Here is a 217,108-nt window from a genome sequence, read left to right as displayed (position 1 = left end):
ATAGATAGATAGATAGAGGGATATATAGATAGATGGATAGAGGGATAGATAGACATAGAGATATTCCAGCCTCTTTATACTTGGCCCCAGTAACAGATCAGCTTCTAGTGCTCTTCTGGGTTCTGACAAGTCTCAGGTGAGAGATTTCTCAGTTAGGTATCTTTATTATTTCGGAATCTTCTTATCTCCGTGTCTGGCTTCTGGAGTATCTGGCTCCGCTGACACATACAGCAATTATGTAGATGTGTGGTAATAATTCAGCTTTTACAATAGTTCCTTAGAAAGACAAATATTTGCTGATATAATTCATCCGTGAGATGATTGATGACAGGTTATGTACACTCTCCTTCTTGTGAAAGTGGTTTTGTGGATCTAATGCGCAGCACAATCTAAATGGTACATGGTGCAGTAGCATATTATATACACTGCTCAAAAACAAGGGAACACGTGACCAGCACAATGTATATATCAATCCCGCTTCTGTGAAATCCTCCTGTCCAGTTATGAAGCCGCACTGATTGTGAATCAATGTTACCTGCTATTCTGCAGGTAGAGAGAACAGGTGGAAATGATCGGCCATTAGCAAGACACCCCCTAATATTGTGCTCGGTGTGAGCCTACTCTCATCTGTGAGGAGCACAGGGCACCAATGTTGAATCTTCCAAGCCGGGTGTTCTCTGGCAAATGCCAATCGCCACAGTATTGGGCTGTAAGCACCACCCCCACTTGTGGACGTCGGGCCTTCTTACCACCTTCATGGAGTCTGTTTCTGAAAGTTTGAGCAGACACATGCACATTTGTGGCTGCTGGAGGTCATTTTGCAGGGCTCTGGCAGTGCTCCTCCTGCTCCTCCTTGCACAAAGGCAGAGGTAGCGGTTCTGCTGCTGGTTGTTGCCCTCCTACGGCCCCCTCCACTTCTCCTGGTGTCCTGGCCTGTCTCCTGGAAGCGCCTCCATCCTCTGGACACTACGCTGACACACAGCAAACCTTACCACAGCTCACATTGAAGTGCCATCCTGGATGCCTTGTCTACCTGAACACTTTCTGTGGGTTGTAGAGTCCATCTCATGCTATATCTAGGGTGAGAGCAATGACAAAATGCAAAAGGGACCAAAACAACAGCGAAAAAGAATGAGAACAGAGAAATGGTCTGTGGACACCACCTGCAGAACCGCTCTGTGACAGACGTGACAGAGTCTGGAGACACCGTGGAGAGCGATCTGCTGCCTGCAACATCCTCCGGTTTGGCAGTGGGACAGTAATGGTATAGGGTGGCATTTCTTTGGCAGGCCACACAGCCCTCCATGTGGTAGCCTGACTGCTATTAGGTACCGGGATGAGATCCCCAGACCCGTTGTGAGAGCACATGCTGGTGCAGTTGGCCCTGGGTTCCTTTTGATGCATAGCAATGCTAAGCCTCAAGTTGCTCAAGTGTGTCAGTAGTTTCTGCATGATGAAGGCATTGAAGCTATGGACTGGCCCGCCCATTCCCCAGACCTGAATCCAGTCGAGCACATCTAGGACATCATGTTTCATTCCATACAGCAATGCCACATTGTACCACACACTGTCCAGGAGTTGGCGGATGCTTTAGTCCAGGTCTGGGAGAAGATCCCTCAGGAGACCATCCACAGCCTCATCAGGAGCATGCCCAGGCATTGTAGGGAGGTCAGACAGGCACGTGGAGGCCACATGCAATACTGAGCCTCATCAGGAGCATGCCCAGGCGTTGTAGGGAAGTCATACAGGCACATGGAGGCCACACACAATACTGAGCCTCATCAGGAGCATGCCCAGGCGTTGTATGGAGGTCATACAGGCACGTGGAGGCCACATGCAATACTGAGCCTCATCAGGAGCAGCCCAGGCGTTGTAGGGAAGTCATACAGGCACATGGAGGCCACACACAATACTGAGCCTCATCAGGAGCATGCCCAGGCGTTGTATGGAGGTCATACAGGCACGTGGAGGCCACACACAATACTGAGCCTCATCAGGAGCATGCCCAGGCATTGTAGGGAGGTCAGACAGGCACATGGAGGCCACACACAATACTGAGCCTCATCAGGAGCATGCCCAGGCATTGTATGGAGGTCATACAGGCACGTGGAGGCCACACACAATACTGAGCCTCATCAGGAGCATGCCCAGGAGTCGTAGGGAAGTCATACAGGCACGTGGAGGCCACATACAATACTGAGCTTCATCAGGAGCATGCCCAGGCGTTGTATGGAGGTCATACAGGCACGTGGAGGCCACACACAATACTGAGCCTCATCAGGAGCATGCCCAGGCATTGTAGGGAGGTCAGACAGGCACGTGGAGGCCACATGCAATACTGAGCCTCATCAGGAGCAGCCCAGGCGTTGTAGGGAAGTCATACAGGCACATGGAGGCCACACACAATACTGAGCCTCATCAGGAGCATGCCCAGGCGTTGTATGGAGGTCATACAGGCATGTGGAGGCCACACACAATACTGAGCCTCATCAGGAGCATGCCCAGGCGTTGTATGGAGGTCATACAGGCACATGGAGGCCACACACAATACTGAGCCTCATCAGGAGCATGCCCAGGCGTTGTATGGAGGTCATACAGGCACATGGAGGCCACACACAATACTGAGCCTCATCAGGAGCATGCCCAGGCATTGTATGGAGGTCATACAGGCACGTGGAGGCCACACACAATACTGAGCTTCATCAGGAGCATGCCCAGGCGTTGTATGGAGGTCATACAGGCACGTGGAGGCCACACACAATACTGAGCCTCATCAGGAGCATGCCCAGGCATTGTAGGGAGGTCAGACAGGCACGTGGAGGCCACATGCAATACTGAGCCTCATCAGGAGCAGCCCAGGCGTTGTAGGGAAGTCATACAGGCACATGGAGGCCACACACAATACTGAGCCTCATCAGGAGCATGCCCAGGTGTTGTATGGAGGTCATACAGGCATGTGGAGGCCACACACAATACTGAGCCTCATCAGGAGCATGCCCAGGCGTTGTATGGAGGTCATACAGGCACATGGAGGCCACACACAATACTGAGCCTCATCAGGAGCATGCCCAGGCGTTGTATGGAGGTCATACAGGCACATGGAGGCCACACACAATACTGAGCCTCATCAGGAGCATGCCCAGGCATTGTATGGAGGTCATACAGGCACATGGAGGCCACACACAATACTGAGCCTCATCAGGAGCATGCCCAGGCGTTGTATGGAGGTCATACAGGCACGTGGAGGCCACACACAATACTGAGCCTCATCAGGAGCATGCCCAGGTATTGTAGGGAGGTCATACAGGCACATGGAGGCCACACACAACACTGAGCCTCATCAGGAGCATGCCCAGGCGTTGTATGGAGGTCATACAGGCACGTGGAGGCCACACACAATAGTGGATGTTAAACTTGCTGGCCAATGGACCTCCCCATTACCTCCAGGCTCAGCATTAACCCTTTGGAAGGGCAATGCTGTTGTGGCGACCAGGTCCTGGGGCGCCACACACACACAATACTGAGCCTCATCAGGAGCATGCCCAGGCGTGGTATGGAGGTCATACAGGCACATGGAGGCGACACACAACACTGAGCCTCACTTTGACTTGTTTCCACTTTCATTTTGTGTGTGTCTTCAAATCCAGGCCTCCATTGGTTAAAACAGCTGAATTCACAATTATGCACTTAAGGGAGAATTTATAACTTCTGCCGAAAATTACACATTCTGTTTTACATATGTCTTCTAATTTGCAGTTACTAAAATTCCTGAGAGTCCTCATGAGAGATCTGATTAACTCTGGTCGAATGAGAGTTGTGTTGAAGAGTCTGACGAGTGGCAGCATCATTGTGGATTACGACATTATCACAAACGTCGCTGACAACATCACAGTGGAAAATGTGACGGCAGATTTCACTGATGCCCTTGAACAAAGCTCTGCCCTGAAAATAGATAATACATCTTACACGTATAACGGTAAGTAGAGATATTGTGCCGAGTGTGACGTTACAGGCTCAACTCCGCAGACTGCACCCTATGTACAAAACTATAACTGCTATAATACTGCTCCTATGTACAAGAATATAACTACTATAATACTGCCTCTATATACAAGAATATAACTACTATAATACTGCTCCTATGTACAAGACTATAACTACTATAATACTGCTCCTATATACAAGAATATAACTACTATAATACTGCCCCCTATGTACAAGACTATAACTACTATAATACTGCCCCTATGTACAAGAATATAACTACTATAATACTGCACCCTATGTACAAGAATATAACTACTATAATACTGCACCCTATGTACAAGAATATAACTACTATAATACTGCTCCTATGTACAAGAATATAACTACTATAATACTGCACCCTATGTACAAGAATATAACTACTATAATACTGCTCCTATGTACAAGAATATAACTACTATAATACTGCACCCTATGTACAAGAATATAACTACTATAATACTGCTCCTATGTACAAGAATATAACTACTATAATACTGCACCCTATGTACAAGAATATAACTACTATAATACTGCACCCTATGTACAAGAATATAACTACTATAATACTGCTCCTATGTACAAGAATATAACTACTATAATACTGCTCCTATGTACAAGAATATAACTACTATAATACTGCACCCTATGTACAAGAATATAACTACTATAATACTGTCCGCTGTAGCTAAGAAGATGTATCTCTGACTAATCAATATTATTCTACATTTCTTGTTGGTTTATTTATGGCTTTGTATATTTTATCTGCAGCTCTAAACAGCTGTGTATCGGGGCTGAATGGCTGCTCTGAGAATGCGACCTGCACTCCAAATTTCGGCTCATACACTTGTAAATGCTTCTCCGGATATGTTGACACCAGTCCCAATGTCCCGGGGGTCACATGTGAACCAGGTACGGCAGATCCTCGGCATCGGTGATGTATTCTAGTATTAGACTCACTGATACATTGAGTTTACTCCTTATTTGATATCCTGTTTGTGCAGATATAGACGAGTGTGCGACGCCAAGCCTTAACAATTGCTCCCAGCTGGCGAATTGCACCAACACTGTCGGCAGTTATCAATGTCAGTGCATACCAGGAACCGAAGATCGCAACCCCTCCAGCCCAGGACGGGACTGTGCAGGTGAGTAAAGACATGACAGTATACAATGTACACAGTATGACACCTACCCATGAATAAGCGACCATAATTCATTGCGAAACGTACGTCGGGTCCTCCACGTGGAGCTCCTTCTCCACTGGCAAGCTGCTGTTACTGGTGCCTTAGGTATATCCTGCCATGCTAACCCTTTCCCCGATGCTGTGATACTGTTAATCTGCTTATCCAGGGACTATTGTGATATGGGTGAATATCCAGTTACGTATGCTTGCCCACCCACCGTACTTCCACAATTGTATACTTAACTCTTTATATATCTATTCAAGTCGTGTCATGTGCCAATGCTATTTATATGTGATTTTTTAATAATTTGTCATAATAAAACTGTATTTTAATCTTTATACCTCAAAACTCCGTGGTTTCTCCTTGTTTATATGGTTATTGGAGTTGGTATGGGGTCAACACTGTTTCACATCTTTGTGTTTGGCCCTACGCTTTGAATTTAAAATGTGCCGCAGGTCTTTTTGTCTAGTATTAATGTACACAATATGTACGGGAATAGAAGCTGATTGGGTGGAGTTTTTTTTTTTTTTTTTAAAGGGGTCATCTGCGTTTCAAATAGAGATATATAAAATAAAAAGCAAAAAAAAATAAAAAAGACAAAACAATACCTTAGTTTTATTTTCCCCGCCTCTCTTGTGTTGGCTCTTGGAGTTCTTGATGGTCTTTGTTTACATTCCTGCATGATGATGTCACATCATAACATGTGACCACTGCAGCCAATCAGTGACCTCAGTGATAATTCTGGTATGTACAGCATGAGACCATTGATTGGTTGCTCTGGTCACATCACTGGCGGACACAGATAGTAAAGGGCCCCTTTGCAGGAAAAGTACAAGGGCCCTTTTCAATCCAATAATTTACCAAAATGCACAATTCCACCTGGTATGGAGGTGGAAATGGGCCCCCTGACCTCTTGGGCCCCTGTGCTACTACATAGGTTGCACCAATAATATGTCCTATCTCTCTCTGCATGTATATATATATATATATATATATATATATATATGTGTATATATATATATATATATATATATATATATATATCTATATATATATATATATATATATATATATATATATATATCTAGGCCAAATCTGGTAAGAACACCCAAGCATCAGCGCAGTTAGAGGCAGGGAGATTTAAAAGATATTGGTTTATTTTTTTTAATTAACTGATTTTTTTTATTTATTTTATTTTTTTATTTAATTTATTAATTTATTTATTGTTTTAAAAAAGTCTTAAAGAATAACTAAACTTTCAGTTCTATTTTTTATGTAATTTTCAAATAACTTTATTAAAGGATTTGTCTTCTTCATTCCTTTTTACCTGTCATAGCTGCATTGATACCAGAATGTACTCATGAGGAGTACAGTTGATGGCAGTGATGGGTCAGCATCAGCATGTCTCTTCTCCTCTGAGTATTCTGCTTATCAGATCAGTCTCCTGCAGCTTCTTATCACCAGAGTTAGAAGGAGCTAATCTCACCCTGTCACTGCATTCATCTTTACTCCAGTTCTTATATCAATGCAGATGAAGACAGGTTAATAGACTGGGGGGAAAGCAGGCATTTGGAAACCATATACAGTACAGACCAAAAGTTTGGACACACCTTCTCATTCAAAGAGTTTTCTTTATTTTCATGACTCTAAAAATTGTAGATTCACATTGAAGGCATCAAAACTATGAATTGACACATGTGGAATAAATACTTAACAAAAAAGTGTGAAGCAACTGAAAATATGTCTTATATTCTAGGTTCTTCAAAGTAGCCACCTTTTGCTTTGATTACTGCTTTGCACACTCTTGGCATTCTCTTGATGAGCTACAAGAGGTAGTCACCGGAAATGGTTTTCCAACAGTCTTGAAGGAGTTCCCAGAGATACTTAGCACTTGTTGGCCCTTTTGCCTCCACTCTGCGGTCCAGCTCTCCCCAAACCATCTCGATTGGGTTCAGGTCTGGTGACTGTGGAGGCCAGGTCATCTGGCGTAGCACCCCATCACTCTCCTTCTCAGTCAAATAGCCCTTACACAGCCTGGAGGTGTGTTTGGGGTTATTGTCCTGTTGAAAAATAAATGATGGTCCAACTAAATGCAAACCGGATGGAATAGCATGCCACTGCAAGATGCTGGGGTAGCCATGCTGGTTCAGTATGCCTTCAATTTTGAATAAATCCCCAACAGTGTCACCAGCAAAGCACCCCCACACCATCACACCTCCTCCATGCTTCACGGTGGGAACCAGGCATGTAGAGTCCACCCCTTCCCTTTTTCTGCGTTGCACAAAGACACGGTGGTTGGATCCAAAGATCTCAAATTTGGACTCATCAGACCAAAGCACAGATTTCCACTGGTCTAATGTCCATTCCTTGTGTTCTTTAGCCCAAACAAGTCTCTTCTGCTTGTTGCCGGTCCTTAGCAGTGGTTTCCTAGCAGCTATTTTACCATGAAGGCCTGCTGCACAAAGTCTCCTCTTAACAGTTTTTCTAGAGATGTGTCTGCTGCTAGAACTCTGTGTGGCATTGACCTGGTCTCTAATCTGAGCTGCCGTTAACCTACGATTTCTGAGGCTGGTGACTCGGATAAACTTATCCTCCGTAGCAGAGGTGACTCTTGGTCTTCCTTTCCTGGGGAAGTCCTCATATGAGCCAGTTTCTTTGTAGCGTTTGATGGTTTTTGACACTGCACTTGGGGACACTTTCAAAGTTTTCCCAATTTTTCGGACTGACTGACCTTCATTTCTTAAAGTAATGATGGCCACTCGTTTTTCTTTACTTAGCTGCTTTTTTGTTGCCATAATACAAATTCTAACAGTCTATTTAGTAGGACTATCAGCTGTGTATCCACCAGACTTCTGCACAACACAACTGATGGTCCCAACCCCATTTATAAGGCAAGAAATCCCACTTATTAAACCTGACGGGGCACACCTGTGAAGTGAAGACCATTTCCGGTGACTACCTCTTGAAGCTCATCAAGAGAATGCCAAGAGTGTGCAAAGCAGTAATCAAAGCAAAAGGCGGCTACTTTGAAGAACCTAGAATATAAGACATATTTTCAGTTGTTTCACACTTTTCTGTTAAAGGGGTTATCCGGCTTCTTTGACATTTTTTTTTTTATTTCCCTATTGGGCTACATTGGGGCAGGTAAGTAGTTAGAGACCACTTACCTGCCCTGCTGTCAGCCCCTCTCCCCCGGCTCAGAGCGGTCATGTGACCGCTCCTGCCGCGATTTTGCTGCTTCCGGTCATTTCATGTCTACATGGGCAGGGCCATGTTGACATGCAAATGTGGAACAGCATGTCGCCTCCCTGCTGGGTGTCTACAGTGTGATAAGCCCCGCCCCCTTCCCTGCACCCTCCCACACATTCCCCCGCACCTCTTACTCTCCAGTAACCTCCCCCTGCACTGCTGTGGGGTCGGTGATCTGGGGGCGGGGCCTGGCGACAGCTGCCATGGTGTCAGCGCCAGCACCGGGCCCCCTGCCCAGGATCGCACATTCAAATGTACCGGCATCACAGATCACCGATGCCGGTACATTTGAAAGTGCTGATGAGAAGCAGCGCAGCTTCTCATCACTGTCCCTCCCGCTGTCTGTGCTCTCTTCAGCACAGCGGTGACGTCACTACTGTGCTGAAGAGAGCACAGACAGCGCACGAACGTGCAGGAGCGGCGGGGACCGAGGACAGGTGAGTATGTACTCCACATGTGTTCCCGATGGGGATGGGGGGGTTGCAGAGCCATATGTGTGCGTGTGCAGAGCCATATGTGTGCGTGTGAGGTGCAGAGCCATATGTGTGCGTGTGCAGAGCCATGTGTGTGCGTGTACGGTGCAGAGCCATGTGTGTGCGTGTGCAGAGCCATATGTGTGCGTGTGCGGTGCAGAGCCATATGTGTGCGGTGCAGAGCCATATGTGTGCGTGTGAGGTGCAGAGCCATATGTGTGCGTGTGCAGAGCCATGTGTGTGCGTGTGCGGTGCAGAGCCATATGTGTGCGGTGCAGAGCCATATGTGTGCGTGTGCGGTACAGAGCCATATGTGTGCGGTGCAGAGCCATATGTGTGCGTGTGCAGAGCCATATGTGTGCGTGTGCGGTGCAGAGCCATATGTGTGCGTGTGCGGTGCAGAGCCATATGTGTGCATGTGCGGTGCAGAGCCATATGTGTGCGGTACAGAGCCATATGTGTGCGTGTGCAGAGCCATATGTGTGCGGTGCAGAGCCATATGTGTGCGTGTGCAGAGCCATATGTGTGCGTGTGCAGAGCCATATGTGTGCGGTGCAGAGCCATATGTGTGCATGTGCAGAGCCATATGTGTGCGGTGCAGAGCCATATGTGTGCGTGTGCGGTGCAGAGCCATATGTGTGCGTGTGCGGTGCAGAGCCCGATGTGGGGCTGTTATTTGCAATGCTGTAGTGATACCAGGTTAGGTGCTGGGGAAGAATACTGACAGGGAATGTGTGTGCAGGGGGCGGGCAGGGGGCGGGCAGGGGGCGAGGCTTGACACTGGGGTGGGTGGTGACAGCTGTGACTGAGGTTCAGCACAGGAAGTGGTCATGTTTGCTGGATCTGAATGTAAACAAGAAGCTGCCGAGAATAAAGGGATAATTCAAGAGGAACAAAAGTTAGAAAACAAAAAATAACAATGTAGGTGTGATTTATATGACAATACAGCACAGATAAACTCAAAAATTTTTGTTAAGCTAATGTCGGACAACTCCTTTAAGTATTTCATTCCACATGTGATAATTCATAGTTTTGATGCCTTCAATGTGAATCTACAATTTTCAGTCATGAAAATAAAGAAAACTCTTTGAATGAGAAGGTGTGTCCAAACTTTTGGTCTGTACTGTACATTCTTCTTTTAAAAAAAAAAATTAAAAAAAATGTAAGAAAGTAATTTGCAACGTTTCAGAACTTTTTATAATAGAAAAATTATGCAAATAAAAAATAAACGTTTAAAAGGGAAACTCCAGTTTTTGAGCTTCCATATTTATATATGGGCAAAATTATGACAACATCTAAGTTTTTATTTTGATTTATATTTTGTCTTCATGTGCAGATATTGATGAGTGTGCGACGGCAAGCCTTAACAATTGCTCCCAGCTGGCGACCTGCACCAACACTGTCGGCAGTTATCAATGTCAGTGCATACCAGGAACCGAAGATCGCAACCCCTCCAGCCCAGGACGGGACTGTGCAGGTGAGTACGGACACAAGAATACAAAATATACACAGTATTTGCTTTTTCATATCCTCCTGTGATGGTAGGAGGATAGGAGAATAGAAGCTGCTTAGGAGAAGTTACCCTTTCATGGGTTATATGGGTATTAAAAAGAAGAAACTGTATTAAAAAAGCTGATAACAATATTCAACTTATATCTCCTCTGCCTCTCCAGAGTTAGTGAGAAACAGGTGCTAAGCTGACCCTGTCACTGCCATCATCAGTACTCCAGTTCTGATATCAATGAAGATAGACTGGGGATATCAGGGATTTGGAGGCCATAGCATGGACAGAATTATGACAATATATCATGTTTATTTTAGTATGGCTGTTTTTTTAATTTCACATTGGTTTTTATGTTTTCTCCATGTGCAGATATAGACGAGTGTGCCTCGGCAAGCCTGAACAATTGCTCCCAGCTGGCGACCTGCACCAACAATAATGGCAGCTATCAATGTCAGTGCATACCAGGAACCGAAGATCGCAACCCCTCCAGCCCAGGACGGGACTGTGTAGGTGAGTACAGACATGATAGTGTAAAATATATCCATTTTTCAAATGCTTCGCTATAATGGTAGGAGACCGGGAATAATAGGTGATGCCGCTTACATTTTTTATAATTTTATAGAATATGGAAAGTTATGATAGCTTAAAAACGACACTTTATTTGGGGATTTAACATCATTCGCTTTTGTCTGACTTTGGCTACATTGAAGTAAGAATATACTGATTTGGAGTACTGCTGCTGGCAGTGATGGGTCAGCGCCTGTCTCTTCCTCTGATTGTTCCCTGTGGGACATCATCCTGCTTATCACAACAATCTCCAGCAGTATCTTATCCCCAGAGTTAGTGAAACACCGGTGCTGATCTCACCCTGTCACTGCCATCATCTGTACTCCAGTTCTGATATCAATGCAGAAGACAGGTGAATAGATAGAGGGGAAAAAAGGAGGGATTTGGAAGCCAATTATATGCAATTATTGTTATAAGAATGTAGAAAAAATTCTAATAAATTGTTTTGCAAAGTTTTGTTACTTTCTATGCTGGTCAAAAAATATTAAAAAATAAATGAATAAATAAATAAATAATTAAATAAACGTTTATTTACTCCTTAAAGGGAAACTTCATGTTTGTAGCTTCCATATTGGGATATGGGCTGGGTTATAACAATATCTAATCTTTATTTTAGTATGTCTGTTTCTTCTTATTTCCCATTGGTTTATATATTTTTTCTCCATGTGCAGATATAAATGAGTGTGCCTCGCCAAGCCTTAACAATTGCTCCCAGCTGGCGACCTGCATCAACAATAATGGCAGCTATCAATGTCAGTGCATACCAGGATACGAAGATCGCAACCCCTCCAGCCCAGGACGGGACGACTGTGTAGGTGAGTACAGACACAAGAATACAAAATATACACAGTATTTTACAAAGCCTCAGCTGTGATGGCAGGAGACCGGGAATAGAGGGTGATTGGGTAAAGTTACCCTTTAAAAGGGTTATCTGAGTTTGTAAAAGAAGAAAATGTGTTATAAAACCAAAAAAATAGACAAAAACAATACTCAACTTTTTTTTCCTTACACCTCTTTAGAGTTAGTGAGATACAGGAGCTAATCTGACTCTGTCACTGCTATCATCTGTACTCCATTTCTGATATCAATGCAGATGAAGGCAGACAAATAGACTGGGGAAAAGCAGGGATTTGGATTTTTTTTTACAAAAATGAATATTTCCTAATAAAGTAATCTTCCAAGTTTTAGAACTTTCAATTTTTTAAACAAAATTATATAAAAAAATATATAAATGTTTAGTTACTCTTTAAAGGGAAACTTCAGCCTTCGCTTTTTTCTATGGGCAGGGTTACAACAATATCTAATTTTTATTTTAGTATGGCTATTTTATTTTTTCATTTCACATTGGTTTATATATTTTATCTTCATGTGCAGATATAGACGAGTGTGCCTCGGCAAGCCTTAACAATTGCTCCCAGCTGGCGACCTGCACCAACAATAATGGCAGCTATCAATGTCAGTGCATACCAGGAACCGAAGATCGCAACCCCTCCAGCCCAGGACGGGACTGTGTAGGTGAGTACGGACATGACAGTATACAACGTACACAGTATTTGCTTTTGGAAATCTTCCGCTGTGATGATTGGAGACCGGGATTGGAAGCTGATTGAGTGGAGTTACCCTTTAAAGGGATTATCTGCATATTAAAAAGAAAACAATTTTTATAAAACAAAAAAAAGCAAAAACAATACTTAACTTTTATCTCCCCTGCTTCTGCAGAGTTAGTCAGGCACAGGAGCTAATTTGACTCTGTCACTGCTATCATCGGTACTCCAGTTCTGATATCAAAGCAGGCAATTAGACTGGGGAAAAGCAGGGATTTGCAGGTCATGATATGGGCAGGGTTATGACAATATCTTATTTCTATTCTATTATTCCTTGTTTTTGTAATTGCTTTATATTTTATCTTCATGTGCAGATATAGACGAGTGTGCCACTGCAAGCCTTAACAATTGCTCCCAGCTGGCGACCTGCATCAACATTGTCGGCAGTTATCAATGTCAGTGCATACCAGGAACCAAAGATGGCAACTCTTCCAGCCCCGGGCGGTACTGTGTAGGTGAGTACAGACACAACCGTACATAATATACACAGTATTTGCTTTTTCAGATCCTCTGCTATGATGCTAGGAGACTAAGAATAATAACAGATGTCGCTTAAATTATTTTTTTATCATTTAAAATTATGATACCTTCAACATAACATTTTATTTTTGAGTTCCACTTAATTCCTCTTTGCTTGCATTTAGCTACATTGATATCAAAATATACTCATTTGGAGTACTAATGCTGGCAGTGATGGGTCAGCGCCTGTCTCCTCCTCTGATTGGTGTCTGTAGAAGATTATCCTACTTATCAGAACAATCTTCTGCAGCAGCTTGTCCACAGAGTTAGTGAGACACAGCTGCTGATCTCACCCTGTCACTGCCATCATCTGTACTCCAATTCAAATATCAATGCAAATGAAGACAGGCAGACTGGAAAAAGCATGGATTTCGAGGCCACTTAAATGCATTTTTTACAGGAATGAAGACATAATAGGAATGAAGACCTAAGAAAATGATTTGTAAAATAACAAAGAAAACTGGAGAAAATTCTAAAAATAAATAAATAAAACGTTTAGTTACTCTTTAGGCTGTGTTCACATGTTGCGTTTTTGCTCATTTTTTTTCTGCAGCCAAAACCTGCTTTCTTGGCAGTAAAAAAGCTGTTTCCAAAAAGCAGTTTTTGCTGCATTTTTGCTACTTTTTTGTTGCATTTTTGCTGCGTTTTTTTTATTGCATTTTTCATGTGTCATTTGTCTACAGTCCATTTGTAATAAAATTAGTTTTATTCACCCCAAAAAAAGCAAATTAAACACAGTGTTTGCATTTTTTGCACTTTTCTATTGCTTGGTGAATGGTGCAAAAATGCTGAAATAATTGATACGCTGATTTTTTCAAAAACGCAGCAGTTTTCCATTCCAATCAGAAAAAAAAAAGCAATCGTGTGAGTTGGATTTATGGAATCTCCTAGCTTTTGCTGTTATGTAAAAAGTAGCATTTAATGTGCTTTAAAAATGCTATAAAAAACTGCAGCAAAATCGCAACGTGTGAACATAGCCTTAAGGGTAAACTCCATTCCTGGATCTTCGATATTGTGATATCAGCAGGGTTATGACAATATCTCATTTTTATTTTAGTGTAGCTATTTTTTTTTTATTTCACATTGGTTTATATTTTCATAGAAAGATAACCTAATATCAAATATGTTTCCTTTATGTTGATGGGCAGATATAAACGAGTGTTCATCAGGGCAAAATAACACGTGCTCACCTCTGGCAGCCTGCACCAACACTATTGGAAGCTATCAATGTCAGTGCTATCCAGGAATTCAGGAGCTCACCCCGTCCAATCCCGGACGGGACTGTTTTGGTGAGTGCAACTTGGCATTTCTGTATTTTCAATGCTTCGGGCCTTAAATCGAGGAGCCAGTGTAACCTGCTCTGCAGAACTAACCAGTACAGATCAGAAAACGTTCATTTCTGCATAAACCCTCCATTTACTAAATCCGGTCCTCAAACCATGTAATTAGTCTGAATGTCTCGAATGTGGGCTGTGCCCCTTCCCCTATAGATATTTCTTAGAACAGAGCCAAGGTCATCCAGCTTTCCACGACCCCTGAATGACAAATCATTCTCCTGTGCAGATTTGACATTTGCCATTAGCTACATTGAAATAAGAATATACTTGATTGGAGTACTAATGCTGGCAGTGATGGGTCAGCGCGTGTCTCCTCCTCTGATTGTTCTTTGTAGAAGATCATCCTGCTTAGGCCGGAGTCCCACTTGCTCGTATCTCATGCGAGTCTCGCAATGCATCACCTGATGCGGCTGCATACTGCCCTACTGTCCTGACATTAGCGGGTGGGCTGCATGTATTTCTATGCAGCTGAGACACTCCTGTCCGGGCGTTGGCACACCGTGCCGGGTGATGCGATGCAAGACTCGCGCGAATCTCTCACAAGGGTGACTCCGTCCTTATCAGAACAATCTTTTTCAGCATCTTGTCCCCAGAGTTCATAAGAGACAGCTGCTGATCTCACTCTATCACTGCCATCATCTGTACTCCATTTCTGATATCAATGCAAATGAAAGCATGCAAAAAGATTGGAAAAAGCAGTGATTTGGAGGCCACTTAAATGCTTTAGAAAAGAATGTAGAAAGTCGGGCACTGCAGCACAAAGCTGTGTAGTGGAGCCGTACTCACAGATTTCAGCAATCAGCTGTACAAGGACTTCTATGCCGCCTCAGGTTTTGGACTTGCTATAGAAAAGAGCCGAGGTCACCCAGCTTTCCATGACCCCTGAATGACAAATCATCTTCTCATGCAGATTTGACATATAGGAGTCTGGTAAAGTTGCGTAGACATCCCCTGTGGCTGTGTTAATGGTGGCTATATTGGTTGTCAGCCAATTTCTTATATAAATGGTGTAAAGTTACCAAAAATAAGCCACTGTATTATACCGCCGGATAAAGGTGTGCCATGCAGGACTACAAAATGGCCATAGATGGGAGAAAATATAGCTAATTATATAGCAAAATATAGTATTATTTCGCTATTTTAGGCTGATTTTGACCAGTTTTGCAATTATAGAAAAATATGCCCCCAAAAATGATTGTTAAAAACAAACAAAAAAAAAATGTCAGTGCAGGAGGCCGTTGTGGCTGCATTTTTTAAGTGGATTTCAGTGTAGAAAATTCGCTATTACTGTGTCGGCCAAATTAATAGGATATTTCTAAATAGTACAGTTACTTTAACCTATCGCACAAACACCCTCCACGACATGTTTCGCCATTATTCTGGCTTCATCTGAGCAAAGGGTGAAATGTGTGGAAAATCCTCGTCATTGCCACAGCAAATTCAATGTGAAAATTCCACTGTAAAAAGGTTGCGTGGGAACATAGCCTAAAGATTTAACAAATCAATTAGCGGAGCCCGGATACTGCTCAGGATGTGTGTAATAATGATTGGTAATTATGGCTCTGCCTCGCTCTTTGACCTCTCTGGGAATCCATAGACTATTTTAAGCCATACAATTATTAGCGGATTATCTGATTTACTGCAGTAAATGAACAGACAACAATGGAAAGGTGCGGCACGTAGCATTTAGTAAATTTTTGTTTTCTGTATTATTTGGGGTTATGAAAATGGAGGCTTCTGTCATCAAGAATTACACTAGGCCTCAGGAGGTAGAGCTGTTTCCCATAGCAACCAATCAAATCACTGCTTTTATTTTCTAATTTGCTCTGGGGAAATGAAAGGTGGAATCTGATTGGTCCTTAAGTCCCAGAGTGAAGGCCTTACTGCTGAATATACGTTTTCTGTCACTATGAATCTCACAAAAGAGGTTCATAATATGAAAGCGTCACGGAAACTGAGATTTCAACATGAGCGTTTTCTGCCCAGAAAAGTGGAAAATTTGTTTGTTAAAAAAAATGCATTAGTCACAAAATCAATAAATTTAGACAGAAAAATGACATTAAAAAGCAAAAATGGTAAATCAGCCCCAGAGCTCGTGACATAATTGGAGCATGAGGAGCGCAGATGTTGGGGAATCAGTGTTAACACAGGCAAGCTGAGTTTCATACACAGGTGACTGCCTGCAGCGGTGTCAGGTGTTAGCTGTTGGCAGGGCCCGGTGACCCTCCTACCCACGGCCTTCATCTGAACTTATGCACTTATCCTTATAATAAAAGGTTTTCATCCCGTGAAGCTGAGTCAATATTTCTCTTGTGTGAGAGTCTATTAACGCTGAGACGATGACAAACATTCCCACAGCACATCCCGGGCGAACCCCCAAATACAACCACACGGACAATGGTGTCACTAATACTGGGATTAAAGGGGAATCTACATATCATTAAACAGAGCACCCATCTCACCCCATAGACTGTGGTTATGTCGCGGGCGGGGAGGAGGGTGTCGGCACACTGCGCTCACCCCTTCTGCTCGGGTCCGGCAGCTGCTCAGTGGTGGCTCGAGCTGTGGGCCGGATCCCGGGGTTCCTCGAGCGACACTCCTCGCCCGTGAGTGAAAGGGGATTGTTGTTGGGTGTGGGGGATTGTTATAGTTCGTGACGCCACCCACGGTTGTGGTGATTGCACCACCGCTGCTCTGAGTGGGGATCCCGGGGATGGTGATGGGGAGCAGCCAGGTGTTGTGTTGCCCCTCCATGGGTAGGGGTTGGTGATCCCGGGGCCCGGTGATGGTTTGTGAGGTGCGGGGCCTGGTGGGCGCAGGGACGCAGGGGCAGCGCTGTGCCTTGCGGCACTGTGGTACTCACTCAGCCTGAGACTTGGACACAGTTTGTACGGTAAACCAAACGGCTGGTAGGACGGTCCCACAGACGGCTGCACCTGCACTCCCGGTAGTTGACGGTGATGTCCCTCTTCCTTGCACCTATGTTTGACTGATGGTAGTGGTGGATTCCCTCCGGTTACCCGCTCCCCGACTGCAATCTGGGCCGGAGGAGCTCTACATTTTGCCCGCAGGCGCTGGCCCTGAGAAACTGGTGCCTTGGCGGTGGCGGTGTCTCTCTGCTTCAGGTTGGGCTGTTGCCGTCAATCGGGACTTGGTTGCTGGGGGATCTACGTCCCCTTCACTGACGGATTCGGCAAATTGGGCGACTCCTAGCCTTGCCGGGGTCCGAGAGGCCCCTGCCCTGGTGCTGACTGTCCTTCGGAACACTGCTCCAGACCACCGGGCACACAGCCAACGGGGTCCTTCCAGGAACTTCCAAACGGTCCCCCTCCAGACAGTCACCGCCGTCGCTGACCTTGCTGTTCTGGCCCTCACAAAGCTGGACCCTTCAGGCTTTGCACACTCTCTGCTCTGTCACCACTTCTTGCTTTCCTCCTTTACTACTCTTCTTTCCTCCACTTTCACTTCTCTGTTGTTTACTTTAGCCCTCCTGGGCTACTCCTCCACTCCTTCCACTTCCTCCTCCCTGACTGTTCTCTTGCCCTGCCCGGGCTACTCTCTGTTTACTCAAGCTCGTCCCTGAGCTGACTGCCTGGTCCTTCCCGCCTCCAGAACTGTGATCTCCTTGGTGGGCGGAGCCAACCGCCTGGCCCACCCCCTGGTGTGAATCATCAGCCTCTGGAGGAAGGCAACAAGGATTTTTGGTTAGCTTAGGTGTGCCTACCTGGGATGTGGGGCGTGGTGGTGTGTGACCTGTGTCCCCTGGCTTGCCCAGGGCGACACATTCCCCCTTAGCAAAATGCAGACCGTCCGCGGGCTGCCGTCCTACACCGGTTTTATTTTTCTGAAAAAGGGGTAACAGGGTTAAACAAACAAAAATAACATTTTTAATAACTTCTTCCCAAGACGGGAGGCACATTTCTTTTAACGTTGCAACGGTTTACGGTTACGGTTTCCGCTCTCTCCCACCCAAGTAACCTGGCCCTGATGCTGCCCCTACAACCCAGGCAGCACCCCTTGACCCACAGTCCAGCACACGGTACCCGAGCGGGATCTGTCCTTCCCTCCAGAGGGTAGCCACCGGTTCCTTTGGTGGCTGGGCCCCAGCCTGCTCTGCTGAGGGCCCTCCCTCCAACCTGCCTCTCCGGAGGCGGCACTGCGGAAACGGTAACGGTAACCAACATATTTACAAGCCACTAACGTCTGTGGTTGCCCTGCAAGTTCACGGGCCTGTCCATGGATAGTTCCCATGCAATTTTAAACGGTCCCCACGGGGACAACGGTGCCGGCTCCGGCCGGTTCAATCACTACAGATAATCAGGTGAAAACTCGGTAATCATCACTTTTTCATTTGCAGAACTTTCAAACAAACAGTGGTGGTCCCAACGGGGACGGTGCAACGGGCATCCGCTGCCCTTTTGCAGCTCAGCAGTCCATTCTCACTCGTGGGGCTCTAGTGCCACCTTCACATGGTGCACCGCTCTGGACCCCAATGGTAGTTCGCTGCAGGCGATCTTCTTCCATATTCATGCGGGCATGCACATCCGCTCTACACCCCTCTCGGGCATCGATCTCTCTGCGCAGCTGCTGTTGCCGCTGCTCCCAGCCGGGAGTACTTTCTGTTTGCTCCGGTTCAGCGTGTGCGGGGGACGGACCCAGCCAGAGTCCCTCCGTGTCGGCTACGACCGGCACCTTCAGTAATGAGGGACCCCGCTGTGACATGGCCTCCTCTGCCTCCTGGCAGCTGCATCCCCGCCGTGCCTCCGGTGCATCTTTGCTGACGGGCTCAGCCTTTGGCTTCTTCCATAGAAGCGGTTCAGGGTGGTCATGAGCTTCTGCTGCAGGTCGGTCCGCCGGGGCGGATTGGCAGGGTACCGCTACCGGTGGTGGTGGTAGCGGGCCTAGTGGCGGGGCAGCAGCAGCTAATGCGGGTAGCGGGAGAGGCCGCAGGGTGAACGGGTGTAGGCCGGGCCCCTCAGCCGCAGCGGCCGATCCCTCGGGAATACAGGGACGTGGGTCTCTTACCCGTTCCTCCAAATCTTCCTCCACCTCGCATCTCCACATAGCAGCCACCTCTTCCACCATGTCGGCCTCCCACTCCTCCAGGAGGAGCTGCATGCGGACCTGCAGACGGCTGCTTAGCTGGGCGGTCCGGACTTCCACCCACACCGCCATGCCGGGCGCGGGGACCACGGTGTTGTTGGTCGGACTCAGCATCTTTAGCAGCGGCCTCTTCCAGGAACCAATAAATGGCCGCAGGGTCCTGGCGTCCCTGCTTCCACAGCCGCGCTCACATGCGGCCAGCCGCCATTTCGTCCCCCTTAGCTCTTTCCGGCCCCTCCTCTCTCGGGGCGGGGTTTCGGCCTTCGCGCCTCTACTGCTCGAGAAGACGCTCGAGCGGGAACTTTTCGCGCCAAAGATGGCGGCTTCTGAAATTTTTCTGCCGGATACCTCCGGCGGTAACAAGGCGCACCTCTACCAGACAGCAGAGAGGTAAGATCCTGTTCGTGATGCCAAGTTGTCGCGGGCGGGGAGGAGGGTGTCAGCACACCGCGCTCACCCCTTCTGCTCGGGTCCGGCTGCTCAGTGGTGGCTCGAGCCGTAGGCCGGATCCTGGGGGTTTCTCGAGCGGCACTCCTCGCCCGTGAGTGAAAGGGGGGTTGTTTGGGGTGTTGGGATAATGTCCGTGACGCCACCCACGGTTGTGGTGAGGTGTAGCACCACCGCTGCTCGATGCGGGGATCCCGGGGATGGTGAAGGGGAGCAGCCAGGTGTTGTGTTGCCCCTCCGTGGGTAGGGGGGTTGGTGATCCCGGGGCCCGGTGATGGCTTATGAGGTGCGGGGCCTGGTGGGCGCAGGGACGCGGGGGCAGCGCTGTGCCTTGCGGCACTGTGGTACTCACTCAGCCTGAGACTTGGACACAGTTTGTACGGTAAACCAAACGGCTGGTAGGACGATCCCACAGACGGCTGCACCTGCACTCCCGGTAGTTGACGGTGATGTCCCTCTTCCTTGCACCTATGTTTGACTGATGGTAGCGGTGGATTCCCTCCGGTTACCCGCTCCCCGACTGCAATCTGGGCCGGAGGAGCTCTACACTTTGCCCGCAGGCGCTGGCCATGAGAAACTGGTGCCTTGGCGGTGGCGGTGTCTCTCTGCTTCAGGTTGGGCTGTTGCCGTCAATCGGGACTTGGTTGCTGGGGGATCTACGTCCCCTTCACTGACGGATTCGGCAAATTGGGCGACTCCTAGCCTTGCCGGGGTCCGAGAGGCCCCTGCCCTGGTGCTGACTGTCCTTCGGAACACTGCTCCAGACCACCGGGCACACAGCCAACGGGGTCCTTCCAGGAACTTCCAAACGGTCCCACTCCAGACGGTCACCGCCGTTGCTGACCTTGCTGTTCTGGCCCTCACAAAGCTGGACCCTTCAGGCTTTGCACACTCTCTGCTCTGTCACCACTTCTTGCTTTCCTCCTTTACTACTCTTCTTTCCTCCACTTTCACTTCTCTGTTGTTTACTTTAGCCCTCCTGGGCTACTCCTCCACTCCTTCCACTTCCTCCTCCCTGACTGTTCTCTTGCCCTGCCCGGGCTACTCTCTGTTTACTCACCTCGTCCCTGAGCTGACTGCCTGGTCCTTCCCGCCTCCAGAACTGTGATCTCCTTGGTGGGCGGAGCCAACCGCCTGGCCCACCCCCTGGTGTGAATCATCAGCCTCTGGAGGAAGGCAACAAGGATTTTTGGTTAGCTTAGGTGTGCCTACCTGGGATGTGGGGTGTGGTGGTGTGTGACCTGTGTCCCCTGGCTTGCCCAGGGCGACACAGTTACATACACTATATATATGCTTATTCTATGCCTTTCTATTACATATATGTACAATGTATTTCAGCATGTAATGGGCATGTGTGCATAATGTACTGTATATATGCATGTGGTATGTACATTGTATATGCATGTGCATGTTTCATGTGTGTGTCCTTTGTTTGTAATGTGAATATGTGTGCAGCATTTTTATATTCTTGTCAATTTGTGTGTATATATATATATATATAAAAAAATTATATATATATATATATATATATATATATATGGTATGTGTACATATATATAACATACTATACATACATATATATTATACATGATATATACATATTTTATATATATATATATATATATATATATATATATATATATATATATATATATGTATGTATAAAAATATGTATATATCATGTGTAATTATATGTGTAAGGTGTATACATGCGTATTTTATATATGCGTGTTGTGTGTGTACTCTGTATATTGGTGTGTAATGTGTATGTATTTTATATATCCTTGTGTATTATATGTTTGCTTATGTATATTGTGTATGTATTTTATATATGCTTGTGTGTACTCTGTATATTGGTGTGTAATGTGTATGTATTCTATATATGCTTGTGTATTATATGTATGCTGATGTGTTCTATGTATGTATTTTATATATGCTTATGTATTATATGTATGCTGATGTGTAATTTGTATGTATTTTATATATGCTTGTGTACTCTATATTGGTCTGTAATGTGTGTATTTTATATATGCTTATGTACTATGTATGTTGGTGTGTAATGTGTATGTGTGTATTTTATATATGCTTGAGTATTATATGTATGCTGATGTGTAATTTTATATATGCTTGTGTGTGTATTATATGTATGCTGATGTGTAATGTGTATGTATTTTATATATGCTTGTGTACTCTATATTGGTGTGTAATGTGTGTATTTTATATATGCTTGTGTATTATATGTATGTTGGTGTGTAATGTGTATGTACAGTATTTTATATATGCTTGTGTATTATATGTATATTGGTGTGTAATGTGTATGTACAGTATTTTATACATGCTTGTGTATTATATGTATGTTTGTGTGTAATGTGTATGTGTGTGTATTTTATATATGCTTGTGTATATGTATGCTGATGTGTAATGTGTATATACAGTACAGTATTTTATATATGCTTGTGTATTATATGTATGCTGATGTGTAATGTGTATGTATTTTATACATGCTTGTGTATTATATGTATGTTGGTGTGTAATGTGTATATGTGTGTATAATGTGACTATGTATGTATATGAATGTGTTTGTGTGTTTGGGTGGTTCCTGACAGAATTGGTGGTCAGGCCACATCCTGGCCCTTTGTTATCAGGGGCCATTACTTCAGTTACCCAGCTTTCCCAGAATCCAAAATGCAGAGATGCATCTATAATAATATTAAAATAAATCAGCTTATTTTTTTTTTTTTCATAGTCCTGCGCCAGCCATATTGATTTTTATCCAGTTTTCTCAAAACTCGATCATTTGCTATTCAGAAATCTATTGTTTCCACCCAGCTTTCCTTGGATCTGACAAATGAACATGCAGAATAAAAATTCTCTACATTTTTTTCCTAAAATTGGCGCCAGTCCGCCTGCGTTATACCCCAGCCATTATGTGTGATGTATTATACTCAGCCCCGGGCGGACACGACAGACTTGTTCTTCCAGCCTATACAAATGTTGCTGAGGAAAATAGTGACAGATGCGATTGTACAGATTGTATAGATGTCAGATGTCAATCATGCCGTTTATCTTCCAGAACCTGTGAACTGTTATAACATTTCGACCCTCTGCTCTTCTACATCTTCCTGCAATATTGACTCCCGACCCAATATATGTGCTAGTGAGTATCGGGTACACCTTTATTTTTATTATTTGCCTTTCTCATTTAACAAAAGTCAATGTTATATCAGGATGTTTTATATGTGTAACCAGGTAAACCGACTTTACTACCTGTATTTACTAACCGCAAAGGAAATAGTTCCGCGACATATTCAGCTCTGCTACATCTGCATTCATCACCATGTTAGTTAGGTTTCTAATTCTTCCCAGATGCCACAAATGTCTCTACATTCTGACCTTCTGATACACTGATGTAGCAGAGATGGGTTTGTCTGGTATTTGTGTAAGGGGTCAAGGATTTGGGGCCACTTTTGCCCCCCCAGGTTGGCAAGCACTGCACTGTAGCACCTAGGCTTTCCCTAATCCAGGGCACAATTTCTGTTTGCAGTCCTCACCATGTGTTTAAATACTGTGGCCAAGGGAGGATGTGCCTCAATAATGTCCTCCTAGGCACCCGGCACTGGAGGCACGTGCCCGACAGACCCCTCTGGCTTTGCCCTGCCCATTTCACAGTAAGGGGGTGGACTGTGACTTGCTCGGACGGGCGGCAGGACTTCTTCCTCCGCTTCTTCCACCTCCGAGTTCCAGCACACCAACTCGGTGGGCAATTCAGGGGGGTCCCCGGTCACTCCGCTCTTATTGGCCTCTTCGACAGGTAGCACCTCTTCTTCTGGCCCCTCCACTCTTAGACGTGTCCAGCGCTGGATCCAGACCTCACTGCAGGCAAGGCCCAGCGCTAGGTGTGGCACCATACACTAGCTTACATACACAGGCACCATGCTGTCAGCGCCCTCCGCCCCAGGAGCGCAACGGCAGTCACCTGCATCTCCAGGGGTCATCGGTCGGATTATGTCCTCCAGCTTTGCTTCACTTCCCGCATACGCCATCTCCGGTACTCCACTTCCCAGCTAATAGCGATGGGCAGCATGCTCCTGCTTCTCCTCCAACCAATTCCAAAATGGTGCAGGCCCATCATGTAGTACTATATTCCGGCGTGCTCGGCCCCAACTCTTACGGTGCCAGGGCTCCATTGCGTCACCTAACCATCTCAAAGGCGAAGACCACAACCACACCTCTCTCACACACCGGGCTGCCCTCACCAGGCCATGTCTCACTGGAGACTGTGCCTTCCTCTCACAGGTGCTGCCTCTGCTGGGCTGGACCCTTATTTTACACCGGACTGTCCCTCAGGGCGTCTTTCATTCACCAGTCCATATCTCACTTTGGGCCAGCTTTTCATTAACCCTCTCAGCCCTGTCCTATACATGAGACCTAAGCTTACCCTTCTAGCTAGGGAACCAAGAACCGGTGACACCTAATAGTGGGTGGTAGCTCGAAAATGATAGAAGATCTGGGGGTTACAAGTCACAGTCCACCCCCTTACATCACCATTGCATCTTCTCCTTCAACTTTGAATATGATATTTTGTTGATGACCGAAACTACAGGGAACCTGTTCTGTGTAATTAGAAGGTACCAGGGTCTTGCAGGCAACTGGAACCACCATCACCATCACTCTTCATGATGCTTGCACCATAAATTCCCATGGACCAACACCACTGACGTTACTTCCCATCACTTCTCCATTCTCAAGCTTATCTATAAGAGTTAAGTTTCTCAATTCAGAGTGAATTGGATCGGCCAAAAACCTCTTATACTCACCTGTTCTTGGGTCTATCCTCCATTTAGCTCTTTTGTCTTCTAGCTTCGTTACAGCCGTCCGGTCACTTCTTCCTCATTCACTGAGCAGCGCATCGTCACATGATGGTGATGGGCCCAGTGTGTAGAAGACCCGGCCGGAAGTAATATCTTGCTTTGGGCAATCCCTACACGTTAGAAGGTTTTACTGACACCTAGCAGTAAGTGTTCAGTTTCCCCACAGCACTTCCGCAGGAGAAATGAGGTATTACACCGGATCCTCCAGAGTGAAAGACCTAAATCCATTAACTAGGGTGTTTGAAATGTTTTTTTTAAACTGGACAACCCCTTTAAGTGTCCCACGTCATCATCACTCATGATCTTTCTCTACTTACAGGTAAACAGGCATTCCCATCCAAAATCCTGTTGAAGAACTATAATTTTTCCACAGACCTCTATAATCCATCCAGTGATGCCTATAAAAATCTCGCCATACTGTTCACCCGCAACGTAAGTAATAATGACAGCCAGCACGGCCCAAGGGTGTAAATGTAGTGTTGTACTTGGTCCTTGGAGCCTAGGGGGGTCCCAAAAGGTTTATTTACCCAACATGAGAAGACCAGTTCTACATAGCTGGGGGCCCTGTTGGAGATTTTCCATTGAGGCCTATATATTTCATAACCTCTTCCATATGGCCTAAGGTTAATATTTGGAGAATGTGGTGTAGACAATGGTTTACATTACGTGGATTGATGTTTTATATTCTCTTTGCAGCTAACAATTTTTATAAAGGAGAAACTGAATGTGAGCAGCTTTGAGATTGTGATTGTGGGCTTCCGGGAGGGCAGCGTCATTGCCCACTTTATGTGCATCCTAAACTCGTCTACCCCAATTAGCGCCAATGTATTGCAAGACGCTCTGAGCAGTGGTGCCAAAAGAATCCTGTCTAATGACAGCTCAGTCACTGTGTTGTCTCGTAAGTAATGCTTATACTTCATTTATATCATATAGTAGAATTATAGTTGCAGGTGGCCACCACTAGGGGGAGCACACTACATATGGCTTTATACAGGTGGTAAAAAAAATTGTACCTGCAGGAGCTCGCCGCATATGGATTTATACAGGTAGTAAAGAACTGTATATATCTGCATTAAACCACCACTAGAGAAGCTTATTGCATATGGGTATGCACAGTTAGAAAAGAAACATATATATATATATATATATATATATATATATAATATATATAACATCAGTATTCAACCACCACTTGGGGGTGCTTACATTCTATAAGTTTATACAGGTAGTAAGACATTGTATATGCCTGCATGCAGTCACCACTAGGGGGAGCTCATTGCATGCGGTTTATACAGGTAGTAAAGAACTGTATTTATCTGCATGCAGCCACCACTAGAGGGAGCTCAATGCATATGGATATACACAGTTAATAAAGAATTGTAAATATAAGTGTGCAGCTACCACTAGGAGGAGCTCACTATATATATCTTTATACAGCTAGTAAGGAATTGTATATACCTGCATTCAACCACCACTAGGAGAAGCTCACTTCATACTGTTTATACAGGTAGTAAAGAACCGCATATAGATATAGGTTCTTTACTACCTGTATAAACAGCATGCAGTGAGCTTTCCTCATTGCATATGCATATACATAGATAGTGAAGAACTGTATTTATCAGCGTGCAACCACCACTAGGGGGAGCTCACTATATACAGATAGTAAGGAATTGAAGATACCTGTATGCAGCCATCACAAAGAGAAGCTCACTGATTATGGTTATTTATAGGTACGGTAGTAAAGAACTGTATATATCTGCATGCAGCCACCACTAGGGGGAGCTCATTTCACATGCATATATACAGGTAGTAAATAACTGTATATATCAGTGTGCAACCACCACTAGGGGAAGCTCACTGCATACTATTTATACAGGTAGTAAAGAACCGCATATATCTGCATGCAGCCACCACTAGGGGGAGCTCATTGCATATGCATATATACAGGTAGTGAAGAACTGTATATATCAGTGTGCAACCACCACTTGGGGAGCTCACTGCATAGGGTTATATATGGGTAGTAAATAACTATTTATCTGCATGTGCCACCACTAGGGGGAGCTCGCTGCATACGGTTATGTACAGGTAGTAAACAACTGTATTTATCTGCATGTGCCATCACTAGGGGGCGCTCACTGCATACGGTTATATACAGGTAGTAAACAACTGTATTTATCTGCATGTGCCATCACTAGGGGGAGCTCACTGCATATGGTTATATACAGGTAGTAAACAACTGTATTTATCTGCATGTGCCATCACTAGGGGGAGCTCACTGCATACAGTTATATACAGGTAGTAAAGAACTGTATTTATCTGCATGTACCACCACTAGTGGGAGCTCACTGCATATGGTTATATACAGGTAGTATAGAACTGTATTTATCTGCATGTACCACCACTAGGGGGAGCTCACTGCATAAGGTTATACATAAGTAGTAAAGAACTATATATATATATATATATATATATATATATATATATATATATATATATATATATATATATCTGCATGTAGCCACCACTAGGGGGAGCTCACTACATGAGGATCTAAACAGTTTTTTTTTTCTGTCTATTTGCCTCCCCCTAGTGGTAACTACTAAGTATTGCATCAAGCAGAAAACATTTATATTACATAAATCACATATTTATGTATTTAAATATTATTATTTATTATCTTGCCTATACAGTTTCAGAAAGAAAACATTTATTATTAATCGGTGATCATTTATCACCATTTATTTGGCCATATAATTAATATTCCTGCCATAGAGATGAGCGGGTACCAGACTAAGTTTACACCCCTTAGTAAAACAATAGGAATACATAATTAAATCCAATTAACCCCATATAAGTTTACCCATGAAAACCAACAGATACTTATCTATACTTATAAGATACTTATCTTATCTACAGATAATATTCTGCAATGTACAAACTAATTATTTATAATTATTTATTATATATTAATTTCTGATAATATAATGTGAAAACAGCGCCACCTGGTGTTGATAGATGTAAAAACAATGATATTCGATATATTAATAATAATAATAATAATTATTATTATTATTTATTATATATTATTAAGTATTATTTCTGATAATATAATGTGATAACAGCGCCACCTGGTGTTGATAGATGTAAAAACAGGGATATTTGATTTTTTTTTTTTTATTATTATTATTATTATTATTATTATTTATTATAGCGCCATCAATTCCATGGCGCTTTACATGTCAAGTAATATCCTTTATGGCTTCTTTTTTTTCTTAATGAGATAATGTCAAACTCCATACAGATGTATTATTATAATAATTCATTAATTCTGCATATTTCTGTTCAAAAGTGATGATATTAATGCATCTTTATCTCCTATTACAGCAATAACCACGACCCCGACCACAGCCACGAGTGACGACAGCAGCTGGAGGACGGCCACCATCGTCGTCGCGGTCCTGCTGGGATTCTTCTTATTAATAGTGGTAGTGTTGTCCGCTATATGGATATACACCAAGAACAGAGCCGGGGCATACTCGCCCTACACGGGGAACGTCATCGCTTCCTCCTACAAGAACTTTTAGGGAAAACGGAACTTTATGTCTCCAAACATATCTGGATTTACTCCGTGATGATATATAGTAATATTTCTTTTCAGAATTCGGAAGCCGGATTAAAGGGATTTGCTATATATAAGGACTGTGTAGGCCGTTGGCTATAATATTACATGAAATTCTGCTTTTTTTCCAATATATTGGATAAGGGGTATACACTGCCTCAGTCATATTCAATATATTATTCCATTAAGTTTCAGAAAACTCAATTATTAATTATAGTGATATATTTACTATATTTTTGCACTATTTTTCTACTTTTGTCCTTATTCGCGTCTATCGGGCCGTAATAATGTGCCAAAGAGGGATCAATGAAAATCCTTCGTACTGTCGTCAAGAACAAATGTCGCTCTCCTCTGTTTACATGATAAAAGTATAAGATATACTGTATTTTTTATTATATTAATATGCATTGATTGCATTTATATTACAAGGAAAGGAGCTATATGTTCTATATGTTACCCTGGTGGTGGCAAAAATGACAACCCATAACTCCCATTCGTTTCCATGGCCGATCAATTTTCTATAATAGGCCGGGATCGCTTGGGTGGTAATGGGATATATCAATTAGGAGATTTTTGGGGACAACCCCTTGAGGACATATATGGTATATGTATATGTATGTGATGCTATAAAGTCATGTTTATACTGTGTATTGCATACTGAATTAATATGTATAATTTTTTTTTATTTATTATGATGCTATTTAAGCTGAAGACAATAAACAGATTATTTTTTATTAACGAGTGGTTTATGCTGACTTCTTCACTGGTATTCAGAGTGTATTGATGATGGCCACCACTAGGGGGAGCTCACTGATGACCGATTTCACATTAATGGTGACTGTATAAATCTGTATGTAGTGAGCACCCCCTTGTGATGGCTGTATAAATATGTAAGTAGTGAGCTCCCCCTAGTGGTTGCTGTATAAATTTGTATGTTGTGAGCTCCTCCTAGTGGCGCCTGTATAAATCTGTATAGTTATTTAGTGATGACCTCTCCCTAGTGGTGGCTGAATAGATCTGTATGTAGTGAGCTCCCTCTAGTGGTGGCTGTATAAATCTGTATGTAGTGAGCTCCCTCTAGTGGTGGCTGTATAAATCTGTATGTAGTGAGCTCCTCCTAGTGGTGGCTGTATATATCTGTATGTAGTGAGCTCCCTCTATTGGTGGCTGTATATATCTGTATGTAGTGAGCTCCCTCTAGTGGTGGCTGTATATATCTGTATGTAGTGAGCTCCCTCTAGTGGTGGCTGTATAAATCTGTATGTAGTGAGCTCCCTCTAGTGGTGGCTGTATAAATCTGTATGTAGTGAGCTCCCTCTAGTGGTGGCTGTATAAATCTGTATGTAGTGATCTCCCCCTAGTGGTGGCTGTATAAATCTGTATGTAGTGAGCTCCCCCTAGTGGTGGCTGTATAAATCTGTATGTAGTGAGCTCCCTCTAGTGGTGGCTGTATAAATCTGTATGTAGTGAGCTCCCCCTAGTGGTGGCTGTATAAATCTGTATGTAGTGAGCTCCCCCTAGTGGTGGCTGTATAAATCTGTATGTAGTGAGCTCCCTCTAGTGGTGGCTGTATAAATCTGTATGTAGTGAGCTCCCTCTAGTGGTGGCTGTATAAATCTGTATGTAGTGAGCTCCCTCTAGTGGTGGCTGTATAAATCTGTATGTAGTGAGCTCCCTCTAGTGGTGGCTGTATAAATCTGCATGCAGTGAGCTCCCCTTGGAACTACTGATTATGACTTGGCCGGAGCCAGACAAGACAGTTGCCATGAAAGAGGACTAATGGGAAGTGGCAGTTCTCAAGAGTATTTTATAATATGAGAAGCTGGAGAAATACCAGGGCCTGAAAGAAGAACTGGAGAAGATGTGGAAGGTGAAGGCAACCGTGATTCCAGTGGTGATAGGAGCACTTGGAGCAGTGACGCCTAAGGCTATGTTCACACTGTGCAGTTTTGATCCTGTTTTTTCCTGACCAAACCTGATCTTGTGCCGAAGTCTCTTGGTGCTTTTCTGCATTTTTGGTATGGTTTTTGGTGAGGCTTTTGTTGCGGTTTTTCTGATGTTTTTACATTTTTTTATTGAGTTTTTCCTGCACTTCCATGATGGCCGGACCAAATCCAGACCCACGGGGGTTCAAAAGTACCCGAGGGCCAGGCCAGGGCCAGGATTGATATGGATCCAGCACTCAGATCAAGCGCGCTATACTTACCAGTCTCCAGTGCAGCTGTACCTGCTCTTGTAGCCCCTCCTTTTACTTCCGGGGCCGCTCATTAGCCCCATGCATATTCACTGCTTTCCCCGCCCACCAGCATCTGGGATTTGTTGCAGCCGGCCAGGATTACCGCGTCCAATAGATGTGACCATTCCAGCACTTTACCCAGCTTTTCCCGATTGCCCTGGTGTGTTGACAATTGGGGTAATATAAGAGTTTAATGACAGCCCACAGCTGCCACTAAGACCTAGTTTAATAATGACAGGCATCTATGAGACACCCCCCATTACTAATCTGTAAGTGAAAAGAAATAAACACAAACATCGAAAAAATCCTTTATTTGGAATAAAATACAAAAAAATCCACCGTCTTTCACCACTTTATTAACCCCCAGAACACCCCTGCAGGTCTGACATAATCCACATGAGGTCCCACGACGATTCCAGCTCTATAGAACATGACTGCCCTTTGTGAGGTTCAGGCAGGGACTGAGTGAGCCACACAATGAGCAGTGACATCACTAAGGCTATTTGCGGTCGCAGATGGAAGACCGTGATAACATCCAGCTGTGACTGCAAATCACCTGAATGATGTATCCGCTCATCGCGGCTCATTCTCTGCCTGCAGTTAGAATGCGCCGACATGTTTCAAGATCACGCGCTGTCATTTCGGATGTACCAGAGTTGAATCATCGTAGGACTTTGTGTGGATTATGTTGGACCAGCAGGAGTGTTTTGGGAGTTAATATAGTGGTGAGGGTGTTTTTGGATTTTATTTCAAATAAAGGATTTTTTTGCTGTTTCTATTCATTACTTTTCACTTACAGATTAGTAATGGTGGGTGTCTTATAGATGCCTGCTATTACTAATCTAGGGCTTAGTGGTAATTGTCAGCTGACATTAACCTCTTATATTACCCCGATTACCACTGCACCAGGGCAATCGGTAAGAGCCGAGTAAAGTGTCGGGTTTGTCAAATGTAACAGATGTGTCAATCCTGGGCTGCTGCAGACTGCTATTTTTAGGCTAGGGTGCTCAATAAGCATGGGTCTCCTCATAGGCTGGATGTGAGTTCTGTGTCTCTCTCCTAGTAATATAGGCTGGATGTGAGCTCTGTGTGTCTCTCCCAGTAATATAGGCTGGATGTGACCTCTGTGTCTCTCCCAGTAATATAGACTGGATATGAGCTCTGTGTGTCTCTCCCAGTAATATAGGCTGGATGTGAGGTCTGTGTGTCTCTCCCAGTAATATAGGCTGGATGTGAGCTCTGTGTGTCTCTCTCCTAGTAATATAGGCTGGATGTGAGCTCTGTGTGTCTCTCCCAGTAATATAGGCTGGATGTGAGCTCTGTGTGTCTCTCTCAGTAATATAGACTGGATATGAGCTCTGTGTGTCTCTCCCAGTAATATAGGCTGGATGTGAGGTCTGTGTGTCTCTCCCAGTAATATAGGCTGGATGTGAGGTCTGTGTCTCTCTCCCAGTAATATAGGCTGGATGTGAGCTCTGTGTGTCTCCCAGTAATATAGGCTGGATGTGAGCTCTGTATGTCTCTCCAGTAATATAGGCTGGATATGAGCTCTGTGTGTCTCTCCCAGTAATACAGCCTGGATGTGAGCTCTGTGTATCTCTCCCAGTAATATAGGCTGGATGTGAGGTCTGTGTCTCTCCCAGTAATATAGGCTGGATGTGAGCTCTGTATGTCTCTCCAGTAATATAGGCTGGATATGAGCTCTGTGTGTCTTTTCAGTAATATAGGCTGGATGTGAGCTCTGTGTGTCTCTCCCAGTAATATAGACTGGATGTGAGCTGTGTGTCTCTCCCAGTAATATAGGCTGGATGTGAGCTCTGTGTGTCTCTCCCAGTAATATAGGCTGGATGTGAGCTCCGTGTGTCTCTCCCAGTAATATAGGCTGGATGTGAGCTCCGTGTGTCTCTCCCAGTAATATAGGCTGGATGTGAGCTCCGTGTGTCTCTCCCAGTAATATAGACTGGATGTGAGCTGTGTGTCTCTCCCAGTAATATAGGCTGGATGTGAGGTCTGTGTGTCTCTCCCAGTAATATAGGCTGGATGTGAGCTCTGTGTCTCTCCCAGTAATATAGGCTGGATGTGAGCTCCATGTGTCTCTCCCAGTAATATAGGCTGGATGTGAGCTCTGTGTGTCTCTCCCAGTAATATAGACTGGATGTGAGCTGTGTGTCTCTCCCAGTAATATAGGCTGGATGTGAGCTCTGTGTGTCTCTCCCAGTAATATAGGCTGGATGTGAGCTCTGTGTGTCTTTCCAGTAATATAGGCTGGATGTGAGCTCTCTGTGTCTTTCCCTGTAATATAGAATGGATGTGAGGTCTCTGTGTTTCTCCCAGTAATATAGGCTGGATGTGAGCTCTGTGTTTCTCCCAGTAATATAGGTTGGATGTGAGGCCTGTGTGTCTCTCCCAGTAATATAGGCTGGATGCGAGCTCTGTATGTCTCTCCAGTAATATAGGCTGGATATGAGCTCTGTGTGTCTCTCCCAGTAATATAGGCTGGATATGAGCTCTGTGTGTCTTTCCAGTAATATAGGCTGGATGTGAGGCCTCTCCCAGTAATATAGGCTGGATGTGAGCTCTCTGTGTCTCTCCCTGTAATATAGGCTGGATGTGAGGTCTGTGTGTCTCTCCCAGTAATATAGGCTGGATGTGAGCTCTGTGTATCTCTCCCAGTAATATAGACTGGATGTGAGGTCTCTGTGTTTCTCCAAGTAATATAGGCTGGATGTGAGGCCTGTGTGTCTCCCAGTAATATAGGCTGGATGTGAGATCTGTGTATCTCTCCCAGTAATATAGGCTGGATGTGAGGTCTGTGTGTCTCTCCCAGTAATATAGGCTGGATGTGAGCTCTATGTGTCTCTCCTAGTAATATAGGCTGGATGTGAGGTCTGTGTGTCTCTCCCAGTAAAATAGGTTGGATGTGAGCTCTGTGTGTCTCTCCCAGTAATATAGGCTGGATGTGAGGTCTGTGTGTCTCTCCCAGTAATATAGGCTGGATGTGAGCTCTGTGTCTCTCCCAGTAATATAGGTTGGATGTGAGCTCTGTGTTTTTCCCAGGAATATAAACTGGATGTGAGCTCTGTGTGTCTCTCCCAGTAATATAGGCTGGATGTGAGCTCTGTGTGTCTCTCCCAGTAATATAGACTGGATGTGAGCTCTGTGTCTCTCCCAGTAATATAGGCTGGATGTGAGGTCTGTGTGTCTCCCCCAGTAATATAGGCTGGATGTGATCTCTGTGTGTCTCTCTCAGTAATATAGGCTGGATGTGAGGTCTGTGTGTCTCCCAGTAACATAGGCTGGATGTGAGCTCTGTGTCTCTCCCAGTAATATAGGCTGGATGCGAGCGCTGTGTTTTTCCCAGTAATATAGGCTGGATGTGAGGTCTGTGTGTCTCTCCCAGTAATATAACCTGAATGTGAGGTCTGTGTGTCTCTCCCAGTAATATAGGTTGGATGTGAGCTCTGTGTGTCTCTCCCAGTAATATAGGCTGGATGTGAGGTCTGTGTGTCTCTCCCAGTAATATAGGCTGGATGTGAGCTTTGTGTGTCTCTCCCAGTAATATAGGCTGGATGTGAGTTCTGTGTGTCTCTCCCAGTAATATAGGCTGGATGTGAGCTTTGTGTGTCTCTCCCAGTAATATATGCTGGATGTGAGTTCTGTGTGTCTCTCCCAGTAATATAAGCTGGATGTGAGCTCTGTGTGTCTCTCCCAGTAATATAACCTGAATGTGAGGTCTGTGTGTCTCTCCCAGTAATATAGGCTGGATGTGAGCTCTGTGTGTCTCTCCAGTAATATAGGCTGGATGTGAGGTCTGTGTGTCTCTCCCAGTAATATAGGCTGGATGTGAGCTCTGTGTGTCTCTCCCAGTAATATAACCTGAATGTGAGGTCTGTGTGTCTCTCCAGTAATATAGGCTGGATGTGAGCTCTGTGTGTCTCTCCAGTAATATAGGCTGGATGTGAGCTCTGTGTGTCTCTCCAGTAATATAGGCTGGATGTGAGCTCTGTGTGTCTCTCCAGTAATATAGGCTGGATGTGAGGTCTGTGTGTCTCTCCCAGTAACATAGGCTGGATGTGAGCTCTGTGTGTCTCTCCAGTAATATAGGCTGGATGTGAGCTCTGTGTCTCTCCCAGTAATATAGGCTGGATGTGAGGTCTGTGTCTCTCCCAGTAATATAGGCTGGATGTGAGCTCTCTGTGTCTCTCCAGTTATATAGGCTGGATGTGAGGTCTGTGTGTCTCTCCCAGTAACATAGGCTGGATGTGAGCTCTGTGTCTCTCCCAGTAATATAGGCTGGATGTGAGGTCTGTGTCTCTCCCAGTAATATAGGCTGGATGTGAGCTCTGTGTGTCTCTCCAGTAATATAGGCTGGATGTGAGCTCTGTGTGTCTCCCAGTAATATAGGCTGGATGTGAGCTCTGTGTGTCTCTCCCAGTAATATAGGCTGGATGTGAGCTCTGTGTTTCTCCCAGTAATATAGGTTGGATGTGAGGCCTGTGTGTCTCTCCCAGTAATATAGGCTGGATGTGAGCTCTGTGTTTCTCCCAGTAATATAGGCTGGATGTGAGGTCTGTGTGTCTCTCCAGTAATATAGGCTGGATATGAGCTCTGTGTGTCTCTCCCAGTAATATAGGCTGGATGTGAGCTCTGTATGTCTCTCCACTAATATAGGCTGGATATGAGCTCTGTGTGTCTTTCCAGTAATATAGGCTGGATGTGAGGCCTCTCCCAGTAATATAGGCTGGATGTGAGCTCTCTGTGTCTCTCCCTGTAAGATAGGCTGGATGTGAGGTCTGTGTGTCTCTCCCAGTAATATAGGCTGGATGTGAGCTCTGTGTATCTCTCCCAGTAATATAGACTGGATGTGAGGTCTCTGTGTTTCTCCAAGTAATATAGGCTGGATGTGAGGCCTGTGTGTCTCCCAGTAATATAGGCTGGATGTGAGATCTGTGTGTCTCTCCCAGTAATATAGGCTGGATGTGAGCTCTGTGTGTCTCTCTTAGTAATATAGGCTGGATGTGAGGTCTGTGTGTCTCTCCCAGTAATATAGGTTGGATGTGAGCTCTGTGTGTCTCTCCCAGTAATATAGGCTGGATGTGAGGTTTGTGTGTCTCTCCCAGTAATATAGGCTGGATGTGAGCTCTGTGTCTCTCCCAGTAATATACGTTGGATGTGAGCTATGTGTGTCTCTCCCAGTAATATAGGCTGGATGTGAGGTCTGTGTTTTTCCCAGGAATATAAACTGGATGTGAGCTCTGTGTGTCTCTCCCAGTAATATAGGCTGGATGTGAGCTCTGTGTGTCTCTCCCAGTAATATAGACTGGATGTGATCTCTGTGTGTCTCTCAGTAATAAAGGCTGGATGTGAGGTCTGTGTCTCTCCCAGTAATATAGGCTGGATGTGAGCTCTGTGTCTCTCCCAGTAATATAGGCTGGATGTGAGCTCTGTGTTTTTCCCAGTAATATAGGCTGGATGTGAGGTCTGTGTGTCTCTCCCAGTAATATAACCTGAATGTGAGGTCTGTGTGTCTCTCCCAGTAATATAGGTTGGATGTGAGCTCTGTGTGTCTCTCCCAGTAATACAACCTGAATGTGAGGTCTGTGTGTCTCTCCCAGTAATATAGGCTGGATGTGAGCTCTGTGTGTCTCTCCCAGTAATATAACCTGAATGTGAGGTCTGTGTGTCTCTCCCAGTAATATAGGCTGGATGTGAGCTCTGTGTGTCTCTCCAGTAATATAGGCTGGATGTGAGGTTTGTGTGTCTCTCCCAGTAATATAGGCTGGATGTGAGCTCTGTGTGTCTCTCCCAGTAATATAAACTGAATGTGAGGTCTGTGTGTCTCTCCAGTAATATAGGCTGGATGTGAGGTCTGTGTGTCTCTCCCAGTAATATAGGCTGGATGTGAGCTCTGTGTGTCTCTCCAGTAATATAGGCTGGATGTGAGCTCTGTGTCTCTCCCAGTAATATAGGCTGGATGTGAGGTCTGTGTCTCTCCCAGTAATATAGGCTGGATGTGAGCTCTGTGTGTCTCTCCAGTAATATAGGCTGGATGTGAGCTCTGTGTGTCTCCCAGTAATATAGGCTGGATGTGAGCTCTGTGTGTCTCTCCCAGTAATATAGGCTGGATGTGAGCTCTGTGTCTCTCCCAGTAATATAGGCTGGATGTGAGCTCTGTGTGTCTCTCCCAGTAATATAGGCTGGATGTGAGGTCTGTGTCTCTCCCAGTATTATAGGCTGGATGTGAGCTCTGTGTGTCTCTCCCAGTAATATAGGCTGGATGTGAGCTCTGTGTGTCTCTCCAGTAATATAGGCTGGTTGTGAGCTCTGTGTGTCTTCCAGTAATATAGGCTGGATGTGAGGTCTGTGTGTCTCTCCCAGTAATATAGGTTGGATGTGAGCTCTGTGTGTCTCTCCCAGTAATATGACCTGAATGTGAGGTCTGTGTGTCTCTCCCAGTAATATAGGCTGGATGTGAGCTCTGTGTGTCTCTCCCAGTAATATAGGCTGGATGTGAGTTCTGTGTGTCTCTCCCAGTAATATAGGCTGGATGTGAGCTCTGTGTGTCTCTCCCAGTAATATAACCTGAATGTGAGGTCTGTGTGTCTCTCCCAGTAATATAGGCTGGATGTGAGGTCTGTGTGTCTCTCCCAGTAATATAGGCTGGATGTGAGCTCTGTGTCTCTCCCAGTAATATAGGTTGGATGTGAGCTATGTGTGTCTCTCCCAGTAATATAGGCTGGATGTGAGGTCTGTGTTTTTCCCAGGAATATAAACTGGATGTGAGGTCTGTGTGTCTCTCCCAGTAATATAGGCTGGATGTGAGCTCTGTGTGTCTCTCCCAGTAATATAGACTGGATGTGATCTCTGTGTGTCTCTCCCAGTAATATAGGCTGGATGTGAGGTCTGTGTCTCTCCCAGTAATATAGGCTGGATGTGAGCTCTGTGTCTCTCCCAGTAATATAGGCTGGATGTGAGCTCTGTGTTTTTCCCAGTAATATAGGCTGGATGTGAGGTCTGTGTGTCTCTCCCAGTAATATAACCTGAATGTGAGGTCTGTGTCTCTCCCAGTAATATAGGTTGGATGTGAGCTCTGTGTGTCTCTCCCAGTAATATAGGCTGGATGTGAGGTTTGTGTGTCTCTCCCAGTAATATAGGCTGGATGTGAGCTCTGTGTCTCTCCCAGTAATATAGGTTGGATGTGAGCTATGTGTGTCTCTCCCAGTAATATAGGCTGGATGTGAGGTCTGTGTTTTTCCCAGGAATATAAACTGGATGTGAGCTCTGTGTGTCTCTCCCAGTAATATAGGCTGGATGTGAGCTCTGTGTGTCTCTCCCAGTAATATAGACTGGATGTGATCTCTGTGTGTCTCTCAGTAATAAAGGCTGGATGTGAGGTCTGTGTCTCTCCCAGTAATATAGGCTGGATGTGAGCTCTGTGTCTCTCCCAGTAATATAGGCTGGATGTGAGCTCTGTGTTTTTCCCAGTAATATAGGCTGGATGTGAGGTCTGTGTGTCTCTCCCAGTAATATAACCTGAATGTGAGGTCTGTGTGTCTCTCCCAGTAATATAGGTTGGATGTGAGCTCTGTGTGTCTCTCCCAGTAATACAACCTGAATGTGAGCTCTGTGTGTCTCTCCAAGTAATATAGGCTGGATGTGAGCTCTGTGTGTCTCTCCCAGTAATATAACCTGAATGTGAGGTCTGTGTGTCTCTCCCAGTAATATAGGCTGGATGTGAGCTCTGTGTGTCTCTCCAGTAATATAGGCTGGATGTGAGGTTTGTGTGTCTCTCCCAGTAATATAGGCTGGATGTGAGCTCTGTGTGTCTCTCCCAGTAATATAAACTGAATGTGAGGTCTGTGTGTCTCTCCAGTAATATAGGCTGGATGTGAGCTCTGTGTGTCTCTCCAGTAATATAGGCTGGATGTGAGCTCTGTGTGTCTCTCCAGTAATATAGGCTGGATGTGAGCTCTGTGTGTCTCTCCAGTAATATAGGCTGGATGTGAGCTCTGTGTGTCTCTCCAGTTATATAGGCTGGATGTGAGGTCTGTGTGTCTCTCCCAGTAATATAGGCTGGATGTGAGCTCTGTGTGTCTCTCCAGTAATATAGGCTGGATGTGAGCTCTGTGTCTCTCCCAGTAATATAGGCTGGATGTGAGGTCTGTGTCTCTCCCAGTAATATAGGCTGGATGTGAGCTCTGTGTGTCTCTCCAGTAATATAGGCTGGATGTGAGCTCTGTGTGTCTCCCAGTAATATAGGCTGGATGTGAGCTCTGTGTGTCTCTCCCAGTAATATAGGCTGGATGTGAGCTCTGTGTCTCTCCCAGTAATATAGGCTGGATGTGAGCTCTGTGTGTCTCTCCCAGTAATATAGGCTGGATGTGAGGTCTGTGTCTCTCCCAGTATTATAGGCTGGATGTGAGCTCTGTGTGTCTCTCCCAGTAATATAGGCTGGATGTGAGCTCTGTGTGTCTCTCCAGTAATATAGGCTGGTTGTGAGCTCTGTGTGTCTTCCAGTAATATAGGCTGGATGTGAGGTCTGTGTGTCTCTCCCAGTAATATAGGTTGGATGTGAGCTCTGTGTGTCTCTCCCAGTAATATGACCTGAATGTGAGGTCTGTGTGTCTCTCCCAGTAATATAGGCTGGATGTGAGCTCTGTGTGTCTCTCCCAGTAATATAGGCTGGATGTGAGTTCTGTGTGTCTCTCCCAGTAATATAGGCTGGATGTGAGCTCTGTGTGTCTCTCCCAGTAATATAACCTGAATGTGAGGTCTGTGTGTCTCTCCCAGTAATATAGGCTGGATGTGAGGTCTGTGTGTCTCTCCCAGTAATATAGGCTGGATGTGAGCTCTGTGTCTCTCCCAGTAATATAGGTTGGATGTGAGCTATGTGTGTCTCTCCCAGTAATATAGGCTGGATGTGAGGTCTGTGTTTTTCCCAGGAATATAAACTGGATGTGAGCTCTGTGTGTCTCTCCCAGTAATATAGGCTGGATGTGAGCTCTGTGTGTCTCTCCCAGTAATATAGACTGGATGTGATCTCTGTGTGTCTCTCCCAGTAATATAGGCTGGATGTGAGGTCTGTGTCTCTCCCAGTAATATAGGCTGGATGTGAGCTCTGTGTCTCTCCCAGTAATATAGGCTGGATGTGAGCTCTGTGTTTTTCCCAGTAATATAGGCTGGATGTGAGGTCTGTGTGTCTCTCCCAGTAATATAACCTGAATGTGAGGTCTGTGTCTCTCCCAGTAATATAGGTTGGATGTGAGCTCTGTGTGTCTCTCCCAGTAATATAACCTGAATGTGAGGTCTGTGTGTCTCTCCCAGTAATATAGGCTGGATGTGAGCTCTGTGTGTCTCTCCCAGTAATATAACCTGAATGTGAGGTCTGTGTGTCTCTCCCAGTAATATAGGCTGGATGTGAGCTCTGTGTGTCTCTCCAGTAATATAGGCTGGATGTGAGGTCTGTGTGTCTCTCCCAGTAATATAGGCTGGATGTGAGCTCTGTGTGTCTCTCCCAGTAATATAACCTGAATGTGAGGTCTGTGTGTCTCTCCAGTAATATAGGCTGGATGTGAGCTCTGTGTGTCTCTCCAGTAATATAGGCTGGATGTGAGCTCTGTGTGTCTCTCCAGTAATATAGGCTGGATGTGAGCTCTGTGTGTCTCTCCAGTAATATAGGCTGGATGTGAGCTCTGTGTGTCTCTCCAGTTATATAGGCTGGATGTGAGGTCTGTGTGTCTCTCCCAGTAATATAGGCTGGATGTGAGCTCTGTGTGTCTCTCCAGTAATATAGGCTGGATGTGAGCTCTGTGTCTCTCCCAGTAATATAGGCTGGATGTGAGGTCTGTGTCTCTCCCAGTAATATAGGCTGGATGTGAGCTCTGTGTGTCTCTCCAGTAATATAGGCTGGATGTGAGCTCTGTGTGTCTCCCAGTATTATAGGCTGGATGTGAGCTCTGTGTGTCTCTCCCAGTAATATAGGCTGGATGTGAGCTCTGTGTCTCTCCCAGTAATATAGGCTGGATGTGAGCTCTGTGTGTCTCTCCCAGTAATATAGGCTGGATGTGAGGTCTGTGTCTCTCCCAGTATTATAGGCTGGATGTGAGCTCTGTGTGTCTCTCCCAGTAATATAGGCTGGATGTGAGCTCTGTGTGTCTCTCCAGTAATATAGGCTGGATGTGAGCTCTGTGTGTCTTCCAGTAATATAGGCTGGATGTGAGGTCTGTGTGTCTCTCCCAGTAATATAGGTTGGATGTGAGCTCTGTGTGTCTCTCCCAGTAATATGACCTGAATGTGAGGTCTGTGTGTCTCTCCCAGTAATATAGGCTGGATGTGAGCTCTGTGTGTCTCTCCCAGTAATATAGGCTGGATGTGAGTTCTGTGTGTCTCTCCCAGTAATATAGGCTGGATGTGAGCTCTGTGTGTCTCTCCCAGTAATATAACCTGAATGTGAGGTCTGTGTGTCTCTCCCAGTAATATAGGTTGGATGTGAGCTCTGTGTGTCTCTCCCAGTAATATAACCTGAATGTGAGGTCTGTGTGTCTCTCCCAGTAATATAGGCTAGATGTGAGCTCTGTGTGTCTCTCCCAGTAATATAGGCTGGATGTGAGTTCTGTGTGTCTCTCCCAGTAATATAGGCTGGATGTGAGCTCTGTGTGTCTCTCCCAGTAATATAACCTGAATGTGAGCTCTGTGTGTCTCTCCCAGTAATATAGGCTGGATGTGAGCTCTGTGTGTCTCTCCAGTAATATAGGCTGGATGTGAGGTCTGTGTGTCTCTCCCAGTAATATAGGCTGGATATGAGCTCTGTGTGTCTCTCCCAGTAATATAACCTGAATGTGAGGTCTGTGTGTCTCTCCAGTAATATAGGCTGGATGTGAGCTCTGTGTGTCTCTCCAGTAATATAGGCTGGATGTGAGCTCTGTGTGTCTCCCAGTAATATAGGCTGGATGTGAGCTCTGTGTGTCTCTCCCAGTAACATAGGCTGGATGTGAGCTCTGTGTCTCCCAGTAATATAGGCTGGATGTGAGGTCTGTGTGTCTCTCCCAGTAATATAGGCTGGATGTGAGCTCTGTGTGTCTCCCAGTAATATAGGCTGGATGTGAGGTCTGTGTGTCTCTCCCAGTAATATAGGCTGGATGTGAGCTCTGTGTGTCTCTCCCAGTATTATAGGCTGGATGTGAGCTCTGTGTGTCTCTCCAGTAATATAGGCTGGATGTGAGCTCTGTGTGTCTTCCAGTAATATAGGCTGGATGTGAGGTCTGTGTGTCTCTCCCAGTAATATATGGGGAGATAAGGTATGCACACCAGTGACTATGGAAGGGGAATACATGGAATAGCAGAAACTGCTGTGTGAATACTGACATGAAAAATTCAATAGCTATTTGTAAGAATGAAATGTGAAAAATGGAACCTGCATTACTGCCATGAATATATGAATAAAGAGAAATTTAGCTACTGAATTGATCAATGCAGAAGAGCCCCAACACTACGCCAAAGTATTTCTCTACGTTGGGGTCCCTAGCTAGTGTGTGTCCTCTCATGCAGTTAAAAAACTTACCGTGTATGGGACGCTGAGACCCAGGCTATATATGCGTATAATGTGGATTGGCAATAGGTGTGTATGGGGAGGGTTCACAAACGAAAAACTACTAACATTAAGGAATAACGTTTGGAACTCCATTCTATGTCTGAACTGGGTGCAAAAAACCTTTTTTTAGGTTTTTTGCACCCAGTTCAGACATAGAATGGAGTTCCCAACGTAGAGAAATACTTTGGCGTAGTGTTGGGGCTCTTCTGCATTGATCAATTCAGTAGCTAAATTTCTCTTTATTCATATATTCATGGCAGTAATGCAGGTTCCATTTTTCACATTTCATTCTTACATATAGCTATTGGATTTTTCATGTCAGTATTCACACAGCAGTTTCTGCTATTCCATGTATTCCCCTTCCATAGTCACTGGTGTGCATACCTTATCTCCCCATAGTGATGTTTTTTAGGTTTTTTGCACCCAGTTCAGACATAGAATGGAGTTCCAAACGTTATTCCTTAATGTCTCCCAGTAATATAGGCTGGATGTGAGCTCTGTGTGTCTCTCCAGTAATATAGGCTGGATGTGAGCTCTGTGTGTCTCTCCCAGAAATATAGGCTGGATGTGAGCTCTGTGTGTCTCTCCCAGTAATATAGGCTTAATGTGAGCTCTGTGTGTCTCTCCCCGTAATATAGGCTGGATGTGAGGTCTGTGTGTCTCTCCCAGTAATATAGGCTGGATGTAAGGTCTGTGTGTCTCTCCCAGTAATATAGGCTGGATGTGAGGTCTGTGTGTCTCTCCCAGTAATATAGGCTGGATGTGAGCTCTGTGTGTCTCTCCAGTAATATAGGCTGGATGTGAGCTCTATGTGTCTCCCAGTAATATAGGCTGGATGTGAGCTCTGTGTGTCTCCCAGTAATATAGGTTGGATGTGAGCTCTGTGTGTCTCCCAGTAATATAGGCTGGATGTGAGCTCTGTGTGTCTCCCAGTAATATAGGCTGTATGTGAGCTCTGTGTGTCTCCCAGTAATATAGGCTGGATGTGAGCTCTGTGTGTCTCCCAGTAATATAGGCTGGATGTGAGCTCTGTGTGTCTCTCCAGTAATATAGGCTGGATCTGAGCTCTGTGTGTCTCTCCAGTAATGTAGGCTGGATGTGAGCTCTGTGTGTCTCTCCAGTAATATAGGCTGGATGTGAGCTCTCTGTGTCTCTCCAGTAATATAGGCTGGATGTGAGCTCTGTGTGTCTCTCCCAGTAATATAGGCTGGATGTGAGCTCTGTGTGTCTCTCCCAGTAATATAGGCTGGATGTGAGCTCTGTGTGTCTCTCCCCGTAATATAGGCTGGATGTGAGGTCTGTGTGTCTCTCCCAGTAATATAGCCTGGATGTGAGCTCTGTGTGTCTCCCAGTAATATAGGCTGGATGTGAGGTCTGTGTGTCTCTCCCAGTAATATAGGCTGGATGTGAGGTCTGTGTGTCTCTCCCAGTAATATAGGCTGGATGTGAGCTCTGTGTGTCTCTCCAGTAATATAGGCTGGATGTGAGCTCTGTGTGTCTCCCAGTAATATAGGTTGGATGTGAGCTCTGTGTGTTTCCCAGTAATATAGGCTGGATGTGAGCTCTGTGTGTCTCCCAGTAATATAGGCTGGATGTGAGCTCTGTGTGTCTCTCCAGTAATATAGGCTGGATGTGAGCTCTGTGTGTCTCCCAGTAATATAGGCTGGATGTGAGCTCTGTGTGTCTCCCAGTAATATAGGCTGGATGTGAGCTCTGTGTGTCTCTCTAGTAATATAGGCTGGATGTGAGCTCTGTGTGTCTCTCCAGTAATATAGGCTGGATGTGAGCTCTGTGTGTCTTTCCAGTAATATAGGCTGGATCTGAGCTCTGTGTGTCTCTCCAGTAATATAGGCTGGATGTGAGCTTTGTGTGTCTCCCAGTAATATAGGCTGGATGTGAGGTCTGTGTGTCTCTCCCAGTAATATAGGCTGGATGTGAGCTCTGTGTGTCTCTCCCAGTAATATAGGCTGGATATGAGATCTGTGTGTCTCCCAGTAATATAGGCTGGATGTGAGTTCTGTGGGTGAATATAAAAAGCTTTGGAGTTGAAGTATTTTCTATATTAATATGCTTTAGTAATGTTGAGAATGTCATCTGTAATAACTGGATATATCTTTGGGTAGCTGTATGGGACCGGGGCCCCCAGGGAGTAGGCACACACTCATCATTTGATTATGGAAGTGCTGTTCCACTTTTGGCTATTTCCACAATAACTATAGCTTGAGATTTTCTGGAGAACGTCCGTAATTTATCAGACAAATATAGTCAAATGCAATTCATAGAAATTACTTGGCAGTATGTAACATGACCACTAGAGGTCACTGCTACACTCCTTATATTACTTGCAGAGATGAAGGGCTCAGTCACACTTGTCTGCATTATTTTTATTTATTTTTTTTTACTATGCCAATACAGTATATATGAATTGCCTTTTTTACATAAAAAAAGATATGAATAAAAAATGAACAACCTAGGACAAAATAAAAACGAAAAATGGAACAAATAGTAAAAAGATTCCATTATGTGTATAAAATCTGTAATTCTTTACAGACAATGTTTTTTTAACATGCCTCATGAACGTTTTTTTGCTGCAAAAGCGGATCCTGTTTTTGCAAAGAGAAACGCAAGTGTTATTTTACAGGATCCTGCCACTTGAAGTTTATGGGTGGGCATTGGAGTCATGTGATCGGGAGTGAGGGGAGCTGAACATGACAGACTGGAAATTCAGACACAGCTGGGGGCAAAAGAGAGAGGAGAGAGGGGAGAAGAGAGGGGAGAGAGAGAGAAGAGAGGGGAGAAGAGTGGAGAGAGAGGCGAGAGAGAGGAGAAGAGAGGGGAGAGAGAAGAGAGGGGAGGAGAGAGAAGAGAGAGGCGAGAGAGAGAGAGGAGAGGAGAGAGAGGCGAGAGAGAGGAGAGAAAATACAGGCAAGAGTGGAGAAGAGAGGAGAGGAAAAGAGAGGAGAGGAGAGAGAAGAGAGGAGAGAAAAGAGAGCAAAGAGGAGAGAGAAGAGAGGAGATTAAATAGAAAAGAGGAGAAAGATGAGAGATGGGAGAGGAGGAGAGAGAAGAGAGGAGAGAAAGAAGAGAGGAGAGGGGAGGGAGAGAGAAGAGAGGAGAGAGAGAAGAGAGGAGAGAAAGAAGAGAGGGGACGGGAGGGAGAGAGAGAAGAGGAGAGAGTAAAGAGGAGGGAGAGAAGAGAGGAGAGAGAGAGAAGAGAGGAGAGAGAGAAGAGAGGAGAGAGAGAAGAGAGAAGAGAGGAGAAAGAGAAAAGAGAAGAGAGGAGAGAGAAGAGAGGAGAGAGAGAAGAGAGAGAAGAGAGAGAGTCCATTGTAAATGCATTGAAATGAAAACACATTTGCACTGGATCCGTTTTTGTGTCAAAAAAACGTTCAGGACGCATGTTAAAAAACGTAGTGTGAAAGCAGCCTAAGACTACAGCTGACACTTAAAGGGGATGTCTAATTTAGAGCTAACCCTTTACTAAGAAGTCTATTGGGGAATTTTTACATACATTTTTAGGCTATAGAGGGCAAGTTCTCAGGACCCCATGTCTTAGAGACCTCACTTACCAACTAGACCACCAGGAGCAATGTGAACTTACAACTGACCCCAAGAAACAGTGTTACATTGAAATGCCTGGAATACCCCTTTAAATCTCCAATAATCCTGCCAGTATTATGTTTGTCATGACATTGCCGTTCCTGGGTTTGCATGTGTGGTAATGCGAGACAGATTTGCAGCTACATAGCAAAACTATTACAGCTCGTAATAGGATTAGAAAATTCCAAGAAGAAGAGCAGATCCGAGGCCGACCTGCTGAGACGGGGACACGAGCTCCAGGATGAGACAAGGCCAAGACAACATATCAGTCTACGTGTTTTATTATCGCATAATTTAAAAGTAACTCTTCTATATAACATGTGCCATATAGTAACACCTGTATCTTCCTATGTAGCAGAGAGGGCCCAAATGTAACTGCTACCTCTGTATCCCCTATAGTCACTGGAATACTTTACCGCTATATTCAGCCACCACTAGGGGGAGCTCTCTGCATACACATTATTTTACATTTGCTTTTTAATTAAAATAAATTGGCTGTATAAGAAATATCCGGACAATAAGCCCTAGCATAATTTTTCAGGATTTTTCAAGTATGCTTGGAATATAAGCCCTACTCCAAAACTCAGCCCTAGTTACAGGCAGTTGGAATTAGGGAGAGTGAAACTGGGCAAACTCTCAGGGTCCCACTCTCTTTGGAGCCCCCAGAGTTCCTATTCCAAAGTTAACATTGTTTAAGGACCTTTATGTGACCATCATGTCACCAAAGGTCTCCTGACTACGGGAGTCTAGAGCTGAAGAAGGGACAGGGCGATATGTATATGCACTGTGTGTGTTTATATATATACAGTGCCTTGCGAAAGTATTCGACCCCCTTGAATTTTTCAACCTTTCCCCACATTTCAGGCTTCAAACATAAAGATAAAAATGTTAATTTTATGGTGAAGAATCAAAACAAGTGGACACAATTGTGAAGGTGAACGAAATTTATTGCTTATTTTATACTTTTTTAAAAAATAAATAACTGAAAATTGGGGCGTGCAATATTATTCATCCCCTGTAAGTGAATACTTTGTAGCACCCCCTTTTGCTGCGATTACAGCTGCAGTCGCTTGGGGATGTGTTACACCTCGTGGCTCTCCTGTGGCAAGGAATGAGACAGTCTCCTTGCCTGCCACGAGCGCTCCTGCTCCGCAGCGCCGAAGGTCTGCCAGACTGCGCAGTGTGCAGGAGAAACCTCCTCAGAGAGGCAGCACAAGGGTGACACCTAGTGGTACTCCTGTTGCAAGAAATGAGGCGGTCTCCCATTCCTTGCCTGCCACAGCTCCTCCTGCTCAGCAGCCTCGAAGGTCTGTGAGGTTGCGCAATGTGCAGAGATTTGCTGCTCAGGGAAGCAGTGAGACTCCCGTTATCTCTACACATTGTGAGACCGAGGATCCCGCCTCTATTTCCCAGAGGCAGGAGGGTGAGCATGTGCTATGCTTGGTGGATCCTGATTCGCCCACTGACGTCACACGGCTTGATGACAAGGCTGGTGACGTGGTGAATCCTGACTGGCCAGGCTGGGATGTCGTGGATCCTGATTGGGTCAAGTCCGTCATCTCCGCCTCGTGCCCGCCCTTGGCTGGAGCTACACCTCCTTAAAAGCTCCTCCTGCCATCATGGCGGTGCGCGACCGTCCTTCTATGTTTGGATGTCTGGCAGCGTGCTGCCACGCCACTGCTCAGGCATTATCTTCTTCTGTGGGCTTGGCCCTTGCTGCTTAGGCAGCACCTGGTTTGCAGGCCGTGTCCCTGCCTTGCTGCTCCGGCAGTAGCTCCTTCTACAGGCCGTGTTCCTGTCCCAGGTGAGCTCCTCGAGTCTCCACTGGACTCACCTGGTTATTGAAAGCACACGTGCGTGGGCACCTCTGTGCTACCCTCGTGCCATATTCTCGTGACTTCCACTGGCACACGTGCGTGGGCACCTCTGTGCTTCCCCGTGCAACAGGTACACCGAGCCGTGAGATCTGTGCCATACAACCCTCAGGGGTTAGGGCAGACCGGTGTACATAGATCGTCTGTGACATTCCAGACGATCGCTAGCAGCAACCCGCTCACTCTTCACCCACCATAGCAGCGGTCCCTTACACCGCACAGTGGACCTTGACCGGCGGAAGCTGTCCATTCCCCATCTTGGCACGCTTCCCCGGGTCCCCCTCGTAACATTACGGTCGCGCCAAAGGTCTGGCTATGGCTGAAGAGCAGCAGCAGTTGCTGCGTTATGTGCAGCAGTTGGAATCACGTTTGGCAGCAGTGGAGCAGTCTTCCTCCGACAAGACTGCTCTGACGACAGTCGCCACCCAGGCGGCTACCCAGGCTGTGCTATTGGGCGGAAGGTCTCCTCGCCTTGCGCTTCCAGAGCACTTTAGCGGGGACAGCTCCGAGTGCCGTGGGTTTATAAACCAAGTTACCACCTACTTAGAGCTGTCCGCGACTCTTTACGCTACCGAGAAGGCGAAGGTAGCCTTCGTCCAGTCCCTGCTCACAGGGAGAGCGCTGAAGTGGTCCACGCCGTTGTGGGAGCGCGGAGATCGGGTGGTGAATACCTTAGCATCTTATCTTGGGGCCATGAGAATGGTGTTCCTCGGGCCTCAAGTCACCCACGACTCCGCGCTGCGCCTCCTACGACTTCGGCAAGGGTCTGCTTCAGTCGGAGACTTTGCCGTACACTTTAGGACACTTGCCGCAGAGCTGGACTGGCCCGATAAGGTCCTTGTCCCTGTGTTCTGGGAGGGCCTGGCAGGGTTCGTCAAAGACGCACTGGCCACGCGTGAGGTGCCTGCTACTTTAGAGTCCTTGATTGTGGTTGCCTCTCGCATAGACATCCGCCAGGCGGAGCGGAGGCTCGAGGTCTCTTCAGCACCCACGTCCTCACGGCCTAAAAAGCGTCTGGCTACCGTATTCCACCAGACAGGTCTCCCAGCCAGCTCTGTAGGCGACTCCGTGGAGTCAATGGAGGTGTCCAAAGTGGTCTCCTCTACCCCAGGTTCTCGGTCTGGTGTCATCTGCTTTTCCTGTGGGCAGAGGGGACACATAGCTACCCGATGTCCCAAACCATCGGGAAAAGACAGCGTCTAGTTTCCATCAGAGGGGGGTTACTAGACGCTGCTTCTCCCTCTAGGTTGACTATCAGCACCCAGTTGCAGTTTGGCACTACTCTCTTCTCTGCTCTGGCCTGCCTGGACTCAGGCGCTGATGGCAATTTCATTTCGACCTCCCTGGCAACCCGATACTCAGTTCCCCTGGTTCTCTTACCCAAGCCACTCAGGGTTCGGGTAGTCAACGGGTCCCTACTAGTCGATCCCATCACCCAGATCACCATCCCTCTCAGGATGGAAGTACCACCGGGACACCATGAGCAGGTGTCCTTCCTGGTGCTTCCAGGGGGGACGGATGAGATCCTACTGGGCCTCCCCTGGTTGAGACAGCATGCTCCTATACTCAACTGGGCAACAGGGGAGATCTCATCATGGGCAGGATCCTGTAGGGAGCACCTCGTGACTACCGAACCACCCGCTACCATTAGGTCGGTTGGGTCCTCAGGGAATACAGGGGAGCCAGGTTTACCGACACCTTATGAGGCCTACAGGGACGTCTTCTCCAAGAGGGCCGCAGATACCCTTCCTCCCCACCGGCCATACGATTGCCGAATAGACCTGAAGCCAGGCTCCGAGCCCCCTAGGGGCAGAGTGTATCCCCTCTCTGCTCCAGAGACGGAGGCTATGTCCAAATATATTCAGGACAGCCTGGCAAAAGGGTTCATTCGCAAGTCTATTTCACCGGCCGGTGCGGGGTTCTTCTTCGTGCAAAAGAAGGAAGGGGATCTACGCCCCTGTATCGATTACAGGGGATTAAATGCAATCACGATCAAAAACAAATACCCTTTGCCCCTCATTACGGAGTTATTTGATCGATTCCGCGGGGCAAAGATCTTCACGAAGCTGGATCTACGCGGGGCGTATAATCTAGTGCGAGTCCGAGAGGGCGATGAGTGGAAGACCGCCTTCAACACCAGGGACGGTCACTATGAGTATCTCGTAATGCCCTTCGGACTCTGCAATGCCCCCGCCGTATTTCAAGACTTTGTGAATGATGTTTTCCGGGATTTGTATCTTTCCGTGGTTGCATACCTGGATGATATCCTTATCTTCTCCCCCGATCTTGCCACCCATCGGAGGGATGTCATCCGAGTACTTAAGAGGCTCCGCACTCATTCGTTATATGCTAAGCTAGAAAAGTGCGTTTTTGAACGTGAATCCTTGCCGTTCCTGGGGTATATCGTGTCCAGTCAGGGGTTAGCAATGGATCCGGGGAAGTTGGAGACAGTGATGAAATGGCCTGAGCCCCGCTCGCTGAAAGCGATCCAGCGATTCTTGGGGTTTATCAATTATTATCGCCAGTTCATTCCCAACTTCTCGACGGTGGCAGCACCCATCATTGCCCTTACCCGCAAGGGCGCTAATCCCAAAGCATGGACACGGGAAACGGTAGAGGCATTTCACACTCTCAAAACTTACTTCTCCAGAGCTCCCATCCTTCATCGTCCAGACATCTCCAAACCCTTTCTACTAGAGGTAGACGCCTCTTCGGTCGGTGCTGGTGCAGTCCTGTACCAGAAAGACGAACGAGGAAGGAAGCATCCATGTTTCTTTTTCTCCAAAACCTTTTCTCCGGCCGAGAGGAACTACTCCATAGGGGATAGGGAGTTACTGGCGATGAAACTAGCATTCCAGGAATGGCGGCATCTCCTGGAGGGTGCGAAGCATCCATTTGAAGTATTTTCCGACCATAAAAATCTCACATACCTCCAGACAGCACAACGCCTGAACCCAAGGCAGGCCCGTTGGTCCTTGTTCTTCTCCCAGTTCCGCTTTATTATCCGCCAGGTACACCGAGCCGTGTGATCCCTGCCATACAACCCACACGGGTTAGGGCAGACCGGTGTACATAGATCGTCTGTGACATTCCAGACGATCGCTAGCAGCAACCCGCTCACTCTTCACCCACCATAGCAGCGGTCCCTTACACCGCACAGTGGACCTTGACCGGCGGAAGCTGTCCATTCCCCATCTTGGCACGCTTCCCCGGGTCCCCCTCGTAACAGGGATGTGTCTATCAGTTTTGCACATGGAGAGACTGAAATTCTCGCCCATTCTTCCTTTGTAAACAGCTGGAGCTGAGTGAGGTTGGATGGAGGCGTTTGTGAACAGCAGTTTTCAGCTCTTTCCACAGATTCTCGATTGGGTTCAGGTCTGGACTGTGACTTGGCCATTCTAACACCTGGATACGGTTATTTGTGAATCATTCCATTGTAGATTTTGCTTTATGTTTGGGATCATTGTCTTGTTGGAAGACAAATCTCCGTCCCAGTCTCAGGCCTTTTGCAGACTCCAACAGGTTTTCTTCAAGAATGGTCCTGTATTTGGCTCCATCCATCTTCCCATCAATTTTAACCATCTTCCCTGTCCCTGCTGAAGAAAAGCAGGCCCAAACCATGATGCTGCCACCACCATGTTTGACAGTGGGGATGGTGTGTTCAGGGTGATGAGCTGTTGCTTTTACGCCAAACATATCGTTTGGCATTGTGCAAAAAAGTTTGATTTTGGTTTCATCTGACCAGAGCACCTTCTTCCACATGTTTGGTGTCTCCAGGTGGCTTGTGACAAACTTTAAATGACACTTTTTATGGATATCTTTGAGAAATGGCTTTCTTCTTGCCACTCTTCCATAAAGGCCAGATATGTGTCCTGTATATGACTGATTGTTGTCCTATGGACAGACTCTCCCACCTCAGCTGTAGATCTCTGCAGTTCATCCAGAGGGATCATGGGCCTCTTGGCTGGATCTCTGATCAGTCTTCTCCTTGTTTGAGATGATAGTTTGGATGGACGGCCGGGTCTTGGTAGATTTGCAGTGGTATGATGCTCCTTCCATTTCAATATGATCGCTTGCACAGTGCTTCTTGGGATATTTAAAGTTTTGGAAATCTTTTTGTAACCAAATCCAGCTTTAGATTTCTCCACAACAGTATCCTGGACCTGCCTGTTGTGTTCCTTGGTCTTCATGATGCTCTCTGCGCTTTACACAGAACCCTGAGACTATCACAGAGCAGGTGCATTTATACGGAGACTTGATTACACACAGGGGCTTATATTTATCATCAGCAGTCATTTAGGACAACATTGGATCATTCAGAGATCCTCAATGACCTTCTGGAGTGAGTTTGCTACATTGAAAGTAAAGGGGATGAATAATATTGCACGCCCCAATTTTCAGTTTATTATTTTTTTAAAAAGTTTAAAATAAGCAATAAATATCAGTCAACTTCACAATTGTGTCCACTTGTTGATTTTTCACCAGAACATTAACATTTTTATCTTTATGTTTAAAGCCTGAAATGTGGGAAAAGGTTGAAAAATTCAAGAGGGCCGAATACTTTCGCAAGGCACTGTATATATATATATATATATATAGGTATATATACGGTGTATATATATACACTGTGTATATATATATATATATATATATATATACACACTGTATATATATATATATATATATAATTTGGAGAGTTATGTTGATGTTGATGTTCCACTATGCGATATGATGATATGATGATATTTGAATAAATGTGGATTGCTGTTTATGTAAAAAAAAGACTTCCCCTGAAAATAAGCCCTAGCTCATGTTTCCAAGCAAAACGTAATATAAGAGCCAGTCTTATTTTTGGAGAGACACGTGTATACTTACATACACTTAGCACCCCCTAGTGGCGCTTGTACACAGCCATAATTGAATCATTTAAGAAGCCAAAAATATACACATCTTCTATGCCTCTGACTTTACTAGAGGAAGACTATATTTGTAGGTTGTTGGTTTTCCTTCTCTGACAAAGGAAAACTCTAAACAATACCTAAAAATACAACTTTACGTATCCAGATTAGCATAAACCTTTCCCACTTGCGCGCCTGTGCTGTAATATTGTTATGTCTTGTAAATCGCACCTGACTTGGGCGTCGGAGAATATTCCTAGGCTCTAGTTCTGCTAATTGTACTTAATGTAAATGATTTTCCGCCGTGTATAAAGGGGAGATGACACATTTCTAAGTGTTTGCCATCGACGGGTGATCAGCCGTACAAAAATAGAAGTTATAGCAAAAAGCAATTGCTCATTTGGTGGAGGATGCGGGCAGAGCATGTAGGATTCAGCATAAGAAAGAGGGTAGTAATGTCAAGAAAGTTTATTTAAAAAGCCTCTTATTCCAAGACAAGGGCATAATTTACAAAACAATTCAATTAGAGGGAAAATAACTCAGTAACTAGTGATGGGCGGACCTTGACTTTAAAAGTCCGAATCCGCGCAGTATCAAAAGTATCCGGGTCCGGGCCCAGAGCTGTCAGGGAACCGTGGGAACCTCCATCTGTGACCGCAAATAACCTGAGTCACGTCAATGCTCATCGCACTGCTCAACCTCACAGCGGACAGTCACATTCTGTGGCCGCGCGCTGTGCCTTCAGATGTAGCAGAGCTGGATTTGTCGTGGGATCTCGTGTGAATTATATCGGACCTGGGTATTTTGGAGTTAATAAAGGGGTGAAAGAGGTTTTTTTTTTGTATTTTACTTCAAATAAAGGATTTTTTTCATGTTTGTTTCTTTTCGCTTACAGATTAGTAATGAGGGGAGTCTCATAGACGCTTCCCATTAATAATCTAGGGCTATGAGCTGCCATTAACCCCTTACTATCCAATTGCCACTGTACCAGGGCAATCGGGAAGCGCTGGGTAAAGTTCTGGGATTGTCACATCTAATGGATGTGGCAATCCTGGGTGGCTGTAGGCTGCTATTTTTAGGCTGGGGGGGGCAAATAACCATGGGTATACATAGCCTGAGAATACCAGCCCTCAGCTGTTGGGCATTTTTATGGCTGGGCATCAAAATTGATGGGGAGTCCCTACACATCGTTTTTTAAATTATTTAAATAATAATAATAATATAAAAATCCGCATGTAGTCCCTCTTATTTTGATACACAGCCAAGATAAAAGCACGGTTGGGGTCTGCAGCTTGTAGCCGTATGCTTTATCTGTGCTGGGTATCATAATATGGGGGGGACCCTATGCTAATTTATTTATTTATTTTTATACCACGATATAGACCTGCAGACAGGGTCTGTGATCGCAAGAAGTCAGACACGCAGTCAGACACGCACTGGGGGCGAGTCTGACTGCAACCAATCACAGACTCCAGGACTGTCAGTGGGTGGGGGAAGCAGTTAATATGCATGAAGGTAATGAGCGATCCCGGAAGAAGAGTGAGCGGCCTGGAAACAGTACCTAAAACCACCATTTGCAAGCGCTGTATTCTGGTCCCCAGAGACTTATATGGGGACTGGCTTATGGACAGATATCTGGGATCAATTCTGGACTGGAACTGTTTTTGGCTTTTTTAATCCGGTTAGTCCCGCCAATCCCGGATATCTGCTAGTCTGCCCATCACTATCAGTAACACATTTAGAAGGACACAATACTGTGAAGCATTTTTCCTATCTATGGCTAAAGAAGATCATCTGGAGTGAATTAACTCTTAAAAAATTCCTATAAGTCCCTTGACCATAGGTGTTCCCTCTGTCCAAACATCATGTGCAGCTTTCTGCTTCAAAGGACTGTTCACATCCTTAAAGGAATTGGATGACAATGTTTTGGGTTTTTTTTAACGTCATGGATGTTTTTAAAATAAGAAGTGAAGACGTACGCACCGTTCATCACCTCCATGGATGTAGACCTCTGGAGGTCTACGCCACTTCCTGAAGAGGTATGTGGATGTCAATAGGACTGCTGAAGTCTGTGATTGGTGGCAGCGGTCAGGTCACTAAAAAGTCTGTATCATTGAATGTTAAAATAAAATATACATGCTGCCTTAAAGAAGGATTTGTCATCAGGTCAAAAGCATCCAGTGTTTGCTTTTATTTTATACCCAGTTGACTTAGGTCTTCTCTTCATTCCTTGCTTCTCATATCAGCTGCACCTCAAAAACGTCTCCAGAATCCGACATTTTCTCACCTTAGACTCTGCAAAAACTTTTACAGTTTCCTATTCCGTCTCCCTATTACTAAACTCTCCCCTCTCCAATCCGTCCTGAATGCAGCAGCCAGGATCATATTCCTTTCCAACCTCTACACTGATGCCTCCACCTTGTGCCAGTCATTGCACTGGTTGCACATCTGCTATAAAGTTCAGTGTAAATTTATGTGTCTCACCCACTGTTCTACATCTCTTCCCTTATTTCTCTCTACCTGTGACCTCTGTTTCATCTACCATGTTTTTGAAAAAATAAGCCCTAGCAGAAATTTTCAGCATTTACGGCTAAAGGCTTAAATACAAGCTTTACCCCGAAAATAAGCCCTAGCATATTTTTCGGGGCAAAAAAATATAAGACAGTGACTTATTTTCGGAGAAAGAGGGTAAGACAAACTTTCTCAATAATCCGATCCTTCCTCTCCAAGACTTCTCATGAGCTGCACCAAATTCTCTGGAATGCGCTACCCAAGACAATTTGGTTAGTTCCCAATACCCACAGTTTTATGCGTGGCCTAAAAGGCATTTCTTTAGACTGCTCTATCGCCTCACTTCATTTATATAACTATTCCTGTTTTGCCCATCCAAAATTTTCCTCTGAATCTAGTCTTATATTATATGTTTACACCCTGAATGCACTTATTAGCGCTCTGTACCTGCAGTTGTACACATATTTGATGGTTACTGGCTCATGCAGCGTTACAGTTGAAACCAGAAGTTTCCATCAACTCTCTAAAAAGACACATCTGCAGGTTTTTCCCTCCGCCCTCTATAAAGACACATCTGCAGGTTATTCCCTCCGCTCTCTATAAAGACACATCTGCAGGTTTTTCCCTCCACGCTTTATAAAGACACATCTGCAGATGTGTCTTTATAGAGAGCGGAGGAAAAACCTGCAGATGTGTGTCATGATGTATTTTACCTTCTCACTGTATTTGCTGTAATACTATGTCTTGGGATGTAAGTAACCATACCTTCCCCCCCATCTCCTGTGTCTCTGGGCCCATAATGCAATTATCTCTTGTCCACACAGCCAGGGGAACTTCTCATTGTTTCGTAAGCAGTGGATAACGCCAACTACACAAACCTGTAGACATCTCGGAGCCAACCATTGCATAGACCCCTACCCTTGAGGGGCAGGCCCACGAGCTCAGACAATTCACTCCTGTTTCTAAATGCAGTTGGGAGCTGAGTTTTGAAGAGGAAGGGAGCGAGATCTGATTCTGCGGACAGATCTCACCATCCAGTGGATTGTGTGGGATTTCTGGGACTCTGAAGAGGACTATTTCGTCGTGAGCTGGCACTTTGGATTATCGGGAGGTGCCCCCGAATCTGTTTTATTTGGACTTGTCGTGTGCTGTTCCTGTATTCCTGTTAGTAAACCTGTTGGATCATCCTCGGCCTGTTGTCTCTCTTTGCTCTGATGTACACCCCGTCACAAACTGGTGGCAGCGGCGGGATCAGAGCAGAAGAAATGGAGGACAACGGCCAATCAACGTCTGAAACCAGAACCTCAGGATACAGGAACTGGACTGTGGTGAGCCTACAAACAAAGGCCCGTGAATTAGGTGTCGGCTACAAAGGACTCTCTAAGGAGCAACTAATTGAGGCATTGGAAAACGCTTGCCTGCAAGATGGCACCGAGGAACAATTTCCACAGCAAGGGGAGCAAAGACGGGAGCCGGAGGTAAATACCCAAAAAAGTCAATGGGTTGTGTGGTACGAGGAGGAGATGGCCTTGCTGGGAGAGGAGACCACCATAGAATATAAGATGGAGGTCATGCGTGGAGCTAAAGAGAAGGAGCGCAGGATGGAGGAGATGGCACTGCTGGATAAGCAGCTCGCTGTGGAAGCCGCGAGAGGTTCCAGACAGACTGTAACCCCAGCACCCATCATGAGGGAACTTCCCAGGGTGTCCCGCAAAGACTTCAAGCAGTTTAATGAGGCTGCTGGTGACATTGAGGGCTTCTTCCAGGACTTTGAGCATCAGTGTCGATTAATGGAAGTCCCAGAAATGGAGCGCGTCCGGCATCTGGTTGGGCTCTTAGAGGGTGGAGCTGCTGCAGCCTATAGAACTATGGACCCTCGGTGGAACTGTGAGTATGCGGATATTAAACAGACTATTCTAGAACATTATGCTGTAACGCCAGACACTTACAGGACTCAGTTCCGTACTTTAGCATGTGATGAGGAAGTGTCCTTCAAGATGTATGCCCACAAACTCAAACATCTGTGGCATCGTTGGCTGGAGGCAGAGGAGGCCTTAACCTTGGAGACCGTCCTCCAGGTCCTCCTAAAAGAGCAGTTTTACTTCAAGTGCCCCGCTGAGATCCGGGAATGGGTGCGTGAAAGGAGACCAGCCACTGTGGAGGAAGCTGCAGCTCTAGCTGATGAGGCTCTCACCATCAAGCCTCAGTGGAAAAAACTACTACCCAGTGAGAAAAAAACCACCAACCCCCCAACGCTGGCGGCCCCTGGTCCTTCTGGCCCCAATGTTCACCATCACCCTAGACCGTCAACTCATGGGGACCTTCGTGTGACTGCCTCGCATTACTCATGCTCCACCTTTGGGAATACGACGTGGAGGAAGAATCCCAGAGCGCAGATGTTATGGGTGTGGGCAGCCTGGGCACATGCAATTCCAATGTCCAGGTGTTCGGAGACAGAACAGCTACAGACCGCCTTTGCCTGTTCATTTTCTACAGACACCTTCACCAGGAGAAGAGCTGGATTCTGTGCCTGATGACTTGCCAAGTGACTCAGATATCCTGGCTCCCCTACCCGGAGTCTATGGGGTGCGAGCTCCAGCCACCTGTTCTTCTGATCTTCAGGACAAACATCTACAGGAGGTCGTGCTGGATGGCCAAAAAGTTGTTGGCTTCTGTGACACTGGGGCTTTCCTCACCATAGCCGATCCCCGAGTAATTCAACCACAAGCAATTCAAAAGGGACCAGGAATTGCCATTGAACTGGCAGGAGGTACCCAGAGATATATTCCAAGAGCGAGTGTGACCCTGGATTATGGCTTTGGGGCAAAACAATGTGTGGTCGGTGTGATGAGCGGCCTCCCTGCAGACGTTCTTCTAGGAAATGATGTGGGGAATCTTCATTGCCACTTTGTCGGTGCGGTAACCAGAAGTCAAGCCAAGAGAGCAGCCCATGTGGACGTGTACAACCCATTCATGGAAATGAGGCCACCAGAACTGCCATTACAGCCGGTGAGTGATTCTTCTTGTGGGGATAATATGAATGTTACTTGGGATAAAGTTCAGTTTAGACAAGAAGTAGAGACTGACCCCACCCTTGCTAGTTTTAGAGCCCGAGCTGAAATAGGGCAGCTAGGGGAGAACGGAGAAAGAATTATCAGAGAAAATGGACTTCTGTATCGGGTTGCCAATGCCGACTCCCTAGATAAGCCCTGGACTTATAGCAAACAGCTGATTGTTCCTCAGAAGTACAGAATTCCCCTATTACACCTGGCTCATGACATTCCTACAGCTGGCCATCAAGGCAAAACCCGCACCGAGAGACGATTGACTCAAACTTTTTATTGGCCGGGGATTTCCCAAGCAGTGGCGCATTTCTGCCGAACTTGTGACATATGTCAGCGTAGAGGGCGACCCGGAGATCACCCAAAGGCACCCCTGCAACCGCTCCCTATAATAGAAGAACCCTTTCAAAGAGTAGCTGTTGATATCATTGGACCTCTGCCTAAACCAAGTAAATCTGGAAAGCAGTACATTCTCACTGTTGTGGACTATGCCACCCGATATCCAGAAGCCGTGGCCTTGTCAAGTATCTCTGCAGCGAAGGTGGCCGAGGCCTTGGTTATTATTTTTACCAGAGTAGGATTCCCCAGTGAGATCTTGTCGGACCAAGGCTCCCAGTTTATGTCAGAGTTGGTCCAATGTCTGTGGCGCACCTGTGGAGTACGAGCGATCCGAACGACCCCGTATCATCCCCAAACAAATGGACTTTGTGAACGATTCAACGGCACTCTGAAGAATATGCTGAGGGCCTTCACGGACCGAGATTCAGACTGGGAGAAGTACCTACCCCATCTCTTGTTTGCCTATCGGGAAGTTCCCCAGGAGTCCACTGGGTTCTCCCCCTTTGAACTACTCTATGGAAGAAAGGTCCGAGGACCCTTAACCCTGCTCAAGGAATACTGGGAGGGGCAAGTTGAAGATACAGGAAACCCTGTTGTCCCTTATGTCCTAAAGCTGCGAGAAACCCTGGCCCAACTTGCTAGTTTTGCCCAGAGTCATTTGCGTATGGCTCAAACCAGACAGAAGACATGGTATGACCGTAAAGCACGCTATCGGGAGTTTGTAAGTCTTAATGATTGTTCCCCATCGGCAGAATAAACTGCAGACCACATGGGAGGGTCCCTTCCGGGTTCTCAGAAAACTGAATGATACCAATTACCTTCTTGCTTTAGATGATCAGGGGCTAAGGCAAAAGACTGTCCATGTGAATATGATTAAGGAGTACCATGACCGGAACATTCCAATGATAGCAAGCTGTCGGTTGGCTTCAGAAGATGGTCAAGAGGATGAGGACTCTCTACCTGATCTCGTGGAAGCAGCGAGAGCCCCATCCACTGTGGAACAGGTTCCCCTGGGAGATTACCTGGACTCCTTACAGAAAATCCAGAGGCTGGAAGTGCTTCAACAGAGACGGGCTGCTTTCTCATCCCAACCAGGTCGAACCACCGTCACCCAACATCATGTGGACACTCAGGGCATCCGTCCCATACAACTGGCTCCTTACCGGGTACCTGAATCAGTTCGAAACACCATGCAGCACGAACTGGAGGAGATGTTACAGCTTGGGGTAATCCAGGCCTCCCATAGCCCTTGGGCCTCCCCTGTGGTGTTAGCACCCAAGAAGGATGGGAGTACTCGATTTTGTGTGGACTATCGGCGACTAAACGACCATACCGTCAGCGATCCTTACCCAATGCCTCGTATTGACGAACTTCTAGACCGACTGGCTGGGTCCCGATATGTCACTACCTTGGATCTCAGTAAGGGATACTGGCAGATCCCTCTAACGGATGAAGGGAGAGAACGGTCCGCTTTTATAACCCCCTTTGGTCTGTATGAATTTCTAAGCATGCCTTTTGGAATGAAAAATGCCCCGCCACCTTCCAGAGAATGGTGGATCAGATCCTCCAGGGATGTGGTGACTTTGCTTGTGCCTACTGGGATGATATCACCGTCTTCAGCCAAACATGGGAGGAACATCTGAATCAAGTAGCCATTATTTTGGACCTGATTCTTGCAGCCGGCCTAACTATTCGACCCGATAAATGCCAATTGGGGATGGGGGAAGTCCAGTACCTAGGGCATAGAGTGGGAGGAGGGAAGCTCCGTCCTGAGCCTGCCAAAATCCAGGCTATTAGAGACTGGCCTGTACCCCAAACTAAGAAACAAGTTATGGCTTTTCTGGGCACTGCCAGTTATTACCGAAAATTTGTTTCTCATTTCAGTACTGTGGCCAAGCCTCTTACCGACCTGACCAAGAAAACAATGCCCCGGCTGGTGATCTGGACTCCAGCCTGTGATGAGGCTTTTAACCGGCTGAAGGACGCTCTGGTCTGCGATCCTTTCCTGGCTGCTCCAGACTACAAGCGGAGATTTATTGTGCAAACGGACGCCTCTGCTTATGGACTGGGAGCTGTCCTCAGCCAGGTGAATGCAGCTGGGGACGAACACCCCATTGCCTACCTCAGCAGGAAACTGCTGGACCGAGAAGTGGCCTATGCAACTGTTGAAAAAGAATGTCTGGCTGCAGTGTGGGCCCTTAAGAAACTACGGCCGTATCTGTATGGACGGGAATTCACTGTGGTTACTGATCACAATCCCCTCACCTGGCTGAACAGAGTCTCTGGGGACAATGGACGCTTACTGCGATGGAGCCTGGCTCTGCAGCCCTATAACTTTACCATACAATATAGAAGGGGCAGCCAACACCAAAATGCAGATGGACTGTCCAGGCAAGAGGAGCCTTGAGTCCTGTCAGCCATGCCTGCGTGTACTTAACCAGCGACCTGTAGAGGTCCCTAGTACGTACACAAGTTGGGAGGGGAAGGAATTGTCATGATGTATTTTACCTTCTCACTGTATTTGCTGTAATACTATGTCTTGGGATGTAAGTAACCATACCTTCCCCCCCATCTCCTGTGTCTCTGGGCCCATAATGCAATTATCTCTTGTCCACACAGCCAGGGGAACTTCTCATTGTTTCGTAAGCAGTGGATAACGCCAACTACACAAACCTGTAGACATCTCGGAGCCAACCTTCTAGAATCTTCTAGTGGGCCCAACCATTGCATAGACCCCTACCCTTGAGGGGCGGACCCACGAGCTCAGACAATTCACTCCTGTTTCTAAATGCAGTTGGGAGCTGAGTTTTGAAGAGGAAGGGAGCGAGATCTGATTCTGCGGACAGATCTCGCCGTCCAGTGGATTGTGTGGGATTTCTGGGACTCTGAAGAGGACTATTTCGTCGTGAGCTGGCACTTTGGATTATCGGGAGGTGCCCCCGAATCTGTTTTATTTGGACTTGTCGTGTGCTGTTCCTGTATTCCTGTTAGTAAACCTGTTGGATCATCCTCGGCCTGTTGTCTCTCTTTGCTCTGATGTACACCCCGTCACAATGTGTCTTTATAAAGGGCGGAGGGAAAAACCTGCAAATGTGTCTTTATAGAGAATGGAGGGAAAAACCTGCAGATGTGTCTTTATAGAGAGCGGAGGGAAAAACCTGCAGATGTGTCTTTATAGAGAGCGGAAGGAAAAACCTGCAGATGTGTCTTTATAGAGAGCGGAGGGAAAAACCTGCAGATGTGTCTTTATAGAGAGCAGAAGGAAAAACCTGTAGATGTGTCTTTATAGAGAGCGGAGGGGAAAACGTGCAGATGTGGCTTTATAGAGAGTGGAGGGAAAAACCTGCAGATGTGTCTTTATAGAGAGCGGAGGGAAAAACCTGCAGATGTGTCTTTATAAAGAGCGGAGGGAAAAACCTGCAGGTAAAGACACATCTGAAGGTTTTTCTCACTATCTTACATGAAATCAGAATAAAACTTTCCCGTTTTTAGTCAATTAGGAACCAAAATTATTTATATTTGCCAAATGCCAGAATAATGAGAGAGATAATGTTTTAAGATATTTTAATAACTTGCTGCAAAGTCAAAAGTTTCCATACACAGAGTACTGTGCCTTTACACAATATGGGACAGCCCATGTGATGATGTCATGTCTTTGGAAGCATCTGATAGGTTTATTGGTAACATCTGAGTTAATTAGAGACACACCTGTGGATGTATTTTAATGCACACCTGAAACACACGGCTTCTTTGTGTAGCATCATGGGAAAGTCAAAATAAATCAGCCAAGATCTCAGGACGAGAATTGTGGACTTGCCCAAGTCTGGTTCATCCTTGGGTGCAATTATCAGATTGCTGAATGTGCCTCATTCATCTGTACAAACAATTATACACAAGCACAAACAAGATGGGTATGCCATCATACCGCTTAGGAAGGAGACGGGTTCTTTGTACCAGAGATGAACGTGCTTTGGTCAGACATGTGCATATCAACCCAAGAACAAAAGAAACAGACCTTGTGAAGATGCTGGCGGAAGCTGGTAAGATTGTGTCATTATCCACAGTGAAATGATTACTGTATCAACATGGGCTGAAAGGCCACTCTGCCAGGAAGAAGCCATTTGTAATACTATTGTATGAACTGAGGATTTCGATTGCGTTAGGGCAATGACAACCAGAGACGGGTTCTTGGTGCAAAGACGTTTTATAATATGCAACCAACAATATGTATGTGACGCCCTGGCAAAACCAGGTAGTCACAGATGACTGTACCCCCCACCAAGGGTACAGGAATCGCTTCCTCCTTGGGATTACACACATACACACCCTCACATGGTGCATATGAGCAGCCGCCCCTCCCCCACAGTTAGTAGCTGAAAAGAGAAGCAGGGGAGGAGTTCAGTCAGTCGAGGAGAGCAGCAGAGCAGTCAGGAGTGTGTCTCCTGGGATGCAGAGAAAGTTGCAGAGCGGTCAGGGGTTGGAGCCCCTGGACTGAGGGAACAGGTCAGGCACTAGGAGGAGACCCAAAATGGACCGGGGCAGGGTAGTAGCCCGCCGGCATCGGGAACCCGGAATAGTGCAGGGAAGTGGACTTCCCCGTTCCAACCAGAGGAGCTAAGCAGACTACCAGATGCAGTGCAACAAAAGAGGGCTCCTGCTCATTGCACCGTGTGGGACCAGCACACCTCTCCAAAAGGCTCCCGGTCACCGGCAAGTTGGTTTACAAAGGACTCTGTGTTTTCTGACCACACACATCAAGTCTAGCTTCATCCAACACCAAGACATCCGAACTGTGAGTTTCCTGCTCCCTGCAATCCCTGCCACCACCCCAACTCCCAATTGGACCCCGGGACTATATCTCCCCTACCCGTGGAGGGGATCCCACCTTGCTGCCCCACACCATCAGTTCTGGGCATGGTCCCCAGAGGCAGCGGCGGTGCCACCATCTCATCATCGCAACCCACGGGTGGCGCCACGGACAATCTCCCTTACCTAATCCCCTTTTTGCTGTGTAGCCTGGGATCACAGACCGGGTCACGCCACCGTGATACCTCTAGAAGCGACCCCATTGGCCCGGCTCTGAGTACCCCCTATCCCTGGGCGACACAAATTGGCGTCACGAACAGGATACTTACCCATCCACTTACCTTGTGGAAGTGCGTCATGTGTTGAAGTCAGTGGAGACCCGTTGAAAATTTTCAGAATCCACCATTTTGTCGCCATCTTTTGGCGCGAAGATTCCCGCCAGAGTCTTCTTCCCCGTGAAAAGAGCTCGAAAGTTGAAGCCCCGCCCCCTGGGAACACGGCCGGCAAGCAAAGCCGGAAGTGGCAAAACGAAACTTACCGGCCTGAGAGAGGAGTGCCGAGAAAAGACCAAGGGGGGGCGGGTGAAAATTCTGCGACATTTAACGAGAGCTGTAAAGGCAGGGACATCAGGACTTTGCCTAATTCCGTTCCTGGACAAGCAAGCCGCAACCCTGATGACATCATCCCCGACCCTGGCAGTCCGCCCGGCTACAACAGTGATGACGTCGGCTCCGGCAGTACGCCTGACCGCAACGGCGATGACGTCGGCTCCGGCAGGGCACCTGGCCGCAACGGTGATGACGTCGGCCCTGGCAGTCCGCCCGGCCGCAGCAGAGGCGACACCCGACCGGAAGTGTGCCCCAAATGCGGCGCCAGCCGCTCCCAGGTATCCCGTCCCGGCTGTGGAGAGGAGGAGCAGGCCACTGAGCGATGGGGCCCTCGGCAGTTAGCGAGGCTAGTTGTAGCCGGCGCCGAGGGCATCCGAGTGGGCCTGGCTCCTGAGCAGGAGACAGAGCATGGAACCCGTGCCCCGTACTGGGAGTGGCGGCAGCAGCAGCAGCGGTAGCGGAACATGGACGGCTACCCGCAAGTTGACAGTTTAAAAGTTTTAAGTTAAAAGTGACTGCCTACTACCTGTGTTGAACCTCCCCACGTTCCCCGGGAGAGGCCATCGGGGGTCAGAGCCCCAGGTGGAAGGTGGTAGAGGCCCGTCGTTCTTGTTGATCCCCTCTGGTGGGAACCAGATGGGGCCATCAGGGTCGTTAATGGTGTGTGACATGTCAGTGTCACTGGGACCCTAGGTGGAGGATGATGGGCAGTTAATTGTTTTGGTAGCGAAACCCGGCTACCCCTTTTGCCCTGTTATGCCCCACCAGGACTGTAGCACAACATGGAGTGGACTGTCCAAGGAGAGGCCTGTGATGAAGGTGGCCGAGGTCCAGTCACCATGATGACCGGTGACCTGTTTGTTGCTGTGGACTGGTGGGAGGTGGGCTATGGGCGCCATAACGTTTAAGACTTTAAAAGTTTGAGCAAACGTACCTCCCGATGTGGGAAGATGTATGGTTGTAATGTGTTAACTTTTTCTTTCTCCCGTTAAAATAAACGTCAGTGGCCAGACAGCTCGCGGACGGGCTGTGTTTAACCAAGGGGGAATGTGATGCCCTGGCAAAACCGGGTAGTCACAGATGACTGTAGCCCCCACCAAGGGTACAGGAATCGCTTCCTCCTTGGGATTACACACACTCCCCCCCACATGGTGAATATGAGCAGCCACCCCTCCCCCACAATTAGTAGCTGAAAAGAGCAGCAGGGGAGGAGTTCAGTCAGTCGGAGGAGAGCAGCAGAGCAGTCAGGAGTGTGTCTCCTGGGATGCAGAGAAAGTTGCAGAGCGGTCAGGGGTTGGAGCCCCTGGACTGAGGGAACAGGTCAGGCACTAGGAGGGGACCCAAAGTGGACCGGGGCAGGGTAGTGGCCCGCCGGCATTGGGAGCCTGGAATAGTGCAGGGAAGTGGATTTCCCGCGTTCCAACCAGAGGAGCTAAGCAGATTACAAGATGCAGTGCAACAAAAGAGGGCTCCTGCTCATTGTACTGTGTGTGGGACCAGCAAACCCCTCCAAAAGGCTCCCGGTCACCGGCAAGTTGGTTTACAAAGGACTCTGTGTTTTCTGACCACACACATCAGCCTAGCTTCATCCAACACCAAGACAACCGAACTGTGAGTTTCCTGCTCCCTGCCACCACCACAACTCCCAATTGGGCCCCGGGACTATACCTCCCCTACCCGTGGAGGGGATCCCACCTTGCTGCCCCACACCATCAGTCCTGGGCATGGTCCCCAGAGGCAGCGGCGGTGCCACCATCTCATTATCGCAACCCATGGGTGGCGCCACGGACAATCTCCCTTACCTAATCCCCTTTTTGCTGTGGAGACTGGGATCACAGACCAGTTCACGCCACCGTGATACCTCTAGAAGCGACCCCATTGGCCCGGCTCTGAGTACCCCCTATCCCTGGGCGACACATGTACACAGAACAGAACATAAACACAGTAAATACCTGCCAGGTTCGGAGCAAAAGGGGAATTCCCGGGACTGTGCACCGGACTCCCCCAGGGAGGCCACCAGGAGCGAACCCCTATACAGGGGCTGTCTGGCGATCACCCCAGAAGGCCTAAATGCGCAGCAGCCAGGACACGAAAGGGCAACAGGTTATAGCCCAAAAATGTCCGTGCAGGATGTGGATATGGACCGGAAGAGACCGGGCACAAGCGCCGACCAGAGACGGCAGACAGAGTCCGGGACCAGCGAGGGCACAGCTCGATGAAACCAGGTGGAGTCCAGGACCGGTGTCTGGTGATTCACCAGGATCCAAAATAACAACCAGGAAATGAGAGCAGCGGAGCAGGAGTAGACAGGAAGCAGTATACTCAAGCAACTAGACTAAGCTCAGGGGCGGGCTTTTAAACAGATGAACAGGAAGTAGGGCAACGGAACAGAAAACTCCATGTTAGCAAAGGGCAAGATCCTTCAGAAGCAAGCTGGAAATCCCGGAACACTGACACCATTACTCCAAAACAAAATCCATAGGCAGATTAATGTTTGCAGATGCGCACAGGAACAAAGACCTTAATTTTTGGAGCTGTCCTGCGGTGTGAGGAAACTAAAATGTAACTGTTTGGCCATTATGATTATCGTTACGTTTGGAGGAAAAAGGGAGAAGCTTTGAAGCCTAAGAACACCATCCCAACTGTGACACACGGGGGTGGCAGCATCAGGACGTGGGGTGGTTTTGCTGCAGGAGGGACTGGTGACTTCACAAAATAGATGGAATCATGAGGAAAGAAGATTATGTGGGAATACTGAACATCTGAAGACATCAGCCAGGAACAAAGCTTGAGCGGAAATGGGTCTTCCAGATGGACAATGACCTGAAGCTACTGCTAAACTGGATACACAGCGGCTTAAGGATAAAGTCAATGTTTTGGAGTGGCCATCACAAAACCCTGATCTCAATCCTATTGAAGATCTATGGGCAAAGCCAAAAAGGCCGGTGCGAGCGGCGACCTCCAAACATGGCTCAGCCACACCAGATCTGTCAGGAGGAATTGGCCCAAATTCCACCAACTATTGTGAGAAGCTTCCGGAAGGAGATCGAAAACGTTTCACCCAAATCACACAATGTAAGGGCAATGCCACCAAACACTAATGACATGGAGGGAAACTTCACTGTGCAGAAAGGAATAAAATGCTGGAAAACATTCTCTCTGTCTCTCTCTCTCTCTCTCTCTTGCTCTCATTATTCTGGCATTTGGCAAATATAAACAATTTTGGTTCTCAATTGAGCGGAAACGGGAAAGATTTATTTTGATTTCATGTCCGATAGTGAGAAAAACCTGCAGATGTGTCTTTATTGAGAGCGGAGGGAAAAATCTGCAGATGTGTCTGTATAGAGAAGGGAGGGAAAAACCTGCAGATGTGTCTGTATAGAGAGCGGAGGGAAAAATCTACAGATGTGTCTTTATAGAGAGCGGAGGGAAAAACCTGCAGATGTGTCTTTATAGAGAGCGGAGGAAAAAAACCTGCAGATGTGTCTTTATAGAGAGAGGAGGGAAAAACCTGCAGATGTGTCTTTATAGAGAGCAGAGGAAAAAACCTGCAGATGTGTCTTTATAGAGGGCAGAGGGAAAAACCTGCAGATGTGTCTTTACAGAGAACGGAGGGAAAAACCTGCAGATGTGTCTTTATAGAGAGTGGAGAGAAAAACCTGCAGATGTGTCTTAATAGAGAGCAGAGGGAAACTAAGGGTTTCAACTGTATGTGAATCCCCTATTTCTTATCTGATGGCCAGACCAGACAATAAAATATCACAGCAGTGCTCAACGGAGTCTAGAATATATTCTACCAGGTTATTAATATCTCAGCAGGCGTAGAAAGTAAATAAAACTGAACCTTTAATGTATAAATATTAAAAAGACCATATTAAAAATAAAAAAACAGGGTTACGCCATTTGAAAATACGCAGCAGTCACCTATAAAGACACAGGAGCTATAAGAGCTTGAGGAGGCCGAAGCAGGACCTGACGATGATAAACCAGTGTCACAATATAGAGCTACGAGAGGTTACCTCATTGTATGATGATATAACCAATATTGACACAAGTGCAGGGAAAGCTCTAAAAAGCCTACAATAGACATCAAACAGGAACAATCTCACTAATATCCAGGCAACGTTTCAAGAATGCTACTGCATTGGACTGATCCTCACCATGGAGGGGAGGGGGGCATTCAGTCAACCAGCCACATAATGCCCCAAATTTCAACAACCCAAAAGACAGGACATTACTACAGGATGGGACATATTGCTACAGGATGGGGACAATAATGGGACACATTACTACAAGTGGACCAGGATGGGCACATTACTACAAGATGGTGACCAGGATGGGGACACTACTACAAGATGGAGACCAGGATGGGGACACTACTACAAGATGGGGACCAGGATGGGACACATTACTACAGGATTTGGCACATTACTAAATGAAGGGGACAAGGATGGGGAGATTACAACAAGAAGGGGCCCAGGATGGGGACATTACTACAAGAAGGGGCCCAGGATGGGAACATTGTGTCACGCTCCCCGGGTCCCCTGCCACGCTCTCCGGCTCCCCTGCCTCGCTCCCCGGCTCCCCTGCCACGCTCCCCGGCTCCCCTGCCTCGCTCCCCGGCTCCCCTGCCTCGCTCCCCGGCTCCTCTGCCAGGCGTCCCCCGCTCCACAGCCTCCAGGCCCCATCACCTGCGGTCCCCAGGTGGCCCGGTCCCCGCTCCCGGCGCCCGTCGGCAGCTCTGCTCCAGCCCGGCCCTCCTGCCTCCTGTTCACCGCTCCCTGCTCTGGCTTCTGGCACCCGGGCCTCGCGCATGCGCATTAGGGCGCGCGCGCGGTCATTGACCCTCTCTTAAAGGGCCAGTGTCCTCCAACAGGATATTGAAGAATCAGGTACAGGGTATATAGGGGGATCCTTTCCAAGTGGGCGGGGCCTGTTCTTCGTGTTTTGCTAAGCTAGGAGTCAGGTCTCCTTGTGTTTTGTGGTATACTTACCTATCTCTCTCCTAGAGCCGCTCCTGCCTCGCCAACTGGTTCTGACGATACCCGAACCCCGAACGGTGACGGTCTGCCATCCCGTCAAGTTCATACCATCTCCGATCCCTGTGGTGACCCGTCTTTTCGCTCCGTCAGTTCCGGACTCTGCCTGACGTCATCTCGGCCTCCGAACCTGAGCTCCGTCACCCGGACTACCTTCAGTGACTCCGTGGTCCCAGGAACTTCTACACTCCTCTGAACGGACTGTCCTGCTACCTGTACTGCTCCGGCTACCGGGCACCTTGCCCTCGGTGAGGTGTTCAGCCCAGTGGATCCACCTCCTGGGTCTGCCCGTCCACCTGGCCCTAACACATTAATACAAGAAGAAGACCAGGATGGGCAAATTACTACAGGATGGAGACCAGGATGGGGCACATTACTACAAGAAAGGAACCAGGATGGGACACATTACTACAAAGAATGGGACTAGGATGGGCACATTACTGCAGGATGGGGCACATTACTAAACAAAGATGGGGACCAGGATGGGGACACTACTACAAGAAGGGGCCTAGGATGTGGACACTACTACAAGAAGGGGCCCAGGATGGGGACATTACTACAATATGGGGACCAGGATGGGCACATTACTACAAGAAGGATACTAGGATGAGCACATAACTAGAATTTGGGGAACAGGATGGGTTATTACCACAACAAGGGGACCAGGATGGGGAATTACTAAAAGATGGGGACCAGGATGAGGAATTACTACAAGATGGGGACCAGAATGTGGGACATTACTACAAGAGGACTAAGATTGGCCATTATTACAAGATGGGGATAAGGATGGAGCAATACTAAAAGAAGGGAACAAGGATGGGGCACATTACTACAAGAAGGGAACCAGGATGGGGCATTACTACAAGAAGTGGACAGGGATGGGCACATTACTATAAGAGGTGGGCAAGAATGTGTACATTACTACAAGATGAGGACCATGATGGGGGTCATGACTACAAGATGAGGACAAGGATGGGGACATTACTTCATGATGAGGACGAGGACTGGGACATTGCTACAAGAAGGGGACCAGGATGGGGAATTACTACAAGACGGGGACCAGGATGTGGGACATTACAACAAGTTGGGGACCAGGATGGGGACATTAATAATCGTAAGACAATATCACTGTATGTGGCCAATTGAAGGGGGGGAGGGAATTAGTAAAACTAAATTCAAAATAAAGCATGAAAAAAATATTTTGCCACTAAAAATGCTGTGTCATATATAAACATAAGCAAACAAGAATAAGTTCCACATCTGTAACGACCCAAGCTATAAAACTGTACCATAACCTGTACGATAAATGCCATCTAAAAAAATGCATAAAAATGTACTTTTGTCTTGTAAACAATGCGGCCCCCCAATTTCTATTTTTTTCTATACCCAACCGAGTTTGAAACCCCTGGGATAGACTATAACCCAAAATGTTGCTTATGATTCGAACGTATGGCTTACAAACATAACAATGTATTATGATATTAATGATGGATCTTAAAATAGTGTGGTGGTGATATATATACTGTATATATGATGTATATGATATATATGATATACTAGCTGTTGTACCTGGGCGTTGCCCGGAATAATAACTGTGTCTCTTTCCCCATCTCTATCTTTTTCGCCGTCTCTGTCTCTTTCCCCGTCTGCCTGTCTGTCTCTCTATTTCCCTGTCTGTCTCTTTGTCTGTCTCTTTCCCTGTCTGCCTGTGTATTTCCCTGTCTGCCTCTGTCTGTCTCTTTGACTGTCTGTCTGTCTCTTTCTCTGTCTCTTTCCCTGTCTGTCTCTCTCTTTCCCTGTCTGCCTCTCTCTTTCCCTGTCTGTCTCTCTCTTTCCCTGTCTGTCTCTCTCTTTCCCTGTCTGCCTCTCTCTTTCCCTGTCTGTCTCCCTCTTTCCCTGTCTGTCTCCCTCTTTCCCTGTCTGTCTCTCTGTCTCCCTCTTTCCCTGTCTGCCTGTGTCTTTCCCTGTCTATGTGTCTGTCTGCCTCTGTCTGTCTCTTTGACTGTCTGTCTCTATCTGTCTCTTTGCCTGTCTGTCTTTCTTTTTCTCTCTCTCCCTACTGACATCTTATTACCTCACACATGAGCTTCTTATACTAACAATTTATTTTGTTCCTACCATTCACAACTCCTATTAATAACCTAATAGCTCGCAGCTCCATTGACTTTAATGGAGGCAGGTTTTTTGGAGAGTAACTGTAAAGCGCGGGGTTACATTTTCCCGTCAAAACATAGTGTATGACGTTCCCTGAGTCACATGGGGTGTCTGTGCAAAATTTTGTGATTGTAAATGCGACAGTGCAGATTCCTTTAGCAAACATACACACATACACACACACACATACATACACATATACACACATACACACACACACATACATACACATATACACACATACACACACATACAAAGCAAGTTAATAACCGAATATATCAATATACGCATGACATCAAGACAATGTAGAAATGTCACGTTGGATAACTCCTGCCTGTTATTTACAAACATGAGCGGAATAAATAACTTTCCCGTTCCGGCTGAATCACTTGTTACGTCACAGTATAATAAACGAGATCATTCCTGTGCTGAGCAGTCATCGTGCAAAAATGTTGTCAGCGACATTGCAAAAATATCTGGGCATGTTATCACAAGGGAAAACCTCCGTCTGACACGCACCGATCTGCGCCTCCGATTCATTGTCCGTGTGCCAGAAACATCTCGGAACAAGAGCAGACATGAAAAGAAGTCAGAAATAATGACTAATTGCCTATTGCAGACTGAAAAATGTCTAATGAAAAATCATAGAAAGTCAAAGTAAAGGGGGATTTTTTTTTTTTACACTGGCCTGTTAGCCGGTGCGTGACTAATAGTGAAGATCAATGATAAATGCTAAAACTATAGTTTAACATTGACCTTTATTGATTGTGCTGCTGTCAAAAGTCTCATTACCGGAGGCAAAGCTGCAGAGTGCAGGCGGCTCATGGGGGGGGGGGGCGGTGGCAAGGAGGCAAAGCTACAGAGTGCGCGCGGCTCATGGGGGGACGGTAGCAAGGAGGCAAAGCTGCAAAGTGCATGCGGCTCATGGGGGGGACGGAGGCAAGAAGGCAAAGCTGCAGAGTGCAGGCGGCTCATGGGGGGACAGTGGCAAGGAGGCAAAGCTGCAGAGTGCGCTCGGCTCATGGGGGGACAGTGGCAAGGAGGCAAAGCTGCAGAGTGCGCGCGGCTCATGGGGGGACAGTGGCAAGGAGGCAAAGCTGCAGAGTGCAGGCGGCTCATGGGGGGACAGTGGCAAGGAGGCAAAGCTGCAGAGTGCAGGCGGCTCATGGGGGGACGGTGGCAAGGAGGCAAAGCTGCAAAGTGCAGGCGGCTCATGGGGGGACGGAGGCAAGAAGGCAAAGCTGCAGAGTGCACGCGACTCATTTGGGGGACGGAGGCAAAGCTGCAGAGTGCGCGCGGCTCATTTGGGGGACGGAGGCAAGGAGGCAAAGCTGCAGAGTGCAGGAGGCTCATGGGGGGACGGTGGCAAGGAGGCAAAGCTGCAGAGTGCAGGCGGCTCATGGGGGGACGGTGGCAAGGAGGCAAAGCTGCAAAGTGCAGGCGGCTCATGGGAGGACGGAGACAAGAAGGCAAAGCTGCAGAGTGCGCGCGGCTCATGGGGGGACGAAGGCAAGAAGGCAAAGCTGCAGAGTGCAGGCGGCTCATGGGGGGACGGTGGCAAGGAGGCAAAGCTGCAGAGTGCGCGCGGCTCATGGGGGGACGGTGGCAAGGAGGCAAAGCTGCAGAGTGCAGGCGGCTCATGGGGGGACGGTGGCAAGGAGGCAAAGCTGCAGAGTGCGTGCGTCTCATGGGGGGACGGTGGCAAGTCGGCAATGGCAGCTCCGGTCGTGAGGAGCACCTCAAACTTCTTCTGAGAGTAAAAGCAAGAATGAAGCCAAGAATAACGAGGAAAATAGGGATGGGACAATTATGTCACATTAAAGGGAACCTGTCAGGTGCAATCTGCACCCAGAGCCACGGGCCGTTCTGTGCATATTGCTAATCTCTGCCTAAATGTCCCTGTATACACTAGCATAGATAAAGAAATCTATAGAAAAAGTATTTCTAAAGATCCTTTATGATATGCTAATGAGCGCAGGGACTAGTCGCAAGGGCGTTACTTCCCCCGACTAGTCCACCCTCTTAGCATGTTACTACGCCCACAGGAGCGTGATAATGTGACGCCCCTGACTATCTCAGGGTGTCACAGGGGACTGCATCCTCTCTTTCTTTGATGCAGGACCTACCCCCCCCCCCCATGGTTCCGCGTTCCTGAAAACCGGTATCACTCCCATCAGCACCACAAATCCCAACCACACCTTACATCATGACCTGTCAGACACACCAGTGGGTTGGTCTAGCTGGAAAAAGGCCACCCACCTAGGGGTCAGGCAGACTGGTGGGAGGGAAGGAAGTTAGTTACAGTTTAGTGTTAGCCCTCAGAGAGTGAGGAGCTGGGCAGTTGTAGCTCCCTGTGTGACCTTGGTTGGGTCGCAGACGAGTCGGAGACCTGGTCGCAGAGTATTGGGAGAGGGTGCCCAGACTTAGTCTTGGAGGACGGTCGACACCGGAAAGTCCAGTAACCGGACCGGTACCGAACACGGTGGGGTACAGGGCCCTAGATCAGGGAGTAGCTTCACGCAACCTGATAATTAACCTGTGGAGGATAGTCTCTTTATGAACTTTCCCCAAGAGCTCAGAGATCGAAGGCATCAACACAACGAGGGGGATAGGGCTTTCCAGCTTATGCGGCCCACTGAGATCCCAAGTGTCAGCCATCGAGAGCACAGCTCAACTAACTATAGGGAGCGAGACCCTGACAGCTTCAGGCCGAAGGGTCACAAGTACACTTAAATTTGTGCATGGAGGCAGGCTCCGGACCACTAAAGTGATACCGTTGGGAGTAGACACCCGGACAGGGTCCCCAGAGTGGCAGCGGTACCCAGAGACTTGGTTTACTCCTGTGTGTGTCTGCTTTATTGGCTGCATCAGTACCATCACAATCTGAGTGAGTACGCTGTCCCCCCTACACCTGGTCTGCCCACATCACCATATCATACACCAACCCTTCTGAGCCCCGGGGCCTTCCCTACCCGTGGAGGGGATCCCCATCTGGCTACCCCACTCCATCCGCCCCGGGTACTCCCATCGGCAGCGGGGGTACTCCCCTTACCGCGAACCACGGGTGACGTCACGGACTATCCTTTGCAAATATTCCCCCCCTTTCCATTGAGTGGCCGCTGAGCCCCGGGTCCGGGGACACTCGAGCCACAGCTAACCCTGGATCTGAGCAGTCCGCCTGCTCCAGGGCCGGCACAATAACATGCTATTCAATGCCCATTGCCCAGCATCATCAGTGGTGACATGTGTACCTGTGTACGTTGTGACCTCCTCAGACACCGGGTTTAGGCTCAGTGCTCATGATCAGAAGTTCCGGCACTTCCGGTCATGCGCACTAGGTGTACGCGTCCCAGCTTCAGAGACGTCTAATGCGCATGACCGGAAGTGCCTGGCATTCTGATCATGCGCATTGACCCTAAACCCGGCATCTGAGGTAGTGACAACGGACACAGCTATGATTGTAACCTCCGATGACGCTGGGCAATGGGCATGTTAGCATGTCCCTGTGGGCGTACTTACATGCTAAGAGGGCGGACTAGTCGGGGGATATAATGCCCTTACGACTAGTCCCTGCGCTCATTAACATATCATAAAGGATCTTTAGAAATACTTTTTCTAAAGATCTCTTTATCTATGCTAGTGTATACAGGGACGGTTAGGCAGGGATTAGCAATATACACCCAGAGCTGCTCATAGTCCTGCACATGACAGGTTCCCTTTAATTAGTGAATCGCTTCGAAGAAATTCAAATTCGTCTTGATTTTCACAAAATACTTGAATTTGCCAATTTTTTTGGCAGCTAACCGCTACTTGACTGGATTAAAAAGGAAATGGTGAAAAAAAAAAATAATGAATGCATAGTGTCTTCTTTGGTCCAGTCATCGGTGCATTTATTACTGAGCCATCTTCGGGATCTTCTTTTGGAGATCAGCATCTTTGGTGTTTCTCACTCTGATTGGGCCGTGATGTCATGATATCGATTCACATTGATGTCATCATGTGTGACGGACAAGATCGTAATAATGTGGCTTGGCCAGCGCCGGAGGCTTCAAAGATCAGAGGCAGACATATCATTATAGAGCCGCACAGGGGTCCAAGAGGTCAGGAGGCCCATTTCTACCTCTAAAGCTAGCTGTCGCAGTAGTGACAGGGAAGTATGACTCATGACGCGACACACAACAAAACAAGGGGTACACAATAACAATGGTGGGCCCTAGTGCTAGTGAAGGATGAAAATAGGACACCTCCTTCACTCATGGCCAGTCCCAATAAAGGTTCCGCACCTTAGACCATGGCAGACCCTGTAATAGTCCTGGCTAGAGAGCTGGCAGGTGAGGGACGCTAACACCACCGCTACACTAATAAAACACTAGGGAAAGGAAAGACAGACAAGGAAAATAAACAACAAACAGCTGCTGTCAGCACCAGGACTGCAGCCTACACAGAAACTTCCAAAGAGGATTTTACCAGCTCCTTCCACCTCCAGGCCAAGCATCCAAATGAAATCAGAATTACCAGCATCATTTACTTGGAGCAGAGGGTAGATATAGGGACTTGGAGTGGTCCAACTGGAAATGTGCCACCCCCGTGCCAGCAGCCACCGCTGCTTGGATCCGGACCTTCTGTTGGTGGCTCGAGGGTCTCCGGACCTGCCGAATAAAAAAGGGGGTAGATGTACGGGCTAGACCGTGTTAAGTTCGTGACACCACCCATGGTGTGTGGTGAGGTGGGACACCACCGCTGCTGTTGTGGGGCACCCGGGGAAAATGTAATGGCAGCTGGATGTTAAACCCTCCGTGGGCAGGGTGCCCCGGGGCCCACTGTCTCCGTGCAGGGTATAGCAATGGCAAGGGACAGCGCGCCCAGACATGCAGGGGGATGTTTGGTTACTCATAGTAAATGAATCACACGAGTCTTTTGGTAAACCAATGTGCTGGTGGCCGGCCGCCGCGTCCGGTTGCATTCAGGTCTGCCACCCGGGCTCGTGGTCGCTGTCTTTTCCATCTACACTTGCTTTGTGTATGGTGGACTGCCTGGTCTAGAACTCAGGAGTCCGCTCCCAGCTGGATGTGGCCTAAGGAGCCGTACCTGCAGACGCTGGACCGTGGGATCTATGGGACCTGGCGGTGTCCTTATCCCTATCGGTGGGCTGTTGTCTCCTTTTAGGGACTTTGGGTGGGACCGGACATATAATCCTGCCCTCAATCGGTTAATTAGCTAGGCCGCTGGTTTCGGTCCTGGCTTCAGGGTCCAAGTATCCGCTCTGTGCTACAGTTTCCGGGTCAGTTCTCCGTGTCGGTACCGGCGGGCTACCACCCTGTCCCGGTCCACCTCGGATCTGCCGAGCTGTCTTCCCTTCTCCTTCCTGGAGACCACCGTCTGCCTCCTAGCCAAGGTACCAGGGCTCCAACCCTGGCACTGTTCAACTTGAGCTTCTCCTCCTGCTGGGACTACACCTAGACCCAGCTCCACTCCTCTCAACTTGAACTCTAGATTAGACTGTTTTCTTAACTACTGTTTTCCCGCCCCGGGCTGTCTAGACCCCTAGGTGGGCGTGTCCAACCCCCTGGTCCCGCCCACTGGTGTGTCTATCTTTCCCTAAGGGGGGGGTGACTAGGGTTTCAGGTTGGCTGTGTGTTACCTAAGTGAGGGAAGGTGTTATGCGGGGGCCTATCTGTGACTACCTGGTTTTGCCAGGGTGTCACAGAAACACCTAAGAATTCTGCTGCAAGGGAAAACTGACATTAAACCTTACCTCGCCAAAGAAAGGAAATACATTTCATGTAGAGAGTCTTGCATGGCAATGAAGGACTCAAACCTGAAATCTGTCAACAGTCTCATACTGCAGAAAGACGGCCGTGTCACTAGTGGAATTGTGCATTTTGATGAGCTCTTGCCTTGCAAAAAGCCCATAGATTATTCTTGCAATGGGGCCCTTTTTATCTGTGTGCACAAGTGTCAAAGATACCAGGGTTCCAGAAAATGCAAACAATATTTAGCCTGAGAAGACACCAAAAATGGTCCATTGAAGATCTCAGCAGTAACCAGACCAAAGAAGACCAAAGTGGGGCTGCCTGGTGAGAGAGGTGTGGGCCAGGTGAGCATAATATTTTGTTTTTACTTTTCTGTGCCTTGTTATCTGGAGATACAGTATATCACAAAAGTGAGTGCACCCCTCACATTTTTTATAAATATGTTATTATATGTTTTTATGGGACAACACTGTAGATATGACACCTTGATACAATGTACAGTGTGAGTGTGCAGCTTTTATAACAGGTTAAATTTGGTGTCCTCTAAATAACTCAACACACTAAATTAATGTCTAAACCGCTGAGTACACCCCTAAATGAAAATGGCCAAATTGTGCGAAAAGTGTCACTATTTTGTGTGGCCACCATTATATTCCAGCACGGCCTTAACTCTCTTGTGCATGGAGGTCACTAGAGCTTCACAGGAGCCGCTGGATCCTCGTCCATCCTCCATGACAACATCACAGAGCTGGTGGAGGTTAGAAACCTTGCACAGCAGCCAGTGGTGATGACTCCTTCATGATTTAGGACCTACCGTTACATCCTCCGTTATGAAGGGGTTAAACGAGATTATGAATGCAGTGTAATTGTTTTGAGTGGGGTTTAACTGAACCCCATGGCTGTTCCTTAAGTTTCAGAAAAAATGACTGTATTTCTAAAATTATTAAGATTGATGTGTTGTAATGGTGATCATTGTAATTATTATTAGTGATGCAGTATCTTAAATGTAAACTGAATTTTCCATATAAAATTAAATGTCGAAGCTGAATGAGAATAAAAGAAAATCTGCAGGACAAGAGAGGATTTGCTCCTTTGGGTGCATAGTTATTGGTCTAATTAAATGGTATTCAGTATTTTCATCTTTGAGTTATTGTTTGAGGACGGTTAGCAACACATAAAACATAATAAAGGCTATAAATTTTAATCACAGGACAATAAAACTATTGTATACATATTACAGAGCTGCAATGGGGGTAAAATAACTGTTAAAATTCAAATACAAACATTAAGGAATTATATTGGATCTGAGTTTGACAGCATTGCTGTTCTCAAACTTATTAGCAACACATGAAGCAAAATAAAGACTGTAAATTTTAATCATAGGACTATAAACTATTGTAGACATATTACGAAGCTATAATGAGGGTAAAATAGCTTTTACTAATGATATACAATTATGGAGGAATCTTAGACTAAATTGGACCGGCGTTTGACCCCATCGCTGTTCCCGAACTTCTGAATTCCAATAAAGTTTATATTTCGAGTATTTTCAATATGAATAAATAATAGCACAAAGGGGTTGAATATCTATCTATCTATCTATCCCTCTATCTATCCCTCTATCTATCTATCTATCCCTCTATCTATCTATCTATCCCCCTATCTATCCCTCTATCTATCTATCTATCCCTCTATCTATCCCTCTATCTATCTATCTATCCCTCTATCTATCTATCTATCTATCCCTCTATCTATCCCTCTATCTATCCCTCTATCTATCTATCCCTCTATCTATCTATCTATCTATCTATCCCCCTATCTATCCCTCTATCTATCTATCTATCCCTCTATCTATCCCTCTATCTATCCCTCTATCTATCTATCTATCCCTCTATCTATCCCTCTATCTATCCCTCTATCTATCTATCTATCCCTCTATCTATCTATCGCATATGGATCTAATGAATCTCTATAGGAGTCATATTGGTTGTTATCCCTATTTTCAATATATAACTATATATATATTTTCAGATATAACTATGGAAAACTCAAAATTGTTTATCAGCTGGACCAAAGAGTGACAATTAGCCAAGGACTTTATCCACACGTGTCAATGTGGAGCTTTTCCGGTGCTTGGTTGTGACACTGTGACGGATAATTAGCACTCATTATAAGTGCTGAGTGTTCACTACTGATAATCAAGCCCATCAGGTTCTTCTGAGTGAATCTTACATTCCGGATGTAATAGACACGAGGCTGGAGCTGAGCACAATGACGAGGCTCCTTCAAGCTCAATCATGGCTAAACCCTAAATGATTTCATGTTTTCAATATTTTTCAATGGTTGGGGAACTTCAGCTCAGTTTAGTGTTATGTCAATAACATTTATTCATTTATAATGAGGAATTCCCAAATTGGACAGTAGGAAAACCAGAACATTATACCTACATGGCACACTCAAAAAACATAGAGAAAACAGGAGGACAAGGCAAGAGTATGGTGCAAAATATATATAATTTTAATACAGCTCATAGCGTCCCACGGCTTCCAGTATCATCTCTACGCCGATGACGCACAGATCTACCTCTCTGGACCTGACATCACCTCTCTACTAACCAGAATCCCACAATGTCTCTGCTATTTCATCCTTCTTCTCTGCGCGATTCCTAAAACTTAACATGGACAAAACAGAGTTCACTGTCTTTCCTCCTCCTCACTCATCTCCTCCAACAAGCCTCTCCATCAAACTCGATGGTTGCTCACTCTCCCCAGTCTCACAAGCTCGTTGCCTTAAAGTAACCCTCGACTCTGCTCTATCCTTCAAGCCACACATCCAAGCCCTCTTCACCGCATGCCGACTACAACTCAAAAATATCTCCCGGATCCGTGCTTTCCTTAACCAAGAATCAGCAAAAACATTAGTGCATGCCCTCATCATCTCCCGCCTCGACTACTGCAACCTCCTGCTCTCTGGCCTCCCTTCCAACACTCTTGCACCCCTCCAATCTATCCTAAACTCTGCGGCCCGCCTAATCCACCTCTCCCCTCGCTACTCCCCAGCCTCGCCACTCTGCCCATCCCTTCACTGGCTTCCCATCACCCAACGACTCCAGTTCAAAACACTAACCATGACATACAAAGCCATGCACAACCTGTCTCCTCCCTACATCTGTGACCTAGTCTCCCGGTACCTACCTGCACGCAACCTCAGATCCTCACAAGATCTCCTTCTCTGCTCCTCTCTTATCTCCTCTTCCCACAATCGTGTACAAGATTTCTCCCGTGCATCCCCCATACTCTGGAACGCTCTACCTCAGCATATCAGACTCTCCCCTACCGTGGAATGCTTCAAGAAGAACCTCAAGACCCACCTCTTCCAACAAGCCTACAACCTACAATAGCCCTCAGTCCAGTAGACCACTGCGCAACCAGCTCTGTCCTCACCTATTGTACCATCACCCATCCCCTGTAGACTGTGAGCCCTCGTGGGCAGGGTCCTCTCTCCTCCTATACCAGTCTGTCTTGTACTGTTAATGATTGTTGTACGTATACCCTCTTTCACTTGTAAAGCGCCATGGAATAAATGGCGCTATAATAATAAATAATAATAATAATACAAAAAGACTGGCATAATATAGAGTCGGCAACACAAATCACTAGGCATGTGTATAACAGCAATTATAAGATTGTAAAGCATGAGGTTAAAATTGCGATATACACAGTAATAGATGGAGGTCTCAGCGCAGTCAGAGCATAAAAGTACTACAAACAAGTAAACTGTAAAAGTTAAATAAATAGTACAGTGTCATAAATTCAAAGGAGTAGTACAGATACCAAAGTAACCAGTAAATAGTATTGGTATTGTAGACCCAGAATGCACGTAAGCCTAGTAGCAAGAGAAGTCAAAGACTGTGGGCAGCGTAAACCATAGCATTTGAGAAAGCATACCCATAATCATAACACAGCCAGGTGATGAGCAGCAGAGCGGTCCCCCTGGAATGAGGACCCCGACGTACGTTTCACGATCTTAAGAAATTTGGATCATTTCATCAGGGAAAAGAAGGTTGAACTCCATGTGGAAGCACCATGCTTTTGAAACGTGGCAGTCGACCGCCCTCGCAACTCCCCCACCAGTGTCAGCGCGGAGGCACCAATCGTGACCAGGTCTCCGGAGCATGAAGATTTGACGTAATCCATTGTGTAGTGGTCACAAAACGTCCCCCGAAACCGTACTCCAACTTATGAAGCCTCCTACAGAGAACAAGGTTCCATAGATAATTCCTGGTCAGCGCCAGACGTCAGTAACCCAATGACATCACCGCGAGTGAGAAATTCCTGGTCTGGCACTGACCGCTAGTGACCTCTGTAGCCTTAGTCTCTCAATCAGGCTCCAAAGGTTGGAGCACTAATTCAGGGAAGTCGTGAGACCACCTTCATGTTTTTGTTTTTTAATAATACCCTATATATAATAGCTTAGTAACCATGGGCCTTCCCAGCCTGATAATACCAGCCCCCAGCTGTCTGCTTTACTTTGGCTGTTTATTAAAAATAGGGGGGACTCAACATGAAAGGCATTAAAAATATGAAAGCACTAAAGGGTGCACGTGTAAAACCCTGCCTATATGCCTGCTTTACTGTAAGCTCTAGCTCCTACATCAACTCTTCCTAAACTGCAGTGTGCCGAGTATCGCTCCCCCAGATCTCACATAAGACCCGATGACACTATGCAGCTGGCTATTTTTTCCCGTATGTGTGTGTGTTTTTAACTTTACACTTCCTGGGTTAGTAATGGGGGTGTCTGATAGATGCCTCTCCATTACTAACCCCAGGGCTTCATGCCAGCTGTCAATTCCCAGCTGACATCAACCCCAAAAGTATTACCCTGATTGCCACTGCCCAAGGACAAGAAGAAAGAAAAGGGCAAAGAGCCAGAATTGGAGCATCAAATGCATGCACCAGTTCTGAGGTGGCTGTGAGCTGCTGCTTTTAGGCTGGGAAGGGCCCAATAACCATGGACCTTCCCAGTCAGATTATACCAGCCCTCAGCTGTCTGCTTTACCTTGGCTGGTTATCAAAAATAGGGTGAACCAGACATCATTTATTTTTTTAGTTACTTAGTTTGTTACCAGCAGCGTACAGGCATCGTCCACATATAAAAAAAACTTGTTAATTGGATGCGCTGCAGCCTTTCAACAAGCTTTATTCAGCATCAAAACAGCATCCGAACTCCGAACTTGGACTCGGACTTGACCATTCGGGTTTGCTCATTCCTATTCACTACTCAGCTTGCATTGTATACATGAATCAGGAGGATCTGGATGCACAGTCCTGCTGTATGACTAGCTTTTATGCCTTTGACAATAAAACAAATGCCAGGATCAGCATCGTGCACCTCTTGCCACGTCCTTCCGAGTGGCTCCAATTTTGTGTGCTTTCTAGGACTTGTAGATTTCGTGGACTTTCACTTGTATTTTGGGACCTGTAGTTCTTCGGATGTAGAATCGCTGCATATATTCTGGATCTTGTACTTTTTCAGCCAGAGATTCACTGGTAGCATTCTGAGACTTGTAGTTCTTCAGTTATAGTTACTGGTTTTATTCTAAGACTTCAGACATAATCAATGGTTGTATGCTGAGACTTGGAGTTCTTCATTCATAGAATCACTGGCTTTATTCTGGGGCTTGTAGTCACCGTGCACATGATATAATCACTTCTATTCTGGGACTTGTAGTTCCCCTTTATACATAGTTTGTTAGCTGCCTCCTGGGACTTATTCTACAGACACACAATCACTGATTGTATTATGGGACTTTTAGTTCCCCTGCACATATAGTAGTAATTGTCTCATGGGACTTTTAGTTTTCCTGTATTGTTTCTGGGACTTGTAGTCCTTCTGCAGACACAGAATCACTGTTTTGTGGGATTTTTAGTTCCCCGCACATATAGTAGTAATTGTCTCCTGGGACTTTTAGTTCCCCTGCACACATAGTATTGGTAATGGTCTTATGGGACTTTTAGTTTTCCTGCATTGCTCCTGGGACTTGTAGTCTTCCTGCACACACAGTATCATTATCTATTTCCTGGGACTTGTAGTCCTCCTGCATACATAGTATGCTTAGCTGTCTCCTGGGACTTGTAGTCCTCCTGCATATGCAGTATGGTTAGCTGTCTCCTGGAACTTGTAGTCCTCCTGCATACATAGTATGGTTAGCTGTCTCCTGGGACTTGTAGTCCTCCTGCATACACAGTATGGTTAGCTGTCTCCTGGGACTTGTAGTCCTCCTGCATACACAGTATGGTTAGCTGTCTCCTGGGACTTGTAGTCCTCCTGCACACACAGTATGGTTAGCTGTCTCCTGGGACTTGTAGTCCTCCTGCATACATAGTATGGTTAGCTGTCTCCTGGGACTTGTAGTCCTCCTGCATACATAGTATGGTTAGCTGTCTCCTGGGACTTGTAGTCCTACTGCATACATAGTATGGTTAGCTGCCTCCTGGGACTTGTAGTCCTCCTGCATACACAGTATGGTTAGCTGTCTCCTGGGACTTGTAGTCCTCCTGCATACATAGTATGGTTATCTGTCTCCTGGGACTTGTAGTCCTCCTGCACACACAGTATGGTTAGCTGTCTCCTGGGACTTGTAGTCCTCCTGCATACATAGTATGGTTAGCTGTCTCCTGAGACTTGTAGTCCTCCTGCATACACAGTATGGTTAGCTGTCTCCTGGGACTTGTAGTCCTCCTGCATACATAGTATGGTTAGCTGTCTCCTGGGACTTGTAGTCCTCCTGCATACATAGTATGGTTAGCTGTCTCCTGGGACTTGTAGTCCTCCTGCATACATAGTATGGTTAGCTGTCTCCTGGAACTTGTAGTCCTCCTGCATACATAGTATGGTTAGCTGTCTCCTGGGACTTGTAGTCCTCCTGCACACATAGTATGGTTAGCTGTCTCCTGGGACTTCTAGTCCTCCTGCATACACAGTATGGTTAGATGTCTCCTGGGACTTGTAGTCCTCCTGCATACACAGTATGGTTAGCTGTCTCCTGGGACTTGTAGTCCTCCTGCATACATAGTATGGTTAGATGTCTCCTGGGACTTGTAGTCCTCCTGCACACATAGTATGGTTAGCTGTCTCCTGGGACTTCTAGTCCTCCTGCAGACAGTATGGTTAGATGTCTCCTGGGACTTGTAGTCCTCCTGCATACACAGTATGGTTAGCTGTCTCCTGGGACTTGTAGTCCTCCTGCACACACAGTATGGTTAGCTGTCTCCTGGGACTTGTAGTCCTCCTGCACACATAGTATGGTTAGCTGTCTCCTGGGACTTGTAGTCCTCCTGCACACACAGTATGGTTAGCTGTCTCCTGGGACTTGTAGTCCTCCTGCATACATAGTATGGTTAGCTGTCTCCTGGGACTTGTAGTCCTCCTGCATACATAGTATGGTTAGCTGTCTCCTGGTACTTGTAGTCCTCCTGCATACATACTATGGTTAGCTGTCTCCTGGGACTTGTAGTCCTCCTGCATACATAGTATGGTTAGCTGTCTCCTGGGACTTGTAGTCCTCCTGCATACATAGTATAGTTAGCTGTCTCCTGGGACTTGTAGTCCTCCTGCATACATAGTATGGTTAGCTGTCTCCTGGGACTTGTAGTCCTCCTGCAGACAGTATGGTTAGCTGTCTCCTGGGACTTGTAGTCCTCCTGCATACATAGTATGGTTAGCTGTCTCCTGGGACTTGTAGTCCTCCTGCATACATAGTATGGTTAACTGTCTCCTGGGACTTGTAGTCCTCCTGCACACACAGTATGGTTAGCTGTCTCCTGGGACTTGTAGTCCTCCTGCACACATAGTATGGTTATCTGTCTCCTGGGAGTTGTAGTTCTCCTGCATACATAGTATGGTTAGCTGTCTCCTGGGACTTGTAGTCCTACTGCATACATAGTATGGTTAGCTGCCTCCTGGGACTTGTAGTCCTCCTGCATACACAGTATGGTTAGCTGTCTCCTGGGACTTGTAGTCCTCCTGCATACATAGTATGGTTATCTGTCTCCTGGGACTTGTAGTCCTCCTGCACACACAGTATGGTTAGCTGTCTCCTGGGACTTGTAGTCCTCCTGCACACATAGTATGGTTAGCTGTCTCCTGGGACTTCTAGTCCTCCTGCATACACAGTATGGTTAGATGTCTCCTGGGACTTGTAGTCCTCCTGCATACACAGTATGGTTAGCTGTCTCCTGGGACTTGTAGTCCTCCTGCATACATAGTATGGTTAGCTGTCTCCTGGGACTTGTAGTCCTCCTGCACACATAGTATGGTTAGCTGTCTCCTGGGACTTCTAGTCCTCCTGCAGACAGTATGGTTAGATGTCTCCTGGGACTTGTAGTCCTCCTGCATACACAGTATGGTTAGCTGTCTCCTGGGACTTGTAGTCCTCCTGCATACATAGTATGGTTAGCTGTCTCCTGGGACTTGTAGTCCTCCTGCACACATAGTATGGTTAGCTGTCTCCTGGGACTTGTAGTCCTCCTGCACACACAGTATGGTTAGCTGTCTCCTGGGACTTGTAGTCCTCCTGCATACATAGTATGGTTAGCTGTCTCCTGGGACTTGTAGTCCTCCTGCATACATAGTATGGTTAGCTGTCTCCTGGTACTTGTAGTCCTCCTGCATACATACTATGGTTAGCTGTCTCCTGGGACTTGTAGTCCTCCTGCATACATAGTATGGTTAGCTGTCTCCTGGGACTTGTAGTCCTCCTGCATACATAGTATAGTTAGCTGTCTCCTGGGACTTGTAGTCCTCCTGCATACATAGTATGGTTAGCTGTCTCCTGGGACTTGTAGTCCTCCTGCAGACAGTATGGTTAGCTGTCTCCTGGGACTTGTAGTCCTCCTGCATACATAGTATGGTTAGCTGTCTCCTGGGACTTGTAGTCCTCCTGCACACATAGTATGGTTATCTGTCTCCTGGGAGTTGTAGTTCTCCTGCATACATAGTATGGTTAGCTGTCTCCTGGGACTTGTAGTCCTACTGCATACATAGTATGGTTAGCTGCCTCCTGGGACTTGTAGTCCTCCTGCATACACAGTATGGTTAGCTGTCTCCTGGGACTTGTAGTCCTCCTGCATACATAGTATGGTTATCTGTCTCCTGGGACTTGTAGTCCTCCTGCACACACAGTATGGTTAGCTGTCTCCTGGGACTTGTAGTCCTCCTGCATACATAGTATGGTTAGCTGTCTCCTGAGACTTGTAGTCCTCCTGCATACACAGTATGGTTAGCTGTCTCCTGGGACTTGTAGTCCTCCTGCATACATAGTATGGTTAGCTGTCTCCTGGGACTTGTAGTCCTCCTGCATACACAGTATGGTTAGCTGTCTCCTGGGACTTGTAGTTCTCCTGCATACATAGTATGGTTAGCTGTCTCCTGAGACTTGTAGTCCTCCTGCATACACAGTATGGTTAGCTGTCTCCTGGAACTTGTAGTCCTCCTGCATACATAGTATGGTTAGCTGTCTCCTGGGACTTGTAGTCCTCCTGCACACATAGTATGGTTAGCTGTCTCCTGGGACTTCTAGTCCTCCTGCATACACAGTATGGTTAGATGTCTCCTGGGACTTGTAGTCCTCCTGCATACACAGTATGGTTAGCTGTCTCCTGGGACTTGTAGTCCTCCTGCATACATAGTATGGTTAGCTGTCTCCTGGGACTTGTAGTCCTCCTGCACACATAGTATGGTTAGCTGTCTCCTGGGACTTCTAGTCCTCCTGCAGACAGTATGGTTAGATGTCTCCTGGGACTTGTAGTCCTCCTGCATACACAGTATGGTTAGCTGTCTCCTGGGACTTGTAGTCCTCCTGCATACATAGTATGGTTAGCTGTCTCCTGGGACTTGTAGTCCTCCTGCACACATAGTATGGTTAGCTGTCTCCTGGGACTTCTAGTCCTCCTGCAGACAGTATGGTTAGATGTCTCCTGGGACTTGTAGTCCTCCTGCATACACAGTATGGTTAGCTGTCTCCTGGGACTTGTAGTCCTCCTGCATACATAGTATGGTTAGCTGTCTCCTGGGACTTGTAGTCCTCCTGCACACATAGTATGGTTAGCTGTCTCCTGGGACTTCTAGTCCTCCTGCAGACAGTATGGTTAGCTGTCTCCTGGGACTTGTAGTCCTCCTGCATACATAGTATGGTTAGCTGTCTCCTGGGACTTGTAGTCCTCCTGCACACATAGTATGGTTAGCTGTCTCCTGGGACTTGTAGTCCTCCTGCACACATAGTATGGTTAGCTGTCTCCTGGGACTTGTAGTCCTCCTGCACACACAGTATGGTTAGCTGTCTCCTGGGACTTGAAGTCCTCCTGCATACATAGTATGGTTAGCTGTCTCCTGGGATTTGTAGTCCTCCTGCACACATAGTATGGTTAGCTGTCTCCTGGGACTTGTAGTCCTCCTGCACACATAGTATGGTTAGCTGTCTCCTGGGACTTGAAGTCCTCCTGCATACATAGTATGGTTAGCTGTCTCCTGGGACTTGTAGTCCTCCTGCATACATAGTATGGTTAGCTGTCTCCTGGGATTTGTAGTCCTCCTGCATACATAGTATGGTTAGCTGTCTCCTGGGACTTGTAGTCCTCCTGCACACATAGTATGGTTAGCTGTCTCCTGGGACTTGTAGTCCTCCTGCATACATAGTATGGTTAGCTGTCTCCTGGGATTTGTAGTCCTCCTGCATACATAGTATGGTTAGCTGTCTCCTGGGACTTGTAGTCCTCCTGCATACATAGTATGGTTAGCTGTCTCCTGGGACTTGAAGTCCTCCTGCATACATAGTATGGTTAGCTGTCTCCTGGCACTTGTAGTCCTCCTGCATACATAGTATGGTTAGCTGCCTCCTGGGACTTGTAGTCCTCCTGCATACACAGTATGGTTAGCTGTCTCCTGGGACTTGTAGTCCTCCTGCATACACAGTATGGTTAGCTGTCTCCTGGGACTTGTAGTCCTCCTGCATACATAGTATGGTTATCTGTCTCCTGGGACTTGTAGTCCTCCTGCATACACAGTATGGTTAGCTGTCTCCTGGGACTTGTAGTCCTCCTGCATACATAGTATGGTTAGCTGTCTCCTGGGACTTGTAGTCCTCCTGCATACACAGTATGGTTAGCTGTCTCCTGGGACTTGTAGTCCTCCTGCATACACAGTATGGTTAGCTGTCTCCTGGGACTTGTAGTCCTCCTGCATACACAGTATGGTTAGCTGTCTCCTGGGACTTGTAGTCCTCCTGCATACATAGTATGGTTAGCTGTCTCCTGGGACTTGTAGTCCTCCTGCATACACAGTATGGTTAGCTGTCTCCTGGGACTTGTAGTCCTCCTGCATACACAGTATGGTTAGCTGTCTCCTGGGACTTGTAGTCCTCCTGCACACATAGTATGGTTAGCTGTCTCCTGGGACTTCTAGTCCTCCTGCATACACAGTATGGTTAGATGTCTCCTGGGACTTGTAGTCCTCCTGCATACACAGTATGGTTAGCTGTCTCCTGGGACTTGTAGTCCTCCTGCATACATAGTATGGTTAGCTGTCTCCTGGGACTTGTAGTCCTCCTGCAGACAGTATGGTTAGCTGTCTCCTGGGACTTGTAGTCCTCCTGCATACACAGTATGGTTAGCTGTCTCCTGGGACTTGTAGTCCTCCTGCATACATAGTATGGTTAGCTGTCTCCTGGGACTTGTAGTCCTCCTGCATACATAGTATGGTTAGCTGTCTCCTGGGATTTGTAGTCCTCCTGCACACATAGTATGGTTAGCTGTCTCCTGGGACTTGTAGTCCTCCTGCACACATAGTATGGTTAGCTGTCTCCTGGGACTTGTAGTCCTCCTGCATACATAGTATGGTTAGCTGTCTCCTGGGATTTGTAGTCCTCCTGCATACATAGTATGGTTAGCTGTCTCCTGGCACTTGTAGTCCTCCTGCATACATAGTATGGTTAGCTGCCTCCTGGGACTTGTAGTCCTCCTGCATACACAGTATGGTTAGCTGTCTCCTGGGACTTGTAGTCCTCCTGCATACACAGTATGGTTAGCTGTCTCCTGGGACTTGTAGTCCTCCTGCATACATAGTATGGTTATCTGTCTCCTGGGACTTGTAGTCCTCCTGCATACACAGTATGGTTAGCTGTCTCCTGGGACTTGTAGTCCTCCTGCATACATAGTATGGTTAGCTGTCTCCTGGGACTTGTAGTCCTCCTGCATACACAGTATGGTTAGCTGTCTCCTGGGACTTGTAGTCCTCCTGCACACATAGTATGGTTAGCTGTCTCCTGGGACTTGTAGTCCTCCTGCATACATAGTATGGTTAGCTGTCTCCTGGGACTTGTAGTCCTCCTGCAGACAGTATGGTTAGCTGTCTCCTGGGACTTGTAGTCCTCCTGCATACACAGTATGGTTAGCTGTCTCCTGGGACTTGTAGTCCTCCTGCATACATAGTATGGTTAGCTGTCTCCTGGGACTTGTAGTCCTCCTGCATACATAGTATGGTTAGCTGTCTCCTGGGATTTGTAGTCCTCCTGCACACATAGTATGGTTAGCTGTCTCCTGGGACTTGTAGTCCTCCTGCACACATAGTATGGTTAGCTGTCTCCTGGGACTTGTAGTCCTCCTGCATACATAGTATGGTTAGCTGTCTCCTGGGATTTGTAGTCCTCCTGCATACATAGTATGGTTAGCTGTCTCCTGGCACTTGTAGTCCTCCTGCATACATAGTATGGTTAGCTGCCTCCTGGGACTTGTAGTCCTCCTGCATACACAGTATGGTTAGCTGTCTCCTGGGACTTGTAGTCCTCCTGCATACACAGTATGGTTAGCTGTCTCCTGGGACTTGTAGTCCTCCTGCATACATAGTATGGTTATCTGTCTCCTGGGACTTGTAGTCCTCCTGCATACACAGTATGGTTAGCTGTCTCCTGGGACTTGTAGTCCTCCTGCATACATAGTATGGTTAGCTGTCTCCTGGGACTTGTAGTCCTCCTGCATACACAGTATGGTTAGCTGTCTCCTGGGACTTGTAGTCCTCCTGCACACATAGTATGGTTAGCTGTCTCCTGAGACTTGTAGTTCTCCTGCACACATAGTATGGTTAGCTGTCTCCTGAGACTTGTAGTCCTCCTGCACATATAGTATGGTTAGCTGTCTCCTGGGACTTGTAGTCCTCCTGCACACATAGTATGGTTAGCTGTCTCCTGGGACTTGTAGTCCTCCTGCATACACAGTATGGTTAGCTGTCTCCTGGGACTTGTAGTCCTCCTGCATACACAGTATGGTTAGCTGTCTCCTGGGACTTGTAGTCCTCCTGCATACATAGTATGGTTAGCTGTTTCCTGGGACTTGTAGTCCTCCTGCACACACAGTATGGTTAGCTGTCTCCTGGGACTTGTAGTCCTCCTGCACACATAGTATGGTTAGCTGTCTCCTGGGACTTGTAGTCCTCCTGCATACATAGTATGGCTAGCTGTCTCCTGGGACTTGTAGTCCTCCTGCATACATAGTATGGTTAGCTGTCTCCTGGGACTTGTAGTCCTCCTGCATACATAGTATGGTTAGCTGTCTTCTGGGACTTGTAGTCCTCCTGCACACATAGTATGGTTAGCTCTCTCCTGGGACTTGTAGTCCTCCTGCATACATAGTATGGTTAGCTGCCTCCTGGGACTTGTAGTCCTCCTGCACACATAGTATGGTTATCTGTCTCCTGGGACGTGTAGTCCTCCTGCATACATAGTATGGTTAGCTGTCTCCTGGGACTTGTAGTCCTCCTACAAACATAGTATGGTTAGCTGTCTCCTGGGACTTGTAGTTCTCCTGCATACATAGTATGGTTAGCTGTCTCCTGGGACTTGTAGTCCTCCTGCATACACAGTATGGTTAGCTGTCTCCTGGGACTTGTAGTCCTCTTGCATACATAGTATGGTTAGCTGTCTCCTGGGACTTGTAGTCCTCCTGCACACATAGTATGGTTAGCTGTCTCCTGGGACTTGTAGTCCTCCTGCACACATAGTATGGTTAGCTGTCTCCTGGGACTTGTAGTCCTCTTGCATACATAGTATGGTTAGCTGTCTCCTGGGACTTGTAGTCCTCCTGCACACACGGTATAGTTAGCTGTCTCCTGGGACTTGTAGTCCTCCTGCATACATAGTATGGTTAGCTGTCTCCTGGGACTTGTAGTCCTCTTGCATACATAGTATGGTTAGCTGTCTCCTGGGACTTGTAGTCCTCTTGCATACATAGTATGGTTAGCTGTCTCCTGGGACTTGTAGTCCTCCTGCACACACGGTATAGTTAGCTGTCTCCTGGGACTTGAAGTCCTCCTGCATACATAGTATGGTTAGCTGTCTCCTGGCACTTGTAGTCCTCCTGCATACATAGTATGGTTAGCTGCCTCCTGGGACTTGTAGTCCTCCTGCATACACAGTATGGTTAGCTGTCTCCTGGGACTTGTAGTCCTCCTGCATACACAGTATGGTTAGCTGTCTCCTGGGACTTGTAGTCCTCCTGCATACATAGTATGGTTATCTGTCTCCTGGGACTTGTAGTCCTCCTGCATACACAGTATGGTTAGCTGTCTCCTGGGACTTGTAGTCCTCCTGCATACATAGTATGGTTAGCTGTCTCCTGGGACTTGTAGTCCTCCTGCATACACAGTATGGTTAGCTGTCTCCTGGGACTTGTAGTCCTCCTGCACACATAGTATGGTTAGCTGTCTCCTGAGACTTGTAGTTCTCCTGCACACATAGTATGGTTAGCTGTCTCCTGAGACTTGTAGTCCTCCTGCACATATAGTATGGTTAGCTGTCTCCTGGGACTTGTAGTCCTCCTGCACACATAGTATGGTTAGCTGTCTCCTGGGACTTGTAGTCCTCCTGCATACACAGTATGGTTAGCTGTCTCCTGGGACTTGTAGTCCTCCTGCATACACAGTATGGTTAGCTGTCTCCTGGGACTTGTAGTCCTCCTGCATACATAGTATGGTTAGCTGTTTCCTGGGACTTGTAGTCCTCCTGCACACACAGTATGGTTAGCTGTCTCCTGGGACTTGTAGTCCTCCTGCACACATAGTATGGTTAGCTGTCTCCTGGGACTTGTAGTCCTCCTGCATACATAGTATGGCTAGCTGTCTCCTGGGACTTGTAGTCCTCCTGCATACATAGTATGGTTAGCTGTCTCCTGGGACTTGTAGTCCTCCTGCATACATAGTATGGTTAGCTGTCTTCTGGGACTTGTAGTCCTCCTGCACACATAGTATGGTTAGCTCTCTCCTGGGACTTGTAGTCCTCCTGCATACATAGTATGGTTAGCTGCCTCCTGGGACTTGTAGTCCTCCTGCACACATAGTATGGTTATCTGTCTCCTGGGACGTGTAGTCCTCCTGCATACATAGTATGGTTAGCTGTCTCCTGGGACTTGTAGTCCTCCTACAAACATAGTATGGTTAGCTGTCTCCTGGGACTTGTAGTTCTCCTGCATACATAGTATGGTTAGCTGTCTCCTGGGACTTGTAGTCCTCCTGCATACACAGTATGGTTAGCTGTCTCCTGGGACTTGTAGTCCTCCTGCACACACAGTATAGTTAGCTGTCTCCTGGGACTTGTAGTCCTCTTGCATACATAGTATGGTTAGCTGTCTCCTGGGACTTGTAGTCCTCCTGCACACATAGTATGGTTAGCTGTCTCCTGGGACTTGTAGTCCTCCTGCACACATAGTATGGTTAGCTGTCTCCTGGGACTTGTAGTCCTCTTGCATACATAGTATGGTTAGCTGTCTCCTGGGACTTGTAGTCCTCCTGCACACACGGTATAGTTAGCTGTCTCCTGGGACTTGTAGTCCTCCTGCATACATAGTATGGTTAGCTGTCTCCTGGGACTTGTAGTCCTCCTGCATACATAGTATGGTTAGCTGTCTCCTGGGACTTGTAGTCCTCCTGCACACACGGTATAGTTAGCTGTCTCCTGGGACTTGTAGTCCTCTTGCATACATAGTATGGTTAGCTGTCTCCTGGGACTTGTAGTCCTCCTGCACACACGGTATAGTTAGCTGTCTCCTGGGACTTGTAGTCATCTTGCATACATAGTATGGTTAGCTGTCTCCTGGGACTTGTAGTCCTCCTGCACACACAGTATGGTTAGCTGTCTCCTGGGACTTGTAGTCCTCCTGCATACATAGTATGGTTAGCTGTTTCCTGGGACTTGTAGTCCTCCTGCATACATAGTATGGTTAGCTGTCTCCTGGGACTTGTAGTCCTCCTGCACACACAGTATGGTTAGCTGTCTCCTGGGACTTGTAGTCCTCCTGCATACACCGTATGGTTAGCTGTCTCCTGGGACTTGTAGTCCTCCTGCACACACAGTATGGTTAGCTGTCTCCTGGGACTTGTAGTCCTCCTGCATACATAGTATGGTTAGCTGTCTCCTGGGACTTGTAGTCCTCCTGCACACACAGTATGGTTAGCTGTCTCCTGGGACTTGTAGTCCTCCTGCATACATAGTATGGTTAGCTGTCTCCTGGGACTTGTAGTCCTCCTGCACACACAGTATGGTTAGCTGTTTCCTGGGACTTGTAGTCCTCCTGCATACATAGTATGGTTAGCTGTCTCCTGGGACTTGTAGTCCTCCTGCACACACAGTATGGTTAGCTGTCTCCTGGGACTTGTAGTCCTCCTGCATACATAGTATGGTTAGCTGTTTCCTGGGACTTGTAGTCCTCCTGCATACATAGTATGGTTAGCTGTCTCCTGGGACTTGTAGTCCTCCTGCACACACAGTATGGTTAGCTGTCTCCTGGGACTTGTAGTCCTCCTGCACACACAGTATGGTTAGCTGTCTCCTGGGACTTGTAGTCCTCCTGCACACACAGTATGGTTAGCTGTCTCCTTGGACTTGTAGTCCTCCTGCACACATAGTATGGTTAGCTGTCTCCTGGGACTTGTAGTCCTCCTGCACACATAGTATGGTTAGCTGTCTCCTGGGACTTGTAGTCCTCCTGCATACATAGTATGGTTAGCTGTCTCCTGGGATTTGTAGTCCTCCTGCATACATAGTATGGTTAGCTGCCTCCTGGGACTTGTAGTCCTCCTGCATACACAGTATGGTTAGCTGTCTCCTGGGACTTGTAGTCCTCCTGCATACACAGTATGGTTAGCTGTCTCCTGGGACTTGTAGTCCTCCTGCATACATAGTATGGTTAGCTGCCTCCTGGGACTTGTAGTCCTCCTGCATACACAGTATGGTTAGCTGTCTCCTGGGACTTGTAGTCCTCCTGCATACACAGTATGGTTAGCTGTCTCCTGGGACTTGTAGTCCTCCTGCATACATAGTATGGTTATCTGTCTCCTGGGACTTGTAGTCCTCCTGCATACACAGTATGGTTAGCTGTCTCCTGGGACTTGTAGTCCTCCTGCATACATAGTATGGTTAGCTGTCTCCTGGGACTTGTAGTCCTCCTGCATACACAGTATGGTTAGCTGTCTCCTGGGACTTGTAGTCCTCCTGCACACATAGTATGGTTAGCTGTCTCCTGGGACTTGTAGTCCTCCTGCATACATAGTATGGTTAGCTGTCTCCTGGGACTTGTAGTCCTCCTGCAGACAGTATGGTTAGCTGTCTCCTGGGACTTGTAGTCCTCCTGCATACACAGTATGGTTAGCTGTCTCCTGGGACTTGTAGTCCTCCTGCATACATAGTATGGTTAGCTGTCTCCTGGGACTTGTAGTCCTCCTGCATACATAGTATGGTTAGCTGTCTCCTGGGATTTGTAGTCCTCCTGCACACATAGTATGGTTAGCTGTCTCCTGGGACTTGTAGTCCTCCTGCACACATAGTATGGTTAGCTGTCTCCTGGGACTTGTAGTCCTCCTGCATACATAGTATGGTTAGCTGTCTCCTGGGATTTGTAGTCCTCCTGCATACATAGTATGGTTAGCTGTCTCCTGGCACTTGTAGTCCTCCTGCATACATAGTATGGTTAGCTGCCTCCTGGGACTTGTAGTCCTCCTGCATACACAGTATGGTTAGCTGTCTCCTGGGACTTGTAGTCCTCCTGCATACACAGTATGGTTAGCTGTCTCCTGGGACTTGTAGTCCTCCTGCATACATAGTATGGTTATCTGTCTCCTGGGACTTGTAGTCCTCCTGCATACACAGTATGGTTAGCTGTCTCCTGGGACTTGTAGTCCTCCTGCATACATAGTATGGTTAGCTGTCTCCTGGGACTTGTAGTCCTCCTGCATACACAGTATGGTTAGCTGTCTCCTGGGACTTGTAGTCCTCCTGCACACATAGTATGGTTAGCTGTCTCCTGAGACTTGTAGTTCTCCTGCACACATAGTATGGTTAGCTGTCTCCTGAGACTTGTAGTCCTCCTGCACATATAGTATGGTTAGCTGTCTCCTGGGACTTGTAGTCCTCCTGCACACATAGTATGGTTAGCTGTCTCCTGGGACTTGTAGTCCTCCTGCATACACAGTATGGTTAGCTGTCTCCTGGGACTTGTAGTCCTCCTGCATACACAGTATGGTTAGCTGTCTCCTGGGACTTGTAGTCCTCCTGCATACATAGTATGGTTAGCTGTCTCCTGGGACTTGTAGTCCTCCTGCATACACAGTATGGTTAGCTGTCTCCTGGGACTTGTAGTCCTCCTGCATACATAGTATGGTTAGCTGTCTCCTGGGACTTGTAGTCCTCCTGCACACATAGTATGGTTAGCTGTCTCCTGGGACTTGTAGTCCTCCTGCATACATAGTATGGCTAGCTGTCTCCTGGGACTTGTAGTCCTCCTGCATACATAGTATGGTTAGCTGTCTCCTGGGACTTGTAGTCCTCCTGCATACATAGTATGGTTAGCTGTCTTCTGGGACTTGTAGTCCTCCTGCACACATAGTATGGTTAGCTCTCTCCTGGGACTTGTAGTCCTCCTGCATACATAGTATGGTTAGCTGCCTCCTGGGACTTGTAGTCCTCCTGCACACATAGTATGGTTATCTGTCTCCTGGGACGTGTAGTCCTCCTGCATACATAGTATGGTTAGCTGTCTCCTGGGACTTGTAGTCCTCCTACAAACATAGTATGGTTAGCTGTCTCCTGGGACTTGTAGTTCTCCTGCATACATAGTATGGTTAGCTGTCTCCTGGGACTTGTAGTCCTCCTGCATACACAGTATGGTTAGCTGTCTCCTGGGACTTGTAGTCCTCCTGCACACACAGTATAGTTAGCTGTCTCCTGGGACTTGTAGTCCTCTTGCATACATAGTATGGTTAGCTGTCTCCTGGGACTTGTAGTCCTCCTGCACACATAGTATGGTTAGCTGTCTCCTGGGACTTGTAGTCCTCCTGCACACATAGTATGGTTAGCTGTCTCCTGGGACTTGTAGTCCTCTTGCATACATAGTATGGTTAGCTGTCTCCTGGGACTTGTAGTCCTCCTGCACACACGGTATAGTTAGCTGTCTCCTGGGACTTGTAGTCCTCCTGCATACATAGTATGGTTAGCTGTCTCCTGGGACTTGTAGTCCTCTTGCATACATAGTATGGTTAGCTGTCTCCTGGGACTTGTAGTCCTCTTGCATACATAGTATGGTTAGCTGTCTCCTGGGACTTGTAGTCCTCCTGCACACACGGTATAGTTAGCTGTCTCCTGGGACTTGAAGTCCTCCTGCATACATAGTATGGTTAGCTGTCTCCTGGCACTTGTAGTCCTCCTGCATACATAGTATGGTTAGCTGCCTCCTGGGACTTGTAGTCCTCCTGCATACACAGTATGGTTAGCTGTCTCCTGGGACTTGTAGTCCTCCTGCATACACAGTATGGTTAGCTGTCTCCTGGGACTTGTAGTCCTCCTGCATACATAGTATGGTTATCTGTCTCCTGGGACTTGTAGTCCTCCTGCATACACAGTATGGTTAGCTGTCTCCTGGGACTTGTAGTCCTCCTGCATACATAGTATGGTTAGCTGTCTCCTGGGACTTGTAGTCCTCCTGCATACACAGTATGGTTAGCTGTCTCCTGGGACTTGTAGTCCTCCTGCACACATAGTATGGTTAGCTGTCTCCTGAGACTTGTAGTTCTCCTGCACACATAGTATGGTTAGCTGTCTCCTGAGACTTGTAGTCCTCCTGCACATATAGTATGGTTAGCTGTCTCCTGGGACTTGTAGTCCTCCTGCACACATAGTATGGTTAGCTGTCTCCTGGGACTTGTAGTCCTCCTGCATACACAGTATGGTTAGCTGTCTCCTGGGACTTGTAGTCCTCCTGCATACACAGTATGGTTAGCTGTCTCCTGGGACTTGTAGTCCTCCTGCATACATAGTATGGTTAGCTGTTTCCTGGGACTTGTAGTCCTCCTGCACACACAGTATGGTTAGCTGTCTCCTGGGACTTGTAGTCCTCCTGCACACATAGTATGGTTAGCTGTCTCCTGGGACTTGTAGTCCTCCTGCATACATAGTATGGCTAGCTGTCTCCTGGGACTTGTAGTCCTCCTGCATACATAGTATGGTTAGCTGTCTCCTGGGACTTGTAGTCCTCCTGCATACATAGTATGGTTAGCTGTCTTCTGGGACTTGTAGTCCTCCTGCACACATAGTATGGTTAGCTCTCTCCTGGGACTTGTAGTCCTCCTGCATACATAGTATGGTTAGCTGCCTCCTGGGACTTGTAGTCCTCCTGCACACATAGTATGGTTATCTGTCTCCTGGGACGTGTAGTCCTCCTGCATACATAGTATGGTTAGCTGTCTCCTGGGACTTGTAGTCCTCCTACAAACATAGTATGGTTAGCTGTCTCCTGGGACTTGTAGTTCTCCTGCATACATAGTATGGTTAGCTGTCTCCTGGGACTTGTAGTCCTCCTGCATACACAGTATGGTTAGCTGTCTCCTGGGACTTGTAGTCCTCCTGCACACACAGTATAGTTAGCTGTCTCCTGGGACTTGTAGTCCTCTTGCATACATAGTATGGTTAGCTGTCTCCTGGGACTTGTAGTCCTCCTGCACACATAGTATGGTTAGCTGTCTCCTGGGACTTGTAGTCCTCCTGCACACATAGTATGGTTAGCTGTCTCCTGGGACTTGTAGTCCTCTTGCATACATAGTATGGTTAGCTGTCTCCTGGGACTTGTAGTCCTCCTGCACACACGGTATAGTTAGCTGTCTCCTGGGACTTGTAGTCCTCCTGCATACATAGTATGGTTAGCTGTCTCCTGGGACTTGTAGTCCTCCTGCATACATAGTATGGTTAGCTGTCTCCTGGGACTTGTAGTCCTCCTGCACACACGGTATAGTTAGCTGTCTCCTGGGACTTGTAGTCCTCTTGCATACATAGTATGGTTAGCTGTCTCCTGGGACTTGTAGTCCTCCTGCACACACGGTATAGTTAGCTGTCTCCTGGGACTTGTAGTCATCTTGCATACATAGTATGGTTAGCTGTCTCCTGGGACTTGTAGTCCTCCTGCACACACAGTATGGTTAGCTGTCTCCTGGGACTTGTAGTCCTCCTGCATACATAGTATGGTTAGCTGTTTCCTGGGACTTGTAGTCCTCCTGCATACATAGTATGGTTAGCTGTCTCCTGGGACTTGTAGTCCTCCTGCACACACAGTATGGTTAGCTGTCTCCTGGGACTTGTAGTCCTCCTGCATACACCGTATGGTTAGCTGTCTCCTGGGACTTGTAGTCCTCCTGCACACACAGTATGGTTAGCTGTCTCCTGGGACTTGTAGTCCTCCTGCATACATAGTATGGTTAGCTGTCTCCTGGGACTTGTAGTCCTCCTGCACACACAGTATGGTTAGCTGTCTCCTGGGACTTGTAGTCCTCCTGCATACATAGTATGGTTAGCTGTCTCCTGGGACTTGTAGTCCTCCTGCACACACAGTATGGTTAGCTGTTTCCTGGGACTTGTAGTCCTCCTGCATACATAGTATGGTTAGCTGTCTCCTGGGACTTGTAGTCCTCCTGCACACACAGTATGGTTAGCTGTCTCCTGGGACTTGTAGTCCTCCTGCATACACCGTATGGTTAGCTGTCTCCTGGGACTTGTAGTCCTCCTGCACACACAGTATGGTTAGCTGTCTCCTGGGACTTGTAGTCCTCCTGCATACATAGTATGGTTAGCTGTCTCCTGGGACTTGTAGTCCTCCTGCACACACAGTATGGTTAGCTGTCTCCTGGGACTTGTAGTCCTCCTGCATACATAGTATGGTTAGCTGTTTCCTGGGACTTGTAGTCCTCCTGCATACATAGTATGGTTAGCTGTCTCCTGGGACTTGTAGTCCTCCTGCACACACAGTATGGTTAGCTGTCTCCTGGGACTTGTAGTCCTCCTGCACACACAGTATGGTTAGCTGTCTCCTGGGACTTGTAGTCCTCCTGCACACACAGTATGGTTAGCTGTCTCCTTGGACTTGTAGTCCTCCTGCACACACAGTATGGTTAGCTGTCTCCTGGGACTTGTAGTCCTCCTGCATACATAGTATGGTTAGCTGTCTCCTGGGACTTGTAGTCCTCCTGCACACACAGTATGGTTAGCTGTCTCCTGGGACTTGTAGTCCTCCTGCATACATAGTATGGTTAGCTGTCTCCTGGGACTTGTAGTCCTCCTGCACACACAGTATGGTTAGCTGTCTCCTTGGACTTGTAGTCCTCCTGCACACACAGTATGGTTAGCTGTCTCCTGGGACTTGTAGTCCTCCTGCATACATAGTATGGTTAGCTGTCTCCTGAGACTTGTAGTCCTCCTGCATACATAGTATGGATAGCTGTTTCCTGGGACTTGTAGTCCTCCTGCATACACAGTATGGTTAGCTGTCTCCTGGGACTTGTAGTCCTCCTGCATACATAGTATGGATAGCTGTTTCCTGGGACTTGTAGTCCTCCTGCATACATAGTATGGTTAGCTGTCTCCTGGGACTTGTAGTCCTCCTGCATACATAGTATGGTTAGCTGTCTCCTGGGACTTGTAGTCCTCCTGCACACACGGTATAGTTAGCTGTCTCCTGGGACTTGTAGTCATCTTGCATACATAGTATGGTTAGCTGTCTCCTGGGACTTGTAGTCCTCCTGCACACACAGTATGGTTAGCTGTCTCCTGGGACTTGTAGTCCTCCTGCATACATAGTATGGTTAGCTGTTTCCTGGGACTTGTAGTCCTCCTGCATACATAGTATGGTTAGCTGTCTCCTGGGACTTGTAGTCCTCCTGCACACACAGTATGGTTAGCTGTCTCCTGGGACTTGTAGTCCTCCTGCATACACCGTATGGTTAGCTGTCTCCTGGGACTTGTAGTCCTCCTGCACACACAGTATGGTTAGCTGTCTCCTGGGACTTGTAGTCCTCCTGCATACATAGTATGGTTAGCTGTCTCCTGGGACTTGTAGTCCTCCTGCACACACAGTATGGTTAGCTGTCTCCTGGGACTTGTAGTCCTCCTGCATACATAGTATGGTTAGCTGTCTCCTGGGACTTGTAGTCCTCCTGCACACACAGTATGGTTAGCTGTTTCCTGGGACTTGTAGTCCTCCTGCATACATAGTATGGTTAGCTGTCTCCTGGGACTTGTAGTCCTCCTGCACACACAGTATGGTTAGCTGTCTCCTGGGACTTGTAGTCCTCCTGCATACACCGTATGGTTAGCTGTCTCCTGGGACTTGTAGTCCTCCTGCACACACAGTATGGTTAGCTGTCTCCTGGGACTTGTAGTCCTCCTGCATACATAGTATGGTTAGCTGTCTCCTGGGACTTGTAGTCCTCCTGCACACACAGTATGGTTAGCTGTCTCCTGGGACTTGTAGTCCTCCTGCATACATAGTATGGTTAGCTGTTTCCTGGGACTTGTAGTCCTCCTGCATACATAGTATGGTTAGCTGTCTCCTGGGACTTGTAGTCCTCCTGCACACACAGTATGGTTAGCTGTCTCCTGGGACTTGTAGTCCTCCTGCACACACAGTATGGTTAGCTGTCTCCTGGGACTTGTAGTCCTCCTGCACACACAGTATGGTTAGCTGTCTCCTTGGACTTGTAGTCCTCCTGCACACACAGTATGGTTAGCTGTCTCCTGGGACTTGTAGTCCTCCTGCATACATAGTATGGTTAGCTGTCTCCTGGGACTTGTAGTCCTCCTGCACACACAGTATGGTTAGCTGTCTCCTGGGACTTGTAGTCCTCCTGCATACATAGTATGGTTAGCTGTCTCCTGGGACTTGTAGTCCTCCTGCACACACAGTATGGTTAGCTGTCTCCTTGGACTTGTAGTCCTCCTGCACACACAGTATGGTTAGCTGTCTCCTGGGACTTGTAGTCCTCCTGCATACATAGTATGGTTAGCTGTCTCCTGAGACTTGTAGTCCTCCTGCATACATAGTATGGATAGCTGTTTCCTGGGACTTGTAGTCCTCCTGCATACACAGTATGGTTAGCTGTCTCCTGGGACTTGTAGTCCTCCTGCATACATAGTATGGATAGCTGTTTCCTGGGACTTGTAGTCCTCCTGCATACATAGTATGGTTAGCTGTCTCCTGGGACTTGTAGTCCTCCTGCATACATAGTATGGTTAGCTGTCTCCTGGGACTTGTAGTCCTCCTGCATACATAGTATGGTTAGCTGTCTCCTTGGACTTGTAGTCCTCCTGCACACACAGTATGGTTAGCTGTCTCCTGGGACTTGTAGTCCTCCTGCATACATAGTATGGTTAGCTGTCTCCTGGGACTTGTAGTCCTCCTGCACACACAGTATGGTTAGCTGTCTCCTGGGACTTGTAGTCCTCCTGCATACATAGTATGGTTAGCTGTCTCCTGGGACTTGTAGTCCTCCTGCACACACAGTATGGTTAGCTGTCTCCTTGGACTTGTAGTCCTCCTGCACACACAGTATGGTTAGCTGTCTCCTGGGACTTGTAGTCCTCCTGCATACATAGTATGGTTAGCTGTCTCCTGAGACTTGTAGTCCTCCTGCATACATAGTATGGATAGCTGTTTCCTGGGACTTGTAGTCCTCCTGCATACACAGTATGGTTAGCTGTCTCCTGGGACTTGTAGTCCTCCTGCATACACAGTATGGTTAGCTGTCTCCTGGGACTTGTAGTCCTCCTGCATACATAGTATGGTTAGCTGTCTCCTGGGACTTGTAGTCCTCCTGTTGTTCCCCATCCTCTGCAGCACCCGGGACCTGACAGCTCATTGAGAAAACAATGTGGAGATAATGACACATGAAGGAGACTGGGAAGAAAACAAGAGCACGTTTAGCTGCACCCCGGAGCCCCGCCCATCCGCCGGCGCCTGCCAATGAGCGGAGAGCAGGGGCAGAGAGGCAGCGGCTGCAGCGGAGCGCATAGTTCAGCACCAGCAGCCGCAGACAGCGCACACAGCCCGGCGGGGCAGGGGATGGCCTGCCTGACTGCTGCCTTCAGCGTGCCCTCCACCATGGTGAGTGCCCCGCATGCTGCACCCTCCGCTCTGCTGCACCCTCCGCTCTGCTGCACCCTCCGCTCTGCTGCACCCTCCGCTCTGCTGCACCCTCCGCTCTGCTGCACCCTCCGCTCTGCTGCACCCTCCGCTCTGCTGCACCCTCCGCTCTGCTGCATCTCTATATTTATACACTTGTGTCCTCGCTGTGTGTTGTGGTTTAGATCTTGGTCGGATGTAGCGGAGCTTTGTTTGTACAAATAAGAGAAGAGACTGAAAAGCAAACTGAGCTCTGCTGCATCCTGCCCTGCACCCCCAGAATGTGATCCCCCCTCCCCCACCATGGCTCTGCCTGCGATCACATCTATAAATCATCCCAGCCAGATAAAATGCCTGGAGCGCCTAATACTCAAGGTCACAGCTGCCCTGGAACAGGGGAACCTGCGACTTGTAGTTCTCCAGAAGGATCCATAGACACCCTGCTTGCCTGCTGGGACTGGTAGTGCTCCTATTCCAGGGAGAGGATCGCTGCTTGTTGCCGTCATCTGACATTTCTGCCCAATGTTCTGTTTTTCTTCAGCAATTAACGGGTTTTCTAACTCTACCGCATGCATTCAATCACTGGTATCTGCTGGGACTTGTAGTCCCTCCATAGCTGGTAGAGGATCACTGCTTGTCTGCTGAGACTTGTAGTCCTTCCATAGCTGGTAGAGGATCACTGCTTTCATCTGACACTTATTTCCAAACTGTGGTACCCTCCAGTAATTGACAGGTTTTCTTCTGGGACCTATAGTGCTACCGCATGCATAAAATCACTGCTTGTCTGCTGGGACTTGTAGTCCTTCCATAGCTGGTACAGGATCACTGGTTGTCTGCTGGGACTTGTAGTCCTTCCATAGCTGGTACAGGATCACTTGTTGTCTGCTGGGACTTGTAGTCCTTCCATAGCTGGTACAGGATCACTGGTTGTCTGCTGGGACTTGTAGTCCTTCCATAGCTGGTACAGGATCACTTGTTGTCTGCTGGGACTTGTAGTCCTTCCATAGCTGGTACAGGATCACTGGTTGTCTGCTGGGACTTGCAGTCCTTCCATAGCTGGTACAGGATCACTGGTTGTCTGCTGGGACTTGCAGTCGTTCCATAGCTGGTACAGGATCACTGGTTGTCTGCTGGGACTTGCAGTCCTTCCATAGCTGGTACAGGATCACTGGTTGTCTGCTGGGACTTGCAGTCGTTCCATAGCTGGTACAGGATCACTGCTTGTCTGCTGGGACTTGCAGTCCTTCCATAGCTGGTACAGGATCACTGCTTGCCTGCTGGGACTTGTAGTCCTTCCATAGCTGGTACAGGATCACTGGTTGTCTGCTGGGACTTGCAGTCGTTCCATAGCTGGTACAGGATCACTGCTTGTCTGCTGGGACTTGCAGTCCTTCCATAGCTGGTACAGGATCACTGGTTGTCTGCTGGGACTTGCAGTCCTTCCATAGCTGGTACAGGATCACTGGTTGTCTGCTGGGACTTGCAGTCCTTCCATAGCTGGTACAGGATCACTGGTTGTCTGCTGGGACTTGCAGTCCTTCCATAGCTGGTACAGGATCACTGGTTGTCTGCTGGGACTTGTAGTCCCTCTATAGCTGGTACAGGATCACTGGTTGTCTGCTGGCACTTGTAGTCCTTCCATAGCTGGTACAGGATCACTGCTTGTCTGCTGGCACTTGTAGTCCTTCCATAGCATTTAGAGGATAGCTGCTTTCATCTGACACTTATTTCCTAACTATGTTTCTCCCCAGTAATTGACTTGTTTCATTCTGGGATCTGTAGTTCTGCCGCAGGCATAGTGTCATTTCGCGCCTTCTGTGATTTGTAGTCCCCCTGCAGGTACCTGGCTTCCTCCTATATTGTAAACATATATATATATATATATATATATATATATATATATATATATATATATATATATATATATATGTTTTTGTTTCTTTAATTAATTGCTATGAAAGTAATTACTGCATGCGGTGATTGATGTGTTCATTAACCCTGTAATGCCCAGGTGACAATGCCTTTTTTTCTATCTTTAAAATGCTGAAAATGGGACCTGGTTGCAGAAAGGGTTAATGGAGATCTGCAGTGTGAGTGACAGCTCCAGGTTTATTATAGGGCCATATAATGGGTTATTGGAGATGGGCTGCACAAGTCACTGAGGATTAACCATTGAGGGGCTGTGAGCAGCTTCTGCCCCAGTTCTGGCCGCAGCCTGTGGGCACCGGGCACCTGCAGGGCTGAGCTGTGACCGATAGTTACCTCTGAGCCCAGGATTACAAGAGGCTGTGCGCAGGCGCAGACACAGCTCACTGCATCCCCTGGAAAACATATACACGGGCCAAAGCGCATTATATAAGAGCGGAGACTCAGGACAGGGCAGGAGCTGGGCAGGGGAATATCAGGGGGGCAGGGGAATATCAGGGGGGCAGGAGAATATCAGGGGGGCAGGGGAATATCAGGGGGGCAGGAGCTGGGCAGGAGAATATCAGGGGGGCAGGAGAATATCAGGGGGCAGGAGCTGGGCAGGGGAATATCAGGGGGGCAGGAGAATATCAGGGGGGCAGGGGAATATCAGGGGGGCAGGGGAATATTAGGGGGGCAGGAGAATATCAGGGGGGCAGGAGAATATCAGGGGGGCAGGGGAATATCAGGGGGGCAGGGGAATATCGGGGGGGGCAGGGGAATATCGGGGGGGGCAGGGGAATATCGGGGGGGGCAGGGGAATATCAGGGGGGCAGGAGAATATCAGGGGGGCAGGGGAATATCAGGGGGGCAGGAGAATATCAGGGGGGCAGGGGAATATCAGGGGGGCAGGAGCTGGGCAGGAGAATATCAGGGGGGCAGGAGAATATCAGGGGGCAGGAGCTGGGCAGGGGAATATCAGGGGGGCAGGAGAATATCAGGGGGGCAGGGGAATATCAGGGGGGCAGGGGAATATTAGGGGGGCAGGAGAATATCAGGGGGGGCAGGAGAATATCAGGGGGGCAGGGGAATATCAGGGGGGCAGGGGAATATCGGGGGGGGCAGGGGAATATCGGGGGGGGCAGGGGAATATCGGGGGGGGCAGGGGAATATCAGGGGGGCAGGAGAATATCAGGGGGGCAGGGGAATATCAGGGGGGCAGGAGAATATCAGGGGGGCAGGGGAATATCAGGGGGGCAGGAGAATATCAGGGGGGGCAGGGGAATATCGGGGGGGGCAGGGGAATATCGGGGGAGGCAGGGGAATATCAGGGGGGCAGGGGAATATCAGGGGGGGCAGGGGAATATCGGGGGGGGCAGGGGAATATCGGGGGGGGCAGGGGAATATCAGGGGGGCAGGGGAATATCAGGGGGGGCAGGGGAATATCGGGGGGGGCAGGGGAATATCAGGGGGGCAGGGGAATATCAGGGGGGGCAGGGGAATATCGGGGGGGGCAGGGGAATATCGGGGTGGGCAGCGGAATATCAGGGGGGGCAGGTGAATATCAGGGGGGGACAGCAGTTGGACAGGGGGATATCAGGGGGGGACAGCAGTTGGACAGGGGGATATCAGGGGTGGCAGGGGAATATCAGGGGGGGACAGCAGTTGGACAGGGGGATATCAGGGGGGGACAGCAGTTGGACAGGGGGATATCAGGGGGGGACAGCAGTTGGACAGGGGGATATCAGGGGGGGACAGCAGTTGGACAGGGGGATATCAGGGGTGGCAGGGGAATATCAGGGGGGGGACAGCAGTTGGACAGGGGGATATCAGGGGTGGCAGGAGATGGGCACTGATGGTCAGCAGAATTATATAGAAGTCCATGAGCAATGGGGGGAAAAAGAAAGGTGAATGATAGGTACAATGAACCATGAATGGGGAGATGCTGTACTGATACCAGGGAGTAATTCACTGTGCAAATATATTTATTCATCTATTTATATTATGCTTCTAATTTATATCCATCTCTTTAAAAAATAGATATAAGAGTAATCAATAGATATATAGTTAGATAAATGATTAAAATATATCAGAGATGAATGGATATATATGGAATAGATAGTGAGGGATAGATCATAGATATGGGATAGATAGATAGATAGATAGATAGATAGAGGGATAGATAGATAGATAGATAGATAGATAGATAGAGGGATAGATAGATAGATAGAGGGATAGATAGAGGGATAGATAGATAGATAGATAGAGGGATAGATAGATAGATAGATAGATAGATAGAGGGATAGATAGATAGATAGATAGAGGGATAGATAGAGGGATAGATAGATAGAGGGATAGATAGATAAATAGATAGATAGAGGGATAGATAGATAGATAGATAGATAGATAGATAGATAGATAGATAGATAGAGGGATAGATAGATAGATAGATAGAGAGAGGGATAGATAGATAGATAGATAGATAGAGGGATAGATAGATAGATAAATAGATAGATAGAGGGATAGATAGAGGGATAGATAGATAGATAGATAGAGGATAGATAGATAGATAGATAGATAGATAGAGGGATAGATAGATAGATAGAGGGATAGATAGATAGATAGATAGAGAGAGGGATAGATAGATAGATAAATAGATAGATAGAGGGATAGATAGAGGGATAGATAGATAGATAGATAGAGGATAGATAGATAGATAGATAGAGGGATAGATAGATAGATAGATAGATAGATAGATAGAGGGATAGATAGATAGATAGAGGGATAGAGGGATAGATAGATAGATAGATAGATAGATAGATAGATAGAAGGATAGATAGATAGAGGGATAGATAGATAATAGATTTCCCAATAACATCTATACTTTACATGGGCAGCCCATTGATGTGAATGGTCGCCGTGTAATGCTTTATCTGCCCTGTGGTGGCGCTATATTTTGCGTTGTATCTCAGGTTACAGCCGATCACCGGGGATTTCAGCAGCGACGTCCTGTGATCGGGTTACTGATAGGGATCCGATCATAGAAGAATAGATTGTCTGAGGCAGAAAGCACTTTTTGGTGTGATGATGGCTAATGCCTTATTTGTTTAATTCGACCTAAGAAAATTAATAAAAATTAACCTCAAAATAATAGCCCTAAAAATACAATTTGTCCCGCAAAATCCGAGCCCTCGTACAGCTCTGTGTCGAAGGAAAAATGAAAAAGAAAATATCTGCGCTTTTTTTAGGGCCAAAAGCGGGTTAAAATAACAGGTGATAAATCTTTGTTCCTCTCCCGCCTTCATTATTCAGTAACATTTTCTCAGCAGTGAAAGTTTCTTAATGAAGCAGCAAATAATTAGAATCAGCAGAATCCTCCGATCATCGCTCTGACGTCGGCTGTTTCCTGCTTCATTAAAGGTTTGAGTCAAATTACAGCGCCATCCGACTGTTCTCCGAGCCGAACCCCAAACCTGCCGGATCCGTCACCTCTTCAGCGCGCTGCCGATGACATTAGAAAACGGATCTGATGGAGATAAGGTTACTTTCACACATTAGTTTTTTGCCATCAGGCACGATCCGGCGAAAAAACAGTTTTTCCATGCGTTCCTTCTGTTTTTTGATAGATCTGTTGACGACGGATCCGGCGCCCATAGGCTTCCATCATACAACATGCCGGACGGCGCCAGATACGGTGTCGTCCGTTTTTTTGCCGGAGGCAAAAAACATTCCATGATGCATCCTTTCCGGCAGCCAGACGAAGAAATTTCGCCGGATCTGGCGGACACCGCATGCAACTCAAGGCCATCCGGCGCTAATACAAGTCAATGGGGAATAATACGAATCTGGCGCCGGATCTGTTTTATTCGCATTTCGCCGGATTGTGCCTGACGGCGAAAACTGGATGTATGAAAGCAGCCTAACGGATCGCGGCCAGATCCGTATCAAACGGATGATTACTGGACGTGTGAACAAAACCTTACAATGGGGTCCACAATGTCACACAATAACTGTATAACCCACTACTACCCAGATTCAGGGGTGGACATATCATTAGTGCAGCCTGTGCAGCCGCACATGGGGCAAGAGGTTAGGGGGTCCATTTCTACCTCCAAAGCAGGTGAAATTGTGCATTTTAATGTACTATTGGGCTGCAGCGGGCCCATATACTGTTCTTGCACAGGGGCCCTTTTTTGTCCGTGTCTGCCAGTTTACAGTATATGGGGAGTAGGGTGGCACGGTGGCTCAGTGGTTAGCACTGCAGCCTTGTGGTGGTTCAGTGGTTAGCACTGCAGTCTTGTGGTGGTTCAGTGGTTAGCACTGCAGTCTTGTGGTGGTTCAGTGGTTAGCACTGCAGTCTTGTGGTGGTTCAGTGGTTAGCACTGCAGTCTTGTGGTGGTTCAGTGGTTAGCACTGCAGTCTTGTGGTTGTTCAGTGGTTAGCACTGCAGTCTTGTGGGGGTTCAGTGGTTAGCACTGCAGTCTTGTGGTGGTTCAGTGGTTAGCACTGCAGTCTTGTGGTGGTTCAGTGGTTAGCACTGCAGTCTTGTGGGGGTTCAGTGGTTAGCACTGCAGTCTTGTGGGGGTTCAGTGGTTAGCACTGCAGTCTTGTGGTGGTTCAGTGGTTAGCACTGCAGTCTTGTGGGGGTTCAGTGGTTAGCACTGCAGTCTTGTGTGGGTTCAGTGGTTAGCACTGCAGTCTTGTGGTGGTTCAGTGGTTAGCACTGCAGTCTTGTGGTGGTTCAGTGGTTATCACTGCAGTCTTGTGGTGGTTCAGTGGTTATCACTGCAGTCTTGTGTGGGTTCAGTGGTTAGCACTGCAGTCTTGTGGTGGTTCAGTGGTTAGCACTGCAGTCTTGTGTGGGTTCAGTGGTTAGCACTGCAGTCTTGTGGTGGTTCAGTGGTTAGCACTGCAGTCTTGTGGTGGTTCAGTGGTTAGCATTGGAGTCTTGTAGTGGTTCAGTGGTTAGCACTGCAGTCTTGTGGTGGCTCAGTGGTTAGCACTGCAGTCTTGTGGTGGCTCAGTGGTTAGCACTGCAGTCTTGCAGCGCTGGGGTCCTGGGTTCAAATCCCACCAAGGACACCATCTGCAAGGAGTTTGTATGTTCTCCCCGTGTGTGCGTGGGTTTCCTCCGGGTTCTCCGGTTTCCTCCCACACTCCAAAGACATACAGATAGGGACTCTAGATTGTGAGCCCCAATGGGGACAGTGTTGCCAATCTATGTAAAATGTAAAGCGCTGTGGAATTAATAGCGCTATATAAATGAATAGAATTATTATTATTATTATTACTACAACCCCCAGCACGATGATAATGCTCACTGTGATGCTCCGGTTTCCTGTCTGTGGGCACAGCCTCGGAGGGTTCACTATCAGTCGCTGGCATTTGGCGCGGTGCCCCACGCGCTTTTCTTTTTTTTTTTAGCCAACGGCTATTTAACAGTTTTCATTCATTTGTGACAGAATCACAAAAGCAGATTTGTCCGAGCAGCTGAGCGCTGAATCCTCGCACAATCCCGGCTTCTTCCCTGCACAACCTGAAGTGAACCGCCCAGCCGCCTCTGTCTGCACAAATCATGCCGGAAAATTCACAAAAAAGTGCAAAATAATGTGACTTTCATGATTTTATTAAATCCAGGACAATGTGATGATGATCGAGGCTTGATGGAGACCAGGTCACAAGGCAAAAGTGGCTCAGGGAACAAAACATTAGCAGTTTTGGTCAGGAAACTCCCAGATCTCAATCCAATTGAGAACCTGTGGTCAATCCTCAAAAGCACAGAAATTGTGATCAACTCCGAGGTCTGATTAGACAAGTGAGACACCCTGACAAAATCAGGGTGTCACAGATGACTGCACCCCTCGTCTGGTGCAGGAGTCCCTCCTCTTTGGTTCTCCATCACAAACCCCATCTTGGTGCACAACATCAGCCAGCAAAGACTAGTCACCCCCCATCACAATAGGGACACACCAGTGGGCGGGGCCAAGTGGATGGCGACGCCCACCTAGGAGTTCTGAGGTGTTATGGGAGGGGCCAGTCTCAGTCGGAGAGAGGAGTGTGGAGTGACCGGGTAGTCAGGGATTGGAGCTACTGGACTACTGACAAACTGACTAGGTGGCAGTTGGTAGACAGGACCACAGGCGACGGAGATCCGCTCGCAGGAGACCTTAAGTGGACCAGGGCAGGGTTGTAGCCCACCGGTATCAACAGCGGGAATCCGGTCCGGAGTCATGCACGACAGGGTACCTGGACCCTAGAGCAAGGACAACTTTACGCACCTTACTAATTGACCAGCCGGGGGCAAGATTTCAGGCCCAGATAGAGCGACACGGAAGCCCAACGAGGGGGATAGGGCTCCGCAATTGCCTGCTAAGATCCCACGGGTCAGTTTTCGTGGGCCACAGCTCCCACTGACAAACACACCGGGACTGGACTTCCTCACTCCAAGTGGAGTAGTTAACAAAAAGGACACAAACACTAAGTGCAGGAGGAAGGGACCCCTGATTGCTGTACCAGGGTGCGGGATCCGAACACACCCGCCAGAGGTCACCGGTCACTGGCAATTTGGTTTACTATCTGGACTCTGTGTGAATTGATTCAGGAACCGTGAGTACACCAATACCACCCGGTCCAACCCTGCAGATTGCGCTCCGCAGCACCATCCCACCTATAACGGGGTCCCGGAAGAACACCTCCCCTATCCGTGGAGGGGATAACATCCAGCTGCCCCACTCTATCGGTCCCGGACATCACCTCCAGCAGCAGCGGCGGTGTCACCAACAATCACCGCACACCACGGGTGGCGTCACTGACAAAACCTCCTCTATATACAAATCCCCCTTTTCACTTGCGGGTGACGGACGGGTGCTCAGGCCTGGGTTCGGATTCCCCTTGAGCCACCGCCATGACCCCGGATCCCAGAGTCTCGAGCAGCCCCCCTGCCGTGATCTGTCCCCCGCCCGCAACACAAGAATGGGTCATTCAGATTTATGAATAAAAGTTTAAAACTTTTGAAATATTTATATTTCAACTTCAGTAACCATGGAAACATACGACAAAAAGATGTAAAAACAATGACGCAGCAAACAATAAAAATATGTTTTCCCAAAAACAAGACATATATTATATTATTTTTTGCTCTGAAAGATGCGCTAGGGCTTATTTTCAGGGCATATCTTATATTTTCCCATGAACAACAATCCACATTTACATTCTGGAACAATTAGAGTTGGGAAGTGAATGGGCTCTCACATACAGATCTGCGTCGCTGTCAGGTCCCCCAATGTTTGCTCCCCCTGGTGACTGGAAGCAGTATCACTCACGTGGAGTGATACTGGTACCCAATCTGTGTGTGAGAGCTGCAGTGTAATGGAGCTGGAATGGCAAGGGATCTGACAGTGACACAGATCTCTGTGTGAGAGCCCATCCACCATCAGCACTTGCCAACTGTAATTGTTTGGGGTCTGGTGAGTGTGGTTTTTTTTTTAGGGTGAGGTGTCAGCTTTCTTTTATGAAGAGTCCTGCTGCAAGGAGTTTGTATGTTCTCCCCATGTTTGTCTGGGTTTCCTCCGGGTTCTCCAGTTTCCTCCCAAACTCCAAAGACATACTGAAAGGGAATTTAAATTGTGAGCCCCGATGGGGACGGTGTTTCTGATGCATGTAAAGCGCTGTGGAATTAATGGCGCTATATAAGTGAATAAATATTATTATTATTCTTTAACTTTTTTAGCTGCTTGGACACTTCAAAAATAAGCCCTACTTGTGGTGCCATAATGAAGTAGACCTTATATTTTAAGCATACTCAGAAAAGCCCCAATTATCCTGCTAGGGCGTATTTTCGGGGCAGGGCTTATTTTTTGGGAAACAGAATGTGCAACAGATGTTCACTAATTATAATTTTTTTAATATGGTTTGTTGCGAGTTTTTTTTTTTTGCAAAATTGACAACAGGAAATTCCGCTATATTGGTGTCACCACTCAAAAAAAGAAAAAACAACAATTATATATACTGTATATATACTAGCTGTAGTACCCGGGATAGTAACTGTCTCTCTGTCTGTCTCCCACCTTTGTCTGTTTGTGTCTGTCTGTCTCTCTGTCTGTCTCTGTCCGTCTGTTTCTGTTTGTCTGTCTCTATCTGTTTGTCTGTCTCTGGCCGTCTGTCTATCTGTCTGTCTCTGTGTATCTGTCTCTGTGTGTCTGTTTCGGTCTGTCTCTTTCTGTCTGTCTCTGTCTGTTTCTGTCCATCTGTCTCTGTCTGTCTCAGTGTGTCTGCCTCTGTGTGTCTGTCTCTATCCATGTGTGTGTCTCTCTATCCATGTCTGTCTGTGTCTATCTCTCTATCTGTCTGTGTCTATCTCTGTCTGTCTCAGTCTCTCTTTCTGTCTATCTCTGTGTCTGTCTCTCTTTATGTCTGTCTGTCTGTCAGTCTCTTTTCTCGTCTGTCTCTTTCCTCATCTGTTTAGTGCCACGTTTGTTTCGTTCCCCATCTGTCTCTTTCTCCATCTGTCTCTTTTTCCGTCTGTCTCTTTCCCCGTCTGTCTCTTTCCCCGTCTGTCTCTTTCCCTGTCACTTTCCTTGTCTGTCTATTTCCTTATTTTTTTCCTAGTCTCTGTCTCTTTCCCTGTTTTTGTCTCTTTCCCTGTCTGTCTCTTTCCCTGTCTCTGTCTCTTTCCCTGTCTCTTTCCTTGTTTCTGTCTCTTTCCCTGTTTATGTCTCTTTCCTTGTCTCTGTCTCTTTCCCTGTCTGTCTCTGTCCGTCTCTCTGTTTCTTTTCCTGTCTGCCTGTCTCTTTACCTGTATGTTATTGTCTTTCTGCCTCTGTCTGTCTCTTTGACTGTATGTCTCTCTCTGTCTCTTTCCCTGTCTGTCCGTCCTGTCTCTTTCCCTGTCTCTCTCTCTCTCCGTCTCTCTCTCTGTCTCTCTCTATCCGTCTCCCCACTGACATCTTCTTACCTCACACATAAGCTTCTTATACTAACAGTTTATTTTGTTCCTATAGCAACCAATCACAGCTGCTATTAATAGCCTGTAGCTCGCAGCTCCATTCAGTTTAATGGAGGCAGGTTTTTTGGAGAGTAACTGTAAAGCGCGGTGTTAAATTTTCCCATCAAAACATAGTCTATGACTTTCCCTGAGTCACATGAGGCCTCTGTGCAAAATTTTGTGATTGTAAATGCGACGGTGCGGATTCCTACATACACACACACATAACACTCAACTTTATATGTTAGATATATATTTTATAACTAGATCAGTTTCAAATGGAAGACAAATAGCAATCAGTTAACGGATCCGTTTTCCAGAGAATCCAGTGTTAAAAAACGAAACCTGCAAAAATGGATACAACAGTTGGGTTTGCACAGTTGTTTTACCGACGGATCCGTTCTGATTACTGACGTGAACTCAGCCTTAAGGCTGCATTTTCCTTGCCCTTAAATTCCCCACACTCTTCTATATTCCATGGGCGTTGTTTGTGGATGTTTATTAGAATAAGCCTCGGCCGGCGCATTCATCCCTTTCTTTCGTGCCTTGGTCGCCTTCATTCCTGGCACTTTTCAATGGGCAGCCTTGATTTAGCCTTGAATTGGGATCCAGATTTCCTGCCCTCGCTGCGCTGTATTTTGCAGCAGGGTAACCCGATCGTTGGGAGTTTTGTCTTCGTGCCCTCGGGGAGATATTTGATCATTGGGAACTAGTAGAGAAAGATTTGAACTTTTTGTTCTGTCGATTAGTATCAGATGCCACCGAGCCCCGGCCTGGCCGAGGGTGAACATCACAAAAAGCTCCGCGATGTTCTGCAGGAAAAAGAACATGAGCAAAAGATGCAGAGCGACCCCCGCAACAGACAAAATGGCGCAATTCACATTATATTAGATTTTTCCCACATCTGATACTAATAGCCTTAATACTTGTCTTCTACAAAGGAGGTGGAGTGGACATTCACAAAATGTGTATCAGAAACGTTGGTATCTTGCTCCAAAAATATAGTGTCAACTTATAAAAGGCGAACATCAAGACTTGTTACAATTTTACAGCCACATTTTGCCACCGCTGTTATAGTGTCTGCCATTACTAGGGCATTCCACAATCTGACTGCTATAACTGTAAAGAACCCCAAATTTTACAGCCACATTTTCGCACCGCTGTTATAGTGTCTGCTATTATTAGGGCATTGCACAATCTGACTGCACTAACTGTAAAAGAACCCTGAATTTTAAAGCCACTTTTTGTCACCGCTGTTATAGTGTCTGCCATTACTAGGGCATTCCACTATCTGACTGCTATAATTGTACAGAACCTCATTTTGTCACCGCTGTTATAGTGTCTGCCATTACTAGGGCATTCCACTATCTGACTGCTATAATTGTACAGAACCTCATTTTGTCACTGCTGTTATAGTGTCTGCCATTAGTAGGGCATTCCACTATCTGACTGCTCTAATTGTACAGAACCTCATTTTCGCACCGCTGTTATAGTGTCTGCCATTATTAGGGCATTACACAATCTGACTGCTCTAACTGTAAAGAACACTGAATTTTACAGCCACTTTTTTCATCACTGTTATAGTGTCTGACTGCTCCAACTGTAAAGAACCCTAAATTTTACAGCCACTTTTTGGCACTGCTGTTATAGTGTCTAACATTACTGGGGCATTTCACAATCTGACTGCTCTAACTGTAAAGATCCTTATTTTGTCACTGCTGTTATAGTGTCTAACATTACTTGGGCATTCCACAATCTGACTGCTCTAACTGTAAAGAACCCTAAATTTGACAGCAACATTTTGTCACTGTTATTATAGTGTCTGCCATTACTAGGGCATTCCACAATCTGACTGCTCTAACTGTAAAGAACCCTAAATTTTACAGCCACTTTTTGGCACCACTGTTATAGTGTCTGCCATTACTAGGCCATTCCACAATCTGACTGCTCTAACTGTAAAGAACCCTAAATTTTACAGCCACTTTTTGGCACCACTGTTATAGTGTCTGCCATTACTAGGGCATTCCACAATCTGACTGCTCTAACTGTAAAGAACCCTACATTTTACAGCCACTTTTTTTCACCGCTGTTATAGTGTGTGCCATTATTTGGGCATTCAACAATCTGACTGCTCTAACTGTAAAGATCCTTATTTTGTCACCGCTGTTATAGTGTCTGCCATTACTAGGGCGTTCCACAATCTGACTGCTCTAACTGTAAAGAACCCTACCTTTCACAGCTATTTTTTGGCTCCGCTGTTATAGTGTCTGGCATTACTAGGGCGTTCCACAATCTGACTGCTCAAACTGTAAAGAACCCTAAATTTTAACAGCCACTTTTTGGCACCGCTGTTATAGTGTCTGCCATTACTAGGGCGTTCCACAATCTGACTGCTCTAACTGTAAAGAACCCTTTCCTATATAGCTGCTGTAATCTCCTTGTAGTCTTTGCATTCATTTTTTTTTTTCTCGTTGCGTTGTTATTTTTTTAAATCCAGACAAATCCCCTTAACATATAAAGACAAAGTAGGAATTGATGAGTCTGGTGCCTCTTGCTCTTTAAACCTCCTGAATATTATATTGTATCTTTATTTACACTCATTATTTCCTTCTTTGCTTTGCAGAATTCTAGCATCCCCGCCGCCGCAATGTCAGACCCAAAGTCAGTGTGCGTGTCGCTGGATGAAGTGGTCTCCGGCTGCGCTGGGAGTCAAGACACCCCCCTGCTTAATGGACATTTAAAAAAAGTCGACAACAACCTGACGGAGGCGCAGCGCTTCTCCTCATTACCCCGCAGGCCGGCCGTGAATATTGAATTCAAGGATCTCTCCTTCTCTATCCCTGAAGGGCCGTGGTGGAAAAAGAAAGGTAATTATCGATTGCAGGAGACAAATCACTGACGGCGACTTCTCGTTAAAAGTGAGAAATGCTCTGGTAATAAGGCATCATGGCTTGTGTCCGATGACGAGCGGAGGTTCAGGGCTCCTGCTTCTGTTCCTGTGTAAGGAGTCTTATAAGCCATGCAATGCTCACTGGGAAATACGTAGCTCTCCTCCAGAAGGGAGAAAAGTCTTTCTCTAGCGCCACCTACAGGCAGCATTACTGTAAAGATGATTTGTTTTTATCTCAGCAGTGGGAGCCACATAGAGCACTGAGATGTTGTCCCCCAATTCCTGGGGTTTTTGGGGCGAGTTTTTCTGCCTTGTTACTGATTTTTTTTTTTCATTTGCACCAAACTCATTGTTTTATGTGTTTGCCTATTTTTGTTCTTCACCGTTGTGAGCAAGGTTTAGGATTTTACCAAATTCTTCAATTGCGACTTTTTAAAAAAGTTTCAAAATTTGACGCAAAAGTATTGTGGCCTCTTTCGCCCTTTCCCTGGAGAGATTTGCTATAGAGTGATCCTCAAATGATGGCTCAGGCCTGAAGTGTACAAATAACATGGCATGAGCAGTAAGAAAGGCTCCGCCCGAAAAACAATAGCATCTACTTGTATCCTGTCAGATCCCTGATGACCCTGCTGATTCCTCATGCCCCTGCTGATTCCTCATGCCCCTGTTAGTCTCTGATGTCCCTGCTGATTCCTGACCCCCCTGATGATCCCTGATGATCCCTGACACCACTGCTGATCATTGACACTCCTGCTGATCCCTGATGCCCCTGCTGATTCCTAACACCCCTGCTGATCCCTGATGCCCCTACTGATTCCTAACACCCCTGCTGATCCCTGATGCCCCTACTGATTCCTGATGCCCCTGCTGATTCCTAACACTCCTGCTAATCTCTGATGCCCCTGATGATCCCTGACACCCCTGCTGATCCCTGACACCCCTGTTGATCCTTGACATCCCTGCTGATCCGACGCCCCTGCTGATCCCGACGTACATGCTGATCCCCGATGTACATGCTGATCCCCTATGTACATGCTGATCCCCGACGTACATACTGATTCCTGACGCCCCTGCTGAACCCTAATGCCCCTGCTGATACCTGACACCCCTGCCGATCACTGACGCCACTGCTGATCCCGACGTACATGCTGATCCCCGACGTACATGCTGATCCCTGATATTCCTGCTGATTCCTGACACCCATGCTAATTCCTGATGCCCATGTTGATTCATGATGCCCCTGCTGATCTCTGATGCCCCTGCTGATCCCTGAAGTTCCTGCTGATCAGCTGGATGAAGGCCCTTTTGTTGCCAGTCGTGGAGCTGTATATGTGGTTGGGACTGTTATTGGTCAGTCAGAATGAGACCCTGCTGCTGTGCCAAGTCACTGCCTAGTCTGCCCAGGACTCCAGCAGCAGAAGCCTTCAAATCAGCTTAATTTTCCAACAGATGGTTGCACTGTTGAGCGCCACATTCTGGGACCCATTATTTCACTTCTTGTAGAACCACCTATAGGTTTATTTTTGCCCTGTGCCGCTGCTTTCCACCTTTCTAGCCTCTTAGAATGGAAATAGTGTTGGGTTATCCGCCTGTTCTTTCTTCAGGAGCGCACCGCTCCTCTGCCTCCTGCTTGCCAGGGAGTAGCTGGCTCCTGAGGATTAACAGTTCAGACTAGTGGCATGGAGGAGCGCAGGGACGTTGAGGCTGGCCGCACTCACCCATCCAGCAAGCTTCAAAGCAGCGCTTCCAAGCTCCAAAACAAAGAGCTTCGTAGGAGCACAGGGACACTGAGGCTAGCTGTACCCTGCTTCAGAGCAGCGCTTCCAAGCTACATAATAAAGAGCATCGGAGGAGCGCAGGGATGTTGAGGCTGGCCACACTTACCCATTCAGCAAGCTTCAGAGCAGCGCTTCCAAGCTCTAAAACAAAGCATTGGAGGAGCACAGGGACACTGAGGCTAGCTGTGCCCTGCTTCACAGCAGCGCTTCCAAGCTACAAAACAAATAGCATCGGATGAGTGCATGCAGTGATGCTGAGGCTGGCCACACCCTACTTCAGAGCAGCGCTTCCATGCTCTAAAACAAAGAGCACCGGAGGAGCATAGGGACACTGAGGCTAGCTGTACCATGCTTCAGAGCAGCGCTTCCAAGCTCCAAAACAAAGAGCATTGGAGGAGCGCAGGTACGCTGAGGCTAGCCACAACCTGCTTCAGAGCAGCGCTTCCAAGCTACAAAACAAAGGGCATCGGAGGAGCGCAGGTACGCTGAGGCTAGCCACAACCTGCTTCAGAGCAGCGCTTCCAAGCTACAAAACAAAGGGCATCGGAGGAGCAACAGGAACGCTGAGGCTAGCTGTACCATGCTTCAGAGCAGCGCTTCCAAGCTCCAAAACAAAGAGCATCAGAGGAGCATAGGGACACTGAGGCTACCAGTACCATGTTTCAGAGCAGCGCTTCAAAACTCCAAAACAAAGAGCGTTAGAGGAGCAACAGGAACGCTGAGGGTGGCTGAACCCTGCTTCAGTGCAGCGCTTCCAAGCTCCAACGCAAACAGCTTGCATAGGAAACCAGCCAATGCTGATAGACTTCAGAGGTGAACGAGTTGTACACAGTAGAATGAAAAATTCTTGAGATTTTTTAGTAAGAGGTAAATTGCTAAGTTGCTTGTCTGCAATTCTACCTATTTACCCAGAGGAGAGACCCCCATAAATACGGGTGTCACAAACCACCGGGGGGGTCACTCAGGAATCCCCCGCGCTGGCTACCAGTACGTCACAATCGGGGGGTAACAAGTGGGGGTCACCCCTCCTTTATACCTCCCGACCGACAGACAGAGCACGTGACGCGCTCTCTAGCGCCCCTCTTATAGTCAGGCCAATTATGGAATTGCCCGACAATAAGCAAGGAGGCCGCTATACTACTTATGCCGATTATTGAAGGGTCCCCGGTGAGAGTAAGGTATATATTCCCCCGACCTCCGCGGGCGGAATATATAAAATCTCCCCGAATCTCACTGGCCTCCCCACAATAATCCTTGGCACAATTCGCTGCCACCAACCGATTTACGGTAACTATTAGCCGAACACACAGACGTGGGATTCAAGATCGAGATAACAGAACAGCCCAAGATTAATTATATAATTTAATCAGCCTAAAGCACACTAGAACTACAATATATACAATAGGGAATCTACAGAATATACATATGTCAGAGTACAGTTACAATCAAAGCATGGGTTACAAACAGGCATACACAGTTCCAGCAGTTACCTTGTTGCGTCTGGCCACAGGGGGGCGCTGTACCCAGGTTTCTAGGATCCTTCCCACAGATGTTTCCTACACGTGCCCCCAGCGAAAAGAACACTGGAAAATGGCCGAAGTAGGGTTATCAACCTGGGCAAATCCAGGTCCCCTCCTACCTTAGTGACCTCAGAGGGAGCACTGCTCCACCCCTGGCTTGAGTTATGGACAATCCACAACATGGAATATGGGCCATAACTTTGCCTGGGAGCGTCGTAGGCGGACGCCAATGCTCTCATTGTGACAGTTATGAATTTAGCTACAGAACGAGGGGACTCATGACCTGTCTGCCAGTTCCCCATTGGCTGATATCACGCCTGGGGCATTTCCCAATGTCCTGCTCCCATAAAAAGGGTGTGCCGGCATCGTCCGCATGCGGAGACACCATTTTTATGGTTGCCATATTTATCGGAAATATGGCTTGCGAGATATGAACCATTTTTTACTGGAGTCGTTCTGTCTGGCTATTTCCATAGCCTTGCTAACTAGCTAGCAGCCCCCACTACAGGGTCACGGCAGGGAGTCATCCTGTGTCCATTGTCCCCAAGCCACCTAATTTCCATATCACAGGACATGGCCATGGAGGTGTAAGTGGAACACTGAGAACAAGAAGGGAGGGGGCACTGCCAGGGAGTGATGAGGGATTATGACTGGAGTCATAATTCATCTTCATATCCCGGGATTTGCCTCACACCTCCCCCCTTTTGAGGGCGCTAGGGGGCAGCACACTCCGGTGTTCCCCCGTGCGCCCGTCCGCGACCTCTCCTTGTCGGGACAGCCCGTCTGCGTTACCGTGGTCACGGCCCCTTTTGTGGCGAATGGTGAAGTTGTATTGCTGGAGCGCAAGGCTCCATCGCAACAATCGCCCATTCGTCCCAGAGACGGTGTGCAACCAGCTGAGGGGATTGTGGTCCGTCTCCACGATGAAGTGGCGCCCGTATAGATAGGGTTGCAGACGCTGCAGGGCCCACACTATGGCCAGGCACTCCTTCTCCATCGTGGAATAGGCAACTTCCCTTGGTAACAGCTTCCTGCTCAGGTACAAGACTGGGTGCTCTTGGCTCGCAGAGTCCACCTGGCTGAGCACCGCACCGAGGCCGAAGTCACTGGCGTCGGTCTGTACTACAAACGGCCGCGTGAAGTCGGCTGCCTGTAGCACGGGCGGGCTGGACAGGGCGTCCTTTAGGGCCCGGAAGGCTGTCTCGCAGTCCATTGTCCAATCGACTGCAGAGGGCAGCTTCTTCTTGGTGAGGTCCGTCAAGGGCTTTGCCAGGCTACTATAGCATGGAACAAACCTCCTATAGTACCCAGCGGTCCCCAAGAAGAACATCACCTGCTTCTTGGTCCTGGGGGTGGGCCAGGATGCGATGGCTTCCACTTTCTCAGGCTCGGGCTTCAGTGTTCTCCCACCTACCCGGCGACCGAGGTACTGGACCTCGCTCATGGCCAGCTGACACTTTCCCGGCTTGATGGTCAAACCTGCCCGGTGGATCCGCCTGAGCACCTGTGCTAGATGCTCTAGGTGGTCCTCCCAGGTGGGACTGAAGACGGCAATGTCATCCAGGTACGCGGCCGCGTACCCTTCAAGTCCCTTGAGCAGGGTGTTGACCATCCGCTGGAAAGTGGCAGGGGCATTCCTCATCCCGAATGGCATCACCGTGGACTCGTACAGTCCAAATGGGGTAATAAAGGCAGAGCGTTCCCTGGCCTTGCGAGTCAGGGGGATCTGCCAATATCCCCGGCTCAGATCCATGATGGTCAGGTACTGAGCCCCGGCCAACTGATCGAGCAGGTCATCGATGCGTGGCATTGGGTACGCATCGGCGACCGTGACCGCATTGAGCCCCCTGTAGTCCACGCAGAACCGAGTGGTTCGGTCCTTCTTAGGGACGAGGACTACAGGCGAGGCCCAAGCGCTGTTGGATGCCTGGATCACCCCCAGCTTCAGCATCTCGTCAATCTCCTGGCGCATGTGTGGCTGCACCTCCAGGGAGACCCGATATGCTGAACGCCGGATCGGGGGATGATCCCCAGTGTCCACGTGATGGATAGCCAAGTCAGTCCTTCCGGGCGGGTTGGTAAACAACCCCCGGAAGGGGAGGAGGGTGGCCCACAGCTGGGACCGTTGGTCCTCCAAGAGCTGGTGGCCAACCTCCACATCCTCAATGGATCCGCCTGCCCTAACCTGGGCTAGCATATCCAAGAGGGTTTCCGCTTCTCCCTCCTCGGGCAGGTTGCACACGGGGAGCGCACATGCCTCCCGCTCATGATGTGCCTTCATCATGTTCACATGGACGGGCTTCCGCCTTCCACGGGCAGGGTCCAGGGTGACCAGGTACGTCACAGGGTTGAGCTGCTGGTACACGAGGTATGGGCCTTCCCAGGCTGCCTGAAGCTTGTCCTGTGGTACGGGGACCAGTACCCACACCTTTTGACCCACTTGGTAGGTCCTCTCACAAGCGTTCTGGTCGTACCAACGCTTCTGATCGGCCTGGGCTTGAGCCATATTGTCGTGTACCAGTTGCGTCAAGGCCTGCATTTTGTCCCGGAAGCGCATGACATACTCGATAACCGACACTCCAGGGGTGGCCAAATCCCCTTCCCAAGCCTCTTTCACCAGAGCCAGGGGGCCCCGCACACGTCGCCCGTACAGGAGCTCAAACGGTGAGAATCCTGTTGAGGCCTGTGGAACCTCCCGGTAAGCAAATAACAGGTGTGGGAGATACCGCTCCCAGTCACGCCCATGGGAGTCGACCAACATCTTAAGCATCTGCTTTAAGGTGCCATTGAACCGCTCGCACAGGCCATTAGTCTGTGGATGGTACGGGCTGGCCACCAGATGTCGCACCTGGACCTGCTTACAGAGGGCCTCCATCAGCTGGGACATGAATTGGGTCCCCCGGTCAGTGAGCATTTCCTGGGGAAAACCCACTCGGGAGAAAATCTCCAGCAATGCGGTGGCCACCTTGTCAGCCCGAATGGACGACAAGGCCACTGCTTCTGGGTACCGGGTGGCATAGTCCACTACCGTCAGTATGAAGCGTTTCCCGGAGCTGCTGGGGATGGCCAGCGGGCCGACCAGATCCACAGCCACCCTCCTGAAAGGCTCATCGATGATTGGCAGAGATACCAGTGGGGCTTTGGGGTGTGGCCCCGCCTTCCCCACTCTCTGACAGGTTTCACACGAACGGCAGTAGGCAGCCACATCGGCCCCCATTTTTGGCCAGTAGAAATGCTGGTTCAACCTGGCCTTGGTCTTAGCGATCCCTAGGTGTCCGGCCATCGGAATCTCATGTGCGATCCGCAACAACTCCGTCCGGAACGGATAGGGTACCACCAACTGTCGGTCCCTGGGCCACGCCTCCGGTGAACCCTGCTGGACCGTGGCCCGGTACAGCCGTCCTTGGTCCCAGACCACTCGCTCCGGGTCCGAGTCCGAGGGAGGCTGTGCCGCCTGCTCCTTAAGAGCTTTCAGGCTGTCGTCAGCTTCTAACGCTGCCTGAAACCCCTGACTAGATGTGGCCAGAATCGACGAGACTGTCACATCTTCAGTCAGTACCCCGGGACCTGTGTCCTGGCCTCCACCTGACTCGGCTGCCACTTGGTCAGAAGGGGAAGAGCTATCGGACCTCCGGGAGGCCCCTTGGCTTCCAGCACTCCCACTGCGGGTGACAGCGGCCACAGCCGCTGCGACCGTGGGTCGTGCCTGCTCCTCCTCCGTTCCTGACCAAGTCGCCGGTTCAGGCAGACCTACCTGGCTTCCTGACACCCCGGTTGTGGGGGAACCATGCACCGAGATCTTACCTGGGAGCACTTCCGCTCCTGGACCGGCCCCAATCTCACCTGCCTGTTCCCCTCCTGCAGCAACAGAACCCCGCTGTGAAATCTCTGGGGACCCCACATTTGCTGTGGTAGCCCCCACCCCACACACTGGTCCTCCCCCTGCAGCACCCTGCTCTCTGCTTATCCCTGCAGAGGGCAACAGATCCCAGCTCACAGGCTGGTTACTTGTAGAGGCATTGTCACACCTTTCTCTGACCCCCTCCCCTCCTGTCACAGCTGCAGCTGCGTGTGTGTCTATGGTGTCTGTGCAAGCAGAAATATCAGAGTTCACTCCCTCCTCCCTTACATCATTCATAGATAACACATTAACATTGTCAGGAGTCATGTCAGTACTGGCTGAAGGTTCAGCCCTTGGGGGGGGCCCAAACTGGGAGGTTATCTGCCCCAAATCTGTCCCAAGTAGCACGTTTGCAGGGATCCGATCAGTTACCCCCACCTCCCTCACCCCCCGCCCTGCGCCCCAGTCCACATAAATGTCAGCAACAGGCAGCGCCGGGTCAGTGCCTCCAATCCCGGAGACAGCGAGGGTTTTTCCAGGGATCAAGTCTTGGGGGGACACCATCTCAGGCCGCACCAGAGTCACCTCCGAGGCGCTGTCTCGCAGTCCTATGGTCACAGACCGGCCGACGGTGACAGGTTGGAAGCTGTCCAGGGACCTACCACCACCCCCACCCACACAATACACCTTGGGCGGCCCTTGGGACGGGGACGGAGCCGGGGCCTTGGGACGCTGAGGGCACATGGCCTTGAAGTGTCCAGGTAGGTTGCACTGGTGGCACCGTCTTGGCTCTGCCACGGGCCTGGAGAGGGGAGTTGAGGGGGACACCCCCTGCAGTCTAGGGGCAGGTGGGGCAGTCGCAGAATTCATCTTACCCCCTCTCCAGGTGCTGCTGGTGGCTGCTCTCCTGGCTTCAGGAGCCCGATTGTTGGTGTAGTCATCGGCCAGGGCAGCTGTAGCCGTGGACCCCTTTGGCTTCTGGTCTCGGATGAACTGGCGGAGATCCTCAGGGCAGTTCCACAAGAGTTGCTCCGTGATGAACAAGTCCAGGATCTCCGGTCCGGTGGAAAGCTGCAGGCCTTGGGTCCAGTGGTCGGCAGCTCGGGCAAGTGCCCGCCGGTGGTCAGCCCAGGAGTCCTTTGGTCCCTTCTGTAGGCTCCGGAACTTCTTGCGGTAGGACTCTGGGGTGAGGTTGTACTGTTGGATCAGGGCCCGCTTGATGGTGTCGTAGCCCTGATCTGCCTCAGCAGGCAAGTCCCCAAGGATATCCAGGGCCTTACCCCTTAAACGGGGGGTCAGGTATTTGGCCCACTGGTCCTTGTTCAGATGGTGCTGCAAGCAAGTCCGTTCAAAAGCAGTCAAGAAAGAGTCCAAGTCTCCATCCTTCTCCAGCACTGGGAAGTCCTCAACACGGACCTTTGGAAGTTTGGTGTCTTGAAGGTCACGTGTGGCTGATGAGGGCCGGAGCTGAGCTAGCTGCAGCTGGTAGTCACGCTCTGCCTGGCGCTCTTCACGCGCTGCCTGCCGCTCCGCAGCCTCAGCCTCACGCGCTGCTTGCCGCTCTGCCCTGCGCTCTGCCAGGAGTCCCTTGTAGCCCTCCTGGTCTCCAGCCTGGAGAAGGGCCATAGCCATTTGAAGAAGGCTATCCGAGCCTCCCAGGCTCGGTGGAATGGCACGTGGTGATCTGCGGCCCGCTGCGGAGCCTGGTGGTTCACTGTCCATTGCAGAGCGGAGGGCTGGCATCTGGCTCGTTGAGGACCCTTGGGTGAGCTGCTCCTCATCTTGTCCAGCAGTGCCAGGTTGTGCAATGTCCTCTGCAGAGCTGTTTTCTGGCGTCGAGCTCCTGGAGGACTCGTGGGCAACCTCCTCATTACTGTCCACAGCACCGTCCTCCCTCTCTTCGGCTCCTGCTTTAGCATTGGCCAGTTGCCTAGCTCTGCTCCTGGTGCCATCAGCCATTCTTGCAGACTTTTGGTCACTGACACAGAACTGACACCTGATGCCTCCACACACCTTACAGTATCTGCACTCTGACACTCTAGTGTTGAGCTAGTCTGAAGACCCCAGCAGCCACAGCTGCTGCAGGCAGTCTTTAGTGTCTGGGAGTATGGGTCTCACACTCACACACACTATTATCTCGATCCCACCGCTATGCCACCAATATGTCACGAACCACCGGGGGGGTCACTCAGGAATCCCCCGCGCTGGCTACCAGTACGTCACAATCGGGGGGTAACAAGTGGGGGTCACCCCTCCTTTATACCTCCCGACCGACAGACAGAGCACGTGACGCGCTCTCTAGCGCCCCTCTTATAGTCAGGCCAATTATGGAATTGCCCGACAATAAGCAAGGAGGCCGCTATACTACTTATGCCGATTATTGAAGGGTCCCCGGTGAGAGTAAGGTATATATTCCCCCGACCTCCGCGGGCGGAATATATAAAATCTCCCCGAATCTCACTGGCCTCCCCACAATAATCCTTGGCACAATTCGCTGCCACCAACCGATTTACGGTAACTATTAGCCGAACACACAGACGTGGGATTCAAGATCGAGATAACAGAACAGCCCAAGATTAATTATATAATTTAATCAGCCTAAAGCACACTAGAACTACAATATATACAATAGGGAATCTACAGAATATACATATGTCAGAGTACAGTTACAATCAAAGCATGGGTTACAAACAGGCATACACAGTTCCAGCAGTTACCTTGTTGCGTCTGGCCACAGGGGGGCGCTGTACCCAGGTTTCTAGGATCCTTCCCACAGATGTTTCCTACACGTGCCCCCAGCGAAAAGAACACTGGAAAATGGCCGAAGTAGGGTTATCAACCTGGGCAAATCCAGGTCCCCTCCTACCTTAGTGACCTCAGAGGGAGCACTGCTCCACCCCTGGCTTGAGTTATGGACAATCCACAACATGGAATATGGGCCATAACTTTGCCTGGGAGCGTCGTAGGCGGACGCCAATGCTCTCATTGTGACAGTTATGAATTTAGCTACAGAACGAGGGGACTCATGACCTGTCTGCCAGTTCCCCATTGGCTGATATCACGCCTGGGGCATTTCCCAATGTCCTGCTCCCATAAAAAGGGTGTGCCGGCATCGTCCGCATGCGGAGACACCATTTTTATGGTTGCCATATTTATCGGAAATATGGCTTGCGAGATATGAACCATTTTTTACTGGAGTCGTTCTGTCTGGCTATTTCCATAGCCTTGCTAACTAGCTAGCAGCCCCCACTACAGGGTCACGGCAGGGAGTCATCCTGTGTCCATTGTCCCCAAGCCACCTAATTTCCATATCACAGGACATGGCCATGGAGGTGTAAGTGGAACACTGAGAACAAGAAGGGAGGGGGCACTGCCAGGGAGTGATGAGGGATTATGACTGGAGTCATAATTCATCTTCATATCCCGGGATTTGCCTCACAACGGGATTTGGTGCAAATTTAATCATCCAGAAACCAAAGTGCAGCTCCCCCTGTAAGGCTCCGCGCTCCCCCTGTAAGGCTCCGCGCTCCCCCTATAAATGGCTCCGTCACTGGCTGTCCGTCATCTTTTCTCAGCTAAATTACAGGTTGGCATCGGAGGTTATTCTGTCGCTCCCCTATGATTACGGCTCGCGGACTCTTAATAGGAGCGATGAATCAGAGGAGATAATATATAGGGGGCGCTGTATGTGCGCCATCACGTGCCGGGAAGGTGCGAAATCATCCGGATATTCGGGGAGTCACGGACCCCATGTGCTGTGCCCACTCTTCCCAGGTCCATGCCTTTCTTTTCCACTTTGAGGTTCCAGTTCTTCACCATTTTCAAGATCTCTGCTTGCTGTCACTAAACACTGACATTCTCTATGACATTCATATTTCTTCACTGCTGATGGTTTGTTACAATTGCGTCCAATCCTAGAATATCCTTCTGTCCTGATTCTTTGATACAATGTATCAGTGCAGGTCTCAGGTACCTCACTGTTCAGGTAGGATTTTGGCAGCCTCTGACCCCACTATAGGGCGCTTGGTGTGCCCCTGTGAAATGGGTACTACCCCCCTCATCAGGAGGAGCTCCAGTCCAACTTATACAGCTGCGGGGCTCGTTACAGTGTGACAGCCTCTTTCTTACAAAAAGCCATTGACCGGTGTCACTTGGAAATGATTAAAGATGGTTTTAAAGAAGAATAGCCTCCCCCTCCCCCCCCCCCCCCCGACAAAATCACTATTGTGAAATATTTTACCCCGTTCCTCTGTTATTCCTCCTGGAAATCATAACTGGGTGTTAACTATCCCCTAGTAAAAGGGTCATTCCGATACTGTCACCTTTGAATGGACAGTTTCATAGTTTGGTAATACCCACTTGCAAATTCCCAGGAGGAATAACAGAGGAACACAACATGGTACAGTTATATGAAATTAAAAAAAAATAATAATTATTGCAAAATTTCCAATAGAGACATGTCTGGAGAGCAGAGGTCATCCTTAAAGGGATACTTCTCTCTCCAAGATCCTATCCCAATATGCAGTAGGTGTAATAATAATAATATTAGCAAATACCGCAAATTAGAAATGTAGTATAGTTCTCCTGATATATCCATGTCTCTTACCTCATGTGCAGGGCATTGTAGGACCTTGGGTATCTATGGTTATGGCCACTAGCAACTAACCAAAGAAATGTAGTATATTTCTCCTGATACAGCCATGTCTCTTACCTCATGTGCAGGGCATTGTAGGACCTTGGGTATCCATGGTTATGACCACAAGCAACCAACTGTCACTATATGCATGGTCATAACCATAGATACTTAAGCTACAATGCCCTGAACATGATGTAAGAGACATGGCTATATCAGGAGAACTATACTATGTTTCTTTAGTTAGTTTCTAATGGTCATAACCATAGATACCTAAGATCATGCAATGCCCTGCACATGAGGTAAGAGACATGGCTATATTAGGAGAACTATACAATCTTTCTTTAGTTAGTTGCTAGTGGTCATAACCATGGATACTTAAGGTCCTGCAATACCCTATACATAAAGTAAGAGATATGGCTATAGCAGGAGAACTATGCTACATTTCTTTAGTTAGTTACCAGTGGTCATAACCTTTGATACCTAAGGTCCTGCAATGCCCTGCACATGAGGTAATAGACATGACTCTATCAAGAGAACTGTACTACATTTCTTTAGTTAGTTGCTACTGGTCATAACAATTGATACCTAAGGTCCTGCAATGCCCTGCACATGAGGTACGAGACATGGCTATAGGAGGAAAACTATACTACATTTCTTTAGTTAGTTGCCAGTGGTCATAACCTTTGATACCTAAGGTTCTGCAATGCCCTGCACATGAGGTAAGAAACATGGTTATATCAGCGGAATTAAACTACATTTCTTTAGTTAGTTGCTAGTGATCATAACCATAGATTCCTAAGGTTCTGCAATGCCCTGCACATGAGGTCAGAGACATGACTATATCAGGAGAACTATTCTACATTTCTAATTGGAAGTATTTGCTTATATTATTTATTATACCTACTACATATTGAGACAGGATCTTGGAGATGGGAATAACCCTATAAATAAGTGGTTTATTCCACTGACAGCAAGCAGAGATCCCAAAATTGAAGCTGACTTAAAAGACAAAATAAACCACAAAAATGTGCAACTTGCAACAATGCAAACAAAATAGAGTCGTATGCCAAAAATACAAATAAAAAAAATGCAGGAAAAATGTAGGGGTGTTTTTTTTACATTCCTTATCGTGAAATAAATGGCTCTATAATAATAATATATTCTAAAAATATTAGCCGCCTAATCCCATTACACATATCCATTATACGACAAGTTACAAGATGGATGTAGCAGAGTCTGTAGATTTCAACAAACCAGACTATTGCGATCCTGCCGTTAATTGTACCAAATTACAAACTCAGGTCTGCTACATCTTTGTAACTTGGGGGGTTGGTGTTCTGTGTAATATTTCACTAGGGAAATTCCTCTTTTTAGGATTCTCATCTCTTATCTCACTGTGGAGGACTTGTCCTGTCCTCCATTACACAGAGGGTCCATTGATTTCAATGAGAATTGTGCAATACCTAATATGTCCTGCGGAGGCGCTGCAGGAAATCTAAACACAGCCAATCATTGATTATCTCAGCAATTTTTTGATAAACCCTCCTATCAAGATAGGAAAACCAAAAACCCCTTTAAGCCTAAGCCCTTTAACCCTGAGCCCTTTAACCCTGATCTCTTCAACCCAGAGCCCTTTAACTCTGAGCCCTTTAACCCTGAGCCCTTTAACCCTGAGCCCTTTAACCCCGAGCCCTTTAACCCTGAGCCCTTTACACTAGACAAACTGTGAAATTGTCACAAATCTGTAATCTGTTATCAAGAGGTTTTCCATCGAACATTAAGTGTCTGGCGCTTTATTTTCGAGGATTATCTTTTGTAAGTGCTTCATAATCTGATTTAGATTTATAAAAGTAAAAAAAAACCAACAAAAATCTTTCTATAATTTGACCATAAAGAAAATATTAAAATGAAAAAGAGGAAAATCCGCCAGATATCACGGGGATTCGGCGCTTTTATGTTCTCTGACAAGAGGCTGAAGAACGACGCCATAAAGGATTTCATAGTTTTATCAGACTGGGACTAATCTGCTGCACGGCTGAGTAATGGCCGACAGCGCAACGCCCGGAAGGAATGGGGCCCTGGGCGTCAATCAAATAAGAGCCCCTGATACATGAGTGTAGGCTCATAGTGTGTCACTGCCAACACACTACAGACAAATAATACCACTATATAGTGCCAAAATAATATCACCATGCAATATCCAAATAATTCTAACCCACACAATACTGCCATACTAAATAAAACCACGTGCACACGTTGAGTATTTAGTGATTTTTTTTACCTCACTATTAATACTGAGGTAAAAAAAACACACCAAATACTCAACATGGGCTTAATACGGAGGTAAAAAACTGAGCAAATACTCAACGTATCCACAAGGCCATAATACTGAGGTAAAAACTCACCAAATACTCAGCGTATGCACGTGGCCTTAATACTGAGGTAGAAAACTCACCAAATACTCAGCGTATGCACGTGGCCTTAATACTGAGGTAGAAAACTCACCAAATACTCAGCGTATGCACGTGGCCTTAATACTGAGGTAAAAAACTCACCAAATACTCAGCGTATGCACGTGGCCTTAATACTGAGGTAAAAAACTCACCAAATACTCAGCGTATGCACGTGGCCTTAATACTGAGGTAGAAAACTCACCAAATACTCAGCGTATGCACGTGGCCTTAATACTGAGGTAAAAAACTCACCAAATACTCAGCGTATGCACGTGGCCTTAATACTGAGGTAAAAAACTCACCAAATACTCAGTGTATGCACGAGGCCTTAATTCTGAGGTAGAAAACTCACCAAATACTCAGCGTATGCACGTGGCCTTAATACTGAGGTAAAAAACTCACCAAATACTCAGTGTATGCACGAGGCCTTAATTCTGAGGTAGAAAACTCACCAAATACTCAGCGTATGCACGTGGCCTTAATACTGAGGTAAAAAACTCACCAAATACTCAGCGTATGCACGTGGCCTTAATACTGAGGTAAAAAACTCACCAAATACTCAGTGTATGCACGAGGCCTTAATTCTGAGGTAAAAACTCACCAAATACTTAGCGTATGCACGTGGCCTTAATGCTGTGTCCGCACTTTGCGTTTCCACCTGCGTTTCAGCTGCTTTTTAGGTCCGTTTTGAACTGCAGCGTTTTCATGCCAAAAGGCATGCGTTTTGCTTTTCCACAATAGTCTACTTTGCGTTTTAAAATGCTGCGTTTAATTTGCATAATTTGTGACAAAAAACATGCGTTCAAAGAAGCAGCATGTCAATTGTTTTTGCCATTTCTGCAGCGTTTTGCTAACATTGAAGTCAATGAGAAGTATCAAAAAGCAGCAAACATCAAAATTCCACCGTTTTACCTGCTTTTTAGGGGCAGAAACAGTGCATTTTTTACTTCAAAAACGCATGCTTTTCACACATTAAAATAATGATTTGATATGTCCCTTTACACACACACATAGTCCGACAATTAAATTAAAGAAAATTTTGATTTTATTGCTATTTTATCAATAAATATTATAAAGCCGGAATAATTTCATGAAATATAACTATTTTCTTTATTAATTCAAAAATGATATATGTTTTGCTTTTTTTTCTCTTTTTTCATTCTGTTTGACTATTTAATCTTTATTTAGCAGTGTCTTGATGTTCAAAACGCATCTGTCAAAACGCAAGGGAAAAAGCATGTAAGAAGCGCTGAAAACGCTTCTAAAATGCGGTAAATACGCATGCGTTTTTAGCGCTAAATATCTAAAAAAGGCAACATTGGCTAAATCAATTAATGCCAAAACGTGCGTTTAGAAATGCAACTAGGACGACGCAAAGTGCGGACATAGCCTAAAAACTCACCAAATAGTGTATGCACGAGGGCTTAATAGTGAGGTAAAAACTCACAAAATACACAGTGTATGCAGGAGGCCTTAATACTGAGGTAAAAAACTCACCAAATACTCAGTGTATGCAGGAGGCCTTATACTGAGGTAAAAACTCACCAAATACTCAGTGTACACACGTGGCCTTAATACTGAGGTAAAAAAACTCACCAAATACTCAGCGTATACACGTGGCCTTAATACTGAGGTAAAAAAAACCTCACCAAATACTCAGTGTGTGCACGTGGCATTAATACTGAGGTAAAAAACTCTCCAAATGCTTAATATGTGCACGTGGCCTAATACTGCTATACAGTATCCCAATAATAGTACCATAGAGGGCTCACATAATGCCATATATTTCCCACAGAATACCTAAGTAATACTGCTATACAATATCCAAATAGTATTACCATGAAGGGCTCACAAAGTACAACTATACATTTCCCACACATTACTGCCATATAATACCTAAATAATACCATCATACAGTATCCCAATAATAGTACCATAGAGATTTCACGTAATAATGCCATTTCTTTCCTACAATACATAAACAATACCACTACACAGTATACAAATAGTAGTACCATAAAGGGCTCACATAATATAGTAAAATATTTCCCACACAATACAGCACAGAATATCTAAATAATACCGCTATATAATATTACCATAGTGGGCTCACATATTACAGCCATATATTTACCATATAGTACTGCCACATCATGCTTAAATATCACAGTATCGAAATAATTCTGTTATAGGGATCATATCATACTGCCATATGTTTACCTCACAATTTCACCATTCAATGCCTAAAGGTTACCTCCATACAGTATCCAAATAATACTACCATAAGGGGCTCACCTAATATAGCCATATATTTCCCATAGAATACTACCATACAGTGCTGAAATAATATTTTCACGCAGCATCCAAATAATACTGACATACAGTATACAGTATAGCTCACACAATATTACCATACAGTGTCCATATAATACCACTGTATATTGCCGTATAATACTGCCATATGATGGCTACATAATGCTCCTCCTTCTAATTTCTTGCCATTTTGAAGATTTCTGCTTGCTGTCAATGAAGAAAATGATCCGAGTGGATCCGATGAGAGAAGAGGGGATGTGGTGACTCCATGGAAACGAGCATAAAGTCCTTTAAAGGGGTTTTCCATTTTCACCATTTTCAAGATCTCTGCTTGCTGTCAGTGAATCAATGCTTTTCTCCCAGACGGTAGAACCCGCTCCACGTTCATGTGATCCCACCGGACCCGCATATCGTCACATGACCAGGACAGGTTAACTGACAGCAAGCGGAGATCTTAACAAAAAAAAAAAAAGAGACATTGATGCAGAAAAATAAATCAGCACGATTTCCCCGCATAAGCGATGGGATTAGGAGGAATATGGATGAGCCGTGAAGACGCCGTGCTGCAGGATTTGCCGCTTTGCATCTTAAAGAATCCTTTTTGTGTGTGTGCGTCTGTGAAGGGTGCGAGATAAATGCGCAGCATTAGCAGACAGGAATCCATTATCTCCACAGTTGGGCAGTTCCCGCGCCCGTAAGTGCCAATTACAGACGATAAATTGTGTGGAAAAGAACGTTCAAGAAAAAAGGGGGAAAGTTCTCTATAGAACAAGCCACAGGCTGTAGAACTACAAGTCCCAGAATGTCCCGACAGCGTCCTATAGACTTACGCTAAGCGCAGCCATGTTGTCTTCCGTTTTCTCATCTTTAGTCTGTTGTTGTGCTGTGAAGGGCTCAAAATCAGTATGCTATTAAAAGGAAACCATCAGCAAGGTTTATTCCCCTCCCGTACCTTTGTAGGACACAATCTTAAGATTCACTGTCTAATATTGAGTCTTAGAAACCAAATCATTAATAGCCTTTTATATAAATATTAAGTATATACAGTACCTCTTTCCCTTAGGACCCGGCTTTCCCATGCTTTGATATGCATCTTTCCCTCAGCACCCAACTTTCCATGCTCTGCTATATATCTTGCCCTTAGCACCCAGCTTTCCCATGCTCTGCTATACATCTTTCCCTCAGCACCCAGCTTTCCCATGCTCTGCTATACCTCTTTCCCTCAGCACCCAGCTTTCCCATGCCCTGGTGTACATCTTTCCCTCAGCACTCGACTTTCATATTCTCTGCTATTCATCTTTCCCTCAACACCTGGCTTCCCCATGCTCTGCTATACATCTTTCCCTCAGCACCCAGCTTCCCCATGCTCTGCTATACATCTTTCCCTCAACACCCAGCTTTCCCATGCTCTGCTATGCATCTTTTCCTCAACACCCAGCTTTCCCATGTTCTGCTATACATATCTCCCTCAGCTCTCAGCTTTCCCATGTTCTGCTAAACATTTTTCCCATGCTATGCTATACATCTATCCTCAGCACCCAGCTATCCCATGCCCTGATATACATCTTTCCCTCAGCACCCAACTTTCATATGCTCTGCTATACATCTTTCCCAAAACACCCGGGTTCCCCATGCTTTGCTATGCATATTTCCCTCAACACCCAGCTTTCCCATGCTCTGCTATACATCTGTCTCTCAGCACCCAACTTTACCATGTTCCAATTTTCATCTTTCCCATGATCTGCTATACATCTATTCATCAGCACCCAGCTTTCCCATGCCCTGGTATACATCTTTCCCTCAGCACCTAACTCTCATATGCTCTGCTATACATATTTCCCTTAGCTCCCAGCTTTCCCATGTTCTGCTAAACATCTTTCCCATGCTATACATCTATTCCTCAGCACCCAGTTCTCCCATGTTCTACTATGCATCTTCCCTCAGTACCCGGCTTTCCCAAGCTCTGCTATACATCTTTCCCTTAGCACCCAGCTTTCCCATGCTTTGATAAACATCTTGCCCTCAGCACCCAACTTTCCATGCTCTGCAGTACATCCTTCCCTCAGCGTCCAGGTTTCCCATGCTCTGCTAAACATATTTCCCTCAGCACCTGGTTTTCTCATGCTCTGCTATACATCTTTCTCTCAGCACCCAGCTTTCCCATGTTCTAATATACTTATTTCCCTCAGCACCCAGCTTCCCCATGCTCTGCTATACATCTTTCTCTCAGTACCCAGCTTTTCCATGTTCTAATATACATCTTTCCCTCAGCACACAGCTTTCCCAGGTTCTAATATTCATCTTTCCCATTCTCTGCTATACCTCTTTCCCTCAGTACCCGGCTTTCACATGCTTAGCTATACATCTTTCCGAAAACACCCAAATTCCCCCATGCTCTGCTATGCATCTTTCCCTCAGCACCTAGCTTTCCCATGCTCTGCTATACATATCTCCCTCAGCACGTAGCTTTCCCATGCTCTGCTATACATCTTTCCCTCAGCACCTAGCTTTCCCATGCTCTGCTATACATCTTTCCCTCAGCACCTAGCTTTCCCATGCTCTGCTATACATCTTTCCCTCAGCACCCAGCTTTCCCATGCTCTGCTATACATCATTCCCTCAGCACCCAGCTTTCCCATGCTCTGCTATACATCTTTCTCTCAGCACCCAGCTTTCCCATTCTCTGCTATACATCTTTCTCTATGCACCCAGCTTTCCCATTCTCTGCTATACATCTTTCTCTCAGCACCCAGCTTTCCCATGTTCTAATATACATCTTTCCCTCAGTACCCGGCTTTCACATGCTTTGCGATGCATCTTTCCCTCAGCACCCAGCTTTCCCATGCTCTGCTATACATCTTTCTCTCAGCACCCAGCTTTCCCATTCTCTGCTATACATCTTTCTCTCAGCACCCAGCTTTCTCATTCTCTGCTATACATCTTTCTCTCAGCACCCAGCTTTCCCATGTTCTAATATACATCTTTCCCTCAGTACCCGGCTTTCACATGCTTTGCTATGCATCTTTCCCTCAGCACCCAGCTTTCCCATGCTCTGCTATACATCTTTCTCTCAGCACCCAGCTTCCCCATGCTCTGCTATACATCTTTCTCTCAGCACCCAGCTTTCCCATTCTCTGCTATACATCTTTCTCTCAGCACCCAGCTTTCCCATTCTCTGCTATACATCTTTCTCTCAGCACCCAGCTTTCCCATTCTCTGCTATACATCTTTCTCTCAGCACCCAGCTTTCCCATTCTCTGCTATACATCTTTCTCTCAGCACCCAGCTTTCCCATTCTCTGCTATACATCTTTCCCTCAGTCCCCGGCTTTCACATGCTTTGCTATGCATCTTTCCCTCAGCACCTGGACACCATTAGATCTGTGAACAGCAACTTGCTGATGGTTTCCAGACAGAAATAAAAATTAGAAAGTGATGCAGATATATTACAAGGATTGGATTTTTACTTCCTGACTATGGAGATAACATCACTAAGGTGAGGCATCATTTTAACAGGAAGGACAAACTGGGCTCTGCTACATCTATCATTGTAAAGCCTGTGCTGTGCTTACAGATGTAAGCTGCAGCTTATTCCCCCAGCCCAGCAGGACCGGGTCAGATTACCAGACACCACCTGGGTGAGGTCCTCCTCTTGTGTATTATACGGCAATTAAACCTTCTTAATCCTTATAATTCTAAAAAAAAAAAAAAACTGCACTGGTGTGCGGGATTATTACTGATCTCATTCATACCGGTGCGTTATAATATATCGGGGTGCTTATATTAAAGGGGTTTCACAAAAGAATTGCTGCTTATTTCCAAAACCAGCGCCACTTTCCCCCACAGGTGGTCTGTGGTATTGCAGCTTAGCTACATTCACTTCAACCCAAATATTACTGTGCCCATATGGTGCCCAGCTAAAACTGCCGTATACAGTGTCCATAGGACTTATTTTACAGCACTCAAATATTACTGACATACTATGCCCAAATTGACCGTGTTCATATAAATACAGCATATAACGCCATTCAGTAGTAATGTAGAAATACAGTACTTAAATAATTCCGCTATACAGTGTCCACACAATTCTACAATAGTATCATTATACAGTAACCAAAAATTACTCTATACAGTGCCTAAAAATGATCACATACTGTACTACATATACCACCGTACACTACCTGATACTGCCATGCGATGTGCATAATACCGAGCTATATTGCTATATGGTCACTTCACGGTAGTATTACTTGGACACTGCAGAACTACTAGTTTACTGTATGGCGGAACTTTTTAAGCTCTACATGTCGGTAATATTTATTTACTGTTTTATTATTTGCACATGGTATGGAGAGCTATATGGAGTCTGTACGGCAGTATTATTTGAGTATTATATAGTAGTATATTTACAACTATATGGAGACTATACGGTAGTATTATTTGGGTATTATATGGTAGTATATTTACAGTTATATGGAGACCGTACGGCAGTATTATTTGGGACTTATATGGTAGTATATTTACAACTATATGGAGACTATACGGTAGTATTATTTGGGTATTATATAGTAGTATATTTACAACTATATGGAGACTGTATGGCAGTATTATTTGGGACTTATATGGTAGTATATTTACAACTATATGGAGACTATACGGAAGTATTATTTGAGACTTATATGGTAGTTTATTTACAGCTATATGGAGACTATACAGTAGTATTATTTGGGTATTATATGGTAGTATATTTACAGCTATATGGAGACAGTATGGCAGTATTATTTGGGTATTATATGGTAGTATATTTACAGCTATATGGAGACTATACAGTAGTATTATTTGGGTATTATATGGTAGTATATTTACAGCTATATGGAGACAGTATGGCAGTATTATTTGGGTATTATATGGTAGTATATTTACAGCTATATGGAGACTATACAGTAGTATTATTTGGGTATTATATGGTAGTATATTTACAGCTATATGGAGACAGTATGGCAGTATTATTTGGGTATTATATGGTAGTATATTTACAGCTATATGGAGACTATACAGTAGTATTATTTGGGTATTATATGGTAGTATATTTACAGCTATATGGAGACAGTATGGCAGTATTATTTGGGTATTATATGGTAGTATATTTACAGCTATATGGAGACTATACAGTAGTATTATTTGGGTATTATATGGTAGTATATTTACAGCTATATGGAGACAGTATGGCAGTATTATTTGGGTATTATATGGTAGTATATTTACAGCTATATGGAGACTATACAGTAGTATTATTTGGGTATTATATGGTAGTATATTTACAGCTATATGGAGACAGTATGGCAGTATTATTTGGGTATTATATGGTAGTATATTTACAGCTATATGGAGGCTATACAGTAGTATTATTTGGGTATTATATGGTAGTTTATTTACAGCTATATGGAGACTATACGGAAGTATTATTTGGGTATTATATAGTTTATTTACAGATGTATGGAGACTATACGGCAGTATTATTTGGGTATTATTTGGTAGTTTATTTACAGCTATATGGAGATTGTACGGCAGTATTATTTGGGTATTATACATTTTTATATTTACAACTATATGGAGACTCTACAGCAGTACTATTTGGGTATTATACGGTAGTATATATACAGCTATATGGAGACTGTATGGCAGTATTTGGATATTATACAGTAGTATATTTACAGCTACTGTATATGGAGACTGTACAGCAGTATTATATATATATATATTATACAGTAGTATATTTGCACTGTATGTGATAATTTTTAGGCACTGTATAACAGTAATTTTTGGTTAGTCTTTAAAAATACTGTTTTAGAACTGTATGGAAGATACAGTGTATAGCGGAATAATTTAAGCACTACATTTCTATATAAATACCCAATGGCGCTGTGTGGGCACTGTATTCTGGATTAATTTAAGGACTGTCTATTTGGGCATAGTATGGCAGTAATATTTGGATACTGTGCAATGATATGATTTGTGAATATTATGGACACTGTACGGCACTTTTAGTTGGGTACTATATGGGCACAGTAGCATTAGTAGTAGTGCAAATTGATTTTATTTTAGTATTGTATGGCACAATTGGCTGGTCAATGTCTACAACACATTATTTGAGCACCACATGGCGCTATTTCGGCACTGTATGCAGGTTTTATTTAAGCACAGTATGTCAGTAGTAAGTGGGTATTGTAATATGATTTTATTTTGGAATCGTATACAGAATCTTCTGGGCACTGTGTGGCGGTATTATTTATACACCTTATTGTGAAGTTTTATACATTACTAATAAAGGAGACAATGGTATTTTATGAACACAGTATGGAGCTTTTTTATTCAGAAATTTTTCTTATGCCATAGCAGCATTATTTTGGGTACTGTGTGATGGTGTTATTTTGGAATAATATGGCGGAATTATTTGTATGAATTATACAGTATGGCAGTAATATTTGCTTATTGCATAGCAGCATTATTTGTGAAATTTTTAGAACTATCACTTTAATTGTGGGGTTAGTTGACGCTATACGACATGAATCGCTATCTAAACACCGCATGGCAGTATTTGAGCACTATATGGTGGTTTTATCAAGGCACTGTAAATGTGTGCACTGTATGTCAGTAATATTTGGACACTATTTAGTAGTATTATAGAATAATGAGAGCTCAGAAATTTGTGTTTTTTTTATGCACCGTTTAGACACATTATTTTTAGGATGTACGTGTTAGCAAAATCTATGGTATTCACCTGCAGCCATAGTGGTCATCTGGCGGTAAATACAGTTGGAAAGGTGCAGCTGCAGGGAGAAAGTCAAGTTATATTCTCCCTGCAGGCGCATGCTTCCAGCTATTATGGCGGCACATAGGGATGTGAGTGTGAATATTTTTACTTTTTAAGTACAGAATGGCACTAAAAAACCTGATAACCCCATACGAGTTATATTTGGACATATGCGGTTATAGTTGGTTGTATAGCGGTATTATGTGGGTACTGTGTGATATTAATTTTAAAATGTGCGGTAGAATTTTTTGGGCACTGTATAGTGATAGTTAAGCAACTTGAGCAGCGTATGATGGTCATAATCCGTATTACCTGGACTCTGTGGGTGTCTGGCGGTATTAATGGTTATACTGAGCTGTTTGCCGTTTCCTACACACAAAGCTTCGCTCACGTCCGTAGATCTGGACCAAGTTTTTAATACGACACCCATTGATTCAATTAATACCGCCCGGCAGTTTCCGGCGCTGACTCTGGGGCTCGTCCCGTTCTGCACATCACAGATCCATCCTAGCAAATAGCGAAACCTCCAGCGACTCTTCAGCTCCTCGAGGATCTTATTACAGTGCAAGTAAGACACCGCAGGAGCTCGAGCCTCGGAAATACTGACAGCGCAGGATGGGGAGCGCAGGAACCGCAGCAGTGGAGCTGTTCTATGTATAACACGGACCCCAGACGAGGCCAAGAGACCCCAAATACAGGGGATTATCAAAGACGCATTGGGATTTGCATTCTCATTACTGCAAAGATATAAATTTCACCCATAATGTATGGAAAGGTCCCATCTCGTGGCCGCAGCAGATGACCCTCGGCTCACGGCCGCAGCACATGACACTCGGCTCACGGCCGCAGCACATGACACTCGGCTCACGGCCGCAGCACATGACACTCGGCTCACGGCCGCAGCACATGACACTCGGCTCACGGCCGCAGCACATGACACTCGGCTCACGGCCGCAGCACATGACACTCGGCTCACGGCCGCAGCAGATGACACTCGGCTCACGGCCGCAGCAGATGACATGTCGCGGGCGGAGGAGGGGACGCCGCGCTCTCCCTACTGCTCGGGTCCGGCTGGCACTGCGGCTGCTGCGGCCTGCCGCTGCTCGGTGGCTCGAGCGATGGGCCGGATCCCGGGGACTCGAGCGGCGCTCCTCGCCCGTGAGTGAAAGGGGGATTGGGTGTTGGGATTGTTGGGGTGAGTTTATTGTCCGTGACGCCACCCACGGTTGTGGTGATTTGTTGACACCACCGCTGCTCTGTATGGGGATCCCGGGAAGGATGGTATGGAGCAGCCAGTTGTTGTGTTGTCCCTCCGTGGGTAGGGGTTGGTGATCCCGGGGCCCAGTGATTAGGTGGGTGATGCAGGGCTTGGTGGGCGCAGGGACGCGGGGGCAGCGCTGTGCCTTGCGGCACTGTGGTACTCACTCAGCCTGAGACGATAACACAGTTCTCGGTAAAACACACGGCTGGGAAGACGGTTCCCACGGACGGCTGCACTTGCTTTCCCCAGTAGGTGACGGTGACGGTCCCTCTGTTCTGCACCTATGTTGATATTGGTTGCGATGGGCTCCCACCGGTAACCCGCTCCCCGGCTTGGATATGGGCCGGAGGAGCCCTACTTTGCCCGCAGGCGCTGGCCCTGAGAAACTGGTGCCCTGGCGGTGGCGGTGTCTCTCCGTTACGGTTGGACTGTTGCCTTCAATCGGGACTTGGTTGTTAGGAGACAGACGTCCCCTTCACTGACGGATTTGGCAAATTATGGCGACTCCTAGCCTTGCCGGGATCCGAAAGGCCCCTGCCCTGGTGCTGACTGTCCTTTGTATACTGCTCCAAACCGCCGTGTCACCACCCGTCCGCGGTCCTTCCAGCAGCCTCCGAGCAGTCCCCCTGCAGACTATCACCGCTGTCTGCTGACCTTGCTGACACTGTCCAGGCACACAGCCACGGACCAACTTCAGGCTTTCTTAACTCTTTCTTGTTACTTCTTTACTCCACTTACAAGCTCCTCTCCTTTGCTCCACTACCACTTCACTTCCTTCTACTTTCACTTGCAAACTCTAACTTCCCTCTGTTCTTCTTCCTGTCCAAACTCTATCTGCCCGGTTCTTCCCGCCTCCAGAGCTGTTACCTCCTTGGTGGGCGGAGCCAACTGCCTGGCCCACCCCCTGGTGTGAACATCAGCCCCTGGAGGAAGGCAACAAGGATTTTGGGTTAGCTTAGATGTTCCTAACTGGGGTGTAGGGTGTGGTGGTGTTGTGACCTGTGACCCCTGGCTTGCCCAGGGCGTCACAGACACTCGGCTCACGGCCGCAGCACATGACACTCGGCTCACGGCCGCAGCACATGACACTCGGCTCACGGCCGCAGCACATGACACTCGGCTCACGGCCGCAGCACATGACACTCGGCTCACGGCGGCAGCACATGACACTCGGCTCACGGCCGCAGCACATGACACTCGGCTCACGGCCGCAGCACATGACACTCGGCTCACGGCCGCAGCACATGACACTCGGCTCACGGCCGCAGCACATGACACTCGGCTCAGGGCCGCAGCAGATGACACTCGGCTCAGGGCCGCAGCAGATGAAACTCAGCTCACGCTCGCAGCAGATGACACTCGGCTCACGCTCGCAGCAGATGACCCTCGGCTCACGCTCGCAGCAGATGACACTCGGCTCACACCTGCAGCAGATGACACTCGGCTCTCGCTCGTCAGAGATGACACTCGGCTCAGGGCCGCAGCAGATGACACTCAGCTCACGCTCGCAGCAGATGACCCTTGGCTCACGATCGCAGCAGATGACCCTCGGCTCACGCTCGCAGCAGATGACCCTCGGCTCACGCTCGCAGCAGATGACACTCGGCTCACACTCGTAGCAGATGACCCTCGGCTCACGCTCGCAGCAGATGACCCTCGGCTCACGCTCGCAGCAGATGACACTCGGCTCACACTCGTAGCAGATGACCCTCGGCTCACCCCGCAGCAGATGATGCTCGGCTCACCCTCGCAGCAGATGACACTCGGCTCACGCCCGCAGCAGGTGACACTCGGCTCACGCTCGCAGCAGATGACACTCGGCTCACACCTGCAGCAGATGACACTCGGCTCACGCTCGTAGCAGATGACCCTCGGCTCACCCTCGCAGCAGATGACACTCGGCTCACGCCCGCAGCAGGTGACACTCGGCTCACGCTCGCAGCAGATGACACTCGGCTCACCCTCGCAGCAGATGATGCTCGGCTCACGCTCGCAGCAGATGATTCTTGGCTCGCGCTCGCAGCAGATGACACTCAGCTCTCGCTCGCAGCAGATGACACTCGGCTTACGCTCGCAGCAGATGATTCTTGGCTCGCGCTCGCAGCAGATGACACTCAGCTCACGCTCGCAGTAGATGACCCGGAGCTCACGCTCACAGCAGATGACACTCGGCTCACGCTCGCAGCAGATGACACTTGGCTCACGCTCGCAGCAGATGACACTCGGCTCACGCTCGCAGCAGATGACACTCGGCTCACGCTCGCAGCAGATGACACTCGGCTCACGCTCGCAGCAGATGACACTCGGCTCACACCCGCAGCAGATGACACTCGGCTCACGCTCGCAGCAGATGACACTCGACTCTCGCCCGTAGGAGATGACACTCGGCTCGCCCTCGCAGCAGATGATGCTCGGCTCACCCTCGCAGCAGATGATGCTCGGCTCACCCTCGCAGCAGATGACACTCGGCTCACGCTCGTCAGAGATGACACTCGGCTCACGCTCGTAGGAGATGACACTCGGCTCACGCTCGCAGCAGATGACACTCGGCTCTCGCTCGTCGGAGATGACACTCGGCTCACCCTCGCAGCAGATGACGCTCGGCTCACACTCGCAGCAGATGACACTCGACTCACCCTCGCAGCAGATGATTCTTGGCTCACGCTCGCAGCAGATGACCCTCTTCTCACGCTCGCAGCAGATGACACTCGGCCCATGCTCGCAGAAGATGACCCTCGGCTCACGGCCGCAGATGACACTCGGCTCACGGCCGCAGCAGATGACGCTCGGCTCACGGCCGCAGCAGATGATGCTCGGCTCACGGCCGCAGCAGATGATGCTCGGCTCACGGCCGCAGCAGATGACACTCGGCTCACCCCGCAGCAGATGACACTCGGCTCTCGCTTGTAGGAGATGACACTCGGTTCACCCTCGCAGCAGATGACACTCGGCTCACCCTCGCAGCAGATGACACTTGGCTCACCCCGCAGCAGATGACACTCGGCTCTCACTCGTAGGAGATGACACTCGGTTCACCCTCGCAGTAGATGACCCTCAGCTCACGCTCGCAGCAGATGACACTCGGCTCACCCCGCAGCAGATGACACTCGGCTCACCCCGCAGCAGATGACACTCGGCTCACCCCGCAGCAGATGACACTCGGCTCACCCCGCAGCAGATGACACTCGGCTTACGCTCGCAGCAGATGACGCTCGGCTCACCCTCGCACCAGATGACGCTCGGCTCACGCTCGCAGCAGATGACACTCGGCTCGCGCTCCCAGCAGATGACACTCGGCTTGCGCTTGTAGCAGATGACACTCGGCTCGCGCTTGCAACACACGGCACTCGGGTCACGCTTGCAGCACACAGCACTCGGGTCACGCTTGCAGCAGATGACACTCGAGTCACGCTTGCAGCAGATGACACTCGCCCTCACTATTATTATTATTATTATTATTGTTTATTTATAGAGCACCATTGATTCCATGGTGCTGTACATGAGGGGGTTACATACAGAATACATGTACACGTTACAATAGACAGACTAGCACAGGGGGAAGAGGGCCCTGCCCTTGCGGGCTTACATCCTAAAGGATTTTGGGGAGGAGACAGTAGGTGGGGTGTAGGTGGGGCGGCAGCTCCGCACGGTGGTGGGGCGGCAGCTCCGCACGGTGGTGGGGCGGCCCTCACAGCAGATAACACTCGGCTCATGCTCACAGTAGATTACACTCAGCTCACGCTCGCAGCAGATGACACTTGGTGACGCTCGCAGCAGGACACTTGGTGACGCTCGCAGCAGATGACACTCGGTGACGCTCGCAGCAGATGACACTCACCTCGTGCTCGCAGCAGAGTTTGAGACAAGTGTTATTAACTGGACCGTGTTTGTGTTTATACGAATAATGGGAAATAAATAATTCTGGGTAGTTTGTTTCTCTGTGTGAGTAGGTGACACGTGGTCCGTGCTGAGATCCTGACTGTGCGATTCATAAATGACCTCAGGGGACAATGATTATTCCGTCCTCATCACCTTCAGGTTTTTTTTTCCCCCAAAAGTGCTAGTTAGGATTTTACCTGCCAAAAAAATGCCTGGACGAATGGCGAGGACTGCGGAGGTGGCACAATGTCACCTTGGAGCAGCCACTGCTGAGATGGAGTGACGGGGATCAGGATGATCCTCCATAAATAAATCATCGAAGAACCAAAGGTTCTGCCACTTTCTAAGATAATTAGCATATCCCGCATAATGGATGATTATAATGCTGCCATATGACTCCCGCATGTCACATAGAGTGAACAACAGAGGTATATAGGGCTCAAATAATACCGTATAGGTACTAAATATGCTTGTAAAAAAGACCGCCATACCATTCCACCATTGTGGGGGTGGCAGAGGGCAGCACTGAATTCATGTATCACCTAAAACACTGCATATGTAGGATAGCTTATGGTCTGACCAATAGGACCCCCAACAATCCCCAAAATGTGGGTTTCTAACTTAAGCCGAGTGCTGTACCCTTTTATATAGGACCTGTAAAGTGTCTCGCTTTGCTTTTCTGAGTATTACACTTTTTTCTTTTTTAAAATCCGCCATACGGTTCCAGAGATATGGAACTTTATATTTGGTGCAAATTTTGATGCTCTTTGCCAAGAAGGCGTGGCTCACGAGATAATTATGCAGAAGAGCCTAAAGACACGCCCCCGAGGAGCCTGTGATCCACAAAAACAAGCAAAAAAATAAAAAAGTCCAGCTCTCTGAAATGTATAATAAAAATATAATATTCAGTAGAGCAAAGGGAATAAAACAAAAGCAAAAACTGGGCACTTTACACCTGGTGACGGGTCCTTTTTTTTTTTTAAAGGGTACAACATTTTAGTTTTAGTTATATTTTGAAAAGTCGCAGATGATGAATTAGTCAAAAAATATGAGATTTTAGGGTAGATTTGTCACCAGATTTCACAATACAAACTGCATACATTTTACATAGGTCTCTTAGACCTGAGGATACTGATGAACTTACTAAAAAAATCCATGTCATAAAGACTGAATAAATGAGCATTTTATGAGTGCAAATACAGAATGAAACAGCTGAAGAGTCCATGTGTTTCAGTCTCTGCCCACCCAGCCTGACTGACAGCTGCAGCCTGTACTGATCAGCATGAGATCTCAGCAGGGAGGAGGGACACTGAGGATCCAGCAGCAACAACAGGGAGGCCGGACACCGGTGAGCTGTCACTCAGGCTGGGTGGGAGACAATCATTTTACTAACGGCTTATACAGTCATTCTGACATGACTTTCAAAAGTAAGTACACCGGGCTCATCAGGTCTAATTATTAGTTTGTGTTGTGAAATCTGCTGACAGTTTCTCTGTAATGTCGTTGCGTCTTGTGCAGTGTTTATCAGTGGTTGTTCTAGTGCTTTACTTTTATTATTAGCATTATCCGTACTAATTTCTTGCAATATTATTATTGTTGTCTTATTGGTATTTTTTAGGTTATCGCTAATGGCGGTAATAGAATATATCAGTAATGGTGACGGGGAGTGTTCCTGGTATTTTCCTATATGATTAGTAATTGTCAGACTCTGCAGCCATGGGTCATGTTTTGGACAATACTCTGGTTCTGGAGGATGTGGCGTCCCCCCCCTCATTGATAATGCTCCCCATCACTGATAATGCCCCCCCATCATTGATAATAAGCCACATTTTCTTCCTATAGTTGATATTGCCAGCGCTGTCCCTAGATATTGGGGCTCCCTGTCCTCTGTATTACGGCTCTGTACCCCCGGCTCTGTACCCTGCAGTATCCCCGACTCTGTACCCCCGCAGTATCCCCGGCTCTGTACCCCCGGCTCTGTACCCCGCAGTATCCCCGGCTCTGTACCCCCGCAGTGTCCCCGGCTCTGTACCCCCGGCTCTGTACCCCGCAGTATCCCCGGCTCTGTACCCCCGCAGTGTCCCCGGCTCTGTACCCCCGGCTCTGTACCCCGCAGTATCCCCGGCTCTGTACCCCCGCAGTGTCCCCAGCTCTGTACCCACGGCTCTGTACCCCGCAGTGTCCCCGGCTCTGTACCCCGCATTATCCCCGGCTCTGTCCCCGGCTCTGTACCCCCGGCTCTGTACCCCGCAGTATCCCCGGCTCTGTACCCCCGCAGTGTCCCCAGCTCTGTACCCACGGCTCTGTACCCCGCAGTATCCCCGGCTCTGTACCCCGCAGTGTCCCCGGCTCTGTACCCCGCAGTGTCCCCGGCTCTGTACCCCGGCTCTGTACCCCCGGCTCTGTACCCCGCAGTATCCTCGGCTCTGTACCCCGCAGTGTCCCCGGCTCTGTACCCCGCAGTATCCTCGGCTCTGTACCCCGCAGTGTCCCCGGCTCTGTACCCCGCAGTATCCTCGGCTCTGTACCCCGCAGTGTCCCCGGCTCTGTACCCCGCAGTGTCCCCGGCTCTGTACCCCGCAGTGTCCCCGGCTCTGTACCCTGCAGTGTCCCCGGCTCTGTACCCCGCAGTGTCCCCGGCTCTGTACCCCGCAGTATCCTCGGCTCTGTACCCCGCAGTGTCCCCGGCTCTGTACCCCGCAGTGTCCCCGGCTCTGTACCCCGCAGTGTCCCCGGCTCTGTACCCCGCAGTGTCCCCGGCTCTGTACCCCGCAGTGTCCCCGGCTCTGTACCCCGCAGTGTCCCCGGCTCTGTACCCCGGCTCTGTACCCCGCAGTATCCCCGGCTCTGTACCCCGCAGTGTCCCCGGCTCTGTACCCCGCAGTATCCCCGGCTCTGTACCCCGCAGTGTCCCCGGCTCTGTACCCCGCAGTGTCCCCGGCTCTGTACCCCGCAGTGTCCCCGGCTCTGTACCCCGCAGTATCCTCGGCTCTGTACCCCGCAGTGTCCCCGGCTCTGTACCCCGCAGTATCCCCGGCTCTGTACCCCGCAGTGTCCCCGGCTCTGTACCCCGAGTATCCCCGGCTCTGTACCCCGCAGTGTCCCCGGCTCTGTACCCCGCAGTATCCTCGGCTCTGTACCCCGCAGTGTCCCCGGCTCTGTACCCCGCAGTATCCCCGGCTCTGTACCCCGCAGTGTCCCCGGCTCTGTACCCCGCAGTGTCCCCGGCTCTGTACCCCGCAGTATCCTCGGCTCTGTACCCCGCAGTGTCCCCGGCTCTGTACCCCGCAGTATCCCCGGCTCTGTACCCCGCAGTGTCCCCGGCTCTGTACCCCGCAGTATCCTCGGCTCTGTACCCCGCAGTATCCTCGGCTCTGTACCCCGCAGTATCCTCGGCTCTGTACCCCGCAGTGTCCCCGGCTCTGTACCCCGCAGTGTCCCCGGCTCTGTACCCCGCAGTGTCCCCGGCTCTGTACCCCGCAGTGTCCCCGGCTCTGTACCCCGCAGTGTCCCCGGCTCTGTACCCGCAGTGTCCCCGGCTCTGTACCCCGCAGTGTCCCCGGCTCTGTACCCCGCAGTATCCTCGGCTCTGTACCCCGCAGTATCCCCGGCTCTGTACCCCGCAGTATCCTCGGCTCTGTACCCGCAGTGTCCCCGGCTCTGTACCCCGCAGTATCCTCGGCTCTGTACCCGCAGTGTCCCCGGCTCTGTACCCCGCAGTATCCTCGGCTCTGTACCCGCAGTGTCCCCGGCTCTGTACCCCGCAGTATCCTCGGCTCTGTACCCGCAGTGTCCCCGGCTCTGTACCCCGCAGTATCCTCGGCTCTGTACCCCGCAGTGTCCCGGCTCTGTACCCCGCAGTGTCCCCGGCTCTGTACCCCGCAGTGTCCCCGACTCTGTACCCCGCAGTGTCCCCGGCTCTGTACCCCGCAGTATCCCCGGCTCTGTACCCCGCAGTGTCCCCGGCTCTGTACCCCGCAGTGTCCCGGCTCTGTACCCCGCAGTGTCCCCGGCTCTGTACCCCGCAGTGTCCCCGGCTCTGTACCCCGCAGTGTCCCCGGCTCTGTACCCCGCAGTGCCCCCGGCTCTGTACCCCGCAGTGTCCCCGGCTCTGTACCCCGCAGTATCCTCGGCTCTGTACCCGCAGTGTCCCCGGCTCTGTACCCCGCAGTATCCTCGGCTCTGTACCCCGCAGTGTCCCGGCTCTGTACCCCGCAGTGTCCCCGGCTCTGTACCCCGCAGTGTCCCCGGCTCTGTACCCCGCAGTGTCCCCGGCTCTGTACCCCGCAGTATCCTCGGCTCTGTACCCCGCAGTGTCCCCGGCTCTGTACCCCGCAGTATCCCCGGCTCTGTACCCCGCAGTGTCCCCGGCTCTGTACCCCGCAGTATCCTCGGCTCTGTACCCCGCAGTATCCTCGGCTCTGTACCCCGCAGTATCCTCGGCTCTGTACCCCGCAGTGTCCCCGGCTCTGTACCCCGCAGTGTCCCCGGCTCTGTACCCCGCAGTGTCCCCGGCTCTGTACCCCGCAGTGTCCCCGGCTCTGTACCCCGCAGTGTCCCCGGCTCTGTACCCGCAGTGTCCCCGGCTCTGTACCCCGCAGTGTCCCCGGCTCTGTACCCCGCAGTATCCTCGGCTCTGTACCCCGCAGTATCCCCGGCTCTGTACCCCGCAGTATCCTCGGCTCTGTACCCGCAGTGTCCCCGGCTCTGTACCCCGCAGTATCCTCGGCTCTGTACCCGCAGTGTCCCCGGCTCTGTACCCCGCAGTATCCTCGGCTCTGTACCCGCAGTGTCCCCGGCTCTGTACCCCGCAGTATCCTCGGCTCTGTACCCCGCAGTGTCCCGGCTCTGTACCCCGCAGTGTCCCCGGCTCTGTACCCCGCAGTGTCCCCGACTCTGTACCCCGCAGTGTCCCCGGCTCTGTACCCCGCAGTATCCCCGGCTCTGTACCCCGCAGTGTCCCCGGCTCTGTGCCCCGCAGTGTCCCGGCTCTGTACCCCGCAGTGTCCCCGGCTCTGTACCCCGCAGTGTCCCCGGCTCTGTACCCCGCAGTGTCCCCGGCTCTGTACCCCGCAGTGCCCCCGGCTCTGTACCCCGCAGTGTCCCCGGCTCTGTACCCCGCAGTATCCTCGGCTCTGTACCCGCAGTGTCCCCGGCTCTGTACCCCGCAGTATCCTCGGCTCTGTACCCCGCAGTGTCCCGGCTCTGTACCCCGCAGTGTCCCGGCTCTGTACCCCGCAGTGTCCCCGGCTCTGTACCCCGCAGTGTCCCCGGCTCTGTACCCGCAGTGTCCCCGGCTCTGTACCCCGCAGTGTCCCCGGCTCTGTACCCCGCAGTGTCCCCGGCTCTGTACCCCGCAGTGTCCCCGGCTCTGTACCCCGCAGTGTCCCCGGCTCTGTACCCCGCAGTGTCCCCGGCTCTGTACCCCGCAGTGTCCCGGCTCTGTACCCCGCAGTATCCTCGGCTCTGTACCCCGCAGTGTCCCGGCTCTGTACCCCGCAGTGTCCCCGGCTCTGTACCCCGCAGTGTCCCCGGCTCTGTACCCCGCAGTGTCCCGGCTCTGTACCCCGCAGTGTCCCCGGCTCTGTACCCCGCAGTGTCCCCGGCTCTGTACCCCGCAGTGTCCCCGGCTCTGTACCCCGCAGTATCCCCGGCTCTGTACCCGCAGTGTCCCCGGCTCTGTACCCCGCAGTGTCCCCGGCTCTGTACCCCGCAGTGTCCCCGGCTCTGTACCCCGCAGTGTCCCCGGCTCTGTACCCCGCAGTGTCCCCGGCTCTGTACCCCGCAGTGTCCCCGGCTCTGTACCCCGCAGTGTCCCCGGCTCTGTACCCCGCAGTGTCCCCGGCTCTGTACCCCGCAGTGTCCCCGGCTCTGTACCCCGCAGTGTCCCCGGCTCTGTACCCCGCAGTGTCCCCGGCTCTGTACCCCGCAGTGTCCCCGGCTCTGTACCCCGCAGTGTCCCCGGCTCTGTACCCCGTAGTGTCCCCGGCTCTGTACCCGTAGTGTCCCCGCAGCCGTCTCCTCTGTGTAGCGTTATTCCGCGGCCCCGTCCTCCGCCGCTCTCCGGTTACTCTCGGGCATTGCTCGGCAGTAACCCCGGAGCCGGCTGCGCGCTGATTGGCTGGCGCCGCCGTGTTGCTAAGAGGGAAGCAGGATTGTGCAGCGCTCCGACTCAGTGCAGAAGTATTCACACCCTGCCGCATCACAGCAATAGAGAAAGGGTAATCTGCAGTCCTATGTAAAACCACATATATTATATACTATACATAGTTAGTCCTATGTAAGCAGGTATCAATCATCATGGGAATGTTTAACCTGCAGTCCTTAGTAAATAGGTAGTGCTATGGGTATTTCATATTAGATAATGGGATGGGTTAATTTGCAGTCCTATGTGAAGCCACAGATAACACAGGTCATTGATAATAAAGATGCTTAACCTGCAGACCTATGTAAAATTGCATTTATACATCATGTAGATGGTTATCCTACAGTCCTATGTAAACCACATATAACATAATGGAGATGGTTAATCTGCAGCACTATGTAAAACCAGATACAACAATGGAGAAGCCATAATCATCAACATAAACAAAAACACCTGAAATAGATCCCTCTGTGTGTAATGACTCTATATAATATATAGGAATAGCTCCCTCTGTGTGTAATGACTCTATATAATATATAGGAATAGATCCCTCTGTGTGTAATGACTCTATATAATATATAGGAATAGCTCCCTCTGTGTGTAATGACTATATATAATATATAGGAATAGATCCCTCTGTGTGTAATGACTCTATATAATATACAGGAATAGATCCCTCTGTGTACAATGACTATATAATATATAGGAATAGATCCCTCTGTGTGTAATGACTATATAATATATAGGAATAGATCACTCTGTGTGTAATGACTCTATATAATATATAGGAATAGATCCCTCTGTGTGTAATGACTCTATATAATATATAGGAATAGATCCCTCTCTGTGTAATGACTCTATATAATATATAGGAATAGATCCCTCTGTGTGTAATGACTCTATATAATATACAGGAATAGATCCCTCTGTGTACAATGACTATATAATATATAGGAATAGATCCCTCTGTGTGTAATGACTCTATATAATATACAGGAATAGATCCCTCTGTGTACAATGACTATATAATATATAGGAATAGATCCCTCTGTGTGTAATGACTATACAATATGTAGGAATAGATCCCTCTGTGTGTAATGACTCTATATAATATATAGGAATAGATCCCTCTGTGTGTAATGACTCTATATAATTTATAAGAATAGATCCCTCTGTGTGTAATGACTCTATATAATATATAGGAATAGATCCCTCTGTGTATAATGACTATATAATATATAGGAATAGATCCCTCTGTGTGTAATGACTATACAATATGTAGGAATAGATCCCTCTGTGTGTAATGACTCTATATAATATATAGGAATAGATCCCTCCGTGTATAATGACTATATAATATATAGGAATAGATCGCTCTGTGTGTAATCACTCTATATAATATATAATATATAGGAATAGATCCCTCTCTGTGTAATGACTCTATATAATATATAGGAATAGATCCCTCTGTGTGTAATGACTCTATATAATATATAGGAATAGATCCCTCTGTGTGTAATGACTCTATATACGGTAATATATAGGAATAGATCCCTCTGTGCGCAATGACTATATAATATATAGGAATGGATCCCTCTGTTTGTAATGACTATATAATATTTAGAAATAGATCCCTCTGTGTGTAATGACTCTATATAATATATAGGAATCGATCCCTCTGTGTGTAATGACTATATAATATATAGGAATAGATCCCTCTGTGTGTAATGACTCTATATAGTATATAGGAATAGATCCCTCTGTGTGTAATGACTCTATATAATATATAGGAATAGATCCCTCAGTGTGTAATGACTCTATATAATATATATGAATAGATCCCTATTTGTTTAATGACTCTAAATAATATATAGGAATAGATCCCTCTGTGTACAATGACTATATAATATATAGGAATAGATCCCTCTGTGTGTAATGACTCTATATAATATATAGGAATAGATCCCTCTGTGTGTAATGACTCTATATAATATATAGGAATAGATCCCTCTGTGTGTAATGACTCTCTATACGGTAATAAATAGGAATAGATCCCTCTGTGTGTAATGACTCTATATAATATATAGGAATAGATCCCTCAGTGTGTAATGACTCTATATAATATATATGAATAGATCCCTCTTTGTTTAATGACTCTAAATAATATATAGGAATAGATCCCTCTGTGTGTAATGACTCTCTATACGGTAATAAATATGAATAGATCCCTCTGTGTGTAATGACTCTATATAATATATAGGAATAGATCCCTCTGTGTGTAATGACTCTATATAATATATAGGAATAGATCCCTCTGTGTGTAATGACTCTATATAATATATAGGAATAGATCCCTCTGTGTGTAATGACTCTATATACGGTAATATATAGGAATAGATCCCTCTGTGCGCAATGACTATATAATATATAGGAATGGATCCCTCTGTGTGTAATGACTATATAATATATAGAAATAGATCCCGCTGTGTGTAATGACTCTATATAATATATAGGAATCGATCCCTCTGTGTGTAATGACTATATAATATATAGGAATAGATCCCTCTGTGTGTAATGACTCTATATAGTATATAGGAATAGATCCCTCTGTGTGTAATGACTCTATATAATATATAGGAATAGATCCCTCAGTGTGTAATGACTCTATATAATATATATGAATAGATCCCTATTTGTTTAATGACTCTAAATAATATATAGGAATAGATCCCTCTGTGTACAATGACTATATAATATATAGGAATAGATCCCTCTGTGTGTAATGACTCTATATAATATATAGGAATAGATCCCTCTGTGTGTAATGACTCTATATAATATATAGGAATAGATCCCTCTGTGTGTAATGACTCTCTATACAGTAATAAATAGGAATAGATCCCTCTGTGTGTAATGACTCTATATAATATATAGGAATAGATCCCTCAGTGTGTAATGACTCTATATAATATATATGAATAGATCCCTCTTTGTTTAATGACTCTAAATAATATATAGGAATAGATCCCTCTGTGTGTAATGACTCTATATAATATATAGGAATAGATCCCTCTTTGTGTAATGACTCTATATAATCTACAGGAATAGATCCCTCTGTGTACAATGACTATATAATATATAGGAATAGATCCCTCTGTGTGTAATGACTCTATATAATATATAGGAATAGATCCCTCTGTGTGTAATGACTCTATATAATATATAGGAATAGATCCCTCTGTGTGTAATGACTCTATATAATATATAGGAATAGATCCCTCTGTGTGTAATGACTCTATATAATATATAGGAATAGATCCCTCTGTGTGTAATGACTCTATATACGGTAATAAATAGGAATAGATCCCTCTGTGTGTAATGACTCTATATAATATATAGGAATAGATCCCTCTGTGTGTAATGACTCTATATAATATATAGGAATAGATCCCTCTGTGTGTAATGACTCTCTATACGGTAATAAATAGGAATAGATCCCTCTGTGTGTAATGACTCTATATAATATATAGGAATAGATCCCTCAGTGTGTAATGACTCTATATAATATATATGAATAGATCCCTCTTTGTGTAATGACTCTAAATAATATATAGGAATAGATCCCTCTGTGTGTAATGACTCTATATAATATATAGGAATAGATCCCTCTTTGTGTAATGACTCTATATAATCTACAGGAATAGATCCCTCTGTGTACAATGACTATATAATATATAGGAATAGATCCCTCTGTGTGTAATGACTCTATATAATATATAGGAATAGATCCCTCTGTGTGTAATGACTCTATATAATATATAGGAATAGATCCCTCTGTGTGTAATGACTCTATATAATATATAGGAATAGATCCCTCTGTGTGTAATGACTCTATATAATATATAGGAATAGATCCCTCTGTGTGTAATGACTCTATATACGGTAATAAATAGGAATAGATCCCTCTGTGTGCAATGACTCTATATAATATATATGAATAGATCCCTCTGTGTGTAATGACTCTATATAATATATAGGAATAGATCCTTCTGTGTGTATTGACTCTATATAATATATAGGAATAGATCCCTCTGTGTATAATGACTATATAATATATAGGAATAGATCCCTCTGTGTATAATGACTATATAATATATAGGAATAGATCCCTCTGTGTCTAATGACTCTATATAATATATAGGAATAGATCCCTCTGTGTACAATGACTATATAATATATAGGAATAGATCCCTCTGTGTGTAATGACTCTATATAATATATAGGAATAGATCCCTCTGTGTGTAATGACTCTATATACGGTAATATATAGGAATAGATCCCTCATTGTGTAATGACTCTATATAATATATAGGAATAGATCCTTCTGTGTGTAATGACTATATAATATATAGAAATAGATCCCTCTGTGTGTAATGACTCTATAATATATAGGAATAGTGTAATGACTCTATATAATATATATGAATAGATCCCTCTGTGTGTAATGACTCTATATAATATATAGGAATAGATCCCTCTGTGTGTAATGACTCTATATAATATATAGGAATAGATCACTCTGTGTGTAATGATTCTATTTAATATATAGGAATAGATCCCTCTGCGTGCAATGACTCTATATAATATATAGGAATAGATCCCTCTGTGTGTAGTGACTCTATACAATATATAGGAATAGATCCCTCTGTGTGTAATGACTCTATATAATATATAGGAATAGATCCCTCTGTGTGTAATGACTATATAATATATAGGAATAGATCCCTCTGTGTGTAATGACTCTATGTAATATATAGGAATAGATCCCTCTGTGTGTAATGACTCTATATAATATATAGTAATAGATCTCTCTGTGTGTAATGACTCTATATTATATATAGGAATAGATCCCTCTGTGCGTAATGACTCTATATAATATATTTATTCTCTTTTATTGAGATGCACTTGTATGTGGATGCCGGCTGCATTCTGCTTTCAGGGGATCCTCTGTTAGATCCCGGGGCAGGAGGGGTGCAGGCTATTTGGGATCCTTTCAGTATAAGTGTGAACACAGGACGTCTTTATTTTGCACTTTTTGGGGAGGCTGTGAACGCCGTCTAGTCTCAGATGGAGATATTGCCGGATTTGTGCAGCGCGCACTGCCACCTGCCTGCCCGGCACTCTGCAGCTCCTGCCATGATGTAATCGCTGCGCCCGGCTCAGGATCCAAATGTGCCAGGATAAGCAAAACCAGACAATCGTCTGGCAACTGTACGCGAGAGTGTAACCATTCACTGGCAGCAAGCAGAGATACTGCATATGACGCGGAATCCAGACAACCCGGATTAGAAAATGATAAAACTGAATTAATATTAAATTACATATTAAATTAAATTAATATTAAAATGAATAGAAAAATGATTATTGTAATGTAACGGCCGAGAACAGGGAGAATATTGTGCAAACTTTCCCCGGATCTGGGGACCCCACAATCCTTGGACTTTAGTCCACTCCCTATAAACCCGTACAGACCCCAGACCAGTCCCCATAAAGAAGTGCAGACCCCAGACCAATCCCCATAAAGAAATACAGACCCCAGACCAATCCATATAAACAAGTACAGACCCCAGACCAATCCCCATAAACAAGTACAGACCCCAGACCAGTTCTCATAAACAAGTACAGACCCCAGACCAGTTCTCATAAACAAGTACAGACCCCAGACCAGTTCTCATAAACAAGTACAGACCCCAGACCAGACCCCATAAAGTACAGACCCCAGACCAATCCCTATAAACAAGTACAGACCCCAGACCAATCCCCATAAACAAGTACAGACCCCAGACCAATCCCCATAAAGTACAGACCCCAGACCAATCCCTATAAACAAGTACAGACCCCAGACCAATCCCCATAAACAAGTACAGACCCCAGACCAGACCCCATAAAGTACAGACCCCAGACCAATCCCTATAAACAAGTACAGACTCCAGACCAATCCCCATAAACAAGTACAGACCCCAGACCAATCCCTATAAACAAGTACAGACCCCAGACCAATCCCTATAAACAAGTACAGACCCCAGACCAATCCCTATAAACAAGTACAGACCCCAGACCAATCCCCATAAACAAGTACAGACCCCAGACCAGACCCCATAAAGTACAGACCCCAGACCAATCCCTATAAACAAGTACAGACTCCAGACCAATCCCCATAAACAAGTACAGACCCCAGACCAGACCCCATAAAGTACAGACCCCAGACCAATCCCTATAAACAAGTACAGACTCCAGACCAATCCCCATAAACAAGTACAGACCCCAGACCAATCCCCATAAACAAGTACAGACCCCAGACCAGTTCTCATAAACAAGTACAGACCCCAGACCAGACCCCATAAAGTACAGACCCCAGACCAATCCCTATAAACAAGTACAGACCCCAGACCAATCCCCATAAACAAGTACAGACCCCAGACCAATCCCCATAAACAAGTACAGACCCCAGACCAATCCCCATAAACAAGTACAGACCCCAGACCAATCCCCATAAACAAGTACAGACCCCAGACCAATCCCCATAAAGTACAGACCCCAGACCAATCCCTATAAACAAGTACAGACTCCAGACCAATCCCCATAAACAAGTACAGACCCCAGACCAATCCCCATAAAGTACAGACCCCAGACCAATCCCTATAAACAAGTACAGACCCCAGACCAATCCCCATAAACAAGTACAGACCCCAGACCAATCCCCATAAACAAGTACAGACCCCAGACCAATCCCCATAAACAAGTACAGACCCCAGACCAGGCCACATAAACAAGCACAGACCCCAGACCAGACCCCATAAACAAGTACAGACCCCAGACCAGACCCCATAAACAAGTACAGACCCCAGACCAGACCCCATAAACAAGTACAGACCCCAGACAAGACCCCATAAACAAGTACAGACCCCAGACCAGACCCCATAAACAAGTACAGACCCTAGACCAGGCCACATAAACAAGCACAGACCCCAGACCAGACCCCATAAACAAGTAAAGACCCCAGACCAGACCCCATAAACAAGTACAGACCCCAGACCAGTCCACAGAAACAAGTACAGACACCAGACCAGACCCCATAAACAAGTAAAGACCCCAGACCAGACCCCATAAACAAGTAAAGACCCCAGACCAGACCCCATAAACAAGTACAGACCCCAGACCAGTCCACATAAACAAGTACAAACCCCGGACCAATCCCCATAAATAAGTACAGACCCCGGACCAATCCCCATAAATAAGTACAGACCCCAGACCAGTCCCCATAAATAAGTACAGACCCCGGACCAATCCCCATAAATAAGTACAGACCCCAGACCAGTCCCCCTAAATATATAAACAGCCCCAGAGCAGAACCTCTAAATAAGTGCGGATCCTCCAGAACCTCTAATTTAATGTGGCCCCCGAATGCCCCTTTACTTCAGACCACAGAGACCAGGCTACCTCTTATTACAGACCCTGGACCTGACAAAACTTTTTCTATGATCTCAAACAGTTAAAAATCTGGACCGACATCAAGTGTTTCTGTAAAGTGGAGAGACGTCTCGGTGTCACCATCTGCCGTTACTGACACTAGAAATGACGGTATAGGAAGAGCTCGGCAGGAACCACAGCCCCCCGCACCAAAGAGGGGCACCAGACACCGCCATAGGCTTATAATAGTGCCGGAGCGTAATAACGTGGGCCTATGTGTGTCACATCTGAATGTAAGTGCTCTCAGCACTGGGGATGGGCTATGGACAGTAATAACTGTTTGGACTGGGGTTAGTCATTCCATTGAAGAGCTCTACAGTAAGATAGATGATAACAGAGAACAATAGGTTCTACAGTGAGATAGCTGATAACAGAGAGCAATAGGTTCTACAGTGAGATAGCTAATAACAGAGAGCAATAGGTTCTACAGTGAGATAGCTGAAAACAGAGAACAATAGGTTCTATATTGAGATAGCTGATAACAGAACAATAGGTTCTACAGTGAGATAGCTGATAACAGAGAACAATAGGTTCTACAGTGAGATAGCTGAAAACAGAGAACAATAGGTTCTATATTGAGATAGCTGATAACAGAGAGCAATAGGTTTGTACAGTGAGAGAGCTGATAACAGAGAACAATAGGTTTGTACAGTGAGAGAGCTGATAACAGAGAACAATAGTTTCTACAGTGAGATAACTGATAACAGAGAACAATAGGTTCTGCAGTGAGATAGCTGATAACAGAGAGCAATAGGTTCTACAGTGAGATAGCTGATCACAGAGAACAATAGGTTCTACAGTGAGATAGCTGATAACAGAGAACAATAGGTTCTACAATGAGATAACTGATAACAGAGAACAATAGGTTCTGCAGTGAGATAGCTGATAACAGAGAACAATAGGTTCTACAGTGAGATAGCTGACAACAGAGAACAATAATTTCTACAGTGAGATTGCTGATAACAGAGAACAGTAGCTTCTACAGTGAGATAGCTGATAACAGAGAACAATAGGTTCTAGAGTGAGATAGCTGATAACAGAGAACAATAGGTTCTAGATTGAGCTAGTCGATAACAGAGAACAATAGGTTCTACAGTGAGATAGCTGATAACAGAGAGCAATAGGTTCTACAGTGAGATAGCTGATAACAGAGAACAATAATTTGTACAGTGAGATAGCTGATAACAGAGAACAATAGGTTCTACGGTCAGATAGCTAATAACAGAGAACAATAGGTTCTACAGCCAGATAGCTGATAACAGAGAGCAATAGGTTCTACAGTGAGACAGCTGATAACAGAGAACAATAATTTCTACAGTGATATAGCTGAGGACAGAGAACAATAGGTTCTATATTGAGATAGCTGATAACAGAACAATAAGTTCTACAGTGAGATAGCTGATAACAGAGAACAATAGGTTCTACAGTGAGATAGCTGAAAACAGAGAACAATAGGTTCTATCTTGAGATAGCTGATAACAGAGAGCAATAGGTTTGTACAGTGAGAGAGCTGATAACAGAGAACAATAGGTTTGTACAGTGAGAGAGCTGATAACAGAGAACAATAGGTTCTGCAGTGAGATAGCTGATAACACAGAACAATAGGTTCTAAAGTGAGATAGCTGATAACAGAGAGCAATAGGTTCTACAGTGAGATAGCTGATCACAGAGAACAATAGGTTCTACAGTGAGATAGCTGATAACAGAGAACAATAGGTTCTACAATGAGATAACTGATAACAGAGAACAATAGGTTCTACAGTGAGATAGCTGACAACAGAGAACAATAATTTCTACAGTGAGATTGCTGATAACAGAGAACAGTAGGTTCTACAGTGAGATAGCTGATAACAGAGAACAATAGGTTCTAGAGTGAGATAGCTGAAAACAGAGAACAATAGGTTCTAGATTGAGCTAGTCGATAACAGAGAACAATAGGTTCTACAGTGAGATAGCTGATAACAGAGAGCAATAGGTTCTACAGTGAGATAGCTGATAACAGAGAACAATAATTTGTACAGTGAGATAGCTGATAACAGAGAACAATAGGTTCTACGGTGATATAGCTGAGGACAGAGAACAATAGGTTCTACAGTGAGATAGCTGATAACAAAGAGCAATCGGTTTTACAGTGGGATAGCTGATAACAGAGAACAATAGGTTCTACAGTGAAATAGCTGATAACAGTATATTTTTGTCTTCTGGATGTAGCAAAGAAGATAACTAAAAATAATAATAAAGATTTTCCAATTACGGAGATGACAGTTGGTGCTCGTAAGATTCTATGGACAACAGTAACTCATGTTCCAGGAGAACTTGCAGCAGAATGTCTCTGTCTGCCTCTAGCTCCTCCCCTTCAAGAGAACTTTCAGCAGAATGTCTGTGTCTGCCTCTAGCTCCTCCCCTTAAAGAGAACTTGCAGCAGAATGTCTGTGTCTGCCTCTAGCTCCTCCCCTTCAGGAGAACTTGCAGCAGAATGTCTGTGTCTACCTCTAGCTTCTCCCCTTTAGGAGAACTTGCAGCAGAATGTCTGTGTCTGCCTCTAGCTCCTCCCCCTCAGGAGAACTTGCAGCAGAATGTCTCTGTCTGCCACTAACTCCTCCCCTTTAGGAGAACTTGCAGCAGCAGAATGTCTGTGTCTGCCTCTAGCTCCTCCTCTTCAAGCGAACTTGTAGAAGAATGTCTGTGTCTGCCGCTAGTTCCTCCCCCTCAAGAGAACTTGAAGCAGAATGTCTGTCTGCCTCTAGCTCCGCCCCTTTAGGAGAACTTGCAGCAGAATGTCTCTGTCTGCCTCTAGCTCCTCCCCTTTAGGAGAACTTGCAGCAGAATGTCTCTGTCTGCCTCTAGCTCCTCCCCTTTAGGAGAACTTGCAGCAGAATGTCTCTGTCTGCCTCTAGCTCTTCCCCTTTAGGAGAACCTGCAGCAGAATGTCTGTGTCTGCCTCTAGCTCCTCCCCTTTAGGAAAACTTGCAGCAGAATGTCTCTGGCTGCCTCTAGCTCCTCCCCTTTAGGAGAACTTGAAGCAGAATGTCTCTGTCTGCCTCTAGCTCCTCCCCTTTAGGAGAACTTGCAGCAAAATATCTCTGTCTGCCTCTAGTTCCTCCCCTTTAGTAGAGCTTGCAGCAGAATGTCTGTTTTTGCCTTCAGTTCCGCCTTCCTCCTCCCCCTCCCCTCTCCATAGACCTCTATGAGCATCAACTGCCATCTCTTATCTCAGTAATGGGGCAGTCTTTACTCCTTGAGTACAAAGTTAATAGACTGAAAGATCAGTCCAGGATGCAAAATAACTTTTTTTTTCTCGCTTATTGCTTATTTTCATGTGCACTATTAATTTACTAAATAAAAATTACACTTCAAGGGGCTTCTGTCCACTGTAAAGCGTCGCTGTCTCTTTAAGAGTTCTCGGTGCCGTTAAACACATGCTTTGCTCCCACTAATGTCTCATTCATATTAAACGAAGTCCGGAATTAAATATTCAACATTTTTTTCACTGAACCCGTTACCACTGACCCACTTTATGTCACTCCGGTGTAAAGTGAGGCAGGTTACATAGAAAACCTTTTTTTTTATATGTTTCTCTCCCGCATGGAAACATTTTCTTTCTTTTATTTTCTACTTTAGAAATCAAGAGAGGGACTAAAAATAACTCACAACTTTCCCTGAAATACCGGTACCACATACATATTACATACACAGCCATAGAAGAATACAATTCTGACTACATACAGCCACCACTAGAGGGAGCTCACTACATACAGATTTATACAGCCACCACTAGGGGGAGCTCACTACATACAGATATATACAGTCATCACTAGAGGGAGCTCACTACATACAGAATTATACAGCCACCACTAGAGGGAGCTCACTACATACAGATATATACAGCTACCACTAGAGGGAGCTCACTACATACAGATTTATACAGCCACCACTAGAGGGAGCTCACTACATACAGATTTATACAGCCACCACTAGAGGGAGCTCACTACATACAGATATATACAGTCATCACTAGAGGGAGCTCACTACATACAGATTTATACAGTCATCACTAGAGGGAGCTCACTACATACAGATATATACAGCCACCACTAGAGGGAGCTCACTATATACAGATATATACAGTCATCACTAGAGGGAGCTCACTACATTCAGATTTATACAGCCACCACTAGAGGGAGCTCACTACATTCAGATTTATACAGCCACCACTAGAGGGAGCTCACTACATTCAGATTTATACAGCCACCACTAGAGGGAGCTCACTACATTCAGATTTATACAGCCACCACTAGAGGGAGCTCACTACATACAGATTTATACAGCCACCACTAGAGGGAGCTCACTACATACAGATATATACAGCCACTACTAGAGGGAGCTCACTACATTCAGATTTATACAGCCACCACTAGAGGGAGCTCACTACATTCAGATTTATACAGCCACCACTAGAGGGAGCTCACTACATTCAGATTTATACAGCCACCACTAGAGGGAGCTCACTACATTCAGATTTATACAGCCACCACTAGAGGGAGCTCACTACATTCAGATTTATACAGCCACCACTGGAGGGAGCTCACTACATACAGATATATATAGCCACCACTAGGGGGAGCTCACTACATACAGATTTATACAGCCACCACTAGAGGGAGCTCACTACATACAGATTTATACAGCAACTACTAGTGGGAGCTCACTACATACAGATTTATACAGCCACCACTAGAGGGAGCTCACTACGTACAGATATATACAGCCACCACTAGGGGGAGCTCACTACATACAGATTTATACAGCCACCACTAGAGGGAGCTCACTACATACAGATATATACAGCCACCACTAGGGGGAGCTCACTACATACAGATCTATACAGCCACCACTAGAGGGAGCTCACTACATACAGATATATACAGCCACCACTAGGAGGAGCTCACTACATACAGATTTATACAGCCACCACTAGAGGGAGCTCACTACATACAGATATATACAGCCTCCACTAGAGGGAGCTCACTACATACAGATTTATACAGCCACCACTAGGGGGAGCTCACTACATACAGATCTATACAGCCACCACTAGGGGGAGCTCACTACATACAGATTTATACAGCAACTACTAGAGGGAGCTCACTACATACAGATTTATACAGCCACCACTAGAGGAAGCTCACTACATACAGATATATACAGCCACCACTAGAGGGAGCTCACTACATACAGATCTATACAGCCACCACTAAGGGGAGCTCACTACATACAGATTTATACAGCCACCACTAGAGGGAGCTCACTACATACAGATTTATACAGCCACCACTAGAGGGAGCTCACTACATACAGATATATACAGCCACCACTAGAGGGAGCTCACTACATACAGATATATACAGCCACCACTAGAGGAAGCTCACTACATACAGATATATACAGCCACCACTAGAGGGAGCTCACTACATACAGATATATACAGCGACCACTAGAGGGAGCTCACTACATACAGATTTATACAGCCACCACTAGAGGGAGCTCACTACATACAGATTTATACAGCCACCACTAGAGAGAGCTCACTACATACAGATATATACAGCCACCACTAGAGAGAGCTCACTACATACAGATATATACAGCCACCACTAGAGGGAGCTCACTACATACAGATTTATACAGCCACCACTAGGGGAAGTTGAAAGCTACAAAGGGCTGAGGCAAGTAAATATGAGTGGGGTGTAATACCTATTTTCTCCTCTGGAGGCGCTGCCTGAAAAGTGACTAATTACAGCTGAGATCTCATCAAATGGAAAGCCGATCACTAAGGGATCCCCCAAACAAAAACATTCATGCTCATAGTAGACTTAAAATAACCCCAAAAGTGTAATTATTTTTGGGCAGCGTTATTATCACGGGTCGTCTAAATCCTTGAAATGAAAGTTTTGTTTTCGCTATTTGCTCATTTTCGCACAGAATCGTAGCTCGGATTAATCATTCATACCGGAAACAGATTTTCAGAATTTGTTAGAAAGTGACATTTTTTTAAGTAAAAGAACAGAAAAAAAAAAGAAGGAGCTCATTAAAAAGTGTCAGGGTCTGAACACGCCGCGGGCTCTTCTCCCCTCGCTTACCCATAATGCCTCACTCCTCTCCTGGCACTTGCAGGTTTTTTAGTGTAGACTCCCTGAAAAATGTTCCGTGTGATCGGGAAATCTTTGGGGAAGGGGTTCACTTACAATGTGACAATTTATATGGCACAACCTGTATTGTGTAAGTACTGCTTGTCCTGATATAGCACGCGAGCTGTATCCAGTCCTCGGGGTCTGCGGGCCGGGGGTATTGTGTCCCATCACCCAGGCTAATGGATGGGCTGTGATAGATCAGTGACCTACATTGTCTCCTCCGATCAATACTGGACACGACCCCGGGGTAACAGCCAAGGCTTGATCTATTGATCACATAATGCACAATGGAAACATTTAGGGAGGCCGTGATTGGAGACGTCTGTGCTTTGTCCTTAGAGTTATACTTGTCTACTTATGACCAATCAGAACACCTCCTTTTTACCAAATTATTCATGGACACATTATGTAATTGTGGATGGAGGGCATAACAAAATGTTTTTGATTTTTTTTCATTTCGCCTTTCCATTGCAGAGATATTACCAATAAAAGTATTTGTCTATTAATGAGTTAATTTTTTAGTGGGTGTTATCAGACAGTTTTCACTGGGGGGTGTGGCCTTCTTCTCCCTGTGTGAGGCTGACCAATCAGAAGCAGGCAGCTGCACACAGGAGGAAGAAGAACAATGCTTTATATTGGAAGACAGCAAGCAGAGATCTTTAAAACTGTGACATATTGTTATAGAGAGTTGTTAGGAAGGTTAGATGGGCTTCACATATGAAGGTTAATTTCATCTATAAATATAAATATATACAGTATATACAAGTTATGGAGAAAAGAATTGAACCGCATGTCTTAATCGTTGAGTTCTGGCTCCACATCCGGACCTGTTGTCCCATTTTTCCCCATGTATAACATCCGGCCCCATTGCCCCTCCATCTATAACATCCGACCCCATTGCCCCTCCATCTATAACATCCGGCACCTATTGCCCCTCCATGTATAACATCTGACCCCATTGCCCCCCCCCCATGTATAACATCCGGCCCCATTGCCCCATATATAAGATCCGGCCCCATTGCCCCCCATGTATAACATCCAGCCACATTGCCCCCATGTATAACATCCGGCCTCATTGCCCCCCCCATGTATAACATCCAGCCACATTGCCCCCATGTATAACATCCAGCCACATTGCCCCCATGTATAACATCCGGCCTCATTGCCCCCCATGTATAACATCCAGCCCCATTGCCCCCCCATGTATAACATCCGACCCCATTGCCCCCCATGTATAACATCCGGCCCCATTGCCCCCCATGTATAACATCCGGCCCCATTGCCCCCCATGTAAAACATCCGACCCCATTGCCCCCCATATATAACATCCAGACCCATTCTGCCTGCCTTTACTAACATGTAACAGATCAGCCGGTGGGGCAGATCTCACTGATACCAGCGCAGTCCTATAATAGGAGCCACCGGGTTAACAAGTCCGTTCATGACATTTCTTTCACCTGAATCTCTTCCCATCACTGGTGAGTGATATTATTGACAAGTGGAAGGAGCCGCAGCATCTCAGTCACAAAGTCAAAACCCTGTAATGTTTCAGAGTGGGGGGCCGACTGCTGAAGAGCAGAGGGCAAAAAAGTCCCCATGGCTCTGCTGACCCCATAACTTCAGAGTCCAGACCTCATCTGATAACATCAGCAAAAGCACTGCGCCCGCTGGGGGTTTCATCGCCGCAGCAGCTGTACATCGCAAGCACAATGCTGAGTTGCTGCAGCCGTACATCAAAAGCTCAATGCTGAGTAGCTGCAGCCATACATCACAAGCACAATGCTGAGTAGCTGCAGCCGTACATCACAACCACAATCCTGAGTATCTGCAGCCGTACATCACAAGCACAATGCTGAGTAGTGTTAGGACCAGGATGACGGGTAGGCCCAGGAGGTGGATCCACTGGACTGAGCACCCCACCGAGGGCAAGGTGCCCGGTAGCCGAAGCACTACGGATAGCAGGACAGTCCGTTCAGAGGAGTGGGTGTAGAAGTCCCTGGGACCACGGAGTCTCTGAAGGTAGTCCGGGTGACGGAGCGCAGGTTCGGAGGCCGAGATGATGTCAGGCAGGGTCCGTAACAAGCGGAACGGGGAGGTCGGTCACTACACGGATCCAGGGATCGGAGACGGTAGGAACTGAGAAGATGGCGGACAGTCCGTTCGGGGTTCTGGTACCGTCAGGACCGGTTGGCGAGACAGGAGCGGCTCTACAAGAGAGATAGGTAAGTACGAGACAATGGCGCAAGGAGACCTGACTCCTAGCTTAGCAAACACGAAGAACAGGCCCCGCCCACTTGGAAAGGAACCCCCTATATACCCTGCACCTGAATCTTCAATATCCTGTTGGAGGATGCTGGCCCTTTAAGAGAGGGTCAATGACCGCGCGCGTGCCCTAATGCGCATGCGCGAGGCCCGGGTGCCAGAAGCCAGAGCAGGGAGCGGTGCACAGGAGGCAGGAGCTCTCAGCATCGCAGATGGGCGCCGGGACCGGGGACCGGGTTGCCTGGAGGATGCAGGTGAGGGAGCATGGAGGCCGTGGAGCGGGGGACGCCTGGCAAAGGAGCCGGGGAGCGTGGCAGGGGAGCCGGGGAGCGTGGCAGGGGAGCCGGGGAGCGTGACAAGTAGCTGCAGCCGTACATTACAAGCACAATGCTAAGTAGCTGCAGCCATACATCACAAGCACAATGCTGAGTAGCTGCAGCCGTACATCACCAGCACAATGCTGAGTAGGTGCAGCCGTACATCACAAGCACAATGCTGAGTAGCTGCAGCCGTACATCACCAGCACAATGCTGAGTATCTGCAGCTGTACATCACAAGCACAATGCTGAATAGCTGCAGCCGTACATCACAAGCACAATGCTGAATAGCTGCAGCCGTACATCACAAGCACAATGCTGAATAGCTGCAGCCGTACATCACCAGCACAATGCTGAATAGCTGCAGCTGTACATCACAAGCACAATGCTGAATAGCTGCAGCCGTACATCACCAGCACAATGCTGAATAGCTGCAGCTGTACATCACAAGCACAATGCTGAATAGCTGCAGCCGTACATCACAAGCACAATGCTGAGTGTTTGGTGGAGCGGTGTAAAGCTGCCACCACTGCAAAAATTCCCACTGACGCCTCCAAAATCTTGTAGAAATCCCTCTCAGAAGAGTGTTATATCTGCAGAAGAGCAAACTCCATGTTAATGTCTATGGCTGTAGGATGGGAGGTCAGACAAGCTCCTGGAAGTAGCATAGGGGGCACATACTTTTTTGTAGCTAGACCTAAGAACTTACCACAGGGTCCTGCTCTGGAGTCCGCCACCATCGTGCTGATTTTTTTTTCGGTCACCGGCGGGTTCTTTTCCCTATAGTGGCCACTACAGGAGATATATAGCATTACGTGCCAGCCATTCAGATACACTGACTCATAGAGAGGGTCCTGAGTGAAGACCCCCACTCTTATCCTCCCTATACCGTTATAGGACATATGGAAAGTGATAATGTATATGAGACCATAATATTAATCAATTATACTGGAGATTTCTTACGTTTTTTCTTTTTTCCGCCCCCGGACACTGAGGGTCTGTCTCAGATCCCCCCGATGAATACAAACCATTTATTGCCTCGGAGAGGACATGACATTATCTCATTATTGTGTTATTAGGTCGGATGGACAATGGCGGATCATAAGCCGGCGACGCTGCGGAAATCCTGTGCTTGGGTTTTATTGGGGCACATATAATTTGCCTCTTTCTGTGATGGGGACAATGGATCTAGTGTTGGCGATCAGACCGGAGCCGCTCGCTGGATCCCAGCTTTTCTATTGGCCTGATGTTTAATTAACGTGAGAAAGGAGTCACCTTTTACACCATAGCATCTTACATGGGAGGCAGTGCTCCTTTAAGAAATAGGGGAATTTGGGGAATTCCCTACTTTTTTTTTGAAGGTTCCTTTCGACAAGACGCTGATCACAAAGTGTCTTCCAGTGATCAGTTGTAATCTAGGGGGAAACATGTACTGTAGGTATTCTGTTTCTCTGCAGCTCCCCCACAGGGCAGACGAAGCACTACACAATGTCTATTCCTAACAGTGGACTGTCTGTGTAATGTAGGACATGATGGGTCCTCCAGAGAGGGAGACGCTCTTGGAAAATCTCATGAGGATCCTGAACAGAGGAGCCCCCCTTGTAATAGCTTGTATTAAAACAGGCTTCCTAAACCAGAAAAACCCTTTAATTAAAGGGGTATTCCCATCTCCAAGATCCCATCTCCATATGCAATAAGTGTAAAAATATCAAATACCTCCAATTACAAATGTAGTGTAGTTCTCCTGATTAGGTAAGTATCTTACCTCATCTGCAGGGCATTGCAGTAGCTTAGCTATCCATGGTTATGGCCACTAACAATTAACTAAAGAAATGTAGTATAGTTCTCCTGATTCACTATGTCGCCTAGCTCATGTGCAGGGCATTACAGGACCTTGGCTATCCATGGTTATGGCCACTAACAATTAACTAAAGAATTGTAGTATAGTTCTCCTGATTCACTATGTCGCCTAGCTCATGTGCAGGGCATTACAGGACCTTAGCTATCCATGGTTATGGCCACTAACAATTAACTAAAGAAATGTAGTATAGTTCTCCTGACTCACTATGTCGCTTAGCTCATGTGCAGGGCATTGCAGGGCCTTAGATATCCATGCTTACGACCACGAGCAACTAACTAAAGAAATGTAGTATAGTTCTTCCTTGTAATAGGTTGCATTAAAACAGACTTCCTAAACCAAAAAAACCCTTTAATTAAAGGGGTATTCCCATCTCCAAGATCCTATCTCAATATGTAATAGGCATAAAAATATTACCAAATACCTCCAGTTACAAATGTAGTATAGTTCTCCTGATTAGCTATGTTGCTTACCTCATGTGCAGGACATTGCAGTAGCTTAGGCATCCATAGTTATGACCACTAACAACTGTAGTTCTCCCTTGTAATAGGTTCTATTAAAACAGGCTTCCTAAACCAGAAAAACCCTTTAATTAAAGGGGTATTCCCATCTCCAAGATCCTATATCAATATGTAGTAGGAATAAAATAATAATAATAATAATAATAATAATAATATTAATAATAATAATAATAATAATAGCAAATACTTCCAATTACAAATGTAGTATAGTTCTCCTGATTAGCTATGTCACTTTCCTCATGTGCAGGGCATTGCAGTAGCTTAGGTATCCATGGTTATGATCACTCATGTAGGGAAACGTAATCCTAACCATGGATACCTAAGCTACTGCAATGACCTGCACTTGAAGTAAGCAATATAGTGACTCAGGAAAACTATACTACCTTTCTTTAGTTAGTTGTTAGTGGTTATAACCATGGATACCTAAGGTCCTGCAATGCCCTGCACATGAAGTAAGTGGCATAGTGAATCAGATCTATACTACCTTTCTTTAGTTAATTGTTAGTGGTTATAACCATGGATACCTAAGGTCCTGCAATGCCCTGCACAAGAGGTAAGTAACATAGTGAATCAGGAGAACTATACAACCTTTCTTTAGTTAGTTGTTAGTGGTTATAACCATGGTCCTGCATAACCTGCACATGAAGTAAGTGACATAGTGATTTTATGAGAACTATATTACATTTCTTTAGTTAGTTGTTAGTATTCATAACCATGGATATCTAAGCTGCTGCAATGCCCTGCACATGAGGTAAGTGACAGAGTGAATCAGGAGAAATATACTACATTTCTTTAGTTAGTTGTTAGTGGTCATAACCATGGATATCCCTAAGGTCCTGCAATGCCCTGCACATGAGGTAAAAGACATGGCTAATCAGGAGAACAATACTATATTTCTGTAGTTAGTTGATAGTGATCATAACCATCTATACCCCTAAGATCATGCAATGCCCTGCACATGAGGTAAGCGACATGGATAATCAGGAGAACTATACTACATTTCTAATTGGAGGTATTTGCTAATATTATTATTGCACCTACTACATATTGGGACAGGATCTTGGAGATGGGAATATCCCTTTAAGGATCATTCTTAATTCAGAATCAACATCTACTACCCAGAGTAATATATAGGCAGAAAGAATATTTCTCATACCCCATCTGTGCATTACCCGGAGAGTCCACTGATTTTCATATAAGTGTTAAACATGGAACTATCAAATTTCCTTGTAGCACCCCCACAGGCCAAAAAAGGTATTACACAGTGTAAATTCACAACAATAGTTTGTGGGCAGGATGGGTCCTCCAGAGAGGCAAAATATAAGGATCCTAAACTGAGGACTCCCCCTTGTTACCTCATTTTCCCAATACAGGGTATTAAAACAGGTTTTTTAAATTTAAAAATGTGAAGAATTTGGTGCCAAATATGTCAACAAATACGTCAAGATAAAACAGAAAAGGGACAAAACAGAAAAGGGACAAAACAGAAAAGGGACGAAACAGAAAAGGGACAAAACAGAAAAGGGACAAAACAGAAAAGGGACTTTGAAAAAACTGCAAATGATACTGTAACGCTCACGGCCGCTATAGAGGGTGTGAGTCTGGGTAATGGACCCAGGCTTACCCTTTAGGGTGAGGGGCTTAACTAAGGTCCTACCACAAGGCAGACGCCAGGTACCACTCCCAGGGCAGTAATCTGGACTGTGGCAGCCGGCCCCCAGGACAAGTGACGGACTCAGATACAGACACAGGTGCAGGTAGGTACAGGCGGCATGGCTGGGGTAGACAGGCAGGTGGGTATGGACAGATGTGGTGGGCACAGCAGGGACAGATAGGTATAGGAAGGAAGGTACAGGTGACTGACACAGGGATAAACAGGACCTGATAACTAACTAGCAAACTGGTAGCCAAAGTAACTAAGGACATTGCGCAGGCACCTGCCCTAATGGGAGGGTGCCTTAAATACATAGTGCCTATCAGGCATTTCCTGGAAATAGCACTCCAGCCCTTTAAAAGGAGGGCCAGTGTGCTCTCGCGTGCCCCAAGTACACTCCCAGGAGACCTGAGCTGCATGCACAGGCCTCAGGAGGAGGGGGAAGCATGAGAACACATGGACGACTGCAGGGCAGCGCGGGAGGAAGCAACCCGGCCGGGGCAGTGAGGCGCTACAGATACATCGGGCCCATAGTGTTCTTACAGCAGTACTATATAATAATATAGATATGACCACACATTACCAAGGTTTCGCCTTCTGTCTGCTTCATCAGGACATTTTTCCTGATTTGTATTTTCTTTTATCCTCAGGTTATAAAACTTTGCTAAAAGGAATTTCTGGGAAATTCGGTTGCGGAGAACTTGTAGCAATAATGGGCCCATCGGGAGCTGGAAAGTCTACGCTGATGAATATCCTAGCAGGATACAGGTCAGTCCTGAGAAACGTCATGAATTATGTATAATAACGTATATGATACAGGTGACTATGTAATATATGGGGGTCACTTATTAGGGGTCTTCACCTGTGAGCTGTATGGAGCGTAGCTATAAAATACAAGCCATTTAGAGGGAAAAACATGTCTGTGCAATATAAAAGTAACCCGTGGATTTCAATGGAGGCTGTGTAATTCTTTATTTCACCTCTGAAGGCGCTGTGGGGAAAGTAAACCCCTGTGGGGAAAGTATAGGAACTAAAGTATAAGAGGAAAATGTAATCCAGCAATGAGGTCTGTTTTAGAAACAGCGCCACACATGCCTACAGGCTGTGCCTGGTATTGCACCTTCAAGTCCCAACATGCAGTGTTAGGGATGTCATTGATGTGGTCATTTCTGCTGTTTTCCAGAGAGACCGGCATGAAGGGCGAGATTCTCATCAATGGGCAGCCTCGTGACCTGAGGACCTTCCGGAAGGTGTCCTGTTACATCATGCAGGACGACATGTTGCTGCCCCATCTAACGGTACAGGAGGCCATGATGGTAAGACGCCTTGTGACCCTCATCTTCTACTTCTCTTTCCCCTTATATTTAACAGCAATTAAAGGAGCCAAATTCTCCAGAATTATCTAGAGCAAGGATTGGCAAATAATTTTCCCAAGGGGCCACATCAAAGACCGTAACTGCTGTGGAGGCCGCACCAACCAGTCACACTTAATTCTGCTCATTATTATTATTGTGCCTCCATAGTCCCCACACACAGTATGATGCCCCCACAGTCCCCACACACAATATGATGCCCCCACAGTCCCCACACACAGTATGATGCCCCCACAGTCCCCACACACAATATGATGCCCCCACAGTCCCCACACACAGTATAACGCCCCCACAGTCCCCACACACAGTATGATGCCCCCACAGTCCCCACACACGATATGATGTCCCCACAGTCCCCACACACAATATGATGCCCCCACAGTCCCCACACAGTATAACGCCCCCACAGTCCCCACACACAATATGATGCCCCCACAGTCCCCACACACAGTATGATGCCCCCACAGTCCCCACACACACAGTATGAGGTCCCCACAGTCCCCTCACACAGTATGATGCCCCCACAGTCCCCGCACACAGTATGATGCCCCCACAGTCCCCATACACAGTATGATGCCCCCAAAGTCCCCACACACGATATGATGCTTCCACAGTCCCCACACACAGTATGATGCCCCCATAGTCCCCATACACAGTATGATGCCCCCACAGTCCCCGCACATAGTATGATGCCCCCACAGTCCCCACACACAGTATGATTCCCCCACAGTCCCTGCACATAGTATGATGCCCCCACAGTCCCCACACACAGTATGATGCCCCCACAGTCCCCGCACACAGTATGATGCCCCCACAGTCCCCACACACAGTATGATGCCCCCACAGTCCCCTCACACAGTATAACGCCCCCACAGTCCCCTCACACAGTATGATGCCCCCACAGTCCCCACACACACAGTATGAGGTCCCCACAGTACCCTCACACAGTATGATGCTTCCACAGTCCCCACACACAGTATGATGCCCCCACAGTCCCCGCACATAGTATGATGCCCCCATAGTCCCCATACACAGTATGATGCCCCCACAGTTCCCGCACATAGTATGATGCCCCCACAGTCCCCCGCACACAGTATGATGCCTCCACAGTCCCCACACACAGTATGATGCCCCCACAGTTCCCGCACACAGTATGATACCTCCACAGTCCCCAAACACAGTATGATGCCCCCACAGTCCCCACACACAGTATGATGCCTGCACAGTCCCCACACACAGTATGATGCCCCCACAGTCCCCGCACACAGTATGATGCCCCCACAGTCTGCGCACACAGTATGATTCCCCCACAGTGCCCGCTCACAGTATGATGCCCCTACAGTCCCCACATACAGTATGACGCCCCCACAGTCCCCGCTCACACCATGATGCCCCTACAGTCCCCACACACAGGATGATGCCCCCACAGTCCCCGCACACAGTATGATGCCCCATAGTCCCCGCACACAGTATGATGCCCCTACAGTCCCCACACACAGTATGATGCTCCCACAGTTCCCCACATATTATGATGCCCCCCAAAGTCCCCTCACACAGTATGATGCCCCCATAGTCCCCACACACAGTATGATGCCCCCACAGTCCCCGCACACAGTATGATGCCCCCACAGTCTGCGCACACAGTATGATTCCCCCACAGTGCCCGCTCACAGTATGATGCCCCTACAGTCCCCACATACAGTATGACGCCCCCACAGTCCCCGCTCACACCATGATGCCCCTACAGTCCCCACACACAGTATGATGCCCCCACAGTCCCCGCACACAGTATGATGCCCCATAGTCCCCGCACACAGTATGATGCCCCTACAGTCCCCACACACAGTATGATGCTCCCACAGTTCCCCACATATTATGATGCCCCCCAAAGTCCCCTCACACAGTATGATGCCCCCATAGTCCCCGCACACAGTATGATGCCCCCACAGTCCCCACACACAGTATGATGTCCCCACACTCCCCACACAGAGTATGATGTCCCCACAGTCCCCACACACAGTATGATGCCCCCACAGCCCCCACACACAGTATGATGCCCCCACACAGCCACCTTACACAATACGATATCCTCACACAGCCCCCCTAAACATTATATCCCCACACAGCCCCTCAAACAGTTTGATATCCCCACACAGCCCCCCTACACAGTATGATATCTCCACACAGCCCCCCTAAAGAGTTTATCCTCACACAGCCCCCCTAACAGTATTATATCCCCACAAGCCCCCATACACAGTATGATATCCCCACAATACTCCCTTACACAGTATGATATCCCCACAATCCCCCTTACACAGTATGATGTCTCCACAATCCCCCTTACACAGTATGATGTCCCCACACAGTATGATGTTCCCACAGAGCCCCCCATATAGTATGACATCTTCACACAGCCCTCTACACAGTATGTACACATAAAGCCTTCTACACAGTATGATGTCCCTACACAGCCCCCTCACATAGTATTATATTCTCACACAGCCCCGACATAGTTTAATGTCCCAAAAATGCCCCCTCATAGTATAAAGTCCTCACAAAACCCATGTCCCCATAAAGCCTCCAACACAGTAGAATGTCCCCACAAAGCCCCACACACTTAATCTCCATGCAACAGTATAATGTCCCCCACACTGGAAATTCATACGCAGTATGATATCCCTTACACAGTATGCCAACACATACTCCCCCCCTCCCTCACACAGTTATATGTCCGCACACATGCCCGTTAGAGCACAGCATGATGTCCCCACACATGTACCTTAGGGCACAGCATGAAGTCCCTACCCATGGCCCTTAGGGCACAGCATAATGTCCTTACACATGGCCCTTAGGGCACAGCATCATGTATCTAAACATGGCCCTTATGGCACAGCATGATGTCCCCACACATGGGCCTAAGAGCACAGCATGAGGTCCGGCCTTTGGTTTGTCCTGGTGGAAAACCCCGTGGGCCACACTTTACCCAGCTCTGCTCTAGTGGATTAGTCTTGTGGGTGAAGGTTGACCATAGAGAATGTCCACTTTTAAGAAACCATTATCACTATGCACCTAACTTATTTTCAGGGGTCCTGCTATGGGAACCATAATACCGTCATTAAGGTCCCCCTCCATTAGGTGAATGTCCCTAAATAGGACAATATCTGTAGAACCAGACTATGTGGGCCTAAGGGGCATGTGGCCATAAGATATTCTCCTTTATGTATTATTATCTTGTGCCTTATATTACTGTTATTATACTCTTACTATATTATGTGTTGTATCCTCCCTGCTCATCTGTATTATATTGCATGATATGGCTCGGAGGATGAGGCCGACATGCACAATCTTTCCGTGTGTCACTAATACATGACTTTTATTGTAGGTATCTGCTCACCTGAAGCTACAAGAGAAAGACGAGGGACGCCGTGAAATGGTAAGTTACAGTACACAGCGGATTGTAAATATCCCACTTAGGTCATACTAGAGAACTCTCCCAAAATGGCCAGAGGTGATTCCCAGAGTGAAATGAGACCTGACGCTAGGAAGAGCCATTACCCCAGGATAGACCTTCAGGCAATACCTAGATTAGCAGCAGAGACCAGATCAGTAATACAGGACCAGGGATCATGCCGTGTTTGGTGATCTATGGGGAATCAAGGGGCATGATACTGTGGGCTGTGGGGGCATCATACTGTGTTTGGAGGATTTTGGAGGTATTTTACTGTGTGCGCGAACTGTGGGGACATTATACAATGTGGGGGTACTGTGGGAGCATCAGTGTTTGTGAGGTGGACTGTGAGCTTATCATTCTTTCTGAGGGAGGATGGGGGGGAATAATACTGTGTGGGGGCACTGTGGGGGCATCATACTGTGTTTGGGGGACTTTGGGGGTATTATACTGTGTGGGGGAACTGTGGTGGAATTATACTATGTGGGGGTACTGTGGGACATCATTCTCTGTAAAATGACTGTGAGGACATCATTGTTTCTGAGGGGGGATGTGGACGAATCATACTGTATGGGGCACTGTGAGAGCATCATACTGTGTTAAGGGGACTTTGGAGGTATTATACTGTGTGGGGGAATTATACAATGTGGGAGTACTGTGGGAGCATCATTATTTGTTAGGAGACTGTGAGGGCATCATTCTTACTGGAGGGGATATCGGGGAATTATACTGTGTGGGAGAACTGTGGGGGCATCATACTGTGTTTGGGGTGTTTGGAGGTATTATACTGTGTGGGGGTACTATGGGAGCATCATTGTTTGTGACGGGGACTGTGAGCTCATCATTCTTTCTGAGGGAGGATGTGGGGGAGTTAAACTGTTGGGGGCACTGTGGGGGCATCATACTGTGTTTCAGAGACTGTGGGGTATTATACTGTGTTGGAGAATTATACTTTGTGGGTGTACTGTGGGAGCATCATTGTTTCTGAGGGGGACTGTGATCTTTCTGAGGGGGGATGTGGGGGCATCATACTGTGTTTGGGGGACTTTGGAGGTATAGCACTGTATGGGGGAACTGTGGGGACATTATACTATGTGGGGGTACTGTAGGAGCATCATTGTTTTTGAGGTGGACTGTGAGGGCATCATTCTTTCTGACGGAGGATGTGGGGGAATAATACTGCGTGGGGAGATGTGGGGGTATCATACTGTGTCTTGTAAACCTCCTCAATCCTTCGGGAGGAACTCTAGTGATTCTAGGATATTTCTTTGACTAGAGAGGCGAGTAAAAGTGCATGGGGACGTGTGGCCTCTATACAGGGGTGTGATAACACCCGGAAATTGACAATTGCTAATGGTTCTCCCTTTCGAATATTTGAGGTTTTCTATTCATTGTTATATTACAAGATTATTCCTATATTATAACATTGTGGTATATGACTGGAATACGCCATCACTTTTGATTAATGGTTTCTATCTATTACACAAATACAAGAGTAGGAGCCTGGAGACCTGATCATCCTGATCTTCCTGGTTCATACATATAATTTTTGAATTACAGTGTTATTATAATTACTGGCACCCTCTTACTGACAGAGGAGCGTCATCCATAGAGAAAATGAGATATTAGGTGATAATTATTGAGAATATGTCAGAATCTAGAGCTCTCCAATGTTCTTTGCAACACATTTTCTTTACGTCATTTTTAAGTCTAACACCACTTTAATTTATTACCAATTTGGTTTTCCTTCAACTAATTCCTTGCAATAATAGATTATGAACATTTTTTCTCCAGCCACCACTAGAGGGAGCACAATAGCTCTATAATGTAGACAAAGTGTTCAGTGAGCTCCCTCTAGTGGTGGTTCGAGGTATTAAAAATTTTACTTTTTCTAAATCCATGTCTATGATGTAGATCTGGAGCGCTATATCAGGAAAACAGAGCCGTGATGGCTAAAGATGATTGTAAACTTTTATTTCAGGTAAAAGAGATCCTGACGGCACTGGGATTGCTGCCGTGTGCGGACACCAGGACCGGCTGCCTCTCCGGGGGGCAAAGAAAACGTTTGGCAATTGCTCTAGAGCTAGTGAACAATCCCCCGGTGATGTTCTTTGATGAACCCACCAGGTAGGCGCCTCTATCAAACTCACTTATGTATACTTGCAAAGTGGTCTCCTTAAAGGGGTGGTTTAACATTATAAAGCATGGCTGCTTCTGACCGTGGGTTGTGCCTAATATTGTAACCCAGCCCCATTTAAGAAAATACGGCTGAGCTGCAATACCATTCACAACCTATGGTTAAGGGTGGCGCTGTTTCTGAAAGAAAGCAGCCATGTTTTTTTAATCCTGGACAACGCCTATAATTCTCCAATTCATCTTTTCCTGCCAGCCGTACTAAACCAGGCTCAAACAGGTTAAATTGCACCTAATATTCAGAATTATTTTGCATAAAACACTACAAGGCAGATTTTGTTTTAGCATCTTAATGCAATTTTAGTCTGCAAAAAAAAGACCCAAATTATGATGCACGACATATAATTTGTGACTTTTCTTAGTATTTTGGAAAAGCAGGTAGGGAGAGGAGGGGGATGCAGCTGCAGATATCAATTAAATTAAACAGCATGAGATGGGAGGAGGATTAGGAAGGCATCTTATGCATTTTTATACGTTAGGTCATCAATGGTTCATGCTCCAGTCACCCGGCCCTTCCTCTAGTCACCTGGCTCATCCTCCAGTCACCTGGCCCATCCTCCAGTCATCCAGCCCATCCTCTAGTCACCCAGCGCATCTTCCAGTCACCCGATGCATCCCCCAGTCACCTAGCGCATCCTCCAGTCACCCGGTGCATCCTCCATTCACCCGGCCCATCCTCCAGTCACCAGGCCCATCCTCCAGTCACCCGGCCCATCCTCCAGTCACCCGGCCCATCCTCCAGTCACCCGGCCTATCCTCCAGTCACCCGGCCCATCCTCCAGTCACCCGGCCCATCCTCCAGTCACCCGACCCATCCTCCAGTCGCCCTGCCCATCCTCCAGTCACCCGGCCCATCCTCCAGTAACCCGGCCCATCCTCCAGTCATCCGGAGCATCCTCCAGTCACCCGGCACATCCTCTTGTCACCCGGCCCATCCTCCAGTCACTCGGAGCATCCTCAAGTCACCCGGAGCATCCTCCAGTCACCCGGCGCATCCTCTAGTCACTTGGCACATCCCCCAGTCACCCTTCCTTTCCTCCAGTCACCCGGCACATCCTCCAGTCACCCAGCCCAACCTCCAATCACCAGGAACATCTTCCAGTCACCCGACCCATCCTCCAGTCACCCGACCCATCCTCCAGTCATCCAGTCCATCCTCCAGTCACTCTGCCCTTCCTCCAATCACTCGGCCCATCCTCCAGTCACCCGGCCCATCCTCGAGTCACCCGGCCCATCCTCTAGTCACCCGGCCCATCTTCCAGTCACCCGGCCCATCCTCCAGTTACCCGGCCCTTCCTCCAGTCACCCGGCCCTTCCTTTCAGTCACCCGGCTCTTCCTCCAGTCACCAGGCCCATCCTCCAGTCACCCGACCCATCCTCCAGTCACCCAGAGCATCCTCAAGTCACCCGGAGCATCCTCCAGTCACCCAGCGCATCCTCTAGTCACTTGGCGCATCCCCCAGTCACCCTTCCTTTCCTCCAGTCACCCGGCCCATCCTCCAGTCACCCAGCTCAACCTCCAATCACCAGGAACATCTCCCAGTCACCCGACCCATCCTCCAGTCACCCGACCCATCCTCCAGTCACCCGGCCCTTCCTCCAGTCACCCGGCCCTTCCTCCAGTGACCCGGCGCATCCTCCAGTCACCCGGCCCTTCCTCCAGTCACCCGGCCCTTCCTCCAGTCGCCCAGTCCATCCTCCAGTCACTCTGCCCTTCCTCCAGTCACTCGGCTCTTCCTCCAGTCACCCGGCCCATCCTCCAGTCACCCGGCGCCTTCTCCAGTCACCCGGCCCATCCTCCAGTCACCCTGCCCTTCCTCCAGTCATCCAGTCCATCCTCCAGTCACCCTGCCCTTCCTCCAGTCACCTCTCCCTTCCTCCAGTCACCCGGCCCTTCCTCCACTCATCCAGTCCATTCTCCAGTCACCCTGCCCTTCCTCCAGTCACCTGGCCCTTCCTCCAGTCACCTGGCCCTTCCTCCAGTCACCCGGCTCTTCCTCCAGTCACCCGGCTCTTCCTCCAGTCACCCGGCGTATTCTCCAGTCACCCGGACCATCCTCGAGTTACCCGGCCCTTCCTCCAGTCACCCGGCTCTTCCTCCAGTCACCCGGCCCTTCCTCCAGTCACCCGGCCCTTCCTCCAGTCACCCGGCGCATCCTCCAGTCACCCGGCGCATTCTCCAGTCACCCGGCCCATCCTCCAGTCACCCTGCCCTTCCTCCAGTCATCCAGTCCATCCTCCAGTCACCCTGCCCTTCCTCCAGTCACCTCTCCCTTCCTCCAGTCACCCGGCCCTTCCATCCTCCAGTCACCCTGCCCTTCCTCCAGTCACCTGGCCCTTCCTCCAGTCACCTGGCCCTTCCTCCAGTCACCCGGCTCTTCCTCCAGTCACCCGGCGTATTCTCCAGTCACCCGGACCATCCTCGAGTCACCCGGCCCTTCCTCCAGTCACCCGGCTCTTCCTCCAGTCACCCGGCCCTTCCTCCAGTCACCCGGCCCTTCCTCCAGTCACCCGGCGCATCCTCCAGTCACCCGGCGTATTCTCCAGTCACCCGGACCATCCTCCAGTCACCCGGACCATCCTTCAGTCACCCGGCCCTTCCTCCAGTCACCCGGACCATCCTCCAGTCACCCGGCCCATCCTCCAGTCACCAGGCCCATTTTCCAGTCACCCGGCCCATCCTCCAGTCACCCGGCCCATCCTCCAGTCACTCGGCTCTTTCTCCAGTCACCCGGCCCTTCCTCCAGTCACCCGGCCCTTCCTCCAGTCACCCGGCCCTTCCTCCAGTCACCCGGCCCATCCTCCAGTCACCCGGCCCTTCCTCCAGTCATCCGGCCCTTCCTCCATCACCCGGCCCATCCTCCAGTCACCCAGCCCTTCCTCCAGTCATCCGGCCCTTCCTCCATCACCCGGCCCTTCCTCCAGTCACCCGGCCCTTCCTCCAGTCATCCGGCCCTTCCTCCAGTCACCCGGCCCTTCCTCCAGTCATCCGGCCCTTCCTCCAGTCATCCGGCCCTTCCTCCAGTCACCCGGCCCATCCTCCAGTCACCCGGCCCTTCCTCCAGTCATCCGGCCCTTCCTCCATCACCCGGCCCTTCCTCCAGTCATCCGGCCCTTCCTCCAGTCATCCAGCCCATCCTCCAGTCACCCAGCTCTTCCTCCAGTCACCCGGCCCATCCTCCAGTCACCCAGCTCTTCCTCCAGTCACCCGGCCCATCCTCCAGTCACCCGGCCCTTCCTCCAGTCATCCGGCCCTTCCTCCATCACCCGGCCCATCCTCCAGTCACCCGGCCCTTCCTCCAGTCATCCGGCCCTTCCTCCATCATCCGGCCCTTCCTCCATCACCCGGCCCTTCCTCCAGTCATCCGGCCCTTCCTCCAGTCACCCGGCCCTTCCTCCAGTCATCCGGCCCTTCCTCCAGTCATCCGGCCCTTCCTCCATCACCCGGCCCATCCTCCAGTCACCCGGCCCTTCCTCCAGTCATCCGGCCCTTCCTCCATCACCCGGCCCTTCCTCCAGTCACCCGGCCCTTCCTCCAGTCACCCGGCCCTTCCTCCAGTCACCCGGAGCATCCTCCAGTCACCCGGCCCATCCTCCAGTCACCCGGCCCTTCCTCCAGTCACCCGGCCCTTCCTCCATCACCCGGCCCTTCCTCCAGTCACCCGGCCCTTCCTCCAGTCACCCGGCTCTTCCTCCAGTCACCCGGCCCTTCCTCCATCACCCGGCCCATCCTCCAGTCACCCGGCCCTTCCTCCAGTCACCCGGCCCTTCCTCCAGTCACCCGGCCCATCCTCAAGTCACCCGGCCCATCCTCCAGTCACCCGGCCCATCCTCCAGTCACCCGGCCCTTGCTCCAGTCACCCGGCCCATCCTCCAGTCACCCGGCCCTTCCTCCAGTCACCCGGCCCTTCCTCCAGTCACCCGGCCCTTCCTCCAGTCACCCGGCCCATCCTCCAGTCACCCGGCCCTTCCTCCAGTCACCCGGCCCTTCCTCCAGTCACCCGGCCCTTCCTCCAGTCACCCGGCCCTTGCTCCAGTCACCCGGCCCTTCCTCCAGTCACCCGGCCCATCCTCCAGTCACCCGGCCCTTCCTCCAGTCACCCGGCCCATCCTCCAGTCACCCGGCCCTTCCTCCAGTCACCCGGCCCTTCCTCCAGTCACCCGGCCCATCCTCAAGTCACCCGGCCCATCCTCCAGTCACCCGGCCCTTCCTCCAGTCACCCGGCCCATCCTCCAGTCACCCGGCCCATCCTCCAGTCACCCGGCCCATCCTCCAGTCACCCGGCCCTTCCTCCAGTCACCCGGCCCTTCCTCCAGTCACCCGGCCCTTGCTCCAGTCACCCGGCCCTTCCTCCAGTCACCCGGCCCTTCCTCCAGTCACCCGGCCCTTCCTCCAGTCACCCGGCCCTTCCTCCAGTCACCCGGCCCATCCTCAAGTCACCCGGCCCATCCTCCAGTCACCCGGCCCTTCCTCCAGTCACCCGGCCCTTCCTCCAGTCACCCGGCCCTTCCTCCAGTCACCCGGCCCATCCTCCAGTCACCCGGCCCATCCTCCAGTCACCCGGCCCTTCCTCCAGTCACCCGGCCCATCCTCCAGTCACCCGGAGCATCCTCCAGTCCCATTCGGGCCAATGGTGCCGCCTTCTGTAGTTTAACACTTTAGTATCTAGCCGCCCCATTTCCCTGATTTGGCGATTTCCCTGCCCATAGAATACAATAGAGGATCACGTTGAATGGGAGGAACCAAGTCATCCTTTTGGCAGAGGAATCACGCACCGAGGCAAATGCACAAGTCCTAAGTCGGATGATTACATTTATCCTCTTTTGTCTTTTTTTTATTTATAATTTGATTGTGATTTTTTATATTTCACGTCCTCTTTTTTTCTCCGTGGAGGAGACTTGGCCGTCTTTGCCCGAGAACAGAGAAAACTTGTAATCTTTTAATCCATTAACTTTTAATTAAACCAGTAATCATGAAAGTGGGTCAGCGGCGGCTCGGTGTGCTGCGGGTGTATTACGGCTTTTATTGCTTAGTCGGCTCTGTAGCGTGCTCTACATTTGTGGATTCAGGGCCGGATAAAAGTCTATAGAAGCCTCGGTATAAAATTATATTGCACTGCCCTTCTTCTTTCTTCCGCCATGTGTGGAAGGGATGATACATGGAATAGCTTGGGAAAAGGAATTTAATAAAAAGCGATCCATATAGTGCACATATAATATCACAATGTAAAGTAACCAAGAAATAGTGTTTAATGAAAATTACTAAAGAAGGACCACGACTGTGCTGAAACATTGCTGCCATAAAGTAGCTAAATAGCTGTGCCATATGGTGCTCAAGTAAAAGAGCATCCATATAGTGCTTATATGATATCACTATATAGTACCATAAAAAAAGGGTTAATAAATACAAAATCAATGAAGTATTGTGATACAGTGGCTAAATAGTTGTGCCATAGAGTGCTCAAATAAAAGTGCATATATAATACATTCATATAGTGCTTACATAATATCACCACACAGTACAATACCCAAAAAAATAGTACCCAATACATACAATATTGAAGACGTTTTTTTGATGCAGCTGCTAAATAACTGTGCCATATAGTGCTCATATAAAAGTGCATATATAATGCAACCATATAGTGCTTATATAATATCACTATATAGTACTATATCCCAAAAAAAGGAATTAATACATACAAAATCAAAGAAGTATTGTGATATAGTGGCTAAATAGCTGTGCTCCAGTAAAAGTGCTTATATAATACATCCATACAGTGCTACATAATATCACCATGTAGTACAATACCCAAAAATAGTACCCAATACATACAATATCAAAGAAGTTGTTTGATACAGTAGCTAAATAGCTGTGCCATATAGTGCTCAAATAAAAGTGCATATATAATACATCCATATAGTGTTTACACAATATCACCATGTAGTTACAATACTCAAAAACAGTAGTATTGTGACACAGTGGCTAAATAACTGTGTCATATGGTGCTCAAATAAAAGTGTATATATAATACATCCATATTAATATTGCCATATAGTGCAATACCCAAAAATAGTGCCCAATACATACAATATCGAAGAAGTTGTTTGATACAGTGGCTAAATAGCTGTGCCATATAGTGCTCAAATAAAAGTGCATATATAATACAGCCATATAGTGCTTATATCACTATATAGTACCATACCCCCCAAAAAATGAATTAATACATTTAAAATCGAAGAAGTATTGTGATACACTGGCTAAATAGCTGTGCTCCAGTAAAAGTGCTTATATAATACATCCATACAGTGCTACATACTATGATCATACAGTACAATACCCAAAAATAATACCCAATACATACAATATCGAAGAAGTATTGTGATACACTGGCTAAATAGCTGTGCCATAGAGTGCTAAAATAAAAGTGCATATATAATACATCCATATAGTGCTTACATAACCTCTCAAAAACAATACTTAATACATACAATATCAAAGGGTTGTGATACACTGGCTAAATAGCTGTGCCATAAGGTGCTCAAATAAAAGTGTATATATAATACAGCCATATATTGCTTGCACAATATCACCATATAGTACCATACCCCAAAATGGTTTCCAATAGATAGAATCATAAAGCAGGAATGTGATATACTAGCTAAAAATCTGTGACATAGAGTGCTCAAATAACAGTGGCTATATAATACCTCCATATAGTGTTTACATAAGATCACCGTGTAGTACCATACCCAAATAACCGTACCCAATAGCTTGTACTGTGATACAGAGGCCAGACAACGGTAATATACTGTGGCCAAAAAATAAGACCGTACAGTGTCTAAACAGTAGTAACATACAGTGCTCAAATTACAGTGCCTATATAATACAGACATATAGTGCCTAAATATAATATCACCATAAAATACCATAAAGCATCTAAATAACAGTACCTAGTTGATAGAATACAGTACTGTGATACAATACCGCCATACAGCCTGGTTTGCACAAATACGGTACATTATATAGTGCAGTTTATTACTGTTATCAGGTGGTGTCACATTCTTTCTACCTTTGTTGGGATTATATATATATATATAGGGAGGTGAGTGCGCAACTCCTCTCACTGTGTGTTGGTGCTGTGTAGTGGCCGCTGTTGTGGTGGTGTCGTGACAGTGGGGCAGTGCGGCCTGGAGCCTTGGGGGCTTTGCCTTGGAGCATGGGTGCTGTGAGGCACCGGGTCGCCTGCCCTGCTGGTGCTTTGTTGCTGCAGCAGTGGTTGGTGCACAGTGTCGCACCATAAAGGCTTAGAATAGGGACCCACTCTAGAGGTTCGCCGTGACGTGGCAGTGGGCTTAATACAGTCTGATCAGAATGGTAACTAAGGGCGGCTTTGCACGTTGCGACATTGCACGTGCGATGTCGATGGGGTCAAATCGAAAGTGACGCACATCCGGCGTCGCAGTCGATATCGCAACGTGCAAATCCTTTTTGATATGATGAACGAGCGCAAAAGCGTCGTTATCGTATCATCGCTGCAGCCTCCGACATTTCCATAATGCCGGTGCAGTGACAGGTGCGATGTTGTTCCTCGCTCCTGCGGCAGTGCACATCGCTGTGTGTGAAGCCGCAGGAGCGAGGAACTTCACCTTACCTGCCTCCCGGCTGCAATGAGAAGGACGGAGGTGGGTGGGATGTTTACATCCTGCTCATCTCCGCCCCTCCACTTCAATTGGCCGCCTGCCGTGTGACGTCGCTGTGACGCCGCACGACCCGCCCTCTTAGGAAGGAGGCGGGTCGCCGGCCAGAGGGACGTCGCACGGCAGGTATGTGCGTGTGAAACTGCCGTAGCGATAATAATCGCTACGGCAGCTTTCACTAGATATTGCACGTGCGACGGGGGCGGGACTATCGCTGCAGCATCGGTAACACATTGTTACCGATGTCGCAGCGTGCAAAGCCCGCCTAAGAACCTCACGTTCTATTTAAAAATGTTTTGCCTAGCGGCTTTAGATCAATGTATTTTTGGGATGTGCGATCCATGTCTTTTTCTCCAATTGGCATATATATATATTTTGTTATTTTTTATCTTTCCCTTTCTCTAGTGGACTGGACAGTTCATCCTGTTTTCAGGTTGTCTCCTTAATGAAATCATTGGCGCAAGGCGGCCGAAATATAATCTGCACCATTCACCAGCCCAGTGCCAAACTGTTTGAGCTTTTTGATCAGGTGAGTCAGTCCTGGAGGTGATACATGAGTATGAGAATCAGTCCTCATGAATTGAATAATTGTGCTAGCAATCTGTTTAATTGGAGAACCACTTTATTATGTAGGAGGAGCCTTGTACAGGTTTACTCCTCCCATGAGGAAATAGTTTTAGCCAATCAGAGTTTGGCTCCTCCTATCCACCAGCCCCAGAGGATCTGCAGTATCTTCCTCTATGGTTTATACATCCCTAAGTTATCTGTTTAATTGGAAAACCACTTTAATTTGGAGGGGGAGGAGCCTTTCTCAGGTGTACACCTCCCATACACCTCCCATGAGGAAATAGTTTTAGTCAATCAGATCTGAGCTCTTCCTATCCACCAGCCCCAGAGGAGCTGCAGTATCTTCCTCTATGGTTTATACATCCCTAAGCAATCTCTTTCATTGGAGAACCCTTTTTATTTGGAGGAGAAGGAGCCTTGCACAAGTTCACACCTCCCATGAGGAAATTGTTTTAGCCAATCAGAGCTGGGCTCCTCCTTTCCACCAGCCCAAAAGGATCTGCTGTATCTTCCTCTATGGTTTATACATCCCTAAGTAATCTGTTTAATTGGAAAACCACTTTAATTTGGAGGAGGAGAAGCCTTACGCAGGTTTAATCCTCCCATGAGGAAATAGTTTTAGCCAATCAGATCTGAGCTCTTCTTATCCACCAGCCCCAGAGGAGCTGCAGTATCTTTCTCTATGGTTAATACATCTCTATTCATAACGATTTATCATACCTGTGCGATAAAGTACACCCTCTAAAAATTAAATGTCACAATTCCTTGTGCCGAACATTCTGTATTATTCTGTCATGCTCTCCTGCAGAGCCAGTATATATTGGCTATGGTTTAGAGCATTTTGCAGGATGAATGCTCTGCTGGTTGTTTCACAGCACTGGGTTTCATGCTGGTCCTGGGAGATGCTCTCGCAGATGCTTCTCGTTCCCGGTGATTGCTCGTGTTAGCTCAGGACACCACCAGTCATAATTCCTGGTTACAGTTGTGCTGTTGGCTCCCTTGGTGATAAGTGTTCGAATTGGTCTCTCGACTCCGAACTGCTGTTTACCCATCTGTGCCTGTCCTCCCCTGTTTCTGTCATTACTTCCTGGCTTCTGACCTCGGACTTCCTCCTGACCATGTCCTCACCTGCTCCCTGTATCTTGTATGTACTCTCCTGGAACCCTGACCTTCGGCTTGTATCCTGACCTTATCTCTGTCTGTGTAACGCCTGCCTGGATCCACAGACTCAGACTGGCTGTAATGGACAGGCTAGAGGAAAGTCGCTCACAAAGCAGGACACCGAGAATCTGAAACTCTTTAACCCCTGTACAGGGATTTGGAATTACGCAGGACCCCGGTGATCACTACCTGTGGAAGGCTGCAGTCCAGATGAGAGTAGTAGCCAGGCAGGGTCGAACCGGCAAATGCAAAACAGGGACAAAATCGGCAGGCAAGGACATAATCAGAAAACAAAGCAGAGGTCAAATCTGGATCAGGCAGCGAGGTACATAATCAGCAGGCAGGAGGGTAGTCAGAAACAAGCAGAAGTTAGAACACCAGAATCACTAAACAGAACAGGGCGGGACAAGAACTAGGAACACAGAACTATCTCTGGCAGAGGTCAGCAGACAGGAGGGGGAATAAGAAGGGTGTGGTGTCTTCCCATTGGTTGTAGCTGAATGATAGTAACTTCAGTTGGAAGACAAACGCCACCTACAGTCAGCCAGTGGTACTGCAGATCCCAAGGAAACCCAGTAGATGAGTGGAGCCTGCGCCCACTGCTGCCCTGATCCTCTATAGGTCACAGCTGATTGAGGACACCCGGCCCTTAGCTTAGGAGACCCTTTTAACAAAGTGTTCAGTTTGATTGATGATTTATTTTTCTCCTTTTTTTTTATCTTTACTTGTCGTCTGCAGAATGCTTAAGACTGATGAGTGTTTTATAGTATTAGATTGCGGTAAATCTGCGGAATGGATAACATTTCACGCTTCTCTCTCCTTTTCATTTACAGCTTTATGTATTAAGCCAGGGACAATGCATCTACCGTGGGAAAGTGTCAAATCTCGTACCGTATCTGCGAGTTCTAGGATTAAACTGCCCGACCTATCACAACCCGGCCGACTTCAGTGAGTAAAATGTGCTTTATGTAACAAAACTATCAGTTCAACCGTGGTCCGCAACCTGGGGCTATCTCCCCCTTAGGACCCCATTTTTACATCAAGTATTGATTGTCACGATGTGACTGCAGAATAGCGAGGTACAGGGTGCTCCTATACTGTCCCTAGGCTATCCTAACCTCTGGATTACCCCTGATGGTGGAGATGCCTAAGTCCTCAGGACTACCTCTGATGGTGGAGATGCCTGAGTCCTCAGGACTACCTCTGATGGTGGAGATGCCTGAGTCCTCAGGACTACCTCTGATGGTGGAGATGCCTAAGTCCTCAGGACTACCTCTGATGGTGGAGATGCCTGAGTCCTCAGGACTACCCCTGATGGTGGAGATGCCTGAGTCCTCAGGACTACCCCTGATGGTGGAGATGCCTGAGTCCTCAGGACTACCTCTGATGGTGGAGATGCCAGAGTCCCATACTGTACTATACTCCTGACCAGAATTAAACTGTTCCCTCTCCCCAGAGAAGGAAGGGGCAGAATGCCTGTGTCTGCCTCTTAACTTCTCCTCCCCTCTCCATAGAACTTAATGAGCAGCAATTCTCATCTCCTTGCTCAGTAATGGTAAAATCGGAGTTGAAATCTTTCCTGTGAAATAAGAGTAAAAGATCAGTCCAGGAGGAGAGTGTGAAGGCAACACAGATAAAGACAGACAAACACACTGCAAACTCACAGGAACAAACAAAAATAAACTAAGGAGAAAAGCAAGAGTAGGAAAGCAGCAACAAAAAAGACAACAAGGGTTAACACCAGAACTGCTCACAGCAACAAAGTACTAACACTGTGAGGGGAGGGCCGCCCAGGCTGTAGGCCATTTGTCCGGAAGTAATAAGATGATCTGTGTGTGTATATAATTAAAGCATAGATATCGTTTCATAATTATCTGTATGACAATCGCATAGACGCCATTATAACTTCAAGATGTGTGATCAGGAATGTGTTCACTAGATAATCAAGCCAAAATGAACAATGAACAAAGAGGTATTCATAACACACTGGTTCCCAGCAGCTGGTGATCTGCAACTGGGGGCCTTATCTCTTTCTCACTCTGCTTCAAGGTCAAATGTTGGACTGTATCACCATGAGATTCTCAATACATGATCCAGAGGCTTGCTTCTGCTCAAACAGTGAATACGTCTTGGCGTGATCATTGTTGTCAGAATTAATTATATCTGCACAGATCGATTTGGAATCCATCTCTGGGACCCTGAGAAACCCCATTTGTGGTGTCCCCAAAATTCCCAACCTTGACACCACCACCAGTTAGGGGTACTTTGCACACTACGACATCGCAGGTGCGATGTCGGTGGGGTCAAATTGAAAGTGACGCACATCCGGCATCGCAGGCGACATCGTAGTGTTTAAAGCCTAGATGATACGATTAACGAGCGCAAAAGCGTCGTAATCGTATCATCGGTGTAGCGTCGGCGTAATCCATAATTACGCTGACGCGACGGTCCGATGTTGTTCCTCGTTCCTGCGGCAGCACACATCGCTGTGTGTGAAGCCGCAGGAGCGAGGAACATCTCCTACCGGCGTCACCGCGGCTCCCGTAGGATATGCTGAAGGGAGAAGGTGGGCGGGATGTTTACATCCCGCTCATCTCCGCCCCTCTGCTCCTATTGGCCGCCTGCCATGTGACGTCGCAGTGACGCCGTACGACCCGCCCCCTTAATAAGGAGGCGGGTCGCCGGCCAGAGCGACGTCCCAGACAGGTGAAGCTGCCGTAGCGATAATGTTCGCTACAGCAGCTATCACAAGGATATCGCAGCTGCGACGGGGCGGGGACTATCGCACTCAGCATCGCAGCATCGGCTTGCGATGTCGCAGCGTGCAAAGTACCCCTTAGTCTGGATCACAACACCTCACCAGACCAGTATAGAGAAGCTATAGCTGGCATTAAAGGAAGTTATATAAAAGAGGGGAGTGATTATGATTGGCTCCCCCACAGCATGTGATCAAAGGAGACTAACAAGCAGCTCAGCAGAGATTAACTCTTGCTATCCTGCTCCTGATCTCCAAGTCTGTGGGTTGTCACACGAGTCTGCCTGCTCTGATCACACACAACTGAGAAGTTAGCAGGCAGCGTGCTGGAATCTGTAGTCTCCACAGATCCTGACGGTATATAAACCTTCTTGTGACATTGATGCGGGGGAAAAAAAAATTAAAGGGGTACTCCTGGAAAAAGCAAAATTAAGCCATACAGGTTGCATTACAATCCAGAAGTTGTAACGAGATGAAGTTAAGTACGTCAGTAATATTAATTACATATTATTGTGGAGGAAGGGGGACACTGGAACCTTGTTTGCATTAAAACAATCCTGTTTTGTACAGTTGGAACCCACCTAAAGTAATAAAAAAAAATAAAAAATCTACATTTGTTTATTTTTGAGATTTTCATAAATAGAAACATTTTGAAATGGAAAAAAAAAAAAAAAAAGGTTAAACATTTTCCTAATTGTTTTATTGCCCTCTGGTGGTCAAATGGTGTATAACCAGACTGTGCTAAAATCCTTGCTAAACAGTGATTTTTTTGCAGTTGTTTGAATTATTTTTACTTTTTTTTAACTCATTTAACGGAAAAAAAAAAAGAGAAGTAACTTTACAAATAGGTTTTGTTATCAGTCTTCTTTCATTTTGCGCAATTGGCTCTCATGCAGAGTAATGTGTACAAACCCTGCGTGTTTATATATTGCAGCCGTATTCCATTCCATCTGCTCCTTACTTCTTACTAAGACACATTTGGAGTTTTAGTAATAAATTGGGGACAGTGCGACTGTAAAATCAGACTACACAGGATTTGTTTGTAGTCTGTTACCATAGAAACCCATAGATCTACATGAACTGTATACACAAATTTTTAATCAAGCCTATTTTCAGATTTGCTTCCTTTTTAATCTCCGATGCATTGGAACCATGAACATAAATGTTTGTGAAAGTGAACCTTTCTTTAAAGAGTAACCGTCGTTTACAGATTTTGTACACATGAAAAAAAGAAATTTTGTAATATATATTTTTTCTCCTCCTGGACTAATATATTATTTTCAAAATCCTCATCATTTCACATATAAAATGTGTCTTCAATATATACAGATTTTGCCATTACTGAGATAGGAGATGACAGTTGGTGTTTATAAGGTTCTATGGAGAACAGTAACTGTCATTTCAAGAGAACTTGCAGCAGAATGTCTGTGTCTGCCTCTAGCTCCCCCCCTTCAGGAGAACTTGCAGCAGAATGTCTGTGTCTGCCTCTAGCTCCTCCCCCTCAGGAGAACTTGCAACAGAATGTCTGTGTCTCCCTCTAGCTCCTCCCCTAAAGAGAACTTGCTGGAGAATGTCTGTATCTGTCTCTAGCTCCTCCCCCTCAGGAGAACTTGCAGCAGGATGTTTGTATCAGCCTCTAGCTCCTCCCCCTCAGGAGAACTTGCAGCAGGATGTTTGTGTCAGCCTCTAGCTCCTCCCAATCAGAAGAACTTGTAGTAGAATGTCTGTGTCAGCATCTAGCTCTTTCCCCTCAGGAGAACTTGCAGCAGAATGTCTGTAACTGTCTCTAGCTCCACCCACTCAAGAGAACTTGCAGCAGAATGTCTGTGTTGACCTCTAGCTCCTCCCCTAAAGAGAACTTGCTGCAGAATGTCTGTATCTGTCTCTAGCTCCTCACCCTTAGGAGAATTTGTAGTAGAATGTCTGTGTCTGCCTCTAGCTCCTCCCCCTCAGGAGAACTTGTAGTAGAATGTCTGTGTCAGACTCTAGCTTCTCCCTCTCAGGAGAACTTGTAGTAGAATGTCTGTGTCAGCCTCTAGCTCCTCCCCCTCAGGAGAACTTGTAGTAGAATGTCTGTGTCAGCCTCTAGCTCTTCGCCCTCAGGAGAACTTGCTGCAGAATGTCTGTATCTGTCTCTAGCTCTCAGGAGAACTTGCAGCAGAATGTCTGTGTCTGCTTCTAGCTCCTCACCTTCAGGAAAACTTGCAACAGAATGTGTCTGTCAGCCTCTATCTCCTCCCCCTCAGGAGAACTTGCAGCAGACTGTTTGTGTTGACTTCTAGCTCCTCCCCCTCAGGACAACCAGCAGCAGAATGTCTGTCTGTTTCTAGCTCCACCTCCTCCATAGAACATTATGAGCACCAATTCCTCGGGTGCTATAAAAACTTCCCCGGCCAATTTGTACATTTCGGTATCATGAGTGGAGTTTTCTTCCTTTTTCTGATCACATTTTCATTTGTACCAATGATGTGATACCATCTCAACATGATCCTTGTGTTCTTCTTCCCCGTCCCGCAGTCATGGAAGTGGCCTCCGGAGAGTACGGAGACCAGAATCCCCGACTTGTGCGAGCCGTTCAGGAGGTGTGCGGGGCCGAGCAGAAACGGGACCATTGTGGGGAGACCGAGCCCAACCTGTTCCTGTGGCACAAACCATCTGAGGAGGTAAACAGGAATGATAAGGACTAGTCCAGGCCTGCAGCTCTGTGCGCGGGTTCATGGTTTGTCACAATGTGAGCCTATAGGCCATATATCCATATACTTATGCACTTGGATACATCTCAGCCTCGATACTGAGATTGGGAAATCCTCCCAACATATGAATTCAATGTCTAAATGTTATATGAGCTGATGTGTGGCGCCCTGGACAAGCCAGGACGTCACAAGTACTACACCAACACACCCCACACCCCGGTCAGGCACACCTAAGTCAAACACAAATCCTTGTTGCCTCCCTCCAGGGGCTGATGTCCACACCAGGGGGTGGGCCAGGCGGTTGGTCCCGCCCACCGAGGAGTTCACAGCCCTGGAGGCGGGAAAAGGAGTCAGTTTCAGTTGGAGTTCAGTTAGGGAAGTGAAGAGTGAAGTGGTAAAGGAGAGAACTGACAACGTCCGTGTGTGTGGCCCGGACAGTACAGCAAGGTTGGCAAACGGTGGTGACCGTCTGCAGGAGAGGCTGATTGGAGTGAGCCGTAAGGACCGTGGACGGGCGGTGGCCCGGTGAACAAAGAGAAGCCAGCACCATCCGGCAGGGCTTACGGACCCCGACAAGGCTAGGAGTCGCCGTTAAATTTGTCAAATCCGTTAGCGAAGGGAACCTCCGGGGTTTCCCAGCAACCAAGACCCGATTGAAGGCGACAGCTCAAACCGTAGAGGGAAACACAGTCACCGCCAAGGCTACAGTTCCCAGAGCCAGAGCCTGCGGGCAAAAGGGGCTCCTACAGCACCCATCCAAGCTGGGGAGCGGGTTACCGGTGGGAACCCATTGGAACCGTACACACTACACAGGTGCAGGGAAAGGCAGTCACCATCAACCTACCGGGAGAAGAAACACCGCAGCCGTCTGTGGGACCCGTCCATCCAGCCGTTTGTTTTACCGGAGACTTTGCATTCATCATTGGCTGAGTGAGTACCACCGTGCCGTGTGGCACAGCGCTGCCCCTGCGACCCTGCACCTCACCAGGCCCCATAACCCGCCTGCCATCCATCCCTACCCCATCACCGGGCCCCGGGACAACCAACCCCCCCTACCCACGGAGGGGAGAACCAACATCCAAGCTGCTCCCTGTCACCGCTCCCGGGATCCCCGTCCAGAGCAGCAGTGGTGTCACCAATCTCACCACTACCGTGGGTGGCGTCACGGACAATATCCCTAAACCAAACCACCCCCTTTCACTCACGGGCGAGGAACGCCGCTCGAGTCCCCGGGATCCGGCCCACCGCTCGAGCCACCACCGAGCAGCAGCAGCAGCCGGACCCGAGCAGTGGGTGAGCGCAGCGTCCCCTCCTCCGCCCGCGACAGATGCACTGTGGATGTCACATTAATATATTGGGATATTAGTTTAGGGTAAGTAGTACTGTAATGGTGGGCAGGAGGGTAGTCTGACAATCCAGGCTTCAGTAATGGTGATTTAGCAGAGTGAGGTATGCAGTACTATAACGGTGGAGAGGAGGGCAGTCAGATATTCTAGGGTTCATTAATGGTGATGTAGCAGAGTCGGGTAAGCAGTAATATAATGGTGGTGATTAGAGGAGTCAGGCAATCCAGGATTCGGTAATGGTGATGTAGCATAGTCGGGTATGCGGTACTATAACGGTGATGAGGAGGGCAGTTATATAATCCAGGCTTCACCAATAGTGATGTAGCGGAGATATGGTACTGTAACTGTTATCAGGATGGTAGACAGGGAATCCAGAATTCGGTAATGGTGATGTAACAGAGTCAGGTATGCGGCACTATGATAGTGGTGAGGAGGGCAGTCATATAATCCAGGGTTCACTAATGTGATTAGCAGAGTCGAGTATGTGGGACTATGATAGTGTGTCGCCCAGGGATAAAGGGTACTCAGATCCGGGCCAAGGGATCACTTTTGTAGGTGTACGGTGGCGTGACCCGGTCTGTGATCCCAGGCTCCACACCAAAAAGGGGATTATGTACAGGGGAATTGTCCATGACGCCACCCGTGGGTTGCGGTGATGAGATGGTGGCACCGCCGCAGCCTCTGGGGACCGTGCCCGGGACTGGTGGTGTGGGGCAGCAAGGTGGGATCCCCTCCACGGGTAGGGGTGGTGTAGTCCCGGTGCCCAGTTGGGAGTTGTGGTGGTGGCAGGGATTGCAGGGAATAGTATACTCACAGTTCGGTTATCGTGGTGCTGGATGAAGCTGGATTGATGTGGAGGGTCAGGAACGCAGATGGAAGAAATACTCAGAGTCTTTTGTAAACCAAATTGCTGGTAACTGGTGCCCACGGATGCTGTGAGGACGGGTCCCACACCCGTGTGTGTAATTCAGGTGTTGTTCTCCTGCCTGCGGTCTGTGTCTGTGTCTGCTCTGTGTCCAGGTCCGGACAGGGTCCCGACAGCTGGCACCGGGGGGGGCCACTACCCTCTCCCAGTCCACTTCAGGTCCCCACAAGCGGCTGGCCTATTCCTGAGGCCCTCACTACCACTTCTCCTCGCCCCACACAGGGGCTGCTTCCAAACTCCTCTCCTCCTGCAGACTGACTGAAACTACACTCTGCTCTCCCCAAGCTCCCCTCTCCCCCTCCCGTTTTCCTGAGGAGGGGGCGAGTGGGGCCTGATTGGTTGGTGTGTATTGGTGTGGGAAACTCCCCAAGGGAGAGTGAGCTCTGCACCATAAAAATGTATGCAGACCTCTGTGACACCCTGGTTTTGCCAGGGCGGCACAATAGTGATGAGGAAGGCAGTCATATAATCCAGGGTTCAGTAATGTGATGTAGCAGAGTTGGGTATTTGGTACTATAATAGTTATGAGGAGGGCAGTCATATAATCCAGGGTTCAGTAATGTGATGTAGCAGAGTTGGGTATTTGGTACTATAATAGTTATGAGGAGGGCAGTCATATAATCCAGGGTTCAGTAATGTGATGTAGCAGAGTCGAGTATGTGGTACTATAATAGTTATGAGGAGGGCAGTCATATAATCCAGGGTTCAGTAATGTGAGGGTAGCAGAGTCGGGTATGTGGTACTATAATAGTTATGAGGAGGGCAGTCATATAATCCAGGGTTCAGTAATGTGATGTAGCAGAGTCGAGTATGTGGTACTATAATAGTTATGAGGAGGGCAGTCATATAATCCAGGGTTCAGTAATGTGATGTAGCAGAGTCGAGTATGTGGTACTATAATAGTTATGAGGAGGGCAGTCATATAATCCAGGGTTCAGTAATGTGATGTAGCAGAGTCGGGTATGTGGTACTATAATCGTTATGAGGAGGGCAGTCATATAATCCAGGGTTCAGTAATGTGAGGGTAGCAGAGTCGGGTATGTGGTACTATAATAGTTATGAGGAGGGCAGTCATATAATCCAGGGTTCAGTAATGTGATGTAGCAGAGTCTGGTATGTGGTACTATAATCGTTATGAGGAGGGCAGTCATATAATCCAGGGTTCAGTAATGTGATGTAGCAGAGTCGAGTATGTGGTACTATAATCGTTATGAGGAGGGCAGTCATATAATCCAGGGTTCAGTAATGTGATGTAGCAGGGTCGGGTATGTGGGACTAGTCAGTGGTCAGATTAGTAGTCCGACCCACCACGGTCATACAGTAGTTATTTCTCAAAGAATAGTCAGGGAAAATTAACCCTATTAAGTGGAACAAGCGTTTTTCACTGCCATCTGACCGTCCAGGCAGCCATGTGCCCTACACCACCCGCCATCCCTGGCACTGCCAGAAAGACAATCATAAGCGGCAGAAAGGCACTCTGATACATGGTAACGACCCTGCAGCTGTGTGAGCAGGATCATCTGTATATAATACATCTGCAGACGTTTTTCTATGGGATGATTAGGAGATGCCCTATAACCTGCGCCCCTCTTCTTGCAGGACGCGTCGCCCACCGAGGGCTGTCACAGCTTCTCCGCCAGCTGCCTTACCCAATTCTGTATCCTGTTTAAGAGGACGTGTCTGAGCATCATGAGGGACTCGGTAAGTCACAGCGTCCGGATATTATATTATGTATGTGGTAATGTATCAGAAATGTCACTGTATAACTAGGCAGAGCTGCCATTTACAGGGTCACTCCTATTCCAACTATAGCATTGAACGATTAACCAGCAGCGATCAGAGCCACCTCCGATCGCTGCTGTCAGAAGCTTCCGGGTGTAAGACACAGTGACACTCAGATTCGAAATGTACACAAGGGGTTAAAATGAGGCAGCTTTATCAACTGTGTTTTCCATAACAACCAATCATGGCGCAGCTTTCATTTCTCAAGAGCACTATATGAAATGAAAACTGCACAGTGATTGGTTGCTACGGGCAACACAAAAGGGTTTTCTAAATCTTCCCCATGGTGTTGACTTTTAGAAATTATACTTATCTACCTCAGTTTCCATGGCGACGGGAATAATTTTCTGTGATTTCTATGCCGAGAACACAAAATATAGGGTAATTATAATCGTTTGAAGGGCAACAATCAATTGGAAATTGACCTTTACATGGAATATGTGGAGAAATAACAAAAAACCCAGCTCTGTATGTGTGCGATGGTGTAAGAATATGTCCGGGCCCTCGGAATTAGGGCTAATAACCACCAGCATTGCTCCCTCTATCATATGAGGACAGGGCTATGTTGTTGCCCCTACCCAAAGCTGTCCCTGGGTAGTAGGGCTATACGAGAGCTGTCCCTGGGTATTAGGGCTATACGAGAGCTGTCCCTGGGTAGTAGGGCTATACGAGAGCTGTCCCTGGGTAGTAGGGCTATACGAGAGCTGTCCCTGGGTAGTAGGGCTATACGAGACCTGTCCCTGGGTAGTAGGGATATACGAGAGCTGTCCCTGGGTAGTAGGGCTATACGAGAGCTGTCCCTGGGTAGTAGGGATATACGAGAGCTGTCCCTGGGTAGTAGGGCTATACAAGAGCTGTCCCTGGGTAGTAGGGCTATACGAGAGCTGTCCCTGGGTAGTAGGGCTATACGAGAGCTGTCCCTGGGTAGTAGGGCTATACGAGAGCTGTCCCTGGGTAGTAGGGCTATACGAGAGCTGTCCCTGGGTAGTAGGGCTATACGAGAGCCGTCCCTGGGTAGTAGGGCTATACGAGAGCTGTCCCTGGGTAGTAGGGCTATATGAGAGCTGCCCCTGGGTAGTAGGGCTATATGAGAGCTGTCCTTGGGTAGTAGGGCTATACGAGAGCTATCCCGGGGTAGTAGGGCTATATGAGAGCTGTCCCTGGGTAGTAGGGCTATACGAGAGCTGTCCCTGGGTAGTGGGGCTATATGAGAGCTGTCTCTGGGTAGTAGGGCTGTACGAGACCTGTGCCTGGGTAGTAGGGCTATATGAGAGCTGTCCCTGGGTAGTAGAGCTATACGAGACCTGTGTCTGGGTAGTAGGGCTATACGAGAGCTGTCTCTGGGTAGTAGGGCTATATGAGAGCTGTCCCTGGGTAGTAGAGCTATACGAGACCTGTGTCTGGGTAGTAGGGCTATATGAGAGCTGTCTCTGGGTAGTAGGGCTATATGAGAGCTGTCTCTGGGTAGTAGGGCTATATGAGAGCTGTCCCTGGGTAGTAGAGCTATACGAGACCTGTGTCTGGGTAGTAGGGCTATACGAGAGCTGTCTCTGGGTAGTAGGGCTATACGAGAGCTGTCCCTGGGTAGTAGGGCTATACGAGAGCTGTCCCTGGGTAGTAGGGCTATACGAGAGCTGTCCATGGGTAGTAGGGCTATACGAGAGCTGTCCCTGGGTAGTAGGGCTATACGAGAGCTGTCTCTGGGTAGTAGGGCTATACGAGAGCTGTCCCTGGGTAGTAGGGCTGTACGAGAACTGTCCCTGGGTAGTAGGACTATACAAGAGCTGTCCCTGGGTAGTAGGGCTATACGAGAGCCGTCCCTTAGTAGTAGGGCTATATGAGAGCTGTCCTTGGGTAGTAGGGCTATACGAGAGCTATCCCTGGGTAGTAGAGCTATACGAGAGCTGTCCCTGGGTAGTAGGGCTATACGAGACCTGTCCCTGGGTAGTAGGGCTATACGAGAGCTGTCTCTGGGTAGTAGGGCTATACGAGAGCTGTCTCTGGGTAGTAGGGCTGTACGAGACCTGTCCCTGGGTAGTAGGGCTATACGAGACCTGTGTCTGGGTAGTAGGGCTATACGAGAGCTGTCTCTGGGTAGTAGGGCTATACGAGAGCTGTCTCTGGGTAGTAGGGCTGTATGAGAACTGTCCCTGGGTAGTAGGGCTATACAAGAGCTGTCCCAGGGTAGTAGGGCTATACGAGAGCCGTCCCTTAGTAGTAGGGCTATATGAGAGCTGTCCCTGGGTAGTAGGCCTATACGAGAGCCGTCCCTGGGTAGTAGGGCTATATGAGAGCTTTCCCTGGGTAGTAGGGCTATACGAGAGCTATCCCTGGGTAGTAGAGCTATACGAGAGCTGTCCCTGGGTAGTAGGGCTATACGAGATCTGTCCCTGGGTAGTGGAGCTATACGAGATCTGTCCCTGGGTAGTAGAGCTATACGAGAGCTGTGCCTGGGTAGTAGGGCTATACGAGATCTGTCCCTGGGTAGTGGAGCTATACGAGATCTGTCCCTGGGTAGTAGGGCTATACGAGAGCTGTCCCTGGGTAGTAGGGCTATACGAGAGCTGTCTCTGGGTAGTAGGGCTATACGAGAGCTGTCTCTGGGTAGTAGGGCTGTACGAGAGCTGTCCCTGGGTAGTAGGGCTATACGAGAGCTGTCTCTGGGTAGTAGGGCTATACGATAGCTGTCTCTGGGTAGTAGGGCTGTACGAGAGCCATCCCTGGGTAGTAGGGCTATACAAGAGCTGTCTCTGGGTAGTAGGGCTATACGAGAGCTGTCTCTGGGTAGTAGGGCTATAAGAGACCTGTCCCTGGGTAGTAGGGCTATACAAGAGCTGTCCCTGGGTAGTAGGGCTATACGAGAGCCGTCCCTGGGTAGTAGGGCTATACGAGAGCCGTCCCTGGGTAGTAGGGCTATACGAGAGCTGTCTCTGGGTAGTAGGGCTATACAAGAGCTGTCCCTGGGTAGTAGGGCTATACGAGAGCCGTCCCTGGGTAGTAGGGCTATACGAGAGCTGTCTCTGGGTAGTAGGGCTATACGAGACCTGTCTCTGGGTAGTAGGGCTATACGAGAGCTGTCTCTGGGTAGTAGGGCTATACAAGAGCTGTCCCTGGGTAGTAGGGCTATACGAGAGCCGTCCCTGGGTAGTAGGGCTATACGAGAGCTGTCTCTGGGTAGTAGGGCTATACGAGACCTGTCTCTGGGTAGTAGGGCTATACGAGAGCTGTCTCTGGGTAGTAGGGCTATACAAGAGCTGTCCCTGGGTAGTAGGGCTATACGAGAGCCGTCCCTGGGTAGTAGGGCTATACGAGAGCTGTCTCTGGGTAGTAGGGCTATACGAGAGCCGTCCCTGGGTAGTAGGGCTATACGAGAGCTGTCTCTGGGTAGTAGGGCTATACGAGAGCTGTCCCTGGGTAGTAGGGCTATACGAGAGCTGTCTCTGGGTAGTAGGGCTATACGAGATCTGTCTCTGGGTAGTAGGGCTGTACGAGAGCCGTCCCTGGGTAGTAGGGCTATACGAGAGCTGTCTCTGGGTAGTAGGGCTATACGAGAGCTATCCCTGGGTAGTAGGGCTATACGAGAGCTGTCCCTGGGTAGTAGGGCTATATGAGACCTGTCACTGGGTAGTAGGGCTGAACGAGAGCTGTCCCTGGGTAGTAGGGCTATATGAGACCTGTCACTGGGTAGTAGGGCTGAACGAGAGCTGTCTCTGGGTAGTAGGGCTATACGAGAGCTGTCCCTGGGTAGTAGGGCTATACGAGAGCTGTCTCTGGGTAGTAGGGCTATATGAGAGCTGTCCCTGGGTAGTAGGGCTATACGAGAGCTGTCTCTGGGTAGTAGGGCTGTACGAGAGCTGTCTCTGTGTAGTAGGGCTATACGAGAGCTGTCCCTGGGTAGTAGGGCTATACGAGAGCTGTCCCTGGGTAGTAGGACTATACGAGAGCTGTCCCTGGGTAGTAGGGCTATACGAGAGCTGTCCCTGGGTAGTAGGGCTACACGAGACCTGTCCCTGGGTAGTAGGGCTATACGAGAGCTGTCCCTGGGTAGTAGGGCTATACGAGACCTGTCCCTGGGTAGTAGGGTTATACGAGAGCTGTCCCTGGGTAGTAGGGCTATACGAGACCTGTCCCTGGGTAGTAGGGTTATACGAGAGCTGTCCCTGGGTAGTAGGGCTATACGAGAGCTGTCCCTGGGTAGTAGGGCTATACGAGAGCTGTCCCTGGGTAGTAGGGCTACACGAGACCTGTCCCTGGGTAGTAGGGCTATACAAGAGCTGTCCCTGGGTAGTAGGGCTATACGAGACCTGTCCCGGGGTAGTAGGGTTATACGAGAGCCGTCCCTGGGTAGTAGGGCTATACGAGACCTGTCCCTGGGTAGTAGGGCTATACGAGAGCTGTCTCTGGGTAGTAGGGCTATACAAGAGCTGTCTCTGGGTAGTAGGGCTGTACGAGAGCCGTCCCTGGGTAGTAGGGCTACACGAGACCTGTCCCTGGGTAGTAGGGCTATACGAGAGCTGTCCCTGGGTAGTAGGGCTATACGAGAGCTGTCTCTGGGTAGTAGGGCTATACAAGAGCTGTCTCTGGGTAGTAGAGCTGTACGAGAGCCGTCCCTGGGTAGTAGGGCTACACGAGACCTGTCCCTGGGTAGTAGGGCTATACGAGAGCTGTCCCTGGGTAGTAGGGCTATACGAGACCTGTCCCTGGGTAGTAGGGCTATACGAGAGCTGTCTCTGGGTAGTAGGGCTATACAAGAGCTGTCTCTGGGTAGTAGGGCTGTACGAGAGCCGCCCCTGGGTAGTAGGGCTACACGAGACCTGTCCCTGGGTAGTAGGGCTGTACGAGAGCCGTCCCTGGGTAGTAGGGCTATACGAGACCTGTCCCTGGGTAGTAGGGCTATACGAGAGCTATCCCTGGGTAGTAGGGCTATACAAGAGCTGTCTCTGGGTAGTAGGGCTGTACGAGAGCCGTCCCTGGGTATTAGGGCTGTACGAGAGCTATCCCTGGGTAGTAGGGCTATACGAGAGCTATCCCTGGGTAGTAGGGCTATATGAGAGCCGTCCCTGGGTAGTAGGGCTATACAAGAGCTGTCCCTGGGTAGTAGGGCTATACGAGAGCTGTCCCTGGGTAGTAGGGCTATACAAGAGCTGTCCCTGGGTAGTAGGGCTATACGAGAGCTGTCCCTGGGTAGTAGGGCTACACGAGACCTGTCCCTGGGTAGTAGGGCTATACGAGAGCTGTCCCTGGGTAGTAGGGCTATACGAGAGCTATCCCTGGGTAGTAGGGCTATACAAGAGCTGTCCCTGGGTAGTAGGGCTATACGAGAGCTGTCCCTGGGTAGTAGGGCTACACGAGACCTGTCCCTGGGTAGTAGGGCTATACGAGAGCTGTCCCTGGGTAGTAGGGCTATACGAGAGCTGTCCCTGGGTAGTAGGACTATACGAGAGCTGTCCCTGGGTAGTAGGGCTATACGAGAGCTGTCCCTGGGTAGTAGGGCTATACGAGAGCTGTCTCTGGGTAGTAGGGCTATATGAGAGCTGTCCCTGGGTAGTAGGGCTATACGAGAGCTGTCCCTGGGTAGTAGGGCTATACGAGAGCTGTCCCTGGGTAGTAGGGCTAACCACTTTTGAGGTAGTTGGACTAAGACAGCTATCATTGAGTATTAGGGCTGTCCCTGGGTTGTAGCGCTAAGGGTGCGTTCCTGGGTTGTAGCGCTAAGGGTGCGTTCCTGGGTTGTAGCGCTAAGGGTGCGTTCCTGGGTTGTAGGGCTAATCTCCTTTTATGGCCTACATGATGGTGCCATAAAATGAGTACATAGCAGTGCGATACAATACCCACATCATATACTACTGCCACATAGTGCCTACATGAGGGTGCCATAGATTGAGTACATAGCAGTGCCATACAGTACCCACATCTTATAATGATGCTTTATAGTGCCTTCATGATGGTGCCGCATACTCTCTATAACTAATACATTTTTTATTACATTTCGGGGGGCTGTTATAGCCCAGTGTATGTGATCTGGGCCATAGGTCGTGTTTTCTTCGGCTCATGACTTTCCTCCTCGCCGCAGGTTCTGACCCACTTACGTATCATGTCCCACATCGGAATCGGGCTCCTTATAGGGTTACTCTACCTCGGGATCGGGAACGAGGCCAAGAAGGTCCTGAGTAACTCCGGCTTCCTCTTCTTCTCCATGCTCTTCTTAATGTTCGCAGCGCTGATGCCGACCGTCCTCACATGTGAGTATAGTGTGCGGCACAGGGTATAAAATTCGGAAACTATTAGTGTACATTGCACTGTGAGAATTCAGGTGATGGGAAGATTGCAGCAGCAGAAGAGTGCGCTGACCTTGTGGAAGGCAGTGACTTGTGAAGAGGTCACTGAGGACAGGGCCCAGAAGCAGAGTCCGGAGGTGAGGAGGGAAAGGGAAGCAAGTGTGAGGTTGGGACTGAAAGTCACATAGTGGAAGAAGGAGTAGGGTTTCCTGCAGCACAGAGTATTTCAGGAGATGACTGATCTGATTTTGTAGTAGGCAGTGACCTATGATTAATTCACTGAGGACAGGGCACAGGAGCAGAGTCATGATTTGAGGAAGGAAATGGAGGCAAGTGTAAGGTCAGGGACTGAGAGTCCCATAGTTGAACAAGTAGGATTTCCTGCAGCACAGAGTATTTCGGGAAATTATTGATCTGATTTTGTAGCAGGCAGTGACCTATCCTATCATGTGATGATATTGGAAAGGACAGCATCATGATGGGAGGTAGGAAATAGAGGCAAGCTGAAGGTCAGAGGCTGAGAATTCCATATAGGAAGTATTAGGGATCCTGCAGCACAGAGTATTTCAGGAGATGACTAGTCTGATTTTGTAGCAGGCAGTGACCTATCCTATCATGTGATGATATTGGAAAGGACAGCATCATGATGGGAGGTAGGAAATAGAGGCAAGTTGAAGGTCAGAGGCTGAGAATTCCATATAGCAAGTATTAGGGATCCTGCAGCACAGAGTATTTCAGGAGATGACTAGTCTGATGTTGTAGCAGGCAGTGACCTATCCCATCATGTGGTGATATTGGAAAGGACAGCGTCATGATGTAAGGAGGGAAATGGAGGCAAGAGTAAGGTCCAGGGACTGAGAGTCCCATAGTGGGAGTAGTGGGGTTTCCTGCAGCACAGAGAGTTTAAGGAAATGACCCATCTGATTTTGTAGAAGGCAGCACCTTATCCAATCATGTGATGGCATTAGCGAGGAGGGTAATGGGGATATAGTCATATAACAGAAGGAGCAGAGTCCCCCTGCAGCACAGAGTATTTCAGGAGATCAGTGCTCTGATCCTGTATGAGGCACGTGATGACATTAGCAAGAAAATATCTGATAGTAGCATGACATGGCGAAGTGAATGGGGACAAGCGTGAGGTCACAGTCTCAGTGGAAGGAGCGTAGTCCCCCAGCAGCACAGAGTATTTCAGGAGATGAGTGCTCTGACCCTGTATGAGGCACATAATGAAATTAGCAAGAGAATGTCTGATAGTATCAAGATAAGTGGAAGGGAATGGGGACAAGCGCGAGGTCACAGCCTGAGATCAACTTAGTGGAATGAGCGGAGACCCCCAGCAGCACAGAGTATTTCAGGGAATGAGTGTGCTGATCCTACGGGAAGCAGTGATCTGAGGACTCAAGGGATGATGTTAGCGAGGACAGAGCAGGGTCATGAGATAAGGAGACAAGTGAGCGTTCAAAAATAGAGAGTGCCATGGGGTTCCTCAGCAGCACAGAGTATTTCAGGAGACTAGTATGGTAATCTTTGGGTGAGGGGGGACTGAGAGCAGCAAGAATACAACAGAATATGGTTGTATGATATGATTGGGGAAATCTTGTGATTTGAGATAAAGACATGAAGACAGGTGTGAGCAGCACAGAGTATTTCAGAAAAAGAATATTCATCCCTGGATTACGTTTGTGCCCATCGATAGCAGTGGATGTCATTATAATATTCTGTCTCTGTTTTTTGCACAGTTCCTCTAGAGATGGGAGTATTTCTTAGGGAACATCTCAACTACTGGTACAGTCTTAAGGCGTACTACCTCGCCAAAACAATGGCCGACGTCCCCTTCCAGGTAACGTATGAACACATTTTACTTTTTAGGTTTTAAAAAAATACAGTTGGGTGGTTGGTATGCAGCTTTTCATACTTCTAAATGGAAAAGCTGGGTGGGAAGAGAGGAGGTACAAATTCCTTCCAGGTCCCTTATAGGATCTGTCCTGGCAGCCATATTGGTGGTCACCCAGCTCTCCTACAAGCCGATATCACTAAAAAAAAGCAATAGAATCTTTAGTTTACAATAGAATAAATAAAGAACAATAGAATCTTTAGTTTACAATAGAATAAATAAAGAACAATAGAATCTTTAATTTAAAAAAACAATAGAATCTTTAGTTTACAATAGAATAAAGAACAATATAATCTTTAGTTTACAATAGAATTAAAGAACAATAGAATCTTTAGTTTAAAAAAGCAATAGAATCTTTAGTTTACAATAGAATAAATAAAGAACAATAGAATCTTTAGTTTACAATAGAATAAATAAAGAACAATAGAATCTTTAATTTAAAAAAACAATAGAATCTTTAGTTTACAATAGAATAAAGAACAATAGAATCTTTAGTTTACAATAGAATTAAAGAACAATAGAATCTTTAGTTTACAAAAACAATAGAATCTTTAGTTTACAATAGAATAAAGAACAATATAATCTTTAGTTTACAATAGAATTAAAGAACAATAGAATCTTTAGTTTAAAAAAACAATATAATCTTTAGTTTACAATAGAATAAAGAACAATAGAATCTTTTGTTTAAAAAAACAATAGAATCTTTAGTTTACAATAGAATAAAGAACAATAGAATCTTTAGTTTAACAAAAACAATAGAATCTTTAGTTTACAATAGAATAAAGAACAATAGAATCTTTAGTTTACAATAGAATAAAGAAGAATAGAATCTTTAGTTTACAATAGAATTAAAGAACAATAGAATCTTTAGTTTAAAAAAAAATAGAATCTTTACTTTACAATAGAATAAAGAACAATAGAATCTTTAGTTTACAATAGAATTAAAGAACAATAGAATCTTTAGTTTACAATAGAATAAAGAACAATAGAATCTTTAGTTTAAAAAATAATAAAATCTTTACTTTACAATAGAATAAAGAACAATAAAATCTTTAGTTTACAATAGAATTAAAGAACAATAGAATCTTTAGTTTACAATAGAATTAAAGAACAATAGAATCTTTTGTTTACAATAGAATTAAAGAACAATAGAATCTTTTGTTTACAAAAGAACAATTGAATCTTTAGTTTACAAAATAATAAAGAACAATTGAATCTTTAATTTAAAAAAAAACAATAGAATCTTTAATTTGCAATAGAATGAATAAAGAGCAATAGAACCTTTAAGTTAAAAAAAACAATAGAATCTATTATCTTCCTTCTGATACCAAAATCATAAAGTTATTCACTAACCATAGGATAGAGGATACGTTATAGATTGCTGGGGGTCTGAGCAAGGACAACACCGGAAGGGGGGGGTTTGCATACTCAACCTCCACACCCTTCATTGTCTATGGGACTGCTGTAGAAAGCCGAGTAAAGCGCTCTGTCACTCCCATAGACAATGAATGGGGCATATGGCCCCGTTGTTGGCTCTCCCAATGTTCGGACCCCAAGCTGACCCTATGGACTTTTCGTTTTGGGAAAACCTAAATGTTGAGATTAACATACAAATAGTCCCAGATTGCCTGAACTCTCCTGTTTTTTTTGCAATGAATCCAGTAAATTTGGGGTTGTCCCTGGCCGAAAGGGCGAAAGGGTCGGGGTTTAGAGAGTCAATGCCAACAGAAGCACGGCCCCCGGCGGCGATGGAGACAGAACCAGGCAGGGGGAATGCCCAAAAATTGCTATGTTTGGCAAAAAAAAACCCCAGACCTGCATTAATGACGAAATATGGGGCAAAAAAAATGTTACCACCTGCAGCAAATGTGTATTTTTTTAATTTTCAGATTATGTTCCCAGTGGCGTACTGCAGCATCGTGTACTGGATGACATCACAGCCGTCAGACGCCCTGAGATTCGTCCTGTTCTCGGCTCTGGGAACGATGACATCACTGGTGGCTCAGTCCTTAGGACTTCTGATTGGGGCGGCATCCACCTCGTTACAGGTAGATAGACTATAGGATTCGGATCATTTCCTCCTGCACACACCCTGCCCTGCCACTAGGGGGCGACCTGTATAAGAGAATCCCACGCAGATCATTATCAGACCTATACGGATCGCCATCTAGTGACAAAATGAATATTTGTCAGTATATAGAGCATGCATGTATACAGATGTACAGAGCTGAATTTGTCCTGTACGCTTTATTTCTGCACTACAGATGTAGCAGAGCTGTATTTGTCACGTAGCCTTTATTTCTGCACTACAGATGTAGCAGAGCTGAATTTATCATGTACGCTTTGTATCTGCACTACAGATGTAGCAAAGCTGAATTTGTCACGTAGCCTTTATTTCTGCACTACAGATGTAGCAGAGCTGAATTTGTCCTGTACTATTTATTTCTGCACTACAGATGTAGCAGAGCTGAGTTTGTCCTGTACTATTTATTTCTGCACTACAGATGTAGCAGAGCTGAATTTCTCATGTACACTTTATTTCTGCACTACAGAAGTAGTAAAGCTGAATTTGTCATGTACACTTTATTTCTGCACTACAGATGTAGCAGAGCTGAGTTTCTCATGTATGCTTTATATCTGCACTACAGATGTAGCAGAGCTGAATTTGTCACGTACGCTTTATTTCTGCACTAGAGATGTAGCAGAGCTGAATTTGTCCTGTACGCTTTATTTCGATGTAGGAGAGCTGAATTTGTCCTGTATGCTTTATTTCTGCACTACAAATATAGCAGAGCTGAACTTGTCATGTACGCTTTATTTCTGCTCTACAGATGTAGCAGAGCTGAATTTGTCATGTACGCTTTATTTCTGCACTACAGATGTAGCAGAGCTGAATTTGTCATGTACGCTTTATTTCTGCTCTACAGATGTAGCAGAGCTGAATTTGTCCTGTACGCTTTATTTCTGCTCTACAGATATAGCAGAGCTGAACTTGTCATGTACGCTTTATTTCTGCTCTACAGATATAGCAGAGCTGAACTTGTCATGTACGCTTTATTTCTGCTCTACAGATGTAGCAGAGCTGAATTTGTCCTGTACGCTTTATTTCTGCTCTACAGATATAGCAGAGCTGAACTTGTCATGTACGCTTTATTTCTGCTCTACAGATGGAGCAGAGCTGAATTTGTCCTGTACGCTTTATTTCTGCTCTACAGATGTAGCAGAGCTGAATTTGTCCTGTATGCTTTATTCCTGCACTACAAATATAGCAGAGCTGAACTTATCATGTATGCTTTATATCTGCACTACAGATATAGCAGAGCTGAACTTGTCATGTATGCTTTATATCTGCACTACAGATGTAGCAGAGCTGAATTTGTCATGTACGCTTTATTTCTGCTCTACAGATGTAGCAGAGCTGAATTTGTCCTGTACGCTTTATTTCTGCTCTACAGATATAGCAGAGCTGAATTTGTCCTGTACGCTTTATTTCTGCTCTACAGATGTAGCAGAGCTGAATTTGTCCTGTATGCTTTATTTCTGCACTACAGATGTAGCAGAGCTGAATTTGTCATGTACTCTTTATTTCTGCACTACAGATGTAGCAGAGCTGAATTTGTCATGTACGCTTTATTTCTGCTCTACAGGTGTAGCAGAGCTGAATTTGTCCTGTCATTCATAAAATATGAATCCAGAGGGATTTTAGTATATCTCCGCACATCTACGGTACATAAAATGTTTCCTCGTGCCTAATAATCTTCTTCCTTCTTCAGGTGGCGACTTTTGTGGGTCCGGTGACGGCCATCCCCGTTTTGCTGTTTTCCGGATTCTTCGTCAGCTTTGACACTATTCCCGGCTACCTCCAGTGGATGTCCTATATGTCATATGTCAGGTATGGCTGCATCAATGTGCCTTCTGCATATCTGCACAACCCCTCTAAGCTTGTGATTTTCATTTTACATTGTGTCCACCAGGGGGTGCTATTTTACAACACAGCCATCTCTAATGGCGCGGTGCCCGCTTCCTGCCCGCATTATCGGAGACTGATGCCAACCAAGGAGCTGTCACTTTGTTAATCTATTTGGAAATAAAAAAAAAATATATAATAACGCTGATCACAGACATAAACATGACAGTTCCCACCGAGATTATGTGTATTAACATTTGCTATTCAGGTAGCGCTGTTATTCTAGGACGTCCGCCATTTCTTTACCGGGGTGAGGTTGTTTGCGGTATTTGTTATTCCTCATTTTTTTTTTAGTTTTACTGTAAAAAAACTTATTCTAAGGAAACAGTCAACATGCAGGGTGACTGATCGATGATCCAACTACATACAAGTGCAAAAGGAGGATAGACTTTTTTTTAGCTTCACCCTATCATTATATATTTTTTTAATATAAATCAATAAATCACGTGAAAATGGGAAACTTTATAATATATCTTCTTCTTTCTCCCCCTGGACTGATCTTTTAATCTCAAAATCCCCATTTTTTGTGTCAAATCAGTCTTCAGTGAATACAGACTTTCCCACTACTGGCATGACATTGAAGATGACAGTTGGTGCTCGTAAAGTTCTATGGAGAAATGTATCTGTAGCCCTGACCGGGTCACGTCCTCCTCCGCACTCCCCTGGCCATCCACGTGTCCTGCTGTCCTCTCTTCACCCTGGGGCCTGTGCACGTGGCACAGACTCCTCGGGATAGTGCCTACTATGCTGTTTGCGCACCGGCCCTCCTCTTAAATGCTGTGTATTTAAGGCACCCTCCCATTAGGGGAGGTGCCTGTACATCTCTCCTAGTTAGTCAGTGTCCCAGTCTGCTAGCTAGTTGTCAGGTCCCGATACCTATATCTCAGTCTGCCTTCCCATACCTGTGCCCACCATTCCTGTCCGTACCCATCTGCCCAGGCTGTCTCAGTCATCCTGCCTATATCCATCTATTCCTGAGTCAGTCACCTGCCCTGGGGGTCAGCTGCCACAGTCCCAGTCACTGCTCTGGGAGCGGCACCGCATCCGCCTCGCGGTAGGCACTTAATTAAGCCCCTCCTACTAAAGGGTAAACCCAGGTCCGCCCTGTGGTCCAATGGGTCGACTAATCCCTCTTGCTGCACCTACACTGGTCGCGAGCATTACAGTACCTGTCTGTCGACCTCCAGCTCCTCCCCTCTCCATTGAATTTTAAAAGCACCAACTGTCATCTCTTCTCTCAGTTTTGGGAAAGTCTATCTTCACTGAATACAGACTTTAGGACTGGAGATCAGTTCAGGAGGAGAAAGAATTAGATTTCTCTGATAAAAAAAAAAACTCGCCGACTGTCATGGCAGCAACAGGCTATGTTCACATTGGAGAGTCTGACACTCCGTCCTATTGTTTTCTCTAGTGTTACTGATCAACTCAGGCAGACTCGGGCGTCTACTTCTAGTGTTGTCCGATAGATAGGGGATTGCGGTCAGCTTAGTTTCCAACTACTCTTGTGGTTTTGTTTTTGATTAGTGGGATTTTTTGTGATCGTCCACGGTCACCAGATCATAACAGTACCACCGGCGGCCGCCAGGCAGAAAACGCTCTTCTAAATACACCATGCTGATCTGCAATAGGACTTCCTGAATTCCCAATTAACTCCAGCACCTGTCTGAGTCACAGATTCAGACTCAGCTTCATTACCATTCCTGGCCACCAGAGGGAGCTCCACACCAGCTCCCACTCAGATGACATTCACAACAGGCGTCGACCTGCTGTGAGCTCATTCATAGATAGGCTAGCAAGAGTTAACCTGGACTAGCCTACTCATTTGGTTTCTTTGATCTCATGTTGTAAGGAAGCCAATCACTTTTGCTCGTCTCATTTTTAGGCTGGAGGAAATCTTCTACCTATGCCAGCTATAGTTTATGCTGTGTTGGTCTGTGTGTTGTGGTGTCATAGACTTGCTGTAGAAAGAGTTGCTTTGTGCTTGGTGTTGTTGTGGAGTTATCCATCGGCTTGTTGTTTCCTCCCTGCTCTTGTTTTCCTCCCAAACTCTTGTTGTCTTATACCTCTGTGTGTGCATGCTGTATGACAGAGTTTTGGTTTCTGGGGCTTAAATCACACTCCTGTCCCAGCCCTCCTGGGGGATTGGGTATAAGATCATGGTTGGTAGGAGCAGGGGCAGGAAGGAGTCTCAGACATCCCCACCATTAGGGGTATCGCTGAGAATAGGGATAGCACTAGGTTACCTAGTCGAACGGTCAGCTTAGGAGCCAATATCCCCATAGTCTCCCGTGACAAGTTTCTTGTTGTTACATGTACCATTGATTTCTGAAATAAAAATTAAACCGACGATTGCTCTTTAGGTTTTCCACCTCAACCCATATTTACCCATTATCTTTTCTTAACAGGTACGGCTTCGAGGGGGTCATTTTATCTATTTACGGCCTGGACAGAGAAGACCTTTATTGCGAGAAAGATGAAACCTGCCACTTCCAGAAGTCGGAAGCCATACTGAAAGAACTGGATGTTGAAAATGCAAAGCTGTACTTAGACTTTATCATCCTGGGAGTCTTCTTCATCTCTCTGCGCCTCATAGCCTATTTCGTACTACGATACAAAATCCGGGCGGAGAGGTAAAGGCCGGGTAAAGAAGAAAGGTTAGTTAGATGGATTCATGGAAGACTTCCACCGAAGATCATTATTGTATTGCTCTACTAGGTCTCTCGGGAGATGCCACCAGACCCAACTTTGCTGCAACCTGGTTGGGTTGACTCATTGGGTGATCTTCTCAAAAACTCTGGAGGTATTTTTTTTTCCCTCGACCATTGGTTAATTATAAACTTTCTAGATTTAACTAGAAAGGAGAAGAAGGGAAATCTAGACAGTCAAGAGTTGACTACTCAGTGTACCTTCACGAATAAGGACGGACGGATATCTTCATCCCATAAACCTTGGTCTGGTATTGACGTAGAATGTCCTTGCAGCTAATGACTGTGTCATGGAGGGGGGAAATATTTTGGTAATTTGACACTTGGAATATTTATTATTATTTTTTTTTAATTCTTAAGACATCAGCTTCTCAGCTTCTTGGATAATATAGGTCTTCCAAATCGTAGAGATGACTTTGACCATCCCAGAATCGTTCACCAAGGAAGTATCTGAGATACTGCTATAGGATTAACCTGGTGGGTACAGTTGCATCCATTAAATAACTACCCAGGGTAGCCATTGGAGGTGGGGGGTGGTAATTAAACATGCCTTATAAGCTAATGCCCTCTTAGCTGGTTTCTTAGAACCTCTTGAAGGTCATAGGAAGTACTTTTACCCCCTTGGAGCAAGGAGTTTTTGAATTGTGAGCCGTTTTCTGGTGATGAGCCTCATATATGACCTATACGGTCACGCTTCAATTTGATACCCCAGGATGGGAGGGGGAATCCTTTAATATTTCGTTCTGCTTTCCCAGAACTGGTCTCAGAAGTATTCTTGAAGAACAGACGTATGTCTAAATGTAACTTTTATTATATGACCCCACCAATGACTTGGTAGAGGTCTGAATGTAGTCAGGAGATAGGTTCGAGGGACTTATTTGATTGTAAGTACATTACAAAAACATTTACCAAAAACATCCACATCCAGGTTTGCAATTTCACCCGTCTTTGGTGGACTTGTCTTTGAGGCATGCCAAAGCAATGTTACAGGGTCAGGATGAGAAGGGGCTGCCATCAATCTGCCTCTCTCCTAAGCAATTTATTTTTTATTCTGATTATGTTGGGTTTCAGCCACTGCATTCTATTCCACATCAGAATTAGTAATCAGATTTTTCTAAAAATAATCATAGATGCAAAAATCTTGTCAAAATGTCCCTATTGCCTACAAACATCAGGCAGACGTTATGTACTGTAGAAGGAAACAATACTTGAATGGCTTCATCTATGCTTTTAGAAAAATCTGATTAACAAAGCAGTTAGATGTAATGTAGCATTGTGGTGTGGATAATACTAGGACTAAAGGCCGCTTTACACGCAGCGATGTCGCTAGCGATAGCACCCGCCCCCGTCGTTTGTGTGTCACGGGCAAATCGCTGCCCGTGGCGAACAATATTGCTAGTACGTGTCACACGCACTTACCTTCCTAACGACGTCGCTGTGGCCGCCGAACAAACTCTTTTCTAAGGGGGCGGTTCGTGGGGCGCCACAGCGACATCACACAGCGAGCCACCAATAGAAGCGGAGGGGCGGAGACCAGCCGTATGAACGTCACTCCCACCTCGTTGCCGGAGGACGCAGGAATGCTGTGGTTCGTCGTTTCCGGGGTGTCACACGTAGCGATATGTGGTGCCACAGGAACGACGAACAACCTGCGTCCCAAACCAGCAACGGTATTTGGGAAAGGAACGTCGTGTCAACAATCAACGATCTTTCCCGTTTTTCGGATCGTTAGCGGTCGCTGGTAGTTAACGACGCCGGACGTTCGTCACGAATTCCGTGACCCCAGCGATATCTCCTTAGCGATGTCATTGCGTGTAACGGGGCCTTAAGTGTTCATTTTCTGTCTCAGTTCAGACTCATCTAGAGAAGGAATGCCCAACAATCCCATGTAACAAGGTGTTGAGCCATATATCCATAGTAAGCTATTGCACCATGCCATTCAACATTGGTATTAGTAATCAGATTTTTCTAAAAATAATCACAGCTAGAAATCCTTTCCAAAACATAGCTATTGCCTACAGACTTCAAGCTGATCTTGTGTAGAATGAAACAAGATTGCATCTATGTATAAAAATCTGATTAGTAAAACAGAAGGATGGAAGAGAAGATGATAATGGTTTGGTTGGAAACTACTAAGCTGAAAGGGCTGCCTAATAACCACATGATTGTGGGCAGTGTATCCAATAAACAGTTACCATTCCACATTGGTATTAGTAATCAGATTTTTCTAAAAATAATTACAGATAGTAATCCTTTCCAAAATATAGCTATTGCCTACAGACTTCAAGCTGATCCTATGTAGAATGAAACAAGATCACATCTATGTTTTTACAAAAATCTGATTAGTAAAGCATCAGATGTAAGAGAAGATGATCATGGTTTGGAAACTACTAAGCTTCCTTGTCCCCTCTTTGTCTTAGTTCAGAGTCTCCTAGGAAAGGGCTGCCTAATAACCACATGGTTTTGGGCAGTGTATCCAATAAACAGTTACCATTCCACATTGGTATTAGTAATCAGATTTTTGTAAAAAATATTTACAGATAGTCCTTTCCAAAACATAGCTATTGCCTACAAACTTCAAGCTGATCTTATGTAGAATGAAACAAGATCGCATCTATGTATAAAAATCTGATTAGTAAAACAGAAGGATGGAAGAGAAGATGATCATGGTTTGGTTGGAAACTACTAAGTTGAAAGGGCTGCCTAATAACCACATGATTTTGGGCACTGTATCCAATAAACAGTTACCCATTCCACATTGGTATTAGTAATCAGATTTTTCTAAAAAATATTTACAGATAGTAATCCTTTCCAAAATATAGCTATTGCCTACAAACTTCAAGCTGATCTTATGTAGAATGAAACAAGATCGCATCTATGTTTTTACAAAAATCTGATTAGTAAAGCATCGGATGTAAGAGAAGATGATCATGGTTTGGAAACTGCTAAGCTTCCTTGTCCTCCTCTTTGTCTTACTTCAGAGTCTCCTAGGAAAGCGCTGCCTAATAACCACATGATTTTGGGCACTGTATCCAATAAACAGTTACCCATTCCAAATTGGTATTAGTAATCAGATTTTTCTAAAAAATAATTACAGATAGTAATCCTTTCCAAAATATAGCTATTGCATATAGACTTCAGACTGATCTTATGTAGAATGAAACAAGATTGCATCTATGTATAAAAATCTGATTAGTAAAACAGAAGGATGGAAGAGAAGATGATCATGGTTTGGTTGGAAACTACTAAGCTTCCTTGTCCTCCATCTTTGTCTTAGTTCAGAGTCTCCTAGGAAAGGGCTGTCTAATAACCACATGATTTTGGGCAGTGTATCCAATAAACAGTTACCCATTCCACATTGGTATTAGTAATCAGATTTTTCTAAAAAATATTTACAAATAGTAATCCTTTCCAAAATACAGCTATTGCATATAGACTTCAGACTGATCTTATGTAGAATGAAACAAGATCGCATCTATGTATAAAAATCTGATTAGTAAAACAGAAGGATGGAAAAGAAGATGATCATGGTTTGGTTGGAAACTACTAAACTTCCTTGTCCTCTATCTTTGTCTTAGTTCAGAGTCTCCTAGGAAAGGGCTGCCTAATAACCACATGTTGTTGGGCAGTGTATCCAATAAGTAGTTACCATTCCACATTGGTATTAGTAATCAGATTTTTCTAAAAATAATCAAAAATAGAAAATTATCACCAAAGGTCCCTATTGACCTCAAATGTCAGGTCGATGTTCTGTAGAATGAAGCAATACTTAACTGAATGTAGGCTCTCCTCACTCAAAACCATTCCCTAAATTCTTTGTGAAGCCCCCATATACTCGTTGTTGACCCCCCCAAAGCAAGGTGGTATCTTTGATTTTGCTCTCTGGGTTTCTCCACTGTACGCACAAACTACCTCAACAATCTGCTGAGCGTTATTGAGATTTTTAGTTAAAGAATTGTTTGAGACCTGCCATGCAGAACCGTTCCCTAGCTGGATGTGTGTAGGATGCTGCCTGCATGTGTATAATGCCCCATCACCACCATTGGGTCCAATAGGAGCATGTGTTTAGTCCATTAGGAAACATTAAGCTTGAAACTCACCCCTTATTTCAGTTTTTTTGCATCGTGAATATTGCTACTTTGATTCTACGCAAAAGGTGGTCACCAAATTGCAGAATATGTATTAACATGTGGCAGGAAGGAGCGTAGACATATACTACATGTAGATGGACACATGACCCTTATATTGAGGACAGTAATGGCGGCAGTCACTTAGACGGTTGTCCGGTCTTCCGCAGCAACTTCTGATAAACTATTGGTAGATTTTTTTTTCTAATTATTAATATTTTATTGTTATTTAATTCATTAATTGCAACAACGACCCAGAATGAACTAGAAGAGATTTTTTTCCTTTTCCTTGACCAAAAGATTTCTGGTGATCCTGTTGTTTGTGTAATGTGGATCAGCAGAGAACGCATTAATATTTTGTATAGATGAATAAATTTGTATTGAAAACTTACATCCATCCCATCATTGTTTTCATTTCATCTCATCAATGCATATACATTATAATTGGGGCCAGAGTCACATACTTGAAGAGTTAGGGCGGCTTTGCACGTTGCGATATTGCACGTGCGATGTCGATGGGGTCAAATCGAAAGTGACTCACATCCGGCGTCGCAGTCGATATCGCAACGTGTAAAACCTTTTTGATACGATGAACGAGCGCAAAAGCGTCGCTATCGTATCATCGCTGCAGCCTCCGACATTTCCATAATGCCGGTGCAGCGACAGGTACGATGTTGTTCCTCGCTCCTGCGGCAGCACACATCGCTGTGTGAGAAGCCGCAGGAGCGAGGAACTTCACCTTACCTGCCGCCGGCTGCAATGAGAAGGATGGAGGTGGGCGGGATGTTTACATCCTGCTCATCTCCACCCCTCCGCTTCAATTGTCCGCCTGCCGTGTGACGTCACTGTGACGCCGCACGACCCGCCCCCTAAGGAAGGAGGCGGGTCGCCGGCCAGAGGGACGTCGCACGGCAGGTATGTGCGTGTAAAGCTGCCGTAGCGATAATAATCGCTACGGCAGCTTTCACTAGATATCGAACGTGCGACGGGGGCGGGAC

The 217,108-nt window shown here is 47.3% G+C and overlaps 2 protein-coding genes across 2 annotated transcripts in view; both read left to right on the top strand.

The window, feature by feature from the left end:
- Positions 1–29,241, top strand: part of LOC142285744 (uncharacterized) — a 64,746-nt gene extending 35,505 nt beyond the window's left edge. Inside the window, exons 11-22 of the mRNA XM_075333296.1 lie at positions 3,757–3,976; positions 4,798–4,938; positions 5,031–5,171; positions 10,269–10,409; positions 10,806–10,946; positions 12,378–12,518; positions 12,922–13,062; positions 14,275–14,415; positions 23,087–23,170; positions 25,204–25,316; positions 25,581–25,782; positions 28,269–29,241. Of these exons, the coding sequence (XP_075189411.1) occupies positions 3,757–3,976; positions 4,798–4,938; positions 5,031–5,171; positions 10,269–10,409; positions 10,806–10,946; positions 12,378–12,518; positions 12,922–13,062; positions 14,275–14,415; positions 23,087–23,170; positions 25,204–25,316; positions 25,581–25,782; positions 28,269–28,468 (1,806 nt within the window). The 3' untranslated portion in view covers positions 28,469–29,241. The remainder of the gene's footprint in view (positions 1–3,756; positions 3,977–4,797; positions 4,939–5,030; positions 5,172–10,268; positions 10,410–10,805; positions 10,947–12,377; positions 12,519–12,921; positions 13,063–14,274; positions 14,416–23,086; positions 23,171–25,203; positions 25,317–25,580; positions 25,783–28,268) is intronic.
- A 73,088-nt stretch (positions 29,242–102,329) lies between these two features.
- On the top strand, positions 102,330–216,501 carry ABCG1 (ATP binding cassette subfamily G member 1). Its single transcript, XM_075334951.1, has 15 exons — positions 102,330–102,430; positions 115,960–116,203; positions 171,849–171,966; positions 172,382–172,514; positions 175,954–176,004; positions 178,001–178,146; positions 186,316–186,439; positions 188,472–188,586; positions 192,911–193,056; positions 196,957–197,058; positions 203,213–203,381; positions 205,157–205,257; positions 207,201–207,359; positions 209,085–209,203; positions 211,684–216,501. The coding sequence occupies exons 1-15, from the start codon at positions 102,389–102,391 to the stop codon at positions 211,910–211,912; spliced, it is 1,998 nt and encodes a 665-aa protein (XP_075191066.1). The 5' UTR covers positions 102,330–102,388; the 3' UTR covers positions 211,913–216,501.
- The last annotated feature ends 607 nt before the right edge of the window (positions 216,502–217,108 follow it).

This window comes from Anomaloglossus baeobatrachus, chromosome 2, assembly GCF_048569485.1.
Source record: "Anomaloglossus baeobatrachus isolate aAnoBae1 chromosome 2, aAnoBae1.hap1, whole genome shotgun sequence".
NCBI lineage: Eukaryota > Metazoa > Chordata > Amphibia > Anura > Aromobatidae > Anomaloglossus > Anomaloglossus baeobatrachus.
This window is presented reverse-complemented; position numbering and strand designations above follow the sequence as displayed.

Coding starts and splice junctions, on each gene's coding strand:
- ABCG1 (XM_075334951.1), top strand. CDS start 102,389: ATGGCCTGCCTGACTGCTGCCTTCAGCGTGCCCTCCACCATG. Junction 197,059..203,212: donor TGAGCATCATGAGGGACTCG/GTAAGTCACAGC, acceptor TCCTCGCCGCAG/GTTCTGACCCACTTACGTAT. Junction 207,360..209,084: donor CGGCATCCACCTCGTTACAG/GTAGATAGACTA, acceptor TTCCTTCTTCAG/GTGGCGACTTTTGTGGGTCC.